The 288,358-nt window shown below is 40.1% G+C and overlaps 2 protein-coding genes across 9 annotated transcripts; one reads left to right on the plus strand and one right to left on the minus strand.

Annotated features, from left to right (window-relative positions):
• Positions 1-75,928: 75,928 nt before the first annotated feature.
• GRIA3 (glutamate ionotropic receptor AMPA type subunit 3) lies at positions 75,929-223,016 on the plus strand. Of its 5 annotated transcripts, none has more exons than XM_069015327.1 (16): positions 75,929-76,207; positions 77,051-77,209; positions 109,421-109,660; positions 141,360-141,547; positions 157,971-158,024; positions 159,459-159,620; positions 163,273-163,440; positions 166,634-166,738; positions 168,050-168,157; positions 169,323-169,529; positions 179,205-179,581; positions 186,437-186,635; positions 200,721-200,968; positions 217,542-217,656; positions 219,812-220,059; positions 220,639-223,016. In XM_069015327.1, exons 1-15 carry the CDS (start codon positions 76,117-76,119, stop codon positions 220,055-220,057), a joined length of 2,667 nt encoding a protein of 888 aa, XP_068871428.1. In that variant the 5' UTR covers positions 75,929-76,116; the 3' UTR covers positions 220,058-220,059; positions 220,639-223,016. The 5 variants fall into 5 exon arrangements, with proteins under 5 accessions (XP_068871428.1, XP_068871430.1, XP_068871431.1 ...); XM_069015330.1 differs by lacking the exon at positions 217,542-217,656 and adding an exon at positions 201,527-201,641 and having other exon boundaries at positions 76,030-76,207; XM_069015326.1 differs by lacking the exons at positions 219,812-220,059; positions 220,639-223,016 and adding an exon at positions 201,527-201,641 and having other exon boundaries at positions 76,030-76,207; positions 217,542-217,648.
• A 7,741-nt stretch (positions 223,017-230,757) lies between these two features.
• On the minus strand, positions 230,758-281,172 carry THOC2 (THO complex subunit 2). Of its 4 annotated transcripts, none has more exons than XM_069015332.1 (40): positions 280,980-281,172; positions 275,197-275,252; positions 273,910-274,001; positions 272,719-272,770; positions 270,640-270,710; positions 269,823-269,944; positions 268,903-269,036; positions 267,155-267,321; positions 266,392-266,484; positions 263,867-264,022; positions 260,784-260,956; positions 260,443-260,638; positions 258,684-258,725; positions 257,947-257,988; positions 256,793-256,923; positions 256,605-256,706; positions 255,314-255,398; positions 254,202-254,295; positions 253,689-253,769; positions 253,324-253,420; positions 251,451-251,568; positions 250,784-250,963; positions 250,018-250,182; positions 249,065-249,340; positions 248,494-248,635; positions 245,896-246,053; positions 244,901-245,029; positions 244,273-244,404; positions 244,005-244,189; positions 243,091-243,275; positions 242,692-242,794; positions 241,888-242,324; positions 240,982-241,040; positions 239,441-239,476; positions 235,296-235,433; positions 234,876-234,945; positions 234,643-234,800; positions 233,938-234,014; positions 233,789-233,836; positions 230,758-231,620 (listed from the first exon to the last, which is right to left on the minus strand). In XM_069015332.1, the coding sequence occupies exons 1-39, from the start codon at positions 281,039-281,041 to the stop codon at positions 233,809-233,811; spliced, it is 4,824 nt and encodes a 1,607-aa protein (XP_068871433.1). In that variant the 5' UTR covers positions 281,042-281,172; the 3' UTR covers positions 230,758-231,620; positions 233,789-233,808. The 4 variants fall into 4 exon arrangements, with proteins under 4 accessions (XP_068871433.1, XP_068871432.1, XP_068871435.1 ...); XM_069015331.1 differs by having other exon boundaries at positions 242,692-242,797; XM_069015334.1 differs by lacking the exon at positions 258,684-258,725.
• Between the last annotated feature and the right edge of the window lie 7,186 nt (positions 281,173-288,358).

The raw sequence follows: 288,358 nt of genomic DNA on the forward strand, positions 1-288,358 counted from the left end.
AGGTGACCACTGCAGGGTTGCTGCTCTAAGCTGGATACCAGGGAGGCCCAACCTGTTCTTTCTGAAGGAATGGTCTTCATCTCCTTTGGCACTGACGTTTCCAATATTTTCTTCAGGGAGGACCCCTGCAGGAGAAGAGCTACACTACACCTCTGTTCACATCCTAATGCACTCTCACTGTTGCACACCAAATTTCTGCCTCCTTTTCTCTGCTGTCAGTTTCTGAGTGGCATTTCTTCCACCACCAATGATGCCTCTCGTGCCTCTAGCTTTGTTGGTCCAGCCCTTAGTTCCTCTCAGGAATGGTTAGTACTTATGTTCTCAAATGCATTCTGAATTCCACTTGCAATGAGCATTTAAGCTTATGGTATATGCCATCCTTTATTCCCCTATTCAGCAAGGAACACTAAGCCTCTGAAAGGCAATGCTGCCTGTTCCATGCTGCTGTGGGAGAAGCAGTATTTGCTATGATTCATTGCAGTACCAAAGAGCTGTCTTGGATTCTCTCAAGGCACATAACCTGCTAGAGAATCAGTTGTGGCATTCACAGGTACAGCAGATGCATTATTGCAATTAACAATGTCTCCTTTAAAAGTAATGTACTGTCAATATTAATAGAACTCATCCTGTGCCATCCTCCATGAAAATACTTGGGTATGAAATACTTAGACTTGATCAAATTGCATCCTCTGACATTAATAAATAAATGCCTTAGGTTTTATCAGAGCTCAGATCAATGTTTTTTTTGCCACAGAAATTCATAAACCCAGCAGACACACAGTAACATGTAGATGCATTTGAATACCCCAGCTGTAGTTGTTCTACTTCATAGTCTGGCTTTGCTGTTCTTTAACCTCTGCCATAAGGCCAAACCTAGGAGAAATGTTGAGAGAAGGAGAAACAGATAGAGGATGGAAGGAGGAATTATTCAGAATGCAGGGAAAAAGTGGAAGAGGCACATGCCAGCTGAGTCTGCCGAGTTCTAGAGTTCATGGAATTGCTGTTAGCTGGAAGGTAGGATTGCATGATGCTTTGTCTTTCTGGGTACCACAGAGAACAGCAGATAATTCTTCCAGAAACTTACAAGTTTTCTTTCATTTGAAATGGTCCTTAATCAGGTACTATGAGCTTCTGAAGAATAGTTTAGAAAATCTATCTTCTATTTACTGTTATCCTTGTTGCCTAATCTTTTGTAATTGTCTGTATTATAGCAGGAAATGCTGCTTCTTCCTTCTAAAAAATACCAATTTTGACTATACCAATATGATTTTTAAAAATGTAATTATTCTATTTGTTGTTTGTGCTGTATTTAGAAATCTTGGCAAGGCAGGAAATTAATAAATAAAAGGAGTGCTGCTTCTGGGCTATGACGGTTTTTCCTCTATCTATTTTTGTTCAATAGACAACTATTCTCAGAGTCTTATTTCACAATCATTTGCATTTCATGAAATAACAAATCCCTGAATCCTGTGCTTGTACAAGCAAATACTTGTACTTCTTACATTTCTCTAGTTTCTCTAGGTATCTCTGCAGACTCCTGTACTTCCTTCTCAGCCTGCAAACAAACTGACAGCAATAAATAGAGTGCGGATCCCACATGTTCTTTTCAGTTAGGGTGAACAGGAAAATATGGGCACAAAGCCATTTTTTCTGTTTTTACTTGCAGGTCACCTTTGGGGGGTAAAAATAATTTATATCTTGGGTGTGTGAAATGACAGGCTTGTCCAACATAAGCCTGAGCAGCTGCAAAGATCAGCCTGAAGGCCTGGAGGAGACCACCTGCCATATGGGATTCCCGAAGCTCTTCCTGTAACCTATTCACTGCAGCAGCAACCATGCACAAAATGCTGATGAGAAGAATAAGCATTAATTGCTTCTGAACTTCACTGTTTTATGACCAAAAGTTTACTTTCCATTTCCAGTTAAGTCATCATTCAGTGAACCTTCATAATGCTTTTGAGCTAAAACCAGCCTTTATTGTGTTTAAATGTAATGTGGGGGGCAAAGCTGGAATATAAGAGGTCCGTTCCATGTATGTGTGATGAGATGTCTGAGCAAGGAGACTGGTGACATTTTAAGGGCAGCATTAATAGCAGTCAGTCCCATGGGGCTTGACTCCAGCACACACAGGGAGTGTCCCCATCCCAAGTGTTGGGGGTCTATGGGAATCTCTCCTGGCCCCTCTGGAACAGGTGCAGTTCCAAGGTTAAAATCCTGATTCCTACTCCAAGCTGGAGAGGAAAAAATTGCCTGTTTCAACCAGGTAACCTTTCATTCAAATGTCTCATTAAGACAGTACTTTTTAGGTGAGGACATGGCAAGTGCCTGTCTGGTATTTGTGGCAATGGCTGTGTCTTTGGCCATGAGCACACACTGGTACCCCCGAGCACAACAGGAGAGGAGATGTTCAGCCATCATCCCTTACTGGCTCAATGGTACCAAGAGCAAGAGAGTGTGGAGAAGGGCCAGGAAAAACGTCTTCTCTGGAGCTGTTTGTTTGAGAGGCACAGCACTGGACTTACTGCAAAGGAAAGGGAATATTACATTTACTGAAAGAAAAATTCCACTCCCTCCTTCCCTTCTTTCAGTTTCTCCAAATGGCTTGAGAGTCTGAACATTTTTTGTTTTTTATCTTTAGGAAGTGATAAGCACTATGGAAGAGCTAAGGAAAACAGAAGCAAAGAGATGCATTTTATTTTGCATTGAATGAAACAGTTCTGCTTTTGAAGAAAAAAAAACCCTGCCTTTTTCCTTTCCTAGGGAAAAAAACCCACTATTGTTTGCATATTCCAAACAAAGAGGCAAAGATGAAACTCCACTGAGCTGGTCATGGTTTCCCAAAAGTTCAGTTTTGGTCCTACCATCCTTTTTTTTTTTTATTCCCTTCTCTAAATTTCCCGACTGATCTGCTCCAGTGTTGCTCTCATGCTGCCTCCTTCCCAGTTTTCTTTTGAAGTAAATTTAGTGGGACAGTGAAGACATCACTAAGGACAAATGCAGAGTGAGGACACTGACTTATTTTAACACACAGGCTCAGATCTCTGTCATATTAAGTGATTTCTGAAGGACTGCAAATTCCGACACTGCACATGCACAGATAGCTCAATTTTAATGTGATATAAAAGAAAAATCTGCTTAGTGTTCAAGTAGAAATTTGCACTTGCAAAAAAAGAAAAAATAATCCTAAAGAGAAATCTATCTTGATAGCTCAATTTCATTTCTTCCAGCTCGAGAGAAGCAATTGTGTCCTTCCCTTGTTTACAATGCAGTGGAAGGAAACTAGTCACTCTCAGTGATGTGAGCTGCAATTAACAAATCAATAGCCCCTTCCCCTTAACAAAAGCCACAGTTCTGTGCTGGGCTGATATTTTATTCCTTTATTGTAATCAGCACGATGGATCTTTCTTTAATCCCTGCAGGTGTGTCCTCCCACTTACAAACTCGTGTGGCAGAAACAGATGTGAGCAGAGGGCCTGAGCTGAGCTCCCTGCACACCCCCAGCCCTTACAGCAGCCGGGTCCCTCTGCTCCACTGTGCAATTACTCACCTCGTTCCACTTCAGTGCCCTGTGTATATTCCTAATGACTCACCATATGACTAAGTAGAACAAATCTCCAGTGACATAAAATGCAAAACGTACATTTTAATCAGTAAAATATTTAGATGTCTGCCGAGTGTATGTTTATGAGAAAGTTATTTGTTTCTAATCACTGAGAGGTGCTCTAGTGGAACTAATTGTGATAGATTATTTTCTTGGTTCTAACAATTTATCTGATGAACTTAGGCTACATTTTTTCTTTGTCAATGGAGTTTGTCTGGACTTCTCTAAATATGTGTATTATTTGTAACTGTTTGCCAAATTGCTTTACCAATGGTTCTTGGTTTTTAGATCATTTGTGAGCTGTTTGCAGCCTAGTACTTGCCTATGAATAGGAGAGATACATAATTTTGTTTGGATTAGTCATGTGGTCTTTAACTGGATGAGCAGGACTTCTGATGTGATCTTCAGCCCTTATGAATTCAAATTTTGCTTCTTGTGGCTACTTATTGATTCACTTGTGTTTCATGGCTGCTTCCTTTCCGTGCCAAGATAATCGCTAATAAATTTATTTATGGAAAGCAAGCATAAACTGGACATGAATATACAAAGCTTATTCTGAGCTTGGGGATTTTCTAGGGGGGAAAAAAGATTGGGGGAATTAAAAATAAATGACAGGCAAATATTTATGCTCCAAGAATCCTTCACTCCCACTGAAACACACACAACATAGATACAGCTCTCTCTTTAAATAAGCAGACACTGACCCTGGTGGTTTTACACTCAGAATTCCTGTTGGCTTCCACTGTCTGGAAATTGGCTGAAGGTTAAGTATATAGATAAAAGGTCACCAGTAGTCACAAAATAAGCCATAATTATTACAATTTGTCATTTAACAACTTGAGAAACATTAAAGTAATGAATTCTCTATTATACTTTCCTAGTAAATGCATTCTTGGCATGATAAGAGCATCAAGTAAGAGTCAAATGTGTGAGTATAACCCAGAAAAATAGCTGACACCTGGGCACTGGAAAATGAAAAGCTAACTTTTCCTGTAATGTAATTAACTCTTGAAACACCTAAGGTTTATTTGAATGGGAAAGCATCACAAGATACATTTATTCTTGTCATTGGGTCATTTTTACCTTTGTTTGAGAGGTGTCATACTTGATAGAAACCAATTAGAACTGAATTTGATTTTGCAAATTATTCATTTAATCTTTAGTTCTCATTTATCAGTCTAGAAAATAAGGTAATTGGAATACGTAGTGAACATGGATTAAGTGATGTATATAATAAGAATATTTGAAATTTGTTTAATAATTTTACATATTTCAGCCATCAGGAAGTATCTTCAAAGACATGGACAGCTGTCATTATTTGATATATATATATATTTCAAAATCTTGTTTATTCCAAAACTGAGGTCTTTGTGCTGGTGTTCAGACCTGTATTTCACTCTCCTTGTTTTTATAGACCATGTTAAGGGTGGTGTGGCCATGATGGTCTGAGATATATGAGAAGTAATTACAGAAGTGTAGCTGAATGTCAGTGGATACCTAATAGGAGTTTAAAATATTGTCAAGGCAGAATGATGTACTGTTTCATGATACTTATGTAGTAAAACCAAAGTTAACTTTAGCAGGAGTTTGGGACAATGCTTTCAAATTTCAAGGATCTCTTGAGACTAGGGAAATACTCTTCAAAGGGGATCAGCAGTGCTGCCCAACTCTTAAATGGGCCCTTGCATTAGTTCAAAAGATTTAGCACAGAGGAAGAAACAAAGAGTCAACTGTGCAAAACCAGTAGCAGACATTTTACAAAATTAGTGAACTTCCCCCACCTTCTGTAGTGTATTTCCTCATGTGTTTTTTTTCTTTACTTTTTCTGCTTTGTAGGTTCTGTATATATCACTGATTGCTCCTGAGAGTATATAAAGATTCAGTCTTCCTGTGCTAGAGGTCAAAACCACATGAGCACTGTCTCCTCTTAAGCATATACTGGACACAAAACCCAACAGAACTGCATGAATGGTGGATTGAGGAAATGTCAGAATTGCATGGATTAAGGGGTGAGGAAAAGTATTTTCATATCTTCTGAGAGTGTAAAAAAGTTCAGATGAGCTGGAGGCATTTTATGTCTCTCCCAGAACAGTGTTAGAGCTTCCCTGATCCATGAAACAGGGTCTGAGAAGGCAATGCCAGGCTTTCAGCCAGCTTGTGCCTTCCTGAACCCATGCCAGTATTTGGAACCTCTGCTTCATAGGGATATGACAGACTCCACCCTGCTGGAGTGGGCCTTTGTGCATGAGTCCTCTGGGATCTGTGTGCACTGACAAGGACACTCAGTCTGGGGAGCAAAAGACCTCTACAAGGCCATGTTGGGGAGTCTGTTTTCTAGGGAGCAAATTCCAGACTAGTAATGACTAAAGAACCTGCCCATACCAGGAAATGTTATGCCTCTGTCTAATGTGTGAGAATCCAGGGAATTTCTTCTTTCCTAGCAGTTAAACTGGATGACAGAGTCAAAACTAGGTGTGAATGCTCAGAAACACTCAGCTGAGCTATACCTGGCTCCAGCTCCCTCTGCTCTTTGCTCTGCAAGATCCATCCAGTTTTGTCAGTGAGAGACTCAAGCCCTTCTCCCTGCTTTTCAGTGGTGCTGGTGCTGTCTTCCCAGTTGCTCCTGTCTAGTTCAGGGCTGTTTTTACATGTTCCTCACAACAGATAAGTAAGGCTGAAGCCAGCCCAGACAGGCAGGATTTTAATGGTCAATAGACTCCAGGCACATCTGGTTTCCCTATTGCATTGGTGTCATAGGTTGATAGATTGCAGTCAGTTTTCTTCTTAGTCGCTGCTGGAGCCCTCCAGTCTGGTATTGCCATCACTGAACAGGAGCTGAGCTCCCACATGGATGGGCATTCTGTCCTGCACCACATGGTGGGTAAGCACAAGACTGGTGTATGGATTTATGACGCTGTGTGTTTTCACTCAGGAATAGCCTTTAAGAATACCTTGCTCTCTCTAGGAAGCCCCAACCAGTGTTAAATTATAGCTCTATTATATGGCAATGGCACCTGGTGGTTACTGGAAGCAGAGTTTATGCACTTCTTAATGAATCAGGGCGCCACCAATATATTACCGGGTAGGGGGTTAATATATCAATAACCAAACTTCCCTCTGAGCCAAGCAACAATCAGACCTACAAGGTTGGTTGATTTTGTATGTCAGGCTGGGTACACCTTTTAAAGCAAGGAGATAGAACAGCTTTGCATTCTGAATAGCTGTGTTGGTCACAGCAAAGTAGCCAAGGTCCTTCAGCCTCTTCAAAGTTTGAAATTAAACATATACTGCATTTTATTATATGGGTATTTATTTCTCATAGTGCTTTCTTGAATTTTGTTTTTGTATCCTGGAATATCAGTATGCATTTTCTAGTACCTCAAATGTTTTCTGTAATACAAATCATGGAGTCACATCAACAAAGAAAATTCATCTTTCCTCTTATTTGTATTCAGCTCATGTAATTTTATCATGGAATGGTAAAAATAGGTTTGAGAGATTCACATATAATGTTCATCAGATCTTAATGAATGTGTGAAGTGATTCCATCACAAATGTGTACTTATAACTTCTGCACAAGGTCAGACTTTGTCAGTATTGATTGGGAACAGAATTAAAATGCCAGAAGTTGTCCAGTTTATCATCAAGCTGCTGAAACCATCTCCTCTCTGATATTTCAACAAAGAAGCCTCAGGCAATCACAGTAATTATTCTGAAAAGCAAATCTCAACTACTTTTAAATGCAAAATTCTCTCTCCTAGCCAAATGATTGTTAGCAAGGGATTAGAGCATTATAAAAGATACTTTGCCCTTCCTTATGCATGAATCAATCTTGTTTACATCTGACCAAAAGACAAAAACAAAGAAAAAAATTCAGTCAAAAATTTCTAGAGATCAGGTTTCAATGCATAGTAGATGATGTCAATAAATACAGAATACTTCAAGTGTTCAATAATACCTACTTTTTAGCTGAAGCTTCTTGTGAGAGAAATCAATACACTCCAATAAGACCAAAGTTTGTTCTATGATAACCTTCAAGTTATTTCAATTAAAACAAAACAACAAAATATTCCCTCACCTGAAATAATCTTAAACCTGGTAAGAGAAGTTTTTTCTTTCAAACTCAGAGGCATAGGTTGGAAGGCACATGAACAAATGAGAGAGTTAAGTGTGGGACTCTCACTTGTTTCACTGGAGCAAGTCTTCTTATATGCTGTCAGAGTAGCTGAGATAAAAATAAATAAATAAAAATAGAATGTCACAGCAAGGAAAAATACATGTCAGCCATAGCCTGCTCCTGCTACAGAACTAGGGAGAGAGGAACAAATTACAGCAGAGTAGGCCTGGAGGGCCAGGTTCCATGGCAAGCAACAGTTAGCACATCCTAATCCTGTTTTTTAAAGGAGGTCTTACCTGTCTGTCTTCAAGGAAGGGCTTAGAGCAGGGATCTGACTGGAATTGAAATGTTAAAGCTGTAGGGAAGAACAGGCTATACAGATTTAAGACACGTGGCTTGACCTCAGTTGAGGCTGGATTCTCTGTCCACATTAAGTGACTCTTGCAGGCTTTTGTAGACCATGTTCTGTCTAAAACAATGCCTGGGCTCTCTTTGGCCATGGGGCAGTGCAGCACCCAAGTCCTCCAAGCCAAGGACAGCCTGCTATGGAGTATTCCCCTTCTAATGAGGCCAGATCTTCTACCTGATAGCACTCTATATCACTCAACTGACTAGTTCATTTAGGTTTAAATGGCCCTTCTGCCTGAAGAAAAGTGTTGGCTGCTGTCTTCATCTGTCATGGCCATCTGCTCTACTCTTCTTCTCAGCATGACTAAAGTAACTTACATATGAGAACAGATTGTGGGACACACATTAACCTCTTTAGAGACCATAAATGATCCCCCAGGAGTAGAGAGCTTACCCTTTAACTCTGATTCCCCTTCTCTTGCAAGCACACATGTGCCACTGTTCCCACATCTGAGTGTTTCAGGCTTCTCAAAATAACTGTCTATCTAATTTTCTCTTTGGGGCACATTTTGCTTTCAGTTTTTACAGACTTCCCACTGACGTCAGTGAAAGCTATGTGCACATATTAAGGGCAGCATATGTCCCAGAGTCAATGCTTTCTTTTTTCTCATGTCTTTTCTACTATAGTGGAATATCATCTTAAATGTGTGTCATTAAAAAGTAATAACATGCTATGACTTTTTGAGCTCTGTCATTGCACTCACTGAATGAACTTAGATAATACCCAAGATAATCATCTTAAGTACCTATCAACAAATATCCTTCCTGTAAACACAAGGTTGATGGGGGTTAGTGGGATAAGATTTTAATCTTACTATCAAGGGTTCCTAAAAGCAGGTTTTATATAGAAAGATGTAAGTGGAAATGTTTCTTTATTTAGTGGATTTTTTAAAAATAGTATATATTTCCATATTGATTTACTTCATATGTCTAGACTGTAAGACAGTTGCTATACAAGGATGTTGCTTTTTGACAGTCCCCTTTGATAATGTTTCAGTTATTAGATAAACCTACAAGTTAAACAGCCACGTTTCAAGTGTTTGAACCTTTCTATACCTTGTCTTTGTGTAACACTCACATTGCAAAAATTTGATCATTTGACAGTTTTGATTTTGAACAGAACTTACAGGACTTTTGAGTTTCGGGATATATTTCTGTAACTAAGCAACACTCAGAACCACACAAAGGTTACTGTGCTGATGATAAGAAGGTGGCACTTCACTAGAACTCAGTTCATCATATCACCTCATTTCCTATTATGACCTAAAATCTTCTCCCAGATTTTCTGACAATGCCAAAGTATACCCAGCTCTGGAATTCCTTAGAGAAAGGTGGTGCCTTTGTGTTTATTCATGTCAGCAGAAAGGGACCTGGGGGTACTGGTTGACAGCTGACTGTACATGAGCCAGCAGTGAGCCCAGGTGGCCAAGAAGGCCAATGGCATCCTGGCCTGGATCAGGAATAGTGTGGCCAGCAGGAGCAGGGAAGTCACTCTTCCCCTGTACTCGGCACTGGTGAGGCCGCACCTTGAGCACCGTGTCCAGTTCTGGGCCCCTCAGTTCAGGAGGGACGTTGAGACGCTCGAACGCATCCAGAGGAGGGCAACGAGGCTGGTGAGGGGCTTGGAACACAAGCCCTGTGAAGAACGGCTGAGGGAGCTGGGGTTGTTTAGCCTGGAGAAAAGGAGGCTCAGGGGAGACCTTATCACTCTCTACAACTCCCTGAAAGGTGGTTGTAGACAGGTGGGGGTCGATCTCGCAGGCAACCGCAGAATGAGACAGAACGAGAGGACACAGTCTTAAGCTGTGGCAGGGGAAGTTTAGGATAGATGTCAGAAAAAAATTCTTCACTGACAGAGTGATTGGGCAATGGAATTGTCTGCCCAGGGAGGTGGTGGAGTCACCACGCCTGGACGTGTTTAAAAAAGCCTGGATGTGGCACTCAGTGCTATGGTTTAGTTGATGAGGAGGTGTTAGGTTAGGTCATAGGTTGGACTTGATGATCTCAAAGGTCTTTTCCAATCTAGTTCATTCTGAAAATTCTGAAAAATTAATTTTGCTAAATAATGCAACATACTGTAAAGTACAATAACTTAGCCAGAACTGGATCAAGCTGTGATATCAACAGAGATACATTCTGAAGGGTAAGAAACCATGAGAGGAAACTGGGTGATTCCTTTGAAACTTGCCCAGAAGGCCCCACACAGCTATAAAGACGTCCATCACTGTATCTTCAACTTTTCTTGGGGAAAAAACCAAAACCAAACCAAACAAACAAAACCCAAAAAGGAGCAAATGTGGTTTATATTTACTGGGAGATGGAACTGCAAGAGACAATATGGTTAGAAAATACTCTTTCCTAATGTGAGCATTGAAATAAACTGAGACACCAACTATTTGCTGTCCTGCTTTATGTTCTGACTCACAACCCTCTCTCCCATCAAACAGTGCTTACCTACAAGAATAAACCTATTGAATCCTGAACAGCCAGCCCCAGTGAAACTCCCTGTGCTGCCCAGGATAAGTGAAGGGTGCTGAATAGGACTCAGTTTACATTTTAGCATTGTTTCCACTTTGCTATCTAAAGTCCTACTTTGTATCACAGAGGAAGGCTAATATTCTTCTGAATGTGACAATTATTTTGTCAGCTGCCCAATCAGCACCATGCAGCACCAGGGCCTTGTATGTTTGCATGTGCAGAAGTTTACACATTGAGTGCAGGCTAACAGCCCTATTCCAAGCTGACAAGTTTTATCCATGTGTATCTATTTTAATCGAGGATTTATACATTCAGTTTGTTCAAGAATTTTTATGCGTCTGCCACTGACAAAATTTAGAAATAAGTTTTCTTCCTTGAAAAGTAGTTTGTAAGAAATTAATAAGATAGGAAGGACAAAAAGAAGCTTAAATGGCTTGGGCAGCAGATATTTCTGTCTGCAGAATCAAGACCAGCATGAATTTGTCTCTGCCTGAGGGTGATGGTTAATTTTGGCTAAAGATGTCAGTGTCTTTCTGTTGTGGCATCCCCAGTTGCATAATGAGGATTATAGTTCTTCTTCTCACTTGCTGTGACTCCATGTAACCTTTGCTGGTCTACCCAGCCCTCAGCTGTTAAAGGACCACAGCCCTGGAGAGCAGGAGCACAAGTCCCCAAGCTGCTTTGGTGAGTGTTCAGGGTTTGTTTTGGACAGCTGGTGTAAAGCTTGGTTTGCAAAGAGTTTAAAAGCCTTGTGATGAAATAGCTGACTGCTTACCTTCTCCTCCCAAGGGCTCAGAGGCTCTGCAGCCAATACAGGCAACACCAAAACCTGCAGGTTCACAGATTAAGCCTCTACCCAGAGAGATTTGTCTTCTGTTCTTGCCCTTCCATGTGAGACTCCCCTTCAGCCCATGTGACTTGTGGGTGCTCTTTTCCTTACTCCACCAGTGGCTGTACAGCTCATTTTGTTCCTGACTGGTTTACCTTAAATATTGTTTCAATATTAACAGAAAACCAAAAAATTCCACATGATATAGCTGAAAAAGCACAGGGGAGAAAAAATGATAGATCAGTAAAAAGCTCAGACTGTACCTGTGTCTCTCCAAGCTTCAGTACTGCAGCCCAAAGAACAAGGGTTCTGGCTCCAGGTAGCCACAAGGAAGAAAGAAATTATCAGAGATCTCAGGTAATAAAAGCTTTTTTTCCTCTTGATTTAGCGAATGCAGCAAGAGGTAGCCTGGCCTTTGGCCAAGCTAAGCTGGCAGCTAATGCCATGCTCAATTGGGAATCTTCTCCACAAGTCGGAGAGCAAACTCTGCCTCGCAGACAGTCTCAGCTCCCCTGTCGCCCTCTATTGCACAGCAAAGAGGAATAACTGGGATTTTTTGTATGGCCCAAGCATCAGAGAAAGGAGGAAATGTAAATGTCTGAGGTTCAGGTGAAGGCACCACCCAGGTTGGCAGCTTGGCATCATAAGTGGAAAGACCTTAAGTAAGAAATGTGTTAAAACTATTGTAGGCACAGGATAACGTATCCCTCTGAAGATCTCATCCTGGTCTCTGCTAATTGCACCTCAGCTTAATTCCTAAAGCATGAGATTTTTATATTCCCTGCAAGGTTTCCTTATATTAACTATTTTAATGCCATATATTCTTGGCACCCTGCATGTTGTTATTCAGCCCTGGATTCTGGTAAATTTCTGAAAATACATTTACCTGCATCCCTATTCCCCCTGCTCTTCTCTTGTCAGTGTCCAAGACTGTAGCATTTGTGCTGAAAGCTGTGCAGACCTATTGGCATCTCTCACAGAAAGGATTCTGCCTTTAACTGCAATTTGTTCATAGTTATACAGCCTTCACAGAATCACAGAATCAGAGAATGTGCTGAGTTGGAAGGGACCCACCAGGATCATCAAGTCCAACTCCTGGCCTTGTAATTAATGTGTTTTAGATGAAAATACTTTTTCTATCAGCTCTACCTGATTAACACATTTATTTATATAATTTTAAATACTTTTTCTATAACAGTAATTTACAAATCAATAATTCTGGCATGCAATTTTGTTTAATAACATAGACCAACACTTAATTAGTGCCTCATAATCATGTCAAAATCCTGCTAACACAGTAATATAATATGTGCTGAATGATTTGTTGTTCTAATCCTGGCCTGCTGAAAAGGAAGCCATAATAAACATCTTTTATAATTAATATACAAATGTAAGGAGATTGAGCTTGGACATATCATCTGGATACAGCTTTTGTGGAAACGGTAAGTGATGGTTATGTAAGTTTTCTAGGCCATCAAAATACAGTCCTCCCTGAGGATGTACTAGAGTATGTGTGTACAAGGTCAGGATTAAAATGTCCTCACTGAGCCTCTCTTTAGCTCTATCACGTGCAGCTGTGCCTTGAAAACACTTTGGGCCAGAGACTGTATTTTTCCATTTGTTTTTGGAGAATCTGTAGGAGCACTGCAAGCAAATGATAACAACTCCCAGTGAATCTCCTACTTTTAGAGTAGTCTCATGGGATTTTCCTACCATCTCATGACAATGATGCTGCCCTATTTATTGACTGACTGGGGGGGATCTGCCTTTTGGAAATGGCTGACAGACCACCCCAGCTGAACTCTAAACAGCTCCTGTATGTAAACTGCATTAGAGGAGCTCCTAAAACTAGCATGTTCTCCCAACACAAATAGTGCAGTGAAGTTGACAGAAACCAGTCCAGGATGTGTTGGCTTCGGTGTGTGCAACTTAGAGAACACATCATGTACAGGCACCAAGTCATTTTTTGGTGCAGGATCATCCATTTATTGTGGTAGTTACTGAAGAAATCCTGGAAATAAGCAGAACAATTCTAAAAAGATATGTATACTCATATTGCTTTTCTCTTTTCATTTTGGCATTGAGTTTCATTGCCACAGATGATGCAACACCATCAAGTTAAGCCTGGTCTTAACAGTGTAGCACATACATACCTCTGTTGGTGTGCAACTTTTCTGGAGCCCCATTCACCTGTATAGCATGAAGAAAGTACTTTGTAGGTATAGGAGGCACATGTCCTGTGGCTGCATTTTGCACACCTGGGTTGGCTGCAGCAAGGTCAAAGGACCCACATATTGGATGGAGGCCCCTGGGAGTACCTTTGCCCAGATCCTTTGGGTCTTCTTTTAACCTCATTGTCAGGGCTTTGAAGATTCCTGACACCACTCTGACAGACCCCACACAGTCACGCTTTCCATAGGTGTCTCTTAGAAAAACTGGTTAAAAGTAATTGAGCATTGACTACCAAACATCTCAAAGTTTGCAAAACAAGTTTTAAATCTGCTGAATCAGGTGAAATCACAGCCTACTGAGAGCCACCTGTAAGCCTCCTTAGTTTATACATTTGGGGAAAAGATTAAGTAGTGGCTCCATCAAGCCATATGCATATTCATGCAAGATTTGTTATTTGTATACTCATTACTTTTTCTGTCGTATTTAAAAATCAACACCTTTTGTATGCAAATTTCTCCTTAATAATACTTGCCAGCCTTCAAATTAATGAATTGCAAGCATAATTTTGCGCATGACTTTGAATCACGGAACAAATTAAGATTCAGTCACAAAGATGCCATTTATCTTCTGTTTTGCAGTAGATGATTCTCAGTGGCCTGTGTGTCAGCATGTAAATATTCTGGCTGGAGATACACAGGCTTGTACAAACAAATTAGTGAAAACTTCATCTATTGATAGTGCTTATTTTCTTATGTTCTTGTATGTTTTCAGTAACTGCCAAGTACCTTAAGCATTTTTACCAGCTGTGTGTATTTATATATACACTGCATTGACAGAATATCATCTTAACACTATGAACAATATATAAAAGGCCTCCTCCTCACAGATTCATAAGGGTTATGTAAAGATTTGTGTGACTTAAATGTGCCTACAAGTGTTGTCCAAATCATAGCAAAATCTAAACCTTACACTTTCTAATATACTAAGTAAAATAAGAAATTTCATGGCAAAATTCTCTTACTGTTCTTTCTCAATCATCCCTTTCTTCAGGGTCCCTGGTAGCATTACTGGCTGGACATTTCCACAGCATTCTGTAGAAGCTGTTTCTTGTGGTCTAATTGCTAGTTGATGCATCCATTGCATAACCCTGGGGCTTGATGCTAATACAGCTTGAGTCAGAGGAGTAAGGGAGACTGGGTATGGAATTCTTGATGCTATAACAGCAAGGCATATGTGCATGCCAGCCAGGTGTGGCAGCACAGTGTTTTGGTTGAATGAATGATCCCTCAACCAGGAGAAATGATGTTAAAAAATGCAATGAAGTAGATGCATATTACTGAAAGTTTCTCCTAAATGAAACAATGCTGGTATTGAGGGCTGTTCATTTCACACTTGAGGACAGGTTTAAGGCAGGTTGTTATTTTGGTTTCATCAGCTTTAGTTACTGCTTGGTTGGTAAAGAGGAAAAAAAATTAATCAACTGCACTACAATTAATCTGTGATATGATATGGCATGAGCAGTTATTACTCATAGTGAAAAGCCATTTACCAATTCATCCAAAAATAGCATAGGAAAAATCTTATCTGTAAAAATGATCATCTTATGCATTATTTCCATTTATGCATTAGCTCACTACAGACACTTCTTATTAACTTTGGGAACTGTTAAGCATTTCCCTAATGTGCGTATCTTAGTAGGATTTTCCACCGCTTGTGTTACCAGTTGGTATAATGGAATTTCAGAAGAAATGGTTCTTACTTGTATCCCATTGCATTTTCTTGGTTTTTCAGTTTTTAACACCTGCTTCGAAAGCCTTTTTGATATAATTCAGATTTTCTTATATTTTTGGGGGTGGAATTTTTTCACAATATTTGTGTTTTCAGGAAAGGTGCTCAAATCAGAAACAAAGAGACAAAGATTTCAGAACGTTTTCATGTAATCTGCAGGACATTTAAGATTTGGTCCAATCCTCATTTCTCAGAGCTTGTCATGAGGTGTAGGCAGTACCTTGGGATATTTTACTATAAACAAGGACTTCTATTGCACCTCTGTAGTTTTGTCTTTCTGCCAAAATACTAAACTCCACTATTTTTTCACCGCATTGCTATTTAAGTAGTCAATAGCAGCACCACTGAGTGTCCCCAGTAACAGACCAATGCCAGCTGTCTGAGCTGCCATCAAACCTGTGAGCAGCTTATTTTTTATTATAGCTGTGAGTCTGATGAAACATTGTAGTAGTGAGTTAATCAGGAAGACAGTCTGCTTTTGTCTGTTTGCTGTTTGCTTGGCACATAACTGCCATGGGCATGGGCTTATTCCCATCCAGTTAGACTGTATTTGGTCTCAGCTAAATTATTTTTTTGTCCAGTCTTGCTCCAGAGCAGTGTGCAGAGCACATGAGTTATGGCAAGGTGTTGCTTAAGCCCTCCTGGCACAGGCAAGATCTACACATACGTTCTCACTCTAGTTGTTTGCCTTTTTTTCATTCATGCTTAGGTCAGAAAGAACTACTTAAGGTTAATGAGCCAATTGTTGTTGTAAAAAACCAGTCACAATGACTGTTTTCCTGCTTCTTATTATGTACATAAATTGATACTGGAGATAGAGAAGTATTGTAGCGTTCAGTATTGTTCTGTATACAAGCAGACAAAAATTGCTTGCTGGAGATAATTACCCACTCATGTACAATTCAGAAGAACAAATGGGTCTTTCATTAAATTCTTGATTCAGTACACACATTTTTTTGCACTTTGTTCTTAAATGTAGTACATCAAATATGTCTTTTTAAGTTTTGAAACAAATTTAGAGTAAATTATACCAAGATGAATTCTGTTAAGTTCCCCAGGACTTGTTGATTTGTCCACTTAGGCATATGCAGGTAAAAATTTGAGTCTCTTAATGCAGCATTCATGCTGAGACACAGGAGGAAAACAAACGTTGTGCTAGGAAATTACCCTTTTAAATGATGTAGCTGTATAGTGAAATACCTGTTTTCCAGACTTTTTCAGTCTTTTATATTGCCTATAACCACTAAATATGCAATTAGTTTTTTATTAAATTTCCAAATTGCAACTTCTTTGTTGCTTAGACTACAGAGGTAAAGAATCTTCTGAAAATATCCTCTCTTGGTTAGTAAGTCTCCCATCCCAGACTTGGTCTGGGAGTCTCCCATCTCCCAAAGGAAAGCATTTTCAACACAGTCCCCACCCTATCATCTGTGTCCACATTTACTCCTACTGAGATACTTTTGGTTGCCTATAGAGTCCACAGTAGACTAAAGTCTAACTATCCATGCATATCCAAAATTACTACTTTTCAGCACCCTTCTCAGCTCCTTCATTTGTTCTCTTTTATGATCACCTGACAAAGTCTTCACTAGCATAGATTCAGCTCTGCTATTTTGTAGTATCCACAAACCTTTCATTGTCTGCCTTGCTGTCTGCAATACTAGTTTACTAAGTCCAAAGCAGTTTTCATTTGCTTATAGCAAAATGATTTAAATGTGATAAAAATAAGGAGACTGACACTAATGAGAGGGATTTTTATAGCACTGAGAAAGCTGGGATTGCTACTTGTGATTGATATCTGTAGAGCTTCACACCACTCAGTTCTGCTTTCTCCAACTACCATGCCAATTATTATAGAAAATGTTAGTGATACAGTCAGCAAGTCATATACAGCTGCTGATTTCTCAAGTTAGCAAGGGAAATGCAGGTAGTTCTAAAAGACTACAATTTTAGAAGGTTAATTTGTCACTGCCTGTTGAGAAAAAACAGAGAAACCACTCAGAGATGCGGAAATAGGCCAATTTTGTAATAGCTGCAGATGTTCATTACAATTTGTATGATGAGAATTTTGTTCAAACTCTGTTCATATCACAGCTAAAAGACTGTTATGAAAGTGTTGTAAGAATTATTCTATTTTCTGTTCTCTTTTAATCTTTGTAGCAGTAATGAGTCATCACAGAATTTCAGTCTTCAGTACATTGCCAGTTTCACAATCACATCAAAATGCTTAACAAAAAGAGAAACTATGCAAGTCAAATCCCTTTTCATGAAATTTTTTAGGAGATTGTTGATCTGCTTATGATAAATTGTATTTCTAGGGCTCTTCCTGATGCAGCATTTTCTAATCATAGCTATGAGGTAGATTGCCACAGAATCCCAGACAGAAGATGTGTGAAATATCATTAGGAGTTTATAATGTGTATAATAAGTCATATCATCCATCAAATGTATGCTTGTTAAAGTATCAGGATGGATAAATTACCACCTTATTCATGGTAACTGAAATCATACATACAGCTTCAACAACAATATTGGTTCTGTTTCCAGCCTATAAGGGGGAAAATTACACAGGTAATCAATACTGCACACTTTTGCTGGACACAGAGGACCTGGTGCTGTGTGAAGGGTCCATATAAATCCCAGATCCTGGAAGCACCAAGCTACCCATTGGAAAAAACTTGGCCAGTCTTATTCCAGGTTTACAAATTAATTCCTGATCTCGCTGATCAGGAAGTGTGTCAGGTAAAGTTGGCCCTAACTGGACAAATCACATCTGCTCACAAGTACAGGGAAGCAGTTGGCAAGACAGGGTGTCCATTTCCCTACCAGAGCATTGAGGATTTATTTTCATTCTTGCTAAATTGCATTGACCTCCCAGTAGTGATGTTCAATATCTGTAATTGTATTTGTCTCCTGGAGGATGGGCTAATGGAAAACATTCCTATGATAAATATGTTCAGTCCAATTTGCCATTAACAGATGATGTGGTGACTTGTCAACTTTGCAAAAGAAGTGTAAAATGATGCCCCACTCAAAGCAGCAGTAGGTAAACTCATTTTCCACAAGCTTAGGTGGTAACTCGAAATGCAAGGCAATGTGAGCTAGGATCAGTAGATTCTAGGTATGTGCATATTTTATTTCTGATGTTTCTCTTGTTTTATACTTCGCATAGCCCAAAATCTGTTATTTAACTTCATGAATCACTTTATACACTCTATCAAATTTGAAATATTATGCAAATTTTTCAGTTTTATAATGGACTAATTTTATCCTTAACTTTAATCCTTAATTTAAAAGGACAGTAGGTTCTTAGACGTGTTTTAACAGTAACTTTCTTTTATTTTAAATGTACACAAATGAGGTTTAGTCATTCTCATTTGAGAATCCTCTCTCTCTGAATTTGGGTGTCATGAAAAATCACTTTTCTTGGATGGCTGCTGCAAGCCACAGAAGCAAGAGTGAGAAATGGTGTGGAGGTTGCTTTAGGAAGCACAGTAGCACCTGGATCTGAATTTCTGCATCTGAACTTTTCTTGGGGCTTGCAATCAGGAGAAAATCTGAATCTTTCCCTGGATTTTTGATTCTCTTGTCTTTAGTATGAAATAATTTCCTATATGTGTAAGAGCACTCAGAATGTCCCACAGGAGTAGGAAATTTAGGCTGAGGAACTTTAGGAAATTTAGTCCTTCCTTGAAAACTTCACCAGTTCATTCTGTTCCATCTACAAATCTGCTTGCTGTATTCTGTAAGTGAAGATCCCTGGATACATCACTGTAAGTTGTATTAATGTTAGTATTTTGAAGAGGCTGGTTCAGCCCACATGGAATTCTCCCTTCCTGTCAGGCACTGGCACGTGCCGTTTGTGCCTGAGCTTACTGATGCCATTTCCCTATTGCTGGCTGGTGACATTTGCCCACTTTGTGTAAGGTAATAAATTTTCAATACTGTTTTATTAAATTATTTTCAGTTACCTATACTAAGTTCTTTCTGTGAAATATTTTTTTATCTCCATATTTAAAGGGGGAATGCGTAACAGGAATTGCAGAACAATCCACTGGATTGCATCATGCAGTGTTGCAATCCATGTTGCATCACTGCTAATAAGAATTGCCATCATTTTCATTTTCATTTCAAAGACTCATCTGAAGAATGGAGCCTGATGCAGCCAGGCTTAATACAGATACACAAGCAGACACAGACCTTACTTCATCATGCAGATGATTGTTACTCATACTGAAAAATCATTAAATTATCTGCAAAGGACAGTATTTCACAGCACAAATGAAACTGTAAGAGGATTTTCTCATCTGTCCTTTAAAATAAAAAAAGATAAAGGACAACCCAAGTGAGACTGTATCACAGTACCAGGGCTGATTATTTCAGGGCAGTGTAAGTTAATGCATGAAGAGAACTGCAGCTTTCATGTTAGTTTAAGTGTTAGTGGAGACATTAATTTTGTTGATAACAGAAAGAAATCCAGTCCCATAAAAAATATAAGGCAAAATTCTATCCATATTAAAATGAATTTCAGGCCATTGCTTACAGTTATGGTGGAGTATTTAAAGGAAGAGGAGATGTTTTATTCAGTGCTGGCACAGCTTATCAACAGCATGTGTCTGCACTAGCAATGGGAGCCTGCTGTACTCCATCAAAGGCTGGGGCAGTCTATAAAAACATTCAAAGAACTGGGAGAAGCAGCAGATTCTGTTCCAGCTAAGAGAGACAGCAGCTGTGTGCCAGGATGTCGTACTTCCTGCTGTAACAAGTAACAATAGTGAGCATAAATTAAGGAGGTGGAATGGGAAGTGATAGAGAAAGAGTAACTGAACAATTTAGTGACAGTAATTTACAAATTGTTTAACTGTGTGGCATATCCCAGAGCCAGCAGGGCTGGATCCAGACTTGGATATCCCTTCCTGAAGATTGCCATCGTTCTGCTGTTGGTTTGGATGGAGAATCTGCAGACAAATAGTACTGGGAAGCTGAGCCTGTAAAAAAATGGACACCAAGATGCCTCATGCAGACAGTGCTATGCTCAGGAACAGTGAGTTGTTTTTGGATGGCACTCCATTCACTTGCCCCATGGCTGAGAACAAAGATTCATTTCACATAGGTCAGCTGAGAGCCAGCAAATAGAGGTGACCTTCAGGTACTCAGTTTGGTTTGTCCCTCTGGGTTGGAACTGAACAGCCTCACATCATGCTGCCAGTTCTCTGACTCACACAGCTCTCTCTTGGTCTTTTTTTTTTGTTTGTTTTTTTTTTTTTTTTTTTGTCTTCAGACCTTGTGCTTTGGTTCTGAAAAAATTCAGAAGGGGAGCAATTCTTCCCTTAAATATCTGTACCTTCCAACCAGCAGTGAGGCCCCCAAGGAACAATAGAATCTTGAAAGTTGGCAGTGATGCTGAGAAAGAAACATAGCCATGGGATGTCACCACACAGATTTACAGATCCCCCAGCAGGCTCACTCTCCCAGGATACTCTGGAGCTTCTATTTAAAGTTACGCTGCCTAACGTGATTATGTCCACCTAGAAGAAAACAGGGCAAACAGCAGCTGTCCACTGTGGAGAGAAATTGCCTTTCCATATGTGTTGGGATTTCTTCCTTCCTGAACTTGCCAAGAATGATATATAAAATAAATAATTCTCTCATTGTATGGAGGAAGGAAGAAGATCTCTCACTCAAGACCCAGGTATGGATACTCAAGCTAATTTCCGTGGCCTCCTGTAAAATGCCATAGAGCTTGGAGTTTCATTCCCAAAGGATCTGTGTTCTCAAGTGTCAGCATTTGTTTCCAGAATAATTTCAGATCTGCCAGGTGACATTTCAGCTCCTTTAATTTCCTCCCCTTTTGTTCAGTGCATTTTTATGGCTGCCTTTCCAGTATAACACTCTATCAGCCTCATAGAGAATATTTTGAAGTATTTGGCCTCCCACAGTTGTACAAAATTCCCTAGCAAATCCCCTACTCTTTTAGAAGAAAGTATAATTGCACTATGTCTCTTTTTCTTTTCCAAAGCTGAGTGGGATTTACAATACAAGTAGAGCATCAAAGGAAATAAAACCTATTTGTCAGTTTTCAGCTAGCAAAAGAGAAGCACCCACCCACCTCATTCATGTGGGTGTTCTTGGCCTGTACCAACAAGGTACATGCTTTAAAATAAGATTGGAACAATAAAGCTTGGGAATCATTCAGCTGAAATCACCAGCCTGCATACACTTGGCAGATTAAAACTCTAGAAAATTTCAGGCTGACATTTAGAATGAAGTGAAATTGTTTAAACTACATTTAACAGTAACTTTTCTGTAGCCTCATCTCTTCACCTTCCTAGCACAGAGCCAACGGGCAGTCCTCAGCATCTGCACTGTCTGGCTGGGATGGTGGCAGTCTGAATGGACAATATACACTGCACATACCCTGTGGTGATTCAGCAGGCTGCAGAAAGACACCTGGCAGAAACTTTGTGCAGGTCAGCTTTATTAACCCTTTAAAACCATATCTGGAAGATATTTTGCTGTATCCTGTGCTGGAAAACCACCTCTGGTTTCTGGCTGACTGACCTCTGGGTTAACCCCTAGCCTGTGTTAACCTTTAAGGTGTGTCAATCCCTAGTTTAACATAATGCTGCTGCACTGAAAACTGCAGAGTTATGCTGTGCTTAGTATAAAGTGTGGCTAAGGCTCAGGAAGAAATTTTTAAATCTTTACTAGAACTACAAATTGTGTCTTCAGGTTTTTGGAGTAGATGTATCAAACAAGTTTTTGGTTTTGGCTTGCTGTTGCAAAGCAGCCATAAATGCCAAGAACTAGTTTTCCATGATTCCACAGTACTTTGTGCAGTTACAGCAAAATTTGCCCAGCTCTAACTAAATTTTCTTTCCCTGTTTTATGCTAATGCCAAAGTTTATTGTTTCAGTGACATATCCCATTTGGAATGTGGTAGTAGAAGGTTCATTTTCTCATCTAGGCAATTGGTTTCAATCTGCATCTTGAACTGTAGCTTCTGTGGTTGAAAGGTACGTGCTTAATTTCCTGACATAAGGGTATTTATTTTGGGGGGTTGTGTTGGTATCCTTAGTTTGTTGGTATCCTTGTGTTGGCCCTTAGTTTGCAGAATTATAAAGTTCATTGAAAAATGTCTTCATAGACCATAGAAACCATAAAAACAAAGCTGAAAGAGATCTCTGGAGATTATTCCAAACTCCTATTCAAAGCAGGGTTAATTTCAAAGTGAGATCAGGATACTTAGAGCTTTGTCCACTAAAATTTTCATAGTCTTTAAGGATGGAAAGAGAGAGAGAGAGAGATACTATGATATTATGGTCTTCCTTCCTTCCTTCCTGTTCCTGTAAAGACAGACAACCAAGGAATATACTCATTTAGGAAAAACAAGCTTCAAGAACTGCTGATTCTTGCATACAGCTAAAAGAGTTTATGGAACTCATTTCACCTGTGAAACAAAAATTTTTATTCAGAAGTTACAGGTTTTTGATTTTTTTAATGGATAGAAACTTTCTGACTCATTTCTATCTCTTAGAGTACTCAGCCTCCATTTTCTTGATTTGTACAGAACCATACCACTTTATAACAAGTGCTATGCTAATCCCTACTCCAGACCAGCTAAGAATTGTTCTGTTCCTCTTATTTTACCCAAACTCTTACTCAGTTCTTTGGCTGCTGCAATTTTTATGTTGGGCATTCATACTCTACATTCCTAGACCACTTGTATTCTCAGACAAGGAGAGCTTTAAAGAAGGTAATTTATTACGTGTTTGTATAATACCTAGCCAAGAGGGCAGTGTCTTCCCTATGGATTGGAATCATGACTTAAGAAAAAATGTTAAATAATAATAACAACAATCCAATACACTGACCTATGTAAAAAGTATTATTTCCTTTACTATTAATCCTGCTCACCTCTTTGTGTGTTCTAGTGATTTTGAAAGTGCATGGAGAAAGGTCTCTGTGGGAGATGTTTGTCTCACACTCCCCGTTAGCAACCTAAGAAAGGAAGGGATTGCTGTCTGGAGAGTCTGTTCTCTCTGCCTTGATTAGATGTAGAAAGATGCTTAACTTGGAAACAAGTAATGGTGGTTGAGACATATTGCAATGAGAGTGGGAGCAAATCTGGGGTTCAACTTACAAAGAATAGCCTTACCAATATGTGGAGAATATTAGGATTTAGTTGCTTGCCCATTTTGCAATATCCTATAGGCACTCACTGAAGCTGGTAGTAGCCTGGATAGAACTAGCACAGCTGCTTTATACAGGATTAACTTCCACATAAGGATTCTGTGCCATGTGAGTGTTTTCCCTTCGGTGGTAGGCAGAACCAAGAGATGGGGTGGGAGATGAACACCACCTGGCATTTCATAGCACAGTCATCACAGGAATGGTAAAACCTACTCAGAGGATGCTGTGGCATAAGCATCCTCCTCCCAGACACAAAGAGAATTTCCAGGAGCTGAAAGCCGCTCATAGCCTGACCCTGAATGAATGTACTGCAGTGACATTTGGGCTGGTCATGTTCTCAGATCCCTGGCAGCTGGAGCACCATGGAATACCCCTGCCCTGGGGCACAGCCTGGCTCACTGCAGAAGGCTTTAATGATCTGTGTGAGGTAAGCAGGTGGCCTTGCTGTCCTGTTAGATACTCATTACATGCTCTCATAGGGCAACTGACCTTCCAGGCTCCATAGCTGTGTTAATTTGCCTCTAGAAAAAGGAGGCTTTTAGTTACTCAAATGAATCATTCCTGTCTCATATCCAAAGACCCACTTCAGTGGATTTTGGTTGTTTAACAATAAGTCACATGTAACTTCTGGTCACCTCATGAACAATATTGACTTGATTCTACTAAACAGAATGAAGTGAGCCCTCAGATATTAATTGTAATGTGCTGGAGCTTATTTTTAGAAGCTTAGAGTACTTAATGTAGGAGAGTTCTGTTGTTCTAGCAACTGCATGTATACCTATCCTCAAGAGCAAATCATTGTAGTCAAACCTCATCAACTATCAATAATTGATCTTATTTTCCACTATGATGATATACATAAAACAGTACTTACCTACTTTTGGAAATATAACTGTATAATCCTTCTTTCAGTCCTTGTTCTTAGCAGGCAGAATTTTAGTGAATATCTGTAACTACAGGCAATTTTGTGGCTCAGAGAAAATGTCAGATAAATAAGGGCGTAGCTCACACTCCACTAAACCTGTGGAAAGACTCCTATTGACATCAGTAGGGATTCTACAAGCGTTTGAATGTTTCATCCCCTTTTACCCCCCTTTTTCTCGTACTCCTATCTGCAATCTCCTCTATTAAGTACAGTTCACCTTGTACATGGTAATAAATCCTTGTATAAGGCTGAGAAGGATCTGTTAATGGATAGAAACAAGTTGATGACAGAAGCCTGTTACGGTTTCATAGGATTATGGTGTCAAAAAAATCTATAGACACTCCCAGAAATGAGAATTTTGCAAGGAGATTTTCTTCCACTTTAAGCCAGAATACTAAACCAGAATACTGTGTTCCTTAAAGATGTGAGAAACATTAAGAAACCTCCTGGGCATGGCCTCACTGGGGACTCTATCAGGAACAAGTTAAGTGAATTTGTTTCTTGAAAAGCTAGCCAGGCTTTTTTTGTTTTTTTCCTCTGCTTTCTTTAATATTACACAGGGAAGCACTCAGAAGGTCTTTAGAACCTTTGTTCAAATGAGATATAAGAAAGCATCAAACTAGGCATAAGCTGGAATGCATGCCTGGAATATATATGATATTCATTTGAAAGCGTATTTCAGTTTTAAGACATCTGCAAATCTAGAGCTGCCTCTTTCCTAGCAGACTGTGAACAGAAAAAGTAGAAAACCTTCAACATGTCTTAACTTTACAAACAGGAATTTGGTGCTTTTCTCCAATTATCTCTGTTTTCTTTTCTTTTATTTTTCTCTCTAACCATCTGCAGCCCCAGTGAGATCTTTGCCTTCCAAAGCCTGGTAAATTCACATTTGATACAGAAGCACGTAGGCTGAGCACCAAAGCTGCAGCAGGTCTTTGCTGTGCTTTCCCTGGCAACAAAGCAACACTAAATAATTCTCATGCTGTCCTGTCCCCTTTTCCATTCTGCTTCTTGCTTTTCCACCTCCTCTAGGTTACTGTCCCATCAGATGTAATGATTCATCTGTTTCTAGGGCTTTGGCTGTAGGACTTGAAAACTAAGATTAAGAAGAAAATATTGCAGGATTTGGGGTTTTATTCACAGTCTCTGTCAGAGAGCTAGTTTACAGCTTGTTCCCTGAAAGCTAAAATAGTCTTGCTTAGAGGTTATCCTCACAAGTAGTTGCATCAGCCTAGCAAAGGGGAGAAGAAAAGGACAGTGGTGAGCACACTGAGCACTGGCCTTGACAATCAGCAAAATCCTGATGTTGTGACACTCATGGGGCCAAAGACAATTAACAACTGAGTAAGTTATGTGTGACTTTGCAGACTGCAAGCTGTCCTGCAGGACCCACTGAAGGGTAAAGAGGAGTGGGTTTACCCCATTTTTTTATGTCACCTGCACTGCTTACTGCTTAGTCCTGGTTAAGGGCAGATGCACCTTCCCATGGGTAACTCCCATACTATCAATCAAATTTTGGGCTGTCCTGTTCATCTGTCATATCTTAAGTTCTTTTTAAATCAGTATAATATAAACGGATAAAGATTCAGCCAGTCATTTTTAAACTTAAATTATTTTTGTATTTTAAATTAAGTTTTTCTGTGTCCTATTTAAAATCCTCCACACGCTTTCTCCAGTTCTCCATACAGTACAGACTTATCTGCTGCACACACTCTCCAGTGATTGAAAATGCTGTGCTTTTCACTCCCAGTGCAGCCAAGTCAAGCTGATAAACATGCTTCCCTTCTCCTGTGTGTCAGTTTGCAGTGTGCTGAACTTACATTTTCATTAACTTGACTTTAACAAAACTTTTCACAATTCTCCAGGGATAACTGCTCCCCAGTGTAACTACTCAGAGCTCCACTGAAGTCAGACAACTTATGACAATTGCTACCAGCTGAGGTCTGGCCTGACAGCACTTGGTTGTGTCTGACACGTCAATTCCTCATGAAGCAAGATTCATTCTAGACTGCTGTCCTTTCACTGGGCAGCTTTCTGCATGAGAAGGATTGCATGGTTTCACCAAATCGGAGTGGATGAGAGTGTTTTTCAGCAGAAGTATCTGCAGCTATTTCTGCAGAAAGTTCTTTGAAAGCAGTTTTCATTGAAAGGGAAAAGGGAAAGACAACCTTGTTGTTTTGAAATGTAATTTTCTTGCTGAATTATTTATTGCCCCTTCTGCTTCTGTTGCCTCAGGTGTTCTTTCAAGTGAAATGCCCTTAAAGCTGATCACATCAATGCCACTCTGTCTCTTCCCTCTCACTTTTCCATAGTACTACATTTCCTTTTTTTCTTACATCTGCTAAGAGAGCTATTGCATCTCATTTGCAGAGCCTACAGCTTCACAAAGTTACCATGCTAGACAGCTTTGAGTTTCAGGAATGTGTCAAAGGTTTTTTCCTTCACTTTTGTCCTTTTGCAGCACATAGTACTTATGAAGATGCTGTGGTCGTTTCTTCCTTTTAGTTACACTACATGATTCTGATTATCAGATAAATTCATAATCTCATTACACACCCACCCCTATCTCTTTCAATTTGGTAAATGTCATGTTGTTTGACCCATGACTTGTCAGCCTGCTTGCATATTATGTTTAAAAGTCAAGTTCAGAAATCACCACTGTACTTTATACTAAATATTTAACTCATGTCCTTGGCAATAAGATAAACCCCTAACCATAGACTTAAAAAGTCTTCAAAATCAGAAACCATTATCTACACTAAAGGTTTATTCTCAGTTCAGCCATCTATAATTACTGTACAATATCAAGCATCTGTGTATCCTATTTATATTGCCAATATGAAATTATAACCATGGTTTTATTCTCTTTATTTCTATACTGAGAATTAGCATAATCCACATTCTTTGCAAAAGTAATCACTCTCAGCCATTTAATAGTATTAGGTTTTCATTTTCACTAAGGCTTTAAAATCTCTTTCCATGTTAAATTTGTTAACAATTCTCAATTAAAAGTATTTTCTAGGTATAGCTATCTGTTGTTCTTACTTTATAAATATAGCAGCAATAGCAACTTGATCAACATCAGTAGCATTAATATAGATTTATATATTGAAAAAGAAGGGAATAAGGCTCCTGATGCAAATCTCCTCACAGGGTCCTACTGAACAGAGAGGGTTGCAGTGCTCAGCTCAGCCAGTAACTAGAAATACATTCACTGCATGCTGGCTCAGACTGTAGAACTAGGCATATATTCCTCATATGAGTAATTCCATTGCCATCAATGAGATAGTTTATATAAACTAAATTCACATATAGCTTTATGTCTTCAGGCTCATGCTATATAAAATCACATAAGTGTGTCTGCAAAAATGAGAGGAAGTTCTGGGTTTTGGTCACAGATTAACTCTGTTGCTTTTTCCAAAATCTCCTCTTCCACTCTGGCTGTTTTCTTTTGATTGATTTGACATTTGTTCCATGTCTTACCTCCATTTTCCAGTATTTTTAATTTCTGAGGCTCAGCCTTGTCCCCCTGTGTCCCCTGAGTCTAAGTAGCAGCAAACTGGAAGTAAGCTCTTTGACATCATCTTCATTTTTCAATGATGTGAAAAGACACAAAAGTTGCCTGGACATTCCTGACCTGCCTTTCCCAGAAAAATCCTTTCTTGAGTACTGAGAATCTGGGTGATAAAGTATCTCATAGATTTTGCCACTTGTAAGCCACCTTGCTGAGTGGGGGGTGGCAGTGAGCTGTTTCAGGATGAGGGATGTTTTCCCACTCTGTGTGTATGTATGACACAACACTCCCTGCCAGCATCAAAATGAAATACCAGTAGCTGAAATATTTCTAATAAGTGGAAGGGGTTAATTTTTCCTTCAGTGTTATCAGCTGCTTTTGGTAGAATATTAAAATCCAAACCATATCCACAGCTTATAAATTCAACAGCATCAGAGGAACTGGTGGCAGAAGCTTATTGACTACTGGTATCAGGATCCTTTATGTGTAATCCAACCAAGCCACTGTAACGTATTCCTTTCTGAACACAAGTACCCTCAGTGCATTATCTGCTTGTGCCAACCAACTCTTTGTAGCAGGACTTCAGACAACATAAAATGTATAAGATACACAAGGAAACTAAACTGCATTGAAATGTACATAGAGCTCCTTGTAGAACAAGTCATAAAGGCTCGGGGTTTCCTTAGTTGTGTCTTTTCCTTTTGGCGATGGGAAATAAGGAGTCAGCATCCATAATTCAAAACACAAATAAAAAAATGAAAATTCTACTTTTAGAGTTAAAACTAATTTTTGCTTTAATGCTCAGACTTGAAAAACAATTATTTTTAAAATAATACAAATGCATTGTTTTTGTTCCTCTGCTGACATTTATGGGAATTTTTTCAGCACAGAGTAGCTAATCTTAGACTGGAAAAAGTGAAAGTGGATATGCAAAATTCTGGCTAAAAATCTTGATAAATTGTTGACAGTGTGATTATTTAGTCTCCTCAGTTACAGCAGTCTCATTATTAGAGGCTACTAATAGCAGCAGAATTTTACTGTGTTTTTATTAAGTTCCAGTAATTTTAATTGTGCTAGTACAAGAGTTTCAGTTAAGGAAAAATTTGAAATATAAATATTACAGTAGGGAACAATGAAGAAGTAAAGATCAAATTCTGTGCTGAAATATACAGGCCTCTAGGATTTGGGAGGGGGAGAAAGGTTATTTAGCAGCTCATTTTCTTTGGTTAATTTTAGGTTGTCACTTTTTTCCGGCATTAGAAGTGAGCAGATGGTACTGATATTTTGCCCACTTTTATCATCACTAACTTTTTCTTTTGGAATATTCATGTAGCCTCATTGTCATGGAAATGCGCACACAGGAAACTTTAAATCAGCCCAGCTATATATGTGCTTTTGCAAACCTCTGTTTTCCTTATTTAGCTATGAAATGAGCCTGTTTTTTCATTAATCTACATAATTTTAACATTTAGTGTTTTGAGAAAACCTGGTGAGCAAGTGTTGGCTGCATTGAATTAATTTTGGAGTACAAATACAGGGGGACAGAGGCTTTGGTAATGCATTTAGCAAAGGCAATAGAGTGGTCTCAGAAAATTCCACTAGACCATAAAACATTTACAAAGGTGCTTTTGGCTAATCCTCAGAACCATTAAATATTTATGTAGGGTCAGCATCTCCCTTCAGTAAACTGATCAAAGTGAGATCAATGATGATCTTTCCTCTGATCCAAAGATCTCTTCATCAAAGTTCCTCTGATCCCTTATCATATCACAGTATATTCCTAGAGATGTAAAATGGAGACACAATCTATAAGGAAGATAAAGAAGGCAAACAATAGTAGCAGATAAATTTGGAGAATCCAAATTATTCACAGTGCAGCTGTGTCTGGGGAAGACCTGCTCTCCCTGCATGTGGTCGGGTGGCAACTCTGCGCTGCCACCTCCTTGGCAGGGACCAGACAGGTCCCTTGACAGGGAAACTCAGTGGCCAGAGAAGGACTGAGATCCTGCAGTGACACGCAGCAGAGTAGAACTGCAGCTGTGTCCCGATCCGGGGCAGTGCTCTGTGCTCCCAGTGCACCAGAGCTCTCAGCTGAATGAAAGTAATGTGTGGATGTAGAAACGATTCTCCTGATAAAGCCAGGGCAGAAGGAGGCCCAAAAGGAAAGCAGAGATCCTGTGAAGGCTAAGGTTTTCCTATTTTTCTCCTCTGTGCACAGCTATTCTTAGTGCTTCTCCTTTTAAAAAGAAACCAGCAAAACAAACAAAAATCCGAAACAGTTGCTCTCAAGTCAGAACAACTTCATTCAGTGCAATTATTCTCAGCTTGTTGGGAATATGAGGGAGTCTGGTTTAATTTTCAACTTTTCTGGTTTTTCAATTCCTGTATTAATCCTGTCTCCTGAAGGATGTTTGTGAATCATCAACCAAAAATTGCTGATGTTGTACAGTCTCTCTCCCTCATCATAATGCCAAATCACATTCTGAATAGCCCTAAATCTCAATTTTAGTTGAAATCGCATTTCTGGAGTTAAAATATTGAAAAAGCCTGCTTATGTTAACTGTCAAACTTTTGTGCTTCTATACCAGATGGTAACTGTCACCTTGAAATTAGCAAGGAGATAAATAATTTGAAGATACAGATTGAGTGATTTATGGGCTTCCCCTTTTCATTTCAGTGCTATTACAGTCTCACTTGAGACTTGCTGGAACCTAGATGAATGTTACAAAGGTATTTGACAAAGCAGAGTATGGACTCTGCAATTGTATCTTGCCAGTGCCTCTTGAAGAAAGTGTTATTTGGATGAAACTTTAAACCAACACCGTTGGCTGTGAAATTATAAATTAGCTGCTCAGAGCTCAACTGTAAGTAAGCTGAATAATACAAGATTCTCCTTCCTCATATTTCTTGTCTCTTAGTAAAATCTCTGAACAAATATCAGTTAATCTAAATGAAATTTTGTAATCTGGGTAGTGCATGAGGTGTTAAAATACAGAAGAAACGGGTATGTGTACCTATGACCCATAACCCAAGCTTGCTTCAGTCTATTTCCAAATGTACTGTAATTTTCTAGTCTGATTACATATACAATTACAGATTTTTAATATTTCTGGATATTCAGTCTGGCTATCTAATTTTCTGTGATTAATTTTCAAGACATATACTCTTCTTATTGCAATCAGAAATATTGCTTTACTTTGTACTCAAGAAAGTAATTTCAGTTTTCTCTTCTATTCCTGTGTATCTACATTGTAAATTTTAAAAAAATGTTTATACTGCACTTAGAATCTCCTTCTGGACACTTGGGATAGGGTTTAAGCAGAAGCTAATAAAATTATTGGAAATCACTTGGGCATGAATTCATGCACACTCTAGTTAGTCCTCTGAAGATCCTCTCTGGTCTTAGCTGAAATTTCAGGCATATTACTGAGTCTGTAGGTTTGGACAAATTATCTCTCTTTTTCAGAAATCTCCAATTACTGTGAATGAGCATGGGCACTGTAACATTGCATAACCTCTGTGCTTTATTACTGGCCTTTCTTAAAAGCTGAATTCCTAAAAAAATAGAAAATTTCAGCAAAATGATCAAATATCCTCCTCAACTCTAAAATGTACTTTTGAAAAGGTACTTTTGAGAAAATATTTTGATCCGATACTTCATTTTAGTATAGTTATAACTTCCTGGTATTTAGTAGCCTAACAATGAGAGAATGAAAAGAGGTCAGCAGCTGAACCTAGGTCAGCTTCATGACAACGGAAATTTCTGCTCTTTTCTACTTCAGCTAGGGGACAGATTCCCAGATCTGTGGCATTTAGTTCTTTCATTATTGCAGTTTAAGTGTGATTACATGTTTTACATATCTGTGAAATCATCTTATTTCTAGTTTTAAAAGTTCTTTTATCCCAACCTTTAAATTGAGAAATCTCTCCTCTATCCTATGTTCTCTTTCTCTTTTCCAAACCTACCTACTTGCAGGTATAATTGGATGACCTCTCCACCTTTTTGTTCCTCTGGAAGAAATTTAGAGTAGGAATAAATCTATCAAAACTCCCATTGGATGAAATAATAAATTTGCTCATTTACTTTTTGGTACCTATGGTCAGAATATATAGAGCAGAGCATATATTGCATAATATCTTCTCCTCTGGAGACAGGCCATTGTAATTATATTAGCAATACTATTCCATTATAGTTGAGCTCATGCATACAAATGAAAAATAATTTAAGTAAATTTCACTTTTTTTTTCTTATTTTAAAGAGGTATTAGACTACAACCCTCTAAATGAATTTTTCTCAAACATAAACGTAAAACTCTCATGTCTGTATTGAGCCATAGTCTTCCAAGACTCAATTATCCGGTGATCACTTGACACTTGTACTGAAAATGCTGTTGTCTTGAAAAGGTTTTGTTGTCATTGTTGGACTACAATTGCAGAGCTTCCACAAAAGCTTCCACAAAAATTTTTAAAAGAAAGCAAATATGCAAAGTTTGTGTGGTCCCTGAGTGTTCTTTCCTGCTTCCCATGCACAGTAAGCAGGGAGTAGGATGGCTCTCTGTAGAGTATGGAATAGCAAACAGGGCTTGTGAGAAGGATCACAGATGTCTTTTCCTCAAGAGGAGAGAGGGTGCCAAGCATCAGTTGGCATGTGTGTTGAGACCATCTGGGATGTGAACAGGGCCCCAGGTTGATCCCCACATCCTTGACACAAGGATGAAGAGGGAGGGTCAGTCACTATGAGTTTAAGGAAGCCTGTGACACAGAAGGAGCCAGGGGAACTAAGTGCTTCCTCCTCCCTTGCTCAAAGGAGGTCCAGCATGAAGCACAGACCCCTCCCCATTCCCCACAAAATTCATCAGATTTGAGGGCAAATTCACTAAACATGCAGATTTTCCAACACCTGGAGAAGCAGCCTGAAGAAGGAAAGAATTTTCCTCTTTCACTGTTGCACAGAAAATGCTGTCTTGCTGTATGTATAAGCCATATGTATAGTGCTGGTGTATCAGGGAAATCATTTCCCTTCTACAGACTAACAAAAACGGGAACATCCCTGTCTGACTGGCATATTTGTCATGGGTGAAGATCAAACAACAGCTGCCTGAAGGGCTGGCAAATTTGACCAGTCAAGAGCAGAGATGACTGAGATCGCTCTGGTTGCCCACAAGTGCAGAAGTGGTTACGTGGCTGCTGCTGAACTGCTGTTGGTTCTGCTCAGGTGCCTTTTCCAAAGTTAATGCAAAGTGAGTGGATCAGGTCGTGTTTGCCCTGCATCCCAGGAGGCCCACGATCCAGGTGCAGCAGCACAGCCCTTCCCCTGGCCCAGGGCTCTAGTGGGAGAACTGACAAAGCTGGGCATGCACAGGGGGCTCACCAGCTGGTGCAGCTCTGTTTGTTAATATGGCAAAAGGTGAGCTGAAGCATGTAGTTCACTGCTTTCCACATCTTTGCAAATACTGTTGGGCCAGTGCACAGTAACAACACAGAGGAAAATTTGACAGAAACAACTGGCTATTCTCTTTGTCAAGTGAAAAAAGGAGGCTTCTCTTTAAAAGTGTCAGTTTTGCTGAACTACAGAGTTTGCCCAAAGTGCAAGCAATGAGGAGAAGCCAGTAATGAACTGGGGCATGGTTTTACTCAGCTTGCTGACTTCAGAAGCCAGGGCTCAAAATCAATGAAATCAATAGAAGCCCTTTCTTTGACTGCAATATTTTTCACTGTGGAACTCCAGTGATATTTGAAGTATGTCGGTATTATTGAGACACTTTTCATTTGCTGTGCACGTTTACTGGACATGTGATCACCTTGTTAGCCTAAATAAGCTTACAATGCTCCTCTGAAAGAAGGAAAGAAAGGAAAAAGAGAGAAAGACAGATCAAAGGCCAGGAAACTTGCAACTGCACTCTTATAGGGGATGAGCAATAAAGTACACAGTGATATGCAAAGAGTTAGAGTAACAAAGGCATTGAAAATTTTACCATTGTAATGGAAATATTTTATTTGCAAGTAGAAAGAAGACTTACTTTGCTGTAATTCCAAATATCTTAGTAATGACCCAAAACAAATCACAGCTACACCAAACAGGGAATGTTCAATGGTATCACTGAAGAAAACAAACAGTAGTTCACATGCACTATTGCCCTTAGAAGTTTAAGTGCATTATTACCCATAACAGTTCTCCTAGTAGCCATCAAATTCTTATTTAGTAGAGGAAGCAAAGAAATAAAGCAACACCTGAGATCCAGAATGGCCAGAGAGGTCTCCCAGTACACAAACTGGAATGCAAAATACCCCTATTCTAATGCTAATGGCAATCATTTCAGTGTAAGGCATAAAGCAGTAGGGCCATTTTCAGTAAGATACATCTCCCTCCACCAGATCTTTATCTTCCCTTTCACATATATTCAGAAAATAAAACATGGGCTGTGAATCCTTAATTATAGGTACATATAAGCACTGTTTTGAAGATGGTGCACTGTTTAGAAGATAGCATACTGTATTGATTTTCCCTCCTAGGTTCCTCAATGTTTAATAATAAAAAGAAACACAAAATAATTATATCTGCTGTGATATTAAAAACACTTCACACTCTGCTCTGTTTTGGTCCCAGAATTTCTGTTCTTTTCTTTAGATGACCCCAGCTCATTATGTGGGAGCCAAGGCAAGAGGGAGCTTTTATTAAGCTTTTTATCTAAAACTATTCATTTTAATATAAGAGCATCTTTTTGTAACATAAAATTCATTGGCGTTTTTCTGTGTTCTGAGGTATGTATGGGAGTCTGAAAAATAAGTGTCTTGCTGCAGTACTGCTATTTCATTGTGCTCTGTGTGTGCAAATGAAATCAGACTAGTTATGAAAGAAGGAAAGAGGAAAATTAACTGAATTATCCATAGATTACTCAAAGAGAATATGGAAATTAATCGACTCAGCTGAACATCCCAAAGGCCAGCCTGAGACAACAAAGCTGTTACATGTATCAGAGCAGTTGTAAATAAGCTGAAGAACATTTTCTGGAGAGACTACAGTTGGATGGATCAACACTTTACAAATGTCATGGCTGGTGGAAGATGTCCCTCATCTTCACCTCACTGGCCTCTCTTAGTGCTCTGAAATGCAGAAGCAATCTGATGATGGGAAGGTGAAGAGTGCTCTGCACCTGATTCAGCAGGACTTGCTTCTTTGAGTGGTAAATAAAAGATAATCCCAGCTTGTGCAAGTGCATCAAAGAGATGTAAGCACTGCAACCAAGCAGATGCAAACTGCACCCTTCCACAGACACCCAAGAACTAATGTGCCATCTAATGAGGTCAGAGACTACAAGGCCAAGAGAAACCTCTGTGCTATTATTATCTAGCATGCTAAACATCTATGAACTTACTCTTCTTTGAACTGGAGTTCTAAGAAAAACATCTGCTTTTGATTTTCAAATTATCATTGATAGAATTCTTCACAACCTTGATTAAATTGTTGCAAGATCTAATAACTCCTGCTGTTAAAACTGTGAATCCTATTTTTATCCTGAATGTATCATGCATCCATATCTAACCACTGGGCCTTTGTTAAAGCTTTGTTTGCAGACTGAACATACCATAGCAGAGTTATGCTCTCCACACTGGTCCTTATATGCAATTGTCTCCTTTCCCCTTCATCTTTTCATCAGTAAACTGAACAGAATAAACCTTCTAAGTGTTCCTGCATCTCTCCATAATCAAGCAGAAGCCTTTTGAATTGTACTTTTCCAGTACAGGCCTCACCAGTATTAAATAGAGAAATAATATTTTCCCCTAATCAGTATTTCACTATCTGTATATTCAAAGACTAATCCATTTGGTCTCAGCATCACACTGTGATGGTTATCTACCAGGATCAGACAGCTTTTTTACAGAGCTTCTATGTTTGTCTTCTATCTTGTAAATATGGCTTGACTGTGTATGTAGGTCTTGACTTCTGTTTGTACTATATTTTTTGTGTATCTTTAGACGTCCTAGGATGTGATCTAGTGCACTCAGATAAATAATCTATTCAGGCTATACATATCAGGAATTTATTTCCACTTCATTTTTAATCACTGTTACAATATGTTCACTTTTTGTTAGGTTCTAACAGTCCAAAAATGTTGCCTTAATCCCTGAAGATATTTACTGAAGATAATTGCTAAGGAGTCACAGTTTTCAGAGTTAACAATCAAGGGACAAGGCTCACAGGAAGGAAGAAGAAAAACCATGAGGAAACTGCCCTGATAATGTCATTAAGTTTATCTAATTTAAATATATCATGTTACATTGATCTTAAAAACTCATGTCACCTTATCTCCTATGTATTATCTCTCAGCTGGTTCTCCTCAAACCACTCTACTGGATAGTAAAGTCCCTGAGCTCCTCTAATTGCCAGACTCTGAAATCAGTAAGTGATCAGGCAAGGCTCAGGGCTGAATGCATATTTTCGTTGTACTTAAAAACTTTTTAGTATATAATAAGTGATCTATGCTTTGTGATTTTTTCTTTTAATTTCAAGAAACAATTCATGGTGTGTAGTGATCACCTGTATCAGTGTGCAGCTCCTTGGTCTACTGTATAACAAAGACTGAAGAAAAGATTTTGCCTTTCTTTTAGTTATAGAGTTCAGAAGTTTTACTGTGATACATAACTGTTCTCCTGACACATCAGCTATTCTCCCCTTTAATGTTATCTTGCTTCCTAGTTATTCTCCTGTAAAGGTTGCTTGCTGGCAAATCCTCTTTAGATAGACTTTAAAATTGTGGCTGAAAGTCATTCCAACACAAATATCTGATTTCAAGGATTCATGTGTTTGCTAAGTTTTCATTGGCACTGTACAAACATCATAACCTTATCTTGGATAACCTGATGAGGAACACATTTTCTATAGGCCAAAAAATTAAGAAAAAAATGTTGTGGTGTATTTATCATTTTTAGAAGTTTTCTGACCATAAATGTTCTTGTCTGTCAACATTTCATGAAGGCAGTTGCTAGAATAGGTCAGCTGGGACAAGAACCTAGTGTGGAAACAGGAAATCAAAATAAGATGTAGAAGATGAAGTTTCCCCATGGCACTGGTCCCGTGCAGAGTCATGTTAAGTATCTTCTGCTGCTTGGTTGGCTTTAAAAGCCCTGCTTAGCACAAAACAGTTCAATGAGCTTTATGTTTAACAGAGATGTATATACAGGGGGGTAGGAGCAGCCTTTTATATGGCAGCATGCAATTTAGGGCTTTTTAAGGCCGTAGTGTCAGAGACTCTTAAATCACAACAGAGCTTTGTGCTAATTTTCATAGCATTGAGCTCTGTGCTTCTGGGTAGTTTTTCTTAATTGGGCTTCTTAAAATGTACCTTAGAGTTACACGTCTCAGACCGTGATTTATGGGCATAGATCTTGCTTCTGCTCATAAATAAGAAACTGTGCATCCTCCCTACAGCTGCCTGACCCATGAGATACCTGTAAAGTTGCACTGTCCCAGCCAGTCCTTTAGTTCATTCCCTGGAGGCCATTACCAGATGTTCTCTCAGTCTGCCTGGTTTAGGGGTTTTGTCTGATCTCTTGTCATTCTGATTATGCAGTAAATTAGTTTTACATGAGGAGGCCCTTAGCACTTTTTCTGGTCAGCTTTTCAGGTGTTCTGCCTCAGGCCTGACCCTAACTGCAGTCAACAAAATCTGTACCAAATTGGATTTGAACCTTTTCTTCTGCATCCTTCTTCTACATCTGCAGGTTTTTATATCCTCCTGAGGCTCCATTCAAAGTTCACCTTCTCCTTGTTGTTACCTAAAGAGCTCAAACTACAAGCCAGCCTTCATAAATTTGGCATATAAAGCCTCATGAACATCAGTCTTAGACACTTCAGCTCAGATGAAAAACAAACACTATTCTCATTTGCTCTGGTAAAATAGGAACAGGTTGTAAAAGGGTCTATTTTGTACTTCTATTCACAATTTCTACACAGATATCTAGTTCAAAATTCAGTTTCAAGATTTTTTGGGTTTCTTTCCTGTAGAATTTATTCCTTTAGTATGTTACTGCGAGTAGTCTCTAGTGGTTTCCTTTTTTTCACTGTGTGGAGTGAATGTTGCCTGATGTGTGATTTTTCTTAAATACTCAGAACTCCAACAGAAGTTTCATAACAGTATGTGTGCTCACTAGGACATTTTGTGAAAGCTCTATACATGTTCCTAATTAAATATTCTACAGATGCAAGTTCTATAAGCAACATTTGGCTAGTAAATATTCTATTTTCACCAGTACAGGAGGAGAATTATGTCAAGTTGTCCCTTCCTAAGCCTCTGCTCCTCAGATGTTTAACAAATTAAGCAAAGAATCTGCTGCTACTGCTGCTCTTGTTTGTTTGTTCATTCATTTGTTTTAGAAGACAATTTTTCTCTGAGATATTTACATGCTATAGCATTTTATTGCTCCTGGTCATGTATGCACACATCCCTGCTAGGCCACTCTGAAGTGCTGTTGCTCCCAGTTTGTATTTGGAGAGGTAAGGCACAAGGACAAAAATACAGTTCTGAGCAGCACACAAATGCAGAGATACTGCTCGATCTGATGGTACAGTGGAGCAGCACAGGCTCAGGTGCAAGAGGCAGGACTGAAACACTACATTTCAGAGCCAGAGGGCTCAGCAGTAGCTCTGGATTTCTGCAGGACATTGAGTCACCAAATACAGGCGTGCTGAGTGTGATTTCTCTAAGGTTACACAGAAGCAAATCCATGTCTCCTGTGATAACAGTAATCACGAGACCATCCTTTCTCCTGTTTTTCATCTGCTGGGTGTGCAGATCTCGCTGCAGGGACTAAGTGCTCTGAAAGCTTTGCAAGCATGTAGCCAGCAAGGAAATAGAGATACCAACCCTGAACACCATAGCAGAGACAAGTGGAAGAAAGGATACCACTTACACAGCACTGCTGTAACCATTAGACTATACTGTTTCAAAAATACATTATTCTTTAGTTTGCATCTATTTATAGTTTTAGCTGCAGAATATGTTAATTCTTGACTTTTATTTTCAAAGATCCATATTCTTCAGTTCTAGTAAATGTCTTTGAAATATTTCCCTTAAATGAAAACTTACATATAAATATTCAATGAGTTCTGCTGACCAGAATAGATGTGCTCATTTATCCTTCAGGCAGACATTTTGGAGAGTCAGGAACAGTTATGCTTACATGGGGTTTGGTCCAGGAAGTACCTTTCTCTTTTAGTGTCAAGCTTTTCTGTTGTTCTTGATGCCTTTTCTTGGTCTTAAAATCAAGAGTCAAACACAGTTAGAAGGGGAAAAAGGGATTTTACCTCTGTATTTATTTTAAGGATCTTTAGGTGCACACGTCCAAGTCTAATGCACCAAAATGCACACCACAATGCCCCCCCCCCCCCCCCCCCCAAAGATCTGGTATAACATTATAGGTCTTATTAATTAACATATCTATCAAAAATGCCCCAATGAGAGGCTTGAATGGGCCCCCCTCCCCAGGGAACCTTCCCCTGGATGGTTCTATCTTAGTTTACAGAATGTGTTCTGGAGAGAACCTTGGGGTCTGGGGCACACTAACTCTTACCTATGAAGCTTCTAAAATGTTTAGTCTCTTAGCTGAACAAACAAGTCCAAGAATGTAGGCAAAAAGCACTAAGAATACAGAAGTTGTAAAAAGGTATAACAGGGGTATAAAAGAAAAGGCAAAAAATCATCATGGCATCACTCTGAGCTCAGTATCCACTCCACACATGTGATGTTGATGCAATATATCATATATGAATCCTGTTATATGCACTCATTCTTTTTTCATTCCATTCACTATGCTGAAGAAATTGTCCCTGGTCATTGCAGGGGCGTTGGACTAGATAACCTTTAGAGATCCTTTCCAAGCCAAACTATTGTTTGATTCTATGATTTCTCCCTCCTTGCAGTTCCCTCTCATGTTTTTCAACTTGGTTTCATGTCTTCTACAGTCTCTGGGTTTTTTTGCTTTGCTCACAGGCTGTGTTTTCTAGGCTTGTTTTAGCATCTCTTTTCTGAGCTGGCCAAGGTCTGTAAGGAAGTTAGTGCTAAGAACCCAGGACATAATATTATTTGATAAAGGATTCAGCACAGCTGTAGTTAACAAGAACTGGAGATTTGGGAAGCCTGTTTATCTTGTTTTTATTGAACAAGACCTGGGAATATGAAAAAGAACAGTTAATAGCATGTGTAATGCCAGAAAAAGACAGACTAAAAAGGGAACAAGTCAGATTTATCTCTAACCAAACCTGAAAACCAGCAGTGGATGGTAGATCTTTACAGAATACAGCATAAAATTAAATAAACCAGGCTACAGTCATTTCTGTATTCAGCTCCTATAGCTGCAGTCATGGTTTAGTTCCAATACTTTTTTCCTGAATATCTTCATAAATACTGTTATCCTAGATAAAATTTGTTTTAATCAGAATTAGTTTCATTACTAAGGTGATTTCTGACCTTTGTTCTGTCTCAGTTCATACAGCACAGCCCTTTCAAAGATACTTAGACAGGCTGGCAAAATTGCCTTCCAACATGATCAGGTTTTGCACATAGCTTGCCTGAATATGAACTATAACAGAGCAAATATCTTCCATGTTATTGAAAAGACCTTAGATATTTGTGATCAATTCTGCTTTTACAAGAGCTTACTACATTCTGTATTTGCACAGGTAGCCTGAAATTGCTTAACTGTAATGAGCAATGAATATCAATTATGTGATTACTAATGAAAATGTAAATTAGCATAAGCAGAATTAATTTCTGTTGAAATCTGACCCCTCAAAATGTAAATTGACTTGGTTCTGTTTTAATAGAAAGATTTTTTTTAACATTAATATTTTAACAAGCCATGCCAATTTGATGTAACAGGGTGTCCAATTGCAAAAGCTTCCTCTTTCATTTGCAGATGCATACATCTTGGAAAGTTAATACACCATATGTAATGAGAAATCCCTCCATGGTAATTTAAAGCCTGGAGGACTGTTTGTACCCAAAGGCCTCATCTTAAAAGATGTGTACACACTGATTCTGATACCCCAGGTACACTCTGTAAGTCAAAAGGCTTGATCCTTCAAGCTTCTAAAAATTATGTCATCTGATGTCCTTATCAAGATCCCTTTAAAGGAGGGCAGCCCTTCCTCTGAGGTATTGCAAAGACCACTGCCAAGAGAGACGACCAGGAGCAGAGGAACATCAGAGTCAATGACTATGGAACTGAGATATTGGTACTATAAATCCCCCTTCCTGACATGACAAGGATTGGAGCTGCTCTTCCTGTTGCGTAGCCTGGTCTGTCTGCATAGTCCTCAAGAGCTCAAAATATGTGAAATAGGTGACAAGGAATAGGTTTGTTTATTTGTCTCAACTGCCAGTGAATGAATTGCATTTCAGTAGAGCTGTTGTACCAAAATATCTGAGAAGACTTGGGGCTATTTCTGAGATTAGAACTGAATTTTAAAATGTGCTTGCCACATCAAGCTTGGTGAAAAAGTTTGCCCTGGAAAGTTTAATTTCCTATCAAGCCATTATGAGAGAAGCAAAGGAAATGAGACATTACAGGAGTTACCAATCACTGCTCAATTCCCCAGTTCCAGCATTTCAGCTGAATACGGAAAACCTTGTTCAAATCTCTTGAAAGGGGCTTGGCTCCACAGTCTGGATGAATGTCCTGATCTCCCAGTTCTGAAGTCTCTCTTGTTTATCTCTTCCAGGTCAGTGAGCAGTGGATAGAGCTCCTTCTCCAGAGGAAGGCTGAGGATGGTGCTCTGGCTCAGCAAACACACTGCAGTTTAGGACAGCCCAGGACCGTGGCCAGGCAGCAGTGCCCCCCAGGTTCCCATAGCCCCAGAGCCTCATGCTAACCACTGGGCCATTGAAGGACTACTGCACTGAAGGCCTAGCTAGTTGTAAATCTACCACTTTCATCTTCCAACTTCAGATGATTTGCTGCATGCTAATTAAATTTGAGGATTTTGATCAGCAGCAGCCAGCAGTTCAGGAATGGATAGGAATTCAGTGGTACCTGTTTCAGAATGTTTATTCATTTTTGTGTTTAACTGATCACTTCACTTTGAAAGGAGCTCTGAAAATACATGCAATGAGTAAATACCAGTATTAAGCTCCAAACTTGTTTGTTATGAAATCCATTGTTTTAAATCAGAATTTCAATGCTCACACATGCTACAAAGTAGGATCATTGTAAATTTTAACCCAACATTCATTTATTGCAGGGTACAACCATAAAATTTCCAGAGGTTATTACATGTTTTTACCTCTAGGTTCTTTATTAGTGATTTAAAAGCTGTTAGTCAGAAGGCTTGCTGACATCAAGCTTTTGTTGTTTTATTTTTTACAGTGAGGAAAGCTGGTCAGGAGTCTGAGTCTTCACACACTGGTAATATGCATAATATTATGTGCAGCCTTTTAATAATACAGCAAAAGGATATGCAAATATACCAATTTCATTTATAGAGTTGAAATCTGCTTCAATAATTCTTGTGAGATAAGAAGAGATAAACTATATATACTCATTTGCATCAAAAGCCTATTGACAGCCAGCTTTTGAGAATAATTCTGGTGCTTTCTTTGTCCTAAAGTACAAGTTGGAATTTTTATTTTCTAAGAGAAACAGGATATTCAAGTGAAAACGGGCTATTATATACTGTATACTTCCCATACAAGGCAGTCTGCACTGGTGTCTAGCTAGACATCTATCATGCATCTTCTTCAAGAGCCTAGAGAAAATATTTTCACTACTAGCCATTATCCATGTAGTCCTTCTCCTACACCTATCAGCCAGTTTGGAAGTAGCAGTCAATGCTATATACTGAAGATTATAACCTGTATATTTAAAATAAGCAATTCAGCTGAGTTTTCTTCATGATGTTGATCCCAAGAAACAACTGAAGTACAATTTGTACTGAAGTGAGCTGCCCCAATATAGTGAGATGCTCTTTCAAAAATCTTTCACTCCTTCAATATGATCCCCTCAAAAGTACATACTTGTAAAGCAGAGATAATATGTAAATTTTAAGAAACTGCAACAAGGATATCTGGCACAAAATGGCCTATAAACAACTCTCTGATACACCAGTTAAATTACATCTACTGTTAGCATTCAAAAGCTTTTAGCAGTAAAAAGAACAGAGTATTAGTCCTTTTCTGAGTAGCTTGAGGTTGTTCAGGGACACAAAGGGTATTTTTGTTGTAAGAAAGTGATTCAGCCTAACTTTGCTGGTCCAGAAAATGTATAGAACACTTTTAGCCAATTTCCTTGAATTGATCTGGTTATTCTCCTGGGTGTAAGTGTACCACTATTCTCATGAGTAGATGTCAACTTTGCAAGCTGGTGTAACATTTCTTGTATGATTATTCTGTTCAAGGTGGTTTTGGGATGTAAGCACAGCAGTAATTCAGAGGGTCCACATGCCATTCCTGTGGGGGATGACTGTGAGTCCAGGGTCTCCACTGGGTTGAAGATCAAAGGAGAGGCAGTGCTTGATTAGCTTGTCAGCTCCGATACAGCCAAGGTGCATGTTCTCTCTCAGACAGACAAATCTCTCTAGGCAATAAGAAGGCTTGATTTAGTCTTGCAGGGTTTTGGTTTTTTTATTACAAGCAGAGTGTTCTTCATTAACTCTGATCTGTTATTTTTGAAAGCAAAAATTTTTCCAATGTTAAAATCTGCTAGAAACTGCCTGTACATATTCATGATCAAGGACTAGCAGAGGCCAGACCACCTATCATTGCTGAGGTTTTGTTCCACACTAGTTTCTTTAGATGTCATAATGGTACAATTTGCTTAAAATAGGTAGCCATTCATAGAATCCCAAATGTCATTGGTATTTATCATCCAACCACACAGCTGGGCATTCACTGTATGATACAAATGGCTCTGGCTGTACTCTTTGTCTGGGGAGGGATCCTGAAAGTGACATTTGCTAGATATTTCTCTGTAAATGTAAGAGAAAGAGGGAGGCAAAAAAAAAAAAGTAGTTTTCAACACCTTTGTAGGTACTGTCATTTTCATTCTGAAAAAAATGAGTGACTGATTTAAGTGGAAGTCATGAAGTTTAGTAGATTCTGCCTAGGTTTACTGCTGAAGCTGCATAAAATATTTAAAAGTACTGTAAGAGGCCTAGAGTAAAGTACCTCTAATGCAGCTGTTCAAGTCTCAGTTTATGAAGAATTAACACCCAGCTAAACTGTGAAAAGAAGGGGGGGTGATTAATAGCAAATAGAAACATAAGATTTTTTATTGACCTAGTTCTGACTGAAACCTTTAATTCCCATCCCATTAAACAGTAGAACAACAGGAGCATAGAGAACAGTGAGTTATCTGGACTTGATCTTGTAGTTAATATAACATGAGGGAGATGTTCAAATTAGTGCCTCAGCTTTCTGTATTCAGCTTGAGACAAAAATGAGCCTCTAAGATAGTATTTGCTGAAGATCCTGACTGACTGAGAGTCACAGTGAATTATGTGATGAACTGGCTTCCTTTCTCATAGCAAGGATCTTGACTTCGAAGCCTTTAAAACTCAAGTGTGCTCTGAATAATGAGAGAACCCTGACACATGTTGCTGTACTGTTAAAATTACTATTATTTTGTGTGCCATCACTACAAGTTACCACTTCCTTAGAAAAATACAGAGGGACCATTGGCCTTGCCAGTGCCTAAGTGTCTTAGATCAACCTTAACACAAATGGCAATTGATCAAGCTGGCCCCAAACTGAAGCAATTGAAACGTGTCACTGGTTGACCACCATGTCAACAAAATACCATGAGTGGGCTGCTGGGAAAAATACTTTCTTAAACTCATTCAAAGAAATTATCAAATATGTCATTACCTGGTTTTAATACTTAATATCTGCTCCAGGGTTACCTAATCCTAAATGTTTGATTATCACATTCACATTTCATCCTGTACAAAGCAGGAATCATTCCCAGATTCCATCAAACAAAAAAGCGTCTGGGAAAACTCCGTGATGGATCAAAACGTGGGTTTTCTTTTCACTCTTCCACTTCCCCACATTGGCAGTGATCCTTCAACTGATTTCATAGAGGGATAGTTTCAAATAAATATATTCTATATATATAAACATCTTATTATATGCACATTTTAAATGAATATTCCCTGCAGGTCTTACTTAAGAATTGAAAATGCACCAATTTGCACTATATTTAAGCAATAATGACTGATGGAAAGGCTGTTTCTTTTCAGCTAAATGTGCCAAGACTTAGCTTATCTGGTAATTAACTGCTGGGAAAGGCCTCCCTGTCAGTCATTGCTGCCTAAATAAGTATTAGATTGGGGGGAGGGGAGGAAGGCTTGTCATTAATCACCAGGAAATTTCAGACAGCTGCTGTTTTGCTGTAATAGAACTTGCAAGTATTAAGAAAAATCACCAACAGTTACCTTCCAAGGTATAATAATTATACATGGGCCTGCAAGTTGTCTTAGATATAGCTCATTTATATAAAGCATTTAGACATCAGCCCAATAACTGGTAAGAAAATAGGACTATAAAAAAATTTTAATTTTCAGTACACTCTCTGTTGCACTTGATTGCTTTCAGTGTGCTTTCAAGTGAAAAAACAACAGTATTTGCTAGGGACAGCCATGCATCAACTTTCAGAGACTGGAAAGAGCTAAAGTCATCAGCCTCAGGTTCAGGCAATAAGGAGCCTGTTCTGAGCAAGGATGATCACTTGGTATTTCTGTGTGGTATTGTGCTTCATTGCAATAGATAGGAAGCATAATAAATAAGAATGTAGTAGTAATTAAAAATTACTAAAATTAATATTCATTTAATATTTTTATAAGTACATCTTTCTTACTTGTATTTAAATATAAAATGAAATTAAAAGTATATAGATGAATGTCACTTATATAAATATGTCAAAATATAACAAACAAATAAATTTAACCTACCACATCAACAAAACATGGTGATATATCTTGTATTTCCACATAGAAAGCTCAATTCATAGTTGTCTGGTGGTTCTTTAGCTCCAGCTTGCTCAGAAACAGTTGCACGGAATCATGTCTACAACCCATGCACTCCTACTGGGCTGTTAAGATGAAACTTCACTTTCTCCAGCCCTGAGCTGCTCTGTGGAGATGCTCCTGAGAGCACTGTGCCAAGACTCACATGTTGTCCTGTCCCTGAATTATTTTGGTCCTGCTGTGAAACCAAAATGAGCCACTGGCAACTGATCCCAAGTGAAACACCCCTAAAAACTTCTACACTCAGTCAAGTGTCCCTTCACCTGAGACGAAAAGGGACATTGGCTCCATCTGTTGCTCTGTGTGCATGTGCCTGTCTCCAGTTTTATCCTGTGGGGATAAAACTGACCCCCATCTTTCCACAAGGCAGCACATACAGGAGGTCTCTGCTCTGCCAGGGGGATCTTGGGCTCTGCCTGGTACATATTAAAGACTTGCATGCAGGTTCTAATACTTTCACATGAGGAACTTTGTCACACAAAGGCTTTTCTCCATCTTAGCAAGAAGGTGGTTCATGTCCCTTCCCCTTTCTAGCAGAAATATTCAGTACAAAAAACCTTCACAGCAATGTATTCCAGGATGAACAGTCAGCTAGTATAGCTTCCCATGGATGTTACAAATATTACCAGCTTTAGATGCTGGTACCCAGATGGACTGAAATCCTAACCTCATCAAAATGGGTGGGAGCTTTGCCAGTCATTACACTGTGATCAAGATTTCACACACTATATCTTAAAATGTAAAATACCACCATATGTGATGCACGCAAACCCCCACCTAATTTGCTCTACCTTTGGCAGGTATTCTAAATAAAAATGTTAAGATGATTCCTACACTACTTATTTTTCTGAAATTTCAGTGGAGTTATATGTACTGATGGCACCCAGATGAGAGTAGGTGCTTCTAGATATACTGCCAAATATATCTAGTTTGAATCCTAAGATTTCAGGACAATAGGTCTAATAAGGCTTATCAGAGACTATAATAACACAGCAGGCTTTCCTGGGGCAAGTAACAATTAATGAAGCCACAGGACTGATATTTTAGCCCAGACACAAAGCATAGTTGATAATTTGATACCAATACATTCCCCTACGCAGCAGAGTTGTTGAGCTTGCTATTTTGTAGCATTTGTACATAGCATATCACCAAGCTCCCTCCTGAGCAAGTCAGCCCAGGTGTGTGCACACTGCATAACACCCACAGCAAGACTGTGCCTGCTTGGAAGGAACGCCCTGGCACAGAAACAGGAACAGGAGAACTCTTCATAGAAAGCCCATGTCACATTATGGAGAAGATGGGATCAGCGACTCAGAACTTTGTTTTCCAACACAGAAGACTGAACCTAAGTCAAGTAGAACAAAAGAGTACATTTGTTTATTATACACATGAACTGGAAGGCATGCATTTTTTCTGGTAACCACAAATTGTAATTTAGGCTTAACAGGAAAGGAGAGAACGGAACATTTTCATTCAGACATTTCATGTATTACCTAGTATTTCATGTGATTTTAAAAATAACTTTAGATGTTTTCAGATTTATGTATATTAATATACATAATGCTCCACCCTAGTTTTAGGCTCCGTGGGTGGAAGGTGCAGAGCCCCACCGGGCGCTTCCAGCAGCTCCAGAGGGAGTTTGCTTCACTGGTAGTGCTGCTGTCTCTGCTCCAGCTGCTCTATTACCTCTATTACCTCTGCTTCTGCACCTGGTGGCCCCTAACATGCAAGTGTTGCTTTCTTTGTGAGTTCAGCAGATTAGAGAGGCAGCCATCAGCCCAAGTCTCCTCCACTATGCAGCACCTCGAACAGCTCAAGACTGGCTGTACGTATTTGGGCTGTTATTATTTCTGAAGCAGCTTCAAATTGCCTGAGAATGTCACAGTAAGCAAATGAAAGACAAACCAACTCAATTAAAGATAAAGGGGAAGGAGGAGCTGGATTTTCAAAAGTGCTTATATGATTTAGAGCCATAACTCCTGTCATAACTCCCAATTCACTGAGAATTGACTGTCTAAATCTTTCAAGCTCTTTTGAAACCACCACCCAATAATTTTTCCCTGGGCAGGTATCACTAGCTATTGCTTTTCCCCAGTGAGATAACTGTATCATAAATAACATTGAGCAAAATAACTCCATAATACACAGTTTTATACACTTTTTATACACTTTCACAAGGGTAAAATACTGTCTGTATAAAAAGTTAAAATGGTTTAGTTCTGCCATGGATTAATACCGATTTAAACTGTAAAATATTGATTCCTTGCCAAATCTCATCTGGGGTAGTGCTTTCCAAGTCTGTCTTCCATTTCACTTTGGTTTAAAGGATCAAAGAAGTTCCACTGCCCAATAACCCAGTCTAAGATTCAAAATGAAATGCATCTAAGGGCTAAAAATCTGTGTTATGTTAGAGGTAGGTAAAAGTTGTAAAAATGCATTCACTTCACTGAAATGAAACCCAAGCCCCACCTTTGTGGCCTACAAAGTTAATTTTTCAGTGCACATGAACAAGAGGCTTCTTTAATTCATTCTGAAGTTTTTTGAAACACAAATTAGTCCTTAAGTTACCAATAAAAGCAAGAAAGTTTATATCCCCCCAGTAACAACTACATTCTGTGATCTGTTAATTGGTCAGTAATCCACCTAAGATTTCCCATTTTACATTGTTATTATAAGCATTTTAAAATCAAAATTTGATGTGCTACTAAGTTAAATGCCTTGAAGAATTCTGTACCCTACCTAAGAGAGCTGCCATTGTCAACCAAGCACATACTTCTGCCAAAATAACAAGATATGCCTTCTAGGAATGCTGACTGGCATTCATTATGTTTTTAGGTTCAGGTGCTTTGCTGACATAGTCCTGAATGAACTGTTTATTATTTCAGTCAGTAATACCAGACTAACCTACTTGTTATTCTCTACATCATCTTTCTAATATATTGAGATCATGTTGGCAACGACCAGCTGTTCAATAATTTCTCAGATTGTCAAAGTGTATTAACATTAATATTACTGGTTGTGAGAGACCTGTCAACTTTAAGACTCCTGGGCTGGAGCTCTCTGTGCAGGTTGGTCTGAAAACATTTTTGGTTTGAATATGTAAAAGATGTTTTGCAACATTTTAGTTTGTTTCATTTAATAAACTTTCCTGAATACTTCTGCCTTTCAAACATATTCTGTGAGATATTGCCATCTTACTAAATAGTAGAGGATGTATTTTGAGTCCTTCCTTAAGAAATCCTGTAATCCTGTACATTGTTGTCCTAGGTTACAATGTAAGATGTAACCAAAAGCATGTATTCTATTATCATCTTCCCAAGCTGTTAAAGCAGGTGGGACAGTGCTCATTATCTCCTACCATGGCTCATCCCTGATAACTCCCTCTGGGGCCTATCTCTGTTTAATGGCCGATCAAGGACCCATTGCATGACTCATAGAATTACATCCACCCATTGTGGGATGCTCCACCCAGGGGCAGGAGCCAAGCATTCCCACCTGGATATAATCTGGGGTTTGGAACAGCACAAGGAGCCCTTACCTACGGGACTCCCAGAGGACAAGAGCTACCACTGGACTGTCAGGTGAAGATCAGACCCTTTTCTACAGGATCACTGCTTGAACAGGACCACTTCATCTGGACTGCTACCACCACTGTGACTAACAGGGTGTCAGGTTGTATCCTGACTCTGTCAGTGTTCTTGTACTATTGCATTTATTTTAATTTTCCTATTAAATTGTAATTCTGACTTGCAATCTCCCACTCGTTTGTTTTCAAACTAGTACAATTGTTTGCCTTTCTCATTGGGGTCATTCTGTTTCAGTGATACAGAGCATAAATATGAGAAGCATTTGATCAAGATTTCACTGCATTTCCAGAACAAATAGTAACCAGTTAGAAAAGGATGTGGTTTATCTGTGAGCTGTCTCCAGTTTATAGATGGATATGCACAGGGTTTTAATCTGATATCAAACACAGTAGTGAGGCACTGGCACAGGCTGCCCAAAGAAGCTGTGGATGGCCCATCCTTGGAAGTGTTCAAGGCCAGATTGGATGGGGCTTGGAGCAACTTGGTTTAGTGGAAGGTGTTCCTGCCATGGAGTCACTGTAATCAGATAATCTGTAAGATCCCCTCCAACCTAAACCATTCTATGATTCCATAAACCATTGCCACAGATGGGTTATATTATCCATTTTAGTATCTGGTCTTCCTTATATCTAAATATATTTAAACAAGGCCAAGTTTTAATTTGTACCAACAACAAAGACCTTACCAGCTCTCTCTTCTTATCTGCTCTGCAGGAAAAATAATATATGAGTGTACATAAATATATATATATATATATATATATATATGTGCAACAAAAACTAAAGCAACAAAGGAGAGAGGGAAGACAGATGCACTGGCCAAAACAAATTGTGGCATTCCAGGGATGATTAGAAATTTTAGAGAAATGAATCAAAATTCAATCTCACATTGGGGCATATTTGCAGAATAGTCCAATACCTCTGGCCAAAGGGCAAAGCAGGTGTTTTGAGGATGTAAGAATGTTCTCAGAGTGGATGCAGATTTTTCATGTGTCATCCTTATTGCTCCTCAGCCTTAGCACAAGGTGATATTTTAAGCAGCAAGATCAGAAATAAGAATATTCCAGTTTGAACCTAACAGTTGCCAAATGATACTGTAAGATGTGCATGTGCACAATGACAAACCAAATAGGTTCATTCAGTCATGAGAAAAGAATATCAGAAAGGTTGATGTATTGTTGTTATTATAAAACACAGAGTGAAAATGCATCTGAAAGTAATTTTTTCCCATTTCATTATAGTTTACAATATGCATGCTCAATAGTAGCCATTAGCTCTGTAAACTATGACATAATTACTTCCTACCTAATCCTAAACAGTGCCATTATAAGCAATTTTAGCATATTTTATTGGGTCAGTGAAAATTTTATTCTCTGAAAGACTGTAAGAGAACAAAGCACTTTATGAAAAATACCTCATAGTACCATGCACAGCCTGGAGCGTTAATCCACCACCAGTGAGATTCCCTGGCTTTAATCAACACTGTGAGTTCAGAAGCCAGCTGCTCTCCTCTGTGTGTGGGTGGCTCTCTAGTACACAGTAGTCAGGAATGCCTCTCTGGTAACACTGGCAGACCTGTCATCAAAGTTCATGGTCTCTAGAAACCTCAAGACAGAGAGGTTCTTCTGTAGCTGAGTATTTTTCAAGCAGGTTAACTTGGTACCTACCACTGAGTAAACTGCTACTTGCTGGCAAGTATTTGCCTGTCTGGTACATCCATCATAGGAAGGAAGAAAGCAAGTGCTAAGGAGAGCTTAAGTCTTTTCCATTTGAAGACTCAAGATCCAGGAAGTTTCGTCTTCCTAGCATGAATCCTGTGTAACAAGGAGAAGGAAGGTGAGGGTATTAATGGCAGACTGAGGGGCTGTAGTGGGAGTGTGCTGCTCTAAAACACCTGCAAGGCTTCTCTGAGCATGGGATCTCATGATGTCAGAAACCTGGAGGTTCTGCACTTTGCTGGCTCTTCTCTACTCCATGTCACAGCCTTGGAGTGGAAAGAGGCTGGGACAAGACCAGTGTGTGAGCCTGTGAAGCAGTAACCAGACGTGTCAGCTGATGTGTCCCCAGGTATTATAAATCACAGGCGTGATTGTGGCAACCCATATACAGTAATTTTCAGGCTTTTTTAATATAGAGACCTTAAACACTTTCCAAAGGAAGCAGAGATTTGAGTAAGGTGAAGTTAAGTCTTATGGGTTTTTCTCCCTTAGTTACTTTTCTTGGATCCCTTATAGACCATGACCCTCTGGGGCTCACAGACTGCAGGCTGAAAACTACTGCTGTAAACACACACAATAATCAAGCAGTGGCACTAATATTATTTATAGACTGTTGTTCACTTCATGTTTGTTTTGACTGTCTGGACTGCAAGCTTTTCAGGGCAGGAACTGCCATTTTCCATCTACAGTGCTCAACACAGCAAGAACTTGATTTCAGGTAACAATACTGGAACCCAACAATGAAGAACAATAATGAAAGAACACAGTCATTGTCCTCTAGTGTCAGGAAGGATTCATCCATGGAAACCAGCAAGCCAGAGACCTGATTAATATGAGGCAGAGGAGAGGAAAGAAGTTTTATTTCCCACTACAGAATCTATCATTTATTTATTTTTGCAACTATTTTATTGATGTTGGGTGTAATGGGTATTCCTTCCTATAGGCATTGTACTTGCATAAAAGTGCAGTTAAAGTGTATAAAATGTTGTAATATGCTTGTTCTCTTACAAGTGGCTGTCCAAACACCGACACAAATATTGTACCCATGCTGTTCATTCCAGAAAACTGACATTTCTAAAGATGAGGCCAAATGTGTTTACAGATATATTTCTGAGTTTATTCAAGCTGAAAGGTACTTCTCATCTTTTGAAATGTCAGACTGCTGCTCCAAGAAAAATAAGTACAAGAGATAGGGCCACTGTTGTACAGCTCCATTTTTAAATGAGCAATATCTGATTGAAGATCCCAGGACTCATACACTTCTGTGTTTTGCTATGATATATTCGCTGCACTGGCAAAATGTAGTTGAGTGCACTGATTATTTGCTTCCATCGAGTAACCACAGCAATCCCCAAATTCTAGTATCCTTTACCATCCTTATATCTGTTTAAACATCTGTGATATCACCTGAGGGGCTGTACTTTTTAGATGAGAGATTTAATAAGCTGCAGGGCACAGGTTCACTAAAGAGCGGCTCTGCAGATAGCTAAAGAGAGGCATAAGGGGAGGACAAAGTAGTGAAAAGTCTCACTGTGAATCTGCAGTGAGCAGGTTCTCTGTGTGTTACAGGAGCAGATGGGGAATGGCAGGACTGAGAATGTCAGAAAAATCATGATCTATGTCTCCTGCTTCCACTACCTCTCCCAAAACTTCTCTTGACCTCCTCTCTACTTTAGAGCCCTCTAGTAAAATCAATGTGTAATATCAGCCCTCATACCATACTGTTCCTATACCTTCCATATATATGCTGGCTGGAGATATTTTTGTGTAAAGCAGCTCTTAAGAGTATGGAATGTGTCATTTTATTTTTATCACAGATGAACTCAATAGTTAATTTTTAGTATTTACCTCAAAATTGGTTGGATATGTAGAATGCACCACACTAGGAAATCAAAGAGGAGAGCAGAACATTAAAAATGGTTGATGAATCATTTGATTGTTACAAAACCCCATTTTTGTTCCTTTGGTAGTATTGGAATTGTGTTAAGAGTTTGCTGCAAGATAGTAATGTGGATTTGCTATTGCTGTTGAAATCTCAATTAAACCCCTGTGCCAAATTACCCAGTCTACACTTAGCAGTGGAACCACTTTGACACAGCTCTCTGCTAGAGCAAGATGACTTGTTTAGTTTAATATTGCTCAGTACAAAATTAAAGGTTAGATTATCTGTAGCAGACACAAGGTTTAAGTGTGGCAAAAGTACTGTTAAGGATCAGATCGGCCAGCTTCCATTAAAAGAAGTAAAAGATGAAGCAGCTTGGAAAACTTGCCTGCAATTTTTTGATGTTTATCTTTTAGGATTCCCTTTCCCATAGTGAAGGTGTCTGTTGTTGATGCTTATTACAAACCTCTTTGCTTGACACAAGCTGGTTTATTTTCACTGCCTTTTCATACAATTTCATCACAGTCTCTCTGTTATTTCCATATGACACCTTTCTGTGACAAAAATATTGACAGATATTTTCTGCTTGTACAGAGAATAGAGGTATAACAATAATTAAATTAGTTTTAAGTAAAACTGGTATTGTTACTTCACAAAGGGCAAGGGTACACATGGAATTTGTCCTAAAGAATCTGTTCTATGGGAAATTTTATCAGATAAGATTTGTATAAACAGTATGTACATAATATCTGGCTGTAAAGAACAACAGTCCCTAAATACAACTTAGGAAAAAAATTACAAGATAGTCCAAATCAAGGAGAGTAAGATCCATAATAAATCTCTGGTCACTTCCAGTAGACTTCGGACAAGGAACCCAACTTGCTATCACTCTGCTGTTATGGTACATCTCAATGAAGACTGAATTCTTCCAGCATCTTCTACATATCTGACTTCAGATGTGTTCCTTCTGGAGACACCCATGAAACATGCTGGAAAGTTCAGCTGTGTGTAACATGGTGCTTTAAAGGGATGCTAGAGAAAGCAAACCCATTGTTCCCTTCTCTGCCTTGACTTTGGAAACCCATACAAAGAGGGAGGTTGAAGGCTGTTACAGAGGCAGGAGGTGCTGCCTCTTCGTCCAATAGTTCTGTGTCCAAAGCAGCAAACAATATTCTCTTTAATGAACAACTTAGATGACAGTGTGGTGCCCAGTACTTCTGAAAAGGCTCCAGACTCTGGTACGTGACCTACCACAAACCCAGGCAGGAAAGTTCAAGCCTTTCAGCCTCCTTCCAGGTAATACACCCAGGTGTTTAACTGGTTCAGATGATGCTTATTAATGGGTACTTGTGGTCTCATGTTGAAATAGTTGTAACAATTACTAAATATAAACAATTTATTTTAATTAAGGACAGCATAGAAAGAAAGAGATTAAAGTGCAGAGCAGTATCAATGTGTAGTAAGATTTTTCTAGTGCATTTTTTGTAAATAGAACCTGTTACAGTTTCATGTAAGCTGGAATAAATTTGCTAAATGCAGTAAGTCTGATATCAGATAGGATTTGGACAAACACTCCCTTACACACAACCTCTCAGAAGAACTCAGTGTCTCACGTTTATGAAGGTGTGTGTTGTAGACTAAGTCTATATTTACTGCTGTAGCAAACATTTACACCTAATGAGGACAAATGTATCCTCTTTATGCCATAAACAATTGATTTCTGAAGCAAAGATAAGAGAATTATATATTATGTATTTCATCTGTAAAATTAATTAACTCCTTTGATTTAGCTGAGAAAGGTGATGTTTTCTGAAGTTCAGCTTTACTGGAAATTGACCTTTCCATCTACAAACATACCATTTAATTTACAACAGAAACAAAACCTTCGGAATTGTATTTACTCAGAAACTTTAATAAAGGTCAACCCTTTTCAGAAACAATTGTAAATGTGGCATTTAGCCTTCATATTTTGGAAAGTGTTACTTGAATCTTCACATCCAAATAGAACATTGCCATTGAATTAAAAGCAGCTAAATACATAAGAACAAAGATATTTTACAAAATTGTCTAGATCTCAGGTGTTGTAATTAGCCTTTAGCCTTTTGTCCTAGTTTGAAGGACAGGTGTCCACCAACAAAGGCGGGAACCTCCCTTGGAATGGAAAGTGTGACCCCCTTCCCTCCAAATTATTATAACTTTGAAATTATGGAGCTTTCAGGCAAAGATATGGGAAAAGGAATAACAGTTCTTTACACACATATATATATGTGTGTGTGTGTGTATATATATATGTATGTGTGTATGTACATGTATAACAAGGCAAACAAACAGCCCCGGCAGCAACAACAAACAGAGCCAGAACCCAGCGCCAGCCTCTCTCGGCCGCCGGCACCTTCCCCTCGGGTGCAGTTCCGCTCGCAGCCGGCAGGGGCGCTGGCGGCTCCCGGCCGGGCAGGGCGGGTGCGATGGCTCCCCCGCGCCTGCAGGGGGCGCTGTGCCGCGAGCTCGGTACCCTCAGGCGGCGATGGCGGCGGGCTGGATGGCGGAATGGGCTGCAGCAGGAACCTCGGAGCGGCGGCTGGGACGGCAGGGGCGGGCACCGCCCCCGGGGTGGCGAACAAAATGTAGCCAAAAACTCCGCAGCCTTGGCAGGAGCTGTGGGGCTTGGGTGGACGTGTATCGCTATCCCGAGCTCTGCGGCTTCTGTGCCAGAGCGCAAGGTGCTGCGATCTTCCAAGAGTGTCTCATTAGCGAAGCCACTCAGCAGGATCAGCCACGCACTCACACACATGTGCACGCACAAATGCACAGATAGCTTCAGTAATCTGGGTCAACGGCAAAGAGTCAGGAATGGTCTCCACATAGAATTCCATGGACAGAGATTTATTGCATCCGCACCATGAAGGAGTCAAGAGGCAAAGACAGAGAACAATGGAGAGCCCAGGTTTAAGTAGGGGAGCTGGGTGAGCACCAGAGACCAATGATCTGAGGGCACGGGGGCGGTACAAAGGTGGGACTAGGGGATGGGAGCCAATGGAGAAGCTCTGGGGGAGTAGCGAGGGTCAAGGGCCAATGCGGGGAACATGGAGTGGAGAACTTTCTAGGACATGGAACACATAAGGTAGCAAGGGGGTGGGGCGGCCAGCAGCCAAGCAGGAATGCACAGCTGGGGTACATTAACATGGCAGGGTAAAGCATCTTGGGAGAGGGTTCTCTTCTCACCCTAACCTCGACAGAAGTCGCTGGTACCAGGGACTGTCTTACCAGCGAACTTTCTTCATTCTTTGTACCACAGGCTAACCAGTCACCACAGACACCGAGTGTGGGGTTAGAGTGTAGTGAAATAAACTCTGAGTAGCAGCAGAAAGCAGTAGGGCTGGGCAGCAGCTGGGAGGTGTGCCTTACTGGAAGGGGGTGGGTGTTGTGGTCCCATTCCAAGTGAGGTCTAGTGGTCGAAAGGTCCCGGTTCAACAGCTGCTCTTGCAAGTGGAAGCTTACCTACAGTAAGGAGAAAACATGTGGGAAGAGAACTCCACAATGACAGCAAATCCTCTGGGCAGCAACAGTCTGGCACCAAAACCCACACCTCTCCACTCCAATCCCAAGAGCGAGAGAGGAGCCAAGCCCAGCCCCTCACCCCCTGGCCAACATCTTGGGGTATCTTTGCCCTTTCCAAGAGAAACCCCCCCACACTGGCCACTTCTTTTGTCTCTTTAGTACCGTCATTATCATCTCTTAGGGAACTAATGGGACAAAATTCTGTGAAAGAAAAAACCAGGAAAAATCTTAACCTCCAACATCTTTATACTTCTACAGGACTATTTTCTTGAGTCTTCTGTGACTAAGGTTGACTAATGTTCAATACCTATAGTACACATACTCAGAATGAATATAATATGATTTTAAAGGTCCACCAAGTTCAGCAAGAAATAGAACAGGCTTTTTCTTTGACCTTTAAGAAGGAGACTTGGAAAATTCATTGAAGAAAAGCCTATTCATCTGAGATACAGAGGCCCCAGTAATGCACTTTAGTGTATGGTTGGCCACAAGTGTGAGTAGCCCCACTACAGTCAATAGGTCCATCCTGTGCTTGAAGGCAGCACTAGTTATTTATTATGTGTATTGTAGTTGAGCTCTGCGATATAATGAACTAAAAAACAAACAACAACAGCCACCACCAAAAAAAAAAAAAACCAACCAAACAAAAAACAACCCCACAAACAAAAAAACCCCCAAACAAACAAAAAAAACCCAAACACACACACACACACACAAAAAAAACTTAAAAAAAACCCCCACCAACCAACAAAAAAAACCCAACCAACCACCACCAACAAAAAAACACAACTGAAAAAGCCCCAATGCAATGGATTATGCTAAAAAGCTGAAATTTTCAGGGTGGGTTCATTTTTCATTAAGACCTGTCTGAGATCAAGAATCTAATTGCCTGGCGTCCAGGTATGGCAAGTGGCATCCAGATACAGAAAGTGGTATCCAGGTATGGAAAATACCATCCAGACAGAATTTCCTTGTTCTTTCTGTCTCTCATCCTTAACTGTATAGCTGGAAGGACTTTTTAATCTGCTAGTTCTCAAATACAAACTATAACAAGTGAAGGCCATTTGGATGAGAAAACCTTGGAGTTTGCACAATCTAAAGAGGAAATAACCAAACAAGAGAGAGAAGACAAGCAGGGATTTAAATTGGTTTTTTTCACTCCTGGTTTCTCTCTGAAAGGGCATTCTTTCTTAAGGCTAGATGCAGGTAGAAAGCTTTCTGCCATCTCACATGATGCTGTAATAGGAAAAAGGTTTGGAAGTCTAGGACTTTCTGAAGAAAACCCCATCTCTTAAAAGGAATTTGTGATGTGTTACAAATGTGTGGATCCCATAAGCAACTGCAGAACCTTTCCAACAGATTCAGTGAAGGAAGGATTTACATAAATCCAATAAAAAAGCTTACATTTGTCATCATATGATAACATTTCAAACTAGCATGTGGAAAATGCAGCCTAATAGAATTAACCAGAGAACTGGATGGCTCACGACATTTTGGTCAGATTAATACTAATCTTACAACGATTTATACTGTGAGGAAACTTTCTCTACAGAATAAACATACTGGAGTCAGTTCAAAAATGTCATAACTGTTGACTTCAATGCTATTACACCTGGAATGTATTAAAATTGTCTTCCCAAGAGCCCTCTTCTACAGTTTTTAACCACTATCATTCCCATTGCTTTTAATAGCCTAAAATAATTGTGAATGAATCCAAAATTACTGTTTCTTTGATCTTTTTCAGAGTTGACTGCTAGTCCTGTGTTTTGTGGACTGAGTGCTGTAGGCTAAAATTTAAGTTTGAGACCTGCTGAAGCAAGAAATTGTTTTGCAGTGGCAGCATAAAAAAGCCTCTAAAACAAACTCAGTGTACAACATACAACAGGGCTAAGCCAGGAATATCTTTCTAGATGCAGAAACTGCTCTGGACTGTTGAAGCTCCTTGTGGGTTCAGTAATAAATTCAAAAAGCTGCTTGCCCGTAAAACGTTTGACCAAAGGTGAATCAGCTTCCAGCATTATTCATTCAAGACAATCATCATAGTCTTCAACCTTGACATCAACATCTGATCTAAAGCTTTGTATCCCTGAATCTCTTGAAACATCTCAGTTCGGAACCAGTTTAAGCCATGCAAGCTCAATGCATTGCCTTATGTAAGTGACACTGAGATAACTCTTCACCCCACTACACTAAGCAATCCTGAGGAATCAAACATGTGAGCAGAAAGGAACCCACTTCAAAGAACGCAGCAAATAAATCAGCTAAAATTAACATAAGTAAAAATTTTACTATGTCCAGATATAACAAAATCAAACACATCTAGACTGGCTTCAGGAGAATTTCTAGCAGCTTTTCACAGGAAGACCAATTGCATTTTGTTACGAGTGTAATACGTACCTTCATCAAGCTGCCACAGGCAGCTGCTCGGATCTTGGAGGCACACTGTCAGTGTAGGTGGACAATCCAGAGCCATACAGATGAAAAAGAACAACTCCTGTTTCCTGGTGCATGATGCCTTATCTCACTGAAAGAGGAAGGGATGCACATTCATCTTTGCTTCTGGAGAGTAAGAGCAGCTTGTTGGTGTTCTTGCAGCAAAGTGAAGGTTCGATGCTTTCCATGTTTTGAATTTTATATTCTTATTTAAGGTTACAGTCCTGGAATTCAGTTGGTTCCTAAAATATTTGTGAGCCTTCACCAGCTGCAGAAGGCAGTCTCACCAGATTATTATTCAGTGTGTTAGCTATGGTAAGACCTCCAGGATAAAGCAGAAATAAGGTCCTGTTTTGTTGGCTTCTTGAAATCTTAGAGCTACGTAAGTGTGTGGACAAGACAAACTGGAACAAAATAAAGACACAACACACGAAGTGACGAATGCCAGTGCAAAAACAGACAGGTTATAAGTCTTCTTTTGTTTAGCTTTGGACTGGGGAAAAGGGACAGGCTATGAAAAAAGTATCATAGAATCCTTAAGGTTGGAAAAGACTTCCAAGGTCATTGAGTCCAACCTTTGAAAGCACCATGTCCAAGTAAGTATTAAACAATCCCTGAATGACCAAAGGTCCTTTATTTCAGCTGCTCTATACATGCTTTATTTAGCTGAATTTTCCAGAGAACTCTCACAGATTTTGACAAAAACTATGTACAATGAAGGAATGTATGTTGCACCTTATCCCATCCTAACTCTGTATAGTTTTGCACACAGATGATTTAAGAGTCTTGGTTTGAATTGAAATTTTGCAAGTATTACTATACTAATTCCAGTTTTATTCTCTCAGTACTACTAAAAATGTCATAATTTCAGCCATAAAAGGTGTTTGATTCTTTATGAATTAACAGCTACAATAATGAAAAGGACTAGTTGGAAGTACTTGACAGATTTTTTTACTGTAGAGGAGATTAGTAACATTTTGGCAACATGAATTACTTATCTCACTACCAAAAGAACCTGAATTCTTTGTGAAATGGTCCTAATAATATGGGTTAATGATACAAGTTCACTTGATCTTTCTCATGCTCATAGTAATGCTTGCTTCACTTTCATAAACTCACTGTATTCTCTCAAGTCTTTCAGGGTCCTTTGCAGTGTTGCCACTAAAACTTTAGTCTTACTCAACACAGTAATAAATCTCAAAGCTAGCTAGAGAACTCTTTGCAATGTATTTTAAGTGACACTTCTGTCTTGTCGTGTGTCATTTAGACAGTAATAAAATGGCAGTGGCTGGCACAAAACTAGAAGGATCAGACTGTATATATTGGATCAGACAATATATACATATATAATATATGCTATAATGATAGCAATAAAGCAAAACAGTCTGTTCCAGTCAAGTTCTGAAAGTCCTTTAGTATATCCTTTCCCTTTTCCATAAAAAATTCCCTTCTAGGCTCAAAAGGTGAGATGTTGATGTTTGAAAGCCTCATTGCTTTTGGAGATGAAATACAGTGTAGTTTAAACATCAGAAGAACATTTTTAAAAATATGTGCATGTGGAATATGAGTTAATAAAAAATAAATGTTAAGTCATATATATTTGGTTATCTAAAAGAAATACTAATAAATGCATTGCTACTGTCTTACTTTGACTCTGAAAACAGCTTTCACTGTTAACTAATACAATTTGGTGGAATTTACTATGATAAGATAACATATTTAGCAATATGCACTGCCTTAAACCAAGTAGTAAAAGCAATCTGAGAGCAAATACTAAAAAGGTTCTTGTACTAATGAAGGAATCTCCTTAACACAAAATTCCAAGAGACAAATATATCCACTGTCAAGCACCAGCTGTTCTAGAATTTTGTTTGTCTTTTAGGGACTGTGGGTACTAAAAATGTGCCCTTAACCATTTCAGATTGGGCATAAATATTTCAGTAAAGAGAATTTTGAACATACTTATTCTGTATTTTGAAAGAAGAGTAAGAAAAATCCTGTATGTGGTTGTGTAAATACACTCAAATACTGCAACAGTATTTGTCACTTGTAATGGTATTTGTGAATGAGATTGGTCTTTGAAAACTTAGGCATAAGGGACTGCAGTACTGCACTTGCAAATGTTAATGCTTCTGGCTGCAGTTCCAGCATTCCAGCAGCCTGCCAAAGGGGTGATTGGGAAGCATTTGGTGTGCTGCACTATCTAGCTCTGTTCACATTCCCTCATATTCTCTTTCTTCCTTCTCTCCTCCTTGGTTGACACAATTTTCCACTAGCAGTTTAGAAACTGAGGAGAAAAAATAACAAGTTTCCATTTATTTCTTAATATTCAGAAGTCCCACTGATCACAGGGGGAAGTTTGCATATGAAAGGATGACAAGGTTGGGTTGTAACCAAAATTCATGTTTGAAAAATGGCAAACTATGCTCTAAGCTTTAGAGATTATTAGAATGCAGCAACCCCATGTTTCTGTTCACCTGCTATTGTAATCCAGGCAACTGGACAGCATAAAGATACGCAAAATAGACCAAAAGTGTCCTATTAAAACCACAACCTTGCTTAAAAGGTATTTCTTTTCACATGCCTTCAAAAGAAATAAGCAATAAAGATACCATCCTACCTAAGAAAAGCATGCAAAAGGCAACAAAAAACTGAAGCCAGTTATTGCTATCCGGTGATGCCAAATTTTGACGCCCCAGTATTTTGTATCCCATTTGTAGTTTCTAAGCTGCCTCAAGCTCCTCGTTAAGATTTGATTAAGACATCATGTAGTGACTTGAAGGTGATATGGCAGCTGCCTCTAGGCAATTTAAAACAAAAAAATAGAGGTGTGAGTGTGCCCACACACATATGGACTGTATTGACTAATGCAGAACCGTCCTCTGGGACTGGTGACAGAAAGCCAATGAGTCTGGGGCATTGTCTGTGCCCTGAGAAACGCTGCTCTGACTGGAGATTCTGCTGCCTTGCTTGGAGCAGTGTATTAACTCTCGCATAAACTGCCTGCACACATTTCTCTATTTTAAATGCGGTTCATTCTCTCATGGTTTTGTGAGTCTCTGTTTGATGACAAAGTAGCTCTTCGTTTGTCAAAGGCTGAATGCCACTTCTGTACAGCGCTGGAGCTTTTTGTGCCTAGCTATCAGTGCATGCCAGTGTTCAACTGCAAAGTGATGAATTCATAAAATGTACTAGCTGCTCAGCATTAAACATTCTGCACCACTAGGATGTGATAATCATACTGACTTTTGAGAAAATGTTTGGGGGTTTGGTATTACAAAAAGTCTTTGTGTCTTGGAGTTGATGCTCTAACCCCCTACTAGTAACAGGAGACTTCTGCAGCATCCCCTCCACCCCACCCTCCCACTCCCCCCCCAACTAAAGAGTGTCCTTGCTGGTGTGCTCAGCTTTTGTCTGGAAGGGCTGGTGAAGGATTCCTTTCCCTTTTTATAGATGCCTTCAACAGAGTAAATTTTCTTTCCCTCAAGACTGTTTTTGGAAAACAAGGTATCACAAGCATTTGGGCAAATAAGCATTCTCACTGAAAGTATTCACACAGCTGTTTTTTAAGTGTTTGCAAACCATTCAGATACAGATCAGAAACAATGATGTGTGATGGAGGTGACCAGTAACACTTAAAAAACCTGGAGAGCCAATACTTTATTCATTCAATATGTAAGGAAGATGAACAGCGCTCTTGCCTTTAATTCCTCTGGAGGGTTTTCCACATGAATATGTATATGCAGGCCCTGTTGTTCTCTTTATAAATTAAGTTTTTGAAAACTGAAAGAGTTTCTTATTAATGCTGAAGCTAGAAGGTGAAAGCACAGCCATTGACTGTATGTGGTTACAAAGTATATGTTTTTTTACACATAGACATTAACTTGCTTATATCTATGAGTATAGTGCTAAACAGTTGCTCTTAGCAGTTTCTCACGTTTATGTGAGCACCTCATTTAAGAGATGGACTCCTGGAGGTAGAGCATTTTATGTCAGAGAAATGAGAAGAGCTACCCTAAGTATACAGCAGACAAAATTCTCTAATTTAGACCTGCTTATATATAGGCTCCTGCATCTATATTTCACACAAAGTCACCAAGCTTCTCAGAGTTATAGAGCTTTTGCTGCTTTCACTGATTTATATTGTTTTCAGGTACCTAAATTAGAGACTTGATTTCAGGAGGTATTATTCACAGTTTAAATGTAATGCAAAATGCAGCTACTCATTGCAGATATTCTGACTGCTTTAATACTGTGTTCAGATGTAGAGTCAGTTGCTTAACTGGGGAATCAGAGTTTGTTTTTCACATCTCTATTTCAGATTCTTTACATCAGTCAGTCACCCCCGGTTCTGCAAACACAAAGCTGCTAAGCCTTTTTTGAAAAATGGGTATCACATAATGTGTTCTTTTAGTGTTTGAGCCTGTGCCCATTGAGGTCAATGACAAAGCTTCTATTGACTTCCATGATACAGAATCAGGCCCTGAGGCTCAAAGAATTGCTGCATTGTTAATCTCTTGGTGCTAGCAGGCAAAAAGGCTTGTAAATGCATATCCCACTGCCAATAAATGGATGCCAAGCAGTCAGCATTTCTTGCACCCAAAGCATACATACTTCATATCCATATAGGGTTTTAAAAGTCTAAATCAGGTACAGGCCCTCTCTAGGCTCCCAGAGCTAACATCTGCCTCTGGATTAAAGCACCATTAATGAGCAACCCAAATTTTGCTGAATTAATCAGACCAAACACAAATCTAGCATATTTTTGTGTGGAAGAGAGCTAGTCTGTTTTATTATCTCCTCTGTCATCGATCCTGTACAGTACATTTTACGGGGTAAAGTTTTGAAACGATTAACTGCCCTGTTCCCCCATAGTACTTCACACATTTCATCGATTTCTAGTCATTTCATTCAGCCCTGACCTTGCTGTGTTACAGTCATTTCTATAGCTCCAAATCCAGTTAATCTGTGCTCAGAGTCTGAATTTACAGCTGAACAACCAAAACATTTAAATATTAACTAACCTTTGCTTCTTTCTGTATTCTTTTTGGCTTCCTAAATTGTTACGGTATGATCTCAGCAGTTTTCATGCGACCTGTAGGGACATATCCTGAGGCCTGTAATCCTTTCTTTGGCAAAAAAATCTACTGAAGATGGAAGTACACTCCCAAAATCTGCAAGGCTATTTGACTCAATCTCCCCTTTTTTTCAGGAAACAGACTATTTAGAGAATGCCTATTGATGTCTTTGAAACACTGAAAAGCATTAGGCAAGGAGGGTAAGGATTGTCAAGAATATAGACAGTTTTCTCATAATCTGAATCCATAGATAGGGAACATTATCATGTTTATGTGAAACACCTTTCCTTTTAATGCTGCTCCTGGAATAAAAGAGATGCTTTTGAGATCAAACTACTTTTCATCTCCAAATAAATTTTTGATTTAGAGTACAAATCATAGCATACAGAATTATTTGGGTTGGAAGGGACCTTAAAGATCACTCGGTTCCAACCCACCTGCCATGGGCAGGGATACCTTCCACTAGACTGGCTTGCACAGGGCCCCATCCAGCCTGACCTTGAACACTTCCAGGGATGGAGCAGCCACAGCTTCTCTGGGGAATCTGTCCTAGGGCCTCACCACCCTCACAAGAAAGAATTTCTTCCTAACATCTAATCTGGATTCTACTCTCTTTCAGTTTAAAGCTATTCCTCCTTGTCCTATCACCACAAGCCATTGTAAAAAATCCCTTTCCAGCTCTCTTGTACTCTACCAAGCAGATCCCCAAAGAGGCCAAATCTGTTCTGATGAAGTCCAGGGGAGTGAGCTTTCTGTGTGCCCTCCTTGCTGCCCTAAGAGCATCACTTCTTGGTCACTTCATGTCTGTCCACTCAGCTGGTGGAATCATGGGCTCTATTGAACAGAAGGAAAAGCTATTGAGCTGAAATACACATTAAGCCCTACATGAGGAGTACTCCCCAGAGTGGAGAATGTATTTACTGCACATAGCCACTTAGCAGCACTGCTGACATTTTTAAGAATCAGTTTTTCTGCCTTTTGTGACAAAAATAGGCTTTCATTTCTCTCTTGCTTCTGTTTCAGAATGAGCTGTTTTTCAGAAAGAGCCAACACAGCTTCCACATACACATCAGGTTCTTATGAGCAACTTCAACAGGACTGAAATTTTCAGAATTTTCAGTGTGTTACACCTAATAAACCTCAATGTCAGATTTCAGGCTGTAAGGACGTCACTGGGGGTCAATTAGAAGGCAGTGGTATCACACAGAAACCATTGAAGGCCATGTTAAGCCTTTAAAGACTGTACTTGGTTGTGAGATTGGGAAGGGAGAGAATATGACTCTCTCAGGGCCCCAGACGAGTTGGCAGAACTAAGAGCTTGAAAGTGCATTTTTAATCTTAAAAGGAATATGTTTGGTACAAGTAATCAAGAGATCTGTAGGATTCCACAGTGCTGTTTTCACAAAGCTGCTGTGAAGTATTTATCTCTGGGTATTTGGAAGCACTCAACCTTCTGAATCAGAAATATATTTCCTGTTCTGGGGATTGTACACATACATGTACTTCATGGATTTTTTACATGTGATGATCATGCCTAATCAAAATAAAATTAGAATAGTATTTCCTCCTTTTTGCATTTGACATCTAATGACTTGGAGTCCAGTCTGATGTCAGTGATGGTTTCTAATTCACTGTACATGGGACCAGAACTTTATCTCAAGCTCACATTTTTATATTTCTAGACTTACCAATCAGATCTAGCCTGATGACCTTGAGACAGTCTGTGAACTTTGAAAAATGCTGTTGCTACTAAGAGCTGCCATTCAGCTTCCTGTTGGCTTGAGTAGTCTAAGTGGTCCTGTATGTTCCAAAACCTCACTAATTCATCAAAAGTCTTTTGATGAACACCAACTAAATTGAGAGAGTAGATCTTCCCTGATGAACCAATTTTGGAAATTTTAGTTATGTTTTGTCATCAAAATGAGTGTTGCTGATGGATGTGAGAAGTGCTGTCAGCTGATCTTTGTGGTTTTAGCTTACAGCTACAGTTCTGAAAAATTATTTGCATGTATCTATTTTAGAAGATCATTACCACCTTATTTGAAATGTATCATAATCAAGGCATATGTAAGTGTAAAGTTATGGGGACCAATGACTGTTTGTAAATATGAGAACTACAGGAATAATCTGTTATGAAAAACATTTCATCCTGAAAATATGCAGATATTTGTTGACTTTCAGTTCATTATTGTGAAAAGTATGGAAAAGGCATTCACCGAGAACAAGTGAAACAGCTGGATTCTGGTCTTGTTTTAAATACAAATATCAGCACTTACTAACTTCCCAATGTCATCTCCAATGTGAAATAGCTCTTTTAGCCTGAGCAAAGCTCATGCTGCAATTGAGGAGGCTGCGGCCTGAGCAGAATGTATCTGGAATACATGATCACACGCACATAGCCCTGTGCCTATGTGAAGATGTCCATCATGGCCCGATGTTTATTTGGGTTTGACAGTAGGTCTGCAGGGCTGTTTCTCAGGCTGCTAATTGTCAGTAACTGGAGTTTCTTTAAATATTGACTCATGGACTGTTCTAGAACAATTTCTGCCTTTTCTGAATTTTTTTCATCCACTGAATTATAGTGTCATCCCCAAGCCTCTTTTTCATAGTCAAGCAGGGTCCTCTCCCCAGAAATTGTATGTGAACTGCCCTGTTAGAGAATCATCACTGGGCTCATAATTATTTGTACACAGATGTGCCATTGACTGCTGACTGAACAGGAGCTGAGACAACTCCTGGCACTCTGAGCCATATTTCACAGCTACCCGTTGTATTTACAACAATGCAGCCTGCTGAGGTGACATCTCCCAGCATTCTTCTGCAAAAAGGGACAGAGCATGTGGGACGAAGGGTCATATACTGAGCAGAGGTACATAAACTGGCAGGTGGCTTCTAGCAAGAGACAAGAGGGAGATAAATGATTCAGAAACTACAGGGCCCAGGAGATGCAAATCTTGCAAAACTATAGTCATTATGGTCCAATTCACAAAGAATTAGAATAATGCCCTGTTTCCTCCTCACATAGCACAGATACTTGTTTTTCATGATCTCAGTATGTTAGTAAATCCATAAAAGAGAATATTTGTCCTCCAAACTGAATCCATAATCCAAGCAGATGTATACAGCAAACACATGACTTCATGTGCCTAAAGCCAAACTCCTCACTGAAAATTTTTGGAGTGCTGCTCTACTTAAAAGTTGAATTCAGCTCCAAGAGCAAAGCCAGGTTCAAGGTTCATGTATATTTAGGCATAAGGGATTGGGTGATACTGGTGCAATGGGGTAGCCCTAAAGCTATGAATGAGCTTGCACTGGAAACATACCCTTTGGTGCTGCTCTCATTGGATTTCACCTTTGACAGCAGAATGTTTCCCTAAAGAATAACAGAAACAAATGCTTTCCAAAAGATTTCCAGCATGTCACTTTTCATATATACTTAATACTTCAAAACCTTATAACAGCATTCCAGAAATTTACAGCACTGAGGGGACCTATTTAGCAATGCCTTTGCAGTAATCTGCTTTTTTTTTTCTTCAACTGCATAATTATGTTAGAAATAAGGAAAGCAACTGTGTATTCATAGTCCAATTTAATAGGCCCCAACACTTTGCTAAAGCACTTCAGTCAATCAGTTGGAGTTAATTATTATACAAGATTATATTGCAAATAACAGTATGTCAAAGTAATGCATAAGGTCTGCCTTGCAACACAAAAGACAGAAATTTCAAATTTAAGTCTAAAATTATGTCTTTACATTTCCTCCTTAACTCACTACATAATGCTTAAAGTATTACAGCCCCAAAGAAACCTTGTGTAAGACTGGCCACTTCTTAGTTAACCCTTATGTGATAACTGCCTGCAAGAAGGTCTTAAGGACAACCCTGAATTGTCTTTCTTTGGGGAATTTAATTAACTGGTTAATCACTGTGAAAGTAATTGTGGAGGTGGGTGCTTCTCCAAGTCAGTGTCATAACCTAGGTGCAGGAAGCAGAGCTACTGTTTCTGAAAAGGAGTGATTTTTATGTAAACAGTTTTCAAGGTAGAACTACAAGGTGCCCTCTCTGCCACTTTCTTCTTCAAAAAAAAAAAAAAAGAAAAAGAATCCATGCTCTTTTATTTTATACTTTCCAATGTATAATGAACAATAGTTTATGAAATATTTTAAACATAAAAATTCTAGTCCTTACTTTCCTGTTGTTCCCTAGCCTCCCTTGTATCGCAATACTATGGATATGTAGGAACAAAATGGGCTATTAGCTTTATTCAAAGACCATTGAAGTCAATAGAATGCTGCTTAATGAATGTAATGGTTTTTAGATTAAACTCTAGGTTACTGCATCACAAGTACCAAGGAAATAGCATCTGACTCATGGAAAGGAAGGACTTGACTTGATTTGCATTCATTGTTTTGTATTTGCTAAAAGACATAAATTATTATCTGAGATTGAGCATCTGTTACGGTTTGATGTTCTAAAGAGTTCTCTGTAGCACCAGAGGGGCCTCCAGTAGCAAGGGGAACAATCACATTTGATATCCCAAATAGTTAAAATGCAATATAACAGAAAAAATTATAACTTGAAGCAAGAAAAATTGAAGTGCTTCATTTTTTTAATTTAATCTTTTACTCTTGAAACAAGATTCTTCATGGGACACATATGCAAGTAAGCTAAACAGTAAAAACAAATATTAAATTGAAGATTATGAAATCATTTTTAAAAGAAAGGAACTAAAGCCTAAACTTTAGTCTCACAGGAGTTAGATCTAGTATATATATCACTCAAGGGTGTGCAGCCTTGATCAGAATCTTTGTGCCATGAAAAATATATTTACTGCATTTACACTGCAGAAAAGTTGAACAGAGACCATTTGCCCTACTCCACAGTAGAATTTATTTCATTGATCTAAGCTGCCTTACACTGGATTAGGATTTGATCCAGTATATTTTGAAAAGCAACAGAAACAACTGTGGGACTGTGAACACCAAATAGATGGGTGCCCCTTTCTTGACTTTGTCTGAGCCAGTTACACTGTGAAATCTGCTTTCAAATGCACTGAAATTAATGGTCGTATAAACAACAGAGCTTCATCATCAAAAGTAGGGTGCTTTAGCAACATCATGGGTTAGAGAAAGTTCCTAAAAATAGAATTCAGTGATACCTTGATGTTAGTGCTTGAGTGCTTAGCTGTTATTGAGTGTTTATGAGGACCCAGGAGAACTCAAAAAAGAATTCTAGCAGTTCACATATTCAAGAGCAGTTTCAGGATAAACTGCTACTAAAACAACATCTAACAGATGATAATAAAAAAATACCTCTTTTCCTGTAAATCAGGTCTGTAGACTCCTTGGGACACTTCTGGGCTACTTCTGAAGAATCTGCAAAGAGTAATTAAGGATAGTAAATCTATTGCCAGTCAACTTAAGTTTGCTATATAAGGACAACTGCATATCTTCAGCTTAAGACTCTTCAAATTGATATAAGGTGAGAATTGCTATTACAAAACACTTCTGCAATTGTGGGGGCTTTTTTGCTTCTTATGCCTTCTGTTGTGCTGAAAAAGCAATCAAACAGGCAGCCAGTTTTATGCTGTAATTATCAAGACCCAGCACAATTGCTACAAGGTGTGACTTACAAAACCAAACAACTTTTAATTAGGAATGGAAGTTTCATAAAGCATAAGAACACTTTTGTTAACATTGGCTATATTGTTAATATAAGATATTTTTAAATAAGCCAGTGGGTTTCTGAAGGATTTGCTTTTCTCCCGAACACTGCAGATTATTAGAACCATGTTGTTATTCACATCAATCTAAGTGTACAACTGTAGCCACCTTGTACTCTCAGTTCACCTCACTGAAATAATTGAAACAAATCATGTTGGATGAAATTCATCTCTGTGCAGATGGACAATGCAAGTTCTTCACAATATGACAAAGTATGATTTAAAGACACTGTATTAGATCTTTCAGTATACAGGGATCAAAATTTCCAGCCTATGGGTTACACTGCAATGTTGCAATAGGATATCTCCCTCTTCCTATGATTTTTCTCTATTGCCTTCTCAGATTCTGGACTGTAAATTCCCTGTACTGACAGTTTGCTATCATCCTTGGTGGTTTTCTTCCATTTCTTACCTTGTTAGACCTCGAGCTGCTGTAGGAATTGGATGGTAGGCAGGTCTCCAAGTGAGAGGGATCAAAAGGTCTTAAATTACCAGGTCCACTCATTCTTACCATGAATGCTGTATGCACCTCTTTCTTCTGAGGAAATGCTTTCTTTTCATAGCAGTTACATGAGGAAATCTTTTCACATTCAAAGTGATATTTCTTGGGCAGTGACAAAGCAAGGGAGAGACCTTTATAACTACCAGACTGCTGGTTTAGGGGAGGGTAGGAACCTCTGTATGATCAGGTGGAAAAGTCATAAATCCTTAATCCTCCAGTGAAAATTTTAAATTCTTTTTGTCTAAACATCTATTTCTAAGAATCTATGTGCTGTTTTGCAAATATGTTTTCATTAGAAGACACTGCTGCAGATTTGAGCTGAGATGAGATGAATTATGGTAATATACAAATGCACACTGGTAGGAAAACAGACTTGATCGGCAAACAGTCATCTGAAGTGATTATTCACTACTTAGATATAAACTGCATTCTCTTTAAGAAGAATATATTTCAATAATTATATACAAAAATTAAATATTCAGTGGTCAGATGTTTCACAATTGCAATGGGTATGAATTGATATAACTCACAAGATTGCTTGAAAACTTGTATTCATAGGTATAAAATAAAAAGAGAAAGAGGATCCACTTTATTAATAATATATAGGGGATACCACCACATTTTTATTTGATTTACTGCTTCCTGATGTAATAAATATAGATGAGCACAGCAAAGTACAGGTTTAAGTAAGAATTGCAGGGTTGTGTTATGCCAGTGGTGCCTAGTGTACAGTTAATCGGAAAGCAGAAGGTAATATAAATTGTTTCTGACATTATGGGACTATAATAACACTACATTTCCACCAGCTTCATAGCTCTTAGAATTAGAAGTATGTATCCTGAAGATACCACAAACCCAAGAAATATGAAGACATTTGTCCATACTGACTGTTTCCACATTTGTGTCTTAGTTGTGCAATTGTAATAGATATAGGTTATTACTGTTACAGTCCATGTTCAGTTCTGATAAAAGTTGCTGGATTAATTTGCTTCCACTACCTAAAGTTGAATTAGATTCCAGTAATGGAGTAATGACTTTTATTTATGAACAAGTTTCCTCTTTGACCCTGTTCCTATACAAATCTTGATCATCCTTCCATGTACTAGAACATATTACTATGTGCCAGACCCAATTATTCTGCCAGGATGTATTGGGTACAATGCGAGCTCCGATGATGGGGTAATAAACCTACTACACATCTCTGTGGTTCTAGGATTTCACCTGTTAACTGTTCTTAGGAAAAACGAATAACAACAAATCAATGATTCAAGTAGTCTCTGAACCTGTCTCTAAAACTAACCAGCAAAAAATAACTTTCAGAGAACTTTAGACATACTGTAAACTCTCATCATGAATAAAAGGAGTAAGTCTTTCTTGAGGCAGCAAGGAACAGCTTTTTGCCATGAATTCTGAATATTAATCCCTACAGCATTTTACTAGATAGTCTAATGCATTTACTCTGCTAATTCACATAAAATTTCCAACTTTTAAAAACAATTATTTTTGCCAAGAATATTGTGTAGAAGACAGCTTTATAGATTAGCTGTAAACTGCACAGCAGAATATTTGTTAAACTGTCTCTCGTCTGCAGCTTTCTAATTTCATTTTATGTCTCTGTTATTGCCTGGTAATGAAAGGTAAACAGGAGAGCTTCAATAGTTTGTTCCATGGCCACTCATAATCAGATCTTCACTAGATGTCCTTTTGACCTGTTTTCCAAAATGTATGAAGCTGTAAGGTCTGTATTCATTTTCCCTCTTTTGACACCGTACTTTCCCCTTGACTTCTGCTATCTGTAGTTTCATCTTGTCTCTGAATCCCTTTTCATCTTCGCTTCTGTCTCTCCCCACTATCACTCTATCTGTTAACTGTCTATTGTAGAATTAATCCATTTAGCTAATCAAAATGCTGACATTGACATAAAGTTTGGTTACTTGTGTGTCCTTTGCTTTTATGAAGAAATAACTGGTTTAAACAAGCAAACAAAAAAAGGTGCAGGACACGTTTGAGAATACATTTATTAGCTATTATGACATGATTTGGTTCACATTGGGAGAAACACAATGATTGCTAGAATCTCTCTGCCTGAGCTTTCTTGCAATTAGAAATAGGAATACAAAAATAATAAAGTCAGCTTAGTGCAGTTAAGCTGAAGCTTCAGCCACAGAATCCTGCTGTAGATTCTGCCATGACTTTATGGTAACATTATGGGTTTAGCTCAGTAACATCAGAAAGCACAGTGAGAACGCTGTGTCCCAAATTCCATAACATTTTTCTAATCCACTATTAGACATTACAATGAGAACACATTAGCTAATTATAAATCATTACCTTCTCCTGCTCAGGTAGATACTCTGAATCCCCAGTGTCCCAGAACACTATAAATCATCTAAACATGAAGCTTGATTATCCTGCAAAATCTTGGTTGTATTTAGTAAGGGAAGGTTTGGGAAAGCATCTGGTATGACCTCAGTTACCATGGAACTCATTAATTCAAGTCACTGAGCATCCCTAGCAAAGTATATAAAATATTTCCATGGCATTGATATTCACATAAAGGCAAGTAATCTGCCATTTTATCCCATGACACACTGGGTTCACTATAAGAAAGACAAACTTGCATGAGGTCTCTGGATTTCTCCAAAATCCATATGGAATGGCTGCTGTGCCATTTGTATCTGCTAATCATGCTATAAAGCTAACTGCATAAGCAAAAAAGCAAACTGTATATTGCAAATGCTAATGAGAATAATAATAACAACATGTAAGGGGCTTCAGAAGGAAGAATGCAGATGACAATGAAAATTTGTCTCAGCACAGATAGATTTTGGATCACCACAAGACTGTCCACTTGTAGATCAGGCTGTGAAGCACCATTTTATTGGAGACTCGGTATCCACCCTGCTGGCAGTGTGTGAGACTGAGACTCTGACACATGCCACGTTCATTTATGGCTATTTTATCTCCTCTCTTGTTCTAACATCTATAATGTTAAATATAATTTCTTTCATAATTTTTTTCAGTGCACCATCAGCTGCCAGTGTGGCAGGTGGCAGTCAGCCTGCAATACTTAGCTGCAGGGATGGAGAGAACTTCACAAGAGCAAGTGAACAGAAAGAAAGTAGGGCCGCTAGCAAAGGACACCAAAAAAAAAGAGGACAGTAGGACTTTGTAGAGAATGCATTAGAAATAGGCTGGAGGTGTGTAGAATAGGAAAAGGTATGTAGTTTGGAACAAGACAGAGAAATTATTTGCTAAGAGGAATGTGCTTCTGAAAACTATCCTTAATGTCTAAACTTCCTGTGCCTGTCTGTAGCTTTCAGATCTGCTATCCTTACCAAAGGACATTTGGGAGCAGAGTGCTCTACAGCAAAGCCGGGCTGCTGCTCAAGATGCTAATTCTGGGTCTGAAACTTCCTTGTTAGGTGAGCTGGGCCAGTTGCTTTCCCTGATTTTTAAATTTTACATTTGTAACAGAAGAATATAATCATGCCTCATGAGGCTGCTTACAGGAATTCATAGGTAGTATGTGTTGGGGGCTTTAAGCTTGAGGAGTGCTATAGATATAATCATGGACCTTATACCCCACCTGTCCCTACAGATAACCATTTCTTTAAAAAGAGAGATGAAGTGACAATAAATAGGGATTATTACCATCCACCCTGAGGCCTGATCCCTACTCCTGCCTCTACTGGAACAGTCTCCATCTTCTGGGCATGATTCTCAAAGGAACACAACATGTAGCAACCACTGCATGCACCTCGGAGTGAGCAGGTGTTATACGTATGTCATTAAAAGCATATGTTACACTCCTGCATCATGACTGTAGTGCCCTGCTCTTTACCTTTGGCTTCCTTCAAAAGTAGTGGTTTGAATCTCTGATGTTGTTCATTAGCATTTGTAGAGTAACCTGCAGCAATCTTCAGTCTTACACCTTGACTACTTACATGATGCTGCAGCCAGTGGCACTGGTTGATTATTTTACAAATGCAAAGCCAACTGCATTTGATGTTATCCCTAACTGAACTGAACATCTACCCAACCAATGCCACAGTCTAAGATTAAGATAAAAAACGAAGCAGAGCAGCACTGAGGTAAAGTGACCTGCTGAAAGCAGAGGAAAAGCAAATATTAAGGGAAGAACAGCCTTTGCTGAGCCTATGAGATGGACAACTCCACCTAGTATTGCTTTTCTGTCTCCATTTTGTACAGTTTTTGTGAGCCCCAAAGTGGCAAAAAGAAAAGCACTGCAGAATCCATACGGTGAAGTGTCAAGGGGATGGGTGCAAGATTACAGAGCACCTGACTCAGGCAGACACAGCAGCTCCCTGTGGATACGCAGGCAAGGGGTGTCTCAGGGCTGATGTTCAAGACACACGGGATGTCCGTCACCCATCCCCCTGCGGCCACCAAGTTGGCCCTGCTGGTGTTCTGTCCTGGAGCAGCTCATCAGCTGACACATAAGTTCTGTCTTTTCCCAGCACCAAGGATGAAACAGGGAGACTTAATACGAGTTCCTTCCTTTAGAGGAGGTTGGGGAGGACCTAACATTCCCTCGTGTAGGATTAAACTCTTGTCTTTCTTCACGGCACTGTGGGTGGATGATGCTTGCCTGCTGAGGCGCTGGCACTGGAGGAAGGATGGGGAGAACTCGGGCGCAGGGCCGGCAGCACGGTCCCTCGGCATCCCTTGCTGTGGCCCTTTCCAGCCCTCCCTGGGCAGCCCCAGCACTCACGTCTCTGCCCAGCCCTCTCCCCTAAGGCGGGGCCCAGCGGCAGCCGCCTGCCCCGGCCCTCACCGGGCCTCTCACCCCCGGCCCCGAGCCGCCTCTCTTGCCTCCCGGGCCCCAGTCCTGGGGCGCCCGCACCGCCCACCGGGCACGGTCACAGTCACGGGCACAGGCAAGACCCGACCGCCTCCCCATCACCCCCGGCCTCCTCTGCCGGCCCCGGCTCGGCTCGGCTCGGCTCGGCTCCCCGCCCCTCCTTCCTTTCCCCGCTCCCTCCCCCGCCCGCCCACAGGCGCACGCACCGCACTCTCTCTCACACACACGCGCGCACACACACACACACACACACACCGAGCCGATGCAGCTTTAAAGGGGCAGCTGCAGCCCGGGGGCCGCCCCACGTGAGGCCGGTGCGCTCCCGTCGACCGCAGCCCCGAGCAGTGAGCCGCGGCCGGAGCCGCCGGGGCTGGGCGGGCGGGCCGAGCGGAGCGGCGCGGCTGCCAGCCCGTCTCACGCCAAGTTTGATCGATAACCCCCTCCCGGCCCGGGCGGAGCAGCCTCGGCGGCTCCGCTACCCACCATCTTTGGGGGAAGTCCCTGCGCTGGGGGGGGCTGCTGGAGACGGGGGAGAAAGGCAATCTCGCAGCCAATGAGCCCTGCCAGGCTGGGGTGAAGACGAGAGCAGAGGGATTTGGGGAAGGAAAGGAAAGGAAAAAAAAAAAAAAGGAAGAAAGGAGGGAGACCATCCTCCCCACCACCTCCGCCAGCATCGCCACCACCGTTGACACCGCTCCGAGTCTCCAGTTGCGCCCATGCCTGTGCCGCCAGTTTCGGTTTAGGGGCTGAACCGCAGGGGCTGAAGAGAATGGGGCAGAGCGCGCCCCGGACCCTCCTGCTGCTGCTGGCGGGGCTGCTGGGGGAGGCTCTGGCGGGGTTCCCCAACACCATCAGTATAGGTAAGCGCCCGCCGCGGCACCGCGACCCGCGCCTCCCCCGCCAGCCGGGGGGAAGTTGTGTGGAGGGGAGCAGGGGGCGAGCCCGGGCGCCGCGGGGAAGGAGCCAGCCCTGCTCCGCTTCCTTCCCCTTGCTGGGGGCGAGAGGCAGCGGCGGTGCCCGGGCTGCGCCGGCGGGCGGCTGCGAGCGGCGCCTGGCTGCCCGCACCGCTTCGAGCGGCGGGGATCGGGTCCGCGCTCTGCGGAACCGTGCCCTGGAGCAGTGCATCCCGTGGAGCACATAATGTGAGAGAGTCGTGGCGTGAATCTGTAGCGACGTGCTCGAAAGCCGGGGCCGAGCGAGCCGTGAGGCTCAGGGCAGCGAGTGAAGCGGGAGCTGTTCCCTGCCGTCCCTCGGAGCATCCTTTCCCTCGGCCGCGCTATCGCTCCACCAGACCGTGAAACGGCACGTTTGCCGCGCCGGACGCCGCCGTGTCCCCGCACATAACTACAGTGGCGATATTTCGGTAGTCTGGACAGGATTTAGGAGTCACGGTTCCCCAAGTTAGACTTTTAAATCTCTGTGTGGGCATCCGTGTAGAAGTGGCCTGGTTTTCAAGGTGCACCTGCAGCTCCAAGCGACTCTCATTGCTCAGGGGGCACCTGGATGTGGTGTGTGGCTTTAAAAGCCTAACTTTGGACTTGGAATATGTATTTCATGTAGGTGCTCTGTCAGAGTTACGTGCTCAGGTTCAGCCTGCTCCTGTTCATTCTCTCCTGCAGTGTGCAGCATGCAAATGTAACTTATTGCCATTGTTTCTCCTCAGAATTAAGTCTGAAATACCTTTCCCTTTTTTCCTGTCCTAGGTGGACTTTTCATGAGGAACACTGTTCAGGAGCACAGTGCATTTCGATTTGCTGTGCAGTTATACAACACAAACCAAAATACCACAGAAAAGCCCTTCCATTTGAACTATCACGTAGATCACTTGGACTCTTCCAACAGTTTTTCAGTGACAAATGCTTGTAAGTAAATACCTGGTTTTAAAAAATATATTTATTTGTTATCTATCCTTGCATTCAGTTCCTTCCTGGTAGCCTAGAGTTCTTGGTCGTAGTGCAACAAATGTGTGAAGTGACTGGCAGTTTAATAGGTTTGCAGTATTATATGGAACTCAGGAAAAGTTCTCTCCCACTCCATCCCCTTAGTTTTGTTTTTCAGGAAAACAACCATGTTGTTGATACAGCAGTGCTGTGTAGCTGCAATCAGTGAATTGCTGCTGAAGTAAGATCCCTTTTCTGTTGAGGCTACAACCTAGCCATGTGAAAAGGCATAATTTCAAATAATACTATGTAGGGAAAAACCTGAAACAACTGTTTAGAAGTGACCTTGAGGGGAGAAAGCTAGAGGGGCTTGCTTGCCTCATCTGCCTTGAAATACTGAGTTGTTTTCTTAGAGTGAGAGTCCTGTGAAAAGCTGGGGAGACTGTAAACTGACACATACCGTTATTGCTGAGGGGAGAGAAAATGGAATCAGAATGTTTGGCATCACATTACGAGAAATAGCTCTGCACAAGCAATGCACACGTGTAATTTGAGCTTTTATTAACAGAAGATGCAAAATAGAACTTTGAATATTGCTAATGTGGTGTTAAAACGCAAAATCTCTTTCAGAAAGACTTGTGCATGTTCTGCATTTTAAAAAGCATTCCTTTACCAGTAGTAGTTCCTGGATATTTGTTTTACTGATGTATCTAAATTCGGTCCTATACAAGTTTTATTGTAAACCTTTGAAAATGAAAGGAGTCCTCTTCCAAGGTAGCTGATGCACTTTGCAGTGTGGAGATATATGTCTGTACATGATCTAAAGGACCGCTGAATGCAATGTACCAACTTCGCATTATGAAAAGGTTTCCTCTCACAGTTTGCAGGTTTATACTCACAGTATAAAATGATCAAAGAGGAAGCATTGTACTAAAATAATGAAGTACTGGAGTACAGAAAACTAGTTTTGTTTGCTTTAAAACAGTTCTGTGTTTTGAATAACTTATTTATTTTTTTATTTGCAGGAGATAGGATAGTTCTTACATTCCTGTCCCACTCTATATTCTGAGAAAGTTGATGGTTAAAAAATATACAATAAGGAAATATTTGGACAAATTTTGGATTGATATTCTAACATATCCCCCATGTGACTGCTTCTTGGTAGTGCAGTGTTACACGTTCCAAAGGGCTTTGAAGTAGGACCTTTAAAACTTTTACGGGGGGTTAATTATATAATATACAATAAAAATATTTGGTAAAGTGGAAAAAAATGGTAGATAAAAGTGTGTTTCTACTTTGCATCTTATGTTGCTAATCCTATCCAGCCTCAACAGCTCTTACAACCAACATCAGACTATTAATCCTTAATCAGTGTAATCCCTTCAAGAGGCTGTATCTCAAACACAGCTTCCTAAATATCAATTATATGGATTTAAACTAAATACATTGAACTGCTTGGGTGATTAATTATTAATTTTTTTTTAAAAGTTGTTACCAGCACGTCTCCCACCAAGTCAAGTGACCCACAGACTTGTTTAGGGGCAGTCAGTATATTTAGTCAGTGTGCTACTCATCTTCTGACATCTAATGATTTTTGTCAATGCTTATTAAAAGTTGTGGCAATTTTAGTAAAGTGAGATGGTTTTCTGTAGTACAGGGCTGCATGTTCCAACACCCGTATTACCAATATAGTAACATTGGGAAAACTTAAATATCTGGAGAAACTGTAGACCAAAGAGTATGAACCTACAGTAACCTATTTAAAAGCAGAAGATGTGAAAAAAGAAACAGACGAAAGAAATTGAAAAGGTGACCTTGTCTATACCGTGTCAACCATCTTATAATACTGTTGATAAGAAAAGAATATGGTGAGTCCAAGTCACCAGTCATAGGCTTCAGTAGCTCAAAATATAAAAAACCCCATCAGAACAGTTGTTCTTTTGAATCTGGTGCCAATTATCGTTGAAAGTCGAACACTTATGTGTATCAATGCATTAGGATGAATTAATAGCTCCTCACACTACCATACCAAAATTCCAGCCTTTAACCACATCCTTGCTTCCTAGTGGAGTGGCAGATAATTTCAGTGTGGTGCTATATCCATGAAGGAATTCTTTCCACAACATTTTTACCTCACTTGGAGATAAGCAAGTCTCCAGTGCTGTCACACAGCCATTTGATCAATATTTGCAATTGGCAGGGTTCCATAGGAGAGAAACCTGCAGTGACTCTGCCTGCCTTCACTGGGGAGGAAGGCTGGGGCTGACTTTGTGGTGGGATAGGTACAGGAGCTGAGGGGAAATTGAAGAAAGGAGCATGTGTAGCCTGAGCCTAGTGCCTGTACTAGTCAGTACATAAAATAATACTTTTCATTCTCCTTTGCATTGATTTGTGTGATAGCAACTGTAGTAAGTGTTCGTGTGTGCAGGGATTGAGGGGGCCTCTGCTCAGAAAGGCTTACGTTCTTACTGTACAGCTGCACATCCCGCTTGATGCAATCTGGTGCATTCCAGAGGAGAAAAAAACCTCTTCTGAAGTATTCTCATGAGCCTGAGAAAAATAGCCCACCTCTGGTACGGCAGATTTGGCAATATCCCAGCATGGGAACAAACTTGTTTAGAAGCAAAAGAAAATTCCTGCCCTAAGCCCCTCCCTCTCATTCCTTTTTCAGTTAAATGATGCATAATCTGATTTATGTACATGTATTCCCTGCTTCACTGCTAGCACCAAGCCTCTCTCTGTATATTTAATTTACACATATTCATACAGTATTTATCCACTCTGTATTTATCTGCCCACTTATTTATTTAGCTGTATGATATCTTAACAGAGAACAAATGCAAACACAGATGAAAATTCCAGTGTATTTAAAGGTGAATTGAAGTTTATCTGTTGGCTCTAGGGAAATTATTACGTCTCTTAAAATATGCAGCTTTTTGCTATCAGTAGAAACAGAAAGCAAACTAACATGACCTATGAATGTATAAAATCAAAACCATGTTATATTTTCTTTAAAAATGCTCATTTAGGGAGTGAGCTAGCTTTTTCAGAATAATATGAATATAACAACCCAAATATATAAATTTTTCACTGAAGCAATATGTTCCATGCATTTCTCATCATCTCTGGTGAAGGATGTTAGTGTTAATGTTGAATTGTGTGTATAGTTCTGTAGATCACATTCCCTAGAAATAACCCATGTCTGTCGGTCTGCTCTGCACTTGTAGTGCACTATACTAACACTGCTCCAGCCTCTGCAGTGTCAGCTCATTAGCACACAGATCTCATATTCCCTCTCTGCACTGTCATTGCAAAAAATTGCTGTTGTACACCTTTACAGCCAACAAATATGCCCTTGCCTTTTGTACAATTTTCAAGAAATATTTAGAAAAGTAAACTAAACCTTATGTATAGTCTCCCTTGAATTTCTCAAATGAAAGCATTTTTTAATGAAAAGCATAGTTTTCATTAAAATCTGTTGATCATGTAATGATAGTGGTGGGATGTATGTGGATGAAAAGGGGCTGTGATTGTAGAATCTAATTAATCTACAGACAGATTCCATCTCTCCGTTAAACCTAATCTATGAGCTGCAAATTCTTGTCCCATTAATTTTTCTGAGTTTTTTTCTTATGTATCTTTTGAATCCAGAAGGCTTTTTTTATTTTACCAAATATTGATGGGAAGTGGTTTTTTTTTTTTTTCATGAGCACTCATTTTTCAAGAGACAAAAAAAAAAGAGGGAAGATGCAGACGTGCTAACCTTCGGCTGCTAAAATCCTGTAGGTGGTTGTATGGGCACTTTCTTGAAGGGGTCTGATTTCAGACTTACTTATAAAAATTTACTTTAGCATCCTTGCAGTCCTTGTGTTTAATCTTAAACATTCAGCTTGGGAGATTTTAATGGAAAAAGTGCCTGTTCATTGTTGCAGAAAATGATACCTCAGGACTAGTAGCAGACAGTTTTTCCAGTCGAACTGTGTTACTCCCTTTCCTGAGGCACAGGTGTGGGGGTGTGTATGCTCACACGCACCCTCACTCACACTCGTGCACACGCGCGCGTTTTCTTTAGGTGCTGTTCAGCATTTCTTTTTGCCAGTGGGCAGATAATTTGCTTCCCTTGCATCTGTGCACTCTTTGGCCAGCTGGCAAAGGACACTGATGCTGCAAGTGGTCGGCTCCCTTCTGCCAAAAGCATAAGCATGTGTTACTGAAAGTCTTGCCAACTTTGGACCATGTACTGGTGGTTTTGTGGGAGCAGCGAGCACAGGGGAGATGCCTAAATTCTCCCAATGTGGAATACACTTTGGTTCCTCCAGTGTTCTGTGGTAAAACACCTGGAAATGTGCTTTCTACACAACTCTATTCATTACCGGCCACTGAAAATGCGTTTTATGCTGCAGAATGTGCTCAAGTATCGTGTGTTACTGCTGTATGACCAAGAAAAGCAGCTGGCTTCAGTTTAGGGGTCAAAGCTTTTGCATTATTTGGTCTAGGTTGAAATGTGAAAGGTGTGTTCCAACTAAAGTTTGTTTCCATTTCATGGTAGAGCATATGATTTGTCATTAAACTCAATGTAATCTCAGTGTTAGCAGAAGGAACCATACCACTTTCAAACTATGTTTTATTATTTCTTAAATTAATTTGAAAATAAGCTTACTCTCTCTCCTCTGCTGCATACATAACACTGATGTACTGTTTAGATGTTAGGGTTCCATTTAACTCACACAGTAGAGATGGAAAAAATATCTTGCGTGGATGGACACTTTTTTGAGAAACTCTGAGTTCACTGAACGAATAAAGAGTAAAGCATGGTAGAGAGTGCCATTTACTTGTTTAGTTTTGGAAAGATTTTGTGCAGATGCAGACATGAAATTGTTCACTTTTCCTATATAGCAGTGGGCCTGGAGGACCTATGGGGCTATCAGGATGGGTTGGAGAGCTGCTGATTAACTACTTCCCATGAAATGTGTAACAGAGGTAGTTTATCTCTGGGAGGAAATGGAGATGCCATGGTGGGAAACTAGCCTGTGACAGAAGCTTTTAACAACAACAAAAAAGCCCCACAGTTTTGTTGAAGGCTGGTTCGGGAGCTTGTCCAAGAGCTGCTGAAAACAGCAGGTTTCTTTCCTCTGGGTTCACTGTGTTCAGTGTCTGGGAGGTGGGAGGCCATCCTACTGCCAGTGTAGGACTGTTATGCAAGAAGGTGTGAAATGAGAGAGCTGATGTATTTTCAGTGTTTATTGTCACAAACCATCAATTTAACATTTTCCACTTAAAGTACATATTTTGTCATCACCAATTTTAGAATGCTAATTTTGATTTAGTTCAGCATCCTTAAAATGTTTTAGAATATGTTATTTTTAAAACAGCAACAGTTTGGTTTCAAAGTTCATTTCAAACCAAGCCAACCTATGTAAATGAAAACCTGTGTTCATTTATTGTGAGAAAGGTGTTACACGAATTGGTATTGGGCATTTAAGTTACAGCCTGAGCAGTACTGAGAGCAGTACTTTCTGTGCTTCTGGAGAGCAGAGATCACTGGAAGGCCATGACTCCCTTTCTAGGGAAGCTCATAAGGCAGCCTAAAAACTCTGTACCTATTGTCAGGAGGTTTGCTATATGAAGGCATTTAGTTCCACTGGAACAATGTGGTGATGTAAAAACAAAAATTTAGAAATTATTGATCTAGATTAAACCACTTCTTGTGAAACTGTGATGATCACTGCAGTGAAGCAATTTCCAAATTTCATCCACGGAGATTCTTTCATTCTAAATATGTATGTGTTATATTTCCTGTCAGAGCCAGAGGCTTCACTCTGTTGTATCACCTGCTTTATATTATTGTTGATCTTCAGAATATCAGATGCCTTTGAAACTTCAAATTTGAAGTAATTTTTGAGTTTTCATGTGCAGTCATCTGATGGAGGCTCCAGAGTAGACACTCTGTTCTGCTGATTGTAATCATTGCAGCTGGACACTAATAACTACCACACAGCCTCACAGTACACACTCTAGCCTGACTCTACTGGGAAGTTTGGAGATATTTCTATATTACCACATACAGAATGCAGAGTTCATTTATTGGTGCACAGAAATGTGTGAAGTATTCAAAGGCAGTGAGTGCCCTTTCAGCTGATCTTACAAAGATGTAACTATTAGTGGTGAAACTATTGTATATGCACAGAGCAAGAGAGAAACAGGTGATAGGGTTTCTGTGTAAAGAGAAAGAGTGAATGTAGGAACGAGTTACGTCAGTGAATCCACCGAGCAGTCACTCCTGCATATCCTTGCCATTGTGTCTGAGGCGCTGGATCTGTTTTATCATCTTAACTGTTTTTAAAATAGCAAGTGGCAATATGCAATCCTGACACAAACACTACACAGGAGGCACAGAAGCCCTTATGCATGAGGATCAATCTGCAGAGACACAGTGCTGTGGATAACTTGCCCAGGCACTTGTAGAAAGGGTGAATTGCTCTCCGGGAATGGATAATAGCCCAGGTGAGCACTCTTCTGCTGGAATGGAGCAACCTATCTGGTCACTTGTATGTAATTATTTTGCCAGACTGTTTGGATGTTTCAGATACACTGAAAGTTTATTTGCTTGGTTTGTTTCAAGTGCAATTTACATGTTTGTTTTCAGACCACTTTTAACTTAAGTGATTGGCTGTGGATGCTTGGTCCTGCCCTTGTGTTGGGCTGGTATGTGCTAGAGTTTATTCAAATGTAATGTTTGAAATTCTGGTCAAGAATTTAAAAAAAGATGCAGGGCTGCATGGGGACTTCACTGGCTAGAGAGTTTTTTAGTAAAGGGACTGTCTTTAAAATTATATGTGGCTATCTACGTAAGAGGTAGCTAGTCTCTGATGGTGTACAGTTTGTGCATACTCCATTTTGTGTATACTTCATTATTTTCACACGTCTTTCTTCTGGGCTGATATGTGTAATGGTGCTTGCTGATTTCACCATGGGTAGTTTTGTCACATGCAAACAAGCATTTGGGCCTGGCCTATCTGGTAAAGAGACTGAACTTGGGAAATGGTGGAATCCTCTGGTGGCTCATAGCATGATTTAGAGTAAGTTGATTTGTCCTTTTGGTAGCACAGTTTTGCTATCTCTTATACAAGGACAGTAAAATTTACCTCTATCTCACAGGTACTGCAAGGCTGTTCTCAGTAAAAAACTTGGAGAGCTTAGGCTAACAGCATCATCTTTGATTCATTGATCACTTTTTCCACTTCCTAAGAAAAAACAAACCCAAAACCAAAAAACAACCAACAAAGATGAAAAAAAAACAAAAGAAAAAAATCCCCACCAAAATCCAGCCTACTTTTGATCCTATTGAAAGATGAATTGAAATTGGCAATTACAAATTTGCTGTCCTTACTGTAAGAAGATGTTCATTCCGCTGATGGACCTGGGAGAACGTGTCGCAGCTGCACAGCAAGCCAGTCTATCACTTGGTAAAGGAGGAATTTTCAGGTCTTTACCTGAAGTAAGCAAAGCTGTTGGAGAGAAAAGAAATCTAATATTGGAAAGTTTTTTGTCTCCTATGCCCTTTGGGTCTTTATAGTAGGTATGGTCCATCCTGCTGCAGCACAGCATATGCCCAATTCTTGCCTACCTGACCCCACACTCAGACTGCTTATTTGAGTGATGGCAGAAAGACCTGTCTTTACTAGAAGTGCTGCTGTCTGTTGATTTCTCCCAGTGAGGTGTGTAAAATGTGCTCTAATCAGTATCTCACAGCTGCCAGCTTTTCCAAGAGATGTGCAGTAGTGCATTTCAGGGGTTGCTGCCTCCCGTGATTTCTTTGTCTCATTTCCATTTCAGAGATCTTAGTCCAAGATAGGTGCTGCAGCCTGCTTAGTGAACATGATCAGGTCTTGTGGATCACAGGGTTGCTACATCATGACACACATCTTGATTTGTCTTTGTTCCCTGCAGTGCATGCTAAATTACCCAAAACTTTTTGGTGGTTGTCATTGTTGTCATTTGTGTTTTTCTTCTGTGAGGGAGCTGCAGGGGGAAGATGGCTTGGGGAGAAATAGTAATGGGTAAATTTTTTCACGTGATGAACTTTTTCTAGTCTTCCTTCAGGAGAACATGGTGAGACACTGATTTTTACCAGCTACAGAGGTTTTGTCTTCTTAGACTTTACCACTTTTGTCGCCAAGTTTGAATTCTAATGAAGTCTGCTGGTCAGAAAACTCAAGTTCACATGCATTCTTTTTTTCCCAGCAGTTAGATGAGAACTAATTAGTGTCTATTGATTTGCAAAGGACTGACCCCAAGTCTAACCCTGCATTGAATCAAAACTGTTCAGGGGATTCTAAATTGTCTAGCAAGTTTAATGTACTCACCCATCTTTCTCTGAAGTGTTTGTGCAGTGGTCAAGTAGCATCTCCAGAGTGGCTTCACTACTGTTGTGGAATATGTGAAAAGCACTTGGACATAAGGAAATGCTGAATGAGCAAACATTCTGCACAATACCTACTATCCAACTCTGAATTTCTTTTTAAAAACATTGCTTTTTGTGCCTATTTGCTTATGACTTCTTGATGAATAGAAAATAGTGCTAAAGAGAAAAAAGGTACATGATCATACTGTGCCAGCTAATCCTATTTCTTTCCTATTTCAGCCATGTCAGCAGAGTGATTCTCATGACTAATGATAGTTTTTATATATTTATATTGAATGCCTTGGCCAGCTCAGACCTAGTTCCTCTGTAGAACCATTATCCCACTGTTCTATGCATCCCAGAAACTAATTGTATATCCCAGAATATCATGGTGGGAAGTGATGGGAGCTATGTGACTTGCTAATCTTTCATTTCAGAGGTAATTCCAAAAATGTTTTAAAGATTTAAATTGGTATCAACCAGAAAATAGGAGAATTAAAAATAAAAGCTTTTTTTAATAGTTTCAGATTAAAAAAAAAATTACTCGGCTTCAGTTGAAGCCAAATGTTTTGTTTTGGAAGCGATGATTTCTGTTTTGTGCATTTTTTTTCCTGGTTGCAACAATTTGGTGAAGCTTATCCAAGTTAGCAAGATGTTTCTGCAGGCATCTGCCTTTTTTGGTGTAAAAGCACCTGTTCTGTCCAGTTTTTATAATGACATATAGATGATGGATGCAAATATAAAATTGCGTGTGATTTGGAAGAAGCTGTCTGCTTTTTTTCTGGGTATATAGTTCAAACTGCTTGTGATGGATTTTATGGATAGGTGACTTTTCTCAGTCAAAGTATGTATAGCATGTCTTTCCACACCATCTACAGGCAATTTACTTTATTACCTGGAGAGGCAGTAAGAAAAGCCCAAAATTGATTAAAATCTGACCAGTTAACCCTCCTGAAGTTTTCCACTACTCCAGTTTGGAACTCCAGGTGCAGAAGCTGCTTTAAAGCATGGATCAGTGTAGCTTTACTACATGCAGAGGGTAGTAAATGTCGTGAAGGTTTCTACAACTGCAGTGTTCTGTTTCAGAGATGTGTGTTCATACACATCAGACGTGCTTTGCTGACAGTTACTTTGTTCTCTATCGCTCAAAAAGAAGTTGCAAGTGGTGATACTTAGTTATGCATATCAGCAATGACCACTGGGACCTAATGTTTTAGTGCTTCATTGTTTTACCCTCAAAAAAAGAAAAAAAAAAGCCTCTGTATCCCATTCTTAGAATAAATAGGAGCAGTCAAGATATATAATGGGGTCTTCCTCTTATGTGACTTACAGCAGGGTAGATTTGGAATAGCTCTGTGAAGTCAGTAAAGGCCAAAAGCAGAGTGGTCCCCCCTGGGGTGTTCCTGGCTTTAAGTAGGGAATGTGGGTCCTGGACAGCCAATGGTTTCTTCAGAGGAGACTGAACATCTTAATCAGTAGTGCACCTTTCCTCCAGGACTGTGCAGACTCTTGACTTCAGCAACTAACAGAATACACCCCTGTGTTGCATTGCATGTATTTCCTTCTGGAACTTTGGGAAATTTAGCAAAATGATCACGTTCAGCAGTAATAAGTGTCCCTTTATAAATGATGCTGGGTATCTCAGAAGTATCTGTAATAGACTGTGTAGAGCAGAATCTGCCAAGGAAAGATTTTGTTTTTCAATTGAAACAAAATAGTGTAAATCAAATAGTCTCCAGCGAAAAGTGCTGACCCTGCTTTTAGCAGAAGTCACTTATACCATGTCTACTTTCAGATTTCTTTTTTTTCCCTTTCCCCACTACATATATTTTTTGTAGCTCTGAAGCTTTCACTACTTTTCTCTGCATCAGTTTATGTATTTTGCAATTCTTTTATGAATAGAGGCTGTGTGACATTAAAGACCGTAGACTCTTCTCTGAAATTTAACTCATTGTGTCTCTTAGGTGCTTGCATGAATAGTAATAGTCTTGACTGAAAAACATGGCACCTTTTTCTGAGTCGTTCTATAGATAATTCAAGAACAGATCTCTGGTGGAACAGGGTCTTTTGACAGAAGCATAAAGCTAACATTTTAATTTGTTTTCATCTGTAAAAACACCCTGTTGTTTTTCAGAACCTATTGTGGGTAGTGATGCTGCTAACTCCTGCATCCTGGTCAGGTTCCATCTTGGATCAGCATCAACATAAATCAGTTATTCTCCTGGAAGCTTTATTTAGATAAATTATCTGCACTTCTTGTCTTAAATTTTTACTGTGTTTTGCAGTGCTAGCCCCTGTTTCACATAAGATGCATTTGAGATTTGAGGCAATCTCTGCATGTGCTGGAGGATACAATTTGATATTAAAGTTTATTTTCCTTGCGGGCTTTTCTGCAAAGATTCTGTGCTTCCTTGGTGCTGTCTGGAGATTCTCTGTGTTAATAAGAATTGTTTTGTTAATTGATTCCAGAATCTGCTGCTCTGGGATAGTCTGCCTTAGTCAGGATCTCCACATGAATTTTAAAATGGCATCTTGGACAAAATTCTACTTTCTAGTATGTTGTTTCTAAAACTGATAATATCAGCCCAGCATATTTCTTGTATATGCTGGGTTGATTTCAGTTTATAGCAACATTCTCTATAAGGAGATTAAAATCAAAATTGTGTGTTCAGAAGCCTGGTGAAGCTATGTGTGAGATACGAATAATTTCAGTTTCTCAGAAATTCAGCTCTGTAACTGAATGTGTGTGCAGTACACTTGCAAAAAGTATCTGAAAACTCCAAAGGCAGGAGACCTTCTGCAAAATGGGTATGAGAAGGGCAAAAGCAGTTTGACAGTATCCCCTGCTATCCTGTCTGCCTCATTCCTGGATGAAAGAAGCTGTAGAAGTGTAGAGCATTAAGATCAAACCTCCTGGATAATCAGGACTGTGACTTTGTTCTGCATGACAAGAGAAGGGCCTGCAGTTCCTGCTGCTGCCTGCCTTTTCCACTGAGCCTGCCAGCAAAAGGGTCAATTAGTGCCAACTGCAGGAGTGCAGCTCCCTTACAAAGGCCTGTGTCCACTTAGAACTGTTCATTTAAGCTCTCATTATGAACTTCAGGTTAATAACAGTGAATGCTGCCACTTAATCATTTACCTGAAACTGAGAGACTATTTTACCAGTTTAGCCATCCTCCTACCTAATTCAGATGTGTTTTTGTGACTGAGTCCAACTTTAAATCTCCAGAAGAAGTGTATCATGTTGTTCTGTGATGATTACAGTTAAAGTGTGTAGAAATCTTTTGGCAATATAGAATAAAAAGTAGTAACTTTAGAATATTGATGATCAAAGCAATAAAGATTTGCAGCTTGATAAATTCACCCATTCTTAAAAGCTGGCTTTTCTTCATGAATGTCCTGCAGAAAATTTTACTTTAACAATAAAATCAAGGCTTTCATTTTAAAACAGCCACAGCCTGCCTTATTTCTCAGAGGTGTAGAGGCACTAACTGGGTTTTCAGGTTCCCCTGTTTGTCCACTGGTAAGTGAATGTTCTCTTTCCAGAGAAGTTGGTGCCATTAATCTTTTTGCTTTTGGTGGTTGTGCTGGAAACATCCCACTGCAGTGCTGGCTTAGTGTGGCTGGGTGTGCTCATTGTCATTAAACCAGCAATAAGCTTGTAAATTGGATAATGCTACAAGATGAAGATTATTTTGATTGCCAGACTTTTGAAGCTTGGTGCAGAAGCAGTTTGTTTACCTGGGTGCGCACAGATGTGCTGTTGCTTCCCTCTCAGACTGCGTTCAGAGGGCTGCAGAGCTCACCTGATGGAGTTCCTTTGGAGCATTACACACTGTGTGAAGGAGCTGAGGTGATGGCCTTGGCTCCCGTTCATGATATCTGCAGAAAAGAATTGCTGCAGTCCAGTGGTATATTGAGCTCTCTGCAGTGGTGGCTCATGGCACCACAAATCCTACCTGGAAGCCAAGGAGTGCCAACCTCTAGGTTCTTGGGAGAGCTGATCTTTCCCCTGTTTTCACTAGAGCACACACCAGGCATCTTGTAATTCTTAACAGTGAAATAGGGTAGAAAGCCTAGTAAGAATTCCTGGTGGTTAGGAGATTTTCCTGCAGAAGCAGGAGATGCGTGCCTCAGCCCAGGGCTGGTGACCCAGCAGTGCACACAGGGTCACATGCTAGGAGGCAGCAGTGGTGTTGCAGTGCTTGCCCACAGCCCCGGAAGAGACAGTCACAGCGCCAGGGAGAAAGTCACTACAACCACAGCAACTGCATCATTTTCACTTCAGGGCTTTGGAAGCTTTCTTTGGGATCTGTACTCTGCAGGGATGTGGTTTTTCCCTTTAATCAGCTGTCTTTATTCCTTTTTCTCTGTTCTCTGTTCTTGCTTTGCTTTGATAGATAGGAGCAGATAGAGCATAATTTTAAAAAAAGAGAGCTATTTCACTTCCCAGAGACAGTGAATAGCCTGTGAATGGCGCCTTCTGTTCCCCGTCTGCCTGAGTTCACCTCGCACCCATCAGCCTTGGCGTTAGTCGCACTTGCATGGAGCTGTTTGGTTTGTTTTGCTCTCAAAAACTCTTTTGAGAGCGGGCAAGTTTCACACTGAAGTAGTTAAAAACCCCTTGCTCACGTTTCCTTTTAAGTGACGTTAGTGTAAGTCACTACCCAGGCTGGGTTTGCTCAGATCACTGGAGCTTTCTGTGAATCCACTTTGACTTTTGAGATGCTTACCAGTCCTTGACATCATGTGAGTTTCCTGCAAAGCTGGAACTGCTGAAGCACTGGAGGGATCCTGGAGCTTTCAGTGGAGCCTGTATGTAAATACAGCAACTGTGTGAATGAAAACCCAACAGTAAAATTCATCAGCATTTCTTTAGTTTCTTGAAGGCTGCCATGCCTTCTGCACTGATACGAGACTTCTGCAGCTCCTAGTGATGATGCTGTTGCCAGTCTGAAACAAATGACTGAGATTAGTATTATTTATAGATAACCACAGAGATCATTCATCCTTCTCAAGCTGTTTATTTTTGGGCAGCCCAGTGAAACTGATGAAATTGCCAGTTGTCTGAAATGCTGCTGCCAGTTGTTTGAATGAACGGTATTGATTATAGTTACAGGACTATTCATCTCACACTGGCACGCATACAATACATGGATTATAAAAATGTTGTCTCTGTTGACAGCTGGGTTATGAAATGGTGCACTGAATTATATGTCCTTGCAGGCAGTGTCTGTGTTGACTTTTCTTACCCTAATTTAAAAGTATTAAAAGTTACTTGAAGGAATACAGAATGGAGCATCAGACTCTGAAAATATTTAAGTACCTTTCTTAGAAATAACCAGTTAACAAGTTTATGTTGAAATGAGGTAACACAACAAAACTCCAATGAGTACTAACTGGTTTAAGCAATCTTCTGGTGTGGAGGTGAAGAACATTTTGTTTTACTAAAAGAGTAAAAGGACTTCTTGGAAGTTGCAGATAGAAAAGATACTATTTAAGTGTGCTCTATAACTACAGTTTTGTTTTAAAATCAAAGAAAACATTGAGACAAGCCTTGTTTGCAGTGCATACAGTAGTAGTCTTCTGGCTTCAGAGCAAATACCTTCATCTTTCTCATTTTCTTATTTAAAAAAAATGCATTAATGCAGTGATTGTGTTTGTCTACAGTTACCCTCAAAAGTTTTCCATTCTTCATTCTGTCGTTTACTTAATGGTGTGTATCTCAGTTGCCTGGCTTGTTCCATCACAATGTCTTTTGCTGTGGGATTCACTGGAGACAAGGTCAGCAGATGGCCTGTTGGCTGTGGAACAATCTGTTCTTCTAAGTCAAATGAGTTAGAACCCCAAAAGTTGAAATAAAAGCCCCTCTCACATTTTAGAGAATGTGTTCTTTCATTGATACATTGCTGTATATTTGAAGGATTCATATTTTGAAAAGTATGATCATTAAATAAAGATTAGGTAGCTTTTTAAGTACTGTGCTTGAAATTTCTATTGTCTTGCTCTGTAGTCATGAGTGATTTAAAATAGATTAAAGGTCTCGGAGCATTTTTGTTTTAGTTTTACTCATGCTTACTTGCTTATATTTGAAATAACACCACTGCCTCCAGCAGCTGTCCTGAGAGCAAACTTTCCCTATATTTACCTGAACTAATTGGTACATTGAACATAACTTCAGTAGTACACAGTGGTGACAGAATTAACTGTAGAATGCTAGGGTGTGTTTTAAAATGTGTTCGCAATTATAGCCAATAAAGTTTCGTTAAATACCTAAGTCCAGGTCACTCCAGCTGGAGTAGATTGACTTACCATGGCCTCATGGAAGCAGATCTATGTCATTATGGTTCTTAAAATTATATTTAGCAGCTCTTTTTGGCAGTACAGTGTATAAAAACGCTTACAGATTTGCTATGAATTTGTGTGTTGTTCAGTTGCCAAGGGGTCATATTCTTCTTCAGCTTGCATTACTTGTGATAGCTTTCAAGTGGAATATTTTTTACCATAATTCCATGTTTTTTACAGCATGAACTTTCAATTTCCAGAATAGGAAAATAATTTTTTCTCTTGTTTTTTCTTTCTTTTCATTCATAGTCTGAGATTTTTTTCTTAACTTATAAGATTTGTAACCAAGGAAAAGCTTCATTTGAGTGTCTCTTGTCATTGGTTTTTCAGATCCAGCAAGCCACTTTTTATCTGTCTTCTTCCCTCTGCTTGCTTTTCATTTCTCTCGGTCTCTGCAATGAAGCTGTTCTAATACCACCACTTTAATTGATGATGTTTTATTCTAAAATTCTTTCTCCAAAAATTTAATCTCCTCTTATGAGATGGGATATGCTCAATCTCTATATAAGTGGATGAGTTAGCAGAATAAATATCCTATGTGTTTATGGGAGAATAGACACCCCCACGCCCATGCTGTCAGCAGAGAGAGATGGATTCTGTTGATAATTTGCGTGGTGCAGTGGCTGACAAGATACAGTAGCAAGGATAAAACACTAGTGACTGCACTTGGCAAAATTTAGTGGTCTCTTCAGCTGTGAATGGGCCTGCTTAATTGTTCCCCTGCTGAAACGATGCATCAGAGCAGCACAAGCTGAGCAGTTGTGATGGCTGAACTTGCTCCTGCTGCTCACAAACCAGACAGACTGTAAATGCAAACAGTAGGTGCTCCCCTTACCTCTAATTAAAGCACGGATGTGAGTTTGACTATTCAGCTGCGGTGTCAAGTTACTCACGAAAGCCAACTTGGGACGTGATAAGCAGGTAGTTTTGCTAGATACCTTAGCCTATCTGGCTTCCTCAGCAGAAAGGACAGCTTCAGGGTGAAGAAATGTACAGTGATGAGTCTGTCTTTTTTTTCTTTTTCTTTTTTTAATTATGGAAAACTGTTTCTACAGTTCACTGTAGTGTAAAGAGGAAAATTTCCTGTGAATCCTAAGGAAAGGTATCCTTTCCTAAGCAGAATTGTCTCGTTCTTCTGTGGAGCTGCAATATGACTGCTTCTGTGCTGCTTGTCTTTTAAAGATACCAGATCAATTGTGGAAATAAAGATTACCTGTGATGGTTATCTGGGTTCTTGAGAAAAGAATGGCAGAGGAAGAAATAAGAAAGGGTGATAATGTCGTTTGAGAGGTTGCTTGTGTAGCGCTTGTAGCTAAAACACCTTATTTAATATTCTTCATTGTTCTATGCTCTTGTCCATAGGGGCATTAACACCTTGTTGGAGAACTTGGGTGCTGAAACTGGACACTCTAATGTCCAAACTTGCCTTTCAACAGTCTGCTCAGCTGTATAAAATGCTGTGTGGATATTCTAATTCAGGCCCCAGCTTTGTTCTTTATGAGCAGCAATATCCATTGCAAGAGGCAATCTGTAATCTCTGTTAGATCTCAGTTGGGTGAGTTGTGTTGTCTTTCAGGAGAATGAGAATGTGTAGGCTTGCTTAGCTTAAATAACTGGTTATTTTTCAGATCTAGTTAATCACAAGCCCAAGTTCTTTGCCTGAACCATCCTTCCAGACTCATCCATTCAGGTAGCTTTTTCTAATCTTGGGCAGCAATTACATTTTTAAACACAAAAACTCTCATTATGCTGTTTTAGAGGAAGAACCCTTCCCCTTGTGTTTGACAGTTCTTATTTTTAAGAACTCTTGGGTTTTATTTGTATTTTTCTTTTGATTCAAACTTGGTTTTATTCTTTTTCACTGTAACTGTGTCATGGACTAAATGTACATCTTCTGCTTGTGTGGACAATATCTGCTTATATCAAGGATACAAAATTTAAAATTATGTGTACAGCAACATATTTGTGTAATATTACTGTGATCAGTACTGTTTCTTAATAAGCAACACCATATTATTGCTCCATTCCTGAGGAGAGTCTCACAAAGATGAGTTAAGTTTTCCAGAGTGAGATTAATTTCTCACTTGCTCCCCCCTGGTCTCCCAAAACTGATATTCAGAAATAAATCTTTTAGGAGAAGAATTTAATTATCCTGCATTTCCCACATTGTTGGCTCTAATTAGCTGACTGTGCTTTGGATTCTCTCCCTCATTTGGGAAGTTTGAATGGACTCTGTAGATTCAATAGTTTTAGAAAGAGACTTCAGAATGTGGCTTGTCACAAGGGTACAGCTCTGTAGAACATGATTAGTTTCACTTATTGGCTTGACCCAGCACATTTATTCTGCTTAGGTGAAGCCATGAAAATACTAGATACTGAATTTATTTACGTTTGTTTGAACCATCCTTTTGGTAAAAGAAAATATTTTTATTGTGGCATTTCCATGGTTTTCTTTATTTGCAGCAATACTCTCCATCTTATGTTTTTATTCACGTTAATTGTGTGATAGCAGGATATGTTTTATTTAAGAATGGGTTTGGGTGCTGGGAGAGAGGAAGAATATGACCAAGTAAGTGGAGGGAAGCTGCAATTTGGAAAAGGATCTGGAGCCAAGAGTTAAATTTCACTTCTTTGTAAGATGTGAAATGGCTTGAAAATACTCACTTCTAGGGAGCAACCTTGGTGTGTTTGCTGGTGCTGTTTAGAAAGACTTCCAATTGCTGTATCATAGGTAGATTTTATGGAAGGGGAAGTTTTTTTCTAAAGAACAGAAATTAAATCATACTTGCTTGTTTTGGAACTAATGTTTATCCATATATTCATGGCTACTAAATTTTCTTGTTACTGTCAATCTCTCTTTCTGTTCCTATTGTCCCTCTACAAAGTAAGAGGAAGGATTCAGTGTAGTTTTTTTTTTTTTCCCTCTGGAGTGAAAGGGAGGCTCCTATCAGCCTGGCTACCAGTGAATCCTTGTACAACCCAGTAATTTTGATGGAATGATATATTACTATCAGACATAGATTAAAACAATAAAATCCCAAAGGTTCTGTACTTAAAGAGACAGGGTTAATTTATGAATTCTATATACTATGTGTAAAATTATTTCCTGCTGTCCTTACTCATAGCACCAACATGACAGTCAACCAGAGGGGAAAAAACATTTCTTCTTTTTTTCCTCTGTCTGTTTTTTAAGTGGCAGCAATTGCTGACTTGTTATAGGATTACATTCCTTTGTTTGTTAGTCCCATCACTTTGTCTTCTTTTTATTTATACAATAACAAGAAAAGAGACAGAACTGTATGTAAAAGTATACTGCTAGATCCATAAAAAATCTTGAGCAGTCCATGATTTTTCAATCCATGGAGTTCATAATTTGGTTTGTTTGATACGGTTTCTGTAGGTCTCAGGACTTTTTGAAATACTGGAATATACTGACAGTGCTTAATTAAAACTAGTGATAGCCTGTGTTTGCATTTCTGGCATGTTTTTGCAGACTTTTCTTGGCTTAATAGAAAACTATAAAGGTCACTAGCTTGCTATATGTCCATACAGTAACTTCAGGGTTCAGAACCATGCTCCTAACCAGAAAGGGCGTTACAAGTGTATTATTCTAATGAGAAAGGTTAAAATCAGAATATTTTTAAGTGTGTCACATTTATTTACAGCAGATTCAACAGTGAGTTTAGCCCCAGAGGCAAAGAATAGCATAATAGAGGGACTTGAATGCCTGCTTTTCTTTTATAGGTGGTATCTGTAGAACAGGAGGTAAGAAATATTATCTGGGCTTCTTTGGGAAGCTTGGAATAGCTGATGAATTCATCAATCCCTTTTATGCAGCTCTTCTGGAGGATTTAAATCTTCATGTCTTCAACTTATTAAATTATTATGAGAAAGTCATTCTATTGTTATCAAATTCATTTTTCTTATGCAAGTTCTGTGCTATTTTTGTTATAGAAAGGTATTGTCTCACTGATAACATTGCCAGTGGGAAGGAGGGCTTGGACTGGCTCGTGCAAATGGAAAATACATGGAGAAAATCACAGTACAAAGAAGTTGTCTGTGCCTATAGCTGACATTTCTTAGAAAATGAGGTCTCTTAAACCTCCTAGTATAGTCTGGAGAGACACTTCACTTAGTCCATTAATCTATCTGAAAAGCTTTACTGCCTGAGTTCAACAAATAAATCTATTCAAGGCCTACAAAATTTTCAAGTAGTCCAAAGATAGTCTGTTGATGGGACGCTTGAAAAAGCTTGACTCTGTCAGAGAGTTGGTTTGAGAATCAGACTAGGAAAATTCAGTAGCAGTAGCCCAACATCAGCTCCTACAGTGTATCAGTTTAATCAAATACAAGGGCACATTAACATAGCCCTTTCTGTTGTCTGCTGCTTGGGCAGTATAGAATTACCTGAGATGCGTTTGTGTGTGATGCAGAGAAAGAGAGGTTTCCTGGTTTGGAACCTAACTTTGTGATGAGCTGAGCTGCTTTTTGCTGAATGATGTGAAGGCTTCTCTTGACTATTACACAGGTTCTAACAAGAGAAAAATATTTTAAATTTACTCTGAAATTGGCAGTGCAATTTTCAAGTTAAAATTCAGAATCATTAATCTATAAAACCTGGAAGATATTGTGAGTTACTTTATAAGAAATTAGTAAAGCAGAAATTTAATAAGTTTTTATTTGGTAGGACATGGGTACATTTAAATTAAAGTAAGACATTATTTAAAATCTCTAGCTGTAGTCACATATCAGTTCCTATTCTGTTGTGCATAGCAAGCTGATTTTTTAAAAGCTTTTTTGAAAGGCAGCTGAAAAATTAATCGAGTTCATTGAGTTCATGAAATGGTTCCTCCCATCATTGTGTCTGTGCCTGCTATGAATAAGGGCTGCCCTGCCTCCCGAGCCTGCTCGTGTCATCCATGGGCAGTGACTCTCTCCAGTTTCATCTCTCACTAAGATTCTTCCTATCCTTAAAACACGTTTGTTCTGTGGTTGACTTCCCAGAACAGGTGATGCTGCAAACAAGGGATAAGCAGCAGTGGGGACAGGCCTTCAGGGTGATGATGGTCTTCTGAAAAGAGCTCATCTTGCAGCTCACTGCAGAGCTTGAGGGAATTTCCCACAGCCCTGTGGGAAATTGCCTTAAGGCAGAAAAATGTATTGCTGTCTGTCATCCAAAGTGCTGCAGTTTAGCTGTTTGGTAGATTAAATATCAGAACTATTGTCCTAAAGATACACACTGCACTTTTGAGACTGTTTCCCCAACTCTGTACTGATTTGGGTGTTGCAGGTTTGTGTTTCAGACAGTGGTGAGACTCATCTACTTGTTCCTTGGCTGAAAAAATATCCCTTAAATGGAGTAATTCCTAGTGGTATATCAAAGACTGATTGAGAGTTAAAGTGTCTTACTGAGGGAAGGATCCACAGTGCATTGCTCTTTAGAAATTCATACCTACTTTTTGCCATAAGGATTAGTGGTTTTGTTCCCAAAACCAGAAAAGGCTTGGATAGTGTTGCAGCAACACTGTTGTTTTGGATTTGCCCCTGCTTCATTTTTCCTCTCCCTTCTAAGTTTACTCAGTAGTTTTGCAGGATGCTTGGAATTTATTGGTGTATATAAGCAAGTTGTTAGCAGGTGTAGTGATTTTTGTAAAAAGCCAGAGAGAAGAATTTTTTTTAATACTTCTAATAAAGTGTCAGAATATTTTCAGGACAAAGCTAGTATTTGCTAGCCATGTTTCCAATAGGGAGGAGCTGTAATGGCAATAATGTAATCCAGATTTTTTTTTTAAATGTCTGTGGTTCTACATCCACTTATATTCATGCTGATAAGACCACAAATACGGTAAGATCACAGGAGGATTCTCTGGCCTGGATGATGTTTGTCAATAAAAGAGTTTCTAACTCATAGGAATGGAAGTTACAGGAGTCTTCTCATTTTCTTTTGACTCTCCTAGTAAAAGAGAGAGAGAGAGAGCAGGGAAAAGAAGGGCTGTACTTTGAAATCATGGATTTGCAGGTGTTTTACTGCTATGAGAGATTTTAGTAAGTGTTAGTAGAGAAGACACCAAGGAAGTTTGGAAGTGTAATGGTGTAAATCAGACTAAATCATCTGACAACCCCTAATACATCTAGACTGTAATGCCTCATGGAAGGAGAACCTCCCACCAGAGTGAGCACCATGGTAATTTGACCCTCATCTCTGATTCAGTGTCTTGAGCACATGCTTCAATCTTTGTCCATCAAGACACCTAAGCATGTTCTTAAATTTGTGCACACAGCTTTGGGATGTAGGACATTAAGTAAAATCTTCTATGCATGTAGAGCAAGGTTAACCTAAGCATGTTCTTAAATTTGTGCACACAGCTTTGGGATGTAGGACATTAAGTAAAATCTTCTATGCATGTAGAGCAAGGTTAACTAAGCTGTGGTTCTTCATGTGTATGTGTTCTAGAGAAAGTCAAGTGCTGCCCCACACTACCACTGTCTCATGACACGCCAGAGTTCTGATGAGGGCTTCTAGGATCTCTTGATCCTAGAACCAAAGGGCTGCTGGTCTGGCTTTGGTATGAGGCATTTAGCTCTTCTCTGTCAAGTGAGGATGTGGGAAGAGTCCCACTCCTCTATCAGCATCACTCATATCCCTGCAGACCACAGTCTCATGCTGTTGCTGTTGATTAATGAGATTGTTCTCTGTTTATGGAGCACGAAAAATGCATGTGCACCATGTTAACATTTCACTATGCAAGTGGCTGGGAGCAGACTTTAAGCCATAAAGCTATGACAATGTGTCCAAACCCTCTGAGATTAACAAATAATTTCAAACTAGGTCTGTCACTCTTGGCCTCCCATTCCCCCTCTGAAAGGGCAGCAATCAGTTAAGAATTAACATGTAGCAATGTCGCTTTTCTTTCACCATCAGGCTTTTGCTGTACCATTTCCATCATTTTTGGCTTCTATATTATTCAGCTGTTCACCAGTCGAGTCTTTTGTTATGTGCCAATTAACCCAGCTTGATAAATAGTGATTATGCATAATTTATAAAGAATAATATTCTTTTTGTTCCCTGTAAATAAGGCACTGGCTTAGCTGAGGGTGCTGGTCTGTGAATTACTGTCAGATGTGATCATGAAGGTCCAGGAGGCTCGTAGCAAGAAGAACTCTTAGGACTAAGGCAGATAGAAATAATATCGAGAACAAAAATAGATGGGAGGATGCCTCTGTAAGGGCAGTTGGGATGTTGATGTGGCATTTTTGTAGTTTGCACTTTCAGTGTGAATAGGTCTCTCAGCTCTAGCCCAGGTTTCGCTGAATTCCATGTGAACTTCTCCAGTGATACTGATGGGTGCTTTATTGGACCTCTAAGGAGCATCTTCAAATAATTTCCCTGGCTGCTGAAGCCAGTTTTCACAGCCATCCTGTTTCTGCTTCTGCATTAACTGATCTGAAGCCTCTCAAGACTAATAAGCTGACAGCAGTGGAACACAAGGGTGAGAATTGCATAGCCCCATGAACTTTGAGTAGAACAGGGGAGGAGATACAGAAATGTGAAATCCAGTCCACTAGTCCAAGGTGTACTTGCAGGGACAGTGCTTGCTGGAATACCATTGCAGAGCCTCCAGGAAAGTGTGAGGGACTGTTGCTTTGGGTAAACTGGGCTATCTGTCAGTCAGCACCATGCTCTGCAAACATAGAGCCAGCTGGAAACCCTCCAGAGCTGGAGGCTGCTTGCACAGCTGCTGTTTTGGCATCTGCATCCCCTTTCTCCTTGAACCACCTTAATTGTGACCTTCACCTCCTGGTGAATTTTACCCAGCTCAGTGCTTCAGGTGTGCTGGCCACTTGGCCTCTTCTATCTCATCCTCTGTAATATATCCCCACAGGCCTATAAATGGCAGAACCTCAGCAGACTCAGCTCATCTTTCATCACACCGCCAGAGCCTTGTTTTGATTTATTGCCTCTCACCACAGTGGCCCAGAATGAAGTCAACTTCTGAAATCACTTAGGGAAGGATCTGCTGAACAAGCATACATTTAATAATATGCCTCTGCCTTTTTACTTCCTCCACACTGAGATGTTCCAGTGGTACAAGAAATCCCTTCAGAGTACTGGGGTGCTGGAGGTCGTGGCTGCTGATTCGCAGCTCTGAGGCACAGCATTGCCTTTAACTGCTGCTCTTTGATTCAATCCTGTGTTCTGCCTAACATCCTCAACTGCAAAACGCTGCCCTTCTCTGATAGGTGTGATTTATTTTTTTCTTCAAACCACAAAACTCTTGCTTGCCCTTAGCCTGTTGTTTAAAGTATTGTTAAGATAGGTCGTCTCTGAGGAAGGTAACGATAGTGAAGTGGGTACTCCCTGGTCTACCACGTCTTGTCAAGTTTGTATTAAAAATGCTTGTTTGAACATGTCTTTTTGTTCCAAGGCAATGGAATTAATGGCTTGTATATTTCTGTAAGTATATTACTTTGAATATACTTACAGAAACATTCATGTTACTGTGTTTATTAGATTTTGCATATTATTAGACTATATTGCCTGCTTTTAAATAAATGGCTGCTAAATTTTCTCGTGTGTTATAACTGGACAATTTTTGAAAGAACAGGGGTTTTTATATTTTCCTCTGACCAACATTTTTTGAAAAATTGCTTCAGAAAATAAGAGAAACAGTTACAATCCAAAGTGATCACAGTGAGCAGGCATGACAGGAGATTAAATTAAGAGCATTTCAAATGGTGCAACAGATGGAAACAAGTTATTTCACTTGAGTGAGTGTTACATATTTGTGTTGCATGCACACTGTCTGTGTTTCTGCAGAGCTTAGTCGTGAAATAGTAGTTGGAGTCTTGGATGTGAAGAACGCAAGTGATTGTTGTTTGCTGTGAATATATTTAGGCTCTCCTGCAGAAAGCATTGCCAGGTCCTCTGGCTCCCCCACACAGGTGTTAGCTCATCTCCTGTGGTTCATGGAGAAAGGAGTGTGTGGTTATGTGTATAGGATAGGCTAAAGCTTTCTCGAAGGGCAGAGCTCAATGAACTGCTTTACATCCACTCATTAAGTCTTTAACACTCCCTGAACCTGAGGGAGGCTGGTGCCATAAATCTTAAGCATCCAGGATGGTGGAGCTGCAATCAGGAGGAGAGTGTTGGCATTGCGCATAGTGCTGCTGTTGGCAAGGCATTGATCATGCTGGAGTAGCTGAGCAGAAACATCTCTTCACCAGGGTATAAAAGGCAGATACCAGTGCCTTTCCATTTCTCTCCAGCAGTGAGTTTAACTGTCTGCCAAGAGAAGCCTCTTGCTGCTTCTCCTGCAAGCATCTACTTTGGTGTCAAGACCTCCATAGGCAGGAAGCAGAAGAGGTCACAAATAACACAAATCCACAGCATTTAAATTTGACTTCTACCACAGTGTTACAGAGTCTTCTTTCTAAAAGCTCTTTGTTTAAAACTGTGTGGTATGTATTTAATGTATTTCCTTTAGAAGAAATGCTTCTTGTGAGCAGCTTGTGGGGATGGTGGGTTCAGGATGAAAAGTGTTCTGTTAACAGTAGAAGATGATGAACTGCCAGGATGGGTTTAAGAATAGAAAACTTGGCTATGGTCTGTGGTGCCTGGTCTCAGAGCTTGAAATCCATCTTGTAAAGACACAAGCAAGATAGTGTAGTATTCTGATCAGCACGTATCTAAGTTTAATCCTTAAGTACCTAACATGTTTTTTAAATCATCTTCCAAAAAAAGCAGTTGATTTTTATGGTACATATATATCTTCTCTCACCTTTAATCCATTTTAAGCTTAAACCTCTATTTTATTTCTTTCAAACTCCAATGGTTTATACTTCAAAATAAGTCATGATTATCTGACTCATAGCCTTCCAAAAGGAATCTTCTAATAGTACTCAGAATCAATGGTATATTTTAAAAAATCAGTGTGTAACAGGGTTCTCAAGTAAACAAAATCCTTAATTTGGTCCTGAGAAGAGGCTGACACTTTTCCTGGAAACCATCTGGATTGACTCCTGGGTTTCTTCTACCATCAGAAATGTGTCATAAATACAGAGATTCTGAATGGCAGTGATTTTTCTTTTTTTTTAATGAAAACTATACATTATAATTTTTTTGTGGGACACAAGACTCATTTTGTGCTTGAGCTTTAACAAGATTCTACAGAAAAAAAAAAGTTGTTGTTTTTTTTTTAGCGTTGTGGCCAGTAACCTGAAAACAGTAGGTGAGTAGAAAGCAGCACAAGTAGCATTGCCTGTTCCAAGCTGCTCAGGCTACCTGCAGTACCTTCTCAGACTAGAACAGTTTTCAGAAAGTTAAGCACAACTTTCTCAGTAAAATCAAGGTTGTAAGTTCAGCCTGCTTAGAGTTTGATACTCAAGAATGCCCTTTTTATTGGCATTTTGAATATATTAGCTAGTTTTTTAAATGCCAATGCTTTCATTCGCATATACATCAGATTGTCAGTTTGGGCCAGAGAGGTTTTGATCCTGGTTTGCTTTTATCTGACTGAAGCTGTGCTAATGGACAAATACCCTCATCATGGCATGTGAGACTTGGTGCTGCTGGTGTTTCCACTAGCAGCGTTACAGCCTAAGCAGCCTATTTGTGTCATTGCAAGCTGGCATTTTTCATATGCTCATAAAATTCACACAAATGTTTCAGTGTGAAGAGAAGATCCCACAAACAACAAATTCATGTACATTGTTAGGGTTTTATTTGACTGCAGTCATATATATAAAAGCCAAAATGTGTAAAGTTTAATGAGTCAAGTATGTCATAAGTAACTGGGCACACTGAAGGAAACCAAGGCTGTAGTGATGGGTTTGTACAGCACCCAGCACCAAGGAACTGTAATGGGGATCAGGGTTCCAAAGTCATCCTGAAAAGCAGATAAGAAATAAAGCCTTCTTTAACAGTGTGTGATGGAGTTGTGAAGTGGTGACCAAAGTAATCTTGAACAGGATCTTGACCAGAGAGTGTTCAGGGATGCTTGGATCTGAACATATGTTTTGAATTACTTTCCAGTAAATGGTTTGTAAAATATGAATGGATTAATCCTTATGCCTTTCATTTGCAATTTATTAATATCCCCCTCCTGCTGCATGAACATGCTGTTTTTATTTTATTTGCTCTCCTAAAAAGAAATGCAAACTGAAGGAACTGTGTATATTTGAAGAAGACATTAGATAGAACGAAGCAATCTGAGTAGTTCTTTATAAAAAGAACTAGATAAAACATTGCAATTTTTATCATTGAGTTCATGCCATAAATGAAGTAACAAGAGTAAATGATGGTTTTGTTTTGTGCTCTGCTGTGAGGTTTGGGGTTGGTGGGGTTTTTTTGTTTTCAGGGGATATTTTTTTGTTTGTGAGGGCTTACCTTTTTCTAAGTAGGATGAGTAGCCAGTATCTCAGAATTTCAAGTTGTAGCTTCCTTGTTTCCTTCCTGCCCCCAGGAATGTTCCCTGTTAACTATTCCAAGATAGCTGTTTTCAGAAATGCATCTTTTCTCACCTGAATTTTAAACAATATTTTCTTCATGACAGAATTCAGTGTCTTAACTAAAATGTAAAAGATGGTTTTATTGGCTATAGGTAAATGCAGTTCACATCATTTTAAATTTTTAGGATGATGGGCTTGTCTTTAAAGGAAGCTCTCAAGTCTGATTTCCTGGAGCCCCCTGAAAGTAGCTCGTTCTGCATTCAGGGGCACTGCTGTGCTGGTCTCCTCAGGGCTCAAGGTAGAGAGAGTTGTTGCTTTTCATTCTGTGTATTAAAATGAAAGCAAAAGAAAGCAGTGGAGGCATTGTCCGTCTCTCTAAGAGTAAGTCTGTGTTCTTACTGTGAGAGGTAATGTTAATGGTAACCCTTGCTTTATTACAACAAGGAGGTCAGGATGGAGCCCTAGAAAATGGCAACTGCTCTGAGATAGGCTGCGTATTATTCCATTATAAAGTAGTCCCATTAGTCTGTTGGCTTAAGCTGGCAGTGAGAGCTGTCTGGAATCCAAGACAATTGGCAGAAGAAAGTGGAGGGAATAAAATTATTTCACAGCTGAGGGAAACACAGAGCACAAAACTGAGGAACAGGTATGAGCAACACACGATGATGTCAGCTGAGATGGAGCTCCTACCGTGCCTTCACTCCCAAAGAGCTGTGGGAGTATCGCTGAAACAGGCTGACAGTGCCCCTGTGACACAGGGTAATTTTGTCAGACCTACTTTATAAGAAATTGATATGGACAAAGGGGAAATTACTTGCTCATAAAAAGAGTAATGAAGAAGGAATAGTGTCTGAGGTGTTGTAACCTCCAAACCCTGACTCTGAAACTACCAGGCTTTTGTGTCCAGGGCAGAAGTGCGCTGGGTGCCACACCTGGGAGGATCCTGCTGACTTTTACAATTCAGTTATTAATGATATCATCCAGAGGAAATGGTGTATTATGATCCACTATTAACATATCTCTTTTGTTAGCTATATACATATTTTCTTTAAACAAACAAAATCCAAGCCTACTTGTAAATATTCCTAGTAACGCTTCAGTTGTTCATAGTAAGAACTGGAAGTAAAAAAAAAAGTGTCAGAGAAGTTTTGTCTTTAGCTTCCAGGCAATAGACAGTAGAAATGTCAGGTCCTACACAACCTTGTTGTGTCAGGAATACTCACAGTCACTAAAACACAGAAAAACTAAATACCATTAGAAAGCAAAAATAAATTTTAAAAAGACATAAAATGTCTAATAACTTGTGTGAAGTGGGGCGTCTTTTGAGATTCTGGCCTGCAGCCTTCCTGGGATCTGAGTGCAAAAAAAGACTTATCTGGTTAATATTAGCAAGTTTCAGTGGTGGGCCTGATTTGGCTGGAGGGAGGATGGAAATTCAAGTAAAACAGAAGTCTGGGTTCATTGGGTTACACTGATGCTTAGGATGGCTCAGCTGCTATTCAGGATGGAAACTATAATTTTTATTTATTTGGCTTCAGTTGCATTTCGGTTGGTTGGTTTTGGGGTCTGTTGGTTTTTTTCCCCCCTTCTTTTTTGTGATTGTTTTGTTTTTTAGGTTGTGTTGTTATTGTTTGGTTTTAGGTTTTTTTAAGTAAATTCTGCTTACCACTGTTATCACTCTGGCTTTGAGCATTTTCCTTCCTTGGTAGGGAAATACCAGTCTGCCATGACCTGAAAGTTTCTTATCTTCTCTTGGCATGCTTGAGAATTTACGGGCTTCTGCCATACCATCACTTCCTATCCTGGACATGATGGCATGTGGCAGCTCACTCTGAGAACAAGTCCAGTGTTAAATCTCCATTAATAAATACTCACCTTGTGCCTAATGCCAAAATAATGGCTTATCATTATCTCCCATTGGATAACTGCTGCTCAGAACCTCTCTCCCTTGTTTGTGGACATTGAAACTTTTTCAGAACAGGTTAGAAAGCAACTTGGTTATGTGCTGTCCTTGGAAACAGATGTGCATCCACATAATTAAGAACAATTTCAAAGCTCAGAAAAAAAATTGCTTTTTTGTTTTGTGGAATGAGGTTGCACTAGGACTTGTCCAAATAATTTCTTTAACAGCCAAAGTAAGTGTTTGACCATCTGCATTTTTCAAATAGGGAAAAAAACCCTATAAATCAACTGTGATTAATTAAGGAAAAATACCAAAATTCCTACTCAAACCCGAAGATTGTTCTGATTGTCAGTAGAAAGTAGTTTGTAAAAAGAGCTTAAGGTTAAAGCTTAGTTAGCCTTTTAAAATTTTTTCTTGTGGTTCAGTGATGTTAGAATAATAGTGTAATTAAAATGAATGTAATTACACATTTGTTTTTTGAAAAACAAGTAACAATATCACTGTAGGTTCATGGATATTCCATAGATTTGTCTGATCACAGAGATTAGGTCACAAACTGTGTGAAAGACCTAATGCTACAAAATTTTAACAAAACTATGAGTTCAAAAATTCAAATGAACATTGAGGACCAAGGTAATTGGCCTTTTAGCTTTTCGTTATAAAAACAAAGGTTTATTTGCCTTTTAATGGGCTGGTAAAACTAAATTGGCATCCTACAGTGCATGCAGAATAGATAGCCAGGAATAATAAGCTACTAATAGAAGACAGATAGTCTCTCAAAGGGTTAATCTTTAAAATCTGCAGTGAATACAAACTTGAACCAGGGGAAATAAAAGTGGGCAGTTGCATTTGTTGGAAGATATTTTTGGTGATCCTCCAGGAGGAAAAATAATTGCAAATATGTGGGGGACCAAATCAGAAGCTCTCACCTCTATGTGAGCAGCAGCTCCGTGTTGGCTCTAAGGTGTTACTTGGAGAAGGTCCTGCTTAGTCAGGTTGTTCACAGACTCTGTGTTTTTCTCAGATTACTCACCACTTGTGGATGGGCTCTTTGCATAAACGAGCACAATCTGCTGGGAAAATATACTTTAATTCAGTTGTGTCACAGTTCAGAAGTATTCCTGAGTCTTACACCTGATAAGAAATAATGGGTGAATCCAGGACTGTTTGAAGTATTCTCAGTTTTTAGGATCAGGAGTTCTTTGTGAATGTGTTTGTTTACGTTGCAAGAAGGGATGATTCCTGGAATACTTGCTTTTCTCTGCAGTACGGAATCTGCATAAAAACTGGTAAACTAGGCCACTAATAAATATGTAAAAGAAGCTTGATCTGTGAGGTACGGGCTCAATGTGTATGAGGATGCTCAGTTCCATTAATCCTACTTCACTGATTATTCCCATGGAATTACAGGGTTTACACACCATTTAAATGATTTGAAGACTGCTAGACTTTCTAATGTAATTTTTGTTTTTCCCTTTTTTCCACCTGTAAATTAATGCTTTTTATTTGTTACTTCAGCAGATAATTTTTTATGGTGGCTTTTCTGCTTTATATCCTGCTGGTAGATAGTTTAACAAAATGCCTTTTTAAACAGTGTATTTAATTCCTCAGTCATGCCTCTGGGAATAAACTCTTACTGTACTATAACTTCTTTTATATATTTTCTTTCCTGTGCTTGAGAACCTCAGCAAACTTTCCTTTCAGAAATTACCACCTTTTAGTTCCTTTCTGTGTCTCACCAGCTGTTATTTGCTGCTCATATTCACAGTTAGTCATGTCCTGTTACAGTGGCTTAAATACTTAAAGAAATTCTTTAACAGCATTTCTAGTTTTTGTACCTAGAGCTCCAGGAAGAAAATCAAATTTTCACACCTGACTGCCGATTTTAGATGTTCTCCATGATGCTGTGTCAATGAGCTGATATTGTGGAGAATCCTTTTTAAAATTACTTTAACAGTTTTTAGTGATCCTGAATGGTAGCATTTATGATGGGAAATGTGATGGTACTTTCAGAAGTAACAATGCTGTACATTTCTGTGTAGAAGTCATGTCTTCCTTACTTGTAATTACTTCCCCTTGCTTTTTGCAAAGTTAAATATACAATGTGTTCGCTAAAGTGCTTAATGGGTGTCTCGGTTTAGAGACAAATTTTAGGAGAAAACACCCTGGAATGAGCTTTTCCTCTAAAGAGAAGGGCTTTGATAATCCCATTTGCCAATAAGAGGAATGAATACCAGTGGGTGAAAGTGAAAAAAACCTGAACTGATTAATAACAAAAGAAAGGGTGCCCACAAGGCACAGAAAAGGTTTGAATAAATGCTAGGTATTGAAATTTCAAAACCTTAGCTCCCACCACCCACTAGGCCGCGTAGCCAGGAGGCAAAGATGGCAGCTGCCCCCTTTGTCTCGGGGCAGGGGAGGAACAGGAGCTCACGCTCGGCAGAATAGATGGGAACCTTTCTGGAGCTGGTCTCCTCCTCACAGCAGGCGAAGCTGGTGGGTTTTGGTGTCCTTTCTTTTGCTGCCTCGGTCTTTCCTGAGGCCCAGACTGTCCGGCACAGCCCCCTCCCTCCAAAAGTGGGGGGAAAAAAGAACAAACCGAAACAGTTAAAGGAAAAGAAAGAAACAAAGAAACAACTGAGGGATCTCTGCTGCAGTCCAGGGAAAAAGGTGGGGAAATAAAAAAAGGAGGCTTCTTGCCTAAGCAAGCAAAAACTAATCCAAGAAAAGGAGCAACATAATGTCCCGGTCCATACTGCGCCGAGCACACCCAGCGAGGAGAGTTTGAACAGAGCCCGTGCCCGGGGTTCCCAGGCTCCAGCCTCGTCCCTGGCTCATCTTAGGGCTACAGCAGCCATTTCTGGGCATAAAGCCGATGATTAGGGAATAGAGTAGCACCATAAAATCACCCCAAGACAATGAGGCTTGTTGTAAATTGTTGTTAAATCCAGTTCTTGACAAGTAAAATTGTTAATGTTGAATGAACATTTTTCTGGGAAACTTTTTTCAGTACAAATGGGACTTGCTCATCGCCATCCAGCAATGGTATGATTAGAAGTGCTGCTGTGCTGTATTGTATTGCAGTTGTACAGTCTTTTTATAATCCAGAGCCCCAGCACCTCACAGATCCAGCTCCCTTGCTATCTCTGATGCAGACTCCCTCCATGGAAAGAATCCAGGGTCACAAGAATTTTGCACTTTTCCTACAGAGCTGAACAACAAAGAAATTCTTTTTCCCGCAATGTCCATGTAGCTGGCCATGTTTACAAATTGAAATACTTTCATTTTTGTCCAAAATGGTCATTGTTCAATCTCTGTAAGGGATGGGAAATAATGAAGTGTTTTCCCAGATAAATACATGTGAAAAAAGACCATCTTTGTCTGAATTTTGATTTTTTTCTGGTACAAGATGAGTTCCTCAGGACAGCAGAATGGTTAAGGACTAAAAGCCTTCAGCTTATGGGATATCAGCTTTAATCCCATGAAGCAACAATATGGGTTCCTCATTTGTGTTGTCATATAATAAGTCACAGACTTTCCAAATTGCTTCTGAATGATTTTAACACTCCGTTAAGAAGCCACCATAAGTTCTTACTGAAAAAGACCACACAGAGATTTCAGAGTTGTGGACTATAAAGGAATAAAACATCCTGATTTTTATGAATCAGATCTGAATCAAGTTTGGATACCAGGAAAAGCTGTACCTTAACATTCTGACTTTTAGGCAGACCTGACATTTGTCTTGTAGCTCCTCACAGAGCTCTCAAGGTGCTGCTCAAGGAAGGAAAGGTATTTTACAGACAGGCAATGTCATGTTCATTTTTAAAGAATAAAGAGAGATTAGTGGATTGTAACAACACAGGACAAAACACAACCAAAAATAAATGTGTTCAGGCCAGTTTAAGTTCTACAAAGTTGGTGCAGTTTATTGCTGCATTGAAATTAGTATATATTATCTCATTAATTCACTCCATCTGCTGCATCATACAGGATAATTTCAGGAATGGTTAGAAGGCTTACCTCAAACATACTTTGAAAGTTTGATTGCATTCATTATATTTCAGATTCTAACACCCTTGTCTGTCTTTCTTAGTCTGTTCACAGTTTTCCAGAGGAGTTTATGCCATCTTTGGATTCTATGACCAGATGTCAATGAATACCCTGACATCATTCTGTGGAGCCCTTCACACGTCCTTCATCACACCAAGCTTCCCAACAGATGCAGATGTGCAGTTCGTCATCCAGATGCGGCCAGCATTAAAAGGAGCCATCTTGAGTCTCTTGACTTACTATAAGTGGGAGAAGTTTGTGTACCTCTATGACACAGAACGGGGTAAGCACCCTCATTTTAACTGATTTTTCTGTTTCATAGCTTGCTGTAAGTACTACCATCATCAGTAGGTGCAGCCCAGTTTTCTTCTGGATTTAGGTAGAACATTCTGATGGTCCTAGAAAACAAGTTTGTTCTGAAGAAACTAAAATGAATGGATAAATGAAAAGGAGGCATCTTCATATTACTGATCATTTTTAAAGAGATTGTCTGAGTATAGTGTTAACAGTGTAAATATTCAATTTGGCATGCTTGCTTTCCACAGAACTGCAGACTCCACACTTGCCAGGGTGTTTGAGTCCTTCCAAAATAAATAGAGTCGACACTATGAAATAGGCTGATAAGCAGGACCTTCCACTGTGCATGACATTGCAAATCCCACACCATTTAACATAAATGACATTTCTCCTGTCACTGAACAAAGGCAATCCATGCTAAGAGATGCTCTGGAGATGTCTAAGCATCAATAGTGGTCTAAGCATACAGTGTGTAAGATGCTTTAGGGCTCAGCTGGAAAAAAGATGCTCTAGATATCTCACATTCCAGAGACAAATTGAGATACATGCCAAGAATGACCAGAGTTACGCTTAACTAAGTGGAAACATTAAAACCACTGTTTTCACACTTAAGCCAATTGTTAACTACTAATAAGCAGAAAATGTAGCAAATACGTCAAAAAGAGATCTAGACATCAGAAAACATTTTCTGTGAGAAATCTTGCAACTTCCTCCTGCTCTGAGTGTACAGAATTTGCTCTGTTACACTTGTGTAGCATTTTTTGTATCAAATAGATGTGCCACTGCCTTTCTTACCAGCTTTATGATTTGCAGCTTCAAGAAATTTTTCAGATCAAAGTGATCTCGATAGAGACAAAGAAGCTTAGATTCTGTTCCTGGCTTCCATGACAAAATTTCCTTAGGCTACTGCATATTGTTAAGGATTAAGTCTTCAGTGGGTGTGCTTTTCACACTGAAGAATAGTAGCATCACCCAGTTAAGAACCCAACCAAAACCTAAAAATCATATATTGAAATAAAGTAATTTTCAGTCTGATTTAGATGAATGCCAAGAGTTTCAAATTTTCTGAGTGATTTGGAGGTGTTAAATATTTCTAGCACTGAAAAACACTAGCAGTGAGATTAAGTAGGAAAATATGGAGAAGTTAAGAATGTCATTACTTCTTAAATCTTGTAAAACCACTACCCATACATCTGTTTTTCTGGCTTAGTCCACTTTTAAATGAAAGCTTCTGTGAATAAGCCATTTGTCTGAGTAAGAAACGCTTATTTGATGTGGCCAAATACAATGAACTTAGAGTATGTGATGAAGTAAAATGCCATTTGTTCTGGGACTGATGAAACTTATCATGATTTAGGCTAATAAAGTTTGCTTTCAAAAGAGTTTCACCAGTCATTCAAGAAATTTGGCACTTTAGACTGGAAAAATCATCCAAAACAATGAGAGGTTCACTAGAATTTGTCTAGATGACATGACTATCCGACTAACTGGGATAATAATGGGAGTGAGGAGGAGGAGAGACTTGCAGTCTCAAACTTGCATTTATTTGCAGTTTTCAGTGTGTACAATCTTTAGGTAGACACAGTCTAATCATGAGTTTATTATGATGGCTAATCCCTTTGGAACACTTTACTCACAATCTTCCAATGACTAACCAAAATCCTGTTGTGAACCTCCAGCATCTCCCATGGGTGTTTGCTGGCCCTGTGTTATGTCAGCCATTCTGACTGTCAGAGTGACAAATCTGAATTAGATGACAGTGAAGGTCGCAGTAGGATTATAAAATGTAGCACAGGGCTAGAGGATAAAGGACAACTGTGTCTTTAGGATGGAAGAAGCATCAGTACATATAGGTAGCTTGATGATTGGCTTTAAGTTGTTTGGGATAAACTTACATCTTATCTGTCCTTCCTAGCTGATGCTGTGCTGTTTGGTAACATAGCTCCTGTCTGCTGAAATGGGAAAAAAAAATGAACAGTTTATTAGCCTCACTTACTGCTGTTTTATTTTACTTAATAGAAACTTGGTAGCCATCCTATCAGAGTTTTAATTGTTCTAGAATTACAATAAATTAAGAAGTTTACTATCAGAGAGATGCAGGGCAATTAGGTACTGAGAAATGGACATTAGATTCTTTTATTTGAGGAGTGATAATCATGTATGACAGCACCTAGAACATTTGGCCATTCCAGTAAGCTCACCAGTTTCTTGGGATAGGCCTTCAAATACAAAAAAAAACCCCAAAAGTTTGGACAGTAATAATGGGGAATGACTGCTTGTGTCAGGTAGTGAATAGACTGTACATTTCTTTTGCTAAGAAATGCAAACACTAGAGCTGTCACAATTTTTAATAATTCCTGTCTTAGATACTTAACTGCTTTGGGGCACAAATACTGTAGAGAGAATGTGTTAAGCAGTTAATTGCCAGTTCCTGAAATAAACCATCATTTAAATAGTGCCTTTCTAAGACTATAATCTCACTAAGAACTGGAGAAATCACTAAATAGAGAACCTGAGAAATCACTAAATATTAGACTACTCTTTCTTATATTGGATACTATATATGGACTAAATTGTTGTTGCAGGTAGCTTTACCATGTTCTGCTGAAGTGAAACACCACCATGTGTTAAACATTGCATATACTACTAATAAATACCACAGCATATTACACATGCCATACAAAACTGAGTAAACCTTCTTGTGGTTTTATTGAACTCTTTTGGTTTAAACTTAGGAAAATGGAGCTTTGTAAATTTGTTTTCTTTTGTTCTTTGCCATCAAGTCATGTAATCTTGACTTGATGGTTTCCTCCTCAGAGATATTATGTACAATACTGTGATGTTTGGCTCCTGCAAGGAAGACAAAAGATAAATCTCAAACAGTAGAATAAAATTAAGACGTATAATTACATAGATAGGTGGTGAAGTTTTTAATCAGTTGAGTTAGTGTGTACATTGTATATACTTATGTTCTTAAGTATAAAATAATATTTTCTGTTGCTATGAGATGACTGCTGCAGATCGTGCTCTCAAAAGTATATTTATGTGAAGGTGTAAAATTCAGTTTCTTAAAAACTGCTAAAGCACACAGGGAAAAAAAAGGTGAGATTCTCGAATTTCACCAGCAAGAATTATGTCTTATCATTGCTAATTTCAGTTGATAAACTTATTCTTCTATGAAGAAACAGCAATTTAAGAGAAATACCAAATCACATTTCTCTCCTAGTACCAGCAGAAAAAACCCCAAAACATACTTTGCACAGAGTAATGCTGCCTTAGGAAATGGTTGCCAAAGGAAAAAAGGACATTAGATGGTGTGTAGAAGAAATAGTCATATGTTCACTCCATGCCACATGCTTTTAGTTCATGTGAAAGGGAAAGGCAGGGTTGATTTCTGTTTGTATTAACTCACATCAGTAAGTTGACGCTGTTGGTTGCTGTGATGCGTGCAAAATATCTGATTAATTGCATGGTGGTAACTGCCTTGGTAGGCTTCTCTGCAGTAGGACTAAGGCTAATTAAGATTATGTCAGGATGAGATGAGGTGAAGTTACATACAGAAAGCTGCTAAGAATTTGGATAGCACTTGTCAGGAAAGTCACCTTTTGTATCTCATGCTGTGGATTATGTTTCATCAAAACCCTCAGGTTTAGTCTTCAGGTCTGTTTCTTCTCTTGCTTTGCTTTAAATCAGATATTGTTCCACTGAATTCAGTGAACTGGAGTAACACAGGTGTGAATGTGTGCAGAGGGTGTGAAACTTGTGGGTTTCATAAACACCTTATTGTTGCTTGAAAGTGTGAAATACTTCTTAATTATGAAAATGGTATGATGAACTATAATATTGAAGCTTTTGTTTATTTAAATTTTCATAATGTTAAATAACATTTTGGTTTATTTTTGCCAGAGAAACACAGTTTTGTACAGATTGTTCGCTTTCCATCTGTCAATGTAACACAAGCATTTTTTCCTAGGTTGTTTTGATTTGTCATACCTACTGTGCACAAAGAAACTGATTTCTGTCAGGCAGATCATTTAAACAAAACCACACCAAGTGATTTTTGTGATTTGCATCAAGTCTTCACCTTCTTCAGGTAGTAGGAGTCATCACAAGACAGAGAAGTGGCTGTGTTCGTGTAATGCCTTCTTACTCAGTGGCAGCTCAGTCTGGACAGAGGTATAGAGACATCACAGGTTTTTTTTATGGCATTGTAACCAAACCCCTCCCTAAATCTGAAGTTCTTTGTCGTTTGGTTTTGATTTAGTCTATCGGTAGGTATCTAGCAAAACCTAAAGTCAAGGAAAAAAGCCTTGATAAATAAGGTTATTGTTGGGTAATATTTTTTTTTTCATTGGCTAACAGTGGCTAGATGAAGGCTGAGGCAGGGAACTGTTAATCTAATGCCCAAAGTTATTTGTCTAAGGAGAGTTGAAAATGTCTGCTTTGAAAGCAATTACATCTCTAATCCTTACTGCTACCGAAAACACAAAAATTTGACCTGAATGTAATGGGTAGGTAAGGATGCAGAAGGCCTCAAAATACAGGTTCAGAAAATATGACTAGTCCTATTTCTTCTAAATATAAAACCTCGTGGTACTCTGTTGCATAAAGAAATGCCAGGTGAAAAGAGTGGGGAGGAAAAAAAAGGTACAACTGGAAGCTTTTCAATGATCATGTGTAAGGCATCAAATTGCCTTAAAATGGGTTCAGTACAAGGCAATGAGGTCTGATTCCCTGCTTCTGCTGAAGACAAAGAACAACTCTGTTGAGTTCTGCTTTTACAAAATGAGGTTAGTTATCTATTGCTATCAAGGGACAAGGCACTTCTGTACTGCTTTCCCTGGAGAATGAGAGATTGGAGCTGATAAAAGAAGTGGTATGTAGAACCAGGCTTATTATAACTTGCACAAAATTAAATTGATGGATTTTTTTATTTGATTAAGTAAGAGTTGCACTGAAAATTACTCATATGTAGAATGTAACTTTTTTTTGCAAAATGTGGGATAGGATTAATTTTTATGGAATCTAAAAGAACTATGCTTTAGTACTTGGTGGATTCCTACAGATTTTAGAATGCTGGGTTCTGGTGGACCAACTCTCTCCTGAAAACAGCAATGAAGAATGTAAACTAACAGAATGACTGACTCCTGTTTATAAGCACCTTCCATCAGCAGAGCGGTGGAAAAAGAACTCCTCCTTCCATATAGCTCATTCCTTAGACTCTGTTTTGTCTTTCTGCATGTCAGGAAGTTTTATTTTCTTTATAAAGATCATTCTTCAATGAAGGGGAAAAGAAAAATAGGGGTAGCAGCTACACCAGCATTAGTAAACCCTGAATTGAGCACCTGCTGTTCAGTCAAATGTCAAAAGAATCGATAGCTGAGTTCATTAACATGCTTATTCTTCAGAGCAGGGGAGTTATCCCCCTAGCTGAAAAACTGCTCTGAATCCCTTACATAAAGAAAAAAGGAATTAACGCTGGCTTACAGTTTTCTCAGAATTAAACATGGGCTTGGTCCATTTTAAAATTGTAATTCTTGTTTGCTAGTATGTTTATACCTGTTTAATTCTTCTCAGTTGCACCTATGAGGTTGATGCATTGTATTTTGCTTACACTTTCAGAAGTATGAAAGGATTTAAAATTTTGACATTTTCTTCTGTAAATGTCAGTCTGTGGCAAAGAATAAAGCAACATGCAAAGCTTATTTGGGAGCCTATAAAACATGAAAGGTGACAAAAAAAGGGAGGGTCACTGGAAACTTTGATTCTTCTGAGTTTTTTGGCTCTTTCTGCAGGAGTATTTTGGGCAGCAGCCCAGGATCATGGGGGTGATAAGCAGACGGTATCAATTGCTGGCATTCATGTAGATGATCTGTCTCATTCTCCTTTCCTGCTTTGAATAGTGGGAAGTGCACAGTAGGGAGTAAAATCTTGGCAAGACCTCCCATGTCACAGGACCAGGTATCACAGGTCTCTACATTTGAAGACTTATGTGCCCCAGTAACTGCCATGCAGGAATTTTCTTCTAGGTCAGAAGCAACTTGCAGCATGGCCACAAAGTGTGGCATCTTTTGCATGGCTTTGCTTGAAAGGATGTGATGTATGTTCAGGTTTTCATGCTCCACTACGATAGAGAACATACAGAGTGCAAGGATCATTATGACAGAAAATCCATTATTGAGATTTAAAGAACAATCATACTTCATGTACTTACATGCAATAGGAAAATGATCTGTTTCTTTCACTAGCAGCCTTTTGGGAATGAGTGATTTTACCATCTTACGATGCCTAGAATTTATATTTATATAGGGTTGAAAGTCATAGATACTGCTTAGAGATGTTTGTATAAAATATAAGTAATTTAACCTTACAAGGAGGCAGACCTTGACATACGTATTTAGGGCACGTTGTTTCACTGCTTTCAACAGTACAATGTCTGAACCAAAGCTCTATTCAGGAAACATGCCAGGACCTTAACTGAAATATTTCAGGATTGCTTTACTGTTTGATTTTACTGCCTAAATATGTTCAGGAATAATCTGAGCCTGAACAGTTAAATCTAGCTTTTGATAATCACTTTCCATTTATTTCCTCTGAATCTCTGAAGTCTCATACCGACTCCTTTTATCTTGGTCTCTGTGGTACACAGATACAGAAGAAAGCCCTTTCACTGATCCTCGCCCAAACAAACATTGAGACCCTGTGTGGGAGAATGAATGTTGGCCGGTTTTTAGGTGGACTGAGAGCCTTAAGCATTTTTCTCCTGATCTTTCCCATTAGCTGCTATTTGTTTAGCTTACCCCTGGTAATCACTTAAACCGTTTTTCTAGCTTATGAACAGGAGGAATGAATCAGCTTTGAAAGTCATCCAGCATGAGATGTATCATGCTGGCAAGATGCAGCTTAAGACCAACAGCGCAGAGTTCATGGGGGTATTCTGTATGGCAGCTTTGTGCCTCTTTATAAGTATTGCATACACACAGTGGGCTCAGTTTGGTGTTGAGATGCCCAGGCCCAATGCCTGAGCATCCCTTGAAGCTGTTGGAACACACACTACTGTCAGCAGTGTTTTCCCACAAGAGGAGTAACTGCACATGTACAAACATTTGTGTCTTGCTCCATGGAGCCTCTGAGAATAAGGAAGCACATGTGTCAGCCCATTCATAAAGAAAAGGGTATTACAGTATCCTCACTGAGTATACCTTCACACTGAGTGTGAATCCAGGGTCAGAAGCTGACTTGACTTCGTGTGAAATCAGGTCATAAACCTGAGTCAGAAAATTCTGGATACAGAGTAGGAGTAGGCAGATTCAGGATAGATGATGTCAGCTAGTCTAAAGCAGGATGTGTCCATCCTTGTGGTCCTAATGAAAGCAACCAGAACCCTCAGGATCTGAGCTGAGGCCCTGAATATCTTATGTAGTGAACAGGAAAACCAGCAGCATTGCTACTCACCAAAGCCTTAGAGGTAAGTTTGCAGATTATTGTCTTTGTAAATTGAGTTGGGTAAATGCATGCCTTTAAATACTTTTCATAAATATGCATGTTTTATCAACTTTTGGTAGAGCCATGACATTTAATTCTTTCATTGTGTGCAAAAGTAATTTAAATGGCAGATGCTTTTGTTCTCAGTTGATTTTATGTCTGTAACAGCAAGGCGTAAATGGTCAGAATCTCACTTTTCCAGATTTCCTGAAACAAAGCTAAAGTTTCAACAGTTTCCAATGAGAGGTGGAGGGGGAAGGGGCTGAAAAGATACATGAGAAGCATTGTTGGCCCTTTTGCTCTGCGGCGAAGGCAAGGACTTGACACAAAGCCAAGCCTTAGAGGTGATGGACAGGCTTTGCTTGGAACCAGGGCAGACAAGGTGGAATTTGTGGATCCTGGGAAGGAGATGGGACTTTTTAGACTAGAAAGGAAGGCTGTAGAAAAGAACACCTGTATGCAAAAGACTGAGGGTAAATTTTTCTGAAACCTATTTATTTAGTCCATCTCACCCAACAGATCTAGGAGTTTCTGAAAGTTACTTTTCTTGAGTTTATTATTTTGCATGTGCATATGCAGCACAGCTTTATAAGTCTTTGGTGTATGGATGCTCTAAGAATGGTAGGCTGGCTTCACCTGGGAACTTGGGCTGATTCTGTCCATGGAACTAAAGTTTCTTGCTGACTTAAAATCTGCATAAGGGAGCTGGTACTCTCAGTGGGACTGAAGAAAACAGCACTATTTAACACAAAATCAAGATGAAGCAATTTTCAAGTATGTACCAAAAAGAGATGTGTAACATTGCATTAGTATGTGAACTTGACTACTTCAGTGGAGTAGCATGTTCTGGTTATCACAAGTTTTCCAAAGGAAAGACATTTTGGCACCCTGTTCCTTAGGGCAGTTAAGGTAGCAGTTATTTAGCATGTTAGTATTCTTACAAGTTTGCAAATGTCATCACTTTTCACTGGATCATGACTGTGTGTTTGCTCTTCCTGTGCATCTTTCTTCACCTAGAAATCATTCTTTCTTAGCCCGAGTGACAACTGCTACTGGTGGCCCATGGTATTTATGGAACAAGGGATATTTCTTATTCACAATGAGGGAACAGGTTCCCAGCATGCACTGTGACAGACTACACACTTCTTTGAGCTTGGTGTGGTAGTGAGAAGATGGTTTTCAGCCCAGGCAAATGAACTATTCACTGGGTGAAGAGCTTCTATGGAATGAGCACAGGCTGTTGTAGCTTAATAGAATGACTGTAATAGTTGCAAGTTGTAAAAAACACCAAACACAAAGGAGATTTCTCCAGTGCTTGAGAAATATATGAGTAAAATGGAGTATCTCAACAAGTTAGTAAACCAAAGCTTCTCCTTCCATACAGTGGCCTCAGATGCTCCAAAACAGCTTCTCAGCTGAGCAATGATATGCATGTTCTTTTCTCACTACTAAAAGAGAGACTTCATATGCAGTTTGAATTTCTTTTGATACAGAACTATATCATGCTGGGTGAATGGTGTGTAAGAATTTAGCTTTGTTAAAGCCTTTGTGCTTCTAAAGTGATTTTCCTTTGATGGTCTCAAACAGCAAAGAGAGAATGTTGGCATGCAAGGGGTTCCAGTCCCATTTTTCAGATGGAAGATTTGATGTTCTAATCAGCAGGTTAACAACCTGGTCTTCGTCTGCTTATGTGTGTGGAAATACCTTTGTTGAGTTGAAAGCACAGTGAGCTTTGACTTAAGAGATGCACAGAATGTCATGCTGGAAGTCAATGGCCATGGTTACTGATGAAAAGCAGTTTTACATGCTCCTGCACAAGAATTCCCTTAAATTTTACCATAAATTTCCCTTTTCACCTAGAAAAATACTTGAGCCTTTGAAGAAAGTCGTAATGGATTACTTAGAAGCTTTGTATTTAAGGTAGTTATTTAAAGATGTTCACCATGGATGGATGAATCCATTGGTTATGTCTTCATCTGTGACACTTGGCCAATTTAGTTTCTTTATTCAGGCTTTAGAGAATTTACCAAACCAGTTTAACCACATGTCTTTTTCTTTCCAGAAAATATCAGCAGTTTTAGTAAGCATAAAGATGACTTGAGTGCTTTGTAGAAGGAGAATAAATGTGAATGCATTTGTGACAAACCCACTCAGCTAGCAGGTAAAATGACCTCGTATTGTATTTAGGTTAAGGAGTTTTTAAAGGATTTTTCTCTCACGGAGATAGATTTTTCTCTGGTTTCTCTTGAGACATTTAATATCACACCTTCTTTTCCTTTTTTTTTAAGTTCTCCTTCTTGCAATTCAGAGTAGGACAGCACTGTGAGCCTGCATTTCAGGAGGTATATAAGATATGGTAGTACAGTGGGATGAAAAATAGCTCCATAAAATGATTAAGTATTAATCTCTAAAGAAAAAAGTGAGATGTTCCTGACAGGAATTTTATAGTCAGTAACAAGTAATTATTCATTTCTTCAACTCTAGATGCATAGCTTTTCCTGGCCACCTCTTTTGCTTTGATTCATGATGCAAAGAGTCATTGGGAGGGAAAGGTGACCTGAGGTTTTATTCCTCCTTAGCCTGAGCTCATTGTGTTCACAGGCTGTTGCTTTGCACTTATAAGTGTTTCTGACTTACCTTGGTTGTCAGCAGCCCAAGGAAACAAATCAGCAGTCAATGATTTGTACAGCTTAGCAGCATTATTCAGGGACCCTCTTCAGTTTGTTAAACTGAGCAGGGTTGTCATCTCTTACAACAGCAAAGTATCCCCTTTAATGCTGAAGTGTTTCTCCTCCAGTACTTAGGGCCAGATTCCTCAGGCACCACTCCATGATGCAGGTTAGCCCTGGAGTCTGGATTTGCACATAAAGTACATCTGTGCTCCTTCCAGGTGAATGGGATGGAGCCTAAGTAAGGTGCTTTTGCCAAGGTAGTAGCTTAGTGAGCAATATGGGCTGGTGCAACACACCTGAAAGTGAAGTATTTCATAAGCCAGAGCTGTGAGTACTGGAAACACAACTCGGGTCTGCCCTGTGCCCCAGCACAGTGACTGGTGCTGGTGCTGTGAGTGCTTGGGAAGCTGTGAGCATCCCAGAGCTGTGCTGGCACATACCAGCAGCAGCCTGGAAAGGCTAACACATGCCAAGAAGTGGTTGGTAAGGTTTCTTAGGAGCTTCTGGGGTATTGTTTGCTTAAGGGATATTTTTGTCAATGCTGATAGTAATAATTACATGCAGTGAATTGTCAGGGCTGTGCACATATTAGGTGTAAGACTACTCTTATTTGCATAAAGTGCTGAGATCTTTATAACATTTCTTCTGTTGTTTATGAAGTTACGAGTTATTTCTCCACTCTACATTCATGTTCAGAAGAGCAGAAATTCATTTTTGGTAGCTCACATTTTGATAATCTGCCCAACTGTACTTGAGAATGGGTTATAAAGGAGCAGGACCACTCTGCACAGTGCATTGAACCCTCCTGCCCAGGGCCTAATACACATCCAAAAACTTTGTTTGTTGTGGCATTTTTTTAATCAGCACCTATGTGTTGCGAGCATTTAACTGAGGCTTCTTTCCCCTTTGCAAAGTAAAAGACACTTCTGGCTATTCTGTCTTAGCCTAATGAAAGGCGGTTCAGTGAAAAGCCCTTTTGCTCCTTTCCTGTTCTTGTGGCATGGCATACAAAGCAGTCTAAACACGGTTGCCCTGAGCTGTTCTTCAGCTATCTAGATCTCATAGTCATAGTTAAGAGGACTTTTCCAGAGAAGAAAATGCGTGACCGTGGTCATTAAAGATTTTCCAAGGGTACCTTAGAATATTGTAGACGCTCTGAAGCCATTAAATAAATATAGCAATAATGCAAACATGTTCAGGTGTCTTTTTTAGCAAAAGTGTTTCATGCCGGTCACTCTGAGGACATATTGTAATTTTTGTAGCTATATATGGCCTTGTAAATTTATACTATGATCCCCTTGGTGATATAAAAAGATGATGTAGTCTCAGAATTAACGTGGGAAAGCATTTGTTAAAACTCTTGGGTGCCTTCAGTTCAAGTGGAGTGGTTAATACGGAAGTATGTGTGGTTCTAATGGATGAATACATCAAATAAACTAGAATGTTGGATGGAGTTGTGATATAAACAATATATTTCCTCTATTGACTGTAATTTTCAGTTACATTATGTCCTGCTGAGCCATCTAAAATGTTTCAAAGAATCCATAATTGTCACTAATTTTTATGAAATGGCAGTCATATACTACATTGACCTCAGTCTCTGTGCATTAATTAATCAAAAATTTAATTTGATGAGTTTAAGTCAGAACTGCAGTATGAAATCCTTTCTGTGCAATATATTTGTTTTGCCAGCTTTATATATATAACACCATCATAGACTGGATTCTGTCATGATCTGCTGCTAAGACTGAAGATATTGTGTGTTTCTAGATCAAAGAGTGCTATTTGCTGCAATCTTAGTTCTTACTGGCTTTTTTACCCCTGCTTTAAAAAGGAGATATTATGATTTTAGGAGCCAATATTAGCCTACAGTTTGTGTAATTTAGCACGTCTTTTATTAGCAAGATAAGGCTTTATTCTTTAAGGGGAATGAAAAAGAAAAAAAGAACAAAAGTAAGGATATGAAAAATAAAGAAGCCAGTCTCCTGACATTGTTTGGTTTAGCAAGATCAAGCTTTTCAGCTGACTACACTGGTGTCAGTAATTGCTCTGCAGATAGAATTGCCTATTGCTCAGTAGGGCTGGCATTATCGATCAGTTAGGTTTGTCCATGAACTGACAGTGATAATCTCAAATTAGATCAAGTTTTTATTAAAGCAATAAAATCAAATTATGCCTCACTGTAGACAAATAAGAATGAGTTATATAAACACATAATTATTGCAGTACTGTTTTTGCAGAGATTTCTTGAAAGTAAAGCCCCAAACCCCCTGTTTTCTTTTTCCTGCAATTTGTTACACAGTTCTCTGGGCAGGCCTGTGGATTTATAATGGCTTTGTAAGGGTTGCCACAAAGAGGTGGAGAGGTGGGGGTGGGAGTGGAGAGCTGAACTTCTCTTCGAAAGGGGAGGTGTATGAGGGGGAATACAAGGATGCATAAGTTATTGCAGCCTCAAGGCAACAGTAATTTATGCACTGACAGTTTGAGTTTCATGCTATGCTATTTTAAAAAAGCCTTACAATAAACTGCCTCAGTTACACAAGTGTCTGTGGTGCTTTAAGAGATATTCCACATCATAGAGACAGCTTGGATAAAAACTTTTGGAACACATTCATCACAGTGTTGTAGTTGCCCTGTTTCAGTAAGAAAAAATAGTGATAAAAAATCAGACTTATTTTCCACATCTTAACATGAATTTGGGTGCCCTTAAGCATTTTGCAGGGTTGTCTCATTGCTTATTTGTCTGGTTTTAGAGATGTTGATGCAAGTAAAAATTGTGTGCATCTATATTGTTTTAGTGTAGTTATTATTGTAGTCTGGAACCACTTAGCTACCCTTTTCAAAGAAAACAAAATGGATGTGAATGGCAGACGTTAATAGTGACCCATTTGGTTTACTTGTTTTCCTTATGCTCCAAATCACAGGAGAGTACACACTGCATTCGTGACATGTAAGGCCAAACAATGTGTCCCTTTTGACATGACCACATAGTAATATCTCTGTATTAAAGCACCATTTCCTTATAGGAAGGTATTCAGCTTGGCTGCTTGATTATGAATTCTCAATTATATGGTAGTAATTTTCATTATTTTAAGAATTATCATGAAACTACACATCTGGAGGCATGAATAGAAACAGTGCCTTCAAAATTTTGAAGTGTATAGAACTACACTGAGCTTTCATTATTAATACAACATAGAGTGTAAGTAGCTGTAGACCTTTACAACTTAGATTTAATTTATGTAATCTCTGGGTTGACCATCTTCAAAAACTGGCAGCAGTAGGCAATGTAAACGCATCATTGTCTGCCTCATAGTGAGTTTTAGATGCCAGCTGCATCCTCATAACATTTTATTTGGTCTCCTATGAAAATTATGGATAAAAAGATAATGTGAATGATTATGTTATTTGTTCTCAAGTGTTAAGTGCTATTCATTTTGCATCGATATCTTCTTGCTTTATGGGATATTCATTTACATTTTTCTGCAGATAGTGTTTCTGTGACTTTAGTGACCTCCCTCTGACTCAAAAGCTTGGTTTTGTCAAAATGTTTTTAACATTAAAACTTTTACTGCAGGGAATTCAGACTGCTACTGGATGTAACCAAGTCAGTTCAGTTGTGTAAAAATCAGCATATCCCTCAGAGCATAGTGAAAGCCATTCATTTCATTTCTTTGAAGTGAAACCATGCAGATTTGCATAGGTGAAGATTTGACCTAATGTGTTTAAAAATAATTTCTTTACGTGTCCATTTCAAACAACAGAATTGTAACTCAGAGATAAGAACTTGTACAAAACGATTCTTACAAAAGATTTAAAAAATTTGCCATTTTTTGATATTCAAATGTGTTCTTTTTTCTAAATCCCAGATAGGTAATCTTTAGGACTCCACATGAATAATGAATGCTATTTAAAATGTTTGCTTAAGAACAATGAGTTCATTGTATCAATAATGAGAAGTTCTGCTGTGGACCACTTTGTAATATTTTGATTGTCATATTTTATACCACTCTTGAGGTCAGATGGTAGAGCTTCACTTAATTACTGTATTTAACCTGCAGTCATTACTGAAGGTGGGGAGGGAATACATTTTTGCTCTGTTCTGCAACATCTGTCACAATGGGGATTTTGAGAACTACTTTAAACAAATAATTGCAGATTATTACACTAGAGTGAAGGGAAACAGGGAGGTTTCAGTGGACATTTTGCTAGAAAATTGAGAATTAGCTTCAGTTTTATTACTCAAAGTATGTCTATGTGAATTATAGAAAGAAGAATGGTGGCTTCAATTGTCACACAGAGACCAGAGTCTAGAAGCAATAAAGGCAGAAATTGCTGTGTCACAAGGGAAACTGGTTTTCTGTAAGCTAATAAAAATGATGTTCTAATGATTTCTCTGTGGTTCTTCAGGGATTTTTAGGAACATCTTTGTTAAAAAAACCTAAAAGCTGTTGTATTTCTGTGGTTTTAGTCTTTTTTAATGACTGTCCTGTACAGAATATTCCTTGGTGCAGTGTCTTCTTCTCAAGTTACTATTCGCAGTCTTTTCTCATTTCCTTTCAAGGAATTTTTACTTTATTCTGTGATAACATAACACTAGGCTCTTCAACATAAGTAAAAAATGTATATTTTCTTTCCTGCCTGACAGAATTACAGCATAGAAAGAATAACTTAAAGTCGAGTGGAACCTGAGAAGGAGTGGGAAATGTTGAGTGAAACAGAAATTGCAAAATTCATTTTGGACCAAGCTGAAAAGTGTTAGTTTTTCTGCAAGAAATCTGGTCCATGCTATTTCAAGCCTAACTTTTAGTTTAATCTTTGTTCAGTTTTTAAAGTGTCATTAACTTTCATTTAGAAAAACATCTTCCTTTCTTTTTTTCAGCCTTAATTATAATTTCAGTTTGGCCTATATCAATTTATCATTGTGGTCCCCTTCTGTCCTAAAGGTCTGATCTTCCAATGAGTGTAATGTCAATTGAAAAAAAAATTTCACCAACTTTGTTACTGAATTAAAGGAGCTGCAGTTGTGAGTGGGACATTTCCATAAACAGTAAGTGAAGTTATAAGTCCACATACATATGCAGGGTATCAAAAATCTGAGTGGTCACTGACCACACTTTACAGACAATAAATATGCTGCTTTTTTGGCCAAAAAGAAACTTATCAGGACATTACTTTAGTAACATCCCCATATTATTTAAATATTTTATCATATTATTTTGTCCAAGAATATAATTTTACTGAGACTAGAATTACTTGCATACCTGCCTTTAGTTGTTATCATCCACACTTGGTTTTATTGTATTAATAACTATAGTAAGTAAGTTAAGATAGTGTAAACATACTGTAAATATATTCCTGTATTAAATTTGGTCAAAAGCAAATCAGATGTTTAGTTATGATTTTTAATTCATTAAATTATGGAATTATTGCCCTTCTGCATTGTATAAAATTATTTGAAATTCATTTATCATTTATAGATATTTATAAACACTTTCTAAGTAAAAAAAGCACAAAATTATTATTATTAATGCATTTTGCTCCAACAAATATAGCAAGTTTTGGTTACAATTGTTCAGCTGCAGAGCAAAATTTTCCATGTTTGTTTTATTTCATCTCACTGTGGTCTTGTTCCCATGACGTTTCCATACTGTTGAATAGTGATGATCACGCATTATCTTTGTAGACTTCTTAAACATTGTTTTATTGGTGAGAATGAGAGATGCTTTCCCTTTGCCCCAAGTGTTAGTTTGTATTTTTGTTAGGAAAGATTATCAGAAACTTGCCAGAACCATGCCTATTTGTAAGGACCTACTCAAGAGGCAAGGGTGATGGGAGTAGGTCCTAGCCAGACATAAGAACCACCAGACAACGAGCAGTCAGGTTTGCTTGCTGTCATATTTCTTGCCTGTTACTTTCCAGACAGGCAGCCTAATTTATGTAGTTTTTGTCTTGCCTTGTACAGAAGATGAATGGTACTTGTGGCACCACAGGATTCAAATGAAGCCATGGCACAAAGTTGCTTTGTGTAGTGGTGAGAGTATTTTCACAGATGGAATAGATCACCTAGACAAAATGGAGTGTTAAGACTCTGATCTCTTAGTCCTGGTGGCATGTATTGTTCATTCTCACACCAGGCTTTACAAATACTAGGATGAAAATCCTGTTAAAACTGGGAGCTTTTCATTCATCCTATCAGTTTTCAAAGCAAAAACCTTAAGCAACACGGAAGGGACTCCAAAATCCATTAAGCTACATAACAAAAAATTGCCCTGCCAGGAGAGCAAGCTTGTTTTGTACTCCTTGTGGAGAATGGAGAAGTTGGTGTCTCTACCATCAGCTGTGGCCCTGATCATAAGGGACCACTGCACCCTATTGTGTTCTAGCAGCCAGTTCTACCACAGTGTTATAAGAAGGCCCCTTCTAGATCTCTGGTCTTTTTAGATATGTCAAACTGCAAGGTAATCCTTTTTTCTTCTGAGGTTAATAGAAATATGTAGTTTAAATGGCAAGTCTCTGTACATTGGGGTCTTGTTTTCTAGTGGTTCCTGGAAGAGACTTTATGCATGAACTGTGCTTGTTTCACTAATTGGATTGTTGCATTCAGCTGCTGTTGAGTTGCTTTGATAATACCCAATGGAGCCTCTGCATTTTGTGAGCAAGGGTACAATCTTGGTGCATCAGTATCACCACAACTGTAGCTGTGTTAAAACCATCGCATTTCCTGACTATTCAATAAAGGTCATTCTGTTTGTGACAGAACAAGCCAGCCAGAAAAGAATTACATGGCTTCTGGCCAAAAAAAAAATAGAAAAGGAGCACCATAGAAATATTTTAAAGATGTATCCCTTTTTCCTTTTACTTTTGTTTCCTTGGGATCCTTTCCAAAGAAATGAAGTGTATTATTCATGTGGCTTTTGGGAGAAAGAATATGTGAAATAGCCTTTTAGCAATACATCACTGAGGTCAATATGTGTACGTCAGATACAGGTGTTGCAGTTTTATTTACTATGCAGTGTAGAGTGATGCAGTCTGATCCATCAAAGTAAGGAAAAGCTGGCTTCCATCACATTCCACCTGAGTGGGGAGCAACTGCTTTAATGCAGTCTGAGTGCTGCTACATCAGAGCCTTCATCTCCCCCCTTTCTTTGCTGGTAATGTTATTCTGGAACACTTGGGAGAAAAGGCACAACTTTGGTCTACAAATGCCAAGTGCAAATTTAAGTCATTCTTTCAAAGACAACTGCTGGTGCAGAAGCTCCCTGAGTACTTCAAAGCAATCCCATGGTACTGGAGTGTTAAAGGTGGGTCCAGAGTGTGTTAGAAGATCATGCTCAGTGTTGTTGCTCTGAGAAACTATGTGAAGGACACAGGAACTGAATCTTCAGTAGGGAGTGAAATCTTTCTCAAATTGTCAATAATGTATTTTATTTAAGAGGAAAATCAAGCAAGAAAATACAAATAATAGCAAGGAAGAGCTTTCCTGTGCCACATCAGATGTTCAGCTCCCTTTAGAATTCCTAGAGGAGTCAATGGGAGGTATGTCCAGTGTATTAGACTTTTCCATACTGCTTGAATAACATGTCAGTTGGCTGTAGATTTTTCTCTGTGACTTTCTAAAATGTGATAATTTGAATTCAAATTTATCCTTTCTCTCTTATTTGGCCAGTTTATTTTATATATTTTAAATTCAGAATGGCAAAGGGTCTTTCCTGTCATTCAGGTTTAGATGCTTAGATCTTTTGTAAACTCTTTCTGGAATAATACACACTAATCTCTTTGGAAATATGGCTGGAATAATTGCAAATGATCTCTGAATTCCCACAAAAATGCCACATGGCTTTAGCTGAAGCAGATTTAGGCTAATGTTAATTGTCGGTGTTTTAAAACTCTTGGCAGGGAATGGGCAAGATCTAGAACATACACAGTTAATTTAGCTCTCTTCCTGCTTCACTCCCAAGGTGTTGCAGTTCCAGGATGTAAGAGGGAGAATAAAATACTACTGTATGTGGAAAATGAGGTGGGAGTATTATGTGGAAGGCTGAGGAATTAGAAAGTCAAGTTATTTTTGTTCTGTTGTTCGGGATAGATAATGTGAAAAATCCACTCATTTCCTGAGTACAGAGGACATTTGGAAGTGTGCTTAGGATAGGCTGAAGGTCTGAAGTGGTTTATCCCAGAGTACCTGGATCACTGATGTAACAAAATCAATGGAGGTGTAGACAGGATGTGCTTCACTGCATGCTAGGAGGATCATGGTCTCAGCCCTCTGTATTTCAGAGTGCCTTTATTTTGAATTGTCCCTCAGTTCCATGTCATCCAAAGTGACAGAGGTGAATCACGATGGGGGAAGTAAATTGAGTAGAAGCCATGAAGTGTAGCAGAGGAGGACAACAGTGCTATTTCTGAAAGACGGGAGTGAAGACAAGATTTCCATTACAGGAGAGACAAAAGGGATATCCAAAGAACGAGGAGAGAGATGCAAAGTGTAGACCTTCTAAAAAAGGGACAAAACTTTTGCTGCATTAAAAAGAATAAAAAGAAAAGGAATCAATGAAGGGATGGGGCATGTTCCAAACAGTGAGCAAGAATATCTGGCACTGAGAGCTAAGACCTTAGTGGGAGCTGTTAAACATAGCACTATAGCTGGAATGTGATTCTAGACCTCTTACACTATTTTACATAGCACAATCATAATCTAGTGTTTAAAGAATATGCTTTATAAATGTTTGCACTTTTATTGCCTTTTTTTTTTTTTTTTTGGAAACAACAATAATAGAACTTTTTGCTATAAGAAGAAACGTTGGCTAGCTATTTCACTGCAGGGAGAGTGTTGGTTAGTACTGAGTACAATCAGGGGGGACCAGCTCCCTGGAGTAAGCACAGGCATAATATTTTGAGCCTAGAACATCTGTACATTAATAATTAGTAAGGTTAGATGGAAATTTCTTATTGAAGTCAACTCCATTTTCTTGCAGGCGTGACCGACCTGGTTTTAACTTGTATTTCATACCTGCACAGAGATAACTACAGTGGTAGAAAGTGTTAAAGAAATCTTACTTTGTTTACTTGGGGGTAAAAAATAGAAGTAGACAAGAAGTGTCACCCTACCATAGTAGGGCAGTGATGGAACGAGAACCTTTTGGTTTACAGTGTTGATTTGTGCAAAACGCTTACAACTTTTCCACTCTTCATGCCAGGGACCTCCATTGTTCTGTGAAATCTTTCTTTCCTTGAAAGACTACAGTAATGGTAAACTGGGAGATCAGAACTATCAGTGCTTGGGCCTCTAGCTGTGTATGCCAGTTACTGTATATTTTCTCCTTCGGATTAGATAATGCTAAAGTTCTTACATATTTTAGTTTGCTAACCATTGTAGTTTGCTAACCATGCAATCAGATTTGTGAGGCTTTGGATTCATGGAAGAGTAGTCATGCATGCATCAGTATAATATCAAAGCAAATGGAATAAAAGAGTTCTTTTTTTCACTGAATATCAGATTGAATATTCAAATAACATATAAGTATTTTAAATAATAACACTTGGCAGCATTTTTGTGTGTAAAGCCCAACATAATCAGAGTACTGAGCCTGTCTGGTCTCAAGGATGTGTTTGCTACAGCTGCCTAATTTTACAAAGCAATTCTGAGAAAACATTAAGAACAATTTAGTTTGAAACTATGAAAACAGGGAGTATGTGGCTTATGTGCAACCACTTCCTTGTAATAGATAATCTACTGCTCTGCAACCTTGGAAGGGAATTTTCTATCTTCTTTTTCTTCTTCAAACTAACAATTGATAGTCTGTCTCAGATATATGTACATCCCTCTTAGTCAGACAGTCCTTATCTGTGCACTTGTTGAACACGTTGCAGTGAAAGAACTAATTAACACATATTCTGTAGAGAATTCTGTGCCACTTTTAAGCAGGCCACAGAGTACATATCCTGCGATGCAGATATCCTATTTTGGTAAGTGATTTCCAAAGGCACACAGGACAGGTCTTTCAGAGGTGTTTAGGGTTTCAACACACACAGAGTGACATTGTGAAAAGCACATCAATGAGGGCTATGTGTGGCTGTCATTGAAGGCAGTGGAATGCAGGTACCTCACCTGATGAGGTTCTTCTGCATCTGCAACTTAATTGCCTCTGAAAACCTGCTCCCACCATCCAACCCAAGTCACTTTTGAAAATGGAAGACAGATACCTGTGAAAATGTTACCTCTGCTGTACTGTGAAGTGAGCCTGTTTCTGAGAGAATCATAGGCAAAAGTATTAGCTGTTTCAAATTCTCTGGTTACTGCCATTTCTAGATCATTTAACAGAATCTTTAGTATTTACCACATACACATGCAAGAACAAGACTTTTATTCTACATTTATTTGTAAGATAAAACTAAGAAACACAGTTGTACATGTTCAGTGATTTTACTGTAGCGTCATGGATAGATATGAGTCTGTAGCTCAGCAGCAGTTAACAAAGATCTGGAGGACATGAATTCATGAAGAATGCATGACCTTTTGCTGATACTGTTCCGTGTTCATGGTGATCCAGCAGTGCACACTTCCATTATGCTAATTTTTGGACAAATTTTGAGGGCATATGCGTGTCTGTCAAAAGGTTCTTTATATGCAGGACCAGGTTTTGCCCAAGGTGATCGTAAGGTAAGGCTGAGCTTCTGCTGAAGTTTCCTTTGAAGTCATACAGGTTATTCCCTGAGTCCAGTTTCTCTGTGAAGCCTGTCATACTGGTATTTCCCAGTTGTCAATTATCAGAGCAGTAAATTAGACAAAATCTGCCTATGCCTAAGCAATGTTACCTTTTTTTCTTATTTTTTTGTAAATATCTCATGCTGTAGAAAAGTCTGGATCTGAAGCCCAGACCTTGCTGGTTTGTGGAGCCAACTCCAAGAATGCCTCTCTGTTTCCTTCCCCAACTGAGCCCATCAAAACTTGGAGAGATGAAGCCAGAGCTAAATGTTTGAATCACATCCCTGTCTCTGTTTAGTGAATCCTTATGCTGAAATGTTTGCACATTTCTGTATAATTCAGCCTAATATTTCATGTGAGCTGCCTTCCTGAGCTAAATCAGGAACAGCATGTGCAGTAACTGACCACAGATCTGACACACATCTGGGGTTTCTTCCCCCATCTGAGCTTACTGGCTCCAATCCCTGTATTTAGAAGGTGCAAAATATAACACAACAGCCAAAACATATTCTGTGTGTTAGGAGAGGAGGGATATCTGGTGCTAAATTTCTTAGTGATTTTTGGTGCAAAAGAGCCAAAGGTTACAAGGTTGAATAATAAAAGCAAGGGATTGTTTCCCCTTTGGTCTCTTTCTGAATAGCAGGTAAAGCCAAAGGGATTTCCTGACTGGCAGGCAGTGGAAGTTTCTAATCTGCAGCTTACATGAGCCTGTTGTGTGTCACCACCCTGCAGAATAAACCAGATTCTTTTTGAGACACAGAGCATTGTGCTGCAAGAAGGAAGGGAGTCAGGTCATTGATACAGAGCACTGAGCCAGCCCATCCTCATTCTGCCACCACATCTGAGTGAAGTGTTCTGAAAGGTAACTTGTTACCCCCAAGCTTTGTGCTGGGTTAGGTGTTGCCTACTGATGCCATGTGAATTCTCCAGTAACTTTGTAAATTGTCATCCTGGGCCATCACTACAGGAGGAATCAGTATAAAGGAGGTCAGATGATACATTCTGTGCTCTGGTCAATGCAGTACAACTATATTTGTATGTTCAAGCTCAATTCAGACTAAATCTGTATTACCAAGTAGTTGGGGGGTATACAGACTAGTTTAGAATTAATATGAGGCCTTGTCATTAACAAATACATCATTGTTATTAAGAGAAATGTTATAATGAAAAAACTTAGGAAATAGTGCTATATAAAAGCTCCATATTGCCAGCTATTAGCAAAAACGAGGCAGGAATAGCCAGTTAAGTGACAAAAAAGAAACACACACGCAGACTGTGAATATGGATCCATAAATTATCATTTATATTACCATAAAAAACGTCATTTAAATTTCAGAATACTTTTAAGATCAGTAGTCACCCTTTGATTGCTTTTTTTTTGTGTGTGTGTGTGTGTGTGTTCAGAATAAATAAAAGGAAATTAACTTATGGGTTGAGCTGTAAGACATATTCCAGCTGCAAGGGCAATTAAAATGCTGGCTACTAAAGGGTGAGATGTTGATGAAGAGAGACTTTGAAAGGCTGATAGCATCTGTTAATGAAAATTCTCAGAGGCATAAAATCTGTTTGCTCAGGTAGTTTGAAAAAGGAAAGTGTAGATAAAGGTTAGGAAGAGGAATAAATATTTTTCTAACATGATTGACTGAAGGTCAGATAGAAAGAATAACTTTACTATAACTGAGGACAATTCAACTAGTATTATTTTTTTCCAAGACATTTATCTGAGGTGAACCCAGGGTTTTTTTATGATGAATATGTATTTCGATTCATAGTCTGATTACCATAATCTCCTGTGATTGTTTCTTCAAAGGAATAATATTTATCACTTTTTAGACTCAGTAGTTCCAAACGTGTTTAAGAGAAGGCAGACAGCAATACTCTTGCACACTCATACTAAAAACCCTAATGTATTGTGATAAAGAGTTAACTTCTGTTCCCAATATTTTTAAATTTACAGCATACCTTAAAATTATGTTTTTCACTCTTTGAATATATGAAGTCAGTTTAGGTATTTTCAAAATCCTCTGCTGTTGATAAATGAGTAAGTTTCCTTTTTCCAGAACGTCTATTGCCTTTAACAGAATAAAGGCAGTGATTCTCTCTTTTGGCTAAAAAAGTTATTTAAGCTTAAAAAGAATTAATTTTTATTTCCTTTCTCAGATGATAATTCCCCGCAATACTTTCCTTCTTAACTCTATTTGTAATTGTATCACAATTATGCAACTTTACCTGGAGTAATAAATAATGGTTCCCATCAGTATCCCAGCTCACTGGGGGCTTGGAGCTATTCAGCTTGCTCTAGTAAATAAGAGAAAAATGTATTCTGGGATGCCATATGGATGGAATGTGGCTTTAAATGGAATGTGCTACTGTTGTTTAGCAGACAGGTTGTCTTTTCTAGACTGATAATTGTTAACTCTTTGATTCCTAATTAGAATATTTTTTTCTGAGATAAATATATAAACACAATTAGATATGTACTTTTAACATGCAGTAATCAGCCTCATGGGTTGAGTGTTAGTCAACACATTGGGATTTTTGTTCTGGTTTAGTTTTTCAATTACAGGTAGACATTGTGAGTGATACCTGATGATGACTCTTTACACAACTTTATTCTTTTATGTGTTTTCTTCCATTGATTTCCATGCATGTTTCAAACACAGAAAAATTACGTGGCATCTCTCTCTTTCCCTCCCTACTAGAAGAAGAATATAAGAGACTGTCATCCAAATGTGCCTGAAGTTAAGGACAGATGAAGTCCACTTAGGCTTCATTATAGTCAGCTCATGGTGTCTGATGTCAGGGAGATTATGGCTGAGATATTTTCTATCCATGGTGACTAGATCTGTTTTTTTCAGTTACCAATGCACAGGGGTAATGAAAACAAAAACAAAACAAACAAACAAAAAAAAAAACCAAAAAAAACCAAAAAAAAAAAAAACAACACCTCTGGTGGGTCTGGAGGAAATGGCTGGTAATATCTGTGTATCTTGGTTTCTTCTATTTTTACCCAAAGAAAATTCTGTTCTGATTATATCATTCAAATGCTTTACAGCTGAAGGCTGGTCTGTTGCAAGCAGCAAGGCTTCTTGCTTGCTCCATGGAAGAGGCAGTAAGTGAGGCTGCAAAACCACTTGTGAGCTAGAAGAGCTCAAAGGTGAAGAAAACAAGGGAAAGAAGCCTCTACAGAAACCTGCATCTGGGCAAGGCTGTGATATTGTACTAAGGTTATGGTGTTAGCTTCCTGATACCAGTAGGATGCAGGATAGTCAAAAAATGGTTTATTCTGGGTTTGCTGATGGCACTTGGAGCATGTCCTTGCTGGAGAATTCAGGGCACTCAGGGAAATTGGTGTTGGTCATAAATATCATAGGAATTTAACTCCATAGATTTGTATCTCACTGCGTGTGTGACAGTACCATGCTTACTGCCTAGTTTTAGGGTTTGGGATCTGCTGGACAGACAAAGCCCTGGACTCTGTGGAGTAATGTACTTAGGCATTTTAATTATTTTTTTGTTATTCAGAGATTCTAAAGCTTGGAAGTTAATTACTTTTAATGCTAATGTCATTTTACAATTTTTCCATTTGCATGTAAAAATTTTCCCTTTGGAAGAGTTCTCCACTACTCCTAGGCCCATGTCTCCCAGATCTCAGCACTGTCTGGTGACAGAGTGCCCTCACAACTCTGGTAGCATCAGTATCAGTTTCATCAGCATCAGTACACAGAGGATACCCTACAGCCCATACCACTGGACAACACAGTGCTCTTCACCTTTTGTCACTTCTCAAAATTTGTTATTCTTTTTTCTGATTTTCTGTGCTAGTTCTGCCTTCTCTACAAAATTTTTTACCTGTTATATTTTCCTCAAGTGGAATTTACTCTGATTTTGAAGTGGTTCCATCTTGTCTGTTCTGTTTCCAGTCTCTATATAGAAGCTGTTCACTCAATTAATATTCCTTTGAAAATTATTTAAATAAAGATTTGCATAGCAAAGCTAAAACTAGAACACAGCTCTTCTGATAAACTTCGGATCCTATCCTTGTACTGAGGGATCCCTATCTGTCCTACACCAGCAGATTTGCCCACAACATTGTGAAAGTCACATGAATAAGTTCCCCTACGGAAGTGACAGCATTGCTTACGGCATCTTTTTGTCTTGTCCTTGGTTATTGAACTCTTTGATCCCTTACTACATTGCTCTCATTTTACACTGGCACAGCTTAATTCAAAAACACTGTAGTTGCATTGACCTAAAACTTGAATAAAATGAGAGATGAGTTAGATGCAAGGTTGTTATGAAAGAATAGATCAAGGTGAAATGGATTCAGAAAGAGCCATTTAGGGGAAAAAAAAGGTATTTCACTTGCATTCAGCAGCTCTGAATTTCTGCAGTTTTAGCTGTATCCCATCCCTAACAAATGTGAACCAGATGGTTCCTGTAAATTCTCCTTTAGAGCCAGGCAAGTTCACATTCACTCAACCAAGCTGTCATACCTATTTGTGCATATTTCTCTGTTTATGGATGACAGGTTGCAGTACCATAGTTAAACAGGGGAAACTAGAGGTGTACAGAACAGAAAAAGCAGAAATAATAATAAAAAAATCATTAGAATGTGTTTGCTGCTTGATCTAGAAGGTTGTCTGCTACCAGAGTAGTGGAGTGTAACACTTTACATGTTGGTTACCAGCTAGAAGTGATCAGGTCAAAACCAGATGGATTGCACTTACTCTATTTTAGTTAATAATTTGAATGTAAGTTTGTTAGGCAGAAAGAGCATTCCAGGGTCCTCAGCATTTGCTGAATTGCTTCCTGGTGACTCATTTAGCAGCTTGTTCGTTGCTTCTTCCCCTGGTTATGAAGTTCTTAAGCAGACCTGGGTTATGCAAAGCGTACTTACCCCACAGACATGTTGGGATTTTGGATGATGGGGAATGTTTGGGCTTGGCTAGTTGTTTTTTTTTACTCGTGCCTTACATGTTGATCTGTTTGCTTTCAAATTAGTGTTAGGTTCAGTGCCAAACACACAGAATATCCAAGTATATCTCAACTTACCGACCTCTGGTACACTTGAAGTGTAAGCTGGCGTCATAGAAATTGTATTTGTCATGGGGAATCGCTTGCCTGGATGGCTTCCTTTTTGGTGATTTCATTGTGTTCTTGACAAACACAGCTCGACACTTAAGTCCCTGAAGTTCACTCGTGGGCCAGAGGCATAGATCTTTGTATCACGTCCCACATACATAGTTCAAAACACTCGTATTCAGATCAGAGCTAATGTTCATTCAGGTGGCACAAGCATGCTGCATGTCAGGAAAATACACCCCTCATAGATCGTTGGTACTCATCAAGGCAAAAGGAAGAGCAAGTGCTCTTTCATTTCTGTAGAAGGCTAAAGGTCCGAGATCTTAGCAAGAACATTCAGGAAAAGAGATTTAAATAAGTGGTAACTTTTTTCAGTAAGTACTTTGGTGCCAACTGCAAGGGCTCATGTGGCACTACAGATGTTCCAGTGTGATTGTTTAGTCATGTCACATTAATGATTGCTGTTATTTAAACAAGAGTAAGTTCAGTCATGTAGCACATAGAATTTCATAGGGCTGAGAAAATTACTGAGATGAATTTTGCCTATGTGGATGTGGGAGAAGTTTTGTGAGCTTTCAGAGATGCAAAAGAGTGAAATGTCCTCTTCTCTTGTGTTAGTAGGATCAGTGGAGAGATGCTTGTATCAAAGGAATGATCAGAAGGGCTGAGTCACAGACTTTACTTCCCTGGCAAAAGTAGGAAGATACTAGCTGAATTTGTTTCTTAGTCCAGCTTCAGGGAGGACTGGCCAGAATGTAATTCCATCTGGGTTGCTTAAAGAACAGAGATAGCATTGCAACAAATATTTTCCCTGCTTTAAGGGAAATTTATATAGAATGATTTCTTTCTTTGCATGCTTCAGTCTGCAAAACTCAAAATACTTGCTTCAGCTCACTGAGAGGCAGGCTGGGCACCTGTTTTGTTCTAGTTTTATTGCTGTACTTACCTTCAGCCCAATCATTTTGCAGGCTGTTTAGATGAGGGTTAGCTCTTTGAATTCATTGATATTTTAAGAATAAGCCAGACAATGGCATATATGAATGTTAAGGCCAGGGTCATCTAAGCTTTTAGTGGTGCAGATCAGATTGACTTGTGAGGTTGCCTTCAAAGATAACAAGAGCAACATGTGTGTTACATGACCTGGCAAGTATGGCCACAGCCATTATGTGACCAGACTATTCTTAAATCTGTAATGGCACCTTTTTAATAACATAGTGCAGAGAAGGGATGTGGTGCCTTCAGATGAACTAACCTCAGAAACAGTGCTTCCAGAAAAATGCCTGCCTTTTATCCTACTACTTTTTCACATCCAAGGTATGACTAAAAAAAGAGGTAGAAAGATCAGATTAGAGTCTAGATAAATTTTGCTTGTGGTCTGTATTGGTATTAATGACTACAGAATGAGCAGCCACTGAATTTTGGTGATGGTATTATGTACCCATTTCAAGATAATCTCATTGCTGTAATCTTCTAGGAGGATGACAGTTTTTCTTGCCTTAACTAATATTTTTTGTCTGTCTTGATGGAAGTAGTATGAATTGGCAACAGTATTGATAAAAGCCCTTCCTGCACAACTTCTCCACAGACCTGTGGTGAATTACCAGTTCTTTAGTCTTTTGGAGTAGATGTGATGCACACCAGACAAAAACTTCAGACCAGAGATATTTGCCATGGCTGGCTGTTGCCTTCTCCTTTAGGGGGAATGAGATGAGAGGTACCTGTAAGAGTTCTGCACCTCCAGGGTGCTCAGGGGTGAGCATTTCATGAGGAGCTTTCACAGGTGTGTGTCCTGAGGGCAGGGTGTGGAAAAGCACTGTGTGCAGGCCTGATCACTGACAGTGCACACTGTCCATCACCCAGGCAGTGCTCCCAAAATGGCACAGCTTGCGTTGTTATGCTAAAGAGAAATAAAAGTTCACATTTGAAGATAAAATGGTCCTTTTAGTTAAACAATCATATTGCTTATGTAACTGCTCTTTTAATGGTAAAGTACAGCTGGAGCCTGGAACATGTTGTTTACGGAAATACCACGTGATGGGTAACAATGTAAAATGCAGTAAATGGCGCTGAAGGCATTAGACATGGGGAGAGACCTGACTCTGGAACAGCGAGGTTGCAAGTGCTGCCTTCCTGAGAGCAGGAGGTTTGCACCAAGCTTTAGTAAACCTGAGGAATGGGCTCTGTAAAGATCATCAGAGGACTGGCCTAACGAGGTGCTGCAGGAAGGGCAAATGGTCAAAGCAAGGATGGGAGAGGGCCCAAGAGAGAGGAGCTGGCACAGCAGAGATGGTACCCATAGGGAGGATTTCAAGAACTGGCAAGGGTAGAGGGGACTGTGATTGTAAAGACTTGATGTGACAAGGAGAAACAGGAGGCAGAGAAGACAGAAATTACAAAGCTCTGACACTTTTCACTCTCAGTTTACTGTAGTTGTATTTTCATGCATAGGAGAAAGGCTGCTGAGTAATCTTGCTCTTCTCTTTCTTGAAATGGTAACCACTGACTAATTCACATGCATACAAAAACACATATACTCACACCCCCACAAACATGCAATTGCACAAAATTAGGAAAATTCCCCAGCTTTCTTCTGAGATATTCAAGGTTTGACAAAGGAAATTCTTACTCAGTGTTAACTGAAACCGGGAGCATGGCAGTCAACCAATGGCATCTTCACTCCAGCATATTCATTTTCCTTCTTTCCTTGAGACAGTTCACAAGCTTTGTATGTGTTGTTAGCAAAAAATAGAGCTACAGGTATGTTTGAAGTGTCAGTTTTTCATAATATTTTGAACTGATTTGTTCAATCTGGAGTAAAAAAACCTGGACTTATGGACTGTTGTTGTTTACAGCAAGCTCAAGGTTCATACTTAGATGTTATATGAATGATGAAACAAAGTTGTAAATATTTATTACTTAGTGGAATCGTGTCTTTTTAAAAGCACATCTTCGTACACAGAGCATTCGTAAATCCCCATTAGTGGTATTTATGTTTCCACATAAAAGTTCCTCATTTGCAGCCAAAAAGGTATCTTAGGCTTAGATCTTCCTCCTACGTGTAATGGAATCACAATGCTGTCACAGACATCACAACCATTTTTGTAAAATATGATGTTAAGGAAGACTGAGTTCATTGTACTATACATATGTAAATGCCTCTCTTTCACTAGTCTCAGAGGAAAGAAGATGCCAGAAAGAATTCTCAACCAGTGTACATATTAATTGTCACCACCTTTCATGGGATAGTAAAGTGCATTCATACAAGGAAAAGCATTAAGAATCAAGGAGGCTGCACAGGGAAAGTGAGGGCATTTGAGTGAGACCTAAGGAAGTCACACGGTAAATTACAATAATCTAATTGTAATCCAGAAAATCACTCTTCCCTTGTTTGTGTCTGTAATGAGGTAATGGTGCAGCTCCTCTGGCTTCAGACAGCCACTGCAGATTCACAGCAGGCTGTGGAAGATCAGGCTGCAGCACAAGTTTTTTGTTATCAGTGTACCTCTACAAGGATGTCTGAGTTCAGAATAGTTATTGGTGTAATTTGCAGCATGTTACAATCCGGTTTAAACTCACAAAAGCAAAGAAAGCTAAATCTCTGTGCATAAACTGGAAAGCACTTAGAAGGTTAAAAATATTCCAGAAACGAGATTACAACCAAATGAAGTTAGATGTTGATGCCAAAAAATTGATGTATTTTATTTAATAGTAAAAGGGGCAAAGAGAAAGGAAGAGAAAAGAAAGAAAGAGAGAAAGAAAGAAATGGAAAAAAGAAGTGTGCATGGGGGGTAGGGGGACAGGGAGAGGTGACAGGGGTTAGGTGGAAGCAGATCACCCATCCCAGGGTCCCAACGATGTCTCATAGCTCCCCTCCATCTGCTCTGCTGGTGGTGAGGGTCCCCTGTCGCTGCCGTGGCCACGCTGCCACACCCACCACACCACACGCCAGAGAGTACAGAATCCCATGGATTAATAGACACTCTGGGCCAGGTGGGAACGCCCACGTGCCTCCCCTTGCAGGGGCTAACTTGACACTGTCCCTTGCAACACTGAGGGTCTGTTGCATCATCTCTGGTGCTCTGGTGCAGGGTCTGGGAACCCCTTTGAGGGGGGCCCCTGTGATGGGCCATGTCACCCCTTCTGCTGTGGATAAGCTTCCCCCTCCCAGTGAGGACCCCTCAGCTGGGCTCTGCACAGTGGAAGAGGGGCAGTCACTGCGTCTCTGACCAGAGGCTTTTCCAAGGTACCCAAAGCCTCTCCTCCCTCCATCCTTTGGTTTGGGGGTTTGTGGGAGCCTGGCAGCTGGTAGCCCTGGAGCTGTGGTCTCTCCACCTTGGAGGTGTTAAGCTTCTGCTTTGTGAATGTCCCCAGCCCTGAGTTGTTACTTTATCTGATCTTCATCAGTAAGCTGTGTAAGACCTCAGTCAGGGCCCCATTCAGGGTGTGGCTGTCTTCTCTGCAGCTTTTGTAATACAGTTTTAAAAGTCCTTCAAGAAAATGTTTAAGTCATAAATTATAATATTTCAGTCTCTGACAAAGCAGTGAAAGTGTAGCTCAAAACTCCTTTCAGTTTCAGAAGTGTAGGGAACTGGTGTTAATTGGTTGTTGATCCTGTATGTTTATGTGTTTGTGTGTAAACTTTTCAAATCTGGCTGTGGATAAGAAATCCACAGTATCACTTAAAAATTGGACTGAAAGTTTTGCAAGTAAATTATCTGGACAGAAACAGCACTCACATGGATATGCTTCTGTACAATAAAACTCTACTGAAAACCACTCTGTGTGCTTGAAGTAGATGACCTCTGTCTTTGCTTGGCATCTGCTCAGAACTGAAACTATTGGAACTATGCACAAAATCAAATTTCCTGAATGAAAACAGGTAGTACACCAAGTTCCCAGCTACATACTAAAGTAAAGGGATGCAAATCAATATCTGATAACTCCTACATAAGCGTGACTTGACAGAGATTCTGTCTTTAGTTCCACCACTTTTCACTTAGGGACTTGACTTGGGTTCTGCCATTTGCCGAGGCATGGCTGTTCGCAAGAAATGAAATGCTGCTTGCCTCTGTAATTTCCCCCTGTGTAGTCGTTGGTCATTCTTTACCTCTCTCCTGTGTTGAGGATGCTAAATGAGTCGGTATTACCTTAATGAATTCATTGAAAGTATGTTTAATGCTGCTAGACTCCATATTTAAAAACTTTTTTTTGAAATCAAAGTATCAGTAAAATACTCTCTTGTGGTTGTGGCTCCAATGACTGGTACAATGACTTAATTGGCATTCTTGTGCACTGCTTGGATCCCTGCCAATTAATGACCCATTGCTGCAGTCTGCACAGGCAAATCACCCCTTTTGTCCTGCTCCTCAGTCTGATGGACTTCTGCCCAGGTAACGGCTGCAGGCTCCTATTCTCAGCTGGTGCAGACCCCAGCATGACCATAAACATCCCTGAGAGGATCATAATATGGTATATTGGACAGATTCTGATACGCCTTGCAGTATATATGGCACCAAGACCTTCTGCTGAAGTCAGTGACTTTGCTGATGGCATAACTGAAAGAAGAAAGTGGTCCCTACACTGTTGTTTTCTCAAGTAATGAAGCACTTGCAGGCTCTCAGCTAGTGTGTGTCTCCTTAGATGATGCAAGTTTTTGTGAACCCTTTGTCAAACATTCAAATTAGTTTTTATTTTTGTTCTGCTTTTAAATTGTCACATTGTCTCTTCCCCCACAGGATTTTCCATTCTTCAGGCAATTATGGAAGCAGCAGTACAGAACAACTGGCAAGTGACAGCCAGATCTGTAGGAAGCATAAAAGATGTTCAAGAGTTCAGAAGAATTATAGAGGAGATGGACAGACGGCAAGAAAAAAGATACTTAATTGACTGTGAAGTAGACAGAATCAACACCATTTTGGAACAGGTATCTGCTTTTCAGAAATTGTGATATCTCTCTGACAGTCATCGTTAATATGTCCAGAACTGTTTATTTCTAGAAATTAATTGAGTATCCTTTGAGATGTGAGTCCCAGCAACTGGCCAGTTACCTAGTAAAATTAAGATGCCACAGTGATGCTCATAGCTGGTGGCAGCACTTACATGTAACCTACCAGGAAACATCTCTGTGATATTTTTTCCCAAATGTTAATAATGAATTATTTTTAAGTAGGTTAAGAACCTAAAACCTTAGCTGCCAGAGTAACATTACTGGAATCAAGGCTGCTTGTAAGGATTGCAGTTTCTTAAGTGGATCATGAAACAAATGAAAAGCCAGTGAAGTATCACAGTATCATCTTAAAGAATTCCCAGAAGGAAATACTGCTAATGAAAAATTCAGCTGGTAGTCCAAACGACTCATTCGTACTTTTCAGTACATAAAGCCCTCCCCTCTGCACAGCCAGTGCTGTTGACAGGCTTAAATTGTGGGTGATGGAGTCTAAACGTCTTTGTGGGAGAAGATGCATTTGGAATGACTCTTTTGCTCTTGAATGGCTTTCCCAGTGTTTGCTTTGCCCCAGAGGAATGACCATACCCTCTGGCCATCCCAGGGTGCTACCCAGACTGCCTGTGCCACTGGTTGTGCTGTGCAATGTGCTTGAAGAGGTGTAGTAACATACAAATTGTTGGGAGCAGATGCAGGACAGTACCCTGCTGCCTGGGCTCACAGCAAAGCTGGTGCTGGTGTGGAACCAAATCCACACTGCCTGGTTATTCACCATGTGGGAATTCACTTGCATTAAGACAGAAAAACCCTCTGATTACTGCCACTTCATAAATTTAACTGTGGTTCATAACATGGAATAGATCAAGAGTAACATTTAAATTTCATGAAGCATTAGCATATCTCTTAGAAATGTTGTATTGTAAACTACCAACAAACTGACTTCACTGCCATAAACCCTGGGAAACATGAAAAATATATTCACTGTGTTCCTTCTCAAAATATTCAGTTCGTCTTAAGCTTTGAGGTGTATCACTGAGGGTAAGTCTGTGGGGACAGCCAGGTGCCATAGCTGCTACTTACAGAACAAGGAAAGGTGCTCAAGAGAACAGGGCACAAGCCATGCTGGTCCCTAACTTTGGTATGGTTCTGATACTAATACACAGCATTGCATTTTACGCTGTATTTTTAGGCAATATGGTGAATGTTCTCTTCTGGGAAATTCATACTGAAAAGTGTAAAAAACTTCTCTTTTTTTTTTTTTTCTTTCGTTTGCTCATGTTCTTAGAAAAGATGCAAAACACCATACCTACCCACAGCCCACTCTTCTGAAAATGCTGCAGGAGAGCACTCCTGAGCCAAGCTTAAAGAGCTCTTTGGGCCCACTCTCAGCTGAGAAACAGACCTTTTGTTTGATCTAACTTCATTTACATTTGTTCTCATTTTTTCTTCTATTGTCCAAGTGAGAGGAAAAAAAGTCAAATCATTTCAGTGCCTAAAAGGAAAGCTACATAACAAGCAAACCATATAGCAAAAAAACCTGATGACTCTTTTCTTCTGCTACTATTCTAAATTCAACTCTAGTGAAGTTTAAATTTTGTTAAATGTGAAATTCAGTCTTCTATCAGTGTGATTAGCATCTGTTAAGTAAAAATTTGCTACCGGGGCCTCCAGGTTTCCCCAAACTCTACAGAACATGCCGGTGCCCCTGGTGCTAAGAATATCTTCTGTCAACAATTCCCAGAGGCTTTTTGATTGGATACTGAAAAGCAGTGACTTAAATTTCTACAGGGAAAGTCAGTAATGGGGGATGGACCCTAGGTTGATAGCTGAACAATTATTGTTTGAAGGCTTTTCCTTCCATCTCCTCTGCTTACCTTGTTATCTTCTCATAAAGTAGTTAAAAGTTTTCACAAACGTGTGGTATTTAAATCCATCCATCCAGTTTGCTCAAGGGAGTGGAGAGTTGTCTTTTTTTTAGCCAACTGTGTTTGCTGATAGTATATTACTGAGGGGAGAGATAAGTCTGGATTTGCATATTTCAAATCTAGCATTTTATTGCAGTTTAGAAAGTCAATTCAGTGCTATGTGTTGAGTCTAGGAAGGCTGCTCAGCTGAGAAGCAGTGACATCTGAGCCTGTTACCACTTGCTGATACACAGTTGCAGATGAGTTTGAAGCTTTTTCCCAGTGAGAGCAAAAGGAAGCCAAGATGCTTCACCTGTCGGAACTGCTATGTCAGAGTACTGATGGACAAACTGTGTCCCATAGAGGGTTGGTATAGGCTGCCTCAACCCAGCTGCCTCTCCATTCCTCTCCCTTTTTTGGCCTCCTAGGAGCACAACTTCAAAGGTCAACCCTCCCATCAGCTTCTGAGAGTGATGCCTCCTTCCAGAGAGGGGCTTTATGTGGTCACTGTGTGGCACCTGCTGTTTCATTCTCTGAGTCAGCAGCAGCATTTGCCAGTGACCGTGGATTTCAGAGGCTTAAATAGAACTTATTCAAGAAGAAAAGTCATAGCAGAAGTAAACAGACTGTAAACCACTAAACAGTCTAAACACGCACTGACTTTGCTATCAGACTTTTGGGCTCTTGGCCAGCCCATTCAGCAAGCTTGTCAGTGCTCTGCTCCAGGAACCATGTATCATGGCTTTGTGTTAGTGCTTGGATTCAGTAAGAGTGACCTCTTTTCCTGTATCAGACTGGTCAGTGTGTGCACTTCTCTTCCTTTGATCATTTTTTCAACCAGTTCAGACCCGGGTATACATCTCTTCCAAAAATTCAGGCTTATCCAAAGACAATTACACAGCTGGGGATTTTCTTTTGAGACTTCAGTACCTTCCTCCAGTGATGTGCAGACATGGGAGTCAGTGATTCCATACGCCTTTAGCATATGGCATATGTGCATGTCCCTAGTTTCCAAGATCTGTAGCCTGTCATATGAAGTATTTATCTTCTTGGGGCTATCTGGTACCTGCTACCTGATCTTCCCAGCTGTAAATATAAGGTCAGGGAGAGAGGGCACCTCAGCTCCTACTCTGCCTGAGTAACCTGTTTTGTGCCAATTTTCCTACTGCAGGCTGATCTGTTTTCATTCCCCATTCAAAAGATTTTGTGATAGGCCTTATATTTTGTCCTGGAGGTGGATACCCTGCCCAAACCTCTTCAGCTGTAGAATAGAGGGAAGCAGAGAAATCAGTAGTTATTCTGTAAGTTGCCATCTGTTTCTTCACTTGCCCTATAGTTCTATAACCACTGAGCATGTGGATCTGTATCCCCCTTGTGCAACAAAACTATATCCAATTCAATCATCTGCTGGCCTCTCAGGCATATAGATAATAACACTTATGTCATGCAAAATTCATAAGCTCCCCACACTTCTTGTCCCTTGATGCTAAAATATTCTGTATTTCTCACAGATAGATATAACATTTTGTTCTCATAAACAGAAGAAAATTTTTTCAGAGAGCTAACAGTAAGCCTTAGCCTGTTCAACCATGTATTTAGAGTCATGTTTTTGAGTTAAGAAATATGTTTTTCTTATTCCCAGGATAATAAGCTGTATTTCAGACTAGAGTGGCTTTATGTCCATTTAGAAGAAAATCTCCTGAGGGCAAATGAGGAGGAAGAAACTCCATTCAGGATCAAAATGGTGAAACTTTACAAAAGACCTGTTTATTCCAGAGACTGCATGCTTTTATCAAAAGGACACTATCTCCAAACTTAGTCATAAAGGTTAGGCTCCAAGGCAATGTCTGTATTGAGTGAAGGCATCTCACAAAGCAAAAGCAATATTACAGTAGAGAATGCAATCCCCAAAGTTTTACAATGACAGCCAGACTGTCAAAGACAACTTAAAGTGAAGCATCTCTAGGATTAAGAAGGGTAATCTGATTGACTGAACTTTGTCCCGTGTAAGCACTGGCTATGACTTGACCTTCGAGTCTGAAATTTTGAGATTAGGATGGAGGTGTGCAGGTTTTCAGTATAGCCCCAGCTGCCTCTCTCTGAACAGCTGCTCAGATCTCAGAGGAGTGTGCTCACTGCACAACAACTTTCACATTTAGGGTGTCGTAAGAATAAACACAGAACTGCAGTATTGCGTTGACCAACAGTCATTAAAAATAACAATAGAGAAAAATGTAATTGAAAAATTTCAAGATTGCTGTCATGTAAACTTCCTGGTTTATGTGTTCCATTATAAACAGATGGTCTGGTGGGGGGTTGCCTGTGTTCTCCATAGCAATTTAAAATACAACTGCCTACAAATGCAGGGGGACACTTGAAGCAGAGCTATGGGTAGCTTCAGCCTCTGCTTCGTTTTTGAAGCCCAGCAATGCCATGTCCTCTGAAGGTACTGCACTGCTTGGAGCACACCCTCCAGAGCAGTGTGCCCATCGCCTTCTCCAGGGCTTGGGGCCACAGCCATGTCACAGGCTGATTTTATCCTCTGTCTGGAGCTGTGCAGATCAGAGGATGGGGTTCAGCTGAGGCTCCAGGAGAGTATCTGCTATGTAGACTGTTGTGTAACATCACTCTAAAACTGGTACAGTTCATTTTTACATTTCCAATGAACTAGAAACTTAAAATTTAGGACATTTCTTCATTAGGTACCCAGGAGTATTGTTGAAAGTAAAGCAGTATGAAAGGTCACTTCTTTCCCTTCACACCCAGGGAGTTTCAGCAGCTCACAAGTCCATATGGGAAGGAAAGGGGAATTACTTAGGTCAGTCACCCTCAGGACGTAGCCAGCGGAAGAGTAAGTAGAGAATGGGCATAAGTAAAAAGTGACAGCTGTATGTGCCTTAATGGGCCTGTTTCTGTCAGCTGTGAAACTCATAAAGGGCAGGAGATGAATTGCTAAAGCAGAGAGAGTAACGTCTTGGGTTAATCTGCCCCATACACAGCACATTTCACACATACCTGAGGAAAGAATTTCCAGCTTGTGAAAAGGAATGTCTCTCCAAAGCCATCAGATTTCATAAAACAAGCCAGGTTCTAAATGACAGGAATTTATCAGAGCATTATTAGTCATCCTGCAGAATGATTGAAGTAATGTCACACAAAGCTTAAAAGTGTTCAAAAGACATTAAAGCACAGTTTTAAATGTATCTGATCGGTAGTAATAATAATTAATACCAGAAATGTCTCACTGTAAATGTGGAAGCTGCTGTAGGTAAAAGATTGCTGCCAAGCAACTCTTGTTTCTTGTGCCAGGGACGTATGAACCTGAAGTCACCATTAGAATTTTTATTTTTCTGTGATTGTAAAAGTTACTCATTTTTTGTTTGATGATAATTTGTGGGAGATAAATGCACACACTAATGCAAACATATACATCTCCTTTTAATATTTTGCATATTTTTACCACAACACTTGTAGTATGCAGTTATGCTGTTACAATCATATTTATATGGCAACCTCTGCAGTGACAATAAATGTACAGAGAACCAAAATCTTTGCTCACTTATGCTGTTGCAAGTAGAGAGTCAACTGTTATCCTGGAGATGATATTTAAATTGATATCTTGCTCATACAGAGATTGTATTTGCTTTGAACTTCGGTTAATAGGTAGCCGTAAAAGCACAATTTGCTGCATAGTTCACCTTTCTGTGCAGCTTTTCAGTGCACAGAAATGGTGCATGTGTTTGCCCTGAGCCCTCTGAGGGTCCCACTCACTGTTTAGCCTGTGTCCACACTATCTGAGCTGCTCTAATTGTTACCCTTGTGGACAAGTCTCTGGAGCAGAGGTCCTGAGGGCCATTGGCAGTCACCTTTCCCTGCTGCATTTGGTGTGCTTTGGGAGCAGATGTACTCACGGATGCTTCTTGTGCCATACCTGGACTGGAGGAGGGGATTTGGTCTTTCATTAGTTCTACAGGTATTTTTCAAAAACAACATTCACAAGAAGTGTTTTAAAGACACAGAGTATTTGAAGGAAAGGGAGAGCTGGCTAGAGTTTATTCAGCATGCGATCCCCTGAGTTTTTTGTCCTTCCCTATTTGCCTATCTCCCCATCTCTAATAGCTTTGGGAATCTTTGTCACCTCTTATAAGCTCCTGACTGATTTTGAAACCTCTTGCTCACTCATCTCTTTCAGGTTTTAAAAATCAGTTTGTGTATAAATTGCTTTGTTTCAGTCCTGGCATTTAAATGTGGTTCTTTCTTCTTATACATAAAGGATAAGCCCTTTCATCTTAGCAGACATTACCTTAATTTCTGCATCTGTCTCTCAAATAGTTTAATGCTTGAAACTCTGCTTCTAACCAAAGGCTTTCCGTAATTAGTTTCCAAGGCAACCAGCCATCTTGGCGACAATTCAGATGAACCAACTGCAGGGAGAGGAAGGAAACACACTATCAAAATGAATAGTAATAGCACAGTACCACTGTGCAAACAGGCGTTGTACATCACCAGAGACAGTGCGATAGTTCTGGTGTCTCATCAGTTCATTTACAGGGGAAGAAGCCCCAACTCAGTAAAAGAAAAGCTGCACAAGAGTGTGTGTCTTTTTTTTCACAGCTCACTAAGCTGGGATTAATGGCTTCTGTGTGATATGAATCACGTATCTGGGGGAGGAGGAGAACCACTGGGGCTTTTCAGGGCCCCTCATGGACCAAGGTGTTTCCAAGTGCATTTCGTAGAGCACAGTTACACTGCAGTTCAAACAGCAAGATATTCAGAATGGGGGCCAGCCCCCTGGGCTTTTTGAGCCCAGTTGCTGGTGGTGCTGTCTGGAGCACCCTGACAGTTCATAGCTACAGTCTTGTGGGGAGACGTCCCCAAACATGAGGTCCAGAGGTGTGATCCAGAGCTGTGGTGCGTTTGCTCCAGGCTCGAGATGGGTTTGGATCAGGCCATTCCATGGCAAAGTACTATCCCAGTCAAGTCTCTCACTGCTTGTGATTATACATTCATATGGAATTCCTGTCTCTTATCCCACCCTCTTACCTGTGCAATTCCACCTGCCTCTGGGGAGCAGATTAAAGACATCAGGAGCAGCCTGGACTAAATTTATAGAGAACCAGGCCCTCTAAGTCGTCAACTCAGCTCAAATACAAAGTTATCCCACAGTATGCAACCAGTAAGGTGGAAAGCAGCATAATAATTTTAGAGAGAACTAATGTTCCCAGGTTTAATAAAAGCCCATGTTACTAAATTAAATTTGCTCATGTCACACCATGGGCATGCATGTGGAGGTATAATGGTGCACATATTACTGGAAGCTCTTTCTTCCAAATTGTGTAATAAATAAAATTATCAACAAGATACATAGACCCTTAAAAAAAACCCCAAGTATCTTCTGTCCTGGGAAAATGCATGTAAAGAATCAGAAAAGAAAAATATTGCTGTATCTTTATTACCTCATATGAGTAAAACAGCCACCCCTGCTGCATAAACTAAATCTAGTGAAAATAAATTAACTCTTCATAATCTTTTTCAGTTCATGGTTTATGCACCAAGTTATATGGGGAATATTGCAGAGTGCTGTTTATAGTGAAGCAGAATAAACCTTTCAGACTCTTTGAAAGCATTGAAAAAAGGCAATTGAGTGCAATTCCAGTCACAGTAAAATGCTATTTATAATAAAAAATATAAGAAATAGTAACCTTATCTTTCCTAGAGGAGATTGCACTGACTTTTTTTTTCTTTATTTTGTAGGGCATTTGAAAAGGAAAGGAAATGCTTAAAAAGAAAAAAAAAAAAAAGAATGGCTAGTATTCAGTATTTTTGGTCTGCTTGAAGGCAGTGCTCTGCAGTACAAAACCCCTTCCAAAAAATTCTCGTGTGAACACTGGGACTGAATTACTGCGACACTTCTGGGTTATATCCAAATAATAGTTTGAAGTGATCCTGACATGCAGTAATATTTTATATAAGCAGAATTCTTTTTCCATTGGACTTTGTCCAGTTCCAGGGAATAACACTGGGATTTTACTCTGACGTGCTGATGGGAAGTATGGAGAAAATGGGAAATTTGTGTGTTTTTCAAATGAAAACTGTGTGACTCAGTTTACCTAATTTCTTCCTTTCTTCCCCCAGTGGATATAGATCCTTTTATATTTTGAGCAGCTAAGACTGAAGAAGTTTCATTTATGCTGTGGGATATGAAAAGAAGAAATGAGCATTGTTTATGTGTGTCTGTGATTGCAAGGGTGTGCTCTTGAGGGTGTTGGATGTACAGTGTCACAGTATTGAAAGCCAAAAGGGGGAGTTGGATATCCCCAACTCCCCTGTGCCACAGGGTTTGGGGACATGATCCAAAGAGCACTAAAGAGCTGCCTGTTAGTGATGTGGATACACCATCACACTGTGTGACAGTGCTGAAGCATTTCTGGCTTCTGCAGAAGGTTTGGACAACTAAGAATAAATGTAATATTACTATTATTAGCAATCTTTGTGAAAGTGACTTCAGGTGGTGTGAAATTTAGGGAAACATGCTAAGCTGGCAGTCAGCTTTGATAGTGGTGGTTATGATCTACCTGATATGGGCTTGTAGGTCTACAACAAGAGCTGCTGAGGAGCAAGGAGGCAGTGTAAGGAAAGAGAGGGTACAGGAAGCTGGTAATGAGGATGGTATTGTGGTGGGACCACGTTACATGGGATTGGAGCTGGCTGCACTGTGGATTGAAGGAAATATACTGTGAATGTTGCTAGGGAAAGCAACTTCTGTGTGATTTCTGTGAGATCTAAAGCCTCTATGGAAAATTTTAGGTGAAATTTAAATTTCAGAAGAACTTAGGATTTTATAGAGGCTTGAAAAAAGTACAGAACTTCCTTGGATGTTAAATCATCTTTCATGTTCATTTCTCAAGGCAGCATATTTCTCAAAAAATGTACTAAAAGTGCGTAGACAATTTAAATATTATCTCCTTAAAATTACCTATGTGTGAAAACCACTCCTGCATAGTAACATATGTAATAAGGCATTTGCTTCCCATAAAAACAGCTGCAAAAACTCCTCCAGAACACAACTGGATTTTCAGTTTATTACCCTTACTTAAGAATCTAAAGAATTTACTAACTAAAAATTTCTATGACACATCTCTTCAAGGAAGCTGTCTGGGAACAGATATGGTTTTTTGAGGATATCTTGGCAAAATAAGGGGGAAGGTCTCAGCAATTTTGAGTATTCTTTTCATATGGTACAAAGAATTTTTGTTGTGGTTGTAACAGCCCCTTGTATCTGATCTTGTTTTTAGTGAACTAGCTTCAAGTGATGAAAGGTAGTTTAAGTTTTGATTATTTTTGACATGAAGGTCTTTGTATTGAAGGATGTGAGTTGTGAAGAGAGATGCAGTCCTGAGAGATATAACACTAGTTTTGTCTGCCTGAAAAAAAAAGAAATTTTGATGGAAAGTTTATTTAATGAATTTTATTCTACTTAAAGAGTAAATAGTTGTGATTATGAATGGCAGTTACCAGGAATCATAAAACTCTTATTTTCCGTGTGCTCTGGGATCTGATGTTTTGCAGTTGAATATGTTCTTTAACAATAATTGTGCCAACAGATTAGTTAATCTGACAATATTGCTAAGTCATATCAAAGAAAATGGGTTTAAGAAAATTTTTCAGGGCACAGAAAATTTTGTCAGCACAGTGAAAGGAATTGGGAGAAAGTATCATGCCCTTAGAACCGATGTTGCAGTTTGTGCTTTTTTTTCTGAAACAATTTCTAATGTAACCTCTTATGCACAAATTAAATGTGTATTCCACTACACAATGTTCAATCAGCAAATGTCAGATTAGTTATGGGGAAAGAAGGTTTAGCCATATGGAGGGAGTACAAAGCACAATACAGCTTTCAGATGTTGCATTTAATTACCCTCCAAGGACTAACAAGCACAACCATCATCTATCTGGAGATGGCCTAAAAGCAGAATTTCACTCTTGATGTGACTATCATGAAGGAGAGAGGCAAGGGACAGAAGGACACAAGAAGGGGGCCAGAGGGGGAAAAACTAATGAAGTGCTTCAGAGGCATCAATTCCCTGCTTCCGCCAAGCACATTTTTGTCCTCTTCTTCTAGGAGATTCCGGTTCTCTAGGAGAGAATCTCCCATGAGAGATCCATTGCGGAACAGCCAAAAGCTGTTTGAAGAATGTTTTATATGCCCAAACAAATGGTCTTGATATTGTGTTATAGAGAAAAGTGAGAATTTGGTTATAAAATGCAGTCACAAATGTGTAAGTTGGCCGTAGCATGGAAGTAAAATTCTTAGGTCCATGTACTACACAAAAATACAAAATACATCAATTGGGACTGTGTGTGGATTTGTGAGATTCTCTAAAGGGCATGAAGACTCTGAAATGGTGGATGAATTAATCTCAAATATATATTCAGTTATTTTTATCTGCAACAAATAATATGTGTGTGGAATCTTCATCTTAATATTTAATACATTCTTCATTTAATATTTAACTCAAATTTGATATAGTACTCATTCTTCATATAAATGAAATCATTGTTTACTGCATATTTTACAGCATCACTATCCCTGGTGGCCGGGTTCCTGTCCCGTTAACACCAAGTGAAGAGATAAATTGCCTCCCTGGGTTTGCACTATAGTTACAGTCACGGGGTTTTGACCCTTTGTATGAGGGAAGCAGCTCCTGAAGAATGTGGAAATGTTTTGTTTCTGCAGAATTAAAGGCAGGACAGGCATCACTTGTTTGGCAGTGACAGACCACCAGTAGCTGGAATATGTCTTTTGTCACCATGAGATTGTGGTTCTTTTGCAACCTCATATACTGGCACTGGTGGTGTTGGTGTGATAGAAAGAGACAAAATTGTGACACCAAAAAAGCCATTTTTTATAAATTTACTGAGGGAAGATTGAACCTTGTCTAGTGTTTCTAATCCTCAAAGGGAATTTGGTCTTCCTTCAGACACTTGTGTGTAAATTGGAAAACAGGCAAGTGGGCTCTGCAAGCTTACAGTAAAATTCAGCTACTGAGGTTAAAGGGATCTTATTTTTACTGTGATATCTGGTTAGATGAGGAAAGTCCTGTTCCCACGGGAGAAGTTTTATTTTCTGTTCTCCTCCTGTTTTTCCTACTCCTGTCTGGAAAATTTACGTGACAAGGCGTGACCTGTGCAGAGCAAACATAGTGAGGAATGATTGTGTACTACTGTCCTTTGCTCACATGGTAACACTCTAGGAGGTGACTGCATTGCTGTTTACACTGCACTGAAGCAGAGAACTGCAGTGCTGTGGCTGAAGACCCCCTAGGCAGCTCCCTCACTGCAGGAAGGGTCTGCAGGAGTGGGTGGGAGGCCAGGGAGAGGACTCTGAAGTGCTTCATAAAGCTTCCTCCTTTTTCTGAGTGGTAGAAACAGAGCTGAAGATGCAGTACTTGCAGATGGCACTCAAGAGAGGTTAAACATCTTGCTAACATACTGACAACTTTTTGGGCCTTGCCTTCAGTTTCTATTAAACTAATTGGATGGTCACCCTGATACTCTGTTCCTCTCCTTTCTTCATTTTGTCCTGAAGACAAATTAGCCAGTACCACTGGTTCAATAGGGTGCTGCATCACTGGGCACAACTTTTCAGTCATTCAATCCAATATAGGTAGGAGCTGCTCAGATCTGAGATAAGCTTCAAGTAATTCCATCCTCAGAACAGAAATGCTTTCAATAGGGATGGGAGCTAGAAAACACCTGACCTGCTATCCAGGTGGCAAGACAGTGGGCTCTACAATAATTTAGTCTTGCCAGACAGTTGTTGCTGTGCTTGATATCCCTCTGTTCCCATGAAGTGCAATCAACACTGATAGCTCATCTTGACTATGCTGTTAAAATTTTTTTAGCTCTGAGTCCATTTATCAGTTTTGCTTGTTTGCTGTAGGAAAGAAAGAATTGTGCGATCACTTCTGACATTTGCTTGCTGCTTTGAAGGCAAAGGTGTCATAACTGTATTTCTATAGCAAAGTATAAAGGCACATTACTGTCTAACTGGAGGTAGCTAAGTTCTCCTGTCCTCAGAAATGTGCATCTATAATTGAAAAACAGTCGATTCTTTTTTAAGTGTAGGCTTTTTGCAACAATGAAACCCAAATTAATGTACAAATAACCTCAACAAAGACAACAAAATACTTTTTAACTCTGATCTTAAGGGAAATCTCATTTTTCTTACTACTGTCTTACTAAAACCTAGGAAAGAAGAGCTCTAGAGTTAACACTGCCTCATTGTTCCCAGATATGGTCAAAATGGAAAGACACATTACAGCAGGTCACATCTCTGCCTGTCATTCCGTTAAAGTGGCATATTTATGCCACTTGTCAGGTATGAAAAGCACAGTAAAAATTTTCAGACCTTCTTTGTGGCAATGCTGCCTGTCAACATCAGTATTTTATGTTATGGAAAGATCTAATAGACTCATAAAATATTGTGGTTTTGAGCTGTAGATGAGGTAGTCTGTCCTTTTATGATCTAGTTTTTTTCTTTTCTCATTTGTAAATAAAGGATGATAAATAACTTTGATTAAACAGACTAAACTGACCAGATGTCAGTGGATTCAAGTGTAGGGAAGATATGCTCCTAACAGGTATTAATTAGACATGGTAGTTTTCCTGTCACTGCTGCCAAAGTCATGATAGCTCCTTCTCTCAGTAAAAGTGCAAGCATATCCTCTTAGCTTGTATTTTTCAATGACTTTTAAAAATTAAAGCCCACAGAGGCAGGAAGGTGGATTTAAAAATGACCAAACTTCTGGGCTTAGAGGGTTGTGATCAGCAACACAGAGGCCAGCTGGAGGTTAGTTACTGTTTGGGGTACCATGAGGGTACTGGGGCTAATCCTTGTTTAACCTCTCTCTGAGTGACCTGAAGGTTGTGGGATGGAGTGCAGTCTCAGCAAGCTTGCAGATGATACCAAATGAAGAGGAGTTTGATACACCAAATAGTTGTGCTACAATACTTTGACAGGCTGATGAAGTGAGTAGAGTGGAACCTCATGAAGTTCAAGAAAGGGAAATGCAAAGTCCTGCACCTGAACAAGAATAACCCCATGCACCAGTACAAACTGGGTAGAGGCTTCCTGGCTGGAAAGCAGCTCTGCAGAGATGGATCTTGGGGTCCTGGCAGTCAAGCTGACCACAAGCCAGCACTGTACTGTCACGGCAAAGAAGGCCAACAGCATCCTGGGCTGCATTAGATTAGCACAATCAGCAGGTCACTAGGGGTGACCCTTCCTTTTTTACTCTGCAGTGGTGAGGCTGCATCTGAAGTGCCATGTACAATTCTGAACTCAACAGTGTAGGAAAGACATGGGTGTCCTCATGAGAGAATTGTCATTGTTGCTCTAGAAATACCACAATGGTTCATATCAACTTATATGATATGCCAGCTAATATCTTTAGTGCTATCTTCCAAAACTGTAAAAAACATCTAAAAGCTAAGGCAAAAATTTGTAGTTGCCTATTTATTATAATGATGACTGATGCAGTGGAAACCAAATTGTCTTTATGCTTGCATTCAAAAAATAATTTCCCTACGCAAAAGGAAAAGTAAAATTGCCAATGCTGACTTAATTTCTCAATGTGGCATATAGGTCTGTACTTCAAGTAAACTTGGTGCTGACCAGCAGATTTTACTTTTATTTTGAAAACAGATACATTTTAGTTATGTTCCCTCTAGATGTTCTCTTAATTAATTGGAAATATCCAAAGAGTTAATTAAAAATACAAACTTTATTTGATTCTATATCAAACCTGACATTATGATCTTTTTATCTACAAAACAAGAATTACGTGGGATTTGAAATCTGAATTATTCATGATGGCTTCCAGCCATTTTTTTCTCTTCTCCTTTGTTCAGTGTAAAATCTTATAAGCTTTTCTTTCAGTCAAGGTGAAAGCAATATTAAGTCTCAGAAGTCAAACTTACGAAAGACATGTAGCTCTGTGAAATCCTTGCCCTGTAATCCTGGCTTTCTATTCACCACCACTATTCAATATCCCACTTTCTGTATAAGCTTCACAATATATCAGCAGTTGATGAGATTTATTTGTTATACTCCTGTTATACTGTTATACTCCTGTTTTCCTTCTTCATAAAAAATGCTTTATCCATCTCTCTGCTCCCCTGGAAGTAACACGTGTCTGTGATTGTTTCTGCTGGGCTCGCTAATCCAGCAGCTCCCTTCAACATGCTGGGGACAGTTGGTACAGGGTGGAAAGTGAGGGAGGAGGAGACTTGTTAAGATTTAGGACAGCTGTGTAGTGTGTAGTGAATTTTAAACACATTGTTAAGATCCAGTTCAATAGTTGTGAGCCAACATGGTTGATTGTATGAATAGAAATGCTGGCGGGTCACTTCTGAAAGATGCTTTATGAATTAAAGCTTGACTGTAGTACATTGGACCTCTCAAAGGTCTAATAGACAGAGTCATTTTGAAGACATGACAGCACATGAGACGGAAGTTGAGTCTGATCTATGCTAATGAGTCCTACATTTCCTGTTTGCAGTATTGCTCCTGATGCCTGTAGCAGCTCCATGTATGTTCTTACAGCCTCTGACTTCATCTGTGGTGATACTTTTCTCTTATATAAACACATTTCTGAATAGAAATGTAAAAGCTTCCTTATTTGTTGTTAAGGTTAAAACCACAAAGAGTATTGTTGTTCTTAAATTTAAGTTTTTGGTCTCTAACCTGCCTTTAGGGTGAAATTAAAACATACAGAGAATTCAGTATGCAAATAGCATGCATACCAGATGATCTGAAGGAAGCCTGCACATTTCCACAGAAAGCAAATGTGAGTGTAGGAAAGCAGATGCTTTCTACCAACAGAGTGTACATACAGTTCTCAAGAGGACCTGAACAGCAATTTATTTTCAGAGTGCTGGAAGTATGCAAATTCCTACAGAATTAAATGTGAATTTAAAAGAAATGGCATCTATTAAGGACAATACTACCCAAAGAGGCAATTGGGAACTTAATAATTTAATCAAGAACTTGAGCAGGCTCAGCAGTATATCTAAAGTCAGTGACTCAAATGTCATCTGTTTTTAGCAAAGACGTAAGTGGTTATGTTGTTTTTTAAAGTGTGGTGTTTGGAGTGTTTTTCTGTGACCATGGAGTACGTTTGTATGGTTATGTATAGATTTTCAGATGATTCTCCATCAAAAAGCATCATCTGTTCACTTGAGCTGCTTCTAGGATATATACTACGATAATACTTGTGTGTATTGCCAGTATCATGTTTGCTATTTTTAACCCAGCAAGCCTGGATAAAATGGATTATGTCCTGACACACGTGCAACCACCACAATTATAAATTAAATTCTTACTGGTGGATGTTGTTCCACTTGATAGCTGTGGGACTGGATGGATGCTTCTGAGATTATAACCTGAAGGCAAGGGCACAGTCTTGCACAAGGGGCATTGCTGGTGAGCCAGCAGCCAGCTGTGTAGACATGGGAAGTATTTTCCTTCCTTATGCAAAAGCACAGCATTCCTGGGGTGGGGGTGAGCACACAGGATGGCAGAGCTCAGGCTTGCCAGACAGTGCTGCCTCCACTGTTCCCAGTTACCCTCAGAGAATCCAGCTGCTGAGTTCATCCTGCTGCCCTTTCATCTCTTAGCGATTCCATTTAATGACTGTTTGTACAGAGAGATGCCCAAGTGAGGTCAGCGAGGGCAGGAGATGTTGCTTAGTGGAATGTGCAACATAACATTTAGTAGCAATTTTAATAAAACATGTAAGGTCAGATGTGTCCATTTAGATGCAGTGGAAATGACAAGTTTTCAGGCCTTTTGAAAGCTGTCAAAAGGCAGTGAAGGTCACTGCTTATAACTTTGGGAATTTAACTTTAGACATTCATGTATTACAAGGCTTGGCCAGGGTTCTTATAGGAAACTCCCCGTACAACTTGGAGCCTATGCAGCCCTGCTGTGCTGGTACAGGTTAATAAACACAGTGAGTGGCTGGGCTGTGTCCTGCACCTCTCCTACACTCCACAAACAAGGAACAAAGTAAACAGGAGTTTACTTTGGGTAGATACAGTATTACCTCATTTCAAAGCGGAAATACTTGAACTGATAACTAAGCTGGTCTAAACCAGCTAAAATTAAATAACTAAATAAACTAATAAAATAACTAAAATTAAGCTGGTCAGCAGGGAGGACACTGTGACCATAAGAGTGAATTTGCCAGGTAAGGTCATCTCTGCAAGAGGAGTCTTCTCAGCCCTGTGAGTACAACTCTTTGTTGTACTCTGCCCATGTGTTTGAAAAACACAAATGTCTGCATCTTGTCTGTAATGCCACAGATCTGGAATACTAGTGCTGCCCATGGATTGAACATGGAAGATTACCAAAATGCTCATTCTCTGTCTCTTTTGCGCTAGTTAAGAGTCATCTTCTTGCAACTGAATAATATGTAATGTTTTTCTCCCCCCAGGTTGTAATCCTTGGCAAACATTCTAGAGGCTATCACTACATGTTAGCTAACCTGGTAAGAGCTGTTTTTCATGGAAAATATAGCTACATTTTAGAGGGTAAAATATTCTGTTCAGGTTGTGGAAACTTTAATCAGGAAGTGGAAATGCATGGATGAGTTCTTGGATTTTGAGAAATTACTTGAGTAAATACTAGAACTGGTATGTCATCACTACTCAATTATGGTCTTTCTTTTGTCAAAAAATATCATATCCTCTACTACTTTCAAAGTAATAATTTAATTATATGTTTTCCACTAATTTCTATACTCATAAATTAGATACTTGTGACTGTAATTTTCTATATGACATATTTTGAATTTAAGCACTCCAGGAAAAATAATGGTAGCACATTTGTGTGTAAGTGGTAAAAAGCTGCAGATTAGAACAATTCCATCAAGTAAACCACCAAGGCTGTTGGCTTTTCTTTTCTATTTCAGAGTGTAGGGTTGTGCCTGTGTATGTGCTGACCTACCAGGAAGAGGCAGTCATTTCTCTCTGTATCAGAGCTTCTTCTGGAGAGTAGGATTGACATTCAGTGATGCTTGTGATGCTTTTGCAACACCATCTACTTAAGTTCCTTATAAAAATCTTGTATTGTAATTAATCCTGCAGAAAGACTCATTTTTAGGTTCTGTGTCTACTGCAAGTGGAAAAATTTGAGTTTTTATTAATTAGCAATCCTAATCACGCAAAGATTCTCTGCATCCGTGTTTTAGTGTGATTAAAGCAGAAAAGACAAATTTTAAAATATCCTTCTTTAGTATAAGTACTGTATGACTTTAAGATGCGTCATTTTGCATTATAAGAAGCAGTCATGATCTCACTGATTAGCTCGTGCATAGAAATACAGAGGTTCTTATTCTGGGTTGCCTTTTGGTATGTGTAACCATTGACATTCAGATAAACATGACTGCAATCAAGTCATACTAATCAAAGAGACTCCAATTTACTGCCTCAGGTATAAATAACAACAGAGTGGGAGAGAATCAGCCCTTTCTGCTTGCACGTGACATGCTGAGTGATACTTTGATGGAGAACTGCCTGACAAGAGATTGAGTGGTTTTCTTTCCCAGCACTGAACCTTTGTGTTCACTTTGCTGTACAAATGGAGTTTGAGGCCCTTGACCAGTTTTCACCCTGACCAGGACAAAAGAGGAAATGGTACTTCAAGTTTCCCTGCTGTTTTCTTTCTGACCAGCAAGTATTACCTAATACATTGCCACAACCCAAAAGGGAAGTTTTCTATTTCAAAAAACAAGAAGATGTTTTAAATTCTATTCTATACCACTATCCTAATTGTGATAGTAGCTGTCTCCTTGGTAGAATATTTTCAGCTAACAAGAGAGACATTAATGTCTTTTGTGCTGCGTTTGTAGCAGGTAAAACTGAGCCAGGGGAAAGGGGCTTTGGGTGACAATGATCCTTTTTTTCTACATGTGTCCTCCCAGGGTTTCACAGACATTGTTCTGGAAAAAGTAATGCATGGAGGTGCCAACATTACTGGATTCCAGATTGTTAATAATGAAAACCCAATGGTTCAACAATTTCTGCAGCGCTGGATGAGGCTTGACGAAAGGGAATTCCCTGAAGCCAAAAACTCACCATTAAAGGTATTTATTTTAACCTGTCAGTGATGGGCATGATATGCTTTTAACAATTCTATGGGAGTTTTTAACCTCAGATATGTGCATGAGTATGATACAGATCCCTGATATGTTGCAACATTCCCTGACCTTCCAGAAGAAAGAGGCAGAGGCTGTTAGACAAAAATGCCCACTGTGGTGGGAGTTGCTCAGAAGCAAAGGCTCGGTCTTGCAAATCCTGTCACCATGCAGTGGATATAAAAACTTCTGACTTGAACCTCTTGAGTTAGTCTTGGGCTGGATATGGGGGCTAGTTAGGTTAGGTTTTAGATGCAAAATGTGGATTACTAGTCCATTTTAGTGGTAATAGAGAATTTCACATGCAAAATGAAGTAGCTCTGGATTCACTAAGAGTCCACTGCCACCTCGTAGTTACTGCTGGCAGTTGCCCTCATGATCTAACCTTCTGTTTTGCACAACTGTCCTTTACTTAAACAGTCTGACTATTATAACTGCAAGCAGTACAATTTTTCAAAATTTTTTGACTTAAGGTCCCAGGTTCACCAAAACTGTCACAGATTAGATTAAGTAAATGCATCTGTTATTAGGAGACTTGAAACCTGTTACTATCTCACCCAGATTTTTTTCTGCCTCAGCATCTCTTATCATAGAGGGGGATGCTATTCACTGTCCAGTCAAGGAGTGCATCAGGGAAACTCTGTCCAGGCACAGAAGTCATAAATTCTTCTAGGACCATTGCATATTAATAATATTCCTATTATGTTCCTTCTTTCTCTTCTTCTTTTGGTGCGATCTGTTCTTTTTCACCACTATCCATAGGTGAATGAAACCTGGGTCTGGTAGTATACAGACTGTCTCAGGGAAACCAAACCTAGGAACCACTGCCCTGGCGAGATAGTTCATGCCTTTCCTGTTTAATTTGAGAAGGACGCATTCAAACTGATGGAACAGATTTGGAATTCAAAATTACTTTGATAAACTGGAGAAATGTCTTGGTATGAAAAAGACAAAATTTAGGAAAGCATTAAAATACTAGATAGGAAGGAAAAATCAAGTCCAGTTCCATGCATGGGGAACACCAGGGTAGGCAGTAGCACTGGGTTGGGCTACAGACGGAATCAGAATCATGTACAAGGTTCTGCTTTTTCTGGCAGTGCCATTCATGAATGACTGGTGCCATTTGGAGAGATACTTTTCCATCCCTGGGATCATGTCATTTCTGTGAGGGAGGAAAATTATCTTAATCCCATGCCATCCCACAGCCTTGCTGGCATTTCAGAGGAAGCAGAGAAAGGCAAACAGAGGCCCACAAAAACTGGATTAGTGTATTGTTGCCTGAGGATTAGGACTTACTCCTGCTTTCTAAAGCTTCCTAGCAGTGATGGAGAAGTGAAGATAAGTATCATACTAATCTTAAAAGCTCTGAAATATATAAAGTTAACCTGAGATGATTTTATTCCACTTGAAAGCAATTTACCTTGAGGAAAAAATTATTCTCCCTCCTTGAAAAAGAATCTTAAGTATATGGTAACAACACAAAAATTACATTACCTTTCCACAAATGCACGGCTCATTATAGAAATATGCACAGTATTTGTCAATCAGACAAAAAGCATACTTAAAAATTGATGTACAATATTTTTGATTAGGAAATAAAATTGCCTAGAGATTAAAGCCCTGATGTTTAATTTATTCTGTATTTTATCAGCCTTTCCCTTCTTTTTCTCTTTTTTCTCTTTGCATGCTCATGCATTTATAAGTAGAATTCAAATAAAGTAGAAAATTAGATAGCTCTCTTGGCATGACTTGGAAGGGACTGCATTAAGGTTACTGACAATTGACGCAGTCTGCTGAAAAAATTATCAATATGTAAGTTTTATGTAGTGCTAGATTGGACAGCTATTACAAGACTTTTTTTAATACAGGAACAAATACCTTAAAACTACTTTCTAGTTCTGTACTGTTGTGTGGATTGTGATGTATAACCTTTGTTAACTTTCTAAAAGAGGAGAGAGTGATTATTGCAAAGCATCACAGGGAGAGGTAAAGGTGGGCAGGATCAGAAGAGTGTCTGTGCTGTACAGTCAGAGCAGGAACCACCACCCACTCCCAGTAATTTTATAAACTGCTGTCATTTAAAGCTCAGTGAAATGTCTGCTCTATAACCCTCTTCACAGCCCAGCCTTTGCACTCTTTTTTATCAGACACAATTCTCTTGATCTGCACATGCAGACACACCTTGTTCTGTGCAGAGTTCCTATGGCTTGATATCAAACTGAAGAACTTGCAGTAAGATAATACTCAATTTTAAGAAATGCAGAATTTCCAATTGAGCTGTCCTGCCCTACAGGATAAAATTAATTTCTGAATATAATAAATTTTATCCACAAAGAGAGTAGCTGAACAAGCAGTTGAAACCTGGATTTCTGCCTAACTCACACATAGGCAGCAGGTCTTGTGGTCTGAACTCCAGCATGAGGTTCCTCAGGAGGCAGGATCTCTGCAGTACCACAGACAGCCAAAAGAAGAGCAGGTGCACCTTCCATTCTTCATTTCTTCCTTTGTTCTCTTACAAATGATGGGGAGATTTTTAGGATCACTTACAAGGACTTTGAAATCTGCTCTTACACACAGAGCTTTCTTCCAGTAGGTCCAATTGCTGAGAGGGTCTCCTCTGCACAGACCCTGAAATTACAGGTGTTCTCTAAAGCCAGTGGAACCCAGGAATGTCATATACAAAGCCCAGGCCACTCTAGGAGGGAAGAACTTTCAGACAAACAGATAAATGTGGGAAAAGTATGGAAAAAACCCCTCTTCGATTACATTTCCTAGGTGATACTAAATTTATAGCATTGAGGGGGTGTCACCAGATAACATGCAACAAGCAGTGAATGAAGTTGACAGCAACAGGAACATGTAAGTTAAGTTGTCTGGGGGTTTTGTTCAAGAGCTGCTGCTACACAGAGCTTACCACCCTCTGGAGATTTATCATGGAGTAAGGGAAGGCAGATGGGGAATTACCAAGGATATGTAATGCCTGAAGTGTATTTTGTGATTACTTGCTTGTATAGCTGTTTTCTAAGAAAAGTAATCTTATCTATTCCTTGCCACAGATGCTACCTAATCAGAATTTTGATCCAAACAGAAATGATTTATGTTAACTTCAATTCAAAGCCGTCTTGGCAATCTTGTTAAAAACAAACAAACAAACAAAAAAACCCAAACCAAACAAACAAACAAACAAAAAAACCTAAAGCAAAAACTCACATATGAGCTTTTCTTTGGTATCAGTATGGTCCAGCATGGAATTGCAGACTTTTGTAGTAAGCTCATCTAGATGAGCAAGTTTCCAATTCAATTGAAATTTTATGCAACTATGAACTGGTATTGTTATTTTGCTGCTATCTTCTATACAGAATGAAAATATTTTTAATTTGTTAATTGTTAACGTAATTTTAATTTGCTAATTGTTAACTTAATTTTAATTTGTTAATTTGGGTGAAATTGTTATAAAGCACCAGCTGAAAGACAGAGAGCAAGCAAAGGGGTCTGCAAGCATGATTCTTCTGTTCTAACAAAAAAGAGGGCTTGACCTGATACACCTGGGGCAATCCTAAAATTGCAGTTTGTCACCATATTTTCTTGGTATCAATTGCAGTACACGTCTGCACTGACCCATGATGCAGTCCTGGTCATAGCAGAGGCTTTCCGGTACCTCCGAAGGCAGCGTGTGGATGTCTCCAGGAGAGGCAGTGCTGGAGACTGCCTGGCTAACCCTGCAGTGCCATGGAGCCAAGGAATTGATATAGAAAGAGCACTGAAAATGGTAAGGGCAAAGATAACAACGAAAGAATGACGGCAGCAATTCTGTAGTGCTTGTGTCCTGCTCCATGTACACAGAGCTTCTGTACTCACACAAACAGCTTGCAGCTCCGCAGGGGAAAAAAAGTAAAAACAAAGTTAATGATGAGCTTCAAAGGATGGATAAAATATTCAGTGGAGGGCAAGGCATGACATACCTAGCTCTCAAAACTTTGACCACAATCCCTCTGGCACTGATGCAGCAGCTGTCTGATTGTCCCCACCAGAGCACCTACAATTCCCCAGATCGCCTGTAACACCCCAGCTTCCCAGGAGAGTGAGCATGAGCCATTTTGCTATCAAACATGTGTTGGGGGTTTCTAAAGTCAGGCTGACCCTGCAAATCTGACTAAAAGAGCTAGACTGGGTCTTCGACACATGTATTGTAATTTTTGCAGGGATAAATGTGTTTATGAACTTAAACACGTGTGCAGTTTTGATAATTTCCCAGTTAAAAAGTCAACTCAGATTGGTTTAAAACAGTGGAGAAATTGTTGTTGGTCATAGCAGTACTGATAGATCTCAGCACCAACCTGAACCTAGGAACAGTTTAGCCTCCAACCAGTTCTGATTCCTGGCATAATTTTGCACTCAGCCAGATTACCTTCTGCATGGCCAATTTTTTATCCCTAACATTAGTTATGGTATGGGACCCTACCTCACGTCTCTAATTTTCTTGAATTTTAACTCTTTTTAGTCTGCTATTAGTATTAAAGCAAGTGACAACAGGAAAAATTTGATAATGTTTTTGTAGATACAAAAGACTGTTGCTTTTAATCTGGCTCAAATGACTCTCAAAAAAACCTGTTAGCATTGATCATATTAATGCAGACATAGAATTGGAGTGAGTGAGATCAGAATTAAGCCCATGTTATGTGTAAACAAATCCTAGGTCAATCTTCATACACTTAATTACTGATTTTTCTCAGCTACCAAATTGGAAGGATTGTATCAGAATATTATAATGAGTTGTGGATGGTTATAATCAGATTATTTCACTCTTAAAACTGAGATGATTTAGTCTCACATAAAAAGAGCCAGAGCTCTTTTTTATGCCATTTTTTCACTTCCTAACATATGCCCTTACTGCACATTCATTAATGTAGCATTACACAATTCTGAAGAGAAATAACTAAATTCCATCTTCACAATAAAGAATTTGTACTGTACTGATATATGAGGTATTCATGTCAATAGAGAAAACCAACACTGCAATTGGGCACTCCCTTATTTAGGAGAATTTCTTTTAAAAACATATAAAAAAAGATATAAAAAGGCAAACTCATGATTGGCAAAAAATGCAGAAGTTTGATTTTTAACTGGTTGCCTTGAATTGTTTTAACTATTCAGAGTCATGTAAGTGAGATTTACATACACCTCCAACGAGAGCTACCTAAGATCATCCCACATGGCCTTCCAGTACCCATCCTATCTATCACCTTCTCTCCTTGTATTCGGACAATGATCTTGAATCTTTGATAAGGAAAAGAATAAAACCAATGATTTAATAATTTTTCCTCTCCACTCTGTGGCATCAACTCAGATAAGAATGTTTTTTCCAAGATACCCTTTAAATACCTATCCTGGGGCAGCAGAAGGTCCAGTGCCTCACTATAGTCATCTTGCTGACAAAAGATGATTAGGCATTACTTGAAACTTCTTCCCAATAGCCTTGAAAACTGTGCATATCTTTGTTTCTGAAGCTGGTTCTAATACATCAGATCAGTGGCAGAAAGTTTACCTGAATAGATCTGGACACTTAAAAATAGTCACTCTGTGATTGCCTCCACATGCTGTCACCAAAAGTGTTTGAGTCCTGGTGAGCCCTCCTGCCTCAGTGCAGCCAGGTTTTGCAAAGCGCTGAGTTTTCCCACCACTGATAGAAACAAATTAAGTTTGGAGCCAAAAGGTGTCCAGTGCACAAAGCTCATGTCTCAATGGGCGTCAGGATGAAGCCAGTGTAACAAGCTCTGTGAGACACCCAGTCACTGCTGTGCTAAGGTAGCCAGACAGCTTCCAGTAAATGCCAAAGGCGGGCACAGCTACTCACATCTGCAGCTTATGTGTCAACTACCCTACAAATATATTTGCTCAGTCCACAGTTGATAAGACCTCTTGGGGTCAAATTTGGTTTTCAAAGTGCAATTCATCTCTCTAGCTTTCTGGAGACAGGAATAATTCAAATTTTTTTCCAGTCCCCCATAGTGATATAAACTATGTTAAGAAAGATTCAAATCCACTTACTGATAAAAAGAAACTCCCTATATGTCAGTGTGAATTTGGCTCACTACGTAATTTGAAGTCCGTGGAATTTTGGTTGTTTTATGTAGCCTCATACATCACCTCTAAAGAGTGAACAGCAGATCAGTCACCAGCCCTTAACAGTTTGCCTTTGACAAGTCCCAGCATCACCTCTTCCTGTAACTTCTACAGTTTTTGCTAAATATTAAAGCTAATTTGCCCCTACTGAAGTTTGAGACTCTTACCTTTTCTGCCTGAGATGATAGCTTGTCAGTGTTGATAAGTGATAAACAAAAATACCTCATCCTTTCATACAGGGAAATAAGAAAGGCTTTTTTTTAAAAACAAAGTACTTTATACTTCCCCTTCAGATGATTCACGTGAGTAGGTAATGATAACGGCTTACCGTCTGTACACCCATCCATCCTGACAGACCAAAACTCCATAAGCAGTAGAGACAATTGTCTGTGCTCATTCAGAGAAGACATTCATTCCTTTCTCCTACACTGGAACTGATCTTAAAGCACTGCCCAGAGTGAGCAATGATATATCATTCTGGTCTGTACTGCAGATCACTCTGTGCCATATTGTGAGGGGTTTAACTGCACTAATTGTTGCTTGTGCCTTTCTGATGCTCTCTTCTGTACCAGTGAACCCAGTGTGACCAAGCATGGCAGAATCAGTCTTTCTTACATTTAACATACCTGCAGGGCTAATTTCACTTAAATGCAGCTCACTCTGGCAGTGAGTCACCAGCTGAGTGCTAACAAATATGTACAGCTGGAACTCAAGAGAATGGGGACTGGGGTTGTTTTGAATGATACAACTGGATGTGTCAAAAGCAGTACAAGTGTCTTACATAGATGAAAAATTAAGTGAATATTCTATTAAAATATTTTTCTGTTTATTCCCTCAAGGTGCAAGTTCAAGGAATGACAGGGAATATCCAGTTTGACACCTATGGGCGCAGAACAAATTACACAATTGATGTGTATGAAATGAGAGCTTCTGGATCACGGAAGGTGAGTTTCAAGACATGGATCCAGATGTCACACCTTTTCACACCTAGTTTATTCCCACAAACTAATGAAATTCAAAAATATCGGCGATGCAGTGTAATAGCACTGCAGAAGTTCCTGAGAAGCCCTCCTTCATGCTGTCTTCCCTGTCCCAGGAACCTTGTTCTCTTCAGTTCCTGGACTAAACCATTCACCCTGCTCAACATCTTCACTGGTTTCCATGTCAACTTCAAACACAACTTTTTCTCTTAAAACCCTTCTGGAGCTTTTTCACTGCCAAGCATAGTACCTGCTGTCATGGTCCTGTGCTTAGTCCCATCTTCTAAATTCCTCTCCATCTTTCCTTCCCTCCCCCTATTGGGCTTTGGAGCCATAGTGAAGCTGGAACCAGTGAAACCTTCTGAAATTAACAGAAAATAAGTTTGGTTTTATTGAAATTTAGTACTTATTCTCTTGTCTCCTAAATAAAGTATAGATCCTAAGTGGGATAGTTGCCTAGATCAGTGTTATAAAAGAAGTTTAAGGCAGATTTTCAAAAATAATTAGGTAGACAGGTTCACGAAAGTACTGAGAGAAGAATGCGTGTGGCTGAGTCTCTTAAATCCCCTGATTTCACCTGGAGATAGGTACTTAACCTGCTTGGTCACCCCTGAGACTCCTTAAACATTTCTGCACATTTGATAACTAAATACCTCTGAACATGGCCCAGCCACTCAGGGAGGTGTACAATGCAAAGAACAGTGTTACTTCTGTGTTGTGCAGAAATACAAAAGCTACTGTGATAGCTTAGTGATGCAGCCAAAGGTCAGCACCAGCCAGCTGATAAAGTCACCTCGTGCTCACACAGGGTTTTGTGTCCCACACTGGAGATAATGCAGCTGTGCCTGCATTGCTAACGATGTCTGTGCATCTGCTCTAAAGCCAGCTCAGGCCTGCAGGGGATGTACTGGATAAAAATTACAAAATCAGAGAATTTTACTCCGAATGCTGTGCAGTTTATTTTCTTGTCTGTAGTATATTCTTATGCTGTGGATACATGGGACTTTATTCCACAGGCACTACAATGATGTCAGTTGAGATAGGGAGAATTTAATATGTATTTTCACTTAGATTTGGCTTATGCTGATTTGCTCTTGGACTTGAGAACATTGTTTCTTTAAGGAAATGGATGTAAGCTAATGTAGTTCCTTAATGACAAAAACAGTGAATAAGAAATGTGTACAAAGCCATGGGTTTTGACAGTTGCCCTCGCAAGTTCAGGTACCAGAGTCCTTGTAAAGGTATGTAATGAGGTAACAATCTCCATTTTTATAGGCTGGTTATTGGAATGAATATGAAAGATATGTGCCAGCATTAGATCAGCTGCCCTCTAATGACACTTCATCTGTGGAGAACAGAACTATAGTAGTCACTACGATCTTGGTAAGTTTTATGTTCTTAGTGTGTTTGTGTTTAGGAAACAAGGCACGTGACTCCTGAGGTGTGTCAGACACCTTGTCAGGAGGTAGATGTTGAATACTGTGTGACTTCAAGTGACTGGAAAGTTCAGTATCTTCCAGAGATGTTCTGAGGGCTTGACCCTGCTAACTTATATATGTATCAGTAGGTCTGCTCACAGGAGGAGCTCACTGAGCTCACCATTGTACTTTGCTGCTTCCCAGACACTTGAACTCAATTAAGTGCCTCATGTAAGTGAAGTTATTGTGCATGCATGTAAATGACCACAGAGATTGGCCTTCCTGCTGTAGAGTCAAATCTTGCACCCCTCACTCAGGTACAGCTCCTGTAAACTCAACCCCTGTGGACTGAGTAAGGGTGGCACAATGAAGCCTGTAGAGAACTGGAACTGCTCTAGCACTGGGTGAAAATCAGCCTTTACCTGTGCAATTCCAAAGGAGCAAAGCTCTTCCTGTGTCTCACGAGCAGCAGCACCTGTGTCAGTCCCAACGCCTCTACAGACCTGCTCTGTACAGCATTCCTTGTGACTTTTGTGCTTTTTACTAATTCTACTAAGCATGAGTCAATTTTATGCTGTTTCCTGAAGCATTGTATTTTATACTCCTATCGATTTAGTGAGATATAATCAGAATTTCAACTAGAATTTTCCAAGAAGGCTAAGGGAATTCACTGACAAAAAATGCTGCTGAGGATTTTAACCTAGCTTCCCTTAGACTACTTTGAAAATATATCCATCAGAGCCCCATTCTTAGCCACTGGGGCCATAGGAAATTGTGTTGATGGTACGGGTGTTGGATATGTCAGTCTTTAAACACTAAAACTTGAATTATTACTACGATGATGCTACTTGACTGTCTAATCAGGTCTAATTCTGCAAACAGAAGTGTAACTTTGTTAAGTCCTGTTGTCTTCAATGGCTCCTTACTAGGAATACAGTCAATTAGTATGTGTGGCTGTAGGATCAGCCAAGGATTTTTATACTGCAGAAGTCTGTCTAATTTCTGTACCAAAGCAGGAAATATTGTAAATATTGGCCAGTTATATAAAGGATAATAACAGCTCTCATTTTGTGTGGTTTACAGCTGTATTTTACATTCATAGACTTTTGATCTTTACTTTTGTTTCAAAGGAATCACCATATGTAATGTATAAGAAAAACCATGAACAACTAGAAGGGAATGAGAGATATGAAGGATATTGTGTAGACTTAGCTTCTGAAATAGCAAAACATGTTGGAATAAAATACAAACTGTCAATTGTTGGAGATGGGAAATATGGAGCTAGGGACCCTGAGACTAAGATATGGAATGGCATGGTGGGTGAACTGGTCTATGGGGTAAGTTTCTCTTAACCTTCATTTTAATGTTCTTTATAAAAAATTATGCTCAAAGTTAATAAACTGCAAAATAAAGATCATCTGTTTGACTTCTACCGTTAAAATTCTAGATATTTCTTTGTATTGCCATTTTTATAGTCTACTTTTCTAATTATTTCATTGCAGGAACGTGTGACTTTTTTACTGCTGTTCTCCAAATCAGAGTCCACAAAATGTTGAGAAGTAGCATTGAGCAAATTTCAAATACTTGTTTACAGCAGAATTTCCAGTTTGCTCTTCATATGCATCTTCATTTGCCAGATCTCCTTTTTCTGTATCAGTCTCTTGAGTGCTAGGGGGGTGTCCTTCTCATTAAAGGTCTGATCTGGGATACTGGCCCTTGCTGGGTCACTGATCTTGGTTTGTGTTTGACCAGACCCAGTTAACCCCATGGTTGCTTTTCAGGGTAAGAAGCAACACAGATATGAAATCACCCACATGGTTTTTTTCTTTAAACCCTGGGCTTGGCTTCAAAAATTAACTGTCAGACAAAAAAAAAAGGCTAATTCACTGCATTCCTCCTTGTATTTCTATACTGGGTGCACATCACTTTGTTTAGTAAGAACAAAAACAGTCCGGAACTGCCATTTTAGAAACTTCTTTGAAAATGAGAATTTTGGAATACAGATAAACCAGATGGAAGGGGGAGAAAATTGGCTTTGCAGAAAAGACTTCCCAAGCTGATATTTCATCTTTTTTTCTTCAAATGCTAATGAGATGATTTATGAATCCGCCCAAATCTTTTTTGCAGTTTATTTTTAACAAGCTTTCCTTTATTAAAAATATCTGAGCAGAAGCACATATTTCAATTGCTTCCTTTTGTTCTGTGGCTCAGTGTAAATTTCTAAAAGTCACCTCAAAATTTCCTTGGGATAATGCATCATCATTCTTGCAAAATGTTTGGTGAGATAATTCTTTTCAAGTGAATCACTCTTTTTTAAGTAATTGCTAGATTTGCACAAGTTTTCTTACTCTGGAGCAGTGAGTCCTGAGCCTTATTATGTAATTGGTAGCCTGTTTGACTTGAAAATGTTTTATAGAAATAACAATGTTTTTGTTGTATTGTATTATGGCAGGGAGGGAAATCTACTGATTAGAGAAAGTAAGCAGGGTTCTGGACCCTTGGATTACTTCTTTGTTTCCCTGTTGCTTTGAGGTTTGACATTATGCAAATCTTCTGAACTCCCCATGCCTCAGTTGTGCGATTTGGGAAACTGATGTTCTCTCTCTTAGAGAACACAAGTCCACTGAGAACCTCTGAAGCAAAGGTTTAGTTTAGTTCCAAGCAAATTACATTGCACTGGAAACCTATACCCTCAGTTGCTCTGTGTGTGGTTCAAGAAATATCAAGAGTATCAGCTGTAACTGGGTCCTTTTGATGTACTTGCAAGTGACAAGCAATGAAACTGTTCGTTCACTTAAAAAATAACCGTACCATGTGGAAAAAGCATGGCAAAAGAGAAGCTGAAATTGCTGGTAACAGTCAGAGCACAGGGACTGTCTACACTAGGGGAGGTAAGGTGTGATGTGGGCTACGGCTTTTGTGTCTTGAGCCAAGTAAGATTAGTCTGTGCAGCTGCTATGCCATACAAGATCTACCGGGATAAAGGGCCACAAAAATGCTCTGAGGGCTGGAGCACCTGTCCTATGAGGAAAGGCTGAGAAAGTTGAGACTCTTCAGCCTGGTGAAGTGAAGGCTCCAAAGAGACCTTAGAGCACCTTCCAGTACCTAAAAGGGCTACAAGATAGATGGAGGGGGACGTTTTAGAGGGTCATGTAGTGATAAGACAAGGGGAAATGGCTTTAAACTCAAAGAAGGTAGATTCAGATCAGATATTAGGATCAGATTAGATATTAGGATTATTATCGCCTTCATTGTGAGGGTGCTGAGGACCTGGTCCAGGTTGCCCAGAGAGGCAGTGGATGCCCCATCCGTGTAAACATTGAAGGTCAGGCTGGACAGGGCCCTAAGCACCCGGATCTAGTGGAAGACGTCCCTGCTTATTGCAGGGACGTTGAACTAGATGATCTTCAAAGGTCCTTTCTAACCCAAACCAGTGTGTTATAAGCAGATTGGCTGCAGCTGCCTTTTCCACAACCTCTTGGGACCAGCCTAACTCAGAGAGCTCTGCCTCCTTAGCATCAAATTTAGCCCTAACCATGCCTCTGACCTTTCCACACCAGCAAAACCAGCCCTGCAGGCACCACAGACCATTCCTTAAAACAACCCCAACACCACCCCACCATTCTCATTTTCCCCTACAAAAGGGTCAGCTCCTTTGTATTCTGAGCACAGTTTTCATCTGTGTTTTCTCATTAATGAAAAATTGAGGAATGTTTCCCTCCCAGACCCCCAACAGTTCCTGTACTCATGCTGTGAGCTCCGTTACTGAAGCCTCTCCACTGCAATGCTCAATTATTCAAAGGTCAGATGTGTCCTGTGAGGTTTGAATGCAGACCCAGGTAAATGCTTCCAGCCCTGTGCTGCTGAGCCAGCTCCCCAAACTGCCCAGCTGAACTGAGCTAGCAAGATGCATGGAAATCCACCTGGATTTCTGTAAGCAGGGAAAACAGCCCCTGAACTCCAAGTACAAACCTCACCAGCCCTCCAGACCTTTTCCCAGCTCTATTTGCAAACACTCTGAAATACCCTTGGCCTCTTTCTCCATCTGTTGAGAGGGGGCTGTGTACCACACAAGGATGTGCACTAAGCCCTTTGAAGATGAGAAGTACTCTAGAAGTGCTAATTATCTGGAGCAAGTGCCTCATTTACGTGCTGACTTTCCTTTATCTCTCATGGGCTTAAAACTCTATTAGGGAACTAAAACTGTATGTAACCGTAATGCCCCTGTGAGTCTTGTCAGCAAAATGACTGTCAAATTTGGCTCCTCTGGATTCCGTTTTGGGAAGACAAGAGGCAGATTAGATTTTAAGTACCTTTGTTAGCATCTATGGAAGATAGACTTGGTAGGATAAAAGGGGCCTGATTGGTTTTGGTACCAGTTATCCAGCAGCTGAGCTGAGCTGTGGCAGAAACACAATCCTTTAGATTGCATTTGTCTCAAGTGATAAACAGTGAGTAGTCATTTGTCAAATACAGCATATTCCTGACCCAGCACCCTCCTTGCCACCACCTGGCACTGCTGGGGCATCTCAGCTGGCTTTTTGAATGCTGAGCCCTTTTTTGCATAGCCCCATGCATGCAACTCTTTTCAAAAATTGCTCAGAACAGTCACGGGAAGTGAATGGCTTGTCATTTTAATGTTAAAACCCCAATTAACTGTATTTAGTGTTTGGGTTGTGCCAATTCATTGTTACTATTGCTCTCACTTCCTATGGAACGCAACCCAGAGTCAGGGGAGAAAAGGCAGCCTCCAGACCACTGCATTAGAGGGGAGGGATGGGTGGGATGGGAGGGGGCTCAGTCTGCACTGAGCTGTACCCAAAGCAGCAGGGGTGATGTGTCACCGTGCTGCAGGTCTGGAGGGTGGCACAGCCCTGACTCCAGTGTAAGACTCGCTGGAGGTCGGCACTAACTAGGCCAACTGGAGCGGTCCCAAGAGTTACTCATTGCCATTTACACACTAAAATACTTCCCGTTAGAAATTCTCCCTCCCCTGTCTCACATCAGGTCTGGTTGGAGGGCATAAAAGTCTGCTGTACTGTAGGGTCCCTGAAGTCAAGGGCAATCTCAGCTGTCCCTCTTGGGCCTTTCCTTGTGGCTTTGCAAGGGGCTGTACCAATGCACCTGGTGGCAGGGAGATGGCAGCCCCAGTGGCAGGGAATTCTGCCTGAGCAGATATTCCCAAACTCCTTTGCTTCAGGCAGGAGAACCCAGCAGTCCTGTTAGAGAGGAACTAACAGGGCTTTGTGGTTTGTTAGCAATTTTTAAATGTTAGTGATAATAGTAATAGTAGTAGTAATTATAATTATAATACTAATTAATAATAATAATAATGAAATTCGGCATAAAAGGAAATTTATTTGGTTTTTCATAAATAAATAGTGTCAGTTCGGGCTGAGAAAAACCCCTTAATTTTGCTCTTTCATTCTGATGGCATCAAAATAAAACTCTTCATCCTACCAGAAAAAAACTACCCATTCAAGCACTGCTATTTTTTTAAACTAAGAGAAATTTCCAAAGCATAGTGGAAACTTTCAACAGAATAAAAATAGAAAATAGGTAAAGCTTTTTTCCTGGACATTTCAGAAGAGGGAAGTAGCTAAATCATTCTCAGTCCAGGAGACTGAATCACTATTTAAATCTAACCAGCAGAGCAATCCAGCAAGGCAAGTGCTGTCCTGCAGTGACCCACGGGCTGAGGACGTGCCCTCGGCTGGGGCTGAGGAGCAGCAGCACCTCCCTCGGCCCCTGTGCTCGGGGCTTTGTACCCACCACCTGCTGAGCACTAGACAGTCGTCTTTTCTCTTCTGTAGGGTCAGCCTCTTTCTGTAGGCTTTTATTTCTTCTTCCCCTTTTAAAGCAGGCTGCTGTTCTTCCTTCCCTGTTCAGCTAGGGGAAGCCATCCCTCCCTGGGCCTGATGCTTTTCACAGTGCTGAGGCTAACTGACAGTAGTTTTAACACAGATCTTAATTGTAACTACAAATGCTTTGGGAATGAAAAGAGCAGCCAGACCTTACAGCCTTTAAAACTCTGCTCAGGTTAAAACAAGCCTTTATAAAAATCTCTCAAAATGTAAAATAGCACAAAGGAATGAAGCAGCGATGTAAAGGACAGGCAGTCCCCGGAACGCAGCAGCCTCCGCAGTCTGTCAGAGTGGGACCACCAGCACATCTCCCTGCCTTCAGCAGACTAGCCAGACTCGTGTGTGCTGGCCTCTCTGGCTCTCCCAGCAGCATGTAGAAATACTACAGATGGCACATACAGCCTTTGAATCATAGCAGAGGCAGACTAATTTGAGTCCTACCTTTCCTTAAAACATCCCACATGCTCTTAGTCTGTAGCAGAGCCTGACTGTGCCATGAGTGGGTGAAGCTTGTCCTTTGCTTCTCACTCTTGGTTTCTGCAGGAGGGAAGCCCCTTTGTTACCCCAAAGGCAGCTATGTGATGCTGCTGCCCTGCAGCTCAGACAGACCCTTGTCCTGGACACGTGGACAGATGTGGGGTCCCTGGCCAGGCTGAGCTGTGGTGGGGGACAGGATCACAGCCCTGGCACAGAGCCACGCTGCCGTGCTCCTGGGCTTTGGCTGACCTGGGTCCGAGCACAGGCAGAGGAAGCACACATATGTCCACAGCCCCAAAAGCAGATGTACCCTTTATGTCTCCATCTGTGAATGGCAGGAGTGTGTCAGAATGAGCCATGGGCATCCACAGAAATCACAAATGGACTTAACATTGACAAACTGTGGCAGACAAGGCCAACTGCCGTTTTAACACCTTAATACCTTTTTACACTGCTCGGCTAGGGCACATTAAGACTTCAATGCAGCATGTTGCTAGTCAGATATCACCTGTTGTCTTTAAATAAGTGTGAGCTGATGTGTTAAAACCACATTGCCCCCATGAACTGGCCTCTCAACACACCCTGAATATCCTTGGGGATACTGGACTGCCTTTACAAAGGTAGCTCTTACCAGCTGATACCACAGGTGATGTGTTACTCTGATGCTCTTTTCTGCTACCTGGAAACCTCAGACTGCACTGAGAAGTGTTAAAACATGCTCAGAGACAGTCACCATCGCAGCACGGTCTCTTCTGGTGGCCCTGTGTACCTGCATTCAGCACTTTTGGGTGCCCAGAGGTTTGGCTGCCAATGGAAATCGGGCAGTGTCCCTCTGCTTGCATCTGCACAGAGTCGGGGTGCTGCCTGGCTTCCCGTCACCCAAAGGGACTGCAGTCCAGACCCACTTCTTGAAAAGTGACCCTTGAGCAAAGCAGGGGTTCAGTTCTGCAAGCAGAAGTGACCCAAAGTATGTACAGGCAGGAGCATAGCCCAGATCTCTTGCTGTCTCTAGTGCATAGCTTTGAATCTGGGAGAGCCATCAGTAGGCCTGTAAAAACAAGAATTCCATCCCTCCTGTTGGATTACAGGGGCGGAACATCTTTCCGTTTTTCATTCTCCATGTAAAAGGATATTTCCATTTGCTATTTCTTTTCTCCCTCTCCATAAGAGTCTGGAGGTTTGCAGCTCCCTGGGGTCAGCTTTGAGCAGAGTGGGCAGCGCCTCTGTGCTGCCTGTCCTCTCTAAATCCATCCCTCCCACACTTACAGGCAAAGACAGAACAAGCCTCAGAGGAATCCATGACATTTCTCGCCCGGCTCAAATGCAGTGAAGATGTTTGAAACACCATTAGTCATGAGTGATTAGCAAAGCTTAGTTGTTGAGGTTCTTAAACCCCTCTCCAGTTCTGTGTGAAGACAGGCATGTTTGTGGTTGTGTTCTTTTTAATCGAGCTCAATTTGTATAGGTTCTGCTTATCTGCAACCATAACAGGGAGGGAAATTCTCAACAGTACTGCAGTTACCAAAGATCCTTTAGGGTGCTTAGAGCTCTCCATAAGCTCTCCATTTCAAATACGATATCTCTAAATAAATAAGCAAAGAGAGAACTGTTTTTTAACCTCCCTAGTGCAGCTAATATTCAGGGAAGTGGTGAGCAACCAGGCTTGGGTGTTGGATTGGAGCTAGTCCACTCTCAGTGCCCTGGTTTCCCAAGACCCTGTGTGTGAACCCATGCTTGTTCCCTCTGCAGAAATCATTTGCTGCCATATTCACTTAGGGATGAGGGTGGGTTTTGGTGTGTCCGATACAGTGAATGCCTTTGGTAGGGATAGTAGGAAAGCAGGAAGAATGAGATGTATCAGAAAATTATTATTTGTATCCCATGTAATAGTAAAATACAGTTTGAAATTATTTACAAAGAAATCTGTACAGTATGATATGAATATGGTAACAATCAGGGCTTTAACAAGTGATTTGTCTGTGCTTCAGCATCAGCTTCATTGCCCCACAGGAACATCCTTCATGAACTCAGCTGGGCATGAAGGAGATACAGACCTTATTGCATGCTGCTTCAGCCCTTAGGAAGAGTTCCACCATGTTTACTTTGGCAATTAAAATATTACTTTGGGAGAATTAAAATTCTCCAAGTCCACGAAAATGCTCCAGAAACTAAATGCTCTTACAGCTGGAGCAGCTTTCCCTCCCTTGATGGGGTGTTCCAAGACTGGTAGTCCATGTGCAGAAGTGCCTGGTGGGAAGGCACCTGCCTCCCACCTAAGCTTCACTTCACATGGAGCCATTTCTAAGTCTCCACAGGGGTTCTGATCCATTAAGCTTGCTCTAATAAGGATTAATTTGTAAGTACCTCATTAGTTCAACAAGAAATACAGTGCCATGGTCAAAGTGCTTAGTCTTCCAGCTGGCTGTGGACTCTGACTATATTGAAAACTGATATTCTGTGTGAATCTCACACTGACTGCAGACACCCAGTATTTAACAGGAGCTCAACAAGCAGCAGCTCTAAGAGAAATACATGTTTTGGGGGAATTCCTCAGTGTACAAGTTCCAACATCTTTCAAAGATGTTACCTCACTGTACCCATATCCTCCCCTCCAGTCTCTCCATTACTTAGATGATGAACACATTCATCTGCAAAGCCAGTAAACATCCAGACATCCAAAGGCATTTTCAGTTTTAACATTAAAGCCACGTTCAGCTAGATTTTTGCAGTAAGTGACCACAAATCAGCTGAGGTTTTCTCCTTGAGGAAAGGGGCACTCAAGGGGAAAGGCAGTGTCCCAGTACACATGACTGTCTAAAGGGGCTGAGCAGGCCTGTCAGAGGGAGCACCCAGGGCCATGATTTCCTTACATGCACAGGCATGGTTTTATCAGATTATTCCAAGCAGTGAACTTGTGCACGTACCTTGTAGCTGCACATGACAGTATGAACTGTCAAGAGTTACTCCTGCGTGGCTGGAGCAAACCTTGAGGTTGTGTGTGCAGATTGGGTGCCCTGCAGAGGGAGGCAACTGTGAGGAGGGGCAGTCCTCATCTGACAAGGTTATCACTGGCCTTGGTCTGCAAACCCTGAGCCAGTGCTCCAGGATGGCTGCACGGTGCTGCTGAGCATCAGCAGACACCAAGCCCATGATGCTCAGATCAGCTGTACGAGAAGCCTTTGCCAGTTCTGCTTATTAAACATAAAACCCAAACCAATAGCTAGGAGGAGGAGCAAACCAGATATTTAAACAGATATTAATGACAGTCATGTACATCACCATCAGATTTACATAAAGGCATATTTGATTATTTTATGGCACAGATTTTAATCATACCTTATTAACATTTCCCATTAGGTAGAACTTTTATTCAAACTTCTACCTAATCAGGCTTTATTTTTCCATGAGAAAGAGATGCCTAGTTAGTTACTAGTGGGGGAAAAAATCTGATTTAAAAGGTGCACACTGGTTTAGGTACTGGTAAGTTAAGGTTTCCCTAAGAACTACTTTCTCTTTCTAAAATTCTTAATTACCAATGAAAGGCCTTCTTTAAAAATATCAATAACATGAATAGTTAGAGTGTTTAAAATAGGGTATGTAGGTATGTAGACTCTCATAACAATCTTCAGATGAAAAGGGCTCTTTTTTTAGCATTCCATTCTACTCTAATACAAATACTGACTTGAGTTCTTGGCTGGATCAAGGCTAGGGTATCTAAGTAGCATGACTTGAATCTTTCTAGCATAGAAATACAGATATAGTTAAATATGCTGAAAATCTATTCTGGAATGTTATTTTTAATCAGGAAACTAAGTTTTTACATGCCTGCCTACCCATAGAATCCAGCAAGGATGTGTAGATTGAAGGGAAGGGTATTTGTTCACCAGCACACAGGTGAATGATGAATGATGCAATAGATGCAATTGTGCTTCCAGGTGACACAGCCCCAGAGCACAGTCTGTCACAGGCTGTAGAGCCAAGGTCTCTAAGACAGGAGGGCATACATGACAATGCATTCTCCTCAGATTATCCAGGCTATTTATTCATCAGGGATCCACAAGTCTGTGTTAACTGTTCTTCAGTGACCACCAAAAGGGTCTGTCTGGTTCCTATCCCCCCGCTATTTACTATCTTCTGTCCCTTACTACAGTGGAGTTTTAAAGGAGCATACAAGTAGTAGCACCCAAGTGCAGCTGAAATTCAGTGACTGATTACATCTCATAAGTTCCTTGTGAAGATCTTGGACTAATCAGTAAGGCAAGAGAACTTGCTGAAAGAATGGAAAAGAGAAAATTAAAACGTAGCAAATGCAGAATTTGTCCAAAGTCTTCAAGACAAATGGGTGGTTACAGACCGTTACTAGAAAATGACATTGTGTTGGTTGCCATCTCACTGTCCAGTTTGTGTAGTGTTTATTCATCCATTCTAACTTAATAGAAATATCTGCTGCTGTCATGAGCCCCTTGCAGAGATTTGATTGTAATTTTTCTTGTTAATAGTTTTCTGTTAATATTGTGTAATCCTTAACTTCTGTGACTGCAAAATAGCCTGCAAAGAATATGTTTCCACTCACTCTTGTAATTTATCATCTTACTCATTAGCCTGAGACTCTAGATTGTGATTCTATTGTGTCTGACTTGTAACTAACTTGGGTTTGTTTTCCCTTTTCAGAGAGCAGATATAGCTGTTGCCCCCCTCACCATTACATTGGTGCGAGAAGAAGTCATAGACTTTTCCAAACCCTTTATGAGCCTGGGCATCTCCATCATGATCAAGAAGCCTCAGAAATCTAAACCAGGCGTATTCTCTTTCCTGGATCCTTTGGCTTATGAAATTTGGATGTGTATAGTCTTTGCTTACATTGGCGTCAGCGTAGTTCTTTTCCTAGTCAGCAGATTCAGCCCTTATGAGTGGCACTTGGAAGACAGCACTGAAGAACCACGTGATCCTCAGAATCCTCCTGACCCTCCAAATGAGTTTGGAATATTTAACAGCCTTTGGTTTTCCCTGGGTGCCTTTATGCAGCAAGGATGCGATATTTCTCCAAGGTTTGTTCCATATCACTCCATCACCTTTTTGCATTTTATGGTCATTTTCTGATGCCATGGTGCATATATGTTACTTTCTCAAATTTCTTTTTAATTCCAAATTTTTTATTTTGACATTTCCATTCAATATTCAGCATCCTCATCAAGCCACCATGCTTGCTAACATTCGCCTCCAGAGTAAGTAGCATTGCTTATAATGCCATTTATGCATTTCTGCCAAACTTATATTCACCATGTTGAGGCTGTAAAATGCATAGGGTTTTCTGTTTTCAGCAATGCTTGGAGGGCTACCGTGTTTTTGCTGCATATCTCATTTTACGGTCATCTCCTTGGTGCATATAACACATTCTGCTTTGCAAAGTAAGATTTATTTTTAAAAGTCACATGCAACAGCACTTTAAAGCATCTCCACTCCCATCAAGGCTCCTGCTAGTCTTTTTACCTTTTTTTTGAGCCTAATTTCTCCAGTTTTATTCTTTCTGAACCATCCTTTCATCCTTCTGCTTTCCACCATTTTGCACATGTTCATGTCTCCAGATGTACTGTGCTACTGTCCTCTATGTGTATTGTTATTTCAGTCCAGTCTAATCTGTTGTCCCTCTGTTCATGTCAGTATGGTTTAATAAGCATTGCCAGTTTCCATAAAGATTTTTCTTATTCATGAGGACAGTCTTTCTTGATAAGGCTGTAGTAAAGTATGATTGATATTAGTACTGATTTAACAGAGAGCACTGCTATTAGCTGTTGTAGAATTATATTTCTTTTTATAGAAGCTTTTTAAAAACCAATGAAAATAGTGAAGTTCCCTCTAATTGAACAATGGACAGAATTTTTTGTAATAACATCTGTCATATTTCTACATTTACACTGGTAAAATACTTTGGTGATCTGCTTGTGATAAGCAGTAAAATTATCTAGTTTCTTAGTGATGGAGCAATAATTTTATTTTGTATGACAATAATTTAATAACCAGTTTCCAGCTATTTTATTTATTAAAAACACAAACGGAATGTGATTTTCCATTTAACAAGGTTGCTATTCAGAGGAGGAGAGAGTTTTTTTTCCTAAGTGCTGACATTCAAAATGCACCTTGTTGATCTCCATGTTGCCTTTTTCAATACCTGAATCATTGAAAAGGTGCCAGGTTTTTCTGGTTCATATAGCATCAGGGTTCTTGAGTTGCCTCACTGAAGCAAGTGACAAAATTTCTATGAAGTTTCTTGAGAAGGATCATGATTTTGTCTGTTACAGGGCAATAATCTTCCTATAAGATTATTTGCGTCAGTTTCCCCAGTTCCTGTGTCTGGGTGTGCTGCCTCACTGTGTACTGACAGCTGTTGGCCTCCTCCCCATGTTTACACTCCCTGTTTCTGCTGTCTGCCTCAATCCTGCACTGACAGTTTGACCCACTGCTTGCTGTTAAAGGGGATGAGTAGTGATAGCATTTAAATTGCTGTTGACCATGTGTGTGCCCAATATAAAGGACCGGGAAATAAGCACTGGGACATCACATGGAAAGCTGCAGGCATCACACTATTTCCACTAGGTCTGGTTATTGACAGTTAAATAGAAGTGCATAGGATTTTTGAGAAGCTCTCATGTGACTCTTTGGCATGGTCAGCCTTATATAACAAGTGGAGCACACTCTGGTTTTTTTCAATATGACCACAATAAGTGCTTTGGAAATACCTAGAAAAAAAGGAAAGAGACAATCGTATATCTATTTATTTTATCTGTCCATCAGAAGCTATTAGCTCAGTATTAATATATGGCCCTCATTTGAAGGTGTTGTCCAGTTATTTTGTTGTCTTCCATGATAACATTCCAGGCAGTTAATGCATTGTTACAAAAAAAAAAAAAAAGAGACATTTAATACCTTGGTATTTAAATTCCAGAAACACTGCTCCTTTGACTGATATGTTGATTTAAGTTGATAAAAATGTCAAATTTCTTTCCCCTAGAAGGGACCGTTCCCAAGTATTCCATTCTTAATCCGTGTCTTTGTAAGGTTAAACCATTCACAGTACATTGACTATATGAATGTTTCATACTATTTTATTGCCACTAAAAGGGGCTTCATTCTTCCATTGTGAGTTTTGTCTGAATAAATTTCTTATATGAGAGCATACAGCACTTGTAGAGAGATGCCGACAAGCAGTCTGGAGAGATCACTTTTGTACTTGCTGATAAAGGCTCTTTCAGCTGCCTTTGTGTGGAACAGCTGTGACATCTAATGCCTAGTTAGATCTATCCTCGGTGAGTATGCTGTGTGGATATTCCAGAGGATATATCCCTATACTCTCCTCTCTGTATTTAATAGGAGTCGTCTAAACAGAATCAGAGAGCAGCCAAAGGCTGGGGGTTAGTGCATCCCTTGATGGAATCAACATTTATTTCAGCAGTTTTGTTCTGCTATCAAAGGCTGCTGTGTTTTCTGCATAGTGAGCTAAATTGAAAATTCACTTTTGAGGGATCAAAAGTAGATTATTAAACTTGCTTTTATGTAAGATGTGTACAGCAAATGGAATTAGAAAAAAACACAGTCAAATTTGTAATACTGTTCTGAGCAAAAGTATCTTTGAAATCTCTATGAGAGCATGTATTTTCATTTTGCTCTTTATTCATGTAGAACAAAGAGGCTAGATTAATTAATTGCTGATGGAAAAAGACAGGGGGGGTTATTAAAAGCTGTCTCAAGAGGTTGGTCATTGAGAGGGTGTATCTCTAGGTCCCTGTTTTTACAGCAGAAGACTCAAGAGACTCCTATTAAAGGCTATGGGAATGACTTTGTGGGACTTTCACACTAGCAATGAGAGGGTAACCTGACATTCCTGAAACTCCCACTGCCATTCCTGTGATGGAGCATCTCAAGCCAGTGCTTCAGATGCTGTTCCTGCCTGTTGTGTCTCCGAGGCCAAGGGCTGTCTGGGTGCGCGAGCAAAAGGCTGGGCCCAGAGCTTGGGGGTACCAGCTGAGGGGTGCTCAGGATAACAAGGGGCTCCACACTAGGAGAGGTGTTCAGGGTTATTTGTCAGCATAACAATTGTCTTATATCGATCCAAACAGCCCAGTTAAAAATGGAGTAGTGTGAGAACCTTATTATATATCTGTAATATAGGAAATCAAATATCTTTTATGGCCATGAGAAGAAACAAAATCCAAGCTATTTTGATAAATGAGGTTTTGTTTGAATGTATTATATGTATTATTCTCTTGGAAACTGACTGTGAATTTGAATGTTTAGTTTGTCTTTTTTTTCTCTCGTTACTAATTTGCTCTCATTTGACTCCATGCTTCCTTTTAAATTTCCTCTCAAGGTATGCACTCTTCCTGTTTTCTTGCTTTTGAGAACACCATCTGACTTTGGTTTGATAATGGAGTTATAATTCTGTTGTTCCAGATCTGTGTTGCTCGTCTCATTTGTTAGCGCTCTAATTCACTTTAAAATAATGTCATACAAAGTATCTATTTATTGAGGTGATTTGGAAAACTATGTTAAGCTAAAGCATTAATTGTTTGGTTTTAATTACATCATTGCACATGTGGACAGGTATGGCTTACATCAGAAAAAGTGGTGCTGGTGTTAAAGGCTGAGATTGAGTTTTTTATAATTATTATCTGAGTAATAGAAAAACATTTCTGTGGTTCACAGCATAAACCAAACAGGCACTCTCTGATTACCAGCCCAGTATACTAACCCTTTTTCTCCTGCATCCCTCTAGACCAGCCCCTGCAGTGGGTATAAGGAGTCTTCGTTTCAGCAGATGGACGGGGGGAACTGGGGTTCTTTGGTCAAGGAGGCTGCCAGGCCATGCTTGTCCATGTTCTTGTTCTTCAACTCTCTGTCTGTCTGTCTTTCCTTCAGTGTCAACTTTGTGGTTTATTTAATTTTTCTCTTGCCCCATCCTGTGACACCAAGTGACAGCTATGTCAGCCCAGACTGCTCCATAGTAGCTGCTGTTTAATCCTTCTTTCTGTGCTCAGTGGAAGACTCTGGGAGAAACAACTCTAGTGACATCCAGTTTTCTTTGAAGTGACCTCAACTCTTCTGAGAACAGCCCTGGTTCCCATCTAGCAAGACCCCTCTCTTGCATGTAGAACCCTTGGGGAAGTGCCTTTTTCATCAAGGGATCCCCTGGTGCCCATCTTCTCCTGCCTCTCAGGTGGACTTTGTCCTGTAGCTGTCTGACTTGGTTCATGCAGGTTGCCAGACCTCTGGGGCAAGGTATTTTTACCTTTCTGAGTGTGTAGGATGCTGTCTGAACCTGCAGCCTGGCACAAACCTTTTATTGTTGCAGCAATGGGAGCTTGAGCTTTCACTGGTTTGGAAAATGCTTGTCTTCTGCACATCTCCACCCTAGCAACCCATCTGTCCTACTAACAGAAGGGGCAGCTACCAATGCAAGTAAGACATATCCTATGGGAAACTATAAGGGAGATGAACACATACTATTTTATTCCCAATGCTTCCACTGAATTTATCAGAACACCCTGGCAAGTCCTTTTTTCATCTTCCTATTTCAAGACCTACCTTAAAGCAAGAGGGCCATGGGAACCTGGAAACTCCAGACAGCTTATCCTGCTGTAGGCAAGTAGATGTTTAATCTGCTGCACCTGCTAGCCAAACCCCTCCTCAGTCTGGCTCTGAAATTGTCCACATCACTGCAGGGAGAAGTTCAACTCCAGGTCTTCTCTGAAGATGGAAAGTATGTAGTAAAGAAAGGAGCAAAAGGAGGATGAATTTCACCTGACACAGGCATCTGAAAGCAGTAGACTGTTTTTGGTGAGGCATCTTGGTTCCCTCCAAAGTCATGAGACAGATGGACACCTTTAGATTTATCCCACACTACAGCAAGTGAGATAAATCTCTTTCTGAAGGTGTCAGTCTCTTCTCTTTTTTCTCTGCTGGCTCCAAAGGAAGCCTTATGTGATAAGTTCAGCAGGCACTGATTTGTAGTTGGATAAAATTGTGTCAGCCCACATAAGAGGGCTGTTAAGGAAGCTGGCTTCAGCCATCCGTAAATTCCCAAGATACATGATACCTACAAAGAATGTAGAATAAGGTAGAGAGATTCCTTAAGGCATTATTCTGTATTTATATTGCTGCAAATTCCCTTTGCAGCCTCACAGTAGCCTTGTGTTAGTGAGCACAGTGGCTACACAGCCCAAGCTAAAACTTGGAAGCCTTTTATCCTCTTGGGAGGACCTCAAGAAAGGCAAGGAGGCCTCTTCCACTTATAGGTGATCTGGTGGATGTGTGCCTACTCTTGAGGAACCAGCCTGCATCTGTCCTCTCAGTGGGAGCTGCTGCTTCTGCTCCTTGGGCAGAGCAGAGTGGAGAACTGTGGTGCTTCACCTTTCTCCACATTCCTCTCACATATTCCAGACTGAGCTCTCTGTTTTTATTGTGTTGGTGATTTTTTTCTTTGTTATATTCTTTAATGTTGGATGGGTATTTTTTTTTTCTTTCTTTTTTTTTTTTTCTTAATAATTTAATGGCATTTTTTTAATGGCTCAGGCTCTGGCCAAGACTGGGCAGTTTACCAGCAAACCCCCTTGTGTGGGGGGGGGTGGGGGCACGTCACAAGACTTCTGCTTTTTGCCTATCTCCATCTGTTGATAGGACAACTTGTACCCACTGTCTGGGGATGGCACTGAGGGGCTTGAAGGAAACAGATAAACAGGTAAGAGTGTTCTTGCTTTCTATTTCTTCACACAAACTGAGGACTACAGCACTCAGGTTCCACAGATGTGTCTGGGATTGATTCTTCCTCCATTGGTATCAGTAGAGTTAAGAGAAAACGTGAAATAGGTTTGTCTCAGCACTTGAAATGATTCTTGGTCAACCTGCTGTATTTGAAGAACAAGCAATGTACATGGCAATGAAATTCCCCACCCAGCTGAGTGATGTGTCACTGCCATCCTTCAGCCCAGATCAAATAATTTGAGGCTGATGTAAAGCATCAAGAACTCTTATTGATAGAATCCAGACCTTCTGACCATTAGGCTTTTTGTAATTACATGTTTGTAAATAGGCTTTTTCTTAAGTCCTTATGGAATCCCTTTAAAAAAGCAAAAACCAAAGACCACAACAAAAACTAAACACATTTTTTTTCTGTTTCCTTCTCTGTTGCTCTGGTGCTTATAAAGCAGGGATATGCTTGACATGGAACAGTGCAACATGCAAATTTTAATTAACATAAAACATAAACCAAACCAGCCTCTCTTCTCACTTCAATATGCAGATTCAGTTTGTAATTCCTGCTAGGTTGTGATGAGAGAAGGATACTGGGTCTTTTTTGGTGCATTCTTTTGCATGTTTACTCATATTCCTTTTTGCAGTTTACTGTATGTTACATTTTGGGAGTGGATGCAGTAAAAGGTGCATTTGTGTCCTCCAAGCTGAGCAAAGGGACATGATGCTGGCATATCCCAGCACGTCTAGCACAGGCAAAAGCTGGGCACACAGAGACAAGAAAAATCTTCTGGCAAAAGTCTTCTCCAACAAAGGATTTGTGGAAGTCATGAGAGCTTGAGGGGTGGTTGTGCCTTCTCTCAGAGGATATATTTCTAAATTTGGCCAAACCGGAACACTCTCCTCAAATGAATTATGTCTTAATTTACTGTTCTTGTTTTCACTGAAAGACTACAAAAAGACTTGCACTCGGTAAGACCAGGTGTGCACTGATTTTTCACTCCTGAGGAAGGTTATTGGGAGCTGGCTCACAGTCCACCTGTTCACAGATACCTGGAAGATTAGACAAAAGGGTTGTGCATTTGAATTTCTCTTCAGTGAAGAAAGAAAAAATCAAGGATTGTCTTCAAAGCAATTTAATGATGTGTGTTTTTCCATAGATCTCTCTCAGGGCGAATTGTCGGAGGAGTCTGGTGGTTCTTCACTCTCATCATTATCTCTTCCTACACTGCTAATCTTGCTGCCTTCCTTACGGTGGAAAGGATGGTTTCACCCATAGAGAGTGCAGAGGACTTGGCTAAACAAACTGAAATAGCCTATGGCACTTTGGATTCAGGCTCAACCAAAGAATTCTTTAGAGTAAGTCTGTTAAATCTCCTTCAAGTGCCTAATTTATGGGTTTCAGTTGTTTGGTTTTACCCAGCTGTAATAGCTGTCCTGGTGAAAGCTGCTTTGTGCAATCAGAACAGGCCTGAGTGCAGATTTTAATATCAAAAAGCATTTTATCAAAAATGGATGGTTTTGCTTAACCTGAAACATCTCAAGATGGAAAACCCAACCTCTGCTGTCACGGGAAGGGTTTTGTGACACCAGTTTCAGAGCCTCGGTCTGATGAGCAATAATGCAGTTGTTGGCACAATATTTAACAGAAAAAACTCTTGCAAGAAGTGATGCTCTTGACCTACTTGCTGTGCGTGCCCAGCTGGCAGCTGGTAATGCCATCCCGCGTCGGTGTTCTCTTGCCAGAATGAAGGGGGGATGGGAGGCCTGTGTTGCTGCTCATTCCTGGTGGAGCACTGATTGCTGCCATTGTTGTTGTGTCTTCACTGCTCACCAGCATCTGGCTGTGCCTGTATCTGACAGTCGGGTAAAAATTTTGTACCCCAGCACTCTGGTTGTTTTTCACCTTGGTTAGGGAGATGCAGGGTTTGCAACATTTGAGGGTAGGGGCAAGTGCATGCTTTTATTTAAGATCATCCTTTCTTTCTCCTCTTGCCAAGCCACAAGCTGAACTGCAGAGAGTTTGGTGAGAGGCATTAGGAATTCTAAATATGGCCTCAGACCACTTTTATGTCTCTGAAAACATCTTCCTGAAAAGCTCTTATTTCTAATCTTTCCAAGGGTGAACTGGAATGCTCAGGCTTTTAGGGAGCTCTTGGTTCTCTCTCAGCAGTGCCAATCAGATGCCATTCAAACCAACTTTTTTTTTTTGTGTAGAAGAGTGGTCAGTACTGCAGGATTAATAACTGCTTGTTACACATACTGGGCAGGTGCAAGCAGGAAGGGAGGAAGGAGACAAAAAAATCTTGCTGCTGTAGTCTGATGAAATACTGAGGGCCCCTTGGAGAAATAGGGCTCCTTGAATTTACTTAAAATTTCAATACATGACCACACACGCACATACATGTACATAGACATCTGAAGTAAACCTGAAAGGGAATGCAAAGGTATTTTATAAAGCTTTTGCCCTCTACTTGTAATGTCTTTATATTAAAAGAGATAATCAGTGTTCTTAATTAACTGTGGTAGCAGGTAGGTTACAACAGCTTCTGTTTGTGTTAAAATCCTGTGAGATAAACACTGACCTTATAAAGGCTGACATTAGTGTATAAAAATTTTTATTCTGTTTAATTATCAACCCAAGGCAGTACTATCTTTACAGCAAAAATGAGTTGAGTTAACCTGTCAAAAGAAGCAGCACAACTTGTTTAGAAATATTGGTGCTGTTTATAGCCACTATACTGATCTTTGGGGGAAAAATACCTTCTTTTAACTATCTTGTTATAATTCATATAGAAAGAGGGGATGTTCCTTCATTTCATTAATAGTTTGACACAACAAGGAAACCTCTTCTCACAGAAAGATCAAAGGAATGAGTGTTTCATGTGCAAGGATACAAAGTCTGGTAAATGTATGAATGCTTTGTTGTGCTGCTAATAGTCTTGAGCTGTGTCTCTCTGCTAGTGCTGGGAAAAGCAGGGTTGAAAATGAGCTGATCTGTCAGGAACTGCCAGCTCCATCAGGCCAGGACAGGAGTCAGCTGGGGATGGATGAGAGCAGAGCCCCAGCAGTGTGGAGCAAGGCTGGATGGGCCAGGTGGGAAGAAGAATGAGTCCTAAGTGGTACTTCATTCTCTTTGGCATTCTCAAGGCACACAACATAATTTCAGTTGTATTAACTTTTGCAGAGTAATTAATTTGAATAGAGTGATGCAGCCATGAAAGTGTTGTGATTAGAGTCTTCTTCAGTTGATTTGAAAAGGGCAAAAGTTTTGCCTTAGATTAAATGTGTATGTTCGCATAAATACTTCATTGTATAGTGTTAGTTACTTAATAAGGTGGTAAAGGTGGCTGAAACCTGAAATAACTTAGAGGACTCAAGCTTTCCAAGGTCCTGCAGCACAGATTGCACCTCTCTGTGTTTTAGGGGACTTGTTCTCCCTTGACAGCTCTTTTCACTCTGCTACTGGAGCATCAGTGAGAGTGACAGTGCTCTGAGTTGGAAAAAGCCATCAGTTCTCCTGAGTACAGGGTGATGCTCATGCCCTGTGTAAGGGGAATATCCTCCTCCACCCATTTTCCCCCAGCATTTAGCTAGTTTAAACAGCAGTTAGCTGAGTGGCTCACGATCATTTACTCAGTGAGAAAGGAGTAACTTGGCTCTATAGCTGGGCCATGGCTTCACACAGGAGGTTCAAGACAGTCTCTCCAAGATCCCATTAAGAAGTTTGTATGGGTATATCTCTTTCTAGAGTGGTAAGGCTAAAATGTTTCTCAAAGATACTAATCAGATACTGATCTTAATGGCTGCTGTTGGCCAATGGAAGGTGCCAGACTGACAGCAGAAAGGAACAATTGCCTCCTGATGCATCATAAAGGGATGACATGTAAGTGAGCTTCAGATCCCTGCCATCTTGTCTGCATGTGCTAGAAGGAGCTCCTTTAGAACCTCCAAGCTCCCTTCTGCCAACCCCATTTCTAGACAGGATCACTTTTGAAGGGCAATACCTGAAACTGGACTGATACCAGCCTCTCAATTCAGATGAACAGATGGTAATGACTTTGAGCCACTTCAGACCTGGGCAGACTCCAGCTCGTGACCTATTTTCCAGCCTTGGCGATTTCCCTGGACATCGCGGTGTCTCCTGGGCAGACGCTCTCCCAGCTCTGGAGGTTAAGCTGGATTCACCATTGCTGCTTGATGCTAGCACGGCGACTGCTGTTGGGCTGACGCTGCTCTCACCGTCCCAACACTGCTGTCACAGTGCCAACACTGCTCTCACAATTCCAACACTTCTCTCACAATTCCAGCCAGAGCTGGTATGTTGTAACAGTTTCACAGTAGACACTATTTACACTCCTCATTTGTTGGTGATTCTCTGCATAAGGGCATTTGTCCTCCCAGTATATCTAAGATTCAGAGGAACCTTCTGATATTCTCATGGTTGTTGTTTGTTTCTGCTCAGAAACATCTTACATTTTGCACTAATTAGCTTATAAAGGCATTTAAATGGCAATCAATAGATTACATCAATTCCCTTTTGGCTTTCAAAGGGCACTCATCCATATTGAAAAGGAAAAGAAAGAACCTCTCCTGAGATATTTATTAACACATGGTCTCAGATTAAGGACTCCAAAATGAAGTGTTCTCTTTCTTGAACACTGGTGAAGGCCTGTATGAAAAAGAAGTTTCAAATCCCTAAGCTATTACTTTTAACGGTGTATCTGTTAGAGTTAACATCTTCTAATACATTCAATTAAATTTCAGCATATCTGAGCAACTTATCAAATCAATATAATGCCATTTAATCCAAATTTAGCACTGAACCTAAGTATAATACCACACTCTAGTACATTTCACCTCCAATATGCATATATTCAAAAGGCATGACCTTTACAACCAATTAGTGATTCTTGTCTAAACTTGGCTGTATTTGAACTTCAGTAGAAGCAGAACATGTTTGTAGACATTTAGAAATATAAATTGCCCTTGAATTTATGGTGGTTTCTTTTAATGGATAGTCGAGATCTCTGTTACGAGGCTTCTGCAAAATAACTTGCCAAGTGTATGTTTGATCATTGGCAAACACAGCTGACCTGCTAGTACATTTCACTGAGAACTTGTGTAGTTAATCACTGTTAACTAAATTAAGGAGAAAAGAAGGTTTCAAAAGAATGTTATTTTATTGCAGAAATTTTTTTTTGTATATTTCTCAGCAAAAGTTTAAGGATGTCCCCAACCAAACAACCCAGCTACCCCGTGGCTCTCCCATGCCTCAGGTGGAATGATTTGCTGCCCTGAAGTCAGTTCCTGATTTTTTCTCCTGGAAATGTCATCAATCGTCAGGTCTGTTAGGAATTTCAGTAGAAAGGCCAAAGATCCTTTGGGCATGATGGTTATTCCAGCTCTTACAGTTGATTCATCAGTTTCCTGAAGAAGGGATTTTTTGCAAACCAGGTTTAGATATGAGGCCTTTCTGGACTTTGTCTATACATAAAATACATATAAACCCACAGCTTTTAAGACACAGAAAGTCATGCTAAGGATGGCCTTTAAGATGTTCCCCATTTTGGTCTCTTGGTTTCATCAGATCAGATTAGTTCAGCAGAAGCAGATAGAAAAGCACTGGCAAGAGGCTTTGCATTTCTGGTTGCCCATACTGAGGACATGCAAACAGCTACCAGAAAAAGCTGTAAGTGGGAAGGGGACTGGTGAGGTATCTCTTGAAAAGAAACTTAAGTACCAAGTTGCTTAGCTGGTAAAACTAAAGGTGATATAGAAAACAATTTGTTCAAAAACAAAGAAAAAACACCAGGCAGATTAGCACCAAAGCAGAAAATGAACATTTATCGGAAAAAAAACAGTGAAAGAACAGATGAACTCCAGATTCTTTTGAAATTTAAAGAAAACATTACTTTAACCCATCAAAAAGATTTTGAAATACCTTTGGCTAAAAGCACAAGGGGTAACTCAGGCCTCCCCTCCTGTTCAGTAGAGCCTTGTGTTGGCCTGTGTGAGGAGGGGCTGTGGTGGCACCAGTGGGTCCCTCCTGGCTCAAAAGAGCCAAGTGCCACTTGTCACTCCCAGCTGGCAGCTTGCAGAGAGGATTCCCCATTCAGGTGCCTCTGACTGTGGCAGATGAGGCCAGTGCCAGTCAGGCAGCCAAGGAGGACCTCCGACCCAGAGCCTCAGGAGAGAGTGAGGAATTTATGATTGTAATGCATTCAGAAGCACCAGTGTGTTACACCCCATTATAAGTTAAAGAGCTCATTGCTTTCCTCTGATGATAAGCTTGTGTAAAGACGAGAGGGAAATAAATTCTACCAGCAAGCAGTTTAGGTAAGGAGAAGCCTTGGGTTATACACCCATAGCTGCTGTACGGTTTTTATGTATTCCGAGCAATCAAACGATATTGAGATCATCATTAGAGCCTATTAGAAACACCATTGTGAACTCTGTGCAGACAGCGCTAAGGGTTTCATCTGTAGTTAAACTCTTTGATTTTTAATTTCAAAATTTATTTTGCTAGTGAAGATGAAGGACTTTTTTCTAGCACAGCAGTCATACAAATGCTTTGCTTTTGCCTTTGGATAAAATTATGATTAGCAGTTTGGAGCCTTCTGTGTTCTTGACATCAAGCAAAACAACACAGTCATCATAACAAATTCCTGACAAAAATATTGAAGTGTGATTGTATTTATGGGCTTTAAAGAATAGAACATCACAGAAAAGTGATAGTTTCAAAGATTTGTATAGATCTGAGATACGCAAAGTGGCAGTGGTTAATCATAAAAAGTACTGTAGTTTAACTGTTTTTCAACACAGAAGCTCTGAAAATTTTATTCACCCATATATTTTCTCTCTCTTCCCTGTTTGATATAGGTGGGAGCATGTACAAATACTAAAAGGTGAAGGTATGTGTGCAGAGAGATCAGAGCCTCTCCATTACATGGATGATAGATGGTCTGCTTGTGGGGTTCGTTTAATCTCTTGAACCTCCTTTCTGCCACATGGCCAACAGGCAGTTTTAAAGGCAACAGGAAATCAAATGTGACATAATTGCAAAAGAAATGGTTTCCCATGAAGTGATCTAATGTCTTTAGGCCTATAGATTGGAGAGGAAAATGTATCCTTACAGGAACTAAAATTAACAGCTCATCCATCATGCACTCCTTGGAAAGGAAACATTTGAATGGTGCTGGGCTTAAGGTGGCTGAACCATTTTACTAATTTCAGCAAGCAAGCCAGGATTTAGCAGAGCTTTCAGTCAACACTTAATAACAAATATTTGAATAAATCTCTCCATGATCTTCAATAACAGATGGCATTTGTCTATCAGCTCTTGTGTTTGTGGTTTAGGCTTTCCAGCTCACCTCTGTCTCCATACCACCCAGCAGTCACCCTCTGTAAGAGCAGGGCTGTGGGTCCTGGGGGCCAGGTAGTGAGAGGGGCTGCAGCCCATGAGAAGGTGGACACAGAGGGGCTGCAGCCCGTGGGAAGGTGGACACAGAGGGGCTGCAGCCCATGAGAAGCTGGACACAGAGGGGCTGCAGCCCGTGGGAAGGTGGACACAGAGGGGCTGTAGCCCATGGGAAGCCGAGCACAGCAGCTCTCAGTGGGTTAACGCCGTAACTGTGTCTGTACCACAGAGGCAAAGCAGAGAGTGCCTGGGGGGAAAATCACTTGCTGTTTGAATGCTCTACTTTTTGGAGAGCAGCTCTATGATAATGATAATGACATTGCTCAAGACAGCGAGGACCCTGGTTTTTCAAGTCTCTCCTACTTTATGTAATGCTGCTGTGTCACATTAGTACATGCTTATTAGGGATTCATTTAAAATACATGGGTGCTGATAAATTACAGCACTGCTACTGTTACTTTTGCATAATTAGAAAATACATGAAGGTTTAGAAACTCTAATGATGTGAATATGAAACATCCCCTCTTGCAGTCTGCTGGGATTTCTCCATCATTGCCTGTATATTGGCCTTTTCTGTCTGGAGCTGAAAACTCATTAGACCTGACAGTGTTCAGATCATGTGCTGGAAATGCCATTCTCTGTTAATTTATTATGGGCCAAATCCAGAGCAGGGCTGGTTGTGCTGCTCAGTTGCCCAGACAAGATAACTCTGCTGAATATGTCACTGCTGGAAAGATGCCCCTTAGCCTGAAGGCTGACGTAAGCCTCCCTCCAGCCAGCTCGAGTGTGTGCTGCTCCTGCTCCCCGGGCAGACAGACAGACAGACAGACAGGCTCACCCAGCACAGCTGTCCAGATCCCTGGCATGTGCCACCCAGCCCCTGTCAACCCCCCCGGCACTGCTTCCTCAGGATGAGCGCTGCCCGAGCGCTGGCTCTGTCCCTGAGTCACAGAGGATTTACAAAGGCAGCTTGTCTCTGGTAAAGACTTTCATTTTAATTTCCCAATCAGCATTGCAACAAGGAGGAATGGATGGCAGCAATAAAGCAAGGAGATGAATATAGTCTGAAGTTCAGTGTTGTGCCAGGAAAGGACGTCTTAAAATCTTGATTTACATTCTGCTGCTCAGACTGTTACTGACATGTCAGTGACGTCTGGTTGCAGCCGGAGCGACTCTCTGCTTCTCTGTTTGTGTGAGCAGAGCTCGCTGCAGAAAAGGTGCCTGTTAAAGCAGCTACAGCACATCGCCCACCTGGTGCCAAAGGTCACACTTTCAAAAGGACCATGATACACAGGGAGAAAGTCACAAAACACAACTCCTACAATATTGTATTATTTCTGTAAGACACTTTCTTTTGTAATCAGGCCACTGTGTATGTCAGGTGTGGAAAAATTAATGATGCTGAAGCCTGGAGGGGTTTTATTAGGCTGTTTCCCCAGCTCTTTGGGTGGGCAGCGCTGCTGTGGACTTTTCTTCCCCACCATCACCACCTCCACCAGCTCCTTGCTGGACTCCCCATCTCTCAGCCCCATGGAGGGGTTGTCTTCATGTTGACATAGAGGATTCTAGAGAAAAGCAGCAGCCCAGGGGTTTGTGGGCCTGATCCTTCCACTCTCTGGGCTTCATTTGCCCCAACTGGGGAAGAAAAATGCCATTTCCAAAGGATAAGTTATCATTTGAGCAAGAAACCAACAATGTCTCCCATCACATGCTTGGCTGCAAAATATTATTAGTCACCCTTTTTTTACATGTGTGCATACCCTCTCAAAGATTTGTGTGTTCCTACAAACATACATACTAGTTTATGTGTGCATGCTTGAACCTTGCTTTTCTGTGGCATTCCACAAATTCATAAACCATGGGTAGGATTTGGTAGACTTGGGGGTTGGCCTTGCTAGAAGAGAAATGCCCTGACCTACTTTCTTCTGCCGAGAAAGTAATAAAAGCAAGAGGTTCATGTAATGATGGAATTGATTTTTCTGTCCATATAGGTAAGTAAATTGCTGGCATCACAAGTTATCTGTGGCTAAAAGCTGTGACATTGATCTATTAGACTCTGCCCTATGACCTTCAGTAAATGACATCTCTGCTTTCATGCCCTCACTGGGGTAAGGGGACTAATGGTGCCCTCTGGCCTTCATGAGACCTATTTTTACCTTCTCAATAAAGAGCTTGGAAATCTCAGGCAGAGGGACCTTAATAATGATATTTATCATGTTCTTATGTAGCATCATCATTAGGCTAGCCTCCATGTGCTCCAGGGCTGGAATTGGGCTGGGGGCTCCCACCAGTGTCCCTTACTCCCCTCCAGAGGCAGCTGTGCCAGGGATGGCTCCACATCAGGCTTGGGAGGGAGTGGAAAGGCATCAAATCAAAGCCACACACCACACAGTGGTGTCACTCCATTGCAATTTGCCATATTAGAAGTTCAAGCAAGCAACTGCCTAAACCCAGTGGATCTCAGTGGGGCCCAAGCCAGGCAGCAGCAGCGGTACCAAGGCAGTCTCTTGGCAGTTTTTTCATTCCTGTTTAGTAACTTGCTTTTTAATGGTTCATAAGCTCCTGGATTCATTAGCTGCTGCAGAAGAGCTAATTGCACACGTGGAAGAAAAGCAATGAGTGATGATAATGAAGCTACAGTTCACACTTAACTGCCCGAGTTCATTCCAGTGAGGTGTGCATCTATACAAAGTGAGGTGTGCATCTGTATAAAGGCAGCATGTATTATTCAGATTAAATACCTGCACTGATTTTAGTATGGACCTTTGTGTTTTGTATCAGCAGCATCTGTCTGACTTAAGGGCTTTAAATCTCCCTTGTAAAGGAGCTATAATGTAGTCATAGGGCCGGTGCAGCAGAGGAGAGTGTTAAGTCTGCTGCTTTAGGACCTTTATTGATGTAGCTGCCTAGCTTTATGTGTGTGCTGTGCTCAGGATGCTCCACATGCTTTTTTTTTTGCTACACTTTGTTTATCACTCTTAGTTTTGAAGGCAGAGGTTAAAAAATTAACATCAATATAATCTAAAAAATTTTTAAGTATAAAACAGAGAATATCTAATGGATTTTAAAAATAAAATTTATTTGGGTAAATTTGGCTTGTGACGATGATCAACAACCCTCAACTATAAGAGAACAATATGAGCTTGACTGCTGGGAAATCACTTCCTGGTGCCTGTCATAAGAAGTTAAGAACCATTTTAGTCATTTTTTATAAAATATCCCAATGGGGTGCACAAGGAGGCATTTTGAAGAAGACATGCAGGTTGTGGAGGAGGTGGGAGGAAAAGCTAAACTTTCTAAAATAGGTAAAGGACATCCCTGTAACATACTTCAGCTACAGAGGAGAAATGTTGCTTCCTTCAAACACAACAGCTTCATCCCTACTCAGTAGTGGAGGAGGTGACACAATGTCACTTTTAGCAGAAGTGTGAGACAGATGTCTGCAGAGGGGGAAGGGAATTCGATCACTAGGAGAAGGCTTCATATTTTAGAGCTAAATTTAACCAGTGTCAAGGAATTGTCCAAGATGTGCTGGGGTTTGCTAGGTGATTTGGGATGTGCAGAAGTGAAACCAAGGCACCTAGTCTGGCTCAGCTGGAGCCACATTTGTGGTTGCTGGATTTTTTGGTTGTTGGATGGATTGAAGAAATAGCTGCAACTGAGAGGCAAGCTTGCCTCCTTCCCATGCCTGTATCACTCACCCAGCCCTGACTGGCCACGCTTTTGCATGCTACTGCACACTCTGGCTGATTTCTTATTTCACTGCTGGAGCCAATCACATATCAAAACTAGGAGAATTACAATGAAAGACAGTGTTAAAATTGTGGACTGATGGAATTGGCATCTTCTTTTCAAATGAATGCGTTGCTACCCAGAAGCAACGTGTATTTAGGTGCCGATTAGTAACGGGCCAAGTGAAGTGAGTCCTTGGCACGAGAGCTGCTGGCTCTGCTGACACAGAAGGGAGCTGCCTGCACCCTTGGCTGTCGTGTTTGTGGCTCAAAAGCATACTTTTGCATAAACATATCCAAATGAATTTAAAAAAAAAGGCCAGCATTATTGACAAAGCAAAGGCCAGTTCTATTTATATCTGCAGTAAGGCTGCAATAATGAAAAGATGCTTTAATGTGTCTCAGGGCCTAGATGAAACACTGAAAATGTTGCTGTTAAGAAAAAAATTATAATAATGTCCCCTTGAAATCCCGAGGAAATGCATGTGGCAGACTTCTGGAGAGCAATATCAAAGAAATAGGAGTTGCAGAGCATAGGGAGTTACTGCAGTTATGGGCTTTGAATTAGCTTAAATCTTTGCTTTTAAGGTTTTTTTCCCTAAGTATGTCTTTAAAAGTAACACTTTATTGACATGGAAAATGTTTTACTGCCACTGAACTCTAGCAAGAGTGCAGATCTGTCAGACCTTGCCTCATTTTGGAGTGTAAATCCTTTCTCTGTGGTTGCTTCTGCTGTCTGGCCCCTCTTATGGGTGTCAGACTCCTGGGGGGGGCTGAGAGAGGCAGTGTGAATGTCTGCAGAGGGGGACAGATGGGTAAGAATGTTCTTTCAACACAGAATTTGGAGCTTTATAGTTAGAAAGAAAAGACATTTTTCTTTTCTGAAAGTCTTTCAGGGGCTTCTGGGGTGGTTGGGTTTTGTTGAGGCAATTGGAAAACTGGCAAAAAAGGAAAATACTTACTAAAACTACCATCTGTCATTTCATCCCGTTGCATCTTTGACCAGCTTTAATCAACTGGTTGTTTCATGGCATTGAGCAGGTTTAAAATATGGCTCCAGGAGCAAAAAACACCCTTGAGCGTTGCTGAGCGTGTGTGCCGGTATCACAGCTTGTCTGGTGGCACTGTCCCTTTCTCCAAGAAGCATCATCATAAGTTATTACTTTCACCTTAAAATGAATTTAGGTGAATGGCTGCAAAGCAGCACTAACCAAGCAGGACTCAGTGGCCAGAGCCCATCACATCCTTGGTCCTCTCTGTCAGGACCCCTGGGGTCCTCAGCCAGACTGTGCTCCAAAACCAACACATACCTAATGCATTTTATATTAACCCTTCCCCGTCAATACATGCTTTGTTCATTGCTAGCTTGAATTTTTGTCTACTTCTACTAGATGAGACTGCTATTCTTATTTAGTTGATTTGATAATAAGAAGATATTATGAAAATCCCACTTGGCAGAAGAAGAGATGGGCAATGACCATATAGAAATAGGAACTGATTTTTAACTACATCATCCAGAAGCGTTAAATGAAGGTAACAGACTATAAAGCTTAGGCTATTTTTTGAAGTTGAAAAGAGATCAGGTTTTCAGTTGTAGAATTTGATTTTCTGAAGCATGAATGGTAATATTCACCCTTTGCCCTTGGAGCAGGGAATGGGCTTTGTTTGGACAGCCCTGAGCATGCTGTTGGCACGCATCAGATAACTGTGATTATTAACAATACACAGATGTACTGGCCATTGCTTTCAGGTAGTCAGGCCAGCTGGAAAGAGTAGGAAAGAATTTATTACAGGTATTCAGGTGTGAGTTAAAAGATTGAAAGGAATAGAAATTCTGGTTTATCTGGGTAATTAAAGGCACACTCTGCAGAGGAAAACAAGCAAAAGCATACGTAGTGCATGCACAATTTGGAAGGCTCACAACTTCAGGTTACTGAGAGGTATAAAGCATGAAGATGGTTTTCCACCTTCCTTTTGTCCCTTAGATGCCTATTTGCAAATATAAATGGCCAGGTGTGTTTGTATTATTTATGTTAAAAGAAGATGAAGGTTGTAAGGAAGAGAACCTTGAAACTAAATCATGCCAGGATTGCCACTGCTCCTGCAGTCTCTGTGTTGGCTGACCAGGCTGTTTTATGTTCTCTTTCTGCACAAGAAGGGCTGGCAGGCTGGCCATGGGCAGTGCCTGGGACACTGCCTGCACTGCCACCTGCACTGGTGCACAGCTGTCACGCTGCTCTGCTGCCCCCAGGGCACAGGGGTGGTAGCAGCCACTGAGACAGCCACCACCTTGGGACACTTCTGGTATCCCTGGAATCCCTGCAGCCCCTCTGGCAGGTGCCTGGGAGCCATGCAGTGCCATGGGCAGCTCCCAGTAGGGCAGGAGATGTGGAAATGCCTACATGCATTAAGTGGGTTGTTGGAAAAGCAGGAGCGCCAGCTCAGTGTGCTTGGAGAAGGCCCCTCGAGCAGGCAGTGATAAAGTGGCTATCAGGGTGTTCTGGCTGCCAGCCCATGGGTGCCTGGCCCTGAGTCCTAGTGAGATTCCCTCCTTGGGCAGGATCCATGGTCCTGCAGTCAGCTGAGGCTCAGTGCTCCCTGCCAGGGGCTGAGCTGCCGTGTTCCCCACTCAGCTTCAGAGCCACCATCCTCATCTCAGGCTATCCAGTGTTTGCTGTTGCAGGGGAAGGTCAGGAAAATCCAGATTTCTTCTTTCTACTGTGTAAGGACCATTTCATGCCCCACTTACATCCCTCTTTGTCCTGATGCTGGGCAAACAAAGCCATACAGCCCCTCTTTAGCCAGGAGATGCTCTCTCTGGCTTGTTTTTCACACCCACCACCCAGCCAGCTCCTCTTGTAACTGGGATGTATTATTGTCTCTCTGATTTCCTGTTGTCAGTTGGGCTGATTTTAATTGGCTTGCATTTTCAGTTGTTTTTCAGTTCATCAGGAAGGATAATTAAAATAAAATCCTGCCCTCCATGCTCCTCTCTATTCACCGTAGCAACACCAGCTGAGCATGTTAATCTGAGGAGCAGTGCAGGCAGGGCTTACTCCCTGTGAAGTGTTTGGAGGCTGGTTGTTAAGCATTACATTATTCAAAATGCATTAAATTGTCCTGAATGAGGAGGAAACATGTCTCGATCATCAAGCTGATGGGCATTAGCAGTCTTCCACCACAAGTTTGCTAAATTTGAACTAGATTTAGCTACTGCCTGCCTCATTCCTATTCTGCAAGGAAAGCTGTGGACAAGAAACTGGCAAGGAGTAGGAGGCATAAATTTGAGATACCCACAACTTGGACTGAAAGCCTTATATAAATCCTTGGGATTTCTAGACTTCAGAGAAATGCAGTTGGCATTACTGCCTTCTGTTGATGAAGCAGGAAAGTTTAACCAGTAGTCCAGGATACAAAATCTTGAGAGTCTGGAGGTGGCTTTGAGATCTGAGGGTGGCTTAAATGTTACTGCTGGGGAAGAGGGAGAAGGGGAAGTAACACATTTCTCAACATTTCCAGGTCTACAAAGCTTGTATGCTGAGCTAGAGGCTGTTAGGGTTTGCTCAGTCTCAAACAGGGAAATCAGGAAAAAATATAGAGGGGCTACAGGCAGTTAACCGGCGATTGTTTCAGCCTATTGCTATTATTTGTATTTGCTGTCTTTCAGGAAAATGGGAAACCAAATTCTGAATATTTGACAATTGATTCACAAAAGGTTTTGTAGTTACTATTTATATCCCTTGTTTGAGCATCTCTATTGGCAGCCACTAGAATTTCATGGTCTCCTGTATCACAGACCTGCCATCGCCACTGTGAAAAAACACACTCCTGCCCTTCTGAAAACTTGTAATAAGCAAATATCAGCCCTTCCTGGCTGCAGCTAGTGTAAAACACAATGCTGAGGGTTTGTGCAAAGAGGAGAGGCTCCTTTTGCCTCTGTTGGCCATGATGGATGAGCTGGGATTGCCCATCGTCCCTCTGGCTGAGTAGCAGAGCAGCACACGGGCGGATAAACCCAGCACAGAACAGAAGCCAAGGCTGGGATGGGCACACACCGTTGCTCATTCCAAGGCTGCCAGCAATCAGTAGAATAAATGTCTCAGGTATGCTTCTCCCTCCCCAAACATTTTGTGGTTTGGTCTTTGATCAGGGGGCAATGTATCTCTCTCCAAGCTACCTTGACGTTTTTATCTGATAACCTTAAACAGTTACAGGGTGTCATTATACCTCTAAGCCCAAGGAGCTCAGTCTTGCCAACATAACTCTTCATTTCCCTCCTTTCGTCTCTCCTAGAGGTCAAAAATAGCTGTCTATGAGAAAATGTGGTCATATATGAAGTCGGCCGAGCCCTCAGTGTTCACCAAGACGACGGCGGATGGGGTGGCGAGAGTGCGGAAGTCCAAGGGGAAGTTTGCCTTCCTGCTGGAGTCCACGATGAACGAGTACATCGAGCAGCGCAAGCCCTGTGACACCATGAAAGTTGGAGGCAACCTGGATTCCAAGGGCTATGGTGTAGCAACCCCCAAAGGCTCAGCATTAAGGTGGGTGGAATAATATAACAATATCCATGTTGTTATAGTATTCCACCTACCCTGATGTATTGTGTTGTCATTTTCTTTCTTGTGGATTTTGAGGTAACTTAAAAGTTTAAAATCTTCAATATTCCATGGAGTTAAATAAGACGGTAAATTATGGTTTCATTTATTTAATGCATCCATTTTTTTGTGTTCTCTTCGTGTTGTCCTCTCTGATTGTTTGTTGCTGTTTTAATTTTACAGTTCAATGGCTTTTTCAATTTAAATGGTAAAAGCCAAGTTAACCTGCCATATGTGACGAATGTTAACTGCATGATGTGGTGTTCTTGTTACTTTTTTTCTCAAAGACGGTTTCCCCATCCCGCACACTTCAGTTTTGAGCAAATGTTATCCTCCATGCCACCTTCCAATATTTAACCCTGTATTTGCTGTACAGACATTTTGATAGCTCCACGTTCTGTGAAATTTTAGCCAATTTGTCCTCTTGTGCTCCTTTTTTTATACGTTACGATTTCCTAAGCATTTGTGCATTTTTTCTTACAAGTTATGTTTTATCGTTTCAAGAAATGCTGTTAACCTGGCAGTATTAAAACTGAATGAGCAAGGCCTCTTGGACAAATTGAAAAACAAATGGTGGTACGACAAAGGAGAGTGCGGCAGCGGGGGAGGTGACTCCAAGGTCAGCCTCAATGTCACCACAATCGGGTACCTTAGCAAAGAGTAATCGGCAAGGCTGTTATTTTGCTTCTCAAGAAAAAAAACCTCAAAAAAGAAAGCAGATGAAAACTATTTCACTAATTGTGGTGGGGAAAAAAAAGCAATTTTCTTGCTCAGTAGCTCTTTCAAAGAAATGGTCTTATTTAATATCATCAACAGGTTTGTTCAAGCATGGAAACCTTATTTAACTAACAGATAGAAAGTCCAGTGTTGGTGGGACCTTCGCAGAGTAAATCAGTGAGGTAACTGTCAAGAAACCAATGATCACCTCTGGCCACCGTCCCAACCCCTGAGGGCAAGGCTTTGGTCTCATCCATGGTTTAGCTGCCACACAGAGTGGGGTTTATGAGGCTTTTTTTTGCCAGGACTAGCTGTGCCAGCACAGACCTGGAGGTGAAAGGACTCCTGTTTCCGTTGCCTTTTTTGGGAGGTTTTGGAAATTTTGCCTGGAGTATTCAAGTATCACCTTTTGTACAGCACTGATCAGTCTTCTGCACTCTCCTATGCAGGAGCCCTGTGTCTGTGTTTGGCATGACTTTGGTACAGATGTGGACTCAAATCTGGCTCCAGTGGTAACCTTATCACTGCCTTCTGCTGAGCTGAGGCTCCTCCCAGCCTTCCAGGGAGCCTGTAGTGTACCTTCACAAAGTTGCTTCAGTGAGCTCATGTGTTGGCAGAAGTTAGCCAGTGTGCTTTCCTCTTGCCAACTTTGCCCTGTAGGACTGGCAGTTTCTGCAGTCCTTAACCCAGTGAGGATAAGCTGTAGCTAGAGTTGGCTGTGTACTGTTGGTCACCTTGGGTGCAGGAATTACCAAGAAAATTAATTTAAATGACACTGTTACACTGAAAAGTACTGAAATTCATTTTTGTGGTGACACTCTCCTACATCTAGTAAAACCAGTTCTTTAGGGAACAATAACTCCTAATTTCTCCTATAAAAATGCTTCAGATTTGGTCCAAAATCAATAATAACAGTAAACTGCAGTTTCAGACAATTACTGCAATGACTGCTGCATTCTATTAATAAGAGTTGCATACAGTTGGCTACATAGGAAATTGCTCAGCTCGTCATGTCCACTGTTAGCAAAGCCACTGTGTAATATTAAAGGAAGGAATAGCTCTCAAATTTGGGTTGATTCAGTAGCTGGAGGTCTGCAGTGCTCAGCAGCAGCCTGGAGATGAGCACAAGCTTTTTTATGCTTTTTAGCTCTGCTGCTTATCCTTCACAGAACATTTTTATATGTCATACTTGCCAGTATATTAAAAGTTTAATATCCTTCTGGGATCTGGCACCTCATTGTCTAAGGCTGCCTTCCTGAAAGAAAACTCTTCATACAGACCAGCTTCAATGAACATCGCTTCAAGTTCATTGAATTAAACCCACCCAGTAACACTTACAGCCCTAAGGAAACTAAAGAGGGCTTTTAACATGGTCATAATTAGGGCAGGGCCATCCTTCTATTTTTGCTTGTACTGGAAGATGTTTTACAAAGAGCAATGCTGTCTATTTGTCAGGCAGTGTTGAGGGAGTGGAGTCTGGGGTGCTGTGAGGAGTTGGTACCCAGAGAAGTGGGAAGGGGTGCAAACACAATGATGTGTGTTTTGCTGGTTTAGTCCAAAGTAATGTCTTCCTGCAGTTTGTTGTAACATGCTGTGGTGAAGAACTTGTTTAAGCTATAGTCATCAGCTCTTGGGGCACAGCTCAGCTCTGGAAGTCCCCAGAGAGGAGAACATGGGGTGTAGAAGACCTCCCACAGAAGACTAAGCTGAGGGAGGCAGGGAAGGGGTTAGTGGCCGTTTCTAGAGGTGATAAACCAAAGGGCTTTTTTGTTACAAGTAGCTTTTCCTCTGAGGTAGTTCTGTAGGCGCTGAGTACTGCAGGTTGCAATGCGGCGTCGCAGCAGACAGGCAGTGCCTTCCCAGCACACCCCATCGCTGGCCAGGCCAGGCCCTGCCCCAGCCCAGCAGGAGCCCTGCTGCCCTCTGGGGAAAGATGAGCTCTGGTGCTGCCCTCTGTGCACTACAGCTCCAAGTCTCGCTGGCCACTCTCTCCTCCCTGTCCTTCCACCAGAAGTTGCCCTCCTCATCTCATCCCATCTCTCCAGTTAGTTGTTCATATGAACACAGCTTCATTTGTAGAGCATTCAGAGGAGTCACTTCAAAACTGTTATTTTTTTTCCCTTTTACCTTAAAGGAGGCAGCAGCCGGAGGAATCAGGATGGGGTGGTGAAGGCGCCTGAAGTGGAGATAGCAGACCTTGCCCCCCATCTCATGGCCACCATTGCTCACTCGGGGCAGCTCTCTCTACTGGCTGAGCTGACAGACTCCTCTCTCAGCTTCCCCAGTAGAGACCCAGGCTTGGGAAATCACTGCCCCAAGTCCGCAATCAGCCTCCTCCTACCTCCTGACAATGGGTTGTGTGTAGGTGAGTCATGTCAGACTGGTGGTGCCAGCTAAATTCCTCTGTGACTGATACTTTAGCTCACACTGAAAGCCAGAGGTAAGTATGAGCCTGTTTGCTTGTGCCAGTGCCCATCATTGTACTGCAAAGGACCCGGTCACCTCCGCCGTGCTCGTCCTCCCTGCGGTCTCGCATGTGGTGTGCCTGTGCTTGGAGAGGAATGATTCTGAGTTGTGAGTTCATCTCTTGTTACTGGATCTCCATTGCCACTGGAAAATTAAACAGTGACTTCCATTTTCACAAGGATTAATTTTGAGTTGTGCAGCAGGAAAAAGAAAGGGTATTCACTTGGCTTTCTGTGGGTTTTGAATCTGTTGGTTTACAGAGAGTGTAAGGTTAGGCCTGTGGGCATTCTGTGCTCCTGGGGTTCACTTGTAATTCAAGACTAAAGAGATTGTGCCATTTTAATGAGCTTGTTTTAAAGGCCTCAGCTGATGTGTCGTGTTTTTGGTGCTACCAGTCTGTGCCAGTGCTGGTGTGGAGCAGAGGGTGCCAGTGTGCTCTGTAGTGCCTTAGCTGTTGGTACTGCCTTGGCAAAGGGAATTACCCCATTTCGGTAGTGGTCCTTATTTAACGAGTCTGAAGGGGAACATGCTCCACCCATATGTAATTTTTCTGGGATGCATGTCAATACATGTGGGCTGACTTGGCTGGTGCAGACGTTCTGGCACATGCATCAAAACTTGTTCACTTAGCCCTCCTAAATGAGCATGAATTTAGTTTCATGGCAAAATTATCCTCTCTTCAAATGCTCTTATACCTGCAAGCTGAGTTCTCAATCGTGAGAGAATACAAAATAGCAGTTGTAAAAAAAACATATTACAGGAAATAAGTTGCAGTGTATTACAAATTTAGAAACTAATTATTTTGTTTATTATACAATCCTATAATCTTGGAGCTGAGTGATGGCTGAATAGGAATTTAACAAGAATTAGACAAAACTGGATGCAGACAGCGGTCACAGGCTGAGTGACTTAAGTGAAACTAATTATTCAGTTGCATAAGAACAATTTTCTGCTAAGATAAATTTCTACAGTTCTGCAGTTGATAGATTTCTTGTATTCTTATACCTTCACGATAACATTTAATGACAACTAATATGGAAGGAGAATGTTTGAATGCAGCTTCTCACCAACTTCACATGCCACGATTCCTTGCTAATGATTTGACTTAATTTCTTTAATGTATTCTTTTTTAGGCTGATACCTCTTTTGGAGTACATCAGAGAAATGACATGCAATGTAATATTATTTCATTTTCCACTTTTTTTTAAATCATAGAATTACTTTTCCAGTGTGATAGTTGAGTTCTGCCCTCAGAGCTGTGCTCCATACAATATCCTATTCCCAAGCCCTTTGGAGCTGTGTGGCCAGTAGCAGATGGGATCTGTTCCCCTGTGTCTGTGTGCTGTTTTGCTTTGATACATTTTCAGCACAGCCGTTAGCATTTGCAGCATAATTTTTTTAAGTAGCATATTTTTAGAAGAAATCTGTTATGCTTTATTTTAGATGATACCTGATGCCTAAAGAGCACCACTGCCAAACATGTCGTGCATAAAAGAGAACATTTGGAGAAATGGCTATCTTAAAAAGATGCAGCACGATTTATTTGAGCAATTTGTTTGAAATTATGTTCATCAGCATGAATTTCCTTGTCATCCATTCTATAGGCCTGGGTTATGAGCTGGAAAAAGATAAAATGACTGATCAGAGCCAGTGACAGTAACACAGAGTTAATTCATGCTCGGAGTTGGGAAAGTATTATGAAATTATTGTATTGTGCAAATTAGTGACAAAGCAAAATAATGCTTTAAAAGGAAGACACCAGAATATCAGTTTAATTGACAGCTATTACTTTATAGCATATTAGGAAATAATACTGTGTATGTTTTGTGCCAGTGATGAAGTCTTAATGCTCTAGGAGTTCATTGGAGCATCTCAGAGCACTGCCAGGAAGGGCAGAGAGCCTTCTCTGGTTTGCAGAAATGACAGTGCTGTTGTGCAGATGTTGAGGGTATTTTCCTGGAAATGGAACTGGGAGACTCAGCACAATAATTTGAATAGAGTAGGTTGCCTATGCTGGGAAGGAGTTGGTGGAGCCTGAACGGTGGTGTCCAAGAATTGGGAGCTGTTTAGTTTTGCCAGTATAACCTTTAGCATCAAGGCTTTGCTGCCTTGCCAAAGCCAACTCAAGACCTGACTGTGCAAGGAGACCTGTTTGTGCAGCATTAATTGTGACAGACGTAGGGCTTGTGCAGGGACACCATGTCATGCCTTTATGGCCACAAGAAATCTTAAAGAAAGACTTGTTAATTGCACACTCCTTTTGATAATATTCGTGGTGCTTAACAGTTAATTTCCATAGATTGCTTGCATGAGTCATTTATTCTGCACTGTAAGTATCAGTATGGGGAAAGTCAAGGCAGAAGGCTCTGTGGTACTGGGAAAGGAAAAAAGGAAAACCAGCAGCTGGAAGTGGAGCTCCCAGCAGCAGGAGCAGGGCCCTTCCTTTGAACATGTCCCTGGGGGTCTGGGCTTGGTTGTTTCTCTTCAAGAGTAACTGCTGTCATTTAACATACAAAGGGAAAAGTAAATGCCTTTCTTCTTCTTCAAAGTGGCTCTAATGTTTCAGCAATGTGCTCACATGAACACAGGCACCTGTGCTGCTCTGTGGATTTCTCTGTGCTCGCTGGCACTGTAACTGTGGGCCAAACGCCTCTGGCTTTTGTACACACGATGTAGCTGTTCTTTGAATGTCTTGTGTAGCCTTTGGACTAAGCAGCACCTACCTGCAGCCTGCTGAGGAGCCAAGAGCAGGAGTCACAGAAGAAGCCATTTCAAGAGGAAAATAAAGACGAGGGGGAAAATGGATGTGTCTAGAGACAAGAGAAGGAGAAGGTGAGGGGATAGCCGGCATGCAAGGTAAGTTGAGTCTCTTGCTCGTACCCATCCAGGTTAGAAAGGACCCAAGCAATAACAGGAAAGGTCCATGCCGCTCTTTCAGATGATGTAGGTTTGAGTGTGATGTTGGGCACCTGCCCTCCCTTTGCTCTTCCTGCCATCCTCTTGCCACATCCATACCTCACGTGTCAGGTACTGCTGTGAATGAGCACAGTGACTTGTTATTGCTTGTACTTCCTAATCCAATTGGCGTGTATTATTGCATTAGCACTTGGCACTTCTATTAAATTATGATCCTGTTAGTACAGAGTTTAATTTGTTTGAGCTACATTTATGAAACATGTAAATATACTTTCATTGCGACAGCTGCTGCTGCCAAACACAGGCTGCAGACTCTGCAAAGGGCAGAGGAACTTGCAGCCTCAGCTGGTAACACATCTGGCTCTGTAGAGGTGTGCACAGAGTGTGTATAGATGTTGCAATGACATCATGTGCTCATTCAAACACCCTAATTTAAAATGTATACCTGGTGACCAAAGGAAAAACGCTTCAGATTCTTCAAGGATACACTGGATGCTCCAACCTGTAATGGCAGGTTACTCCTGCCCAATAATGGAGACTATAACAAAGTTCTGTTATGGAGAACTATTGCAGCCACTGAGTGCTCAGCAGGAACTAAACCCATCCCCTGTCAGCCAGGGAGCTGCAGCCCCAGGATGCTCTTCACCAGCACTCAGGGCCCCGGGGCCTTGAGCAAAGGGAACTGCTTCTGGCTCTGCTGTTGAGGAAAAACAACATCCTCTGCCAGGGGATTTATTGCTCTGCCTCCAAGCACTACCCCAGCCATCAACATGCAGCATATTTCTTCGGTGGTTTGGGGATATATAGGGCTTGAGGTGCTGAGTTTTAATTTTCTAATTTTGCAAGCTCTTTGTCTTTTCAAACTACATGGCTTTCACTTTTATCCCTTCCTCTGCCCACCCATAAAGCATTTCAATCCTTCAAGTGTTAAATCTTGGAGATGTGCAACTGCTGGTAACACAGGGCAGGGAAGAAGTGGTGTGGGTCTGAAATGGTAGCAAAGAGCAACCAAGGGCTCATTACTTAAAGAAGAAACGCCCGGTGCTTTTTGCGTTTTTTCCTTGAATATTAAATGTTCAGTGTGGAATACCAAAGCTCACTTTTTGAGACAGAAGGTAGGAAACAGTGATTGACAAGAAGGAACAGGGATTGACCATATGGGTTTATGCCCGTATTTTCAGGACTCTTCACTCCTGCTTGTGGTACCAGGCAACTGTAGTCTTTAAACAAACATAGTGGGTTTTTATAACAAGCCCATTTCCAAACAAAGTCTTCCCCATCCCTCACGTGTGGGTGTGTTGCAAAACATGAAGTCATGGCACAGAAATGTTGCTAAATTGGTAAATTGCAACAGGCAGATGGATCTGATCTGAGCAAGAGCAGAGCCCTTGGACAATGCATTCACCCGCAGGTTTTGCATCTATTCAGAAGTTATCTCAGTAACAAGATCTGACAAAAAGTCCATTCAATAGTTACAGATCAGGCTGGGATTTATACCACTTGGGGGAATAAAGTGCCTTATTTGATTTAGATGGGTCTTTAACCTCAAGCGATGCCCTTTAGAGAGTAGTGCTGGATTTGGTGTATCTCCCTAGATTGTTTCTATCTTTATATTTTAATGATACCAAGATGGTTGTTAGTGAGATTTTTTTATGGTATCCTGTCAAATTAAGCAGAGAGCCTGGGCATGATTTCTGCCTTTCTCAGTCCCTGCACAGTTGTGTGCCTGTGCAGGCTGGCTCAGGGATGCAGCAGTGGCCACTTGCCTTTGGGCCCCCTCAGCTTCTGTCAACAGGACTGGAGGCCCCATTCAGCATCACCTCCCCTCCTTCTACCAGCAGGGTGGGGTAAGGCTGGTGGTTCAGTGTGATGTGTGGCAGTGAGGGATTTCTCTGCTTGGCTGGGTGCAGTGCCGGGCAGTAGTGCCATTGTTCAGGGTCACACTGAGAGTAGTTCAGCTGTCAGAGCAGGGTGCTGATAGCACCAAGGTTGAGGGTTCAATCCCTTTATGGGCCTTTCACTTAAGAGCTGGAATCAATGGTCCTTGTGGGTCCCTTCCAGCTCAGAATATTCTGTTATTCTGTAATCTCTGTACTCTTCAGGTATTTGCCTCTTGGAGCTTGGTAAACCTGATTTGTCCCACATGTCTACAGCAAGCTGCCCTCTCTGCTTCCCCTGAGGTTAGTGGAGATCAGCCAGTGACACCAGCAGGAACAGTGTTTTCAGTAGTTTTACCCAAGAGGATTTTAGGAAGCATTTTGGATTTAGAAAATGCTTGTTTGTTTGCACCTTATTCCACTTGCCTTTCTCTGACACTGTGAGGTGGATTTTAGAAACCCAAGTGTTTAACATCTGAACTCTTTGATTTTATAACGGTTTTGGTTGGGTTGTGCTGGTGTCAGCAATCCCAGGGATGTTCCAGCCAGCAAGGACAGCTCTGGTCATAAGGAACAAAGGAAAACATTTCTTGCTGTAGAAGTGAGAGTGCTCTAAATATGTCAGATTCCTAAACTAAAAGGATTAGGCAAAACCAACAGGGATTATTTAATTATAAAACAAGGTTTTTTTAAAAATAATAATAAAACAAGTAAAAAACCACTTTATAATGTACTAACCAAGACCTGGTACCACCATGGACTCTCGCCTCCTTCACATCACTGAGATTTGGACAGGAGGGTGATGAGCCGTTTGCAGAGGCCAAGCCCTTGCTCTGACCATGGGTCTTGGCCAGGGCAGCACTCTGATGCAGAGGCAGGATGTCACACTTCATTAGGAGAGACAATTTGCACTCTTAGGAAGGACAGATTTGCCAGAAGTCTCCTGTGGCTTTCTGTTGCTCTGATAGCACAAATCAGCAATATATCTGGCCTAGCTAGATACTAGACCAGATTTACAGCTGTTCTATGCCATGCAGTGTGACACAGCTGGAGGCCAGGGTTGTCTTTGGCACTGTGATTTCACCTTCTCCTGTGCACCCAAAGGGCCAGTACCAAGGTGCAGGGAGTCACGAACAGCCTTGCTGTAAGTGCTGCATCCCAAGTGACATGTGCCTGCATTTCCACAACAATTCTCCAACCGGAGGAATTTGTTGTCTGCTGTGGTACTGCTGGGAAAAATGAACAAGGGCCTGTTGGTGACCACACAGGATTGTGCATTGTGGTAGATGCAGCGTTAAGTACACAGGGCTGTTAGCAAAGGACAATTCTCCTGGTGACCATATTTGCTGTATGTTTGGAGCCAGCATCCATCTGCCCTTGTGAGAAGGATCCCCACTGCCACTGGCCTTAAATTTCTTAGCTTCACCTCTAAATGAACTCTCTATTGCTGTGTGAGATCACCCACGTCCCTCTCCGTTGCTGCTGGGGACATGGATATCCTGGCCAAGTAGCACTGCAGAGGCCCAGGGAACTCTCCTGTGCAGGGACCACTCATGAGCAGTGAAGCTGCAGTGGTTGGAGTTCTTGCCCAGTGTTGGACATCTCCTGAGCCAGCTGGGCATCCCTCCCTGGCTGAAGTGCTGATCAGGTCTGCTGTAGCTTGTGCTCTGCTATCCTGAGCCTCAGCCCAAATCACAAGTGAAGAAAGGATATTTTAAGGACCAGAGAAGAGCTCTCAATGCTGATGTTATTCTGGTCTTCCTTCAAGTTCATGGGTGATTTTTTTTACCCTCTACCCCCAAAAAAGCTACGTTTGGACTCTCAAGACGCTGCAAGCAACACTGCTGTGAAAATGGCACACCGTACCCTGTACACCACTCCACAGAAAATCAGGAACCAGCTGACGGTGGGAGAAGGAACACTTGCAGCTGTAAAACCCAGGTTGTGAGAGGTGCCAGAGCAGCCCTTGGGCAGTCCCACTGCCTGGGAGATTCAGTGCAGCCCATGCACTGCCCTCCCTATCCTGTGCCACCCCAAGGAAGCCCTTTAATTGGTGCTTTGAAGAGCCTTGCTTGTTACACCTTTACTTTGCAGCTTGCTTTTCTGAAAGATTGCAACTAAAAATTCTAAATGAATTCTGAGCAATGGTTCATCTGGTTTGAAGGAACAGTGTGCTGTCTGCCGAGTTCATTCACTCTCCTTGGCAGTGATTGGGTTTGGATATAACATTTATATTACATCCATTAGAGCATTGAATGGGATGTGAATTATCCAAAGCTGTTGCAATCATCACTTAAATCTTTATGGATTGCAAGTAATAAACATAACTACAGCGTTGCTGAGACTTCATGCCACTTGAACACCAGTTAGACAGAGCTGAAAAAAGCCTACAGATTATTGGGTGAGATGTTCAAGTCCTAAAGTGACTTCTGTTCCCAATTCTCAACTCTAGTGGTCACCAACTCCTTGTATCGCCTGCTGCGACTCGTGAGGACCAACCCAAACACTGGCTACAAAGGCACTGGCATCTTTCCTGGAAAATGGCCCTTTCCTGGCAAGATCGCAATGTTCTTTTCATAAATTAACAGCACTTTTCCAAGAAACTGCTCAGACTCTTCACTGCAGTCCAAGTGTGTTCAGGAAAGGGTCCTGTTTGCTGCACTAGCACACAAACACGATGGCCCATAACTGGAACCCAACTGCCAAAAGGAGCAGCCTGGCCAGCTTTTGCAGTCACATGTGGGACTGCAGCCTGCTGGGCATGTGTCTGGTAGAAGTCAGTGATGGCAGTACGTGGAACATCTGGTTTGGGGTTATCTTCTTTAAATAGGTGCTGGTGAAATCATGACAAGTAACCTAAAAGGTCATTAATCAAGCACTAAAAACCTGTTATGATTTATAATTTGAGAGGGTCAGAAGTTCTACCTTCCCACTTTTGGGACTAATAAAGATCTACTTCTTGAATGATTAATTTACTTGTCTTCTACTTCAAGCTTGTTCTGGCCAGAAAGAAATATTGTTACACCACCAGTTTTCTCAATGGAGATAAAATTTACTGCAACTAACCTGAAACTGGGGCTTTGGTAAGAGGAGACAAGGCAAAAAATCACTCAGACAGGTAAGGCTGTCTCAAAGAGAGGAGGAGAGAAAAAATGGCTTCTGAGTCATTGTGTTCCCTCTTTTCCGTATTAATTGCATGAATGGAAGACAGGTAATACTGCAATATAAATGTGATAAATGCTCTGCAAAGAGCATGTAGCAGCTCTGTCTTCTGAGAAGGAGCATCTGCATGGTGAACATACTCAGCTTGGAAACAATGCCATATTTTGTACAGGATCAACCTGCATGACAAAGTGCTGTAGCAATTCCCGAATTTGAGGGAGAGGTGGCCCAAGTGTTTAAATTGAAACTGAAGCTTTGGGGACCCAGCTCAGGGGTGAGATTTTAATGAGTTTGTTTTTCAAAAATCAGTTCACTCCATCAGTATCATCCTGTCATCTGGGACCACCAGCAACCAAGGGTGCAAAGGGCTTCCGTGGTTGGTGTCTTGCACCCAGACAGGCTGAAGTGCAGCAGGGAAGAGGCCCCAGGGCCACACAGTAAAAGGAAGAGGAGGTTTCCTTTGGGATGGTGCCATATTAAATTTGGAAAAACACTGGCACAGCTTGTGTTCTAGCAGTAGCTGATGGCTGAAGTGGGAAAGGTTATGCTGCCAGCACCTGAACAGAGTCTCCTATAATGGGGTGGCAGAGAAATCAAACAGCTGAAACACCAATAAAACCCACTTCTGTCAAGGTGTAAGATCATGTTTGTGGCAGCCTCTGTAAAGAAGCCTATAAAATAGGTGGGCACTGATCTTACAGTAGCAGATGGTTTAATTTTCCTCTCAGGGTGGTACTATCCCATATGAGGCTCCTGGTATTGTTTCTCTAAACTCAAGTCTTCCAGTCATTTGTAGAAAAAATCTTAGCAGGGTTTGGTAGAGCTGCCCAAGAGAACCAAACTCACAGGTTTATGCCTGGATGATTCAGATATATTGGATGAAAAGCAAAAGCAAGGAAACAACAAAATCCCTCAGTTATGGGAAGGAAAAAAACCACTGCAATTTTCTGGACAAGAATACCATCCTGTGGCATCCAAAAATGCTGACATCCCAGTCCAAATGGCCTCACCTTGTTTTCTTGGCATACAGAGCACAACAAGAGAACACAAGCTCTCAAACCTCTGAACACTTTACTTTTATCAAAGCAACCAAACTAACAGAGAGGTCTGGAAATCACATAGGGGAGATGAAAAAGAATCCCATCATAAATTAAAGCATGGAAAAACAGTGGAATCCAGCTAAGAAAGGGCTGAGGACTTTATAGGATATCCCATACAGCCAAACAACAGCAACATGATTTAAAAAACCATCTGGAAAGCACAAAATTATCCCAAGAAAAAGACAAGGAAATGGAAGTCTTTTGAGACAGAGCCCCAGAAAATGAGGAAATTATCTTCTGAGCTGGACAGTGAAAGAAGTAGGTGGCTGGTGACACAGCCTTCCCATGGGACCCAGACAAGTCATTTAGTGTCTCCATTCCTCTGCCTCTAGGGCAATTTTTAAAATCCTCTCTCAGACAAGCAGTGCCAAGCCAAGCTACAAAAAATCCCCTTCCTAGACCCAGCAGCCATCACTCCTAGAAGAACCCTTCAATTCCCTCTACAACAACCAACAGAACACTTTGCAACTTGGTGGCTTTGGACTGGCTGGCACAGGCACAGCTCTGGCGCTGGTGCTGCCCAAGGGACACCATTGGGACTGGCTGGGTGTGAGCTGAGGGGTGACACAGAGGATTCATGTTCCATGGGCACTGCTGAGCACTCAGTGAAAAATGCCAGGATCCAGACATGGCTCTCCACACTTCCATCAGGATCTCAGCCAAAGCCATGACTGACTCTGACTGTTAAATTGAACCAGGCTAGACAGCTACTCAGAGATGAGCAATTGGAAAATATCAGCAGCCAGGCTCACTTTCCAATATATCTACTTATCTTGGGAATTTGGGAGTTGAGGAGTCTATCCTGCACCAGCTCATACTGCATTCCTGAAGTGCTGGACCAGGGCTTCCAGAGGCATCATGCCTTCTCTCACCATAAAGTTGCTCAAATCCTGCTGTGAAGGAAGCAGCTCATGCATTAGGAGATTTTGGGATTTATTTCCTGGAAGCAAGCCAAATTGTTCCTTAGGACTTTGAAGAAACAAGCTGCATTTTGTGCTTCACAAATTGGTGCCTTTTCTTGCATGTTGAGAGGGTGTCCTCGCTCAGGTACAAGATGTTCCTCCCAGTGCCCTGCCTAGCAAAGTAGCTGAGCCAAGGGAGGCTGGGATCCTGCTCAGGCAAATCTCCAGGTCATCTGTGTGCTGGGGGGACAGGACAGGCCAAGGCAGGGAGGGACAGGCATCAGCTACTCTTTCATGTCTGACTTGCCTCTCCTGATCCCTCTGTACACGACCTCACCCTCTGGTACCAGCCACCTGCTCAGCCCCCGTGCCAGGCAGGATGGGGACAGCCCCAGCACCAGAGCACCTTGGCATGGTGACAGCTCCAGCAGCAAAGCCTGGGTGGGCCTGAAGCAAGGAGTGACTCCTTGGCACCTGTCTGCCCATCCCACTCAGCTCCTCATGCTAGGACAGATGGATGTACCAAATCACCTCTCTTCTACTCAGGCTGAGGGAATGTGGTACCTCACCTGGCAAACAGGGCTGTGACAAATTAGAATGAAAACCCCAGGTTAGGAAAATTCCCATCTGTTTAGTTAAGATAATTTTAGTTTACTACTTTGTCTTTTTTTTTTTTTTTTTTTTTGGCAGTTGCGTGTGCTCAATTAGCTGCAATCTTGGCTTAAAAAAAAATAAAGCACCCTAATTAGCATATTCAGCCTTCTCATTTCCCAATACTGTATAATGTTGTGAAAGCTAATCTATAATGTATTGGATGTTATGCAAATTCTCAGTACTCCGTATGGGGTTTACAAAGGCAGGCAAATTAAAAATAGTGTTCGGAATAGGACTGGGGGGAGGGGAAAATTTGAACAATAAAATATGCAGGTAGGAGGAAAAGTGTTTATAACCTTCTTCCTATTGTTTGTGTATTCTCAGCTGCACAATGCTTTTCAAAGCAGAGAGATGTATTGCATAAAATCTCTCCAAATTGGATAGTTTTTAAATTAAATTTAAAATTAGAGTAGTGTTCTCTGAGCAATAATTCACCCTGCTCTCTGCTGGGGCTTGTAAGGGGAAGGTAAAGGCACTGAGCTTTCACTGCCTGGCATTGCAGGCATGCATGGCTGCTTGTAGCATGTTCATCTGGAGGTCACCAGGGGTCTCAACACAGCCCAGCTGCCCAAGAAGGTCCACGGTGGTGGCTTGGCCAGGACCTGGCCACTCTCCATCGGTGTAACTGAGTGGGGCAGGTGCGTTACCTGCACCCCCGGGGTGTTGGCAGTGTCTCAGAGCGTGCTTTGATCCCGTTAATATTTTACAGCCCTACCTGTAGGAAGATGCAGGCGTAGCTGCAGCACAGCTGGCTTTTTAGGATGCCGCTGGCTCCTGGTGGAGGAGCTCCGTGCCTGCTGCCAGCGCCGAGCCAGCAAACATCGTCTGTCTCATGCGGCTTGTCACCGCCACCCGTTGGCTGTGTCCAGCTGAGTGTGTACAGCCAGCCCTGATTGATACTTAATTAGATTACAGCTGCCGCTTAAAAATAGCCATTTTATATAAATAAAATCTTGGCTGGTGTCAAACTGAGCCCTGTGCAGGCCAGGAGTGAGTGGTGCTGCCTCTGCCTGGACAGCCAGGAAGCTCTGCAGGCAGTGCTGGCAGTACTGGCAGTGCTGCCACTGGGACCAGCAGTTCTCCCCACCTGGATGGCTTTTCCCTGCCCTTGCCTCCCTGCTGGCCTGGGTGACACTACATAGAGTCACGTCGGAGCAGCCTGTGGAGCGTTCAGCTCAGGAGCTCTTAAACACGATCATTTTTCTCATGATACCCCACAAGCTTCCTGGGCTTGGCTGCCACCCTTCTGCCAAAGAACACGAAGCATCTCCGAGGGCAGCACTTCCCAACATCAGCCACCAGCAGTCTCACAGCCATCTCAGAGGCAGCTTCTTGGCAGATGAGGGAAAAGGGCTTTTCTTTACCAGCTACTTCTTCCAGCATCTTGCCCTGCCCCAGGCAGGGCTCAGCCATTCCTGTTGCTCAGAGCTGTGAGCCCTCCCAGTCTGGGGATATTTCCTTAAATGCCGCTGTAGAATTTAGCTTATAGTTAAGGTGTTTTGTATAGGTCCTGCTGCTCTTTCTCCTGAGTCTCTTCTGCTCTGCAGAGTCAGGCACTTTGGACAGGGCTGGGAGGAAGGCAGGGAGCAGCAAGAGCCAGACATGAGGCTGGCACTGGAGCAGACATGGGCTGAGCTCCTGTGTCTCCTCTGCTGACAGCAGGCCTGAATGGACCCAAAGCAGGCTGTGCATGTGTCTGCCTGGTGTTATCCCATGCAAAGTGCTGCATTGCTTAGGATAAGGACCCAGCCCTGTGCGGCTGTGGAGCAGGGATCGGAGCTGTTCAAGCAGGAGCAGGAACTGAAGGTGCCTCTTACACAGGGAGCCTGTCACATGGAAACAGGCAGGAAAAAAACCAGGACATCACACAAGGAGGAAGTGGAAATGACAAAACCCAACCAAGAGCTCCTCAGGTGCTGCTTTCCCACATGGGAGGGGCAGATGAGCTCAGCCCCCCTGGGCTGTGGGCTCTTGGCAGCACGAGTCAGCCATCTCCGTTTATCCAGCCAACATTTCCCGCCCTGCACACTTTCAGCCGGTGTTTCCATATTCACTAATTTGCTTCATAGAGGTCTGCATTTGCTTATTTTCTGCTGCAGTTGCCTGGACTGGGGAGTTCGAGATGCAGCAGTTCTGGGGAGTGCAGCTAAGCACGATGCCTCCGAGCACAGCCCCTGCAGCGCCAGCCGCGGGAGCTGGAGAAGCCACCGCCGGCAGGGAAGTGGCTGGGATGGCTGGCAAAACCTCCTCCATGGATCCAGCCTGGGGGTTTTTGCTTTGCAGATGTGCACAGAGACCCGCCAGGCACGGGGGCTGCCAGGGATCGGGGCCCACAAGCGTTGTTTGACCATGAGAAGCCACAGTGGCTGGTGTGGGGGCTTCCCTCTGTTAGTGCAATAGGGGGGTCCTGCTGGATCAAACCCACCCAAGTCCATAAAGCTACTGCAGGTGCCTGTGGTGCACCAAAGTGGGAGATTGGCCTTGCTTTGTTTCTACTGCCTTCATTTAACAGTGAGTGCCGATTACTCAAAGCGATATGGGCAGGACCTGGTAATGTAGAGATGCTCTAGCGTTAACTTAAGGGGATGATCCAGTTGCCTGCAGTGTAAATACTTTGTGGCCAGGAACCCTGCTTTATCGCTTTGTATAGTTTTAAAGTAGTTTAAAGATTGAATAACATAAAATAACATAATATAATGTTATTTATGTTATTTCCCACGTGAAGAACTCCTGTAAACCTTGCAGTATTGAAACTCAGTGAACAAGGCATCTTAGACAAGCTGAAAAACAAATGGTGGTACGATAAGGGTGAATGTGGAGCCAAGGACTCCGGAAGTAAGGTCAGTCGCTGAAGGTCTTTTTGTACTGATTAGCAATCACATTTTGACCCACTGTTTGTTTATACCAAGAATGACTTTCAAAAGTTGCTGTTTACATTTTGAAGGTTGAAAGAAAAGAATAGAAAAAAATAAGTAATTCTCAGACCATGACAGCATTTTTCTTATATGCAGTAACAGACTGTAGTTGTAAGTATGTTTCACTGTGTGAGTATTTTGCTAGAAAAACATGCTAAGAGAAGCCCCCAAAGCCTCCCAAGCTGATGTCTTCATTTAAATGTGCAAGTTTCAGCACAGTCACTGTCAATTGTTCAGGCCAGCATCTTTTCTTATTTTTATTGAAAAAAATATTTTTGTTTCAAAATTATTACTTAGATTCTCTACATGTCAGTTTGGGAAACGGTCACACGCTTGCTAAGGGCACAAATTTTCAGGACAGACAGCTAATAAGGAAAAAATGCCTTTCCTGCCCTATTTGCAAATTCATTTTGAAATTGATTGGATTTAAAAAAAAAATCTAGAAATACTAATGGTGAATCATTACCTAAATATTGTATATTCCTTTTTATACAGCTTTGAACCATTTTGCTGCTGTACTGTCCTGTCATCCACCAGCCATGCTATGGAGCTGTCCAGCCTCATGCAGGACCACTGTAGACCCCAGGGGAGGTCCCACCTCTGAGGTGGATCGGCCCAGTAGCTGCACACTTAAATTGCAGGAAATATTTATTTACACCACTCAGTTAAAAGGAGGATTATTTTAAATTTTTTTTTTTTTTGTGCTTATAGACCCATTGGGAAGAAAAGCTCTGTAAAAGTGCTGGGCTTGTTGGAATGAAGGACATTTTCAAAGGCACCAAGAGGAGGAGGAATCCAGCTCCAGCTGAAATCAGTCACAGTTGAGTGCCTAACTCCCCTGGTGCCTTTGGAAGTGCTCTCTGTAATCATTCAAACAGAAAACTATAATTTCAAAGCACCCTTTCAGTGTCAGAGGACAATTTCAAGTTCCAGCAAAGCCAATAATAAAATTTCATTGATTTCAGTAGGTCTTGAAGTTGCTTAGGGCACAACCCAGTAGCTGTTGTATCAGATAAATTTGGGATTATGGGATATCTGAACACATGGCAGCTGCCAAAAGGAACTGTGATCAAAAAGAGGCATAAATGATTAAGATCTTTAGTTTAAATGGCAGGTTGTTTGCTACAACCACATGTATCCAAACTGCCTGTGAAACACACAGACACTTACAAGGTAGATCATATTTTACTCTGACTATATGCAAATTTAGCTCTCCCTAGAGAGACTCATTAACTGAGCTCTGTCAGCAGTGTCTTCTCTGGGCACAGCCAAATTTCTTTAGCACCTGCCCATCAGGGCACACCCAGGCCAGTGTGGGGTGTCAGCCCAATCTGGGCCGTGCAAGCCAGGAGCTGTTCTTGCCCACAGCCACCCACCCATGCAGCAGCAGAAGGGTTGCAGGTCTATTTAATCCCATTCCAGAACCCTCTTTTTAAAAATGCAAGCTTCTCCCCCATCTGACATGTACTGAAGGAAGATAAACCCTGACCAGTGATTTTTGTGTTACAATGTCAGGTTTCATTCAGTAACTCACTCTCCAGAAGGTGCTAGTTTAGCTCAGGGCTCTGCTACTTGACCTCTAAGTAACTGACCGTCTTTCTAGGGTGGGCTTTTTTCCTTAACTGTTGAAAAAAAAAGGTAGTTAAGTTTAGCAGCATCTCAAGAATTTTACCTACATTGACCAAACCCAAGTGTGTAGTGGTTCGACTTTTTCTAGTTTTGTCATGGCCTGCTGTAAATTCTGCTGTTTTATGCAGCCACTGGCACAGCTTTCCCCCAGTGCCTTTGCTACCAGGGATGCTCGGCCATAGGCAACTTTGCTCTGGGAAGGCCTGGGGAAGTCAGTGTCCAAAATAACCTCATTGCCTTGGAGTCAGCCAGGGTTTCACCCTGACAGAGCAGTCGCTGCTGTGCAGCCCCGAGCTGCGGGGATGGGGGGTCAGCCCTGGTCCGTGGGCCGGACACTGAATGCCATGAGTGTAGCTATTCCAGCTAGGGCTAATGCAAAGTAGCCTGTTGTCAGTCTGTCTGTCTGTCTGCCCCTCACAGCAGAACTAACAGCGTGGCTCGTTTCTCTTAGGACAAGACGAGCGCTCTGAGCCTGAGCAATGTTGCTGGCGTGTTCTATATCCTTGTGGGAGGCCTGGGGCTGGCCATGATGGTGGCACTGATCGAGTTCTGCTACAAGTCTCGGGCCGAGTCCAAGCGAATGAAACTCACCAAGAACACGCAGAACTTCAAACCCGCTCCCGCCACCAACACCCAGAATTACGCTACCTACAGGGAAGGCTACAACGTGTACGGCACAGAAAGTGTGAAAATCTAGGGGTACGGCTGCGGGCCGGGAATAAACCCTCTGGGTTTTCTTCTTTCTTTCCGTTTTAGCTGTCTGTGCTATTCTGTTGTGTGCACCAGGGAGCTGCTGCAAGAGGCTTCTGAAGCACCGTCTTGTGGCAGTTTCTAAGTATCAAGTCATTAAAATTTCTTTCCTGATCAGAAGCAGGATCAGAAAGGTACCATTCTGTTTTACACACTTCATGCTGAAGTGAGTAACTCCTCTCGCCAGCATTGTGCTAGTTCAAATGAAAGTATTTTGTTAATTGCTTTAAAAATCACTATAATCAGAATTCTTATCTCTTGTTGCTGATCTCTTCCTCTATGTTTTGTAAACTATAATCAGGTCAGGTAAGTGCTTTTAGGAAGTTTCAAAAAAAATATACAATAGAACCAAACCTTCTACACTAGAATTCATTATTTCCAAAGCAGGAACAGTAGAGCTGAATTGCTGACAAATGATTCTGAGAAGGCCTGATTAGCCCCTTGCCCACAGCCTGTGCCTCTCCATGGGCTGAGCTCCCCTGCCCCTCGCTGCCAGGCTGTGATGAAATCTTTCTGGTTTTATTTTAGATCTTCACCCTGACAGCATGCAAGATAAAAAGCAGCAGAGAATGTGGCTACTTCATGGATTCAGACCACCTGAGCCAGTTGTACTCTCTCCGAGGTGTCAGGCATGACACGCATTGATGATGGTGCAATGTACTTTTAATAGGAAAAACTGGTATTTTTTCCTTCAGTGCCTTATGGAAGACTCTGAGACTCACAACAATGCAAACCATCACCGAAATATTCTTGCTTTGCTTCAAAGAAGTAAAAGAAAAAGAAGAAGAGAGGAAAAGAAAAGAAAAATACAAGAAAAAAAAAGAAAAAATGAAAGGGAAAAAGAAAAGGAAAGGACTGGTAACAAGATATTGGTACATGAAAAAAAAAAATTCTTGTAAAAAAAGATCAGTGTAACAAAAGCCATTCTTTGATACCACTGCACAGTAACTGAACTTGTGTCCTGAAAGCAACCACAGCTGGTTTCATCAGCCACCCCAGTCGTATCAAATTATGAAACTCCTCCTGACACAAAGCCTCAGAAATCTGCTGCGTGCAAATGCGGACTGGCCTGCCACTGCTTGTATGAGCTGATGTCAAGGTGTTTCAGTATTTACTTACAGTGGTGTGATTTGATTTTTTTTCTGAGCCACTTTAATCTGTCCAGCTAATTTGAGCAATTCTGTATAGCAGCAAAAGGTGTAACACCTGAAGGAAAGAATCTGTGCATTCAAACCAATTAAGGTCAATGACTGTGAATCTGTTAATCCAAAAGAAAGTAATTTGTGGAACTGCATGTCTTGCTTCCAGATCAGTAAATTAATTTCTTGACAAGGTAGCTAAAGTGCAGGCAGAAAATACTGCATTCCTTTTTTTTTTGTTCTATCATCAGGCATACCTACAGGTGCTTTATTAAAATGATATTGGGTGGCTTTTAAAATTTAGAAGAAAAAAAGGAAAAGCTACTTGCTGTTTAGGTTCAGACCATATATCTCTTTTCTTGCTGTGCATTTGCATTTTAATTCACTGTTTAATATCAAGCAATGAAGCAAGAGAAGGGCAGGTTAGGTTTTCCCAGGCCTGCTTCTGCTTCTCCGCAGTTCTCTCCCACCTAGCACTGTGCTCAGCTAATGCTTCTTGGTAATGGTCCTTGTAAAACAGAAGTAAGGAAAGAGGATAGTAACTCCAGTTAGAGCTGCAGTTCCAGAGTAATAGTAAGTGATCTAACATGACTCCTGCTAGTAGTGTTATATTATATCAGCTCCTGCCAACTCTTGTTTCATGCCTGGTGAGAGGATGCTCCTGTCCCTGCCTCTGTGTGAGGGGGACACCGTGCTCCAGCCACCTCTGCTCCAGGAGGGGCTCACTATTACTCACATCCAACATCTTAGACAGCAGCAGCATTTCAGCCTTGAACCTCTGCCTGGAAACTACTTAACTTCATCTCGAAAAATAAAAATTAAAAAAAAAAGATAAAGAAAAAAAAAAAAACCACAAAACTTTAAACATATTGTCAATCCATGGGAAATGTTCAATGGAATATCTGCATACTAATTACCTCTAATCGACAATATGTATTTTCCGTAGTTTATGATAGACTTTTATTTCATCAGTAACATACAATGAAAAAGAAACTCATTTAAACCAGTCTGACCCTTAGGCATTTAGTTTGCTGATGATAGATTTGAACTTTTAATAGGATTTAAAAACAAAAAATCCAAACAAAAAAAAAAAAAAAGAAAAAAGAAAAAGAAAGTCTTGTTAAAAATAAGTATTTCCAACAAAATGTAATATAAAATCATTTTAAAAGCTCGTAGGAGAATAATTTATTGTTCAAGTTTTTAACAAGATTGACAAAAAAATTGTTTTCTTTTCATGAAACTGTGATTTTTTTTCAACTTCTGAACGCGATCACGTCCCCAGCAAGGGCGAGCTAAAGCTGTGCAGTTATGAGTTGTATTTAAAACAAATGTTTTTCTTAAAAGCTGTATAAAAGATGTATGTTTATCAGATCAATTTTTAAGAGTGGAGGCTTCACACCAGTGAAGGGAGTTTGGTAAACGGTTCGATATTTTTTAAACTTGCATGTAAATCTAAAATGTGTTGAGTGCTTACCAATTCCGGCTACCAACTTCAAGCTATTGGAAGTTTGGCAGTAGTCTCTTGATGATTTGTTTTGGTATATTTTTTTTAATTTGTTTTGCTTTAGGGGCTTTGGGGGGGTCTTTCATTTTTCTTTTTTTCTCTCTCTCTCTCTTTTTTTTTTTTTTGTAATTTAAGTTCCTAATTTTGGTCGTTGAAACTGCACTTGAGTGAGCAGAAAAATTGCCAAGCAAACTAATGGCTGTAAAAGCATAAACTGCATGTGTGGGCATCAATTACTGAGCCTCATTTTGATGAGGTGTTGTACAAAGAGTTTTAATACATTTTGTAAATAAAACTGTAAAGAAAAAAATATTAAAGAGCTTACTTCTCTTTTCTTCAGCAGAGAAAGAGTCCCTCCCTACTGCTCTCCCTTTGGCTAGTCTGAGATGGTCCTCAGATATTTACCACAGAACCCTGGAAAGGTTCAGATTGGAAGGGACCTTAAAGATCACCCAGTTCCAACAGCCCCAGCATGGGCAGGAACACCTTTCTCTAGACCAGGTTGCTCAAAGCCTTGTCCCGCCTGGCCAGTTTAGGGGCTCCCACACTGAACTGAGGATGCTGCTGGGAAATGGGTCTTTCTGGTTTGGTAACCTGCAAACCAGCTAATTTTTTATTTTCTTGATGATAGAAGCTGGTTGACCCTGCAAGGTGCAAGGAGCTCCCTGGGAGCAGGGAAGGAGCAGGGGAGAAGCCTCAGGGGTCCAGCCAGGGTGAGAGATGCTCTGCCCTGCCCCTGCAGTGGGCAGCAGCGTGGGTAGATAAATTCTTTAAATGTTCACTAAACAGATGTATTTTCCTGCAATTCCCAGCTTTTCAGCAATGCTTCTTTAAGGAAAAAGCCCTTCACCCAACATTGCAGTTAATCCCAACTCTAATTTATTGAGTTTACTTCACCCACAGTGTAGTTTTTCCAAGTCACCACAAACTATGAACCATAGGAAGTAATCCTGGTGTTAAACAGCTGGTGTGCATCAAACCACACCCCAGCAGGGGCGGCCTCTCTGGGGGTACCCCTGGCCACACCACCCTCATCCCCCATCAGGAACCAGCTCCCTGTGCTCCTTCCAAGGACCACCAAAGGTCACACTGCTGTAAGCACCCAGGGCCTGCTGAAGCTGAGCTGGAACAGCACCAGGCTTCTCTTGGATGACTGGGGATGAAAAAATCGGCCTCTGAAAAATAAAAAAAAAATCCCCCAGTGAAGGTCTTGGGCAGTAGCGCTGCTGCAGAGCAGGTGGGCATGGACCTGAGAGGTTTGGTATCTGCTGGGCAAAACACACCCCGCAAAACTGGAGCTGCCTGGAGTGTCCCTGGGGCACTGCCTCTGGCGGCAGGGGAAACAAGAAAAATGTACTGGCAGCCACTGGTACCTTTCCCAGCTCAGCATCTGGTGCCTGGCAGGGGGGTCCCTACCATTGGGCCCTGTCCTAATCCCTATGGAGCTGCCACTGGTGCTCATTGTACATGGGTGCAGTGGGGGACATGTGCTGAGCCCACCCTCTGTCTTCAGCCGAGGCTTCAGCAACTGCAAATTATCTCAGGAGTAAGCAAAGGCTAATTCAGAGCAGTAAACAACAATTATTTGACCCTGAACCACCTTACAAGGATGAAGATTTCAGGTTGTCCTGGGTGTAAACAGGGTGCTGTGCTCAGCACACTGGGCTCCATGTGAGACCACCCTTCCCACAGGGCACAAGGAGGCCTTGCTGAAATGAGCCTATTTATGTGTACAGTTCCCACACAATGAATGCAGGGAGGCATGGAAAAAGATACTGTTCTGTCCTTCAGCTTTCATTTCATGCTCAACATCCAGGCCAACGTGGGAGGGCTGCATTTTTCTAGAGAGCAGTCTTGAACCACTCCCTGCTGCCTGACAGCCACACACAGACCTGCACCAGCCACGGGGGTGAGTTATGCCCCCTTCCCCTAGACCTGCCAAAATGTGTCTGCAAGCAGGGCTCAGTGTGCCCACTGAGCCCCAGCAAAAGGCCAGTGCCAGACTGATGCCAACCCTGCCCTGAGTGAGCAGTCGCTGCAGTGCTGCCCCACTGGGGCTCACCAGGCACCAGATCCTGCACAATGGGTGTTAAGTTTTTCTAATAAATATGTGTCAGGTGAAACAGGGCAATTAGGGCTGTGGTGAAAAGGCACAGCTGGCCCCAGTGAGCTGGGAGAGCCTGGCCAGCTGGCATGTGGTGGGGGATGGCCTCACATAGGTCTGTGGCCACAGGGATGAGAGGCAGGAGAGGATCTGGTCATCCCAGGCCTGTCCGGGGCTGTCCGGAATCCGGAGCCTCCCTGGGTCACAAGTGCATTTTGGGCCAAAACCTGGATTTTGCTACACAGACTGCAGCAATGGCAGCAGGGCTGCACAACACCCCTGAAATGCTGAGCTCTAACACATCCCAGCATGACCTTGTCTCTATACTTCTGCAGGTGGGGATTAATATAAGGAAAAATTCGGAGCAATGCATCAAATTCCAAGAGCCATCAGTGGGAGCAAAAGGACAACAACAGTGTTCAAGTTCAGGCCTAAAAACCCAAACCAACAGCAGCTCCTCCCCATGGCACACCACACCTGACAACAAAATAAAATAAGTACTGTATCATTGTGGCATAGTTTTTCCTTCTGAGGTTTTGTGCAAAGCACTGCAATATTTATTTTTTCAAAAATAATTATTCTTTATGGTTATTAAAATAATAATATGTCACAGATATTAAAATTAAATCAAAAAATGTCTTTGGTGCCCATATTCATCATTTCAGTCTGGAAAATTGGCTCTATTTTGCAGGCAGCAATACATAAACAAGATCTGGGTAATGATAGCTCTATTCAATTAACCTAAAGGATTTAAGTACAGAGATAATATTTGCATGGATATTATAAATTTCATAGTAGTATTTACTGAGAATGTAATACATCTGAAATTGGTATCAGGGAGGACAGGGTCCCCAGGAGCAGCAGCACCCACAGCCCAACACACTGCTGAGCTGTGCTCGGTGCCCCCGCAGCACTGGGGCTGCAGGAAGGGCCCAGGCTGGCATTACACCATGGGACAGCACCAACGGGGCCAGGGCACCCACTGCTGCATCTCTCCCAGTCCAGGAGCCCCAGGCTGGAGCCCCAGCACCACGATGGGACACCCCTCTTATGTGTGCCCTGTGGGAGGCAGGTTTAGCCAAAATCTGCCCATCAACATCCCAGTCCTGCTCTGACTCTGTGCTTGGGCTTTCTTGTCTTTTTTCATCAGTTAACAACAGAGAAATTACTGAGACTGTTTGTAATATGGCACCATCACTGCAACAGCATCAACAAAAATGGTGTCCAGCTTCCCCTGGGGACAGGCACAGGCACTGGCAGCAGCTGCCCCACCAGGCAAGGAGCAGCCAGAGACCACACGGTATCCAGAGAGGAGTCTGAGCATGGGAGCTGCCATGCACACCTTACAGCCAGCGTAGCAGAACAACTTCTGCCCTTCCCCAGTGCAGCTGGTAAAGCTCACTGGAAGCACCTGCAGTGCTGGTTTTGCTGGACACCATGGCACTGGCTGACTGATGTGCTGGATGGCGATGCCTCCACGGGCTGACACCAAGGGCAGGATAATGAACCTTGGTGCACACACCAAGTATTTATTTACTGCTGTTTCTATCACTGAAGTGTTACAGCCCTAAATTATTTATGCCATCGTGGCATTTTTAGGATGGCCGGATATCTTACAGCAGAGCAGAGCAAGAGGACAAGATCCTACTCTGCAGCAACTTGCAATCAGATGAGCTGGAGCAGCAGTAGGAACAGGGAAGGTGCTCTGGGAAGTGGCAGAGCGCAGGGCAGAGGAGAGCAGAGCCAAGGCAGAGCAGAGCCTTTCCAGCAGTGCATCATTTCCCGCTGGTCAAGAGGCTGTTGGCACCTCCAAGCAAAGAGGCAGAGCTGACACCTCAGGGTGAACTCAGAGCTGGTTTGCATATGAGGATCAAAACCAGGATGTGTGGTGGCACCTGGCCTGCCCCAGCAGACAGTCATGAGGGATTCTCCCATCATCTATTTTGTGGTTTCAGGTTTTTCTTACTTCATTCTAATTTCAGGCAGGGAGGAGTTGAAGGCAGCAGTAGAAAACAAGATAAATCCAAAGAGAAACGGCTCTGAGGAAGGGCTGGGAAACTTGGCAGTGATTACTGACCTGCCCTCTCAGAGTGGGGACCTACACAGGGCTCAGAAATGGGACTGAGCTGGTGACTGCACCACAAAGAGTTTACAGGGGTGCAGGCAAGCACTCCAGCCTTGATGGCAAGGAGAGGGTAAGGCACTTAAAGCCTGTAAAAAATGCACAACACAAACCGAAGCCATGATGCTGGTAATGACTGGTGCTTTAGATAATATTTAGCATATAAATAAAGTAATTGACCAATTAATGAGCATGTGGCAGATGCTTGATATGCTGTAACAAGTAGGGAAGGGATGTAACACCAGAAATTGATTAAAGGAATGTAGAAGCAGAGCAGAGTGTGCGAGAGCAGTGCCTGGGCCCCGGGCCAGTTGATGTGGGCAGGTTTGGGGGCAGGGCCACAAGAGCAGGGAGGGGGGACAAGGGCTTGGCGCCTGCTGCAGGAACAGAGGGGGGTATGAAGGGCAGGGGGGGAAAGGGGATAACTGTGGAATAACTTATGTTCACTTACAGCCCAGAAAACCAAACATATTCTGGGCAGCATCACAAGAAGCATGGCCAGCAGGTCGGGGCAGATTATTGTGCTCTCTCTGCTCTGCTTTTCTGAGATCCCACCTGGAGCAGTGTCCAGCTTTGGGAGCCACAACATTAGGGCATGGACCTGCTGGAGTGAATCCAGAGGAGTCCACAAAGAAACTCAGAGGGCTGGAGCCCCTCTCCTCTGCAAACAGCCCCAGAGTTGGGGCTGTTCAGCCCAGAGAAAAGAAGGCTCTGGTGAGACCTCAGAGCACCTTCCAGTACCTAAAGGGGCTGCAGGAGAGCTGGAGAAGTACTTTTTACAAGGCATGGAGTGATAGGACAAGGGGAGTGGCTTTAAACTGAAAGAGGGTAGGCTTAGACAGGATATTTGGGAAAAATTCTTCCCTGAGAAGGTGCTGAAGCACTGGCAGAGGTTGCCCAGAGAAGCTGCGGCTGCTCCATCCCTGGAAGCATTCAAGTCTCAGAACAACCTGGTCTAGGGGACGGCATCCCTACCACGAAAGAGGGTTGGAACGAGGTGATCTTCAAGGTCCCATCCAGCCGAAACCGTTCTGCAATTCTGTAACGCCAGGAAGCCATGGATTCGGGAAGGGAGGGAATCTGTGCGATGCCGTGCTCGGCGCAACACTGACATGCAGCGGTCGGGACGGGGGAAACGCCACGATCCTCTGCGATCGCCACGACCAGAGCAGAGCCTGCGGCAGACCCCGTTCGCGGCGGCCCCGGCCCGAGGCGAGCGCCGCGAGCCTGAACATCCTGCTTCCCCTCTTCTCTGGTGAAGCAGATTTTTAATATCATCCCAAGCCTTTCGACAAATATTGCATTTGAATTCCAAATATGGCCTGAGCAGGCTAATTACCCAAAAAATCCTCCAAAATTAATGTAAGAGCCGTGGTTTGATCCGAGGCAAATAAATATAAATGGTGTTTACTTAATATTCCCCTGCCCTTTAAACCAGGGAAGTTTGCCAGTGTTGAGGGAAAACACCTTATTATGAAATAGCTGAAGCTGTGACCTAGCACAGATGCTACACATTATACACAGCAATTAGAACATCACATCAGACAGGGCTTAATTAATGGGTTCTGGGTACCAGGTTTTCCCCAGGACCATGCCAGGGCAGGGCTGCTTGCCCACCCTCCCAGCCCTCTCTATTCTTCCCCACAATAATCTTCTCAAATCATAAAAACATTTAAGTTGGGAAAGACTTACCATTGAGTTCAACCCTTAACCCAGCACTGCCATGACCACCACTAATCCACGGCTCTAAGCGTCATGTTCACATATCTTTTGAACACTTCCAGGGATGGTGACTTCACCACTGCCCTGGACAGCCTGTTCCAATGCCTGACCAACCTTTCAGTGTGGAATTTTTTCGTAGTATCCAATCTAAACCTCCCCTGGAACAACTTGAGGCTGTTTCCTCTTGTCCCATTGCTTGTTGCCTGGGAGAGTAGACTGACCCCCACCAGGCACCAACCTCTTTCCAGGGAGAGGTAGAAAGTGCTCAGGTCCCCCCAAGCCTCATTTTCTCCAGGCTGAACATCCCAGCTCCCTCAGCTGTTTCTCCTCAGACCTGTGCTCCAGACCCTTCCCCAGCTCTGTTGCCGTTCTCTGGACAGGCTCCAGCACCTCAAAGTCCTTCCTGCCATGAAGGGCCCAGAGCTGGACACAGGATTTGAGGTGTGGCCTCACCAGCACAGAGGATGGTCACTGCCCTGGTCCTGTTGGCCACACTATTGCTGACAAAAGCCAGGATGTCCTTGGCCTTCTTGGCCACCTGGGCACAAAGTCAAGGAGTGTGCCAGTGTACACAGCCTCGCCATGCTTTCTCCAGCTCTCTGGGGCTCACTGATTCCCCTTGGCTGTACTCTGTATACAACTTCCATCACCAAACCCTCGCTGCTGTCTCCACAAATGCAGCTGAGTCTCTGGAGAGACTCACATAAGGAAGAAGGATTGGAAGGACCAGCTGTCTTTTGCACTATCTCTGGGGGAGAAAGCCCTCCCTCTGGGCATGAACCTGCCCAGAAACTGTTCCTCTGGCCCCTCTCAGGAAATCAGGAGATTGCAGACCACATCCAAGTTATCCCAGCCACAGCACAAAGTGCTTTCACAAAGTTTAATCTTTCGCTTCTACTGCTGCAGTTCGCTGGGGTGTGTCTGCACTTGCCACACCCAGGACAGGGTCAGTGTAACACCCGCACCTGCCTTCTCCTCCCCCACTACTGCTTCCAGGGATGTGCAAACACCCCCACTGCTCCCTGCCATGCCAGCAGTAGCAGGTGAGGACAAACCCTCCTGCCAGGACAGGTACACGCTTCCTCCAAGCTGAATTCTAAATTATTGTTTCAACTGCTCTGTCCGTGTCTGGGATGAGAGGTGGTCTCCTTGTTTTTGGAGATTACACTGTATTCAGAGACCCCCGTGGTGACCTTTGTCCACCTTGTTGTAGCAGCCCTGAGCTCAGAGGAGGCCAGTGGCTGCAGCCCCACCCAAAGCTCACCTCATCCACACTCCAGTAAAGCCCAAGGACTAAGCGTGACTTTGATAGACGTGTTTCATTTTAGACTGCCCTAATGAGGTAATTAAAACAACCTGAGTATTTACCTTAGTTACTCTTCTTTTTAGTAATTCTTTCTCACCTCTAATTAGCTGGATAACTTACCCGATTCTCTTCCCAATTTGTCTGTGTCTTTCTTCCACTGCAGGGCCAGGGTTTGTAATCCTCTATGATTGACTCAGTAATCAGAGCAAAGCTAATCAGGAGAGTTTTACTGACCAAGTCTGCCCAAGCACTACAATTTCTTAATATTTAGTATTTCAAATACATGCACCAAGACAACACAGCTCTGTCCCAAATCCCAGATTACTGAAAGCATACAGCATCAGGGATGCTCAATTTTTGATCAAAATCCCTTTATACCTCACCAAAACCCTAACAACCAAAACCCCAAAATATTTAAGAGACAAGTCCTCATGTTTAATAGTATTAATATTTGATAGAAAACCGAGATTTTAATGGCATTTGGACAAGGGACAAATGGCTCAAAAGAAAGGTGTAAACTTGACTGAGTGCAGGAAGGCAAACCCTGAGCTCCTGGAAACCGCTGGAGAAGGGTGGCACATCTGTCACTTCACAGCAGGCACCACACTCTGCAACCAGCCCTTGGCATCTAAAAAAGGGCAGGGACAGAGGGCTCCTCAGCAAAGACAGGAACCACCTTCCCCCACAATTCCAACTAACATCCAATTTTCATAACAATCCATAAAAGTAATAAAGTGACCACACAGAGAATGAGTTACGACCCATTGAGAAAACTATTGTTTATTTAGAAAAAAGGTTACACCGGTAGAATTTAGCAGATAAAAAATTCTTTTTTTTTTTTTTTTTAAAAACGTCATTGTGAAATTTTCAGACTAAAGTTCAGCAATACAAAGCTCCTGTAGCTGTAACTGAAACTTAATTTATTTCAGTTTTGAAGAGAGCATTTCCAATCAATCTAAAAACGACATGACAAACAAAAGGTGTGACGGGGACAACTGAGCACAGGTTTAGGATGGGATAGGACAGGGTTCATTCATTGTTTCTTTAAACAAGTCAACCTTATACACAATATACAAATAATCCCTAAGCATTGCATGAAAACAGTGCTCCCACTTAACTTTGTTTTTTTTAGTCACTGATATTAAAAACAGGCCAAGTAATAAATAAAAACTGAGTTTAAATGAGGTAAATCCAAAAAGGTTCAATAACTGTTTATTTGTGGTTTTCAAACATCTAAAAGAATGCAATTTCAAATTTAAAGAATTACTAAACTCAGGCAGTATTTTCGACAAACTAAAGTGGAACTATGTACACATGAAACCTCATTTGCACTATGGCAACTGTTTGTTTGCAGCACATTGTGCTAAAATATGGAATAGGTAACACTTTCAGCCAGGTACTGAAAATAAATGTGTAAGAAACTAAGCAACAAGTTAAAAATACAGTAATGTACAACTTAACAATTAAGTCCTTAGCATGGGGAAATAAAGCAGAGAACTGAATAATTTAAGGAGATGCAGATGGGTCCTCTTCATTCACAATTTTCTGTGCAATCTGTACTCTGGAAAATACATTTCTGGTCACAGCTGGATATCTTCCCATTTCAGTGTCACCTGCAACGAAGGTGTACATAATTAGAATCAGATGTTCATATGAATACTGATTTCACAGCTTTGTATTTATTCCATTCACAACTCAAAGAATGAGGGGGGAAATAAAACTATTTTCATCATTCCCTAACTCTACCTTATTCCACAGCAAGAACTACATTAATATGAGCACTGCTCTGTAAGTAGTGAAACTGATTCAAACATACAAATAGGAAACAGGTAGTCACTTGAGAAGGTATAAACTCCTTTAGAGGTGCAACCCCCTCAAAATGTTACTACCTCTAAATTAGGCAAGAAATAAATGCAGTCAATCAGACATTGTACATTATTAGGAAGAACGGTATCAAAGATTTAACAGGAGCACAGGATGAGATTCCACAACTGTGTTGCTATAAAAAGCACTTTTTCACACTTCACTGTGCACACAGTGGGGTGCTGTCAGCGTTCCAGGCCAGATGCTCCAGTTTAGCCCATTACACAACTGGACATGAATTCCATGGTACAACTGACATTTACCTGAGCACTTGTTACTTACAGTCAGCAGAACACAGTTGTGCTTTTTTAACTATTTTAATGATAATACTCACTTTATATTGAATTGCTAGTCAAGACAAAACTTCACATTTTATTATTAAGGAAGCCGTAAGTGCTCAGTAATGAACTTCATCTCCCAAGACTGCCTTTTTTCTTTTGTTCCAAAGTAGCATTTAAAAGAATAGGGAAAAAACTGGGATCACTCCACAGTGATCAGACAATAATGGCTATGAAGGACAAAGTGTCAAGAAAATTCCAGCAAATTCTTTCCAGAGAATGCTCATAATTTTCAGCTTAGAAACTGTTCACAGAAGTATCTTTCATTACTTCAAGAAGGTAAAAAGAAATAGTACTAAGAAGCAATAACATGAAGTCCCACCTTTTTATAACCAAAGAGCATGTTGTATCAGCTTTGTTACCCAAGCCCCTTCACGTATGTGCCCTCAACTGCAGTGGCTGAATGAGCCTTGACACCAAATGGAACACAAGATCCTTTTTGAAATAAGCCCCCTTTGCTCTGAGGTCACAATCCATGAGTGGAGACTTTTCTCAGACATTCAAATTTTGTTTTTTCTTTTTTTTTTTTCTCCTTAAAATGTGAAGTTGTACCCTGCCTTATGCATAAAGATTAATAACAGTCTCTGACTAAAGTTGGATAGATCAGGTGAACTAATTTAAGTTCACTGGGACACCTTCCTTCCTAAATAACTGAAAACAAAACATTTCAAAACTCTTAAAATGTCTCAAAGCAGAGGAGAAAAAACTCCTACCCTCATACCCATAGAACAAATCTCAGAGTGTCCACATAGCTGCATAGGTCTGAAAAAAAGCCCAAACCATTCAGAGCCCCATCAACTTCAAAGAACAATTGATTTTTCCAAAAGATCCAGTCTGAATAAGGGTTACTCAAAATACCCTAGTTTCTTTTCTTTCTTTAAATAGTCCATGTTTCCATGCCAAAGTTTTCCTTTATCTTCTTCCTCCTCAGATCTGACCAGATTAAAGATTATGCAGAGACACTGAGCTGACTAACTGCACTATGTAGCACTGTGGTTTAAAAGCTACTGGTTTTGTTGAAGAAGAAGATACAAAACTTGAGTTTGAAACATATTAGACAAGATATTGTTAAGTAACATGTGGATTATTGAGACTGATGACTATCAGAATGACAAGGACCCACCTCTGCTTTTGTATGGCAACTTTTCTTGGGAAGAGCAACGAAGATGCAACTCCACCAAACACTGCTGATGTGCACATCCCCTGCGCCTCTACTTTTTCCCCCCCCCAAAAATCTGAGCATCTATATAATCTCTGTGAGGATGATGGGGAAATATTTTTCCCCTGGGGGAGTAATAATAAATTACAAATAATAGTAGTAATAATATTTTTTAAATAATAATAAATAGTAATTAAAAAAAACCCCCAACCCAAAACCACACATACCCATAAAAACCCCCCAACGTGAAACACAATCAGCCAAAAAAAAAAAAAAATCCCCACAAAACAACCAAAAAATCCCAAAACACCACCCTGACACCCTGGGTGATTTCAAGCTGTTTTATCTGTATATCCTTTACCAGTCAACAGGACCCACAGGAGATGTCGAATCAAACAAATTAAACCACAAACATTTTTACCTTGCCTGAAAGAATCTTCATTATCTGTGCTTGTCTGAAGATTTATGAGTAGATTCAGCGTTAAGGAAAAAGATTTATCCTTTGCTACATATAATAAAGGGAAGCTCATTTGCAGAAATTTTCTGAAATGTCAGTGTTTAAAAGGATATTGTTTCTTTTCTTCTTTCCCCCCAGTACTGTCCCGTTTTTCTTTCTTCTCTGCTTTTTCTTTATCATGTCTTGATTCCTTTAAAAATACACATATGGGAAATAGCTTATTATGGTACCCATTGTACAGGATGTTTAGGAAGACCGTAATATTTAATGTTATAACTGGACACAACTAAAAATATCATCACTCAAAATGACAATACTCAGTTTCTGTGATTTCTGAGATTATTTTATCTTTCTCTTCCAATTCTCTGTTAAGTGCCAGCCACAGGGCTGCAACTGGGAACTACTGTTTGCTGAATACAAATATAACTGCAACACACCGGCTTTCACCAAAAGAAACTGTGCTGACACATGCACGTGGAAATCTGAATTACGGACTAGTTTATATTTAAGTTAAGCCTACTTTCATCTACTTGCTTACCAAAGTAGTCTGCAAATATTTTATATTATTCAGAACCTAAAGTATAAGTTCTGAATTTTCCTGGGTACTGCCAAAATGAACTAGTCCTCCAAACTATCCTGCTCCTGCCAGGAGTGACTGCTGAGATATTTAAAGCTACAAGATACCGAAGTTCAAAAGCATTTTCTTACACATTCACAGCATTTAGGCTATTAAACAGCAATAAATTTTAGGAAAAAAATATCAGCTTGGTCTGTCAGCAACAAAAACAAATCAGCAAGAGAAGAACATCTTATTTTACCTTTTTGCTACCAGAGGAGCTCTTCTCCATCTTTTCTGCCTTGATTGAATCACCTTTCTCTTTTCCTGAAGATTTTGATTTGTTTTTCTCCTTCTCTTTTTCATTTAAGCGAGGGGAATCAGAAGGACTTTCACTTTTGCTGTGTTTTGAAGAACCAGCTAAAAACAGAACAGAAAGCTGTAATTCACAACAAGTAAAGCCTGACAAACACACACAAAAAGTAAAATACGTACTTGTGCCGTTCTCCTCTTTGCGTCGTTTAGTTGAATCCTGCGGTACCTCTCGGTCACTGTTTGAATGATCCTGGCACCAAATACAATTATGCAGATGTTAGCAGACTAAAACATACTCCTGAAGTAGCACCTGCTTATATTCTTATTTTGGAGAACTAATTTTTGAATACTTAGGATGTAACTGAGGTGTTACATCTCGTGTGAAGTTTCTGGAGATTGGTCTGGAGGGTGAAGAGGTTTGAATGCCTTACTGCAAACCGACCTTTGAAAGAGTAACAGAACAAAAATGCCACCTCTGATAGAGATCACTTGTGCTCAGATGGGCTGTACAGCCAATTATTACTTCAAGGGCTTAGAACAGAAAGCTTTCCAAGCACATAAACCAACTGTCTAAACCAGTTCATTAAAAATGTCACCAACCCTTTTTCGATCTTTCCTGTCCTTTTCATCTTTCTTCTCTCTCTCTCTGGATCTTTCCCTTGACTTGTCCAAATCTTTCTTCTCCACTTCTCTCTCCTTACTCTTGGACAGTGTTGGAGTAGTGTGGTTTACGTAGTGCTGTTAAATTAAGGCAACATCACCAAGTATTAATATGTATTCCTATGTGTGTAAACAAAAAGAAGTCTTATTCTAACATATCAGATCTAGCTCAAATATTAAACATAAATACTTTATTAGCAAAACAAAGAGTGATTGAAGACACGTTCAAACTCATCATCTATAATTTAACCTACAGCTTATTTACTCAACACTGGAAATTCAAGAATATTTTCTCTTAACCAAGACATTTATATTAAATACACACAAAACTGTTCACCAGGACTAGTTGGATGCATGAACACAAATCAGACACATGGGCTAAAGAAACAGGGTATGAAGGTTAATGGACTCAATTAACACCTCTAATCTTGCCTGGAATAAATGAATGGAATCAGCTGCTTAAACATGCTATAACTTATTTTTAAAGAATAATCTTTATCGACAAAGTATTTAAGACAATACTTTGAATAATGTGTCTTTAAATCTAATTTCTAACCTTCAAATGAGAAAAAACAGCTGAACATAGAATTGTTTTTTTCTGTAATGTGTTCTAGATTGTTATTCCACTGTCTCTTCTAAACAATTCTGGTAAGCTCCATAAAACAGGTAATGCATGTGTTACATAAAAATGGATACAGTACAGTAACTATATCTGTCTTTTTAAATACAATTATATAGTTAGATCTAAGAAATATTAAGAGCAAATTTTAAATTAAAACCACTTCCCTTGGTATTTAAGCTACATCAGCACACAGATTTACATCAGTACACTTCAATCTTCCCCCAGTTCTGTAAGTTAACAATTTTATTTGGGGACAAAAGTATCTTTATTAAAATGTTCTCTGCATTTATTTTTAGAGAGACACACCTTACTTAAAAGGACACCAACAAAAGAGGTAAGTGGAAGATTAGTTTAAAACAATCAAGATATCACTTGAACCAAACCAATTAGTGTTTCAAGCAACTTTCAAAATTTAATTAATCCTGTCCTTCTCCAGTTTCAGTAAACATTTAACTTACCAAACCTGATGTTAGTGAACCTATGTTAAAAGTCACACTGAAAAAATTTAGGTCTCTTTCTTTTATTATTGCACTAGAATTTTACTATCCTACAACAGAGACTGAACTTTCAATACTTCTTTCACTAGACATTTCTTTTTGCTCTTTTCCCTCATTCCTCTTTTCTTATTCCATTTCCTACAGTGCCATTCCACAAGTAAATTTACCCCTGCTCTCTTCTTTGCTGACAATGACACACAAATATGTTTTTTCTAAACAGCCCCATTCAGTTGTCTAGAGCTGCTTTCCACAGGAGAAAGCAAACTCGTAGCTCTTCTTTCTCCTATTCCATTTCTTGTGTTCTCATGGCTGTTCACAACAGATTGCACTGCTCCTCTACCATTCCAATGCAGGGTTTTGGAAAACTACATCCATCCTTCCCCATCTTTACCAGAAAGACTTTATCAACTTGCTTCTAGAAATGCTGCCATCTGACACCACATTAAATTTTGGGTGCTTCTGTGTGGTTTGTAACTTGGAAAAATGCCAAAGAAAGAAAAAACCTAATTCAAGTCTGGCACTATTTATTTCACCTGCAGTGTAAACCAGTATTTCCATTGTCTGGCTCCAGAAACTGAGCCAAGTCAGGAATAAAAAAAGTCTGTAAGCAGACAACAGCACTATACTTTTAACTTTCAGTGGAAGCTGAACTCATAAATCTTACAGGCTTCTGAACATCCCATCCCTTTCCCAAACAAGTACATGGAAGTAAAGAAGGACATTTAACTTGTCTTACACCATGTACAGGGAACATTGTCATGAAGTGCTTTAAGTCTGTTAGAACGGCACTGAAGAGTGAAGATTAGTTCATTAAGTGAGAAAGTTTAGAAAATAGCATTTAGAAAAGGAAGAAACGGGTTGGACACCCCCCATCCCCCAAACACTTGAAGAATAAATCCATTAAAAGGTCACACAACTGTAATACACTTCCACCTAAGTCTACACAAACACATTATAGTTAATTCTAAAACACAACTTTTCAAATTAACTAGAAAAATAAAGCTGTTTGCTGATAATTTAATTACAAATAGCTTCATTGCCTGCTTAATTAAATCAATGTGCTAATAAGTAAAATAAATATTTTTATATAAAACTTTAGCTTAAGTAATGAAAACATAAGCAAATTTTCAATTAACCAGCTGAATCTTGACTCATATAGTAAGGAAAGAAAAAGTGAGATTTTACAGATTCCCATATAGCACCCTTCATGCAGAGGTGAGCTCAAGACAAATACTACAGTTCTCTAATTAAAAAAAATTTAAATATACAAGATATGATGATGACAATGATGATTTATAAGAGTATCTGGATTCAATCTAGAGACACTGTAATTTCATCAGTGGTAAGACTAAAGGATGTTTCCCATATACACTATCCCTATAAGCAGATACAGTTGGTATTGGAAAGATTCAATTTAAAAAAAAAAAATCCATCAGCAAGTGTCCATTACAGAATCACAGCTATTTTGATTTAAAACATACAAAGCGTTCTGAACACTTTGTACAAAGCTAGCTACAACTAAAAACAACAGTGTAAATACAGAATAGAAAATGGAAATCCATAACACATTTTTAAAGTAAGTGAATCCTAGGTAAACCAAAAAAGTATCCAAAAAGTCCAAATGGCCAGCATTTTCCAAGTGATAAATCTTTGTGCAGTTTAGTTACACACTGGAACTGAGTGTGTAACCAAAGACTTTACTTTAGAAGATTTGATCCAATTCCCATCAGTCACATCCCCTGATGTATCAGCGGGTGTACAGTGGCTATTACTCTACAACAGTTACAATGTGCTTGAATTTTAAAAAACCAACAAAATAGTTACAGAATCTGTCTAAAATACGATATTCCAAGTGCTTGTAAGGCCACACCAGGAACACTGTGTTCAGTTTTGGTCCCTGCTATACAAAAGAGAGTGGACAGGCTGGAGATGGTCCAGAGAAGGGCCACAAAGGCTGATCCAAGGCTTGGGCAGCCTGACATGAGAGGGAAGGCAGGGAGAACACGGGAAGAGGAGGCTTAGGGAAGACCTCATCACCACGTCCCAGTACTTAAGGGGTGGCTACCAAGAGAGATGCCCTTTTAACAAGCAGTAAGTCACACGGAAAAATAATGGGTAATGGATACAAGTTACTCATGGGAGGATTCCAACTGGACACAAGAGGGAAACGCTTCACACCAAGAACAATCAGCCATTGGAGCATCTCCTCAGGGAAGTGATGGATTCCCCAACACTGGACACGTGTAAGATCTGGCTGGACGGGGTGCTGGGCCATCTTGCCTACACCATGTTTTTGCCAAGAAAGGCTGGATCCTTGAGGTCCCTTCCAATCTGGGATTCTATGAACTCCTGAAAGATTCTTTAGTATCGCTTCTCCTAAGATAATGAAGCTGAAGTGCATTTACAGGAAGTAAATACACAAAGATGGTAATTCAGGAGGTTGTCTGTGATGCTTAGAAACACAATACTATAGTACTAGAACATTAATACAGTTGTAAGGGGAAAGAGTATCAATATTCCAGGGGCATCTCAAATATTCTTTGTTTTAACTAACTACTGTTCTTTAATTGATATATTCAAAACCCCTCAAACAATTCTAAGAACTATTTTAGCTATCCTATCAGCTTTTCAGTCAAATGAAAGGCTTAATCATAAGGACATTTCTGTGTATTCACCAGCTTTAGAGGGGAATAGAAGAGACACTGACATATTACATCTCTTCAAAATATTGACAGAAAGGTAAATTCAGGGGATTTTTGTTATGTTGCTTCTACATTACCAACTGTCTCTCCTGTACAGAGGATTTACACACCAGGACATAAAAACCCATCCCTCTATTACTACGCTAGTATTTACAGGAATGGAATTGGAATTTTCTGATGGGAGTTTGCCACAAGAGCAAAAGTTAACTTCTCTCTGCAACAAAATATGAAAATAAACTTGGCTGGTTTCTAAAAGATTCAAACCTTTGCTGAAGAGTCCTTGAGTTCGTTGAGGTTGTCCTGTAGAAAATGAATGGAGATGACACGTGAGCTGGAATAGTTTTCAGAAACCAGAGGGACTTTGGGAAGCACGGCCGTACCCTTGAAACAAAAAACAGCTACTCCTTCTGGAAAAAATCTTATGTTAATACTGTACTCTAAATAAAGCTAGGAACTGAAATACTTTTTAAAAAGAAAGAAGGGGGGGGGGGGAAAAGACAATCATTATCTATTCTCTAGACTCTGCTATTAAATAAATTCCAAAATAAGGCTGTATCTAACTCTTCCTAGAACAGAGAAAACACACTCTCCTGCCCAGACAAAAGTATAAAGAAAAAATAGTCTTAACTCTAAATATAGCTGAACAAGAGGTGAAACAGGTTTAAATACTTTTAAACCTGTATCTTCTCCACTTTCAGTTAAATGTGGTAGAAGTCACTCTAGAATGACCTTATGCTGCCATTTATAAAAAACTTCATCATTATGAGTAGTTATCACTGTCACCTGTTTCCTCAAAACTAGTAAAAGCTATTTGAATTCTCCAAAATTAAGTTAAATCTTTCAAGTAAATCTTACATAGAAAAAGATGTACTCTGAAAAAACAGAAAAAAAAGAAGAGCTTGTTCTAAAGTTGGTAAGATGGTGAAGTTTAAAGACCCACATAATCCATCACAGTGCTCTTGATGAAGTATTAGTAACTTACAGTTTTAAATGTTCAACGTACTGCAAATTCAAAGATTCCATGAACATAGATGGTTTAGAAATAATATAAATATGGAGCAAGGAATGGCTACCCTGAGTCTTCAAGTAGGCTACGCCCATGGTTTTGTGCTGCGCTTGAGTGCTTGGGGTTTCTCTTTGCTGGGTAGGAGGCTTGGTGGCCACATCTGGTTTTATCGTAACGCAGGGCTCAACATGGTGGGAACCCATTGGAAATAAACAAACCTCGAAGGGAAGGTACAACAGAAGCTGCATGCGCACTGAATATACACAACTACAGGAGAACTGATCACCAAGGAGACTTTAAAATGGAACTCCTTTCAAGACTCCTCCTTAGAAGGCACATATCGGTATGATGCTCATCAAGAAGCCTGATGAATTCAGAGGTATCGTACATCCCGTATCATCCAGGAATCTTCAGTGCTACAGATTCTTCAAAGAAGTGCAGAAAAATATGCTCCACTCTGTTGCAAAGACTCATTTGCTTGTAGCTACCATTGCACTCCAAAAAATCTGACTGCTTAAAGCAATGAGGCACTTCTGTGTAAAAATTCTCTTGAAATTTCCAAACACTATTTTACAAAATTTGTGCTAGGTCCTTGAAGCATTATTTTGGTTAATTAAAAAATATTTTTATAGAAAAAAAGACAGTCCGCCAATAAAGAAAAGGAATGCATTTTGTAATGCAACATAAAACCTCCAGTGGTTCCAGTGTATACTTGGCACAAAACTTGAAGGAAGTCGAATACTGGCATCCCAAACTTGTGAGCCTAACATGGGTGCTGCCTTCCTCAGGCTATACTAACCTTTACTGTTGAGGAATGTGATGGAGAAGAATGTGTATCAACTTTGCGGCGTTTTTGTTCTGAGGAAAGAACAGAACAATGGCATTATTAAAACACAGTTAAAGGAGGAGAATCAAATAATATCACTTTCTGAAGTACCAACATAATTAAAGCTAGATTTCTTACCACTATGTGAATTTTGTTTTCCTTAAGCTATCTAGAGTTAGCAGCATGCCTTGACCATCTTTGTGAAAGTTTGCAGCAAAGGTGTAATGTGAACAAACTGATGCAAATTATGCTCACTCCAAACTTCAATTTTATGGAAGTCAGTATCTGAACTCTGGAATTGCTATGAAGACCTTGAACAGGTGCACCCTATGAAAAGCATCACAGCCTGCCCTTGCGGTTTGCCTGAAGCAGCACAAATATAAAACTCAACATCAGCCTCAGATAATAACTTAAGGATTTGCTAACCCTTAATACAAGGGACTGATAAAGCTTTCTGCATCCTTCTTAAGGATGCAAAGGCCTGTATCTTTTACTTTCCCTGTTTTCTTCCAATTCAAAGGTTGTCATGAAGCTCTCAGAGTACACACAAAGTTTTTGCATTACACTTTTGCAAAACTTGCACGGCCAAAGTTATACTAATACATTTTAATAAAAGACCATTCACACAGTAAAAAATGACAAGCTTTGCGAGAACAAGCATTCACTGGAGATGTGTGAAGTTCACACATTCACATAGACTGCCTTTTGAAGTTATTCTGACCTTTAGATATTTACTGTACTGAAAAGCCAGTGCCAAAATCTTTCTTACTACATAGAGATTCTCTCTCAACTTCTCTAGCATTTTTTGACATTCAGTGATTTCCAAGTGACACATTCTATTTTTCTAGACAAGAACAGAAACTAAATATTCAAACTTACCCCTTTCAGATTCTGATGTTTCTGATCGGGGAACAGGTGACTTCAAGGACCCAGCTACTGGCACCTTTTCTCCTCCTTTAGCATTTTCCTTGGATTTCATCTCCTTCGCTAGATCTCTTTCTCTGGATGGCTCCTTTTCTCTCTCCTTTTCTGCAGTTGACTTTGACTCAATGATGGTAACAACCGTCTTGGACTTTTCCTCTTTTGAAGCTTTTTCTTCTTTCTTCACTTTTTCCTTCTCTTTGTCAGATTTTGGCGTTTTCTCCTTGATCTCTCTTGTTTTCTCATCTTTGTTTGCCCGTTCTTCCTTCGGTTTATCTTTCCCATCTTTCCCAAGTGCCTTCATCTCCGGAGTGGCAGCTGGAGTCTTGTCTTTTTTTTCTTTATCTTTTTCCTTCCCGCTTTTCTCTTTATCATCTTTCTCTTTAATAATTTTGCTGCATCAAAAATAAAAAGGCCAATTAGCATGGATACAAAACACAGCTCTAGCTTTATCACAGGAGTTCTACTTCAGAATGTTTGGAGCAGTCACTGTAAGATTTCAGATTTGCTGTTTCTTTATCAGAACAGCAACAAGCAACTGTTCTCATTTATCTTATTTAGCTAAAACAGGATGCATTTAACAACATCAGATCAGTAAAACTGTGTATTTTGAAAGAAATAATGCCATTTATTAAACTTTAAGGAAATTGAAACTATTTATACAGAACCCAGAAGTAAAAATAAAAGGCAGGTTGTTTTCAAGTGTATTTCTGTGTCTTGGAAGAAAGAAAACAGAGAACATGTGAGAATAGTTTTTCTCACCTATTAGATGCACTGTTTCCATTGCTTGTTGTCACCTTCGGTGTAGCGTTGACAGTTTTATTAATAACTTTCACCACACCCTGAGACTTCTCCTTTAGCTTATCTGCTTAAAAAAACCAGAACAGGTCTATTTCAACAAGTTACTATATATCCTGTTGGTTAAAATACAACAAGTAGCTGAGCACATTCATGTAAGGTCATGTGTAGCTAACAGCTAAAATAGGCAGCAGAACACCCTCTGCCAAAACCAAGTAAAAATAAAGAACACGCATTGATCCTATTTAGCATCACATTTACATGTTTTCTTTTTAGCTTAATGAGGCAAATTTTGAGAGAAGCCTGGAATGTCAGAAGAATTCAACTGAAAAATAAACATATAATAATCATAGGTGTGTTTACCAGTCTCCTCAGTAGTGCCCTCTTCCAGTCTAACTGTATTTATTGTGAGAGACGTAGGCATCCCAGCACCACCTGGCCCATTTTGTACTGTTGCAGGTACAGCATTCCTGGCAGGTGGGTCTTTGTGGTGAAATTCATTTTCAGGTATCATGAAAGGCTTCCTACTTTTCAACTGTCCAGAATAGCTGTAAGTCGCACAGATTGTTAAATATGCACAAACATAAAGCAAAACATGGGTTGAATCTTAAACGTGGATCTAATCTAACAGTTCATCTGTTATTTATTTCACAGTTTTTCCTAACTCATACGCAGTTTCTTCCCCCTTTATTGATGAGCTCAAAAGAAAAACAAACAAACCCACTAGACATAGAAGCAGCCCTACTTCCACACTCTCTTCCTCACCATCACACACACACACCCCCACATACACCCCCTGCCAAACACACAGAACAAACTGACGACTGACAAAACTTCAAACTGCTAGGGCAACCTGAACTGCCCCTCAGGCATACGAGGATGGTTCCACATTCACCACAGGAAGATGTAACACGAAACTAAGCATTTTAAAATCATATACACTTCCAGTATCTAACCAGTCTTGCAACAATAGCCCCTTGGCTTTCTTCCTTTTACTATCCCTCCTATCTCCTTGCTGCTATAGTATTTCTCTAAAATTAAGCTATGCTCTTGTAAGTAGAAATCTTTACTATTTTTTACTAGAGTCTTGTAAAGGAAATTAGTGATCATCCAGCACAAAATGAATGTTTTCATTCACACTGCCAGCACCGAGATGCAGGATAGCGAAATCTTCTGTGATAAGGTAAAAATCAAATGTTAGGACTGTAACAGTTCCGAGTCTTTAGATGCCTTTCATGATCCACTTTTAACCACTTTCTTAAATAAGTTGTTGTTACCCCATTGCCAATGCATATAGATCAGGTCTCTTCTCTTTCTCTTCCTGACATATCTTGTGTACTCTTCTTTCCAAGGCTTGACCCAGGTTCAGCACTTTTGGATACCATGGAAGGATTTTGGTCAGCACGATCAGGATGTTTCTGATATGTGTATATTCACCTGTTTCCAGGCAGTGCACAGAAGCCTAAAACATAAATTAAATCTAATGAAGTTGAGGGGTTTTTTTAAAGCATTCAAAAATATAAGGTTTTTGGCATTTTGATTTACCTTAGTTAATTTATAGTGCCATTTGTGTACCACGTGTCTAAAATTCTCATAATCCAATTGATCAGCCTTATTTCCACCATCAAACCCAGTTGCTCGTAATATAGTTAGGAAGCCTGGATAGTTGCCACATTCCTACATGCACATCAAAGAAGAGGAAAAAATTCTTTTTTGGGAAACAAAACTGGTAATTCTAAATTCTAAACTCTAAAGAATGAGACGCGATTACATTTCACAAGACTCACAGGTTTTTTTTAAGCTAATTTATGTTGAAATTTTAGTTGTGGGTGAGAGAAAAGATTATTCATAATTTAACTAGTTTGTGCAAGGAGTATTAGGAGAGTTTCCATATGCTCCCCTAAGTTATCTTTGAGGTAAGCTATGTGAAAATCAGAAATGGAAAGGGTTTTTTTAGCAAATATATTTTTTGACACCATACAAAATTACTTCTATCAAAACCACATGAATTATAGTAAAATATAAGTCAATTCTATGATTATGCCATTAGAAAAATCCAATCACAATGTTTTTAAATCTAACAGTTTCACTAAATCCATTTTTACCGTGCTGAATTACACAAATGGTTAGTACATATTCTAATGAGCAAACTCATGTTAGTAATTTCCTGTACCTTTTCATATATGACTCTGTCACTGTGCCATCTGGTCACGGTCTCCAGCATACAGCATAAAAACCTGCCATATCTACTGGCTTCATTTTCCGTGCAACTTGCAACTGTATATATAATATCAGAGAAAACCTTTGAATAGAGCAAGAAAAACGTTACTATGACCTTACTGAATTACAAAAGCAAAAGACCTAACAAAAATTATCAATTTCTCTCATCTAAACCACCATTAAGCTGGTTTCTAAATAAAACAGAGACTGCTTATAAAATACTGTTTGTTTCCCAACTGCTGGTCCTTCACACTTAGCCCAGAATCCAAGCACTGCATACAGGTGCTGCTGACACACTGTTTGATAGTTCAAGTGTCTTCATTGACATAACTGTGTTATTTCCAAATTAATAATGATTTGAGCTGGCAGAAGTAAACATCTAGCTAATCTGATGGAGAGAAGTTTTTTTCCTGGCCCACACAGGTCCGTCAGATAGGGCAACTTGAGCAGAAATGCTCTTTTGGATACATGAAATCAGAGCAGATACAGTGACACAAATTAGCCCACTGTCTGTGGCACCATTTGCCAGGGTCAGAAGGGTCCCAAGGATGTTGGTGGTGGGGGAAAAGCATAAAAAAATTGGTTCCACTGCAGAAGAGCACACACACCAAAAATGGGAGGATTAGAGCAGGCCATGGAAATGCAGATTACTTAAAGGTTACGAAACCTGAAAGCAACTCCTATGACAGCTAATGACTTTGCTCTGAAACTCCAGACTCATTAGGGTAAAACACAAACAACATTTCTTGAAAATAAACCCCTGAAGCTTTAAGAAAACTTTGCTTCTAAGATCTGAAGTACAGAAATGAACTTCTGATTGTTACAGATTCTAAAATGAAACATAAAAAATGATCTTGTTTACCTCTTCTGGGAGGCAGGAGACACACTAGTTTGGCATGTTCGTAGTGGCAATGATGTACATACACACACAGAGTTGTAGCTACTTACTCGGTCATAGCAGAGAAGTGTAGAGAAGTTGGGTGTTTTTTGTTGATGCACCAGTTCAACAAAGTGAGCACAGTAAACTGCATCAATTGCCGAAAAAATGCATCGAGGAAATATACACAACTGTAAAAATTTGGTGATAGTCTCATTTTTGGTAGATTCTTCAAAAAACAAAAGTTGAAAGGGGAAAAAAGAAAAGAAAAATAGAGTAAATTCATGGTTTATCATTCAACTACCCTCTTCCCAAGAAGTTCAGTATGACACATCCATACTCTGGGTGTTTGTACATTTGGCCACTTATATTTCAGACATATCTTTGGCAGAAAAAAGTGAATGTAATGTAAGTGCAACTGTTTGAGGGTGGGGATAGAATAGCAGGGCAGATGTAGCAAATGTTTATTTTTTATTGGCAAAATTCTTCTTTCACACAACGGGGCTAAAAACTGGTTCTGGGAAAGCTTCAGTAAACTTCTCCACCTGCTCAAATTGTGCACATCAGCAAAGCAAACACCACCTGCTATTTCCCTAGAACACTTTCCTTCATCTTTCTAGATGAGGCTGACTTTCAGCTTGGTTTCCTTAGAAACTGATGAACATGCTGTCTCTATACAATTCATTAATAATCATTTTCCCAATTAAGCAAACAGAGGAACTTAAAGAGGAACAGTCTTCAGTAAACCACCACCCCAATACACACACTTTTTGTGAAAGTTTCATTCTACCACTGAGTAAAAGACTGCAATGTATCAAGTTCAAGAGTTACCTGTTTCTGTTTGACCAACCCCAGTTTGGTAAACTCAACACCCAAACTGGTCCCATGGCAAGAAGGAGCATAAAAACAAGCTGAGAGGAATGTACAGCACGAAAGCAAGGTCAAAGGAAAGTACAGAACTGAAGACTGCCAAGTGGATGCCTTCAAAGGAAGAACACTCATGATCCTCTCATGAGGGCCACTGGTGGTTTTGCACAGGCCATGAGTCATAATACCCAGGGTTTACTTGCTTCAATTCTGTGATGCTCATGGAATAAAGCTTGTCCAAGAAAGGACTGTCAGCTTTTACTTAACTAAAACCTTTATGTTGACTTTAATTTTAGTATCTACCCCTCAAAGGTTATAACAAACATTTGAAAAAAGAAAAAGAAAATCTATCAAGAGAATCACAGTTCATAGGACAATCAAGTATGTGTTGCTTCAGAAGTGTATAAACAAAGCAAGGAAACAGCCAGTCAGAATAGGTAGTCTCCAATTGCTAAAGATACCAGGCTACCTACTCTGCCAAAACTAACCTGTTCTCAAGGGTAGAAATACTCTATCAAAAATTTATAGACAGGAAGCCAGTCTTCAAAAAACAAGTATCTTTTAAAAATAATTATTTAAATAAATGTTTTTAAAAAATAATAAAACCTACTACTACAGTGGATGTGCTGTTCAATTTCCTCATATAGTACAATTACAGATTATTTCTTTCAATGGGCAAACTGCTGAAATAATCAGCTTGCCTCTGGATATAACGCTGGGAAAATTCCTCCAGCTGAAGCCCAAGCACAAGAACCAACAATAAGCTATTCCCAGTATTCCATAAAGTGCTACATGTTTATATACAGATCATACTGACACAAACTATTTTCTACACACTTTTGGGTGCTTCTTTAAGCAGACAGATTTACCAAGTCACCTCTAGACCAAGCTTTAATCAGGCAGTAATTTTTCAACCAGTAATTTCCTGCAGTTCATTCGCTGTCCACACCAGTACAAAAAATATTTATAGGGAATAACTTCTCTTGATATAACTGTCAGTGTTTCTTCATTAAACCAGTTGGATGGATCTTACACGAGTTGGACAACAAAACTCTTTTCCACTGGATTATGCTAGGCTTCTTGGGACAGACGAACTACTACTTCCAGTTACAAACTCAAAGTTCATCCAGAGAAGAAAACTGACCAGAGAAAAACATTTCAGATTAACCATACCAGCAGAGTTCACATGAAGCAACATGAAACACTACAGAGGTTTTGCAGGAAAAAACCTTAGTTCTGCTTGCTGCATATCTGCCATATGAAACACGTGCATGCTGTTTCACTGCATGGGGCTGGTTAGGCTGGCATAACACTTAACTTGTCATTGGAACAGGGTTTATGCCACCACCCAAACCACAGCACATTGCTCCTAATCACAGGACTCAAACAAAGTAAGTTAACTCAAACCAATCATTGAGACTTTACATGCCTATTTTTTGTTCTATAGCAATTATACTAACTTAGCAGCATTCCAACTGCAGTTAGCAAGTACAAGCCAGCTTGCAATTACAAATTTCCACTGAATTGCTCAATCTCTAACTTATTTTCTAAATTAGGGCAAAATTTAAAAGGTCTTCACATTGCAAGAAACAAAAAAGCCAACTAAGCCAACAACGAAAGCCAACTACTCAGCATTTGCAAAGACACATTACATTCTAACTAAAAATTTACCTTGCTAACAGACCTTAACATATAAAGAGATCAAATTTCCAAATCAACATTAAGAATATTAGTGCAAGGAAGTTCTGGAGACAGTGACAACTACAATAACATCCACAGCATTTCCCCCTAGACACACTTACTTGCCAGAAGCCAGTTATCTTTCTCTAATTTCAGTCTCTGTAGAACCCTCTGCACATGCTCCAATTGCTTCTTCTCCTCTTCAAGGAGCTTGTCCTGCAGAGCTGTGCAACGTTCTTTTTCTTTTTTCTTTTTATTTGGAGGCTATAAAATGTCAAGGTAACTCATTTAGTATTATACTAAAACTTGTAAAGACAGAGCAATAAATTCCTCGTAATACTAAAGAATACTTGAAAAACTTTTCATTTCACTCAAAAATGTTCTGTTCTAGTAATCAACTCATTTTATGGACACTGGCTGACTATAGTTAAGAGGGAACAGACAAACAGGTGTCAAGACCTTCTTTCTGGAACTGATTTTCCAGTAATTTTCACTTAGTGGAGTCACTAGTACTTTTCACATGGGAATTATGAAGAAAAGTCAATCCAAATTATGTTAACGTGGCAAATCAGAATGGATGAACCAGGTGACCAAACTTCCCAGATCTAAACAACCTTAATATAATACTTCAGGAAAAGAAACTCTTTCAAGGCTAGACATTTTAAACTGGACCACAGAATTGTATCAACATACCATTTCCTGATTGTCATCTATGGCTTTCATCTGGACTTTAAGTTTATTGACTTCTCTGTCATAGCTGCTGTGTGGCACGGCAAGGTCATACATTGTTAAAGACCAGAATGTAGCATAAAACTGAGGGCTGATGTCATCCCAGACTTTAGGGAGGTGCAGAGAAATCACAGCTTCGTGAACAGGAGCCATCACCAGCTCACATGATGTAATGTATTTGTGAACCTTGTGCTGCTGTTTATTTCCCTTCTCAGCTTTTTTCAGTTCATCATACTTTGACTGTGGATAAAAAAATAAAAGAAATAAAAAACTGTAATCTATATATACAAAAATTAAACTTAACAATATAATTTAACTTTTATCAAAAACCTTTCTATACAACATTTACACATGTGAAATGTCAGTACATAAAGCACTGAAGAACCTCATACAGCATCTTTAGTCTTTATTCATATTGGATGACTTATCTTTCCTCACCGATGCATCTACCTGTTGTTATAGTAATACATTATACTACATCAAGTTAAAACTGCTCTCCATATTGAACTTTTTTAGATGCAAGAACAAATTTATTTCTGACACTTCCCAAGATACCATACCATTTGGCAGCTGCAACACTTTCCTCCAGAGCACACATCCATCTAAAACACCTGCAGAAGAACTCAGACCTTTGAGGAAACAGGGAAGGAGAGAATTCCTACTGATAACCCAAGACAACCAAAGAGGTGACTTCATAAGCTTCAACTTCTGTAAATTGTGTAAAAGTTGATACATGGGCCATATTTTCTAAGAAGATTAAGGACAACCTGTTCCAGCCCACAGCTTCTATTTCTAATTCTACTCCTAAAACTTTACAAGTTTTATTTAGCAAACAAACTTTATTGGAACCTATCACATGTCCTGGTAACGGTACCCGAGCAGCACTACGAGCAAACAAATGGAAGAGTTGTACTCACTGAAATGTGGTGTGCATACATGGGTCTTGAGAGAAAGAATGCAGCATCATGAGGTGTGTGAAACTCATTACAGAGAACATCAATAGAAGGCACTCGCTTAATGTAATCCTCTGTGCTTAGATTGGATGCTAAAAACCCACCAAATTGTACCAGGGTGTCATGGCACTACAAGTGAAAGATACAAAAAGTTAGCAAACATTATTATTTTGTTCAACAATTAAGTTGTGGAGAGCTTCAAACCTCGCTTTTTTTTTTCTTTTTGTTTCTCATTAAGAATGAGAAACACCAAATAATAAAGCAAAAAATTTCTCATGGGGGAAGAACAATAAAATAGAAAACCCCACCGAGAAAAGCCAGCAGAACTCAAGAGTATTCTATTCTACCAGAATGGAATGCAACTGGTTCCTATCGCCTGAGGCAGCAAAAGAATTCTTTAAGAAAAAAAAAAAAGGAAGTTTCACTACCAAAGTAAGATTAGAAAACATGATGGACACTTAAATAAGAATTTAAGTTTTTATGACAAAGGATGCTTTGCTCTTTTACTCAGAAATCACTCGTCAATATAATACACTTTTAATACACCCATATATTTTAATGGAGCAACCCTGCAATTAGTTTTAGAAGTCTTATGTATTTGTTGTACTGGATTCTCATATATAATTTTACACATTTTGCTATTTATGTGCTGAATTCTTAGATACTGTGATGATACACTAGAAGTTAACAAGAAGGAGGGGATCTCATAAATACAGGTGTTTTTACTTGCCTGATCATACAGCTTTCCCACCAGCTTCAGATGTTTTTCCCCTCCTTCTTGAAAGATGACACCATTTCTTTGTTGAGCCATAAGCAGGCACAGTGGGAGGGCAAGATCATGGTCCAATAATGCATCTTTCAATCTCTGAGATGACTTTTTTGTATTCCTGATTTGGCCAAAGTATCCACCCTGCACAGTACAGAAGAAGTTACCCAAGTTGGAACACAGTGCATCACAAATGGAATCTGTGTGTGCTGGCTGCAGAAATACTGATGAATTAACAGCAATAGTGTTTCCTGTCCATCAGTAAAATTCTCTGGATCCTGTACTGCAATGTATGTATAGAAGAATCAGAAACTAACTAGTCTTGCATGCTATTGATTAGTTTTTGCTACTCCCCCCAGCAGGGCTGAGCCAGCAGGACTGCACCACATCCAAGTTCAGTGACTGCTGGAATGCACAGATCTGTCATGCAGCACTCGCTCCTGAATATGCGATTTTGTGAAGCACAGCAACTAAGGTTCACATCTACACTGCCTTGGCTGCCTGTCTCAAGGCCTGTAAGCTCAAAAGAGGGGGCAACTCTGATAAAGCACACACCTTTCTCAGCTATGCTGCCATAGTCTTTAGAAGCACCATTAAAAAGCAACAGTTATTAAATTTAACATAAACGCACCTCAGCTTTCAGTTGTTCTCCACCAGTCATGGCTTCCAATTGTTCCATGGTCATTTCTTCAGTAATTTCTATCCCCGCCATTTTCTGCACTACCTCTTTTAAAATAAGCAAATCAAAGCTGCAAAGAAAACAGAAAAGTGGAGTAAAAACAAGACAATTTGTTTAAGAACTGGAAGCTCTGACATTCAATATATATTACAAAGCAGCACTACAATGCATATAAACAACATTTTCATTCTTTTTTCAAGAAGAAACTGGTATGCCAAGCACAAGGATTTCTTTATTGCAAGTAAAAAGCTAGTACTTAAAAGCAACACTGTCATTCAACAGTTGGATTTCAGAACCCCTTCAGAACAACTTCCTTGTTTTTGAAGATGGTAGTGAATGTGGTGCTATTAACTTTTAAGTATCAGCAAATTAATCATAAAGTTTATTGCTCCGTTTTTTTGTTTTCCATGTTTCAAACTCTATCTATACAGTAATTTCATGATTATGGAATATTTCATATTTTGTTAAGAGTATCTAGAGTAGTACACAGCCTTAGAAATGTTCTGGCAAAGTTAGTCTGGAGAGGTTTCTTGGAAACATGGAAAATATCTTATTTTTACTTGAAACACAGAATATATAAAATACTCCAATAACCATCCTGCCCAGAAACGAGGTTTTACTTCCTGCTCTGAATTCCATAAGGACAATGACTTTTCCTCAACAGAAGTACAGTAAACTGTATCCCAATCACACAAAGCAGCAATGTTTTCCAGTAACTTCTGGAATTTTGTGACTTACTTAGAAAAAGCATTGACCTATGGCTTCCAAAACAAAGTTTCCTCTTTAAATAATTTATAATTTAATCTTTGTTTGCGGTTCCAACCATAAATATGTTTTTTGTCTAGGAGCTGTGCAACACCAGCATAAACTCCAATTCAAATACCTGAACACTGCAGTCCTATGAAACTGGTCATACCAGTAAATCCATTTTATTCTTACCATCCCAAGTACTAAACTGACTTGTTTTACCCAAAATACTTACAGTTGTGATTTTGGGGAAAGACAGTAAACATTACTTACCCTTCCTCTGTAGCTCAATGTGATTGCCATCATCAGAACAAAACAAAGTAGGGACAGAGGAGCATATGAGACTGAATGTCTACATTGCAGTGAAGGGGAAAAAACTACATTTCTCAATGTAACTACCCTAAAATAACATGCTGTGTTATCACCATTGGTAAGCTGCCTTTCAATAACCATATGGGGATTTCTAAGAGAAAAAAGTTGGTACTCACCTATGTGATAAAATTAAGTAAGTAAATGAAACAATAATACTAAGTGATGACAATGGAAAGACAAAAGGAAAACTCAAATTGGAAACCTTGTTTTGAGTTATGACTGACATTGACACATGAAGAAGCAATTAAACTACCACTAAATAAACCGGATAAAGTATTTAAATAATATAAAAATGTTAAGAGCCATCCCTGCAAAGAAGACATTATGAGAAAGGAAAAACAAACTGCAACAGTCACACTGCTTTGTATCATGGATACTTATTTTTTAAATAATGTACAGTAAGTTCTATGATGAAATTACACACTGGTAGGGTTTTTTCCCCCGTTTGGTTAGCTGTTAAGAAAGCTATTAAAAGTGAGTTAAAGATGAAAAATCAGTGCTTCAAGAATGTCACAGCTATATAACTAGAGGAAAAGTAATGTACTAAAGAGTATATAATTTTTTCTGCTATTTAACCTTCCCAGTATTATGAATGCAGTTTACCACTGCTAGAGCAATGACTACATTGAGTGCCTGTGTATCAGCAAAGACCCAAATAACACTTTATAAAAACTGAGTTTATAAGGATCCATTGTGCAATACTTGCCTCTTGCCAGCTTTCAGCTGGTTGGCTACATACTGCAGGAGGCCTGCAAGTTCAATTGGGTATTTTCGGAAAACGGCACCACAAAAGCTTGCCAGACCTAAAGTAAAGAGAAACAGCTGTGACTGCAACTCATTATTAAATAAACATTAACAAAGTGCAAATGGCATCTTAGCAATACATGCATTTCTGGAATACAAAGAAAAAATATTCTTATTGATTAAACTTGCCAGCTCTCCATTTTGTTTAAACTACTAGTCAGTAAGTGCAAGTGAAACAATGATCATAATGATCAATGGTTGAATAGGCCACAGGGAGGCTGAAATATTTTAAACATTATTGTAATAAATAAAACAAAGTATACTAACTCTGCAGCCAGCTTGAGATTGTAGTGTCATCATGCTTCATTCTCTCCTTCTCAGGGTTTGCCAATGCCTCAATGATACAATCTTCAGAGGAGTTAAAGAGTATTTTTCCTCAACTTACAAGCACAAAAGTTACAGAGACTTGTTTTTCTGGCTTTTGTAATACATGAATATGATATATAAGTATAGCAAGCACTAACACAGTTATGGTTTAAAAAAAATAAAGCCATGAAATAGTAACCTAAAAGTAGTATTTACCATACTATTTGCAAGATCACTATGCCTTCAAGAGTTAAAGTAGTAAAAACCAAGAATAAATTTCAATGTGTGAAAGAATAAATAAAGAGGGTCCCATAACCCACTACAAGTCCAAAGGTATTTGCAAATGTCACTAAAATTTCCAGCAAAAAGCAGCAAGAATAGAAAACAGACTATTTACTTACAGGTAACAGATATAATCTGGCTACAACTGCAGCTTTACCAGTAAGTGATGCAGTGATTTACATTAAAGGATACATGCCAAGACATCGTAGTTCAGGGAAGTGAGGTATTTCAGTGAATCAACAACCGGAGTTATCAAGTTATCATATTTTTGTATTTGTGATAAAATCTGCAAGTTACAACAGACATTCAGCTGAACAGGGACAGTATTCCTTATCTTGCACATAATAAAAGCATTTTACAATACTTGTCTTCAAAACCTACACAAAACATGCTTAAAATTAATTTTTCAGAAGGCCCTAAAAAACTGTCAAAGCAAATAGGCAATCTCATTAATCTATCTAGCACCTTAAAGATACCAATGAAACATGTCTCCAACGTGTAAAACCAATTCTGTATAATTTCTCTTTTCAATTATCAGCAAATAAAATAATGAGAACATTTTTCTCCCAATATTTCTTAAGAATCCTAAGCCTTAGCAGCAGGATTTTTTGTTCCTAAATATAGTAATAAATAAAAGATTATTTAAAAAAAACCCACAACCATGATGGCTAGGTCATGAAAGACTGCAAGCAAGCTGTATTAATCAAGTTCTAGTATGAACTCCTTGGTACATGACACACACATGTATATTGCAGCAGTAATTTATTCAAGTACAATCTAAAAACTGGTAAATCAGTACCCTTAGATCACATTTGTGAGTAAGATGGAGGCCCATCAACACATTTTTACACTCCTCAAGCACTCTGTAGCACCAAGTAATCTTAAAAATCCTTCTCAACTTCATAGGTGTATTTCAGACTTCAAAGCTTTAAGTTTTCTTCAAAATGACCCTGATCCATCTCCACCCCACTCATAGACAACTGTCAGAGCAACTTAACCTGAATTCACATTCTGTGTGACCTGATCAGCCATCTCTGTACCTGAGACCCACCTCTGCTATCTCAAATTAAATTTTCTTCTTTCTTCAGTTGGTTATTCAAGAAATGTTTCCATATTTAATATCTTTCTAAGTATTATTAAGTCATATTTAGTATCTCACTATGTGCTCAACGAAAAAATTACTATACTTTAAAATTTGCATCAAAAGTAAAAAAAAAAATTAAATTAGAACTGCAGGTCCCTTCCTGAACTTCAATTATCTGTTGTTAGGATGAAATAGCATTCAAATACATGTAACTACATACATAATCAAATAAAATTGTAGGATTGCTGTGGCTGAGCTTCCCAATTTGTCTTCCAGAGGGTTTCACATTTTCCTTAGTTAAACGCCTGTAAAAGAGAACATGTTTTATTACAAGCTAGAAGAATATTAAAACAACATGTTAGTTTCAGTGAAGAACATGTTTGTTAGTCTCAGAAACTAAATTCTCACTAGCAGACATGTTTTCAAGAAATCTCAGCATAGAAATACTACTCCACTGAGAACTGGAAACTGAGCAATCCTCCAAGATGCAGACAGTACAGTCAATCCAGTTGTCCCAGCGTTACTATGGACCATATTCTAGCTTCAACTTCAAACACTTTGCTTTCAGAAGTTGTCAGTGAAACCTGTACCACATACACCAAACTACCATGTGATGCTGTTAGCTGCTCCTGAAAATTTAATTTAGCCACAGATCAGTCATTTTTTGTTGCATTCTGTTCACTGAGAAACAGTATTTCTTTCTTTGCATTACAGTTCCACAGCATTTCCTATTGGAGATCTGAGCTCAACTTGAAACCTGAATTTGACAGTAAATTATACACACAGCAATCTTCAACAACTGACAGCGCTGTGGTTCACCTGCACAATTGAAATCCATCGTACAGGGGAAGGGGGGAAGGGTTTATGGTGTATGCAGCAAGTCAGAGGGGAATCAAAACAATCGTTCCTAGCTTTCATAGCTCTGAGTCCAAAGTTTTTTATCCAGAAACAATTACTGTCTTGCCTATATGGGAAGGTTCTGATTATCCACATTGTAACACCACACCACATTTGCTTTTGGCAAATGGAGAACCTAATTCCCTGACAGTGACATCAAATGTGAGGTAAATCTGAAATTGCTGTGAGCCCACTTGAGGATGAGAATAAATCATTCTGTTCAACTTACTGCCATACATTCAAATCTACAGAAAACATGACAAGATTCTTGAGCTCTTTGGAAGAGAGTCTCCACACTTAGAGAAAACATGTAGCACTCGGACATTTCCATAAGCAAAGCAATTTGTTGAACACCTTACCCATGGAAAAGGTTGTAAATCATTTAATGGGACATTTTTCGGAGATTAAATACCCTTGTTGCTGACAAATTTGTCTGTATCCTTATTTGATGGTTTTTAACCACAATACATTAAATACTTTGTGAACAAGAACTATTGGGGAAATTACTAAGTCATTAGACAGGGAATGTATTTGTCAAGCTTTTTTTCTTCAGCTGGTGATATGCAATACAGTGTACTACAGTTCATAATTATTTATGGGAATAGACTACTTACTTCATGATGTATTTGGCTCGGTCTATGGTTTGAGCTTTAACTTTCACAAGAAGTGGGTGACTATTGTATGTTTCATTCTTCCACTGCCCATAGAGACGGTACCTGGCAAAATTATACAGGAAAAGGAAGTTCAGTACTGACAATTCAACAGCCCATTCCAAAGGATGGAAACAAATCCTTCTACTCACCGGTACTGGTATGGAAAGGTTTTGAACATTCCCCATAATTCCTCAGACATGCATGCATTGCAGTCCATCAAGGAAAGAGATGGAAGCAAGACTTGATCAGTAATACTCAACAAACAGCTGAACAGTGTCTCCTGAGATAAAGACAAAACCCAAGGGTAACCATCAGGAAGTGCCTCAGAAGCAATGTTATACGTGCAATGCGCAGATGCACAGATGGAACATTTGATTAGATTGATAAAAAAACAAGTACACCAAAAGATTAAGACCTCCAAAACAAAGCAAAAATTTAAATAGGACCTAGAAGTATCTCCCATCATAATCATTTAGTAAATAATTTATGGACTATATATACTGCCAATATTTTATCTGCCAATATAAGATACTAGAACAAAGCTGCTGAGATCTTCAGAAGGTTGCACTCATTTTCGAATCAAACATACCATTAAAAAATTGATATTTTGTGGACTTGCATGAAGTGCAACACAGGAAAAAACATATTTTGGCAATTGCTTTCAATTATTAAGGTATTCCTCGTCATTACTTCCATTTTCAAAATTTCAGATAAAAACCTGAAAGCGTTATGCATGTTCCCAAGACACAGTACCAATTTCCATGTTTTCAGTATCCTATCCTTGCCCTTTCTTAAACATTTCTCTTTTCCACTGAGCTATTTTAGAGTAACTATAGCAGCAATGAAAAGAAAGCCAGAACAAAATGCAAAACCCAAAAGAGATTTTCTCTACAATGATTCAGGAAATCAGGGTAAGTGAGAAAGAGGAACAAGTAACAATGAAAATTGCAAAAACTTCATACTGAAAACTCACTTGTTGAGTTAAAAAAAAAAAACCTACTTGTTTTTTGTGTTAGAATTCAACTGGACACTTAGATTTCATTCTGAACAATCTTGATAATAAATTAGAAAATTTCAAAGTAAATAAATTAAGCAATTAAAAAAAACCCAGAACACTGTACTAATAAACACCTCCCCTACTTCCAATTTGTCTTTTCTCTGTGCTTTTCCCCACCATTAAGTGTATTTATAGAATAAATAGCTGGAGGATTTCCAGCTGATTCCAAGCACATAAGAAGTAAAATGCACATTTGCTCACAATTAAAATCTTGCATAAAAACACCTTCTTCCAAAATAAACTCACCATTTTCTCTTTATCTTCCTGTTTGCTTCCATCAGACTGAAACTATAACAAAGACAACCATGTTAATTGTAGCACAGTTAATGTAACAGTTACAGTTTCAGAACAGGGCTATCTCAGCAAAAGCATAAACCTGAAGGGCCAAGCATTTCTTAAATGTTTAATTTGCCACATCTGTCAGCATTAAAATATTTTTAAACAGAAATTCAAATGCATGGATGAAATGCATTCCTTACATTTGGAGGGGCTTTGTACAATTTTGTGCAAAAAGAAGTAATAACTAAAGCTACAAGGGAACTTGGTACTACATACAAAATATTGAATTTTCTTACTGGAGAGAAAAAAAAATGCCTAAGCATTCACCTTCTACCTAAAAAATTTCAGGACTTCCAATGCAATTTCCAACAGCCATAGATTATTGCCCCATCTTTCTCTCTCAGTAACACCCTCTTAAGCTTTTAGTCTTCCTTATTAAATTTCTTTTTCTCTCTGCTTGCTCCACTCACCATGAAAAGCATATTAAGCTATCACACCAGTAAGTGCACAATTATTTTAAAGGTACACTTTAGCATGAAAGCTGCAATGCAATGTTAGTAGTCTAACTTTTAAACTACTGTATGGGTTAACTTAGAGTCAAATTGCCTTCAATTATAAGTATTTCTACTGTGTGTTAAATGTAGTTTCACAACTAGAACATGCTGATGGCAACAATGCATTAAAAATAACTTTCCCTATGTTACCTTAACCACTCTGTCACTGACGAATTTCTTCACAGTTCCAACCTAGAGCAAATAGCTAAAATGTTGCTCATTCTTGCGAGAAACACATTAAACTTATATAAAAGTATATTTACAGTAAACCTGCACAAGAGTTTCCTGTAACCAAGTAATCTCCATTCCACTGTACATATCCACAGAAACAAGGGCTTTCTCACAAACCTTCAATATTCGAATTACAAAGTAGTCCTAATAGTCTGCTGACAGCAATAAAATGCATTAGTCCCTTAAAATTATAACTTCCAAATTAACTACACTGTCAGTGCAACATAGCTATCACTGAAGTGATATCAGTCTTCTCACTGACCAGCAAGAAATGAGCATGCTGTAAAGTTAGAGTATTTATCATTGGGAAATCTTACCAGTCTGGATGAGAAAATGCCAAGAAATTATACAGAGATATGGAAGTAGGGAAAGTTTCCATGATTTTATTATAAAGACTACATGACACCCAAAGTTACTGTAGGTCTCTCACCCTATCACTGCATCTTGGAACCTAACAAGAATAAATTCTCCTGACAATTTTTTGAACAAAAAGATCTTCAATCCAAAGAATTATCTATGTTCTTAGCTCTGCATCATCAGTTACAGCTGTACATGAAAGCTACCCCTCAGGCAGTATATAAATTATGAGCATTCCAATATTTATTAGTTGCAGTTGAAATAAAAATACTTTTAAGAAAAAAAAAAAAGGTATAGAACTGAAAACTTCCCCTCCAGTACCATTTAGATCAATCAACCTCTCCAATTTTCTGTCCTAAGTTAAAATAAAATGCTGGGTAATAAAACCCATGACTTTTAAGTTTTGGGGAAGTGGACTGGTCATTCATTGATAATAGTAATTCAAAAAATATTTATTCTAAAGTTTCTCTGAGCCGTTTAAAAAAAAAAATTAAACCCCCCTATTGTTGACTTGAGAATAAACCAGAAACTGCTAGTTAAATAGCAAATTGCCAGAAAAGTAGCAAAAGAAATCATTAGCCTCAATCTGAACTACCAAGTACATTTTAAGGGAGTTCAGAATATAAATTCAATTTGCAGCCTTTTAAAACAGGTCATACTGCCAATCCTTCAATAGACACATGGTAAAGATAAGGTCAAAAGACAGTAACCCATCTCAAGAGATTAGTTTATTTCTGAAGTTGGCAACTTGAAGTGGCTTCCACATCGAACTCATCCTTAGCAGCATCTAAAGATTTGTCACTGACACAAGATCAATAGCAGCAGCATTTTAACTAGGCAGAACAGGGGGGAGAAAAAAAAACACGGAGTAAAAGGATGCAACATCCCCTGCCTCCCAAGAAACCTAACAGCTAGAACAGAAAGCTGAAATTATTTGCACTCCACATGTATTAGGTTATCAATCTTCATTGACTACATTGTTGCTGTAATAATGTAGAAGGTCCCAGGCAGTCAGTACCATATGTCTGCTGAGTTTTTAATTATACACACACAGACAATATTTTAAAATATTAATACCAAAATGAGAAATTAGGTATCACTGAAAATCCCCAGTTATAAACCTAAAGTGCCTAAAGTTGTTCATAAAGATGTCTCTAGATCATACAATTTATCAAAAGTTAAAATAAGATTCTCCAAGTTTGTCCTTAGACAAAATTTTGTTTCAGCATTTGAGTATCACACAATTAGCAAGACAAAAATTTTTTGACATCAGAATAATTGGTATTTTTCATGTTTTCACCAGCTGTTGTCTCATACCAACCTCCTTCATAAATGCTTTTCCAAGACGTACTACTTTTGCAAATAAAATGGGATCGTGGGACAGATGAGGACCAAGGTAACAAAGCATGTTGAACACTTCCTTTCTCAATTCCTCAAAGCTCTCTGCTTGTTTTGGTGCTCTCTTGTTTGGCAAAGAGGAAATTGGTGACCCTTTAGCTCCTTTAGGTACACCAACTCTGAAAAATAAAATGTGCAGCATTTCACATGAAACAGAAGTGCAAATTTTAGAAATGCATCCATAATGAAGCTTATTAGTGAATTCACACTGTAAAGCAATTGTTTTTCCCCTGTGTAGCAGCAGAATTGTGGCTGGTACTTTACCTGCGGTACAGAGGCTCAACTGTCACGTGGACGAGCTGGCAAAGCGCGATCGCAATCGGCTTGTGCGAAGTAGCGTAGAACGGAGGCATCTGATCCATAATACTTTGTGAATGGTGCCAATCACCAATTTTTAATAAGGCTTCCAATAAGCCAAGTTTCTGATTATCAGGAGGCTGCAAGATAATAAAGAAAAAGTATGTTCATAAAGTCTCCTTAATACTTCTCCTTAAGCAGCAATCCACAGCTAGAGAAAAAGCCTTGTATATCAACTGTGTAATAAAAACATACACAACATAAAACTTAGCTAGACATTTAGACAAAAAGCAAACTTCAAAAGAAATTATAAACCAGTCCACATAGAATTTAACATCTGGACCAAAGAAAAAGTTAAAAATAGAACAGAAATTTATTAAGTTGTCTGATTTATGTCTGATCACATACTTTTCAAACTGTCACAATCTATTGCAGCTTATTACCTTAAAGGACATTTTAAGAAGAATGCAAGCACTTAAGAATCATTTATGCTGTGTGTTTTTCTGGGTCTAAAAGCACAAACTTCTCTTGCAAAAGCAGATTAGAATAAAATAAAAGCTAAGCCACATTCAAACCCTTTCTCCATCTTAATCTGCCTGTACCATAAGTTTCACATTAGCATCTATTCTAGGAGACTCTAGACTTAAGTGCAAGTCTACACAGAGTTTCCCTTTGCAATACAGCTTAAGAGGAAATTGGACTCTAAAATTAAGGTCATGCCCTGAAGCATTTTTTCAGGGGCACAGTACTGATATATTTTATTGTTATAAATTGGTTTTCCCTTGCCTCCAAGGTAAAAGTCTATTCTTAAGTGACTAACAGTAAGGAACACTAGCTGTAAGTAACTACAAGGCTAAGATGACACCCAGGGAAGCAAGACTATCAGTCTAGGACAAAATGTGTTTATTATTTTAAAGGAAAATATAATTTTATTTAAACCACACAAGCAGAGAAGGCTGACTGATAAGAACAATAATTAATTACAAAACAGACCCTCCTGTGGTTCTACAATTTGCCTGGCTTTTTTAGTGTTTTTTTTTTTTTTCCTTTTAAAACTTTAACACTGGCAAATATTTTTCTGATAGTTTTGAAAATAGAAACCAGCATAGCACATGCTAACATGCAGAGGAAAGCTTCAGAGCAAAACAAAATTATAAGGTCTCTATTCATGCTGAACTTATGGAGCTCACACACTGCTTGACTTTTGTGTAATCGAGTTCTGACATGAGCTCTCCAAAAGCCAAGACACGCCTGGCACAGAGGGGTCAGTCTGGAACTGCTGTCAGACCCATTCTTGCTGCCCACGCTCTGACCTGTCCAGATCTCCTATCACACAGTTATGGCAAATGCATCTTAAAGGGAAAAAGTAGGTAGCACATTTGTCAAGACTAAATTATTCATATTGGAGTCCTGAGATAATAATGAATTTTAACCACACAAAATAAGCACTTTGAGGATTTAAAAGAAAAGTCAGGTCAGTAATTGTTAAACACTGCTTTCCTTATGCAGGCATTTATTCCATGATACTGTATCAAAAGTAGTACATTAACATGACATGCTGGATACAATGTACCTAGACTGTCAACAGCTTTCACATGCAGTTACTCCCCTACCTGCTATGAAGTGCACAGCTAAGCACATACAAAAACACTTTTAACACAGAAACAAGCTTTTCAAGAAACAGCACTTATTGCATAACAGTGTGTGCAGGCACAGAAATTGGTTTTTGTTAAGTACAGTTCTTAATCTTCCCATCACACAGGCTCAGACTTTGTCATTTTAATCCTTCAGAAAAATGCTGCAGTTTCTGCTAGAGCTTAAAATTCCCAAGTTCTTAATTCTAAATCTTAGCCATAAAAACTGTCTTAAGTCCTCTGACATTATTTGAAATGCATACACTCCCCATGTCCCATCAAGAGTTTATTTTTCTATCAGAACAGGGTGACAAGCACACTTCAAAAAATTCTGGGCAGCCCCATCTGACTGCAGAGAAGGTGGACCAAAACAAAAGGGACAGAAATTTCAAGCGAGTGAAAATAGGTTTACGCAGCAGCTGTGGCTGCAATTGAGAGCCAGAGGGCAGTGACTGTATCAGATGCCTGAGGGAAGAAAATGGAATTAGATTTTTTTAAGCCAAGGAAGAAAAATGAAAAGAGGAAGGAAGGTCAGAGATTAACAGAAGCAAGGTGGAAGTAGAAGAAGTAGAAATAGGTAGACAAACCGGATTGATAAGGAACCCAAGAAGATACAGAAAATAAGAACAGAAACTGTCATGACTGATGGGTCCCTCCCCCCACTCCAGCATGCCACTTAAAAAAGCAAATATCAAGCATTTCTTCTTCTTTTTTGTTTTAAATAAGGCATTTAAGAAGTACTTAAGCACTCAGATGAAGCTGACAACAGAATGGCCCCTAAGAGATTGAATAATTTTGTTTCTAAAGTAAAGCTTGGACACACTAAAACAAATTAGACCTAGGCCAACATGAATATGATATAGTAGAAACTTAAATGAAGAGTATAAATTTATGCATATGGAGATACAGGTTTAAAGGGAGCACAGTGAACAGTTACAACTAAAAATCTTCAATTATAAGCTTTTTCTACAATGCAGGATAATTATAACATTCCTAAGTCTGGCAATTCTTTTATGTCCCAATTCTTGAGAGAAATAAGGAATAAACTCTTATTCATGTCTTTATTTTTATGAAATCAGCTAGGATTATACTATCATGAACCCTAGCAGTGCAGTTGTTAAATGTTGTGAAGTGTATCAATGCTGGACACTCTTAGTGGCGCCAATACAACAAAAAGTGGGAAGAAATCAACTAGCCATTGAACCAAGGATATTTTATGTACAGAAATCCAGAACAAATGCCAAACCATGCATTTTTGCACATTCAATATAACAGAAGTGCAGTTGGAAGACAAATACAAGCCATGCAAAAAGTACATAACTGTTTTTCAAATAAATACAAGCATGTTTTTATAACAATTGTTTTGTTTAATGTAATTTAAATAATTTTACTGAAAAGAAAGCTACTCAGTCACACCTTTTCAGTTTTCTCCTCCTCTTTTTCCTTTTCTTTCTCCTTTTCCTCAGTCTTTTCAGATGATAAGACGACCATTGTAAGTTTTCTGACAATTTGTTTAGCTTCCACTATCTCTCGCTTGTGCTCCTCAATGATGGCATTATCCCCTGGTAGAAGCTGAAAAAACAGAACATTATATCTGAAAATTGAAGTGACCAACTGCTACTGTGGATCACCAGAGCCTGGAGAAGAACTTTGTCCTTTCTTGTTACTAATCAGACAGTCTTTCAGGGAATCAGCTCCTTTTCCTTGCTACCACCATCCCCAACAGGGAATTACACTAATAACAGACTACTCTGAAATCAAGGACTCATGAGAAATAATATCACTCTACTTCTTCACAATCATTCATTGTCTGAGCCCCCTTGCCCTCTCATTTACTATTCACCTTTAGCTTTATGGTGACAATTACACACATACTCCATGGTAACACAACTCAGTGCCTTTAATCCAAGTGAATATTCAAAATATTGCTCATCTATAACAGGAAGAAAAATTTAATCACCATGGAAAAACAGCTAATCTACTTAGCCACACATTTTGATTGCGCCTTTATTTTAAAGAAATACCATTTAAAGCTTAGCAAATTTTTTATTTATGAGCAATGTGGGTTAAACACATGTAACATCTGTTCTTTAAAAACCATCTTAGATAAAAGATAAAAGTACCTAGTATTAAAAACCTCAGCATAGTCTCGTACTTGAGAATAATCAGGGTGAGGAATATAAACCTACACTCAGAAATTAAGGTTTTTTTTCTTACAAACTTCAATTTAGCTCCTGAAACCAAGATCACACTTTCCTTGCAAGTAAGTAATCAAAACTTACTGCAGTCATGACCTCTTTGATACAGTCATCTTGTCTTCTACTGTTTTTAACGAGACAAAATTTTTATTGGTTTTTCTTTGCCCAAACTGATTATAGAAGGAGGAAAGAATTCCTCCATATCACAAATTTGGGGAAGAACAAATCCCACTTGGAAAGGTAAAAGTTTTAAGGATCTGCATTTTTCTCATTTGAAAACACAGGAAACCTACTAAACTTCACCAAGAAGCACCTAGAGTGGAATTTCAATGGGTAAATTGCATCTCCAAGATGCCATACATTCTATATGGCTGTGTGTATACACACACTGAGAACAGTTTTTACAGGCTTGGAAGGGCAGGGAGGGCAGGGGTGGGGAGAACATTCTTAATATGAGCGATAATCCTAGCAGTGCTCTTGTATGGGAGCCACACTATGAACACCCCTTCAGACTCAACACCTACATGCTAATTATTTTACAGAAATTTTTATGCAAGTTAAATTAAGCCTGAACTGAAAAGAGATTTAAAAAAATATATACCATTCCAAATATGCAAAAGCCAGAGAGACTGGCAGAGAGATTCTGGAATGAGACTGAGAATCACCATCACGTAGGTGAAGGGTGCAAATGACTGCAGGGACCCTCGAGCTGTGAGACTGACAGAAAACACACCCATATATGCACAAGCCTGAGCTGAGATTGCACAGGCAACTGTAACCCCAACTGTGAGGATGTGTCGTAAGCTTACAAACTTTCTTTAAAAAACAAGCATTATCATCACACATACCTCAGTCCACACCAATTATCTGAGACATGCACTCCTACTCTTGCTCCACCCAGCACATTTTCAGCCAAAATACTCCTATGAAGCCACAGACAGTTATTGACAAGTCAATATTGATGAGACTGTCACTAAGGCTATGAAATGCCACACAAATTAATGGCAGGACTAGCTTCCAAACCTTCCACAAATATAACTAGAACTCTTTCCTTGATTTCAGTGGAAAAGCTGAGTCTTAAAATTTCTTAGGACTATCCATGGATATTCTGAAATTAAAAATTCTTGTATAATGCAAAATTAATCTGATAACTACAACATTCTATTAACCATTCATCAAACTGGAATGTTGGTTGGTTGATAAGACTGTCAGACTGCAGAGAATAAGTCTCTGACTGTATCTGAACATGTAAGTCCACATCCTTCCTTCAACCTAACAAATGGTCAGAATTCTTGTAGAGAATGAGAGGCCTACTCAGGAACATGCAAGCATTTTAAAAAAACAACCCTACTATTAAACTAAAAGAATGTTTGGAGCTAATTGTCCTACCACTTTTCTCCAAAACTGAGCTTGTAAAGCAAAACACAAAGGGTCTAGCTCTTAAGGAAGGTTACTTGGGTATTTACCTCCAACTTCCTACTCTGCCAGAAGATAAACAATCTGGAGGATGTTACACAGATAATTCAAATAAAGTTTATCAGCATTCATATTTCAATGTGTGCTTATTTGAATACATGGCATTAAGAAAGCGCTGAAAATTTTAAGTCATTAAATACTGTACACCTACAGGTATTACACAGAATATCATGAATCTGAAAATTTAGAAATAGGGTAAAGCATCTGATTTTCTTTTTTTTAAATGTCCTTAGATTTGGCATCTAGCAGAGTAGTACTGTCACTTACATGAACATAAAGATCTTCCAAATCTATGAGATTATGTTGCAAAAGGACAGCAGCAACTCTGTATAGGGAGGAAGGGGTCTCACCACTTGGATCCTGAAATGGACAACATTGGAAATTTAAGAAAAAAGCAATCAGACCACAGCAGAAGGTTATGGAACAGGAACCACTCAATTCCTGTTCAAATTAAATATATTAACCCACAGTTCTCCTTGTTATCATGTTATTTAACTGCTATTACTCCCAAGTCACTAGATTTAACTGCAATACACATTCAGTATTTTCAGAAACAAAAACTTTAAACTGTCTTCACACCCTATGGTGCTTGTATGCAATTCCTAGCTGTATATTTAAAAAAAACCCCCTTGAGTATATTATCTAATATCAACCATGACTCTCCTGCAAACATGTTCCTCACTCCTTGGGAGGGATAAGTCTTGTTTATAATGTACAGTCTCTTTGTTCATGCCAGTCCTTACATGACTCTACAAGATCAAGTAGAAGGTACCAAGATTATTTTTCAGCTCTCTTAAGAGAACATTAAGCATTCTCCTGCAAAATACAGTAAGAGACTCTCACTCAAATAATGAAATTATTGCTTTTAATACCAGAATTTTACAACTTAAAAATTAATTTCTATGGAAAAAAAAAAACAAAAACCAAGCCAAAAACCAAACTAACAAAAACCTGCAGAAAATCTATTATTACCAACTGCAGTTCAACCACCAACCATGAAACCCAAAAATTAAGAGCAGAAATACATTACCTGATAAAATTTGAATTTGAATCCAAGGATATGGCACAGAGTTTGAGGTTCACACATGTACATGTAAGACTCTATCAGTGGTACAAAGAAATCATCATACTCAGGCCTGCACTCATAGACTTCTAGGATAATATCCAAAACTCTGTTAGGATCAAGATTGAAACATCCTAGTGGAGAAGGATAGAACAGAAAAGTTTAACATTGCTAATTTTCATCTTCATTCTGTTTCTAGAACACAAATGCATTAACTTTTAAAATTAATTCTTTTCAGTTAAACTTGAGCCTGATTTATCAATAGCAAAATAATCTGGATAAATACAGCACCGATCCTTTTGACTTGTTGAATACTGAACTAGGCAAAAACACTAAAAAGGACTTCCAACCCAGATTACAGCAAAAGTAGAAATTAACACCTAAAAGGGAACATTTAATAATTAATAACCTGACCTTGCCAGCACCACAGGGCCAGCAAAAGGCAAGGGCTGCTGCTTCTTCCCTTGTGCTGCCACACATATTCATTCAGTCACAGATCATTCAGATCAGCCAGCTAGTAATTATTTTACACCCCAAAAACTGTTCCGGTTTGAGCTAGACCCTGATCCTCCTGTTGGTACTGCCCTGTCAATTCAGCATTATTGCCAGCAGAAGAGAGAACAGTTTCTTTATTTGAAGGGGAGCAAAAGCAAAGATACAGATCAGGTCAGTTAATGCTGAAATCATACCTGTATTTTACTACAGAAACTTTTCCACCAAAATTCCAGGAGACATACTTGAGGCAGAAATACTACTTTTATTCAAAAAATCCACACCTAGAGGTTTTCTTCATTGTGCCATGACATGTTTTATCCAGGCACATTCACTATGCAGATATATAACTGCATCAGTCTTTCCTTCCCAAAAGCCATTTCCATTAACACTAGAACCTACTGCAATTTAAAAGAATTGACACATTGTAGGAAGTCTATTTGCAATTCCTAAAATTCCAGAAATAAAAATGTTTTATCACAAAATTCCTCAAACTGAGAGTATTTTTTCACTGTAATAACTAGCAAAACCATCCTATTCTCCTCATCCCTCCCAAAGTAAGTATTATTGTTACATGCATTTGACACTCAGGCAAAACACTTTGATAAATGAAAAATTATTTTTTGTATAAAATGGCAGTATAGCCTTTTGCCCATTACTGCACTGGCACCATATGAGACAGGCACTGGTGCAAACATCAATATATTGTACAGAACTCTTTATTCAAAAAGAAAGTGTAAAACAAGGGTAATTACAGGTATTTCCTGTTTTTAACATTTTGCACTTTGACTGTGAGATTCTCATCATGACTCAACTTAGAAACATGGAAAAATCACTAAAAGAACTAGATAAAGGAAGAACATTTGCTACTTCTCATTGGTCTTCACAAGGAATCACTCATTCAACATCTTCAAGAACAAAAGAATGTTCATTCATTGAACTGATACATTCAGTAGCAAAAAGCATTACTTAGTTATGCTTTAGTCTGCCTGCTGAGACGACAAGCACATCTTCAAAAGATGTCAAAAATCACAGTATGCATATCTGAGGCTACACCCTAAATTCAGTATCTAAGGTTAAGTTTCCACAGAAACTTCAAGAACTTCAAGAAACTTCAGAACTTCAAGACCCTATAATTCTATCCAAGGTGATCGATCTACTCTCTGTAGTCATAAGGTCATACAGGAAAACCAATGCCCATATTCTTTCAATAAATTCCTTACCTATTAAAGATTTGATATTTTCAAGGATTAAATCACTAGTGATATTTCCAGATAAGTCTTGACCCAGTTCCGCAATGAGCTTTGCATAACCTTCATTCTCCTCTCTTAGCAAATTAAACTTCTGTTGCTTATAACTGCAAATGAACAGAAATTAAATACTGTTGTGTAACATGCATCCAGTGAAGCTTATTTATGCTCTTAGTAATTTGCTATACTAAAAAATGCTAATTTTGAATATATTTTTAACAACTTGTCATTTACCTGAGCTATTGCAAAAACTATTAAATGCAGTAAATGAACACCTGCAGGGTAGCAAGCACTCTCCAAACAAATCCAGCTCTTCTTTCATTTCAAATGCAGACCATTAAAAAGATTAGACTTACACTTAACAGGAAAGCTTGTTCTACACACTACTCTGCAGAACTGCTCTGTGGCAGTCCGTCCTTAACCTATTCTTGTTTCAAGTGATGTTCTTTGAGACTGAAACACTGGAGGCAGAGACAGAAACCAAACATACACCAAAAAAGGATAACCTCTGTTGCCCAATCTAAAATAACAGTATTTGCCTAGTTATGAAAACAAAACCTATTCTTAACTGATGCAAGAGCAATAATTAGTTTTCTTATACTTTGTAAATTCACATATCACAAATAAATTCTAATTAATGTGCATATATAGAATCCCTGTAGCAAAAGCCATAACTAACATGGGAAAGATTGCATACTTCTCAAGAGTTTGAAAACTAAAGACTAACGAAATTCTTTTGTCAATGGCAAGTCAAAGTGCAACAAAACATATTTCCCAAAGAAAACTGAGTATCTTCAAAGAAACACTGCACTTGGTAGAAAACATTGTTACCAGACTAATCATCATTGTCCCTCCCCACCCACTCCCCAAACAACCCTTGCCCCAAAACTTACAATAGTTTTGTCTTTATTTTAACAGATTTTTGATTGAACTGTTGAGACTGCTTGATGAGTCCCAGTGATTCCAGCGTCTCTGGATCTAAACGCTCCTTTAGGACAGTGTCAGATACAAGATACTAAAAAACACCAAAAACATACACCAGATTTGTCAATTACAAAGACCTAGAAACCACACAATTACTTTATGTTACATGTGCATTCTGACTACAACAGGAAAAAGTCTACATTTTGCTTCAAACACAGAAGCAGACAAAACTGAGACACTATTAACTGAAACTGGAATTTTACAGTGGTAAATTTTATATACAAGAGCACCTTGAAGAAACAAGCCTTAGGCTAATTGCCGGTTACCAAGTATACATTGCATAGCACCCAGGGACATTACTACCAAGAACTGCATATTTACAAAGCATACTCTCATTCTGGGAACGAAGTCTTGTCTTCATATTCAGAACTTTCCTACAAATCAAGCTTATTCCATGCATTTGTGAATGCTACTTCTAAAGACAAGAGGAGGCTGCATAAAGAAGTGCACCTCAAAGCATACTTCAGAAGTAAAGTTTCAGTTGAACTTGCAGGCGGAAAATTTTAAGTTACCTCAAAACTCTTTAAAGATCTCAAAGGAGAGCTGTACTATATTCTTCTATCATAACACTTTGGAGATGAATTTTTTAATTATTTGGGCATTTGAAAAACACTCTTATAGTCTTTTCCAGAGAAAAAAAAAGAAAAAGCAAGCTTCAACGCTCTTATTTTTCTTGTCATATTTTGACATGCAATTTTGTCAAAAGACTTCCTAGGTGCCACTTACCAAACAGGCCAATACCAGTTGTGTAAAATGATCCCTCTTATTTTTTTCTTCTAAACAACTTGTTTCAATATCTACAAGAGAAGATGAGGAAAAGAACAGAACATTACTTGATAAATTTTGAGAGTTTCTTCTTTTAGTAACTATTCTGATAATTGCTAATGATAACACAAAGCAAAGCAACTTATTGATAACATGGTAGCTTCTTGCCACTTCCCACCCACTCATCCCCCATGTAGTTTGTGTAATATTTTGAGACAATTCTCACACATCCACAAGTCTCATGAAAAGGTAAAACAGAAACCAGAGGAATGCTGCAATAATTTTTCTTGCCCTTCTCTTTGTTGCAGTAACACTTAGGGCGAGCATTAAAGATCAATAATAAGCACAAAACCAGAAATACTGAAGAGAACTGCATGATCCTGGCCTTAAGGTAATGTTCTAATCTCTTTCCCTGTGGTGTCAGAGAACTACCATTTACTGTCTGTCTGCAGTCTTTTACCAGCTATGGTTCTGTATTACCATCAGTTTCTTCTGTATTGTCAACTACTGAAAGCAATTCACTCCTATGGGAAGACAGACTATGGAACACTGGCCAGGGAAGCAAAACTTCTAAAGCAGTTTTAAAAAAGCACATCATTACAGGAAGTGAGCAGCTGGAAAAGGAGTAGAAAACTCCATAAAAGAATGCAAGGCAGATATTACAATAAACAAACAAAAAACCCACCACACATACCCACATTAAAATCAGACCCATAGAGAAAACATCAGCAACAAAAATGTGAGAAAGAAGACCCTAAAGAGATTGAAAACCAGTGATGCAGCAGGGTAGAAGTGGAGGCAACAGACCAGCCAGATCAGCCTGGACCTTAGCAGCCAAGACTCTCAGCCAAAGAACAAGCTACAGTAAAAAATTTGTCCAGGGAATGTGGATGAGTGGAAAACTCAAAATTCTCATATATTGAAACACATAAGGAATTGGGAAAAAAATACTGATAGCAGCAAATACTGATTAGAGTAAAAAAGGGTTAGAGGTAACAAGCAAGAAATTGTCAAATGTCCTTTGTCCCAAAGTTTGAAACCTAGCTCCTTAGCCATACTATTCTCTGCTATTAGTGAAAGGATGGCATTTGGCTACACACTAGTTTAAAGGAAAGGGGGAAAAGAAAAATAAATAGAAAAAGGCAGACAGATACACTAGTTTCAGTTATTCAAGTAGTGCAAGAAGCAGCTAATTCAAGTCTTCTGGTTATTACAAAATGATGATACAAGGACACAGAATTAAACAGTATGAAAAAAACAAAGTGCAAATTTATCATTCAGATGTATAAAACCAAGGCTGCACGTGCAAACTTAATGAGGTGCCTCTCTTCACAGGCAACCACAGCACAGCACATGCCTCACTCCTTCCATACACAGAACACACAGGATCTGTGGTGACCAGACCAGCAAAAGAACTTTCTGAAATTTGTTGAAAAACACAGACTTGGAGCAAGACAAAAACTGCAAGCAGTTAAAGCAGGAAAACATGAGAGAACAGCTTTGGATCAACATTACAACATAAAAATCCAGAAGTTATCACCAGAAAAAGACGTGCACATCTGCTCAGCTGGCAGAGAGTGATTTGATGCCACTCGCCTTTAGATTTCTGGACAATTAGCATAAGCTCCATTTCACTAACAGTGACTGTACAGACAAAAATATTTATAGAACAGATTCTGAGGAGAAAGGATCTACCTACCAGTAAGTCAACTTTTATTTAAAATATTTAAGAATATCACTAAGTCACTGATTCCATTAGCTAACATCCAACATTCTTACAAGCTAGCTCCTTAAACTACTCTTGGCAGATCAACTTCCACTGCTTTTAATAGGCAAACTTCTGGAAACTATAACAGAACAAAGCAGAACGAAAAGACATTAACAAGTGAGGTACAGACACACTGAGGAAGAATCAACACATGCTTTGTAAGGAGAAGTCATGCTTTACAGATTTAATGAAATTTCCTTAAGAAGCAGATACGCAAAACATTAATTTCTCCAAATCTATTGCAATGCAGACAAGAAGGGAACCCAACTTACCTAATATGCAGAATACATCAGCAAGGATAGAAGGCATGTCTTCTCGGAATTCCTAAGAAACAAAAAGATCCCATTTAACGCATACAGAAATTCCAATATGCATGCTTAGAAAATTTTTGCATTATATAAAACAACACTTCATCATAAAGTTCAAATTAATTAATAATACATCTTATTTCTATTATTCATAATTCATATTAATAATGAATATGCTTAATTATTGACTAATATCTAATACAAGTGTTGTACTAATTATTGATATGTCATGAAACCCCATAACCTTGAAATGTAATTTAAGTGTAATTCGTGACCAGGGACAAAACCCCCTGGTTATTCCCTCCAACTCTTTAGCCCAAGGGAACACCCTGTGTAAGGAGCAGCAGCCCGGAGAGTGACCTGCAGCTCCTCAGGCACCAAACAGATTACTATTTCTTACAGCAACCAAAGGTGCAACATCTCACACACCACCCCAATAGCAAGGTGCCCTACAGTCTTGCCTTCCCCCAACACCAATGCTCAAGTTCAAAAAAGCTAAAACAGTTAAACTAGATTATTGCAACACATTTTTCCTTAGTGTTCCATACAGCAACTTACCAAAAATAAGAAATCATTTCTAGAAGATTTTTTAATGTATTTTTCCTAGTTTGCTTTTTTAAGAAACAGTGATATTTGGTGAGCTTGGAAGAGGAAATTACTCTTTTCCCTATTTTCTCTACTTATTCAAAGCATTTTAAGAAAAACCTTTCTCAAACAAAAAATAAGTGTAATGCATTATTTCAAAGGCCATCACAGAACTTGGACATCCCAACCGTAAAATGGCACGCACACTGTCACATTGTTATAAAAACCAGTAGGTGGCATCACAGATGTGCTGCATGAGCAAGTGACATTTGTTTCTTGCATTTATTAAAAACTTCAGTCTTCATGTGCCCTTAAAAAATGGCTTAATTTTTAATTTATGCTGAAATGAACACATCTATTCCTCACCATGAAAAATAGAGGGAAAAAAATGAAACCCTGTCAGTCTACATATATATCAAGTACACACAAATGAAGAAAAAGAACTAGACAAGAATGACTTTTTAGACACATAAAAGAAAAATCTCTTGAATATTCTCCTGCTTAGATTTCATATGGACTTTTATAAGAAAGATTTTAGTAAGTATGCAATTATTACAAATATATACTTACTATGACATCACCAAGAACATTAGAAGCTTGATCATGCTTTAAGTTTCCTCTGACAACGTGGTAAGCAAGCTCGTACAAAGCCTGCTGGATATCTGTTGAAAGACAGGAGATGATTAAGGAACATATTAGCTAATCCTTTATCTAACTGCTAAAGCAATGTTTACTTGCTGTAGACTTCAGACAATGGACAAGTAAAGGGGATATGTTTCCCTTACAAATAAAGGGGATTACTTTGTTATCACTGATAGATTAAAATCAATCATCAATATCTAAGATTTCACACAAGCATAAAGTGAGCAATGATCCACCTTCTCTAGAGAAGGAATAACAGTAAAATGGGAAGAAAAATTACCATCCTGCATACAGTAACTTGAGTGTTGACAGTTGGCTTAACAAAGACACCTTTACCTTGTAATTCACACAAATATCATATTATACATACAAAGAAAACATTCCAGTACTTTCCTAGTCATGTCTCATCAGATATGCTCTCAAAAACCATTTAGCTAGAAGAAAGTAAAATTTAATTGGAGAAAAAATGCTTGATTAGGATTATTTTTTATTTCATTTTTTAAGGAAAGTCTCCTATAACTCAAGAATGTAACCTTACAAATGCTTGTAATAAGCTGAAGCACTAAACAGAGGCATTCCACTTGAGAAAAACCTTGCAGTGTTAAACATGGTGGTTGTAAAACCAGCTATGAAAAACTTGTGAGGTTCTTAAATAAGAGACAAAAAATGTTGTGTTTTTACTATATGAAAAATAACAAACCCCCATGCTTTCACCGTGCACTTTTACCACATGGTTTGCTCAATAAACTATATTCACTAACAAGTTATACAGATCTTAATGCCTTAAACCAAGTACTCAATAATGTGGTGACTACAAACCACTGTGGGTGAATTAAAACAATTTATTTTTTAAATAGATAATTTCACACTTGCACACATTAGGATTCATATATTTAACTTCTATTTTAACATCTAGTTGTATGCCGAGTTTGCAAAGTGGAATTCCATTTTCTACAGCACAGATCAAATACTGGGCAATGCTGCCACAACTCACTGCAAAGAAATCTCTGGATGTCCGAAAGCAATCCTTGTAGTGGATGTTTGTATTTGTAGGATTCACCCTCAGCAGGCACTAATGGTCACCATACATGAATGATGACCACCATACATGAATGATGCACATACATGCAAAGGTACCATAATCAACTGTTTCCAGGCCTTTTTTTTTTTATTTAATTAAAATCAACACACACAACAACAAACCATACAACTTACCTCTGAAACCCACATCATGGTTTTTGTTTTCACTGAGAGCACGACACAGCTGCACACTAAAATAAAACAAATATTAAAAAAAAAAAACAAAACATTAGATATTGGCATACACACACAAATGTTTTGGGGTTCTTTTTTTGGTTGATGCTCTGGCTAAAACAGCTTTAGATTTGGGCAGTTTAAATGGATGACTACATTTTAATTTTTCCAAAGTAAACCCTAATTCAGAGAACTTAAACAGCAAAGAAACACAAGACTCCCAATAGATCTTATACACACATACATACTCTTCCTAACATTACACCTCCTTGAGAAAAGTAAGAACATGAGGCAACGTGAAAGCATGGAAGTACTAGCAATAACCTACTGTCATTATCCAATAAGGAAATGCTTCTCATAGAATTACTATGACTATGGTAGTTTTCAAACTCTTGCCTGTAAAAAACTTCTAACATTAAACTATTTGCATGATTTCCTCATGCAATGTTTTACCAAGAGTAAGACAGAATTTTTCTTTATTCTAGTCCCTAAAAGAATTCACTCTAGGAAGCAAAAACCTGTCATGTTGCAATGTCACTGCTTGCTCCCAGGGCTCCCTCAACCAAACAGCCATATGCAAAAAGCACTCTAACTACTGTGCAGACTGTTACATGGCACAAATTAAGTTTTCTGTGTTATAAAATAAATGCTTAAAAAGCAGGCTTCTTCACTACACTGACAGCTCAGAACTGGACATACTTCCAAGACATAAGGATCTTCCCTCTTCTCTATCACTACTGTCACCCCAGTGTGAGGTTTCAAAAGCAGTTTCATATTTAAAAGTGACAGTATTTTTAAAAGGGTAGTTATTTACCTTTATTATAACAGACACCAGGGAATATTTCAAGAACTTTTGTCACATTTGCACATTTTCAACCAAAAGTTCACATATTTTTCAAAGTATCTTTCACGTGCAGAAACTGAGGAAGGTATCAGAGCTATGCCTCATTCCTACATAAGATGGCAAGATTACAGTTTGCTGTGGGAGCCATTTTAAGCTGGTTCAAATAAGGCAGATATGTACAATTATTAGAGGCTTATCACAAAAAATAAACAGTAAAAAATAGTTCTGTAGCAATCCATTACTCATTCTATTTGCATCCTATATAGATTATCACTTCTCTAGCAGGACTAAACAGCTATTCTAGCCATCAAAGGATTATAATTAGCAAATATAAGGTATATACACCCTTTGAAGACAACTGGAAACTACAGAGTTTCACACATAATGTTATCAATAGAAACAAAAAAGCTCAGCAAAAAGCAAAGGTATGGCTAAGATGTTCCAAATGCTATAAGAGAAGGCAATATTCTGGTTATTCTGGAATAACAGGGGAATATTTTATTTTTCATGAATGGTAAGTAAATATTTTTTTAAAGAATATATTTTTCCCCCAGCTGTCCCCAAAGAGTGTATAAATTCAATAAAAATCAATTTTCTGAAATTTTAATTAGTCCTTCATAGAGAAGGTACCCTATAAGCAGTCATTTCTAAGTTCTGTATACAAATAACAGTAAAGTGAAACATCAGATTCCAAAAAAACCTATCTGAGATACACACTTTGACCTTTATGTCCTAAGATAGTATCCTCAACCAGGTTACAAGAGCAACAACCCTGTCTGCTTGGACTGATGAGTTCATTTAAGTACACCTTAATACAAAACCAGAGTTTCAACCTCTTGCCATTCCCTTTCCAGCAGTATCAAAATAGTATTAACAACTTCACATTACTTTAAGACACAAATCTGTTTGATCAATATAGTAAGAAACTCTAAGATGAATCTGCAAAACAACATGCTTAATATCTGCAATTAGAACCCCCTGAATTTTTAAATTGGAGAAAAACAAAAGAAGGCAAAAATATTTCTTTTTATGCTTCTTTTCTAGAGGCACTCTCTCAAAGGAAGACCACCTTTCCTGTAGGTGCTGCCAGGTAGCACAGCTGCACTGATTTAATGGTTTGTTGCTGCAGAAATGGGACACATTCACCAACACTTCCTCCCTTCTCAGCACACAGTGTTAGCCCTCCCATCAGTTACATCAGTGCAACTGACAAACCTGGCAGAAAACTGGTCAAAACCCAAGTCTTCAGCCACGTCTGCAAGTTGAAGCACTTACCAGGAGGCCATAGAGGCACCCTGGTGACTGAAGACAAGGCAGAAGCCCTCCTTTCCAGTAACAACAAGCTGAGAGATTAGCTCATCTAGTCTCAGCTGAGTGCATAAAATTAAAACAGTTGCATCTTCACAAGAAAAGAAATATCAATGTGGTACAATCTGGTAAGTGTTCATTTGACACTTATTACTCTGACCTGGTAGCTCATTGCTGCCAGCTTAGGATCGAGAACTTCCCTGCTCTACTAAAACCTACATCACTTAATCTGAAAGTAAAACTGTGTAGTGCATGTAGGATACAATTAAAAAAAAAGGATAACCTAAAAAGCAGAAGTCTTTTAAAAAAAACACACAGAATCACTTTTGAAAACCACGGTTTCAAAATTAAATTTATTTTGGACTATGATGGGATAGATTTGCTTAAAACACAAATTCTGAAGCAGTGTGAACAAGTTTGCATGGCAGAGGCAGCACCGGAACTGAGGCCTCCCAACTCATACAGCACATCCTATAACCTCCATTTCACTCCCACACGTGGATTAAAGCAGTAATTATCACAAAGTGCATGTGCCTGCTAGTATTTAAGTATATGCATAATTCAACTGATGTAGTTCTTTAGTTGAGATAAAGTACAATCAATTGCATTTTGCAGTCAGGATGGCACAGCTACAACTAAAATCTTTTCCTGATTCTCAGCCCTTCACTTACATGAGCAATGTTACAGTGTTGAGTTGGAGTAACAAAGAAGTTCAAAGTGCCTGAAAGATCCAGTCTCAAAATTTCACATTCACAGAATGTTAAGCTTCTTCAGTTTATCTTGAGTCTTAACATATTGCATAAACTGCCAGGCAAGTACTTTATTAAAGCCCTCCATCCATGCTAAATGCTCCTTGATGTGTTGAATCTCTCACAAAACAAGGTAAGGTACCAGTTCTTATCTGTGTTATAAATGTCCATGTGGGCTGCAGTCATAGACCAGCAACTTTTTGTGGAAAACACAACTATCTTCCTACAAGGACAGTACACACAAATTAGTCTACAGGGAGTCCAGACTGAGCAGCATAAGTAGTCACCCTCAGACTTCATCTGTACACCAGTATCTGGCAGTAGGAAATAAATGAACATAATTTAGTAAACTGTACTTAGAGAATGATCTGAACAAAAAAGTGACAGGTAAGATGACTACATCCTGACCAATGTAGTTTTGGCAGGTACACACACTTGAAACTACTACATTTATGTATTTGTATTAGATACTATTACACACCAGTAGCTTGATTAATTAAATTCAAAGCTTGTACAGTTTTGAACAATGTCTTGGAAGCAAATGGTCGCTGCTGCATTACTAATTAACATTATGACACCCTAGACACACAAAATCCTTACCTTCTGACTTCTGGATAGTACGGTTAAATCATTACAAGTTGATCACATGATCAAAAATATCACACCATTCAAAAAAAATAGAATAATTATCTTAAGCATCCATTATTAATCCCAGTAGAAACTGAAATGCCAAATTAAAACAAACTATCTACTTCTCTCAATATAGTTTCATATTCCCCCAAAACACAGAAATGTGCTTTCGTTTAGATAACTACTAACTGCCAAAATAGTATCTCAACTGATCTGGTCAGATCATGTAAGCCATTTAATGCTCCAGCAGGTACATATTTTTTTCCATAAGAACTAGTCTTTTCTACTAATTATGAAGGGTTTTTATCCCCTTAAAAAGCCTACAAAAACCTTAGAAATTTTTGTAAATCTTCTATTTGTTAGTAACATCCATTCTGCTCTTCCACAGTATCCTTCCCCTTCCCACTTTTCCAACATCATTATAATGCATTGTCTTAACTTTGAACCACAAAGCCCAAGAGTGAACTTAAGCCTAGAACTAATTTTTATTCTTGGGCAGACTGGCATTAGATAAATAATTCAATAAAAGTAAGTAGCGTCATTGCATTCTATTCCCTTTTTACTTTAACAACATTTCGTGTGTTTCATTCTGAAATGATAGCATCCTAGCTCTGTTTTCCTCTAGTAAATCAGGAGATAGGAAGTTTTGGAAAAAGAAACACAAAGTTACACACTGAAGACTCTCCCAATAAAGTCGGCTTCCTAAAAAGTTCTCTAAATATTCCCTACAGGTATATACCCTAAACTCTATAAAGTAAGTTCATGCATATTCCTCAGATTTATAAAGCTACCACTGCAAAACCAGACAACTGTTATCCAGACACAATTACACTTCTTTTAAAACATATGGCCTCATCTGCAAACTGCTCCTTAAGTCGTGCCTGGAAAAGCATTTCAGCAGTATTCCAGATGAAGTCCAAGTACCACAAATACAGGAATTTAGCTAATAATTTTGTTTTATTGGTCCCACAGCAGATGAACACCTTCTTCCCATCAGAACTCAGCAGAAGTTCTGCACTGAGGGGAGAAAAGAAGCATAAGAGGTTTTATCATGGTCAAAAGCTGAGGTAACTTGCCTCTTACAAAGCTCAGAGTGCTGAGAATTCAGTGTGAACAGTGCAGTTGCCATTATATGATCAGCTATGAAATGTCTGTCCTCGTGCAAACTCCACACAACCTCTCAACATGTTCAACTTGCATACTAACATGATAATGGTTCTAGCATAATTCAAACCAAAAATTACATGGCTATAAAGGGGGCCCCCTTCACTACAAAATGGAGGCTCTGGAGAGAACAGTGTTTTGTGCAGGGATTCTCTATATTCTCTAATTTCCAACCCACTGCCTTTTCCTTCATGCACAAGGAATATTCATTGCCAAGCTGCACAACCTTTCGAAAAAGAACAGAACAAAATACTAAAATGAGCGCTTATCAAGAAGTGTTTCTCTAAGTGAACCCTTCAACACCCATATTTAAAACTGCAGGATTTTTTACTTACAACAAAAAACAGAAGCACATGGAAGAATTAAAATAAGAGTGCATAAAAAACATATAGTTAATGCAGAGGACACCCCGTGTCCAAACTAACAGAGTAACATGAAATGGCCAAACTGGTGAATTACCCCCTGTATTCCTGAAACACAACATTTAGTGAACATGCCACAGAAACAGGCCCAGGATAGAAAGCTCCTGGCACACCTGGATTAATTTGGGAGGCTGCAACCGGACCCCTCCGCGCACAAAGATTACTTTGTAGGATAGAACAAGCATGACTACCTGATCATATTTTGCCTTGGTCAAAGAATACGGGGCCAGTCCCCTCGGAATCGGTAAAAAGGTGGGAACAGGGGCTGAGGCCTTTGCCAGGAAGGTCAGTACCGTAGAGTCAGCAACATAGGAACGCTTCAGGGTCCGTATTACGCCGGGGGCCGGCTGAAGATGAGACCGACCCCCAACAAATGTGGCCCAGAGGCTGGAAGGGGGCGCTCGGGGCGCCGGGAAAGCTGGGCCGTGCTACGGGGGCCGACTGTCGGCGGAGGGCGGCAGCACCCGCCGACGGTTGGGTGGCCCAGGCCCTCCTCCCGACCACGGTTTCGACCCTACGCCCCGCAGCAAGGACGCAGCCCCGACCGACGTCCTCTCCGCCGTCCCCCGCCTCCCTCCCGCAGGCCGCAGCGCCCCATCCCTCCCCGCGGCGAGGCCCCGCACTCACAACTCGCTCTTGCCGCCTTTCTCCCAGTTCTTTATCCACTCGGCCGGGAGCAGCGCCGCCATCTTCCCCGTGTAGCGCCGAGGGCCCGGATGGAGCAGCGGCGGCGCCGGGTCAGAGGGGACGGACGGGCCGCGAGAAACCGCGGGACGCGGCCGCGCCGTGCGGGGAGGCGGCGAGGCGGACTGCGCCTGTGCGCGGGGGCCGCGGGGCGGTGCCACGGCCGCGCCTGTGCGTTAGAACCGCGGGGCGGGGCGGGGCGCGGTGCCTCGCGCGCGTGCGCGTTAAAGCCCGGGGGTGTGCGGGGCGCCGCGTGTGCGCGTTGGAGCCGAGTGTGTGCGGTGTGCGGGGAGCCGCGTGTGCGCGTTGGAGCCGAGTGTGTGCGGGGCACTGCGTGTGCGCGTTGGAGCCGAGTGTGTGCGGTGTGCGGGGAGCCGCGTGTGCGCGTTGGAGCCGAGTGTGTGCGGGGCACCGCGTGTGCGCGTTGGAGCCGAGTGTGTGCGGTGTGCCGCGCGTGTTTGCGCGTTGGAGCCGAGTGTGTGCGGTGTGCCGCGCCGCGTGTGCGCGGTGTGCCGCGCGTGTTTGCGCGTTGGAGCCGAGTGTGTGCGGTGTGCCGCGCCGCGTGTGCGCGGTGTGCCGCGCGTGTTTGCGCGTTGGAGCCGAGTGTGTGCGGTGGAACCGAGGTGTGGGGCGGGGTGCCCCGCGTGCCGCGTGGGTGCGTTAGTACCGCGGGGCGCTCCGCGCGCACGTGCGTTGCGGCCGTGGGGCGCGATGTCCTGCGCGTGTGCGTTGAGCGCCGCCAGCCCCGAGTATGGCGGGAGGTGCGAGATGTCTGCTCGCAAATGGCGAGAACGGTAAATCGTTTCGATAAATAAACAGTTTAAAAAGGGTTTGTGTAAAACTTACTCTGACACATCTGAATGGTCTCTCCGACATGAGCGCTTCGGACACGCTATTGTATGGATGTCGTCTTCCGAGTGTTACCCCTAATGCTTGTGCCTATTTTACTACGTGTCGCTCATCTCCATTAAGTTTCTGCAAGTTGTTCTGTGTTCACTGCAGTTGCTAATTGGGATATAAGGGTTAAAGTACTCCATTTGGTCAGGCAGCACATGTTTTTAGTCTTTCCAGACATTCCTCTTCAAGTCTTTTTTTCACTTATGTTCTCAGTCTCGTACGTGCTTCCTCCTCTACTGAAGTGTAAATTGTTTCACAAATACAATGAAACTTCAAGAAATGGGGAATTTGAACTAAAATCAGAAGGGGAGGCCTCAGTGCCCCTGTGCCTGTAGCGGTGCCAGCACTTCTGTGCTCTCTGCCTTGGGCTGTGTTCTCCACACTGAACTGAAACGTACAGCTTGCAAGCCCTTGGGGTAAGAGTGTTTTCCACTCACAAAATAGCTCTGATCAGAAAATCTAGCATTTTAGGAAATTTATATAACTCTGCCTGAGAGAGGGAATAGTGTTGTTTCAATTATTATTCACAGCCAGCGCCTGCAAGCTGTATATAGCACAGAAGGCTGGTGTTCTTGGGCCCTATGTACACCTTCTACAAAGGGACCTATTACAGCCCCTAAACTTTGCACTAAATACAAGTAATAAAGGAGGCAGATTCTCTGTTTCTCATACTTACATTTTAAATTAGATACAGACCACGTTCCAGGCATACCATATGCAGTGTGATAGAAGATACACTCAGTTTACAAGTGCCTAACGTATTTATGATAGGTTATTTAAAAAAATACGCATATATATATTTAAAACATATGTATGGATGGTAAGAGGCACAGAATTGCAGACCTAAGGAGTAATATAAGAGGGTATTATAAGCAAGTACAATAACTAGAAGATAAACTTAAGAGACTCTTAAACAGAAAACAAGAATCTAGCAAAAGATATTAGGTGCAAGGATATATGTAGGAGTAGCTGTGTAAGGTCTGAATGTAAAAATATCAGATTTTGCCTTCATGTACCAAGTTTACTTAAGGAATTTAACCACTTCTTTCTTGAAGTATATTGGTAACAGACTGGAACAGGCTGAAAATAAAAGATAGTACATGCTATGTAGAAATACATGTGACAGAAACAATTTTAAAATCTACTCTGAGAAGAGTCGGATTCCACAACATTTCTATGGTACTATACAAAATATTTAATGGTAGGATTTATATAAAACATACTCTAGTTAATTAATATGCATGATATATATGACATATAACCTCTAAAACATAGACAGTCATGCATTTTAATAAAGTTATGTAGGCAAAGCAAAATATTTTAAAAATAAGTATGTACCAATTCCTCTTCAGAATAATATGTTATTGACACAGAGTAGTCTTTGTTCCAGGCTATAAAGTCATATTCAGTTTTGACTTATCCTTGCTTTTGTGGTGGACATCTTTATGTAGTGAAGCATCTTTCTCGGTACCACCTGATGTTAGCTGAATTGTGAGGAATTCCTAGGTTAAAAAATAAGATTTATATTTTAGTTTTATAAAACAGCTTTTATAGTTTAATCTTCATCTTTTCATGAGGCTTTTGTGTGCTAGAAAAAGCATTCTGGGCATTTTAAGATTCATATAAATGAGTAAGAGAACCTTGTTAAAAGCCAGGACAGCTTTGTGTTTCCTTCTGTTATTTCTATAGGTTGACATTTACCTTTCTAAATAATGGAATAAAATAAAATTTTGAAAAGAAGGAAAAATGATGCCTGCAAAGGCAGGATATGTCACAGCACAGTCTTAAGTCACCTACTGTGCTTCCTGCCTGAATAAAGAAGTACTCTGAAGGCTTTGTCCCAGCTACATTAAAGGAAATGCCTGTGTCACCACTATGGTAACAGCTGGATAGCAGCGGGAAGTTATTTAACTGAACAGTAAATACAAGGTTTTCAAGAGTGTAGTACATTATCCAGCAAATAAATAGCTAGAAAAATATCAGTGGTAATTGGATCTTCTAAAACTGTATTTATTCTTGTTTTTTTAAATAAACACTACAGACATCCATTGGGAGAGCTGGAAATGTACAAAAGCAGAAGAAATAAAACATCCAACAGCTCATTTCCTTTGTATTAACCTGCTCCATGGAATTTATGTGACAGGGCATAACTTTATTATCTGCTCTGAGGGTTAAACAATTGAGTGCTTTACTTTTTCTGCACAGACAATAATGACTTTTTGGAATAAAATGTCTTTTATTATTTGGCTTTTGTATTATGTCCATGTAAGAACTAATTGTTCTAAATTCCCTTTTTAAAAAAAAAAACAAAACATGAGTAATTGTTTTGTAATTGCTCTTGTTCTTTTTCTGTAGACATTTCCTAAATTCTCACACGGAAGAAATAAAGGTATAAAGAAGACATGCTTCCACATTATTCAGATGATTTCCATTTGGTAAATGCTGTTTAGGCAAGTAAAAATTCTAAACATTAGCTAATACCAGCTGTTTCCATTCATCTGGACAACCGAAATGAAAAACATTCTCAGACAGTGATTGTCAAACACATCATGCAACTTTTGGGCTTTTTCATAGCTAAGCTCAGTGTCACTGCATCATCCTGAGCTATAAAATGTCCCAGATTTAATTAAGATCGGTGGATGTGGAGAATCACACTGTTTTGGAGAGCTTTGCTTGTTTTCAGCTCACAGAATTCAGCGTTGTTTCAGTCAGAGTTGTTTGCTTTTCTTACCACTTGCCAACACAGGCAAGAGCCAACTGTAGATTTAGGTTCCATTTCCAAACCTGATTGACCTGCAAGTCTTCTGGTCAAGGCTTAACCTGTGTATGTTTGTGCAACCTGCTGGTGAATAATGAAAGGCAGAAGAGTAATTAAACTCTTCTGCATAATGCCTATGAAGAAGGGGTTTTGTTAAAAATGGTGCTGGGAGCAATGCCTGGAGTAATGTGATTGGAACAGCATTCGGTAGGCAGCAGATCAGTTATTTGCTTGTCAATATGTTTCACTACTTCAGTGTGTATTTCTCTCTCATCAGAGCATATAGCTCTAAAGGATACTGTTTGGTTTTTTCTGATTAGCATTGACAAGGAAAGACAAAAAGACCCCCCCAAAATCTGTTTCAGCAGCAGCTTTGAGCAATGGAGAAACCTACAACAACAGGGAAAAGGATAATTGTTTCTTTAATCACGGTGTCACCGAATGGCAAAATGTTAGTGCAGAAGTGGAGATCTGTGAGACACTTACTGCTGGGATTCATTTGAAGAATGAAGACAAACTGATCTAATGGGTTTTTCTCCCAGCTTGTGCTGGAACTATTGCATGAACTATTCCTGCTGGCCTGCTCTGAAGAATGATGTCACAATCAAAAACTAATAAATTAATTAGGCAACATTTTGTCTTCCAGTACATACTCCTTCCTTGAAAATGCCACATCAAGGTCAATTACTGGAATCTCAAGAGTATGTAAGGTGTGAAAATAACAAAAAAAAAATCTATGAATTTTGCATATTTTGCAAGCTTAGTAGTGACAGTATCACTGGCAGTGTAATTTGGAGTCTTGTAGCACTTTCTAAATCCATTAGTGCAGAAAGGCAGAGTACAACTTGTAAAGCAGATACTCCTGGGCTCACAGCTCATCATTCAGTCATTGATCTAATAGCTGGATATTCTTCAGGATGGCTCTGTATCATTACACCTCTTGGATTACACACATATCCCACAAAAAATGGGATGACTTACTGCGTTCTGCTGCCAAAATCCCTTTGAGAGCTTCAGCCTGTAATGAATCTGTGGTCACACACACAAAGAGTTTGTTGTATCAGCTGCCTAGCAGTGTCTGTCCAGTGTTGGGAGAGCCAGGCAGCCCATGCTGGTGTCCCAGCAGCTGTGCAGCCTGTGCTTGCAGTTTGTCCTTCTGCCCCTCTCCTCTGGCCTGTGTGCAGAGAAGCTCCAGGTGGCTGGAGGTTCTGGGGAGGGTTGGCTGGGTGCTGGTGATGCAGGAAATGTAGGAAGCTGATGTTTGCAAACAGTCACCACTTATCAGTGGGTGGGTGTGGAGGGCAGGGAGCCCTTGGCACAAGAGCCCTCTGCGCTCCCTTAGAGGGGAAAGGCCTAAGTGTAAAAAGACTCTCCTAGAGATAAGCAACCTTCCTCGCGTCCTGGTGACAAAGTGAACCACCCCCACCATGCCTTGTTTCTATATGGCGATAGTCTGTACCCAGTTGGCTAATTGGTTTCTACTCCACCCCCTGCCTTTCCCATAAAAAGCCCGTTTCTGCCTCAGTTAGGGAGTCTTTGTCTCTGGCTTTCCCTTCACGGCTGCTGGACAATAAATCTACCTCTGTGGAATTACCAAACGAGGCTCCTGTCTCTCTGTTCCTGAGTTCGCCTTGGGTGATTTCACAAAGCTGAATCACCAGAGCTGGAATCACTTGTAGCAGAGAAGTTGCTACACTTGCTGAAATCCCCTGCTGCCCAGGGAGGCCTGCCATCGCCCCTGGAAGAGCTGTTCTTTGCAGGATGCTCTCTCTTGGAAGGTTATGGCACACCGATGCTGACCAGCATCGAACCCCCTGTGATAGGTGGGCAGTATCTGCAGTTTGCCAGAGCTATTGGTGTGGCTGTTTGTGAAGTTGGCAGCCACTTATCCCATGGCGTAGTTGCTTCGTGCTGGTTTATTGTGAGGGGTAACGGTATTAGTGCATTGAGAGAATGTGAAGGTTTGAAGGTAAAACCTGATTTTGGTAAATCAGACTCTTACCAACATGGTCCACACCCTTGTTTGGGCTGTGTACCCCACATACCAAGTATGTTAAAATGGAAGTGTGCCTGTAGCTATGGTAACCAAGTCAGAGAAAGTCTGAACCCCTACCTAAACTTGGGGTTTGCAGGTACTGTTAGGAGTCAAAGAAGCTATTTCTGGAACTCTCAGTCGTGATTCCTCATTCTTGACCCCAGCCTGGAAAGCCCTCTGGGGCACGTTGTCCATTGCTCTCTGTTCTGCTGCTGCATCTCTTTCTGATCGTTTGAGTGAGGTCAAGGTCAGAAGATACTTAATTAAGTACACCTGCCTTTGACATGTGAAGAATATTTTTTTTTAGCTTCTACAGAAATATAAAGCATTTAATAAGTTTACTCTGTTAAGATTTGGATGGTCATGTTGAGTTGCCCACATATATAATAGTTCTCAGACATCATCAACAGGATGTGGGGAAAATTAATGACCAAAGTGATCAGTTAAAGGGACATGTTTGCTAACCACAGCATTCCTCTTTGCTCCTCTGTGTCTCTTTTCTCCTATCGGGGCATAAATGTGGAAGCATGCAGGGAATAGGGAAGCATTGTCTTGAACTTGCCATTTTTGTACTTATTATATCAGACTTACATAGTACCTGTGTGCCAGCACTAATATTCCAGCATGAAGGAATTATGAATAGAAAACCATGTGTGTAGTCATATGTCACATGCTTGCTAAGTCCAAAGTCCTGGCTCTAGATAATTATTTCTTGCATTTAATCAGTTCAAACAGAGCTAAGATAAATCACTAGTTGCATTTTCCTCTTCATTTGGCATTTATCTTTGATTGTCTGCTCAGTGAATTGGGAAAGAAAGTAAACAGTTTGTCTCTGATTTGACACCACACTGAAGTGAACTGAAAAGTAGTTTCAGCAGCAGCATACTAAGACATCAAATGAAGATTTGGTTTTTGCATGCTTAGATGCTAACTTTCCCATAGGGCATGTATTATCAAGTTCAGTACTGTTGCCATTATTTGATGGCTTTAGTTTTAATGAGACGGTATTTTATTGCATTGTCTGATCAGCAATGGATTTGGGAGTTATAGGAATGTTTGTCTTGCATAAGATTTCATTGCTGAAGTTGAAGAGGCTCATCATGTTTTTTCAGCTTTTCCTGTTTCTGTACTATAATTATGCCTCTATTTTTCTCAAACTTCCCTTCAGACTCCTCCACTCCCTTAATGAAAATGTAATGAGAATGATGTTTATCACCTGCTTGCAACAAAAAGAAGGAAAGAATGTGCTGTAATAGTAAAAGCTGTGGATAAAGAGAAAGAGTGTCCCATTTTGGAAGAGAGAATTAGGTTTGATTTTCTGTGGACCAGCATACAAATGCATGGCTTTCCTATCAAATGACTGCATCTCTCTTCCAATGGTAGTGAAAGCACTGGATATAATTCAAGGGAAAAGACAGCTTTCAGACATCTGTTACTTATTAGTTATTTGATTTTCTATTGTCATATTCATGAGAAAATGTTCCTTGTCAAGGCGCCATTTTGTCATTTTTCCATTTTTCCATATTTGATTTTCTTCTTTGCTGCACCTCTGAAATCCCAGCTCTGGATTGCAAAGTTTTTTTCACTCCATTCATTCATCTGGTACTAATGGTCCAATTGATTAGTCAATGA

The sequence above is a fragment of the Aphelocoma coerulescens genome, chromosome 4A, assembly GCF_041296385.1.
Source record: "Aphelocoma coerulescens isolate FSJ_1873_10779 chromosome 4A, UR_Acoe_1.0, whole genome shotgun sequence".
In the NCBI taxonomy this organism is placed as follows: domain Eukaryota; kingdom Metazoa; phylum Chordata; class Aves; order Passeriformes; family Corvidae; genus Aphelocoma; species Aphelocoma coerulescens.

Excerpts from the sequence above, each read along its gene's own strand:
- THOC2 (XM_069015331.1), bottom strand. The coding sequence starts at position 281,041 with ATGGCGGCGCTGCTCCCGGCCGAGTGGATAAAGAACTGGGAGAAAGGC. Across the intron at positions 255,399-256,604 it reads CGAGCCAAATACATCATGAA|GCGTTTAACTAAGGAAAATG; the intron begins GTAAGTAGTCTA and ends TCTCTTTTACAG. Across the intron at positions 250,183-250,783 it reads TGGGAAAGCTGTATGATCAG|TGCCATGACACCCTGGTACA; the intron begins GCAAGTAAAAAC and ends TTTCACTTGTAG.
- GRIA3 (XM_069015327.1), top strand. The coding sequence starts at position 76,117 with ATGGGGCAGAGCGCGCCCCGGACCCTCCTGCTGCTGCTGGCGGGGCTG. Across the intron at positions 159,621-163,272 it reads CCAAAAACTCACCATTAAAG|TACACGTCTGCACTGACCCA; the intron begins GTATTTATTTTA and ends TATCAATTGCAG. Across the intron at positions 166,739-168,049 it reads GAGCTTCTGGATCACGGAAG|GCTGGTTATTGGAATGAATA; the intron begins GTGAGTTTCAAG and ends CCATTTTTATAG.